The following is a 272,080-nucleotide window of genomic DNA, read 5'->3' as shown; positions in this document are numbered from 1 at the left end:
GTTAGATCATTTTCTTTCTGGGTGGAATCTTTTGGGTAATCGTCTTGGATTTTTCTTCTTTTTTTCTGCAATAATCATGGCAATAACAGTTGTTTAGCTACAGCCACAAAGGCATATTTTTCAGCTGCCACAGAAAAATACTAGCAAACGTTGAATCTGTACTCTCAAATGCTGTACTTTGTCAAGTTGGGTACAATTATTTTTCAAAGCTTTTGCACCAGAGTGTAGTATCACATCAGCCAGATCATGATCATTCCTCGGATCTTCTACTGCATTATTCAACATTTCACGGGACTACATTCATCAATGACTCCCCAGGAAAGATAACAGTTTCGGGATGTTACTGGTAACCGGTAAGAGTTACTGATACAAGGTGGGTAGGATGTGCAATTGAGGCCAAAATCGTTGGTACAAAATTAATCTGGCTCGTCATAAAACCATCCTTTATTGACGTTTGCTTTGAATTAGCAAGGGTTTCGAAGCTGTCTTCTGTACAAAAATTGATGTAATTTGATTCAAAATAGAAAAGAAATTTCATTATATAGTACACAACGTTTGATTTGTGGGCATTCCAGTCATTTGCATCACTCTAAAATGCTCACAAACCGAAATCTAAAACTCTGAAATCATGCAAAACTGATGGAGAATCTGCTTACTCCAATGGTTTTGGCCGCATTGGGTGATTTTGTTTGCAGAAGCATGCCAGATTTTGGCTGGTGCATGATGCCAACTATTTGACATAAAACAATTGAGTTTCGCTTAGAGAGAGATTTTAGACACCATGAATAGTTCGTTCCCACCCCCATGAGCAAATGCAAATTCGATGTCTCGGGCACTTGACAAGCTTGACAGTTGAAAGGCTTCGCAATTCGCAATACATAGCAAATTGCCCCTCCTGATCTCCACTTATGCATCATAGCCCATCTGGAAATATTCTTGTCACAGGCAGATGATGAATTATCTCCTCAAACATTAACCATGCTTAAGGCCTGCTTCCATCTTATTCTCCCCATCATCCTACTTGTAACCAAGTCTTCCCTAACAGACACAACCAGCCAAGTTGTCCGTTACAACACTCGTCTAACCCACCACTTAGTTTCATTTATCACAGGGCAATAGACAGCATACTGTAAACTAGATCATCAATGCAAACGGGATCCCGTAATTTCATCACACTTTACAGCCCTATGAAACTCTCTCATGCTCTTGAGCAATCCTTTCTTTAACACGTTGCAAAAGCTCCTCGTAGGCTTTCGAGGACTCAGCACTGAACCTTTCCATTGCCACAAAAATGCGTTCCAAGCTCCCCTGCAAACTACTGTTACTAGTCTCACTCGGATACACAACATGTCCAGCTACCAAGAGACTACTACCATCTCCAGAGACCAAAACAATTTTCTTATCCAATGCTTGGATCTCTTTCTGTAACTTTTGATCCTCTCTATCCAAATTCCTTGCCCTTCTCTCCAAATCTTTATTGGCCATCATTCTCCGATGCATTTCAGACTTATCTTGTTCCCATAGCTGGAACACACTCATGGCGAAAATGCGCATAGAGTCGACCACCTCCCTTTCAGATATCCTATCCATTGCTTGTGACCACTGATTACATATTACAAATATGGTGGGTGCACCTACTCTACTGGGTGAGAAGGGAGCTATTCCATCATCTGTCATTTCAGGCTCATAGTAAAGACATTTCAGAAGCCAATTATTCAAAGCCCTGACAAAACCCTTCTGGGCACCTATCCAACTAGAAAATCTTATAGTCCAACTAATAAGTTCATGCTCAAGCTGCAATGTGGCTTTAAGATGATCATCACTGAGCTTTTTTCCAGATCCAATGGAACCTAAATTTTTGGCTTCTCTAATGACCTGACACTGACTACGATGGCATTCAAGCATACATTTCCACATTCTGTTTAACCTGGGGAAAAAAGAATACAAGGAAACCACATAAAACAAATGTAGAAAGGATAACTGCAAATGATTATTAAAGTGGGTTTAGAAATGACAAAAAAATTGCAAATTTAGTACAATCAACGAAATGAGAACCATGAAAAATAATGAACTATCAAATTAACAAAAGCAAATAAAAAGCATGCAAGATATTCAATTGGAAAGTAATTGACATCAGTATCTAAAGAAATCATTCAGCCAATGAAGGTCTGCCTTACTTCTCAGCAATTTATATGCTACACATTAACAACTTATAACCAATATTTATTATAATGTCCTTCAACAGCAATTTATTAACATATAGCCAATATCGTCATTATCCATTCCAACTGAAAACTTCCCAGATTATACTTGTGAACTAGATCTCATAGAAGTGCATTTTTCTCATGTAAATGGTGCTAATGCATCTACACATGATGTGAAACTTTAGTAAGTCTCACATACCTATTTATATGATAAGGAAGGTGCATTTGAAATACAAAGATGACAAGTCGCTTTCAAACTCACTCTCTGGTATATACTATCATAAATCAAATACATAGCCATTTGAGTCATTTTTTTATTTAATATATTGACTACATTTAATAGCACTAGGTACATTACAGACCAAATCAAATACACTATCTCAAATCATCGATCCCAAGCACAGCAACAAAGGACTTCTTTGAAGCATATTATCACTCAATGTACATTTAACTAGTTCAACTATTTGTCTTCAACTTCAGGCAAAACAGACACAGCAAAATGATGCAATTTGAAGACTTAATTGTAATCAATTGCTATTTTGTATTTTTGGCTTAATAAAGCTTATGGCACAGGCTTTTCAGAACTTCCAATCCTTCATTGACATCCACACTTATCACTCTTGACCGTACACTGTTCCAAGCTACAATGCACATCTATATAATAACCAGCAGGACGAGATTCCTATAAAAAAATAACTAATAAAAATGCCAAAGCAATGCTGTTATGCAACCAATAAAGACAGCAACAAAACTCTGATTAAAGATGCTCATCAAAGAAATCAATTCAACACAATCTCCTGGCAAGGCCAAAGGTAAGAAGAATTATGCCAGCTAAAAGCAAAATACTCATTTAAGAAGTTCAGGCTAAAGAGCAATTAAGCAGACAATGCAGAATGAGATAGGAAAATGCAAAGAGTTAAACAAGCAGAAATAATACCCTTCAATCAGCTCATTGAGCAGTGGCCATAGGTCCTCATCCCTGATCTTATTAATTGTAACAGATATCTTGTCAACAACTTGAAATGCAATTCTTATCTTTGTGGACAGGCTCCTAATTACATTCCGGGTTGAATCAACTTTGTTAGCTTCAGCACCCCTATCATCTAGTCGCTTCAACTTGCGGCATTTCCCGTCGTAAGTTACTCGCATCTTCTCCTCAGCCTGCATAATATTGGAATCTACTTAAACATCCGAAAGGTTGTGAACCTACTAAGAGAAAATGCCCAAGTGCTCTTAATCCAGGGCATAACTATACCATTGTAATGCCTCCAGAAAACCAAGTCAACCACAAGGTATTCCTAAGAGGGTGCAGAAAGCAACATAACTTAAAATACAAACTACTATCATGTTATCCATGAAAGAGCATAAAATGCAACGACATGAAACCCTTCAAAGGCAAATATCTCAGAGCACTCATAGAAACAGTTCCTTAAAGAGATAAAATCCAAATTAAACTAAAACATAGGTAGGTAATAATTAAAGATAATCAAACAGACTCTATTACTATATACTGAGAAGAGGGAACCAAATGTAAAACCAAGACTAATAGCCAAAAATCAAGTGTTCATGCGACATTCTGAGATAATCATGAATCTCAAAATTTTAAAGAGCAAATGCTTATAGGGTTGGGCAGAAACAGGTACCACGTTCAACAACAGGCAATACATCATGAAGACACAATATACCTTCACTTCATTGTAGAGCTTCTTTTCCCAAAGATACAACTTCTGCAAAGTAGAGGAAAGGTTTCTGGGTTTCCTAGCCAATTCTTCCTTAAAGTCTAGAAAAGCTGGATCGGTGTTGTCAGCCGAAGATGAAGACTCAGCAGTCTTAGAAGTAGATGGCTGAGATGATACTACGGATAATGAAGGAGTAACTACATGCAACATCTTGGAAACTGTTTGACAAAGATCCCAAAAACCCCCTGTTAGTATTACTGTTCGAGAAAACAAAATCTAATCAAGCTACAAAGCAAAAATCAGTGCTTTCCAATCCACGGAAGATGTATATTCACAAAATTCTTACAGATCAAGCTAAAGGAAATCAATAACACAATAATCCTGTGAAAAAAGAATGAAAATCCTTACCATGTTTGCGCTGATAAGGAAGCGTTCCCACCTCAAGCAACTTGGCGATTTCACTCCCTGACTCGGAAGCTCTCACAAACTGAACCTGTATCTCTCTAACCACCTCAAAAACATCCCTCGGAGCGCCTCGCGACCCGTTACCACGCTCCGCAGGCCTCTCATCATCCACAACTTTTTTCTCCACCACATGAACCTCATATTCCACCCCATCATTTTCCATCCCAACACTCGGCCTGGTCTGATAAAGCGAAGCCTCTGCTTCACTACTAACAACTTTCCCATCCTTATCTTCAACTGGGGACTTCAAATATCCTCCGCTATCAACAAATTTCTGATCCCCGTGCACTTCTTTAACCACTTCATGTTGATAATCCTCATCTTCCAAATCAGGAATCCCTTCCTCTTCTCTCACCTCCCTCGAATCCCTACTCGGCGTATATGGACGATATAAGTTCTCAAAACTCTCGAAAGGGTTCAAGAAATCCCAAGCTGAGGCTCTCGGAGGTGAAGGTGGAGGCGGCGGCTGTTTCGAGGACGACCCCGCCGCCGTCGATGACGGTTGCAGTGAAGACTCATAACCAGGCGCCGAGTAAGAAGAATAATTATTAAAACCACCGTAATTTTGGTAACCCGTATAAGGGTACGAACTAGAACTAGGATTATTATTACTAGCATAAGAGTTAGGAAAATAAGAAGATGAAGATTCGCCCATATAAACTGTGTCTGGATTCATAGGCCTTTGCTCATAAACGACAGACGGCGTTGGTTGCTTCTTCATAAAATTCATATGCATAAATCCACCTTGAAAAGATCCAGTTTCAAGAGCTTCGTAATTGGGATAATTTGGGTGCATATAGTCTATATGACCACCCCCTGCTTCGTGCAAAGGAGAAGAATGATCTGAATGGTGCAAAGACCCGCCAGAGTCATCTTCGTCTGAATCTGACTGGAAGTGAAGATGAGACCCAGAATTCGAATGGGCATGGTGGTGAGAAATAACACCTTTTTTGGGTGAACTTGACCCGACTTCAACTGGATCCACTGCTTTGCTTTTGAGTTTATTAGGCGACGGAGGTGAAGGAGGCAACGCCCCTGAAGAAGCTCCAAAATCATGCTCGACGAAAGCATTTAAAGACTGACCAAATAACTTCAAAGAAGCTGTGTAAGCTACGTGAGCTTCAGCTAAAGCAAAACGTTGCTGAATCGCTTCATCTAGAAAAGTACATCTTTCCCGACAAAGAGCAACTGCCGGAAGATCATCTAGCTTAGAACTAGAACATCCCATAACTCCCACCCACAAAAAAAAAAAAAAAAAAGAAAAAGACCCAACAAGGTTTAGTGTCTGATTTAGCTGAAGAAAACAAAAAACATGATTATCGTGATTGTTTCCCAGGAAAACTTTAGATTTGCAGCAAGAAAGAAGAGGAAAGCAAAGCAAAGGAAGACAAAGAGGGAATCTTTGCCAGCGCGGAGTGTGTCGTCGGGTTGTAGCAGAAAGAGAAAGTAGAAAGAAAGAGACACTCTTCTCAACCGCGCTTGCCTTGTGCGTCGGTGTACACTGCTGGAGCGTATTAGTGATCTAAAAATTAAAATAAAAAGAATTTTCTCTTTCTTCCTCCATTTTCACCTTTTAACATCAGACACAAATTTCTTTTCTTTTTTATTATTTTTATACTTTTTTAAATTGTTGGTTTCGTTAGTTAGCACACCATAATCATAAAAAAAGAAAAATTGTTTCATATTCTGGGAAAAAAAAAAGAAAATTTATTGCTTTTTCCGTTTTGAGTATTCAGGGCTTGGACCGGTGTTAAAGCAGAAAAAGGGTGAGACGTGGAAGAGGTGTTTGGTTTGACGGAAACTTTGACGCCTGCAGCCGCCTTGAAAAATCAAGACGTTATTTTTCCCCAATCTTTTTATCACTTCTAATCTTCCATAAATACCCTCTTAATTCAATTTTTTTACTTAAATAAATTTTTAAAAAATAAAACAATATGAGTTAATCATTAAAAAATATACACTTCATTATAATTTTTAAAAATCCTTTTAGAGGAGAAAATGACCTGTTACATTAAACACTTTATTAAATTAATTTTTTGAAACAAACAGTAATGATCTAAATACTCTTTTTTGCTTGGAAATTCAACAAAACCTTGCTACTGGCAAGTGGTTTCTGAAATCAAAAAGTAGTTCAAAAGTATCCCATTTTACTAAAGAAACCATACTGAATTTGAATCCTTTTAGCAAAGGCAATCTTGATTTAGAATAGAGAATTGACAAAATGGGGAAATGGATTCGGTTGGAGAGAGGGGTTTGGGTGGGATGAGAATTATCTCATATTTCTAATCTGCAATAACATTCTGCTATGGTGGATGGGTCATAGCATTTGTGGGGAAGGGTCAACAAAATTTCTATCTCTATTTTTTTATCAGTAAAAGAAATTGCACTTTTTTGGATATCGTAATTTATTCAGCTTTGGTGGACTCCAGCCCCCCCCCACTCAGTATATATTCCACCCCATTTCTTAAAAGGTTTTATTTCAGTTAAATCAGATTAAAATAGGACCAAAACTCCTAAAAATTGGTTCAATTATTATTATTATTATTATTTTATTTTTTGGCTTTAAACTGGGGGATTTCTTCTGGTGAAAGATGAGAGCAGTCATCCCCATGAAGGGAACATTTTGGTAGCTTTTACTCAAGTTAGATTCTCATTGTTTATCCTTGTAGTTTACAAAGGAGAAAAGAGAAAGACAAAGCTACCAAATGTTGGCTATAAATAATTCAAATCTTGTGATTAAACATTATCAAAAAATTTTGGGTTTGAGTGATGACTTGACACTAATACTATGCACATGATCAATTACAGTTACTTAACTGTAAGGATGTGAAAGAAAGTTGCATGGCCAACACTATTCTCTAAACAATGAATTACCTTTGTCATAGTTTCATAAAAGAATAATGAATTTTACATCTATTATGAATCAGAGTGAAATTAAGTATTTAAATGTTCACATTATTTTTAATTTATAAAATATTTTTTGTGGGATAAAATCGTTAAACTTCATTGAGTTAAATAAAATAATATCTTATTATAAGTTAGTGTGGATTATGACAATTTCAGTTATTCTCAATTTCAATGAAAAATTCAATTTTTTTTAGTACATTTACATAATAATTTCTAATAAAAGTTACTAAGTGAATCATACCATAGGTTAGAGAGAGAAAAGGGAAAGCAAGAGGTGAGAGCCAAAAACACCTCAAGGAAGGAAAGGGTAGAGATAAAGGTGAAAAGAAGATTGGGGGACCATATAACAAAGAATTTCCCAAATTATTGAATGGGCCTTGTGGCATTGTGCTTGTACTTGATGACAATCAGAATTTCATAAACTTTGCACAGCAGAAGAAGAAACCAATTTGCTAAGGCAATCTTTGGCAGATTCAAGGCATTTTAATTTTTTTTTTTCATTCCTACATTTAATGAACACCTAATTATATGTTCAAAATATCCAATTCATCTACCCAATGTCACATTGGTAGCCTAACCATTTAATTTTCTAAACATACTTGAAAAGGCAAACATTAACAACATACAAAGAAACAAAGGAAAAAAAATGCAACTATAATAGAAAACCCAACTAGAGAAATTCAATACCAAAAAAGAAAACCAAGAGAAATGAGTCGGAAAAAACAATCTGATTTTACTAAAGGTTCATATTTAATACACTGTTGATACATATATTGTGCATTATTAATACACTAAATTTCATAATTGTCACCCTGTTAATGGATAATATTTATCAAATTAAAAGAAGGGTAATATCTGTCAAATTACATGGGCAATTTAGTCAAATAAAGGTCATGAGTAAGCAGGAGGTACAACATTAAAATATATAAGAAAAGAGAGATTGGAATGAAGATGTCAAAGGTTTGCTAAAGTCGCAATCGAACCATTGACGGTCTTCTCTCGAATCTTCATTGTTTCAATGTATATAAAAATACATAAGATTGTAAGGTAAGGCGTTAGGCGACGTGTTGAATCAGTGTGTTATGCCCTCTCTGCCCCATGCTTGCTTCTCCCTATTCCTCCTACTTCACCATCAAGATGGAAACCCTTTGGACAATTTCCTTTCCTCAATGTATCTTTACCATGAAGCTAACCCACAAATTCCACCAACCTTCTTCACCTTTCCAATCTCAACTCGTCTTTTACTGTTTTGTTTTACTAAAAAAAAACAAATTCAATCTCGCGTTACAAAGAAAGTATATATCAATATTAAATTTAAATATATAAAATGTCGGATATGAAATTCATAAGATATGTAATAGAATGTTCGATTTATGTTTCTAGGAGTACTGTCTTGATGCACCCACAAAAATGTTGAACTCTTCACCTTAGAATTTTGCTGTGAAAAAAGGTTGCGGCATGGCATGACTGAGGAACATATATTAAAGTAGTAGGCACGACCATGGCAAGGGTAAGCCAAGGCTGCCACAAGGAACAACATTCAAAGATAAACAAACACAGGCCACACGAAGTCTAACACCTATTTCCTTTTGGAATATTCAGAATTCCAGCCCATGAGTGTGCACGTGGGGGAAGGGTTTGATTGGTGAGTAAAAATCAAAGAAAAATAGAGAAGAAAGTGTGTGGCCATGAGATTGACCTAGTATGCCCATGCACAAATCTGCCTCAATTTGGAATATTATTAGTATATAATTACACGTAGTTGGGCTTCAAATACAATATTATTTATTTATTTCCTCTTTAAAAGTGACCATATTAATTAAAATAATTTGTCGAATAAAGAAAAATTAGAAAGGATGTGTAGGGTGGTGGCACATGGCATATTATTTTTTTTTTCGGTCCAATGACCTGTAAATCAATGGCCTCCCTCCCCAATTTGATTAAATATCTTTGCTTAAATTATCATCTTGATCTATGATTACATATTATTATAGTCTTTTAGTGGTAAGTGATAATATTTTCCTTTCCTAATCATAGATGTTCTAGGATTAGAATAGTGATTATTCATGCACTTTGTTTGGTGAAAGGCACAACTATTCTTTCATTTAATTTAACTTCGAGATATTACTTTCTCAAGATTCGACTCTTTTTCATTATTTGTTTTTTTTATCCTATACACATATAAAATTCACCTGTAGGTTGAAATGAATCGAATATCTTTTCTAATACGTAACTCAATTCACTAATGATGATAAATTTTGTATTTAATTAAAAATTATAACCATCCAATTTAGTCAAAGATTATATACTTTGGGTTCAAATTTAGGATCAATGGTAACTTTGAAACAAAAGATAGAAAAGGGTTCCCAATGCCACCCAATTATATTCTCAAATAATGGAAAGAAAGAAAAGGAACTAGAAATGAAGCTAGAGGATCCTGAAATATTTAATCAAAAGGGGTTTGCCCTTTGGCTAATGAGAAAGAGCAAGTTCACTATTTTTGCCAACAAACAAGGGGCAGGGGGAATTTATCTGATGATCATGTCCATGTCAATGACAATTGGTGGTGTTAAATTGAAACCTTAGCACCTAAGTGCTACTTTGTACGTTCACTGGGTTACTTCATTTCCTATTGGCCTACTCTAAAGTGTTAGGCAAAAATTTGAGTCATATAAGAAAAGGAAGGAAGCTAGGCTAGGCTAAGAGTTGTTGAGCACTAAAGAGCTTTTATTTCTAAAGCCTTAAGCACCAAGTAATTTCACCTTAGGCGAGAGTGGTTAATCTACTAACCCAATTTACTAGCTAGCTTAAATTCTCTTCACTTTATCAGAAAGGAAGCACAATTTTCCTGTATGACCCTGGAAATGGTGACAAGTTCTTGCCTGCAAAATGACTTTTCCTCGCTCTTGTATTGCTGATACTGTTATTGGTCCTTGCCTGCGAAATGACTTTCTTTTGAGTGCGTGAATTTTAGAGAGGAGAATGAAGCGTTGGGTATGGGGGATCACTGAAGTGATGGAAATAGTTTAGTAGTATCAGTTCATTCTTTTAAGTTGCTGTATCTTTTTGGGATCTGGATCCCATTATTTATGAAATCAATGTCCCCTTGATAGTTAATCACCTTCAATAATATTATAGGTGGTGGCATTGATGTAAAGGAACATTAACAAGTTGGACCACAATGGCAGAAACATAAAGCAGATTTGCTCCTGGGAAATAAAGAAAGAAAGAGAAATACATGCAGCACAGCCAACAACACACACACACACATGACACATACACAAAATTCTTGGGTTGTTTTCTACAAGATTGATGAAGAAATTATGTTGGTAAAAAAAAAAAATTGGTGTAAAAGCTATAATTGCTCAATCTGTTTATCAGATATCCTTTCGAGAGTTGATTTCACTGACAGGATTCATGAACCCCCAGCCCCATGTGATTGGGCTATAATAACCACGGGCAGGGTAAAAAAAAAAAGAGAAAGAAGGCAGGCAAGAGCTTTATCGAGTCACCTGAAGCTGAGGTTATTCCATGAAATTGAATTCTTTGGTCCCCACTTTGAATTGGCAGAGAGTTACTGAACAGCATTGGGGGGTCAAAAGCCATGATTGCTTAATTTAATGCTATCATCCCATGTCCTTTTCACCCTTTTCATAAAAAAAAAAAAACTAATTTATTTATTGTATTTACGACCACAATTTTAACTGTTTATTGCCGTTACTAGTCATGGTAAGATGTGGATGAAATTGATTTTGAGCTTAAGTACATAATTAATAAAATTTAAATTAAATATATAAATAATTATTTAAATAATCATCCTGTTAATTCAATTTAAATCATTTATACATATAAATATATACATACGTGTGTGTGTATATTTATATTTTAAAATTTTATTTTAATTAAAATATTTTATAAAAAAAATAATTGAAATACCTTCACAAGTACCAACAAGCAGGTTGATTTATGAATGAAATACATATATTTTCCAAATTGTTCAGCACAAAACTGACTCAATGTGTCAATTATTAAGGTGTAAATATTGGTGAAGGGTAAGCATTCAAATTTCATAATTACATGGTGCAAAATTTGAGAAAGAACAATTATTTGACTAAGGGACAGGCATCATCCAATGCCAAGTAAATTTTGGGATCATAATTATGCAATTATATATTAGGCCTGACTGGGAGGCACAGAAGCAGGTCTTGATGATTTTCTTAGTTGAAAAATAGGGCCGTTTCAGTCTCTTCAAAAACAAATTTTAATTTGTCCATAATGTCCAGAGCTGGCAATATTTAAATGGAAGAATGAGTACTGTAAAGTAAAATTATTACTACTAGTATTAATTAAACAAGGTATAGGAGTTCATTGCACCAATGGCAGCATCTACACATTGATGGGACTTTGGAGCAATTCCTGGCTGCGAAATGAGTTGGCAAACATCCTTGACATATCCAGCAAAAAGGAATTTTGGTTTCATGCAGCTTGATGCTCAAGCTGCCAATCACTTGACTTAGAGATGCAAGTGAAATTTGGTATTTTTTTATGGCTAAACCCAATCATAAACCACATTGTCTTGTTCTCACAAGACTTTATATAAAACTTCTAGGGATGCATTTCTAGAATTCTACATTCTTCTTGCACAAACTATACCCCATGGTCAATCTCAGTCTTGATTTTCTCTTTTTTTCCCTCCATGTTAATATAATTACGTTAATTCACTATACAACATGTGTGTGCTAAACTATTCGTGCACACACCAACGATAATCATTTTTTTTAAACCTGTTATATGAAAATTTTGAATTACACAATAAAACGTTATATTTTAATTACGCAGATATAGTTATTTGATATGATTTAACCAATTTTTGTAGTCTCCTGGTCTATAAGGACCTAAAACCAGTCTTTTTGAATAACCCTAATCCACCAATACCCCATTTATTCTCTTTCTGTTTCTCTAGGGTGGGGGGGTGAATGAAGCAAGACTATATTAACTGTATCATTCTAAAAAGGAATCCAATGGGTCACCACTGAGCTAGCATTATTATTGGTCCATAATACAATGACACGTGACCAACATTTTAGCTAAAAAAGTTAGGTGCATATAGTAACTACATGCTCCCTGTTCTGTACAAGATCATCAAAGCTCAGCCCTAACACTAATTAAGAATTTAGCCAAAATAAGCTTTGCTTTTAATGTATTATTTAGGGATGGATACGTGCTTCATTTTTCCAGATTCTTGAGCATCTTCTCGTCAAAAGAAGGGTCGAAATGGAGGACTATGGTTTCCAACAAAATAATGCTAGCCATCATGTGCAATCACAGTGCAAAGCCACGTACTTTGCAAGTCTGGCATGTTGCCACTCTATTCCCACCAAGGACAGTTGCAATGTGAGACTATAGATAGCTGACTACGTATCTTATTTATAATCCATCTAATTTCTATCGTCACAATCCACGTGCTACTCTCAAGGTTGTGTTTTATAGCTTTATTAAAAGCATAAATGGTTTTAAAATTCAACGATCACGGTCTTCACATTGATGTTCTTCACAGTTCTTCCCATCACATATAATATAGAAGTAATAGAGAATTGGTAAAAAGTACGATTCTCGGAAGTTGGAGTGTTTAATATATTTATGCATTTTACCATTACGAAAATAAAATTCTTCTATCGTTTTTTAAATAGTTGAAGATATGCATTTATTGATTAGTCAAATACGATCCAAATAATATAAAACATTGAAGGGTATTCATCATATTCATAGTTACCAACTTTTACTAGGAAGTAAACTGGAAGAATAAGGTGGAAGAAAGCGAAAAAGGGGAGAAGAAAATCATAGTATAATAAGGTCCTTTTCCAGAGGCCAAAGCTCAGCTGCCCACCTGTGTTTTGGTATGTACAAAATTGGACACTTCACGTGCCCTATCACATGAAAAAGTGGAAGCCAACTTCCCGAATTGTCTGTAGGAAATCCAAATGCAGCATGATGTTGATGATGAGAATTATTCTGCATCAACTACAAGACAAAAGGCTCAAGTTTAATAAGCAATTGTAGGAAGGTATTATTCACCAACACACAGCTTTCCACCGTTTCCTTACCCTAATCATAGATTAGGGTTCATAAATAAACATAATCATGACTATATACTTGCAATTATCTTCTATCTTAGATATTCTTAAAAAAATTTCAATTGTCCATGTCATCTTTTCTTACCACAAATCATTACCCTTTTTTTAAAAGAATTAATTTAATAAGTTATGCAGCATCTATGTTTATAAATTTTTTATGATCTTTTTATTTATTATGATGTGGGAAGAAAACATTTTATTTATTTACCCTACCCAAAACAAATTGTGAATTTTAATAAAAATTTTCCCATTTTAGATTTGAAATTGAAAAGACATTGAACCTCCTTTAAAGAATGCCATACCCTTTTAACTTTACTGCTTAGACAGTAGGTATATACATCACATCTTAGCAAACTAGACCTCCAGAGTGACAATTCAAAGGGTTGAATTCACCCTGCTCTGCAGAAATCTCCCCTTCTCTATTAATGAAATTACTGAGAATTTTTTACTGCATGCTGGGTTTAGTCATGTAGTTGGGGAGGCAGAGTTGACACATGTGGTACATTGTAAGAAAGGAGGGTCCTCCTCCATAAGGGTAGCAACCATGTGAGAAAGTAAAACTAAGCAGAAATCTGATAGTATCTTTTATTAAGTAAAAGCTACCTATGCTCGTAGAAAAGTGAGTCAGAGATGGGACTCCTAACAATCACTTTCACTTGTTTTCTCTGTAAAACTTTGAAGACATCCCTCTCTCACATTCAAGTTGGTGGTGCAAAACTGCCATGCCATGAGATCTTGTTGAAAAGAGTACAAGGTTTTTGTCAATTTTATGGTTAATTTTTATTTATCTTTTTTATTATTTTTTATATTTATTTTTTAAATGAATATCTCATCTGTAGCCTTAGCAATTTTCAAATTACAAGTCATAATGAATTTTTCTTTTGTTTTTTTTTTCTTTTTTCCATTTTTGGGTCTTCACTCTACAATTTATATTAAAAAACATCAAAGGAAACAAAAGAGTATTTTTAACAAAATCCAAAAATCCCATTCAGAATGGAGAAGGATGATACCAACTTGGACATGCATACAGTCGCTGAGCATGCTCATATGCCACTGCAAAGATGCAGCTTAACGTTTACCCCCTTCATCACTCCTTCAGGAGAATACCTTTTTTCCCATAAAGGAGTAGAGCCGGTGTATCTATATATGGAATACCAGCATAGGACTGTAAGGGATGGATTTCCATTGAAAAAAAAGCTGTGCATGTTAGGTTTAAATTTCCAACTAACTGTGCATTTTCTTCTCCTTATTTATATTGGGTTTGCTTTTCTCTGTAGAAGTAGTGTTATATCTTTGATTAAATTAGTGAAGGAAAAAAGGAAAAGCATGATTGAAGTCCAGAATCAGAAATGAGGATATGCACGCTGTCCTACCAATTTGTTTCTCAAAAAGCCAAAAGTGTATTCAAGACTTTGTGTGCATAGAATCCCTGTGAGGACTGAGGGAGGATTCCCTTTTCTTCCAGGGAACAGAATGGTGAGGGAATTTTAATCATGATGATCTTATAGGAATATGGGAAAGTTGAGAGCCCATCAGAATCCAAATTCTCTTTCTTTTTATCTATTTTTAAGAAGGAAAACAAAAACAAGAACTAGTTCTAGTAATAAATGGTAAGAGGATGTGATGAAGATGATGATAATTTTGATGCAAAAGCTCCCCTCCTTGGATTGAATCAATCAGGGTCCGATACTGCAACGACACAAGTACTTTGTCAAGAGACAATTCCCATGTTAGAGATAGTGGGTTTTTTCTGGCATTTTATACGTATTTCGAGGATGGGGGATTTACCAAGTTTGTCTTCATATTTTTTCTCTCTTTTGCATGTGAATGATAGGTACGAAGTCTACATATATCCAAATCATGCCGAGTCAGTGAAGGGCTTTGGAATCTGCCATACCTCGTTACTTGTAGTTCCAAATCTGATCACCTACCCAAAGTCAAAGACAAGGTAAGCCCTGCAGAGGAAAACCCTTTGAAATGGATCCATGTTAGCCTCCATGAAGAAGATATTACTACACTCCTTTCATGAAGAAAACGACTCAAGGCATCCATGGAAATGCTGGGTTTTTCTTCTTTTTTTGTATGTTTAGGAACTTGGGAAAATTCATATGAATCAATCTCGAGATATCTGAGCCTGTCAAAACGAAGAAAAGGCAGGCAATAATAGCAGAGCAGGAGGGGAAACGAATTTCATGCCACTGATTCAACCCCCCAAAATTCCAAAAAGAAAAGGAAAAGCCATGGATAAGACCAGGCAAAAAGACGAGAAAAGACCCAATTCCACATTTTGTTTGTCGTTTGTTATACACGCATGAGTTGACATTGATGAATAGGAGGAAGAAACTAAAATAATAATTCCAACCTACCATCTTTTAGATTAATTTTCAAATAATACACTAACCCCTGCTGCTCAATCACTATTCTATGATCCCTATATTATTCAAGTTTTCAGTACAAATTGGAGCAAACCCAAAAGGAAAAAAATTGATTTCAATCAAAGTTTTCATAATGTTGGAAGTAATAATTTTGATTGTGATAGATAGATACATTAGCACATTGCATTCATGATTGGCCCTCTCTCTCTCTTCACATTAGTGGCCTTTGTCTTCCACTTGGCAGAACAATTTGTTGGCCCTCATATATTGACAAAATAAAAGGCAATTCTACCATCATATATTGAAACTATAAATCATTTAAATCATACCAACATCAATTTTTGTTTTCTTTCTTTTTTTCCATACTTTTTAACTTTTAATCTTGAAGTAGCATCTTAGAAGTGGAATTCAGATGTAAAAATTGGGGCCCAAACCCAATGCTTCAATGAGGGGCTAAGTGATGGAAATAGAGACTGTTTTGGTTTGTTTGAAAATGGCCCACCTCCTGACATCCAAAAGGGCAAAACAGAGACCCACCATTGCAATCATTGCTCCCGACCTTTTTTCTTTTTAACCCTAATGGAGAAGAGGGGAGAGGCTTCTCAATCACTGCCTCAACCACCTGCAAGAGCTCTCACTTTTTTCTTTATGGCTAAAATCTCTTATTAATTATCATTCCATGAAAACCAAATCCAGCCAAGAAATCAACATAAACAACAAAAGACACATCAAATGAGAACAAAAAATTTATGTCACTAAATTTTTCAACAAAAACTTTTATCTTAAGTTTTCTATAATATAAATTACAAGTCATACAAATATAGTAAGATCTTAGTATAGTTATTTAGTGGCTCTTATAACTTCATACTGGTGTTCAAATATGAGAACTGAAATATTGGTTCCACCTTTATTTTAGACAGCAAATCAGAAATCAGGACAGTTATGTAATGGAAGAAAGAAGAATTGTGTGGGTTTTGGGCTTGGTAGAATTTAAAAGCCTCAGCCCAAAGGCGTAGAAGCCCATAGCAGGATTTGATAGGCTGGGCTACAGAATATGTTTTCCATGCTAACTGGTTGGTCCAGGGCTGAGATATTCTCAGACCATAGCAGGGTTTGATTTAATTAGGGTATGGTGGGCCGTGTTAGGCCCGCTCCGCTGCTTTCCTCTTCCAGCTGGAACGCACAGTTTTGGTGCTTGTTGAGGAGGTTTCCCCGCCAGCGGCACAAGACGCAGTTTAAATCCCTAGAAATTTTTCCCTTTTTGCTGAAAACCCTAACCAAGCAATCACCCCAAAGCGCCGTGAAAACCCAACTCAAAACCCGTCAATGTCAAGCTTTCCCTTGTCCTGGCGGTGGAATTTTTTAGGATATTTTCTTCGGTGGTCTCTCTCCTTGCTGGCCCAACTGTTTTTTCTGTTTTTTTTCAAAATTTTCACTTCCAGAGGAATAAGAAGGTTCTACGGTCTCATGCTCAGAGTTTACAAACCCTAATTGACTGAAAATGTCCACGTATGACGCACATCTTTCTCTCTTCTGAAAACTCTCATAATGCCAAAAACCAGGGCTTAAGGATATGCGTGATGAAGTAGACATTTTTGGTCAAATGAGGGTTCCAAGTATTTGGGGATGAACAGGAAGAAGAATGATAAGAGTAGATTACGTTATAAGAGAGTTGAAAAGTGGATAGCAGGAACTACTCCAAGTGGACTAATCCGGACTTTAAAAGTAGATTGTGCTGACCAACCCGGCATCTAAAAGTAGATTGTGCTGACCGGTGGCTTAAGGTACTAATTATATGTTTGAATTTCTTTTTTGTACAAAAATGTTAAATCATTGCTAATTTAGTTGTCTTTTGCGCTAACAAAAATTTGTCTTGATCGGATCGCAAAAAATTAGTTGTATATTCATTAATTGCAAACTGTTGATGCACCTTCTATGTGAATTTTTAAAAAATTTTCTTATATTTCCATCTTATAACATGAATTTGTTAGTTTTTATGGAAAAAATTTAGTGGTCTATTCATTAATTGCATACTGTTGATGCACCTTGTATGTGAATTTTTAAAAAAATTTCTTATAGTTCCATCTTTTAATATGGAATTGTTAGTTTTTATGGAAAAACTAGTCTTATATTCATTAATTGCAAACTGTCCTTGTTGGTAAATATGTCACCTGTTCCAGATTTTGACAATCTGTCTTGATTGCTTATGTCTTCTTACTATATTCCTTGCTCTTTTTTTCATGTATTTTTATAAAGGGTAACAAAATACGTGTTTAGAAATTTACACAATTGCATTGCATCAAATAAAAAAATATATTCTTGTAACTTTCTTTTATGTTGCATTCCAGTATGTTGACTGTTTCGCCTAATCTTCATTCAATTGTCGGTAACTCCAAATGTATATGGAAAATATGTTGCATATAGAGCAGTGGAAATTGTTGGAGGTAGGGTGTCATGAACAAAAATCTTTCAATTTTTCAATTTCTGCGGCTCTATATGCAACATATTTTCCGTATAAATTTGGAGTTACCTCCAGGAATGAATTGCATTGTTTTATGAAAAATTGAAAGAATTTTTTATTGCTAATTAACTGTTTCTTGTGTTAAACTATGCATTTGCATCAGGTTTGCATCAGCTGTGCTAAACAACCGAAGGAAGGTTACTTCGGTTTATAAGCCCTTCTGCAATGATTGGTTGTTTTTAGAAAGTTGCCGAAAAGCGGTATCGAAGTATCCAAACATTGGATACGAGGAAATTATTCCAGAGAAGTGTCTTATGCAGCTTCACTTCAATCTAGAGATATTTGATGTTCTGGTATGTGAATTTTTTAAAAATTTTAGGTTTTCATTAATTTAATTACATGTTTTATGAGCTCGGTTTGGTGTTTGGAGCTGCTGATTTTCTGTGGATTCACGATGGTATGGCTTAATTTACTTTTGCATGATCTTGACTTTTGGTTGCTCGTTTTGCTTGTTGAAGGTTGATTTGACTTTTGTTGATGATACTGGTTCCTGATTCGCTTTGTATATGAATTTTGTCCATGTTGTATAGTGATTCCCAGCAGCATTTTTTCTTCTCTTTTTTTTTATTTTTTGGCTGCTTGGCCGACAGGCTTTTTGATGTTGCTTTTGTTCTCTAATCCCTTTGATGCTGCAGCATTTTTGTCTACTGCAGCTTTGTGCATAGTGAGGGTATGCCTTCCTTCTTTTGTTCCTTTCTTTATGAAATGAAATGCAGCTTAAGTGCTGAGATGTGGGGCTTTGTGAGGGCTTGATGGAAATTGAATTTCTGGATGAGGGTTGGGCAGTTGTGCTTTGGGGCGGCCTCTTTTGGTGGTAGGAGAACTTTGTTGGGGAAGGGGAGTTCTGCTCTTACAGGAGAGGGGGAACTTGAAGTTCCTGCAGGGGGTCTTCCACATTTCTGAAGGGTTCTGCAGGATGATCTGCTGGGTGCTTGGGGTGTGGATCGGCTTTTTGTGTCCATTTGTCAGGGTGGCAACCTCAGGTGCTCATCTGGGTTGGCGTTTTGGTTGTTTCCTTAGAGTGAGAATTCTGTTTTCCAGGACTGGTGTCTTCAGCCTTGCTCACATTTTGGTCCTTGTGCTGCGGACAAGTCTTCTGCGCAGGACTTTTCTGTTTGATCCTGCTTTCTTCAGATTCTGCATTGAGTTTGTCTGTAGTTCTTGATTGGTTCGCTGCACTTTTCACTGTGTTTTAGGGGCTGGTTTTGATTGTTGATTGACTCTTTCATTTTTATGAGTGGTCTGGTTGGACTTGTTGAATCCTCTGTTTTGGACTGTCTTGTTCATCACAGGTCCTTTAGTGATTGGGTAGTGAGTTTTTTTTTTTAGATTTATTTATGTCTTAAAAGGAAACAGTAACTAAACATTGAAGCTGTTTCCTCCTGTTTTTGCATCTTTTATTCAGTTTTTTAGTGTGTTATATGTTCTGGTTTTGTTATTTATGTTTGATTTTGGTTTAAATCATGCTATTTATGTTTGTTGAAGTCTATTAGGATTTTTATGGACTTTTTTTGCTTGAAATATTATTCGTTTGATTTTTATGTTTATTTTTAATTTTGAATTCTTTTTCATTATGTTTAAATTATGTTTTATTCCATGGTTTGATGATTGATTAATTAGAATTGCATGATTTAGGTTTATATTATTGTTTTATGCTTGTTTGAAAGAAACTCATGATTAGGGTTCCAATGCTAATTTTTTGTGAGTTTCACCTAATCTTCACTCAACTGTAGGTAGCTCCAAACTTATATGGAAAATATGTTGGATATAAAGCTGCAGAAATTGTTGGAGGCACTGGTGTCATTGCTGGAGGTAACAATTACTTATTAATGTGTTCTGTTTTGTTTACTGGTAAATTTTTTTTACTTCAGTCAACAATTCTATAGCCGTGGCAGGAGATGATTACATTATTTGAGACACCTCTACTTAAATTCACTTGTGGATGAACTCAAAGCAGCTCTAAAACTTATTGTGTTAGAAGGTAAGGTAAGTGTTAGACTGCACAACAATTTATTGATGCTCTGTTGCTTCTTCTTAAATTCATTTGCGGATGAACTCGAAGCAGCCACAAAACTTGTTGTGTTAGAAGGTGAGTGTTAGACTGCACAACAAAGTTATTAATGCTATGTTGCTTCTACTTAAATTCATTTGCGGATGAACTCGAAGCAGTCATAAAACTTGTTGTGTTAGAAGGTGAGTGTTAGACTGCACAACAAGTTATTGATGCTGTGTTGCTTCAATTTGAGCAGTAGGTTTTACTTTGATAGATATGTTTTTTTTTTTTACTTAATCAGAGATGCAACTCCTAGCAATCACTTTCACTTTTCTCTGTAAACTTTGAAAGCACCCCTCTCACATTCAAGTTGGTGGCGCAAAACTGCCGTGCCGTGAGATCTTGTTGAAGAGAATGTAAAGGTTTTTGCCCCTTTTAAAGTTAATTTCCACTTTTCTTTTGTGCAATTTTTTATATTTATTTTTTAAATGAATGGCCTGACTATCTATAGCCTTAGCAATTCCCAAATTACAACTTGCTAATGAGTAACAGTTACAATAGGAAAAAGGATAAGTGACTCTTGAGAAAAAGGAAATGTGAGAATATAGGAAATCCGAGTGAAAATCCGAATACCTTGCATTGGTTTCAGCTCTTGTTTGTATCTTGTCTATAAATAATAAAACACAAGTTACAGAGTACTTACAAGTAGGTCTTCCATCAAAAAAAGATGTCAGTTTGCTTTGATTGTGCTTTGATGTCTTTCAGTTTCTTCAAAATGTTTGTGAAGTAATCCTGAAGATACGTTTCCAGTGTGACTATATCTTTTGAATCGACACCAAGAAGACTATAAGTCTCTGTCATTGGAGCCGAGAAAACAGTGTCACTTGTAAGAACCTGAAACGTGCATGACATTAGTACTCTTGACAATTCTCTGGAGCATGATGATGAGAAGCGTAACTATTAAATATCAGCATACCACTACAGAAAGCATGACTGAAATGAGTCGAAGAGAAAATAATCGTGCATTACCTCTGAAAATGCCAATCTATCAGCGACATCATTTGTCCATTCGAAAAATCGAGTCAGCTGGCGAGTAAATCTTAAGATGGAAACTGGAACTATGGTAACATTTGCATCTTGCCCTGCGAGTCTCTCACACAATGCTATCACCTAAAATAAAGAAATTTTACACGCATTTAATCAATGGCCTTTGTCAAAGGGCAGTAAGCCAACACTTAAATCACAGCTATTCTCAAGTTCTTCTAGGAATGGCAAGATAGTAACACTAAGAAGTCAAAAAGATGTCAAGAGATTGATGATGAGAAAGTTCAAACATTCCACTAAAGAGTGTAAAAGTGTGAAACAGCATGTCGGTCATTAACAGAGGTGAAAGATTTTATATACCTCTTGGGTTGTCCAAGCACGAGGACCAGCGAATGTGAGAAGCTTGCCATTAATGTTCTCATTGCGTAAAGCTATAAATGTCAATCGAGCTATATCCTAAAACCAAAAGAAAACACAATTAAGTACCCAAATTCCATAATCAATAACAAGTATTCTACCATATTTATGAAACCCAACTGGGAAGCAATTTATGCATGTATAACCTGTGTATCCATGTAAGCGATTCTCGTTGGAGCATCTGTCCCCCACACAGACTTCTCTTCCAGTATAGGTACTGCATATTGCCCAATGAGCCCCTGGACAAATTGGCAACAAGCATTAAACAAATACGGCAACACAATTAATTCAATTTTACTGGTTCTTCCAGGCAATCATGTTCATTTTAAAGCATAGAAACTTTTTTCCTATGATTTTACAACCTTATTTACTGTTACAGTGTCAAGATGAACAAGAAGCCAAAAAAACAATAGAGATTGAGTTGTAGATGACATTTACTTGCATGAAACCGCATAACCGGATTATGACGTGGTTTAAGCCAGAGTCCTGAAGGAACTTTTCAGTGCAATATTTGATCTCCATCAATGGAACTTCAGGATGCTTATCACAATTGTGAATAGAATAGAATACATATTTCTGAATCCCCATTGCTTTTGCACATTGTATAAGAGCAACTTTTCCTTCCCAATCTACCTAAACAGAACACATACATTAGACAATTCGAACAAAGCCAAAGCAGAACAAAGCAAAATTTCACCATGATTATTCAATCATACCGTTTTGATGGGCTCTTCTGGACGGCCCGTAGCACAATCGATAACTGTATGGATACCAACCAATGTTGCAGGTATTGTCTCTGGTTTAGTAAGGTCTGCCTGCTCAAAAAATGAATATAAGCATCAAAGGGGCAAATATTTAAAGAGGCTAAAACCCGTAAATTTTGGTAAATTAAGATTTACGTTGACAACAGTTGCGCCCCAGTCACGGAGGAAGTCGGCAGGAGTGGGTCTTGGTCTGACAAGGCACCTTACATCGTACCCTTCATCGAGTGCGCGTCTCACGATTTGTCTTCCTAGAGTCCCCGTGGCACCAACCACTAGTATGCTTGTCGGTCTTACGGGAGTCCCTGGAGCCAAATTCACTGCCTGAGCAGCTCCACTAGCACTGCACGTTACCAATTGTTGCACGTGCGATTTCTCTGTCCGGGAACCAAAACAAAGAATAACTGAGATGGAAACTTTTGTTTGAAGCAAAGCACAAAATTGAGAGCTTACTGGTGGCGAGCGAGGTGGAAGAGGGGAGTCGATCGTCCGGTGATAGTACCCGCCGCCATGACAGCGAGGTGCAGGTGGTGGTTTTGGTGTGGTTGTGGTGGTGGAATGTGCCACGTGTCGCTAGCTGAGTGGGAAGTCTCAACGCCATTGCCACTTGCTGCGTGTGTGTATTTCTTGCTTACCCACCCCGCCCGGCCTTTTTCTCTCTCTTTCTGCATCGTTAACAGGCAGAGAGAGAAGGAAAACAATGGATGTTAATCTTGCCACGTCGTTCATTGAACTGGATTACGATTCATGCCACGTATACTTTCTGGTTGACGTGCGGCTAGCTAAGCCCGCGGGTCTAGCTCCTGTGCCACAGCAGAAAAAACGTCGGCGTTTCATGCAAAAGAACGATTAACCAATACACACCACCAGTTCACTGGCTATAAAGGGCAAATCCAAACCAGGAAAGTGTTGACAGTCTATAAAAGGTAAAAACATTCATTTCTATTGCATCAATTATTGGCTGTACTTCGCCATTCTGTCTCTCGATAAAACACTAGAGACAAGGTATTTTCCTTTTTCCTTTTTCTTTTTTGGAGCTAACTTAAGAATAACCTAACAGCTAAACTAACTTTAATCCCCAACCAATGTACCCCTCCAATCATAAAAATAATAATGTCAAAACAGGAAGCTTGTACTCCTCACTGTCCCATTATGTACTAACATTTACAGAAACCGGACGCCCAACCCTCGACTGCCCCAGGCCTTCTATGTACAAGAGTGCTTTGCCGTCACGGTCACATTAGTAGGAGAAAAGAATTTTCACTAGGAATTTGCCAGGCTACTCCATTTTTTCAGTCTGAAAAGAACTCTTCCACTTCGGGTTGTTCTTGTTTCGTTAACACACTGCTGTCCAGATTGGACAGCTCCTTCAACCCACCAAGGTTGTCCAAATAATCAATATCGGTCCAATCCGGATCCTCCTCGATGGACTGTTGTTCATCACTCACTTCCGTAGCATCCTTCATCTTGTTATCGTTTTCTTGGTCTTCAGGAGTTTGATGATTTTGATTTGTTTTGACTCCCTCGGTCTCACATATGCAGCTATCTGGGTTTTCATGAAACTCACCCCTGCCGGGTTTCATCTCTTTTGGCTCTCCCATGAAACCAATCTGATATGCTCGAACCTTAGAGGCAAACTCTTCCCATGTCATGTTATTTCGGTCCAAGAACAATTTGTACAGTTTCTTGGCATTAGGTCGAATTGTTGGTTTGTGCCCAAAGTATCTCCTGTAATAGACAAATGTATTTAGAAAATAGGCCGCAAACAAAGTGCGTTATCAATGTGATTTACATGCAAAAGTAGCTATAAGGAATAATGGCAGGTGCATTAAATACGGAAAATGTTAAAGCAATGTATGAAGCAACTATGATCTAAGTTCTTTCTACAACACCTTGGTAGGCTTCTTTCTTCAAAATATATATTTGGACCGTGAAAATGCTAACAAGAATACATGCAATTGGACGCATTTCCTAGGTCAACCGAAGGCAAAAGAGTTGCATACCTTCGTCCAGCTAACATTCTAGCCATGTTTCCGTTATTATTTGTAACAAAAACATCACTTTCATCACAAACAATGTAATCCAGTGCAGCCATGCGACCAGAAAATGATGAAAATGGTGCCAACTCCTCCTTGGTGGCTATAGTCTCTTTTGAATGAAAATTAGGGAAGAGTGCTTTGAGCGGAGCCAATGTCTCTTCACCCCCATAAACTTCACCTGATGCCACATAAATGTGAACATCACTTCCAAACCCCAATGCTCTCAGCATTAGACCAATTTCCTCTGGGGTTAGTGGGCATCTTCCATGCCTTCTCACCTTTTCAGGGTTGCTCACCTGTAGTTCAGACCAAAATAAACATGTTTAATGCTTCAGAAGCTTTTAGGATTAATGAAGTGTCTTTAACAACTTGCATGGCCTTACATGTAAAGTTTTCCACCTCTTCCGGATTGCACCAAGTTCTCCCCTTTCTTTGTCTCCTCCCCCGTAATAACATCCAGAAAACGCGAGCATATCAGGTTCAAACCTATGGCAAATGATATATCAACCTGCATTAATTAAGTCTTTCATTTTACAATAAAGATGTTAAGACTCACTCAACTAAACATCCAAGGAAGTCATCAACACATTGGAGTACAGCTAGCGCAACAGCTATATTTCAATCAATGTTTGGCATTTACAAAAGATTGTTATATCTAGAGATAATACAAGTAATAACAGAGTGCCCTTTACCTCAAGTGCAAGGCAATAAAATGCTCAGCGTTCATCCTCATCCTCTCAACCAAGCGTTTGCCCATTTGAAGAATGGGGTCTGTGAATCTTAAAGCATGGTAGTTAACCCTACATCGAAGCTTTTGTAAATCTGTGTCCAACCTATTTGAAAGCCTGTAATCAAACTTTGTAAGCTCAACAGCCTGCAACAGGAAAAGGATGGTGAACAAATTGTCAGTTTCTTAATCATATGCTTTTTTCAAGCCCAAGAAAACAATCAAGAACTAGACTATAACAGTTAGTTTAACATATGAAAAGAAGGATTGAGGATCACCTTTCTTGGTAAATGAGCAGAAGTTCAACATCAATGTTAGTCAAAAGTACAATCTCAAAAGTATATATGACATTAGTACTGCAGGACATAAAATTAACACAATCATTATGAAGAGAAAACTTGATAATGACTAATGTCCACAAAGGCTAGTGATACTTTTTAAACCAATAACTTGCCTTTCCAGAAAATAATTATTAAGATTTTCTAACTATGTCCATGCAAATATATCTGAATCCATTTCCATACTCTGCTCATGGTTATGGTGAGGTATGGTTGCTGAACAATTTAATTATCTCCACAGTTGTATCATAGTTTACCAACTAATTCGCAAAGCTTCATCAAATGATTTTTGCAATTGTGTGTCTGTAAAATGAATTTGAATTAATAGAGTGCAGCTTATCAACTTCCTAGGATATTAGAATTTGGCCAAGGCACCAGACTTTCAGTTACACTAGCATCTTTCCTGATGTGAAGATAAACAGCAATTTGACAGGCCGGCCGAATAGTAACCTTCATTACCATACTACAGAACAAAGCAATATGGCAGAGAGAAAAAGTTAAATGCTGTTAAAGATCAGATTTCTTTATGTTCTGTTTTTGTACCAAATCATATTATATATTATACAGAAGACAAAATTCAGGACATGGAGTACATGGAACAACTAACTCAACCATCTACAGAGAAAAAGTCAACCATTACTTACATGCTTTTTGTTTAGAATAGGTAGAAGACGTGTCTGATAGCATTTTGGATTGCACTTCCTAGGAACACGCATGCTTCGTGGAATCCAAGCTTTCCCTCCCTTTGGTGGTAGTTCTTTGATGATTTCAACATCTCGAGAGAGAGATGAAATGAACCAGTCAACATTGAATATTTCAGCAAAATCACTGCATCAAATACCCCATCACATATAAATGCACAGAATATAAACTATTCCCCTGCATTCAGGGTCAAACATAAAATATAACAACAGACCTGGTATCTTTCCAGTAAGAATGTTGGTCCAGCTTGGGAATGACCAGAGTTGCATTTAAAACATATGCTGCAACAACTGCGTCTGTTATCTGTAGCCATAAAAGTCACAAAATTTTCAGAACCAAAAATATGAACTGTCTTTTTCACTGTATCCTTATATGACCATAAGCCCACAGAAAACTCAACATTAGCTTCAAATTCTAAGAAGCATAACTGCATAAGCAGTCCAGAAGTTGCTCAGTAGAATTTACTGTTTCAGAAAGCTTACCCCTGTTCTCTGTTGATTTAAGCCTCCACTGGTAGCAATCAACAAGTATCGATTGGGATGCGTTTTCACATCAGCAGCTAAAACATAGACAACATAGCTAATTATCAAAAGGGTAGCTCAAATCAGACTGAAAAAAGGAATACCAAAACTTTGAAATGAGAAGAAGAAGCAGCCTAATATTTTATCAGCATACAAACCAAGTAATAATACAACAAATTAATTCCAGTAAATGGAAAAAAAAAACAGCTAAAACCAACTCTTCATTTCCAGAGACCAAAGTTTGAAGTGTTCAACAATAGAGCTAGTATTTGAATTTAAGGCCAATTCCAAATAGGGAAAGAAATTTATATCAAAACTAAATTTAGATTTCTATATCAAAACCCAAAACGAAAATGTTAATGATAGTAAAATAAGGATTCAAAAGTGGAAGACTTTACTTTGAAACTTCATAGAGGCGTTACTGCATCCATAATAGAACTTTGATTGGCTCGAACTCCATAAATCACGACCTAAATATCCTCCACTTGCCTAAAAAACGCAAAACCAATTAATCAAAACTAATTTTTAAGATCCAAACAAGTCATCAAACTCAAAACAAAAATTAACATTCCGCTCTTGCACTAAAAATGAAAACTTTCCTACCGGAACTCGAAACACCGCATCCAAATTAGACTCGACAGCCTCTCTTTCTTTCACCTAAACAAAAGACAAAACACAAAAAAGCAAAACGCATCAATATCGGAAGAATTTCTCTTATTGTTTCCGCTTTCTCAAAGTTCGAGGACAAGAAAACAAACACACGAAAATCGAATGAAACGCGACAGGAAAGAAACAGAAAAAAAAATGAGAGGGAGATGTAACGTAACGTACAGAGGAGGAGGAGGAGTAATGAGGGAGGAAATGATCGGTGGCGATAGGAGGAGAAGAGAAAACGGAGAAGGCGAAGAGTAAGAGGAGGAAACAACCGAAGACGGCGGAGATGAAGGAGAAGAGACGATGGCGCTTCCGCCAGATAATGAGGTTAAGGCCAGTGGAAAAGTAGCTGGAGCCGTGAAGAAGGATGTTGTTACGTTCTCTCTTCTTTCTCCTCATTTTGAGAGAAAATATAAGCTGTTTCAGATTCTTCAGCTTCATAATAGTTTCATGTAATGTTTTTAAGCACCAACTTTCTTTTTCTTTTATTTATTTCCTTCCGTTTGGTGTTATAAAAAGAATCCAAAATTCAGGCTGAAAATTCCAAAAAAAAAGAAAATAATAAAAAAAGAAGGAAAAAAAAAAAAAACAAGGCGCGTAAACTTAGTGGGAATCGTTCAGCTGTGAATACTCAGACGGAGCAGAAAATATATAAGCGTTTTTGTTTGTGTGTGAACTGTTGACGAGTGGATCTTAGCAAAGCCTGACAAAGATCTGATTGGTTGGAGCTTTTATCGGTTCAGCAAAATAGGTTCTAACTGGTGAAAAACATGCGGTTATTTTTGTTTATCCAAAAAAATTACAGCACATGCTTCTACTAATTATTGTCTTGACCTTGACATTTGAAGTTTTAATTATTATTACTGTTGTATGAGCTGTCAGTTTATACATTATCACTTAATAATAGAGTAAATAATTTTTTTAAATTTAAAAATAAATTTTTTTAAAAAATTTTAAATTTTAAATTTATTTAATCATGATATAATAAAATTTCATTCATTGATAATGTGTAAAATTTATACATTGATAGTATAAAAAAATATTTTTTTAATATTTATAATTTTATTTGCATGGTCACATTTTATTCTTTTACCTTTGAGTAATGAATTCAAGTATTTTTGCTAAATTAAAAGTAATTAATATTTAAATCTATGCATTTGAAATCAAATAAAATTTTCCCAATAAAAATTAAAAGGATTTCGTTATTACCACAAGATAGAATTATGATCACTGCGGCCGGCTATTGTTTTTACTGTGATTTTTGGTAGAACACGAGAAAATGTACGGTGTGAGTCTTTTACACGGGAGCATTTCGGAAATTTTTATACTCGAAATTTTCACCCCAGCAAAATCTTTGTTGCTCTCTCCCTTCACGCGCCCAGCAAGTGTTAACGAGCCTTTCTGTTCCTTTAACCTGACAAGAAAATGATAAAACCACGCCAACGTAAAGGGCGTGCGTGAATTTCGATCAATCCAAAGCGAAGCCAGGTCAGCGTCCGGAGATCGACTCTTCCACACACGTGCTTTGACGCGCGTGGTTGGGAACACTTTCCTTCGTCCTAAAACACCGTCGTTTTTGGGGTTCCCTTGTGTTCGGTGTCTCGTAGCGGCCAAAACATCGTAGAATCCAAAGGCTTTTATTTTTTATTTTTTGTTTTTTAATAACCCACTTTTAAACAATAATTATCTCACTAATCAAGGGTTAATAATAGGAGTAAATTAGTAATTAACATCGCGTAAAAAATTCAGTCAGAAGCGAACGACTAACCTCTTCTGTCTTAATTTTTATCCAATCTGATCCAATAATAAATTTTAATTTTAATTTTTAAATAAAATTATGATCCAAAATAGTTCGAAAGAGGTAAAAATTCGAAACAAGTGAAGCAGATGAGATAGCCAACAATAATTTGTTTAATTTTTAGAAAAATTTAAATGTTTAATTAGGTGATAATTATCAAGATTGTTAGTTAGATGTAAGAAGCAATTATCGTGGACCAAACCTAACACTTTTGCTAAAGTATTGGGTAGTTGAATTTTGAATATGACGGAAAATTGCCTCAAAAGGGTTAAATCAAATCTAATTAATAATCTCTGAAAATGATAGATAGCTGGCTGATTAGGTAACTCGTTCTTGTAATAAAATCTTTATGTAATTAGCAAAATCAAATCTATTAAAGAATGATGGTCCCTTTAGAAACTTAAATGTTTATCTAATTAAAGGGGAATTTACTAACTTTAGACAAAGGTGAACGAAATTTCAGATAATTTAATTAAAGGTATATTAATAACTTAAATATAATAAAAGTCGTTGCATTCAATGTCAATGAATCTTAAAAATCTTTCCTACATAATGAAAAACATAATAAATCTCACTTCACTTAAATATGAAAAATATTTTTTTTATTTTTAATTGATTTTAAATTAGATATTTATTTTAAAAAATTTAAATATAACAAAAAGTCGTTTTACTTATTATTTAATTGATTTAAAAGATATTTTTGTAATTTATGTAACGTAATAAATTCGTTATTTAGAATAAAAATATTTTAATAATTTAAATATAATAAAAATTTCTCCAATTATATTTTTTGTTTAAGGCAAACCGAATGGACCGCATTTTGTTGTGGGGTCGGCCAGACTTCTTCAGGTATTTTATTTGATGGCATGGCAGGTACTCCTGAGAGTGAGATCTTAAGCATGGTTTTTTTTCTTTCCTTTGATAACAACCAATTCCCATGTGTTTGCCTTGCAATTCAGTCAAGCACGTTCGATCCCAATGCTGCTCGCCATTGTCAATAATTGCGCGGTGGTTACTTGATGATGACAGGTCTTACGTCAAATAACATAGAGAAGCTCTAGCAATTTATAATTAAAAGAAGTCCATTTTTCTGTATAATTGATATGATTATATTAACAGTTCATCTCAACATTAATAATTACCTATATTTGAATGTTAGAACAATATATTTATCTCGAAATTTTATTAAAAAAAAAAGAAGAAAATTCTTATATAAATGATCGACTATTTATTTGAATGGAAGGCATATGATCTGAATAGATAAAATTCATATAATATTGCAAATAGGCCACTCACTGCACAACTGTTGCACTGACCATAACAATTTGATATTTAATCTAATGGCTTAGATTTATGTTTTTGGAACTAAAGTATTAACCTTATATGGATGTTGTAAAGTATACCCTGACATTTATTCATTATTTTTTTTCTCTGGATGTTGTAAAGACCGGCTTTTTCATCTTTGGATTCCTTAATTCAATAAACTATTAAACTTGGACATGGATTTGCATATGAGGATTGATTTTTTTTTTTAAAATAAATTTTATTTTTTATATGACATTTTATGAATTTTTTGAGTGGTATTTTGTGGATATCTTTTTTCTTAATTAATAGCTTGAGAACAATTTCAGTTTCAAAAAAATAGACTATTAATTTTGACGAGTAAAATTACAAAAATACTTTTAAGTGTAAATAAATAAATTAATTTTAAATTAAAATTTTGATAATTTTAGTAAAAACAAAATTTTTTCACAAAATATTAATTAAAAAAAACATAATGTTTGAAAAAGCCTTTGACCTATTCAAAAAAATATTCAAATAAGTCATTACTTTTTTATTATATTCAATTAAGTTTCATGTATTTTTATTTTTGATTAAACAAATTATTATTAACTAAGTTTTATTAATTATTAATAATCAAAATATCATTTATCATTTAATTATTACATAATGATAACTTAATGATGATGTGATATTAATGTAAAAGTTAAAATATCATATTATCATTGTATCACATCAACATATCACATCATAATCATATTAATATATTTGTCATGTAATATAAAATAATATTTGAATTAATAATAATTGATCAATCATTAATTATAAAATATTAAATTTTATTAAAAAAATTTTAAATAATTCAAAGTTTTTTTTAAACACTATATCAAAACAATATTCATTGGTACTAATCAAGAACAATAAAAGAATAAAATAACACAAAATTAAAATCATAAAAAATATAAGAAAACTTTTATTTTTTTTCCTGACAACAAATTCTGAACTGTTATTGTCAATCTCTAGATAATTTGTTTTGCTAGCCCAAAAAGGCTTCCTCCTCAGTCCTCCCCTCCCCCACTCATGCCGCAAAAAACAAGCACAAGTTCGAACGTCACCAGGTGAGTAGAAAATGGAGCTTTGTAGCCACAAGATGCCAATCGCCACCGTTTTAAAAGAGGGACTCAGTCCAAAGATCAATTGAATTGGTCTAAACAAACCACGGAAAGAGGGAACAGGTCAACTTGGATGCTTCTTGTTTTTTCTCATCCCAACGACTTTGCATTAAAATTTTTTTTTATTTGCATCTGAATCGACCCACAACCTAATGACTCTCAACCACAGCCTTGGGGTCCATCGGCTTCACTCTTAACGAAAATTATTACTATTATTAGGAGAGAGTAGAACCAAACTAAGGGTCCCTAAGAATTTAGTTAAAGCCCTTTTAATTAGACTCATCCAGCAAGTATGAGTTTTCATTGTTGTCTTAATATTTAATTTTACTGTTTAATAGTAATATAAACAAAAATTTCTTGTTTCTTTTTGATATTTTTCATTTTTTTTTTTATAATTGAAGGAAGGGATTCGAACTTTATTCTTTAGACAAGAAGATCATACACCAATTAATAACCCAAATATTCGAGTGCCTTACTTAATGTTTTTTTTATGATTTTTTGTGCCATGTGTTTAATAAATTTTTTATATTGATGTCATTTTTGTTATTAAATTATTTGTTTTTAGCATTTAGATTTAGAAAAATTTACGATTTAAATTTGATAGCGTAAAATTGACTATGTGACGCAAAATCATAAAAAGAAAATTAAGCAAGACGGAGCGTTGAATGGGAGTATGCGACTAAAATTATGGTCTATGCAAGAAACAAAAGTAGATGTAAACTTATATTTATTTATAATTTATAGTAAATTGTAATCGGATTTCTTTTATCATAAATATTATTTGAAATTGTGTTCACAATGAGATTTAATTTTTAAAAATTTAAAATCTGTTTTTTATGCCATTTAATTATTTAATTCTTTTTAAATAAAAACTATATATTTACTAATGAATTAAATGTTCTAACAAGAAAAACTATCCTTTAAGCTTATCTTGCAGCGGTCAAGAAATACGTTAAGACATGTCTATGCATTCGGGTTTTACGCCTGCAACCGCCATTCAAATAGAAACCGTTGCGTTGCCGCCAATAGAATCTCCTGAACGCTGTCGTTTAGGTTACTTGATTTTTGTATCCTATTACGCAATTAATTGCTTTGAGGCCCAAATGTACTACTCTTTATTATTGGGCCCAGAAGTAAAATCTCTGTTTTATTATTTTGAAGGAGGCCCAATTGCCTAAGATTCGGCCTAGCCTTAAGAATAATCCTTGCATTAGTTTTTTTTTTGAAAAATAATAATCCTTGCATAGTTAATCCACTAACTTTATGTAATATGCATTACTTGTCAATTTTCACTTGCAATCAAGAAGAAAATCTAGTAAATAAATATTATAATTTTAAAAATATTTATTTTGAAATAATTTTATAGTTTAATATTTTTACATTTGTAATGCAGCTTTTTATGATTAAATGATAATATATAAATATTATATATTGATTGTACATCAAATATAAATCAATACAATATTGATACAAAACAAGAATACTACAATTGTTATATAAAGAAAGAGACATAAATCCTAAAAAAAAGTAAAATACCTTAATTCTCTTAAGTTTTAATTACAATTCTACAAGAGATTATTAATATTCGAAATAGATAATTCACCTTAAATGTGTAAACGGTATTAATGGATAAATGTTAAATATCTAAAATATCCTTATTTTTTTCACTTTTTTCAATATTTTTCTCTCTTTCAAACCAACCAATATCGCTCGTTTACACCGATCCATTACCTTGTGACCAAATCTGACTGTGAAATGTTAGATCTAGCCAGATCTCTCCAAGGGGAGTACGATATCGTCATTACCCTAGGGAGCATGAGTCTCGTGCTCCCTAAATCAGTGCTCCACAGGGGAGCATCGGTGAGCGGAGAGCACAAGATCCCCAAATATTATGTTTTAGCTTGGTAGGCAACTTATATATAATTTTGTGTTATGCTTTATATTGTTAGCTTAGTAGCATGTAATTTTTGTTCATTAAATAGATAAGAAAGGATGATTGTTACTTGCAGATGTAAATAACTTCTTAAATTTGGTGCGTCTATCTGTGAGGGAAGCAAAGAAAAGAAAATACCAGCAAAATGGATGATAGTTGATTCAAACACTGAAATATAAATAAAATATACAATATATGAGATTATATTAAGAAAAAAATTAAATTATAATAAAAAATAAAAATAAAATATGATATTAAAAATAATAAAATTTAAAAATTAATAATAAAATATATAAATATATTAAATTTGTATTTTAATACATAGTGATAATTTTAAAAATTGATTACATTTTTAGTAAAGTGCTTGTAAAACCAAACATTACAATATTATCTTCTTTGCATTTACACTATAATATTATTTTCCCTGCAATCATATTATCTGTCATATGATTACACTGTAAGACATCAAACGTCACTTATATGTCAATTAATAACTCTTGCAATGTAATGTGGGTTGGTAACTAGTTTTCAAATTAAAATAGTTATCTAAAGGATTTAAAACAAATAAATATGAAAAAACATACCACCAAAAACATCAAAACCTAATAGCATAAAGAATGAAAGTGGCCTTGATAGGTCCAAACAGTGTGCAACTTATACCATTTTAAGCCCGGCTATGTCTAGACAGTCTGCAAATAAACATTTAGCAATACTATTAGGAGGAATATAAAAAATATATAATCTTAAATCTAAATTTTCATGATGGGTGGTCATCAAATCGGTATATCAATTTGCTTCAAAATGAACGTGAGATATTAAACAATTCCAATCTCGATTAAGTAATTCTTTAATGAACCTTAAAAGATTAACATTAGGATCAAAGATGGTACTTTGATCTCTGATTTTTTGTAATGCTAATAAAAAGTCAGACTCTACTTGGACTTTCCTATAGCCTCTATCCCAACACAACTTCAGGCCTTGGTAAATTGTCCATAATTCAGCTGATAATGAAAATATAATACCAATTTTGCATGCGAAACTCACCATCTAATTACTATTTTCCTCCTTGAGCAAATCACCGACGGCGGCAACCCCTAGCTGTCCTTGTGCACTTCCATCAACATTCAATTTAATAAAAGAATGATCAGGCGTTTCTCGAGATATCATAATTTCTTGTTTCATTCTACTCCACTCTCTCCTCAAGATATCCCATGCCCCCTTCGACTTGGACCATATCTGTTGCCAGGCATTGCAAGGCCAAGAGAAAGAAGCATGAAAGATGCTTAAGTTACGCCAATACCAGATAAACAAGTAGGACGCTCCAGGGAATATTTCCAACCGTAGTATCATTTGACATGTTCACCAATACCCATTCTTTAAGGCATAAAGTAAAGAAATCTTCTCCAATGACTTTTATGTCATATGAATTGATTGTCGATTTTCACTTGCAAACAAGAAGAAAATCTAGTAAATAAATATTTACAAATTTAAAAATATTTATTTCAAAAAACTTTCAAATTTAATATTTACATATTTGTAATACAACCTTTTGTTATTAAATAATAATGTGTAAATTTTATATACCGTCTGTATACAAATTAATACAATATTGAGATGGAACAAGAATACTATGATCGGTATATGAAGACAGGGACATAAATGTAAAAAAGAAATATTACCAAGATTAATAAATTCATGAAAAAAAAAGAAAATTTGCAGTTAATTTTTTTATATTTTTATTTTAAATTAAATAATTTTTATAATTAATGATTATAAAAATTTAAAAATATTATTTTTTAAAAAAGATAAAAGGAAAAATTTGTCGAAGAGGCGTTAAGAAGGGAACAAACGCATTGAATTTTCTGAGTAACAAAATAGTTAAACATTGCGTGAAGGAAATAAGTAAATGAAGAAGGAAAAGCTGTTTGGTTTTATCAATATAAAGAAAAAAGAAAAAGAAGAAAAAAAACCAAAACCAAACAAAAATCCCAACAGCCGAACCAAATCAGAAAGCGAAAGGGAAGGCATGAGTAGCAGAGGAGGGAAGCTGAGCTCATCCAGCTCCGAATTGGACTTGGATCGACCCAACATCGAAGATTATCTCCCGTCCGGATCCTCCATTAACGAACCTCGCGGGAAGCTTCGCCTGTAATTTCACTTACCCCTCTCTCTTTCCCTTTTTGTCTTTTGTGAATTTGTTTCTTGAAAATTGGTTAATTATATGGTTGATTTGTTGGTTGATTGAACATGGATTTTGAAATGGTTTCAGACGCGATTTGCTTGATATTTCTCCCACTTTAACTGAAGCTGCTGGTGCCATTGTTGATGTAAGCTCTCTCTCTCTCTCTCATTTTAAGAGTTCTGCATGTTTCCCGGGAAAATCATTTATGATTGACAAAAGGAAATTATATTTTTGAATAATTAAAAATTTTATTTTTTTTGAATTATAAAAATGCATGATTATTTTTTTTATATGAACAATTATGTTTGAATGCGAGTAACAGTTTAAGTATCGACTAGTTTTTCTTAAAAAAATAATTTGACGTATTTGTGTTCACCCTAAAGTTTTGATCTTGAGTAGAATAAGGTTAACCTTGTGACAAATTTTCAAGAATTAATTGATTCCAGCGGTGTATTGAATGAGCAGGATTCATTCACACGATGTTTTAAGTCGAATCCCCCTGAACCATGGAACTGGAATGTATATTTGTTCCCACTGTGGTGTTTTGGTGTGGCAGTTCGGTACTTGATTTTATTCCCTGCGAGGTTAGCCATTCTACCTCTCAAAGTAACTTTCAATTGTCTAATGCATGATGGTTTTTGTTTAGATGAATCTTGCTTATGTCAGTTTTAGAGTTTTGTTAGGTCGTGTATTATATGTTGAAATAGTTGCCTTGTTTCTGAGTTTCCATGTGCCGATAAATCTGCAGGGTTGTGGTGTTGACAATAGGATGGATAATATTTCTTTCATCCTTCATTCCTGTACACTTTCTACTCAAAGGGCATGATAAGTTGCGGAAAAAGATGGAGGTTTGAATTTTATACATTTTTATTTTGTGCAGCTTTTATGTCTCTTTTGTCTGTGAGTACGTGTATGTAGGGAAGAAAAGGTTAGAATTGCAAATAAGCAAACATGCGGCTTTAGGCATTCTCTCTTTGGGGGTTTCTTATATTTTTCTTGCAAGCTTGTGCATTACCTGTATTATGGTACATTTACCACATGCAAAGTTTATGCCTAGACTTAGTTAGTTCATCATATATTTTTTTTCAGAGGGTTTTGGTGGAGCTAATGTGCAGCTTCTTTGTTGCATCGTGGACTGGAGTTGTGAAGTACCATGGACCACGGCCTAGCATTCGGCCCAAGCAGGTTGAGCTGACTATAGTTTCTGCACTTTATATTCTTCCATATTCCCTTGTCTGTAGATCTATGGGTGTTTCTGTCTTATACTTTATTTATTTCATTAAGCTTCAAGTCTGATTCAATATTACGGCTTTTATGTTGTGTGTCTTTGAAAATGAAATATATCTAAGCATTCCTTCCATGCTTCAAACAGGTGTTTGTGGCCAATCATACTTCTATGATCGATTTCATCATATTAGAACAGATGACTGCATTTGCTGTCATTATGCAGAAGCACCCTGGATGGGTTGGTAAGTAGTAATGCAAACATGCTTACTTAAAAATGATGTTTATAGATTTTAATGTTGCAGAGGATTCTAAAATAGCTGATTATTTCTGTTGCATGCTTTTCGATGTATTCCCGAATTATGTTTCCTTACTTCTGGTTGTATTTCAGGTTTTAAAATTCACCAGTGACAGCCCTTCGCTCCAACTTTAATATTGGATTATAGACATGTATAGAATTTCTTTGCTTGTATTTTTCACATGAAAATCTTTATTGGGAAATATGTATCTTTCTTTTTCTAAAATTTCTCCCTTTTCTGTTGTTCTATATTGTTTCTGTTTCTACGAGCTTCAAGATTTTATGGCTATATCTTACACCTTTTCTATTTTTGTCTCTTATTCCCTACAGATTAGAGCCCAAATGTTAGTGAGAGAGAAAGCATGTTCTTACCACTTAGTTTTTATGATGCCTGCTATGGACTATACATGTGTTGAATAACCTTAGGTGGAAGAAGTAGGGTGATCCACATATAATGGCTATGCTGTTAAAAAGGAATTTATGGCTATGCTTTAAAAGTTAAGATGCTCCTTTCCATCTTTTCAAGTTGAATGAAAATAATTCCAGGTGCTCTGCTGTTTTTGCTTTTTCTTAAAGTAGATTTTGATGACAGTATTGGAGTGAGGATTAGGTTTATATTTTGTGTATACTGAGTGAATGAAAAAAGCTATTTGGTTTCTTTCTATATATAGGACTGTTGCAGAGCACTATTTTAGAGAGTGTGGGGTGTATTTGGTTCAACCGTTCAGAGGCAAAAGATCGTGAAATTGTAGCAAAGAAGTAAGTACAATCAGAATAGGGGAAAATGTTCATATTAATGTGTTTTCTCTCTCATGTTTGCATAAACTTGTGAATTTCAGGTTAAGGGATCATGTTCAGGGGGTTGACAATAACCCGCTTCTCATTTTTCCTGAAGGGACCTGCGTAAACAATCAGTACAGTGTCATGTTTAAGAAGGTATAGCTGTTTGTATTTTGGGGAGGACTGCTTGGTTGTTCCTTTCTTATGCTTTCAACTTTCTTTAACTTCTTGGTTTCTCTGGTGATGTTTAGGGTGCATTTGAACTCGGTTGTACAGTTTGTCCGATTGCAATCAAGTACAATAAAATTTTTGTTGATGCGTTTTGGAATAGCCGGAAGTAAGGAATTCATCATCAAGTGCTCAAATTTTGTTCCTACACATAAATATAAAATGACTTGCATAAATGTGTACTCTGAGATTTTGTTGGGAGAATTTTTTTGGGTTGGGTCACTTTCTTCTCATTTCCCTGGATATTTATCTGATCACTGTGTGCTCAAAGCTGTTGATTCCTTTGGGTCAAACACTGTCTTCCCCAAGAATATTGTGCAAACTATGTTACAAGTTTGATATTTTACCAGCGTGAGTGTGTGTACCAAGAAAAAGGGGAAAGAATTCAATCTGTTCATGAAGTATAAATGGGTTTTGGTGTTTAAACTGAAACATGCTACTTTCAGTCTGTTGAGAGTACATGTCATTTCTTGGGTTAAAGATGCAATGGATATGTGAATATCCAGCAGAATTCATCTGGGAACATCTTTTAGTGCCACCAGGTAAAGCTGCTAAAAATATTCCCACTAGTTCCCACTCCACTTGTTGGGAAAAAACTTTGTGGTGTAGCAAGATATAGATCATTGTTGTGTCTTGTTCATTTCACTGTTGTCATTTCATACCAATATTACATTTCTCGCAGGCAGTCCTTCACGATGCATCTGTTGCAGCTTATGACATCCTGGGCTGTTGTTTGTGATGTGTGGTACCTAGAACCCCAAAATCTAAGGCCTGGAGAAACACCAATTGAATTTGCAGAGAGGTAAGTACTATTCTTAACTAGTTGCAATCAATAATTGAGGACGCCAATCATCTATTATCCTTTATAGACACAAACTTAGGTCTTTGTATTGCCATCTTGAAAGCAATGGCTTTGATTCAGTTAATATTCCTTTATGCAGGGTCAGAGACATAATATCTGTTCGAGCAGGTCTTAAAAAGGTTCCATGGGATGGATATTTGAAGTACTCTCGCCCTAGCCCTAAGCATAGAGAGCGAAAGTAAGACAAACCTCTCAAATTCCTTTCCTCTCTTTCCTGGTCGTGTTAACTTCTAATATCGTTAGAATTTCATTTGTGTTTTAGGTAGATGCCTGTCACTAATTATCTAATATTTCTGCATGTGTATTATTTGTAAGTACATAGATGCATGGGCCATCTAAAATGGTAAGCTACAACTATGAGGTCATGCTTGGTACTTTATGGCCCTCTTGTTGTTAATACCACAAAGATATAGCTTTTCATGTCAATGCATTAACAAATTACCATCTAAAATTACTTATCCAGATGGTTGCAACCGGGTCCCTTGTCCTAGTTAACCAACTGTTATAACAGGATTTTTCTAGTCCTTGCCTTATGCAGCATAAGGACAATTTTTAACAAACTAGTAAGATTTTATGCTGAATTGTTGATTTGTGTTTGCGTATAATTCATAAATGTAGGCTATTAAATTTGTGATTGTGTTATTTTATTCCTTTTAGGTGAACTAATTATTTGCTGCAAGGTGTTGGATCCCTTAAAGTCTTGCTGATTAATGTTATTGTCAGATTTCAATATACTGTTCAATTGTTACTTCTATGCTTTGAATCACTGAACTGGTTTCTGGAACTAAGAATAACAGATGAAACCATATGTCTGAATGGATCATTTCGCGATTGCAGGCAACAAAGCTTTGCTGAGTCCGTGCTTCTGCGACTGGAGGAAAAGTGATAGCATAGTGTACATTTGGTTGTTTTATTTAGTTGTATTTAAGGTTGAAGGCATCGCTGCACTTGATTTCTCTTTTAATTGAATGCTGATTTTTCATTTTAGAATTTGTTGGTGCATTTGGATGTGAAAATGGAAAGGAAGCGCCTATTAAAGAATTGCATAGCATGGTTTCTGATGGTAGGTTTTCTTTTTCAAATAGAACAAGGTCGGTACTGCAAGCCAGGCCTTGGTAATGCTGCTTCAATTTTGGTCAGAACTCTGCTCCTTATTCCTGAACATCTGGTTGGTCCTCCGAATTGTTCTTGTGGTTTACTTTTCCCAAATTTTACTTTCAATGGACACAGATCTAATGATATTACTTTTTGGGCAAGCTGCCGAATGTCCAAAAGTCTTCAGATTTAAATAATAAAAAAGCTTTTTTTTATTTATTTGTATTTGATTAAGTTTGTATTTTTTATTTAACTCAATTTAATCTTTATCTCATGATGAAAATGCAACAGTGTTATTTTCACTGACAGGTCGTGACAGGTATCACTCTCTATATGTCATATTAGATTTTACGAATATACCAAGTGATAATTGTCACTGGAAATAACGTTGTTAGTGTCGTTTTCTGTATGCATCACGTCAGATTTTATAGCAAATGATAATTGTTACGTTTGTTATATATATATATATATGTATATATATTTGTTGTGGGATAAAATTCAATTCGATAAAATAAAAGAATAGAAACTCACTTGAGTATAAAAAAAGAATAAACAGATTTAATTGGATGTGATGAAAATATGAAGTTTAATTGTAAAATTGCTTATTTTTTGATATTATAGCCTGTCGGTTAATTCCTTTGCCCACAACATAAGGTATAGGAATAAAAGCTATTCCAGTACACACTTTAATATAAAATTATAGACCGACTGAGACGTCTGGTTAACTAATAATGGCGTGAATAATCCGCTAGCGTGGCCCAGTGACGTCCTTTTCTGCTTTAGAAAATAAGCCTTGAAAGCTGCACGATAACAAAAAGCCAAACTAGGAAAATGTTCCAGCATTCACATGTTTGGGGCTCTGTGTCAGTATCCCTCTATAAATATATATATATATATATATATATATTTATATGCAACTTCGGAAGTCAATTGGCAATTATCTTTTCTTGTTGGAGCACCCGTGGTTAGTACTATTATTGATGATGAGGAAAATTCTGGTCATTTTGGCCCATTAATTCTGCAAATAATGCTGGGATTGACTCAAACCATCCATTAACAATTCAGAGCACTTTTCTTTGGTTGTACTTGTTTGTTAATGCAGTTGGGAAATAAATGAAAGCTGGCTCACATAATCCAGAACTCGGAATTAAAACATCATTCATCGACGATGACTTTTCAACAGAGAAAGATCTTGTGGAACACCCAACAAGTTGCAGCGAGGAAGGTAAAATCTAGATACAGTAAAAGCAAAGCCCACATTCAGACAGATTCGAGAATGTGAATGCAGTGGAAGACAATTTTCCCTCAAAACTTGTCCAATCAAAAACAAGACTCAACCGAACAAGCTTTCAACCAGAGACTGTTAGAAACTTCAAAGTCTTCTCAGTCAAAATACGCAAATGTCTGTATTGTAAACGCAACCCAGTTCCCCTCGTCACCTTCTTTCCACACTTCCAGCTTTCAAACCTGCCTAACTTGCCCGACTTCCGAACACTTCATTTAAATAACCCACCAACCAGCAAAGAAGAAGAAGCAGAAGACAAAAGTTGCAAAAGAGAAACATGGGTTTTGCTTTTGCTAAGCTGTTTCTTCTTCTCCTTCCGTTGCTCTCATCTCTGACTCTAGAGCACTCCGCGGCTCAAGGCTTCAACTGTAGCTCCCCGAGATCATGTCGTGCCCTGGTCGGCTACGTCACCGTCAACAACACCGACCTCGGCACCATTCAATCTCTTTTCAACGTCAAGAACTTCCGGAGTATCCTCGGAGCTAACGGCTTATCTCTCTCTACTCCACGCACCCACAACATATCTGCACAACAAGTCATCAAAATCCCCATCAACTGCGTTTGCTACAACGACACCGGAACTTCCAGCGGCGCTCCAATCTACGAGGTGAAAGAAGGTGACTTTCTCTTCCACATAGCAGCTGAGATTTTCTCGAGGTTAGTGACGTTCCAGCAAATTACGGAAGCCAATGGGATTGGGAATTCCAGTTTGATAATGCCCGGGCAGAAGCTGAAAATCCCGTTACCGTGTAGCTGTGATGACGTGAACGGCGAGAAAGTGGTGCATTATGCACATATTGTGAAGTTAGGGAGTACCTTGGAGGGGATTGCTAGTGAGTTTGGAACTGATGAAGGGACTTTGCGTAGGGTTAATAACATCACCGCCGATAATCAGTTAATAGCTGACCAACCGATCGATGTTCCTCTCAAAGGTACAGCAGTGACTTTTTCATTTTTAACCCTACTCATGCCTTTGACATAAGTGATTAATTAAAAAGCTGCGGTGGTAGCGCCGTCTTGTTGTGACTGATTCATAATTTTAATATAAAAAATGAGCAGGGCCAGTCTTGTCAAATCATAATGAAAGGATATGGGCCACAACCTAATTTGTTTTTTCCTTCATCACCGGTGGTGTCCACTAGCAAGATGCTTGATCTCACGATATGGTCTCAGTACCTTTGGATGTTAGTATATGAAATATCTACTCACCCATATCCTGGTTATACATTTCTGGTTCTTTTAATCCTTTGCAGACATGATGTATTTATGTTTGTGATGCCTATGGAGGTGATGGCAGATATATTTTTAGAGAGCTTGGAGAGTGATTGTTTGCCACTTACTGCTAATTGTTTGTCAGATATTGATACTGCTTATCTCTCCAGCTTCAATCCTGCTAGAGAGTAGAGCCTTTTGGTTGGGCGCTTGGGCCCAGTGAGTAGGGCTGGGTGGTGGAAAATTACTGATATTTGTGAGATCAATGGTAGTAGACAATCTTGCATTGCAATTTGACGTTTTTCATCTTTTTCTGCAGCCTGCAACTCACCAATAAGAAGTGACTCGTTGGACTTTCCTTTACTTGCTGCTAATGGAACATACGTCTTCACTGCTAATGGTTGTGTGAGGTGCACATGTGATGCTGCTGTTAACAACTCGACGTAAGCTTATCTTCAAGTGCCTCGTTATTTTAGGAATTTTGGCCTTTTCAGTTTCCTAATTTCTTCAGGATCTGATTTATGTGCATATCTATGGTGAATTGGTCAGATTACGTTGTGAACCATCCCAGAATAAACCATCCAGGTGGGAGACGTGCCCATCTATGCAATGTGAAGCTTCAGATGGTTTATCCCTTGGCAATAGTACCACTTCTGGTTGCAATCGCACAACCTGTTCCTATGCTGGATATAACAACTCAACCATCTTCACAACCCTTGAACAGGACTCCACTTGTTCATGTAAGTCGATAAAACTCTTTATGCTGTCTTAATTTGCAGGCGCTGTTTCAATATGTTGCTCTTTATCTAGGACCGATGTTGTTCCAACTCTGTTCTTCTTGAAATATCCTTATTCGACACATATCTAACAGACATGAACGCAAAGAGCTGACCCTCCAATCAATAAAAAACCTAGAAAGGAATTAAATTTACCGTGTCAGACACATTACCTGACAGTTCAGAGTCCAAGTAACATAGTCTAGGAATATCACTCTATAGTACCCTTTCCAGTATTTCCATTTCTGCTAACTTGTTCAAGCAAGTAGTATTTATCCTGGCCATAAACATTACTGACATGGGGCTGATGAAAATCCATGTCCTCTACCATTGATATCGTTGCTGATTCGAACCCAGTACTCACAAATCTTCTTCTTGTTTCTCTTTTGGATGAACAGCAACTACTCCAAGCAATGATGTTACAAGGATCAGTTTGAATTGGGACTTTCTATGCATCTTGATCTTGCTTTGCTTTCATCTCTTCCAGTAAAACGTTGGTAGTAAACTCCTATGGGAGTCCATCCACTTCCATAGTACCACATGAGAAACGGGGAGTAGACCATTGCAATGTAAAGCATATTTCCCTTTTTTTGACGAATACTGTATCAGAAATTATAGATTTGGTGGAGGCACATGGGTTTGGGTGAATAAGCTTCTTTTCATTGCAGAGTCAACCGATCAAAAAGCTTTTAGATGGTTAAGTCTGCCTGAGATAATGGGATCAACGTCAGACGGAATATATGCTAAATTTTCTGAAAAAGGAATGGCTCCTTTCTCCATGGTCCATAGTTAGCCAAAACCCAAAAAAGCTTCTTTTCTCTTTGATGCTTTCATTAACGTTGTTTTCACTTTTCATCCTATTGGATTGCTTCTCTCTCAAGACTTCTATCCAAAAATTAATTGGATTTGAATTTTTCTTTTTCTCAGTCAACACAAAATTTTCTTGATATTGACCACTCTTATACTATATCATGATAATCCTGATTAAGAAGATCAATCCGATAGATACGTACTAACACCTGTACATATTTTCGTTTTATCAATATTAAATTTAATGAGAAAATTAACAAAAATATTAACTTCTCCAAAGCCGTGCACAAAAATAATATCATCCATAATTTTACTTGAGCTGTCAATTTCAATACATATGTACCATTCATCCCATAACTGAAAATTTTCGTTGCATATCTAAAAATTAACCATTTTTGAATTAAATTCAACTATTAAAAGTTTCGTACTATCCTAAGATTAATTGAATTTTGAATTTTGATGTTTAGTCTTTTTATTTAGAAATTATTTTTGATGTTTAGGAAGGAGATTCAAACCTTATTTTTTAGGTAAGGGATTATGCACTAACTAATGACTCAAATGCTTGGGTGTAAATTATTGTTTTGATTATTATCAAAACTTTTATAATTTTGATGCTTAGTTTCCTGGTTATTTTTTAGAAAAAAACTTTAAAAAAGTAATTTTAGTAGCTCTCACAAAATTTCATACTAATAGATTTTATAAAATAAAATAAAATAAATTAATTTGGGCTTCGTTTTTATCTTGGCCACTCCCAGGCCCAATTTCTCTAAAAAGCCCACTCTTTGGGCCACGTAAGCCCAATAAGCATAGCTTAAAATCCACGCCCACCGAAAAAAATAATAATAAAGAGAAGAAAAACTAGTAGTGCTGTTATCGGCTCCGCGGTTTCACCGTCCGAGTGTTTTTAATGTTGAAACTACTTCTCTACGGCGTCAATGGCGATACGAGAAACCGCTTAAAGATTCTTTCTTTTGTTCTCTTTTTAAAATTTTTTTTCCTAACTTTTTAAAACCCTACCCACTCCCCTTACTTCCAAGAACGGTAGCAATTTCCTTTCATTTCTCTTCCTTTTTCTTTACGTAATTTCTTGTCCTTCCTTTTTTTCGTTTTCTCGAGAACCAAACAGAAAAATCTCTCACGGGAGATTTTGTTTCTAGTCTTAATAATGGAATTTGATTTCCATCATTGCATGGTGGAAATTTGTTGTAATTCAGATGTTTTCGCAGTTTCCTCTGTTTCTTTTTCGAGTTACATTTCTGTTCTTAGTTTTACCATTTGAAGTTAAAACCAAAAGAAAAACGAAAAAAGGAATTTGCTTTTATGTAAACTTGATAATTATATAGATTGGGTTTGAATCAAATTTCGATTTTTCTTTCTTTTCTACCTTCTTCCGCTTATCTTGCTGTGTTAAAAGTAAAGTTTCTTGAGATGAAAATTTTTCATATTAATATCTAATTTTGTCTTATGTAATTTTCCAGTTTTGGTAGGTAGAAGAACTGATAATTCTGGGGAATGATGCTTACAAGTTTCAAAGGTCCTACAATTTCTGGAGGATTGACAAATAGGAAGAGGGAATGGAACAAGATAAACAAGTCTACAAGCTCTCATTCTTTATTAAACCAAACTGAATTTTGTAAATTTAGGAAGGAATTGGGCTGCGCAGATGGTGTGCGAAACTGCCATTTATCTGCAGTACATAGAAATTCGTTGTTGTCACCTTTAGTGGCACATAGAAATTCCCGTTTTCCGGTGTTTCGCAATCAGTTAAGGTCTGACTTTGGTGTGGAAGATGTGGAGGAGAGACTTGCGTCGAACGAAGAAGAGGATACTGCCCTGTTAAATTCAACTGAAAATGTCAATGCCCGGTAAGTCTTCTATGACCCATTGTCTGCTTATTCTGCTGTATATATTTATCAAATTTTGTAGGTATATCGTTTTTAAAGTTGTATAGTAATGCGAGCAGTGGTTAGTTTCCTTAATGTTTGTGTGTGATATCTGCATATATATCTATTCTTTCTTTAGATGATATGCAGTTTTGCTGTGGGTTGATTTGTGCAATGGCTATGAAAATCACAGAGATAGTCTTTGCATTATAATGTTTTTTTGCCCGCTAGCAGAACGGTAAACTAAACTTTAAGAAATGGTGAATGTAACATAGTGTGTGACATAATGTAATGTATTATTCATCCTGACGACTGCCAGATTCAAGAATTTTTTGAGTACCATGGCACTCTATTTCTGTTGCATTCTCAGCCTCTGCCTTTATGACTGGGCTCTGAAACTCTATTGCTGACTTTTATGTGCTGGTGTGCACTTTGAAATTTATACATTGCAGTGAAGTGACAGGAACATCGGTGGATGTCAAGAGGGAACTTATTATGCTTTCTCTGCCTGCGATTGCTGGACAGGCTATTGATCCCTTAGCACAGCTGATGGAGACAGCATACATTGGAAGATTAAGTATAATCTAATCTTTGATTTAATTTGTTGTCCCATTGTTATAATCACAAAAATAGTGCTAATTTTCCTTCTTTTGATTTGTTGTTGCTATTGATATTATTCTTTGGTAGAAGACTAAAAATTTGGTTTTGGTTTTTGACTGTGGATTTCATTTTTCATCTTTGCTTTTAATTATCTGGGGCACCTGCATATAGTTGTCTGAAGGATGTATTGATTTTTTACAACCATGCTCTGCAGTAATCTGATCTCTATTGCAAATTGCAACACATTGCCGCTTTAAAAATTAATTTTCTTTCCACATTACAAGTCAATAAGTTTGTATTTTTAAATTGTTTTGCCCCGGTTTCTTGTAATTGAAATTTTGAAAATTGGTAGAATCTGCTTTTGGTCCACACAATTTTTCAGGCTTCAAAATTTGAAATCAATGCTTTATTATCTTTATTGACAGATTCCTTTTGTTGCTTTTTTCCAGGTTCTGTGGCATTGGCTTCAGCTGGTGTTTCCGTATCAGTGTTTAACATAATATCAAAGTTGTTTAATATGCCCCTCCTCAGTGTTGCTACTTCCTTTGTTGCTGAAGACATCTCAAAGAACGCAGTTGAAAATTTGTTAGCAGGTGAATTTACGGTGACAGTTGATGCACGATGGCTTTTGATTAATTTTCTGACAGAAGTAGATGACTGAACATTTTCACTTGATATTTGAGTAACTGATTTTTATGTTGAAGGGGAGCGTGCTAATGGTAAGCCTCTGGATAGTATAGCTGAAAGAAAGCAATTATCCTCAGTGTCTACAGCTTTAGTTCTAGCAGTTTTGATTGGCATCTTTGAGGCCTTGGTATTGTCTTTGGGATCTGGACTATTTCTTAATTTCATGGGAGTACCCTCTGTAAGTTTAGTTTTATTGACATATTTATTTTGGCTTATCTTTTATCGTTTCTTTGCTAAAATACTGTGCTAGTTATTAATGTGGAAGGTTCTTTTCCTGTTTTTATCCTCTTAACAGACATCAGATATGCATGCTCCAGCACAGCAATTTCTTTCTCTTAGAGCTCTTGGTGCTCCTGCTGTGGTAGTCTCTTTGGCTCTTCAAGGAATTTTTCGGGGGTTTAAAGATACAAAGACTCCTGTTTTTTGTTTAGGCAAGTATTTAGTTTGACATTGAAGGGGTGTGCCTGGATTGAGTTCTGTTTATGTGTCTACTTTTTGTTGACTCAATATCTTAGAATACAGGGAATGTAATGTATGTGCGTTGACACTTTGTTAATCATTTAGCTGCAGAATTAAAATTTGGTAGCAAACTGCTGCGTAGGCCTTTCATAATCAGTAACAGTATGTATGTAGAAATCATTTAAATTTTAGTGAAGACTTACAAGCCTGACACCTGAGGATTCAGAAATCAAACTGTAAAATATTTGAAATTCCTGTTCCTTTTTTCATTTTCTAGGTGTTATCAGGGAGGAGAGTAGAACCTAACATGTATTCTGTTGTACCCACTCTTTTACCTCTTGGAATAAAACCACTTCTGGTTAATAATAGTTTAAACTGGCGCCAGTTTTTTGGGCACTAACTATTCTGGTTGACCCCAATCTTGTATGTGCATCTTGGGATGGCTTGCCTCCTCCTTTTCTTTCTTATAAACAACCATTTATCAGCTTTTAACAGTGACTTTGGAGATTGAAGCACTAGTAGTCTGTATAGAAGAATGGTAGAGTTGATTTGTGCAAAGCACATAGTAGTTCGTTATGCAATATCTTTTGTTGTTATTTCCTTTGTTGTCCACTGTTGGTAATGATCAATGTGTTAGATAGCTTTTCTGAATATCCTTTTCACTAATTAATGTGGTTGCTTCAAATTCAGGTGTTGGTAATTTATTAGCCATATTCTTTTTCCCCCTATTTATGTATGGCTTCGGAATGGGTGTGACTGGAGCAGCTCTCTCCACTGTTTTATCTCAGTAAGTATATCTGCTTCAGGCATTGATTCCCTTCTTTTCTTAAATACTGTGCTTCCCATGGTAATGACTCTGCAATATTTTTTTTATCAGGTACATTGTTGCCTTTTTGATGATCAGGTATTTAAACAAGAGAGTTGTATTAATGCCTCCAAAGATGGGGGCATTGCAATTTGATACCTACATAAAATCTGGTAATTTTTTACTAGCTTTGAGAGACAATGTTGTGCTATGAGGAAAACAGTTTTTGTTATTATGATTGTAGCCCTCCATTTTGAAATCCTTTTGCTACTTAGGATGTCTACACTTTTATGATCTTGGATATATATCTATTTATGCTACTTATTTTTTTATCTTACTGAAAATGGTTTTCTACAGGTGGTTTTCTTATAGGAAGAACTCTTGCAGTGCTAATAACAATGACACTGGGGACTTCTATGGCTGCTCGTCAAGGTTCATTGTCTATGGCTGCACATCAGATATGCATGCAAGTATGGCTGGCTGTATCTCTTCTTACTGATGCACTTGCAGCATCTGGTCAGGTACATAAGTCTCCTGAGTATCTTTCTAAATTGTTATCGTGATGGTACCTACTCATTTATCATCCCATGTGATAGTGTGTGATATAAATGTTGAGATTTTGACCAAAATAATCACTGAGATAACATGGGACAGCATAAATTGTTGGTAAAATAGGTCCCCTGGATTCACCTCCTTGGTAATAGTTATACACACAACATGCAGTAAATCATTCTCTCTTTTTTTTTTTTTTTTTGTGTGTGTGAAGATATTCTAAGCTTTCCTGGAATTTGGCGGATTGAGGCACTTATTCTTCCTAACCTTTATTTTCTTGTAGGCCTTGATTGCAAGTTCTCTATCTAAAGGTGAATTAAAGACTGTGAAGGAAATTACGAACTTTGTGTTGAAGGTAAGCTTTGCTTGGGGTTTCTACATTTGCTTTCTGCTTGTCGCACTGTTTCTGGTTTTGGCTTTATTGGCTATCTAGACTCATTATGTTGATGTTCTGTCTTTAAATACTGTTCACTAACTTGACGTGCATGGTTGTACAGATAGGGTTTGTCACAGGTGTTTCATTGGCTGCAATCTTGGGTGTATCCTTTGGTTCTTTGGCCACCTTGTTCACCCAAGATACTGAAGTTCTAGGAATTGTTAAAACTGGGATACTGGTAAGCATCCAAATCAATATCCAGTAAACTCCTCCCTTTCTTTGTTTGCATGATTCTGGTGTCCTGATATGTAAATGATGATTTCTTCTGAAAAATTGTTACAGTTCGTCAGTGCTAGTCAACCAATAAATGCTTTAGCATTTATATTTGATGGTCTCCATTATGGTATCTCAGACTTCCCATATGCAGCTTGTTCCATGGTAAACTGCTACCATAAAAATTTCAACGTCCCTTATTTTAGGCATGAACTTTGCTTCTTCTAACATTTATTTTATGTGATTTCTAGATGTTGGTGGGTGCGATGTCTTCTGCATTTTTGCTCTTTGCTCCTACAGTTCTTGGTCTTCGAGGAATTTGGTTGGGCATGACTCTCTTTATGGGTCTGCGAATGACAGCAGGATTTGTCAGGTAGATTTTACTGACACGCGTTTATATGTCATGAGTTATGTTCCATCTTCCAAAATCTATTTGGAGGCTTGAGTCTTAGGCTGTCATTTAAGGTCTAATTGATTAGAAATTATATTCTTAGAATATCGTGCAGTTAATTGTCACAAGTATTTATAACAATTATGCTTACAACACAAGTATTTAAAAATTGGGTGCATATGCACACAACACAAGTTAAATATATTTGCTAACAATCTCTTGTAAATAGTATGTGGCCTTCTTGATATGTTGTTTTCAATGTTTTATACCTGTACCTGACCTTTTCTTTTAAGTTTTTGACTGCTTGCAGTGCCCTTTACATGCTAAATTAGTATTGCTTTGTATATTCAATGTATGCAGTTTATTACCTATATATTTGAGTAATTATCTTTCCTATTCTTCTTTTTTTCAGAATACTATCAAAAACGGGGCCTTGGTGGTTCCTGCATAGGGACTTTGAGAGAGCTGAGTTCAGTGTATGTTCATAAAACCACAGTTCAGAGGTATATTCAACTGCTTCTGTTGTGTTTTTGGTGAGCTTACCATGTTGACAGGGACGGATTTGCAATGGGGTTAATTGGCCCATTAAAAATCCTAATTTTGTTTTCTTTTTATAGTATTATGTGATTATGAAAAGTTGAAGAAAGTTTTTACTTTGTCTCCATTGAAATTTAATTAGCATATCACTCTGAATTTTATTAGTATTAATCTTACATAAGTCGTTCACTTTCAAAGAAAAATTTTCTTTTCTTTTCTGAAAAAATCTATTAGTGGTTGCAGATTCTAATAACAAATGTAATCATTGAAAATTATATGTTACCATGTACATAAATATATAAAACAGCGAAATATTAAAAACCATGATTCATGAGCTATACTTTCAATACATTATTAACATAATGTTATTACCGTAAGCCTCATTGAGATAAAGGTATCTTACGTTGGAATGAGGTATATAAGTTCAGTGACCTAGGTGAAATTTACTCCAAATAAAGTTTGAGTGCAGTAAGCATCTTTCCATTTACGAGGAAGAAGCATAATCCATGGGGCCATAAGGTTCAAATAATTCAGCAAAGAAACCCTTTTTTCTCTTAGGATTCAGTCCCATGTCCCTGCACAGTTGACCATTGTACCAGATATGAAGGACACCGATGCATGATCTTCGGTAGTCTTGGCCAGAATTTTCCTTCATGTATTTATCCCATTTTCCCACATCTTCCTCCATCTCCTTAATGCTGGGTAGCTTGAATGTGCCGTCCAGAAGCTCTGCTAACCATCTACATCTTATTTCTGATGTGAACAAGTTTGCATTGCTTTCTGAAAACCCAATTACCGCTACCTGGGGAATTCGGGGATGAATACATTCCCTGGTGGCACAATAAACTAGTTAAGTTATTCTGGTTAGTTTTAAGTTACAATTCTTTAAACCCTTAATTGGAAAAAGAGTGTACAATTTTCTCATATTTTATTCTTTTTCTGGTTACTTGTTTAATTTTATGAAACTATGGTTTGAATATGTAGCTGGTTAAGATTCTCAAACTGTAGAGTGGAACTCTTGCTTCAGGTGAGCCAGCCATGCAGTCTTTGAAAAGTGGGGGACGCAAAAATGTCTCTAAGCTTTTTATCTCCCCTGAATCCAGTAGCCAGTATCACCAAATCTGTCTTTAGAGGTGAATCTTCATCATCTACCATTATGCCTTCTTCACAGAAGCTTATATTTTGGGTCTTTTTCGGTAAGATGCTTCCTTCCTCAACTCTGTCATAGAAGTTTTTTGGCACTGTGGAGGTCAAACAGGAGCTAAATTCTTTATGAAAGCTGTGCTTTGGTACCATCCCAAACTTTGCCAGAGGCAGTTTCCATTTGATATAACTCTCGACAAATTTTGAGAATACCCATCTCTGTTTAATAGCAAAGAACCAATTTCAGTCTGCTGCAGTTAATTTCCTGAAGGTGCTCAAGATGTACCTTAGATAAGAAATTTTATTAGTTACCAGACGTGAAAGAATTGTTGCCAATGAACCGAGGAGGAAGCCTTCACCAGGCTTATGAACCAAAAGCTCTGAGAAGCGATTGAGGAATAAATAAGCTAGTGGCACTCCCCACGGAAGGTAATTGGGGACGCCCCGCTGTTCGGCCTTGTATAATACTGTACAAGGAAGTTCTACACCTGGAAGCAGGATTAGATGGAAACTTAATGTCAAAGAAAATCCAGCCTGTGGGTTTTGCATACATCTTAGAACTAAAGAAGCTTTGTAATCTTACCATTTGCTGTAGAACATTCCATTGCGGTGTCCAAGGCAGATTTCTGGAGTCCGACAACAACAATTCGCTTCCCTTTGATGCATTTAGCGGCAAGTTTGTAATCCATGGCAGCATAATCCATGGAGTGTATTACCTCACCGTGAAAGGTTTCTGGCCCTTTTCCTGGAGGAAACGATGGAATGTTTGGAATGCCGCTGAACCGGCCTAGGCCAAGGACTACAAAGTCCCACCTGGTAAACCTGAATTTCACATTTAAAAGAAAATTCATCCAAGTCACGACATTATCTTTTTTTCTCATTCACTTTGTTCTTGTTGAGCTTTATGATTATAAACTTAATTACATACCTCTGTAGAATGATTCTGGGTGTCCTGTACTACAACATTCCACTTTCCTTTGGAGCTGAAGGGCTCATCAGTCCCACCCCAGAGATGCCAAGATCGCATCTCTTCATCCGTTGGCCCTTCGAAGTCAATGCTAACGACTTTGGCATTGAATCTGACATGCCGAAGCAAGTCAAAATGATGGGCATAAGCTTCAATATACTCCAGCACTTGATGCTGGCTAGGGAGCTCTTCTGCGACTGAAGATTGCCATGGAAAATCTGAGAACTGATAAAATTGTTTTGAGGTCTGAAGTTTTGTCCTCTCAAGTGCTGTGGTCCGAACTCCTCCGATGCTGCTTTGGGACTCGAAAACTGTCGGATGGAAACCCTTTGAGAGGGTGTACTTGCATGCGAGGAGGCCGCTAATACCAGCTCCGATGATGGCTATTTGCTTCTCCATTTGATCAACATGTTCGGACACTGAAACTTGGTACACTCAACCAGTTTTCTCCCATCAAAGAAAATCTTGAAACCATGACTACTTAGCTGATACGTAAGGTAGGTTCGTCACTTGAACCGAGTGATTGATTAATCGTTAGAAAAGATTTAAGCAAATAAATAAACACCCTTCACGTGAATCCTTGTCTCCCATTTTCTGTGCCTGGTTGGCTGGACCATTCTGCTCCATAATAGAAGCTGGTCTTTTCATTTGATTCTTCTTAGCTCATCTTTCCTTCTGACATAGTAATAGAAAGTAGCTAGACTTACTATAACTAGAACTCAAGTCTTTTTCCAACGATGGGAACCAAATATAGACTAGATTTAATAAACCCATGCAAATGTTAAGGCTGAAAGGGCATATTGAGTATGAATCCCACCCTCCTAACTTCAATCAGGAAAGAGGTAAAGAAAAATAAACGAGCAAACGTCTCCCTAGGCATGGTTCTCATTCGAGACATGCTCATTGGGCCCCTTCGGGTCAATGTGATTTATGGCCTTAAATAGTAGGTATCGGTTCCCTGATGGAAAATATTCATTGGATATTCTCTTTTGTTTTTTACAAGATTTAAAATTTATTAATAATATTTGAAAAAATTTATCATGTATATATATGATAAGATACTCATCATTTCAATACTCTTTTAGCACGGGTAGAAATCATGAACTTATCATGTAACATAAATCAAGAAAAAAAATTAATATAAAAATTTACAAATAAGAACAAAATAAATTTAAATTAAAATTAACTGACAATAAGTGAAGAAATTTAATTTCCTCAATTTAAAAGACATGTTACCCCTTTAATAAATATAATACAAATAAAATAGTATTAATATTTCTTATTCTTATTATTACCCAAAATAAGAAATCAATTATTCTCACATCGTGCTTCGTGTCTAGTATCATGAAGCAAAACCAAACTCATTCCGTTGAAAGAGGGGGACAAACACGAATGAAATTCAAAAAACAAGATGGTGAAAGATGAGAAAACCCATGGCTAAGAGGCAGCTGAAGAGGGGACATAATCCAAGGGACCATAAGGCTCAAAAAGTTCAGCAAAGAATCCCTTCTTCCGCCTGGGGTTCCATCCCATATCTTTGCAGAGTTGATCATTATACCAAACATGAAGAGCAGCAATGCATTTTCTATGATAGTTTTTACCCGAGTATCGTTTCCGGTATTCATCCCATTTTGTCACATCTTTTTCCATCTCTTTGATGCTAGGCAGCTTGAATGTGCCATCAAGAAGTTCTGCTAGCCATCGGCATCTCATCTCTGAGATGTACAAATTCGACACACTCTCAGAGAATCCTATCACAGCTAGTTCGGGTATATGAGGTTGAATGCACTCCCTGATCAGTGATCAAACGAGAAATTTAATTAGAATCGATCAAAGTAATTACAGAACAATCGTTCCTTGGCTGCCCAAAGAAAAAAATTAACCTGTAGAGTGGCATTGCAGCATCAGGTGATCCAGCTATGTAGTCCTGAAAGGTTTGGGACACGAAAATGTCTCTGAGCTTTTTCTCCCCCTTGAATCCAGTGGCCAAGATGACCACGTCTGCCCCAACAGGTGTAGCCTCACCTTCCACCAGAACGCCATTGTGACAGAAACAAAAGCCGGGAGCCTTTTTCAGTTTGATTTTTCCTTCTTCAACTTTGTCATAGAATTTTTCTGGGACCGTTGAGATTAAGCAAGAACTGATATCATGGAGGAAGCTATGGGTGGGTACCATGCCATGCTTTGCTAAACGTAGCTTCCTTTTGATATCACTTTCAACAAATTTTGAATATGACCATCTCTGTTTTTTAATTACAAGTAATCAGTGGAAGAAACAATAGGAGTGAGGAAAATAAACGGATGGTGTCATCTGATGTTTGCAGGTTCCATCCAAATATAGAAATCACAGATAAACTGTCGTTTGCTTCTGAGCAAGCACATTGCTCATTGATCAAAAGTAAAACAGAACATAGCAAGGTGAAAAGAATGATGAGAAATGTTACCAGCGGTGCCAGAATTGTAGCTAAGAGACCAAGTAGAAGCCCTTCACCAGGCTTATGAACCATTAGTTCTGAGAACCGGTTAAAATACATATATCCAAGTTGAAATCCCCAGGGAAGATAATCCGGGACATTCCAGTGTGCAGTCCTGTAGAAAACTGTGCATGGATTTTCCACCCCTGTAAATCAATGAAATTTAAAGAAATTTTATTTCCTTGTAATGATACCAAACACATTGAGACATGATCACAAGTTCCTTTCCATATGAAGTCCACAAGATTTATCGGTTCTCGAAGAGGTAAGAGCAAACTTCTCTTGGTCTAATGTAGAAAGAACTATGAATTCCAGCAGTTCAGATTAAATTCTAATTACCATTTGCAAAAGTGCACTCCATTGCAATGTCCAAAGCAGATTTCTGGAACCCAACGACAATGACTCGTTTGCCTTTGATGAACTCAGCAGCCTTTTCATTATCCATGGCAGCATAGTCCATGGAATGTATTACCTTACCACGAAATGCTTCCGGGCCCTTGTTTGGGGGGAATTCTGGAATGTTTGGCAGACCACTGAACCGCCCCACACAAATGATTACAAAGTCCACTAGGTAAATCTGCAATGAATTTCACAAGTCTCAGAATTATGATAACTTTTTTTTTGTCATATAAATCACTATTTATCCCCTGAATTATGATGAGAAAGATTCTCATACCTCAGTTGAAAGGCTTTCCAAGTCTTCCACGATGACCTTCCATTTCCCTTTGGAGCTAAAGGGCTCACCAGTGCCACCCCATAAACTCCAAGATCGCATCTCTTCATCAGGGGGGCCCTCATAGTCAATACCAGCAACTTTGGTGTTGAATTTGATGTGCTTAAGCAAGTCAAAATGTTGTGCATACGCCTTAACATAATCGAAGACATCGTGTTGGTTAGGAAAATCATCTGTGACTGAAGATGGCCAAGGAAAATCTGAGAACTGATAAACTGACTTGGGAGTTTGGAGCCTTGTAGTCTCCAGCGTTTGGGTCCATACCCCTCCGACGCTCCTTTGGGACTCGAAAACAATTGGATGGAAACCTTTCGACAAGGTGTACTTACAGGCAAGGAGGCCACTTATACCAGATCCAACGATGGCCACCTGCCTCTCCATTGCCAAATTGTCCGATACTCTATCGATATTGCCTGCCTTTTTGCCTCTCTCTCTATATAGCACTCTGCCCAAGATCTTCAGGAATCAAATAAATAAACTATCCCCGTGAACACCAACAGGAGCATAACTGGAGCTGCATCCATCATATGCATTACAAACTAGTCACTCACCCGCGCTATCCTGCGGGAGTTACTGTTTGACACGTATAGCTTAAAAATTATTTTGAATAGTTAAATAATTTGATAATATATTTCATCTATGAATTGAGCAATAAAGTAATTGTTAACAACAATGCATAGATAAATGTTGTTAGAGATATTAACAATATTTTATGAGAAAAAACAGTAAATATGCAATATTGTGTTAAAACATATAATGACCTTGTTGACAAATCATCCAAAAATTCAGATAGAAATAGATATGCCAGTGCCAACCCCAATGGTTTACAATTTAGAAACATAAATAAATATAAAAAGCTGTAACCAACAAAGAAAAGAAGAAATCAAAGCACAAAATGAGCTGAAAAAACAACTAGCAAACTGTAAGCGAAATATCTAACCCCAGGAAAAAAATGTAGAACCATCAAAACACACATGCAATCTCAGCAACCATGCAATTCAGAGAACAAAGCCTAAACTCTACCAAACCATAGACCAACATATGCTAAGTAAATGGTTCAACTTCATTCCATTCCATACAGACAATCACTCCACTAAAGAAGGGTCACAACCTCAAAGCAAGCATTTAAACTACAGTCAACATTACCGCTACATTAATTATTATTTTTATAAAAAATTAAAATTCCAACATAAACCAAAATTCAAAAAATCGAATCAAATTTCCTCTTTTATTTAACTTGTAATTTCTAAACCAGGAGAATGTACCTGAGTAATGTGAAGCTTTCCCTGCACATTGTCAAAATGATAAGAAGAACGGGGAGAGAAATAGAAAGAGAGAAGAAATGTAGTTTGTGTCTGTTGTTTGGGGTTTTGATGAAATCGAATATAGAAGTTTTGGTTTTCAACAGTTTGGGAGGGAAGCTTTGGAAATGTCTAGCAAGAGTCTTGAGTTTGCTGTCGGTTCTGGTGTCTGAAATGACTGAAAATCTCATCCATCCAGTCATCCAGAGAACTCAATAATGTCTCTCGAGCACTTAAAAGAGAAAAGAAATGAAAAATCCAAAAATTAAAAAAAAATTACTTTTAAGGTATTAGATGTAAATAAAGTATCTAGGTAGAATATAGGTTAGAATATATATATATATATAAATATATATTTTATTACTTTCAATGCATTGAAATATTTAACTCAGATCATTAGTGGTAATTCTTTCTAGCATAATTCCTTTTGTGTCCTTCAGTGAATCTTGCATTGGAAAAGAAATCGATTTTTTTATTTTGCAAGATCCAAGGTCAATTGAATCTACTTTCCTTTAATCACTTTATTCAATGCAGAACTTTAACTTTGATTTTTGGTTAATAAAATATTAAATAACTCTGCTCTGGAGCAGTGCTAGTAGTGCTAGCTACTGATACTGGCAAGGCAAATGTTAAGTACCCCTGTTAAGAATCATTAAATGGGGTATTTTAATATATAATAAAATAAGTCATGCACACATGCATGGTTAATTAAGAAAAATTTCTTTTAATCTTGTCGGTGACCATAATACTTTTAAGTAGTTCTAGAACCATCATACTTTTTTCTCTCTAAAAAATAATTTTTAATGAAAGACATATAAAATTTCTATCACGTGAAGTTACAATTACATATAAATAATTGTACGTAAATATAAAGTTTAGTGAGGGACATATGAGACCCCTATCCTATAAAAGATGATAAAGAGAAGAAGAATAAATAATATTTTATTAAAAAAAAGATATGCATGAAATNTATAAATATATATTTTATTACTTTCAATGCATTGAAATATTTAACTCAGATCATTAGTGGTAATTCTTTCTAGCATAATTCCTTTTGTGTCCTTCAGTGAATCTTGCATTGGAAAAGAAATCGATTTTTTTATTTTGCAAGATCCAAGGTCAATTGAATCTACTTTCCTTTAATCACTTTATTCAATGCAGAACTTTAACTTTGATTTTTGGTTAATAAAATATTAAATAACTCTGCTCTGGAGCAGTGCTAGTAGTGCTAGCTACTGATACTGGCAAGGCAAATGTTAAGTACCCCTGTTAAGAATCATTAAATGGGGTATTTTAATATATAATAAAATAAGTCATGCACACATGCATGGTTAATTAAGAAAAATTTCTTTTAATCTTGTCGGTGACCATAATACTTTTAAGTAGTTCTAGAACCATCATACTTTTTTCTCTCTAAAAAATAATTTTTAATGAAAGACATATAAAATTTCTATCACGTGAAGTTACAATTACATATAAATAATTGTACGTAAATATAAAGTTTAGTGAGGGACATATGAGACCCCTATCCTATAAAAGATGATAAAGAGAAGAAGAATAAATAATATTTTATTAAAAAAAAGATATGCATGAAATTTGAGTAGTTACACATGCTAGTAGAAAAAGGATTAAGAATAAAAGAAATAAATTAAAAAGTGCATGAAATTCTATTGGTTGTGAGGGAGGCCAAATAAGAAATAAATGCATGAAGTTTTATTGGTTCATGGGATGGCAAAGGCTATTAACAAAGGAAATGTGTATGAAATATTATTGGATGATAAGATGGTATTAAAAGAAAATGAAAATAAAATACATGTGAAATAAAATGTAAATGAAATAATTCAAAAAAAATACCATATGGAACAATGCATAGATAAGACAATCTAACCAAAGATAAAAAGAATAGATAAGACAATATTACATGCACATGCCACTCTGAAAAGTAACGTTAATAACAAAGTAAGGGATTGCATAAAATGACATGTGATAAAAAAAAGAATAGAAAAAGAAAGTGACTTTGGGCAATCCGCGCACGTATGAGAAAATGAAAAATGAAAGTCATTTCAAGGCTTTTGCCTCGAGAGGTCCGCCCATAACAAAGAAAAAGGGGGATGGAAGCTCATTTTCACTTTGTCTTGTCCACCACCTTTGAGGGAAAAGTGCTTCGCTACTCCATTTCTCGTTAGTAGCCGAGAGCCGATTTCTTGCCATTTTCCTATCATCAAGCTTCATTGCTCCTAGAAATCCATCTTGTTTGAAGAGATATGAGTTAGTTCTCATAATCTTTATTCTTTTTTCTGGTTACCGGTTTAATTTGATGAAACTATTGTTTGAACATGTAGCTAGTTAAGATTCTCAGCCTGTATATTGGAACTCTTGCTTCAGGTGTGCAGGCCATGCAGTCTGGAAAAGTGGGGGACGCAACAATGTCTCTAGGCTTCTTATCTCTCCTGAATCCAGTAGCCAGTATCACCAAATCTGTCTTTAGAGGTGAATCTTCGTCATCTACCATTATGCCTTCTTCATGAAGTTTATATTTTGGGTCTTCTTCGGTAAGATGCTTCCTTCCTCAACTCTGTCATAGAAGTTTTTTGGCACTGTTGAGGTCAAACAGGAGCTAATTTCTTGATGAAAGCTGTGCTTTGGTACCATCCCAACCCTTGCCAAAGGCAGTTTCCATTTGATATAATTCTCGACGAATTTTGAGAGTACCCATCTCTGTTTAATAGCAAGGAACCGATTTCAGTCTGCTGCAGTTAATAGAACCGATTTCAGTCTGCTGCGGTTAATTTCCTGAAGGTGCTCAAGATGTGCTTTAGATAAGAAATTTTATTAGTTACCAGAGGTGAAAGAATTGTTGCCAATGAACTGAGGAGGAAGCCTTCACCAGGCTTATGAACCAAAAGCTCTGAGAAGCGATTGAGGTATAAATAAGCTAGCGGCACTCCCCATGGAAGGTAATTGGGAACGCTCCAACGTTCGGTCTTGTATAATACTGTACAAGGAAGTTCTACGCCTGGAAACAGGATTAGATTGAAACTTCATGTCAGAAAATCCAACCCTGTGTGTTTTGCGTACATCTTAGAACTAAAGAAACTTTGTAATCTTACCATTTGCTGTAGAATATTCCATTGCGATGTCCAAGGCAGATTTCTGGAGTCCAAATACAACAATTCGCTTCCCTTTGATGCATTTAGCAGCAAGTTTGTAATCCATGGCAGCATAATCCATGGAGTGTATTACCTCACCGTGAAAGGTTTCTGGCCCTTTTCCTGGAGGAAACGATGGAATGTTTGGAATGCCGCTGAACCGGCCTAGGCCGAGGACTACAAAGTCCACCTGGTAAACCTGAATTTCACATTTAAAAGAAAATTCATCCAAGGCATGACATCATCTTTTTTCTCATTCACTTTGTTCTTGTTGAGCTTTATGATTATAAACTTAATTACATACCTCTGTAGAATGATTCTGGGTGGCCTGTACTGCAACATTCCAGTTTCCTTTGGAGCTGAGGGGCTCATCAGTCCCACCCCAGAGATGCCAAGAGCGCATCTCTTCATCTGTTGGCCCTTCGAAGTCAATGCTAACAACTTTGGCATTGAATCTGACATGCCGAAGCAAGTCAAAATAATGGGCATAAGCCTCAACGTACTCCAGCACTTGATGCTAGCTAGGGAACTTTTCTGCGACTGAAGATGGCCATGGAAAATCTGAGAACTGATAAAATTGTTTTGAGGTCTGAAGTTTTGTCGTCTCAAGTGCTGTGGTCCAATGGTAGGTTTGTCACTTGAACCGAGCGATTGATTAATCGTTAGAGAAGAATTAAGTAATAAATCAACACCCATCACGTGAATCCTCGTCTCCCATTTTCTGTGCCTGGTTGGCTGGGCCATTCTGCTCCATAATAGAAGCTGGTCTTTTCATTTGATTCTTCTTAGCTCATCTTTCCTTCTGACATAGTAATAGACAGCCGCTAGACTTACTATAACTAGAGCTCAAGTCTTTTCCACCGATGGAAACCAAAAATAGACTAGATTTAATAAACCCATGCAAATGTTATGGCTAAAAAGGCGTATTGAGGTAAAGACAAACAAACAAGCATATGTCTCCCTGGGCATGGTTCTCGGTTCGAGATATTCTCATTGGGCCTCTTCGGTTCGAGATATTTATGGCCTTCGATAATAGCTACCGGTTCGCTGGTGGGAAATATTTATTGGATATTCCCTATTTTTTTTAATTTTTTTCCGAATATCTTATTTAAAATTTATTAATAATATTTGAAAAGATTTATTATATTTATATATTAAAGATATTCTTAATTTAAGAAATGTGAAATTGTGATAATTTTAATATTTTTATTACATGTAAGAATTACGAACTTATCACGTGACATGAATCAAAGAAAAATAAATTAATAAAAGAAAAAGTAAAACAAGTTTAAATTAAAATCAATGTGAAGCAATCCTCAATTTAAAAGACATATTACCCTTTTAATAAATATAATTTAAATAAAATAGTATTAATATTTCTTATTCTTATTATTACCCAAAATAAAAAATCAATTATTCTTACATCGTGTTTCGTATTAAGGTTGCGTTTGGTATAAAGGATGTAAAGTCACATTCTCTGCAATATGCTCAATTAAATTATATTGCAGTGTTTGTTTTGTAACAGACCACTGCAATGTAAGATTGTAATGCAATCACATTGCAGCCAATTGATGTAATGTGATTGCAGTCCAAAACCAATGCAATCATATTATATTACAGTCTGTAATATCTTTAAAGACATTTTTACCTATCATCTTTTAAAAAAATTACTCAAAAACTAGAAGCAAAATCGTCATTTTTGGAGTTTCTGCTGCTTCTTCTTCATTTTGCTAAAGTCGCTCATCCTTCTTCTAGCTCTGCTACTTCATCATCTGAAATTGTTGGTTAAAATTTCTCATTCTTCTTTTTCTTTCTCTTTTTTTTTTTTTATCTTTTTCTTGTACTCTTTAATATGACTTTTTTGTGTTAATTTGAGTTTTCTTCTTATTTGTATTTTAGGGTTTATAGCTGAAACAATTTGGCCCTTGATCGGCAAGAGAGGTTGGATTTCTGAGTTAATTTTCAACAAAAGGCACAGGTAATTGTGATGAAATAAAATGCTGCGTGTTTGGTTGTAATTTTTGGTGTTGCAATTTTTGGTTTTTATTCCCTCAACAAAATATGGGTAATCAAATAGTTTTTAAGTTCCATCTAATTAGAACTTTTATCCAATTAGAAATGCTGAAAGCAGCAGAACTCGTACCTAGCATTGCCAAATCCATGGATCTTGGCTTTGAATAGAACTCGTACTTAGCATTAACGTGTAATAAAATATTTTTGAATATGTCGTGTAGCAACAATATTTTTTCAACATAGCGTGTAACAACAATATTTTTTCAATATGGCGTGTAACAACAATATTTTTTCAATATGGCGTGTAACAACAATATTTTTTTTCCAATATTGCGTGTAATAACCTTTTTTAACTATGGTGTGTAACATGTTTTTATACATGACGTGTAATAACAATATTTTTTTTCAACATGACGTGTAACAACCTAACCATGACTTGTCACATGTTTTTGTATATGACGTGTCACATGTTTTTGTATATGACATGTCACATGTTTCTATATATGACGTGTCACATATTTCTGTACATGACGTGTCACATGTTTCTGTACATGACGTGTCACATATTTCTGTACATGGCGTGTTACATGTTTTTGTACATGGCGTGTCACATGTTTCTGTATATGGCGTGTCACATGTTCTTTTACATGACGTGTCACATGTTTCTGTATATGGCGTGTCACATGTTCTTTTACATGGCATGTCATATATTTCTATACATGACGTGTCACATATTTCTGTACATGACGTGTCACATGTTTCTGTACATAGTGAAAACATCTTATCTTTCAAAATGCCCCGTTGGTTTATATAGGAATCTCTTCCCCTACTCAACTTCAAAAAGTCGTAACTTTGCGCTCGGTTGTCTGATCGGGGTGATTTTTTTTTGAATCCATGTAACTTTTCGAGATCTATGCGTTGACAAATGGCAGAAGGCAGTTTGACACCGTTTTGACCCCAAAAAACCTCATTTTAACACTGAATTTGAATTTTTACTCTTTTTTTGCCTTTTTTTTTTTAAGATTTGACCTCCCATTTTTTTATTTTGTTTAGGGTAAAATTGGTCTTGACAGTAGAAAACCATTGTAATTTTTTTTTAGATTTTAGGGTGCAAGAAAAGAGTGCAAAAAGTTAACTTAAAAATAATGAATATGTATTTATATAATGTTTTTATATAAATTGAATAAATTGAATATTTGTAAGGTGGACATGAAAAGTTAACTTTATGCTTACTATATGCTGTTTTTATATAATATTTATATTTCATTATATTAATTATTTTTTTATATTGTTAGTTCACACAATGGAAGGGTTTTCTCAAGAGCAAATTGCAACGATCGTGTCTGCTATTGTATTAGCCATTGAGCTGTTCAACATGATACTTTTAGCTAACACTTTGGTTCAAGGATGTTATCATATTTTAATGTATACTAGAAAGCGTAAAAGATCCAAAACTAATACTTATAGGAGACATATTGTTAGGCAATTGAATTTTAGGAGAATGGTATTTGATTCTGATTTAACATGCATTGAAAATATTAGAATGGATAGAGTTGCATTGTATAAATTATGTAATATGCTTCAATGCATTGGTAGGCTTACACCAACAAAAAATATGAATGCTGAGGAAATGGTAGCTATCTTTTTGTACATCATTTCTCATCATGCAAAGAATAGGATCATAAGAGAGAATTTGTTAGAAGTGGTGAGACAGTGAGTAGGCATTTTGGTTTAGTTTTGAATTCTGTTTTAAGATTGCAATCAATACTGCTAAAGAAGCCAGAGCCTGTACCCGAGTATTCAACTGACTTCAGATGGAAATGGTTTAAGGTAAACTAAAATTTCTTAAACATTTACAGCTTGAGTATAAGAATCTATTAAAAATGCAACTAAAGGATAATTTTTGTCATTATTCTATTGGAAATAATAAAATTGTTTAGGTGCTTTAGATGGAACTTACATTAAAGTCAATGCCTTGGAAATTGATAAGCCTAGATACAGAACAAGGAAGAATGAAATTGCTACAAATGTGTTAAGGGTATGTTCACAGGATATGCAATTCATATATATCTTACCTGGATGGGAGGGTTCTCTTTCAGACTCTAGGGTTCTTCGAGATGCAATATCTAGAAAAAATGGATTGAAAGTCCTAAAAGGTATGAGGAAAATATACATTCAATTATTAACTATTTTAGAGTGATGGACTAAAAATAAATTTTTTATCATAGGTTTTTTCTACTTATGTGATGTTGGGTATACAAATAGAGAGGAGTTTTTAACTCCATATAGAGGTCAACGTTATCATTTGAATGAATGGAGACAAAATCGCACTCCTCGTTTAAAAAAAGAACTGTTTAATTAAAAATACTTTGGTGCTAAGAATGTTATTAAGAGATGTTTTGGATTCCTTAAGATGAGATGGGCAATACTTAAAGAGAAGTCTTGGTACCCAGTGAAAACAAAATGTAGAATTATCTCTGTTTGTGCATTGTTACACAATCACATTAAGAGAGAAATGACACATGATCCATTTGAGAATGAAATGGATGAAGAGTATATGGAATCAGAAGTGATGGAAAATGCAGATACGATCCAATACATTGAGACATCAAATGCATGGACTACTTGGAGAAATAACTTGGCACAAGAAATGTGGAATGATTGGATAGCTTCTACAAATGAAACTTAATTTTTTATTTGGTTCAACAAATGTTGTATGCTTTATTTGTAATAACTCAAATTTGTGTTGATTGAGACATATTTGTATTTGTTCTTAATTAGATAAGTTATGTTTCTTCTTTAATTTTTAATTAACTATTGTATACTATATATTTGTTATTATACTGTTTCTATATTATGTTTTATACTTGTAGATGGAAGTTGCATCATCTCAAGGATTAAGAAGGGCAAGCAAAAGATCCACCCATCAGTGGACACCTACTGAAGATGGAGTCTTAATTGACTGCTGCATTGATCTTATGAATGAAGAAAGTTGGGGTAGAGATAATGGAACATTCAAGCCTGGTTACTTGCAACAACTTGAGAAATGGATGAAAGAAAAGATCTCAAATTGCAACATAAAGGCTATCCCCCATATTAACTCTAGAATGAGGTTGTTGAAGACACAATATAGGGAAATTGTTGAGATGATATCGCATTCCGCTTCTGGATTCGGTTGGGATGATGTCAAGAAATGTGTTACTTGTGATGATGATGTTTGGATTGGTTAGGTTAAGATAATGATTCTAATTTATTTTACAACATTATTATATTCTAAAGTAGGCATATATTTGTTTTGCATGGTTTTTTGATGCTTTGTATATGGTTATATATATAGAGTCACCCAGCTACTGCAGGACTTAGAAACAAGCCTTTCCCTCACTTTGATCCATTAGCCATTATATTTGGGAAGGATAGAGCAACTGGGGAAAGAGCGGAGTCACCAGTTGATGTAGTGGAGAACATAGAAACTAAGGAAGTTGCATTTACAACAACAAGGGTAGCTTCAGAAGCTTTCAGTGCATTGAATGTTGATGAAAATGACAATGGTGATGATGATGTTTCTCCTACTCAAGCTACCAATAGTGAGGGATCCACTGCTGCTAGAAGAAGGACTATAAAGCAAGGTGACAGAGAGGTGAGTCACAAAAAAACTAAGACAAAAAGTAATGGTGACAACATTGTTCATGCATTCCAATCTAGTGTGGATAAAATTGGAGAAATCTGTTAAGGTGCAAGGGAAGGAATTGATAAATTAGCAAGCTGTTTTCAATTCATGGCTGAAGATGCGAGGTTGAAAAAGTGTGTAGTTGAGATAGTTCAGGGAGTTGAAGGTTTGACTCCTGAAGAAATTGTTAACGCTGGACATATCATCTCTAGTGATATGTGGAAAATAAATTATCTATTTTCATTGTCAGAGGAGTTGCAGAAAATTTATGTGAAGGCTTTGCTTAGTGGCTCTATCTAAATGATGGGTATTGTTATTGCAAAGAACTAGTTATCAATTTATGGTGAACTTTAACAGTGTTATTAACTTTGAACTCTTTTGTATTTTAACAATGGTGTGTCTATCTTTTAGGTGACTTCAATTTTGGTTTATTAGAACTTTATGACTTTTGGTTTAGAGCATCAATCAAGGAACTTTATTTATGATTTTCAGTTATATTGTTTTGGTGATGTTATGCTTGATATTTTGTTTTAGCTTGATAGCAAGTTATTTTGAATTTATGATATTTTCAAAAGAAATTAATTAGAGATTGAGAATTATGGGTATTTAATTGCCAATTTGCTATTGGTTACGAGAGAGGAAACTATCACATTAATGTATACATATAAAACGTATTAAGAAATAAAAATAAAATATTATCTTCTAAAAAAAATTTAAAATAAAATATACAATATAAAAAATTATATTAAAAATAAAATATATACTTGTAACAAGAAATGAAAAAAAATATATTTAATTAAAAATATATTTAAAAATGACATTATATAAAATTTAACAATAAAATATACATGTTAAACTTGTATTTGAATATATAAGGATAGTTTTAAAAAATCAACATTACATACCTTATAAAATACTTATAAAACAAACACTGCAACATTATCTCTCTGTATTTTAATCATTACATTACTTATATACCAAACACTGCAATGTTATCTTCTCTGCAATCACATTGCTTGTAATCATATTACTTGCAATCACATTACATACAATCACGTTACTTGTAATCATATTGTATTGTAAAGTACCAAACGCTACCTTAAGTATCATGAAGCAAAACCAAACTCATTCCGTTGAAAGAGGGGGACAAACACGAATGAAATTCATAAAACAAGATGATGAAAGATGAGAAAACCCATGGCTAAGAGGCAGCTGAAAAGGGGACATAATCCAAGGGACCATAAGGCTCAAAAAGTTCAGCAAAGAATCCCTTCTTCCGCCTGGGGTTCCATCCCATATCTTTGCAGAGTTGATCATTATACCAAACATGAAGAGCACCAATGCATTTCCTACGATAGTATTCACCCGAGTATCGTTTCAGGTATTCATCCCATTTTGTCACATCTTTTTCCATCTCTTTGATGCTAGGCAGCTTGAATGTGCCATCAAGAAGTTCTGCTAGCCATCGGCATCTTATCTCTGAGGTGTACAAATTCGACACACTCTCAGAGAATCCGATCACGGCTAGTTGGGGTATATGAGGTTGAATGCACTCCCTGATCAGTGATCAAACAAGAAATTTAATTAGAATTGATCTAAGTAATTACGGAACAATCGTTCCTTGACTGCCTAAAGAAAAAAAATTAACCTGTAGAGTGGAATTGCAGCATCAGGTGATCCAGCTATGTAGTCCTGAAAGGTTTGGGACACGAAAATGTCTCTGAGCTTTTTCTCCCCCTTGAATCCAGTGGCCAAGATGACCACGTCTGCCTCAACAGGTGTAGTCTCACCTTCCACCAGAACGCCATTGTGACAGAAACTAAAGCTGGGAGCCTTTTTCAGTTTGATTTTTCCTTCTTCAACTTTGTCATAGAATTTTTCTGGGACCGTTGAGATTAAGCAAGAACTGATTTCATGGAGGAAGTTATGTGTGGGTACCATGCCATGCTTTGCTAAACGTAGCTTCCTTTTGATATCACTTTCAACAAATTTTGAATATGACCATCTCTGTCAAATAATTACAAGTAATCAGTGGAAGAAACAATAGGAGTGAAGAAAATAAATGGATGGTGTCATCTGATATTTGCAGGTTCCATCCAAATATAGAAATCACAGATAAACTGTCGTTTGCTTCTGAGCAAGCACATTGCTCATTGATAAAAAGTAAAACAGAACATAGCAAGGTGTAAAGAATGAAGAGCAATGTTACCACCGGTGCCAGAATTGTAGCTAAGAGACCAAGTAGAAGCCCTTCACCAGGCTTATGAACCATAAGCTCTGAGAATCGGTTAAGATACATATATCCAAGTGGAATCCCCCAGGGAAGGTAATCAGGGACATTCCAGTGTGCAGTCCTGTAGAAAACTGTGCATGGATTTTCCACCCCTGAAAACTAATGAAATTTAAAGAAATTTTATTTCCTTGTAACGACACCAAACACATTGAGACATGATCACAAGTTCCTTTCCATATGAAGTCCACAAAATTTATCGGTTCTCGAAGAGGTAAGAGCAAACTTTACTTGGTCTAATGTAGAAAGAACTATGAATTCCAGCAGTTCAGATTAAATTCTAATTACCATTTGCAAAAGTGCACTCCATTGCAATGTCCAAAGCAGATTTCTGGAACCCAACGACAATGACTCGTTTGCCTTTGATGAACTCAGCAGCCTTTTCATTATCCATGGCAGCATAGTCCATGGAATGTATTACCTTACCACGAAATGCTTCCGGGCCCTTGTTTGGGGGGAATTCTGGAATGTTTGGCAGACCACTGAACCGCCCCACACAAATGATTACAAAGTCCACTAGGTAAATCTGCAATGAATTTCACAAGTCTCGGAATTATGATAACTTTTTTTTTGTCATATAAATCACTATTTATCCTCTGAATTATGATGAGAAATACCTCAGTTGAAAGGCTTTCCAAGTCTTCCACGATGACCTTCCATTTCCCTTTGGAGCTAAAGGGCTCACCAGTGCCACCCCATAAACTCCAAGATCGCATCTCTTCATCAGGGGGGCCTTCGTACTCAATACCAGCAACTTTGGTGTTGAATTTGATGTGCTTAAGCAAGTCAAAATGTTGTGCATACGCCTTAACATAATCGAAGACATCGTGTTGGGTAGGGAAATCATCTGTGACTGAAGATGGCCAAGGAAAATCTGAGAACTGATAAACTGACTTGGGGGTTTGGAGCCTTGTAGTCTCCAGCGTTTGGGTCCATACCCCTCCAACGCTCCTTTGGGACTCGAAAACAACTGGATGGAAACCTTTCGACAAGGTGTACTTACAGGCAAGGAGGCCACTTATTCCAGCTCCAACGATTGCCACCTGCCTCTCCATTGCCAAATTGTCTGATACTCTATCGATATAGCCTGCCTTTTTGCCTCTCTCTCTATATAGCACTCTGCCTAAGATCCTCAGGAATCAAATAAATAAACTATCATCCCCCTCAAACTGGTGCTCCAAGTCTTTGATCTTCTTGATTTTGATTAACCCCTTTTTGCCATTAAAAAATAGAAGATAAAGTCACCAACAGGAGCATAACTGGGGCTGCATCCGTCATTTTCATTATAAATAGTATTATATATATATATACACACACTACTTAGTATATATATATAAATATATATTTTATTACTTTCTATGCATTGAAATATATAACTCAGATTATTAGTGGTAATTCTTTCTAGCATAATTCCTTTTGTGTCCTTCAGTGAATCTTGCATTGGAAAAGAAATCGATTTTTTTATTTTGCAAGATCCAAGGTCAATTGAATCTACTTTCCTTTAATCACTTTATTCAATGCAGAACTTTAACTTTGATTTTTGGTTAATAAAATATTAAATAACTCTGCTCTGGAGCAGTGCCAGTAGTGCTAGCTACTGATACTAGCAAGGCAAATGTTAAGTACCCCTGTTAAGAATCATTAAATGGGTATTTTAATATATAATAAAATAAGTCATGCACACATGCATGGTTAATTAAGAAAAATTTCTTTTAATCTTGTCGGTGACCATAATACTTTTAAGTAGTTCTAGAACCATCAGACTTTTTTCCCTCTAAAAGATAATTTTTAATGAAAGACATATAAGATTCCTATAATGTGAAGTTACAGTTACATATAAATAATTGTACGTAAAGATAAAGTTTAGTGAGGGACATATGAGACCCCCATCATATAAAAGATGACAAAGAGAAAAAAATTAAATAATATTTTATTAAAAAAAAGACATGCATGAAATTTGAGTAGGTACACATGCTAGTAGAAAAAGGATTAAGAATAAAAGAAATAAATTAAAGAGTGCATGAAATTCTATTGGTTGTGAGGGAGGCCAAATAAGAAATAAATGCATGAAATTTTATTGGTGCATGGGGTGGCAAAGGCTATTAGCAAAGGAAATATGTATGAAATATTATTTGATGATAAAGTGACATTAAAAGGAAATGAAAATGAAATGCATGTAAAATGAAATGAAAATGAAATAAACAAAAAAAATATCATGTGGACCAATGCATAGGCAAGGCAGTCTAATCAAAGATAAAAGAATGGATAATGAAACATTGCATGCACGTGCCACCATTGAAAAGCAACGTTAATAACAAAATAAGAAATTACATAGAATGACATGTGATTAAAAAAAATAGAAAAGGACGGTGACATTGGCCAATCCGCCCATGCATGAAAAAATGGGAAATGAAAGCCATTTCAAGGCTCTTGCCTCAAGAGATCTCCCATAACAAAGAAAAAGGGGGATGGAAGCTCATTTTCACTGTGTCTTGTCCACCACCCTTGAGGGAAAAGTGCTTGGCTACTCCATTTCTCTTAGTACCCCGTGAGCCTTTTTCTTGCCATTTTCCTATCATCAAGCTTCATTGCTCCTAGAAATCCATCTTGTTTGAAGAGATATGAGTTAGTTCTCATAGTCTTTATTCTTTTTCTGGTTACTGGTTTAATTTGATGAAACTATGGTTTGAACATGTAGCTGGTTAAGATTCTCAACCCGTAGATTGGAACTCTTGCTTCAGGTGAGCCAGCCATGCAGTCTCGAAAAGTGGGGGACGCAAAAATGTCTCTAAGCTTTTTATCTCTCCTGAATCCAGTAGCCAGTATCACCAAATCTGTCTTTAGAGGTGAATCTTCGTCATCTACCATTATCCTTCTTCATGAAGCTTATATTTTGGGTCTTCTTCGGTAAGATGCTTCCTTCCTCAACTCTGTCATAGAAGTTTTTTGGCACTGTTGAGGTCAAACAGGAGCTAATTTCTTTATGAAAGCTGTGCTTTGGTACCATCGCAAACTTTGCCAAAGGCAGGTTTCCATTTGATATAACTCTCGACGAATTTTGAGAATACCCATCTCTGTTTAATAGCAAAGAACCGATTTCAGTTCGCTGCAGTTAATAGAACCGATTTCAGTCTGCTGCAGTTAATTTCCTGAAGGTGCTCAAGATGTGCTTTAGATAAGAAATTTTATTAGTTACCAGAGGTGAAAGAATTGTTGCCAATGAACTAAGGAGGAAGCCTTCACCAGGCTTATGAACCAAAAGCTCTGAGAAGCGATTGAGGTATAAATAAGCTAGCGGCATTCCCCATGGAAGGTAATTGGGGACGCCCCAACGTTCGGTCTTGTATAATACTGTACAAGGAAGTTCTACGCCTGGAAACAGGATAGATTGAAACTTCATGTCAGAAAATCCAGCCTGTGAGTTTTGCATACATCTTAGAACTAAAGAAATTTTGTAATCTTACCATTTGCTGTAGAACATTCCATTGCGATGTCCAAGGCAGATTTCTGGAGTCCAACGACAACAATTCGCTTCCCTTTGTTGCATTTAGCAGCAAGTTTGTAATCCATGGCAGCATAATCCATGGAGTGTATTTCCTCACCGTGAAAGGTTTCTGGCCCTTTTCCTGGAGGAAACGATGGAATGTTTGGAATGCCGCTGAACCGGCCTAGGCCAAGGACTACAAAGTCCACCTGGTAAACCTGAATTTCACATTTAAAAGAAAATTCATCCAAGTCAGGACATTATCTTTTCTTCTCGTTCACTTTGTTCTTGTTGAGCTTTATGATTATAAACTTAATTACATACCTCTGTAGAATGATTCTGGGTGTCCTGTACTACAACATTCCACTTTCCTTTGGAGCTGAAGGGCTCATCAGTCCCACCCCAGAGATGCCAAGATCGCATCTCTTCATCCGTTGGCCCTTCGAAGTCAATGCTAACGACTTTGGCATTGAATCTGACATGCCGAAGCAAGTCAAAATGATGGGCATAAGCTTCAATATACTCCAGCACTTGATGCTAGCTAGGGAACTCTTCTGCGACTGAAGATTGCCATGGAAAATCTGAGAACTGATAAAATTGTTTTGAGGTCTGAAGTTTTGTCCTCTCAAGTGCTGTGGTCCGAACTCCTCCGATGCTGCTTTGGGACTCGAAAACTGTCGGATGGAAACCCTTTGAGAGGGTGTACTTGCATGCGAGGAGGCCGCTAATACCAGCTCCGATGATGGCTATTTGCTTCTCCATTTGATCAACATGTTCGGACACTGAAACTTGGTACACTCAACTAGTTTTCTCCCATCAAAGAAATTCTTGAAACCATGACTACTTAGTTGATACGTAAGGTAGGTTTGTCACTTGAACCGAGTGATTGATTAATCATTAGAAAAGATTCAAGCAAATAAATAAACACCCTTCACGTGAATCCTCGTCTCCCATTTTCTGTGCCTGGTTGGCTGGACCATTCTGCTCCATAATAGAAGCTGGTCTTTTCATTTGATTCTTCTTAGCTCATCTTTCCTTCTGACATAGTAATAGACAGCTGCTAGACTTACTATAACTAGAACTCAAGTCTTTTCCACCGATGGAAACCAAAAATAGACTAGGTATAATAAACCCATGCAAATGTTATGGCTAAAAAGGCGTATTGAGGTAAAGACAAGCAAACAAGCATACGTCTCCCTAGGCATGGTTCTCGTTCGAGAAATTCTCATTGGGCCTCATCGGTTCAATGTGATTTATGGCCTTCGATAGTAGGTACCGGTTCCCTGGTGGGAAATATTCATTGAATATTCCCTATCTTTTTTTAATTTTTTTCCGAATATCTTATTTAAAATTTATTAATAATATTTGACAAGATTTATCATATTTATATATTAAAAATACTCTTAATTCAAGAAATATAAAATTGTGATAAATTCAATACTTTTATTACATGTGAAAATCACCAACTTATAATTACGTAACATGAATCAACGAAAAAAAATTACTAGAAAAAAGAGTAAAACAAGTCTAAATTAAAATCAATTGACAATAAGTGAAGAAATTCTCAATTTAAAAAATATATAACCTTTTTAATAAATATAATTTAAATAAAATAGTATTAATATTTCTTATTCTTATTATTACCCAAAATAAGAAATCAATTATTCTTACACCGTGCTTCGTATTAAGTATCATGAAGCAAAACAAACTCATTCTGTTGAAAATGGGGGACAAGCAGGAATGAAATTCATAAAACAAGATGATGAAAGATGAGAAAACCCATGGCTAAGAGGCAGCTGAAGAGGGGACATAATCCAAGGGACCATAAGGCTCAAAAAGTTCAGCAAAGAATCCCTTCTTCCGCCTGGGGTTCCATCCCATATCTTTGCAGAGTTGATCATTATACCAAACATGAAGAGCACCAATGCATTTCCTACGATAGTATTCACCCGAGTATCGTTTCAGGTATTCATCCCATTTTGTCACATCTTTTTCCATCTCTTTGATGCTAGGCAGCTTGAATGTGCCATCAAGAAGTTCTGCTAGCCATCGGCATCTTATCTCTGAGGTGTACAAATTCGACACACTCTCAGAGAATCCGATCACAGCTAGTTGGGGTATATGAGGTTGAATGCACTCCCTGATCAGTGATCAAACAAGAAATTTAATTAGAATTGATCTAAGTAATTACAGAACAATCGTTCCTTGACTGCCCAAAGAAAAAAAAGTAACCTGTAGAGTGGAATTGCAGCATCAGGTGATCCAGCTATGTAGTCCTGAAAGGTTTGGGACACGAAAATGTCTCTGAGCTTTTTCTCCCCCTTGAATCCAGTGGCCATGATGACCACGTCTGCCTCAACAGGTGTAGTCTCACCTTCCACCAGAACGCCATTGTGACAGAAACTAAAGCTGGGAGCCTTTTTCAGTTTGATTTTTCCTTCTTCAACTTTGTCATAGAATTTTTCTGGGACCGTTGAGATTAAGCAAGAACTGATATCGTGGAGGAAGCTATGGGTGGGTACCATGCCATGCTTTGCTAAACGTAGCTTCCTTTTGATATCACTTTCAACAAATTTTGAATATGACCATCTCTGTTTTTTAATTACAAGTAATCAGTGGAAGAAACAATAGGAGTGAAGAAAATAAACGGATGGTGTCATCTGATGTTTGCAGGTTCCATCCAAATATAGAAATCACAGATAAACTGTCGTTTGCTTCTGAGCAAGCACATTGCTCATTGATCAAAAGTAAAACAGAACATAGCAAGGTGAAAAGAATGATGAGAAATGTTACCAGCGGTGCCAGAATTGTAGCTAAGAGACCAAGTAGAAGCCCTTCACCAGGCTTATGAACCATTAGTTCTGAGAACCGGTTAAAATACATATATCCAAGTTGAAATCCCCAGGGAAGATAATCCGGGACATTCCAGTGTGCAGTCCTGTAGAAAACTGTGCATGGATTTTCCACCCCTGTAAATCAATGAAATTTAAAGAAATTTTATTTCCTTGTAATGATACCAAACACATTGAGACATGATCACAAGTTCCTTTCCATATGAAGTCCACAAGATTTATCGGTTCTCGAAGAGGTAAGAGCAAACTTCTCTTGGTCTAATGTAGAAAGAACTATGAATTCCAGCAGTTCAGATTAGATTCTAATTACCATTTGCAACAGTGCACTCCATTGCAATGTCCAATGCAGATTTCTGGAACCCAACGACAATGACTCGTTTGCCTTTGATGAACTCAGCAGCCTTTTCATTATCCATGGCAGCATAGTCCATGGAATGTATTACCTTACCACGAAATGCTTCCGGGCCCTTGTTTGGGGGGAATTCTGGAATGTTTGGCAGACCACTGAACCGCCCCACACAAATGATTACAAAGTCCACTAGGTAAATCTGCAATGAATTTCACAAGTCTCAGAATTATGATAACTTTTTTTTTGTCATATAAATCACTATTTATCCTCTGAATTATGATGAGAAATACCTCAGTTGAAAGGCTTTCCAAGTCTTCCACGATGACCTTCCATTTCCCTTTGGAGCTAAAGGGCTCACCAGTGCCACCCCATAAACTCCAAGATCGCATCTCTTCATCAGGGGGGCCTTCATACTCAATACCAGCAACTTTGGTGTTGAATTTGATGTGCTTAAGCAAGTCAAAATGTTGTGCATACGCCTTAACATAATCGAAGACGTCGTGTTGGGTAGGGAAATCATCTGTGACTGAAGATGGCCAAGGAAAATCTGAGAACTGATAAACTGACTTGGGGGTTTGGAGCCTTATAGTCTCCAGCGTTTGGGTCCATACCCCTCCAACGCTCCTTTGGGACTCGAAAACAACTGGATGGAAACCTTTCGACAAGGTGTACTTACAGGCAAGGAGGCCACTTATTCCAGCTCCAACGATTGCCACCTGCCTCTCCATTGCCAAATTGTCTGGTACTCTATCGATATTGCCCGCCGTTTTGCCTCTCTCTCTACATAGCACTCTGCCCCTAAGATCCTCAGGAATCAAATAAATAAACTATCATCCCCCTCAAACTGGTGCTCCAAGTCTTTGATCTTCTTGATTTTGATTAACCCCTTTTTGCCATTAAAAAATAGAAGATAAAGTCACCAACAGAAGCATAGCTGGGGCTGCATCCGTCATTTTCATTATAAATATATATATTATATATATATACACACTATATATATANAAATATAAAAGTTGAAGAATTATGTAGAGAAATTAAATGGAATAGATAAAATAAAAAAATAGTAAAACTAATTATACAAGTATATATATATATATATATAATACACACGTATATATATAAATATATAAATAAATATATATTTTATTACTTTCTATGCATTGAAATATATAACTCAGATTATTAGCGGCAATTCTTTCTAGCATAATTCCTTTTGTGTCCTTCAGTGAATCTTGCATTGGAAAAGAAATCGATTTTTTTATTTTGCAAGATCCAAGGTCAATTGAATCTACTTTCCTTTAATCACTTTATTCAATGCAGAATTTTAACTTTGATTTTTGGTTAATAAAATATTAAATAACTTTGCTCTGTAGCCGTGCTAGTAGTGCTAGCTACTAATACTAGCAAGGCAAATATTAAGTACCCCTGTTAAGTATCATTAAATGGGGTATTTTAATATTTAATAAAGTAAGTCAAGCGCACATGCATGGTTAATTAAGAAAAATTTCTTTGAATCTTTTCGGTGACTATAATACTTTTTAAGTAGTTCTAGAACCATCAGACTTTTTTCCCTCTAAAATATAATTTTTTATATTTTATTTTCTCACAAAACATAAAATAAAAAATAAAAAATACTCCTACTAGAGTTCTTATAATCCCTCTAAAAATTATGCCTTCTTGAAATTAAAAAAAAAATCTTCCTTTATTCTTTTAACCCAAAGTTCTATATATATTTATTAATGCATGGAATTAATAGATTCAATGATATGTATGCAGTGGGCAAGAGAGTTTATTACATAAAATAAGTATCTAATATCTAAATCTTTATATAATAAAGATACGAATCTTATACTAAATAAATTATAGATTGTTGCCTGTCAACCTTCAATAATGGAACAATTTTATGTTAAACTAAATCAGGGATTTTGCTTATTTGCTGGCCATAATCCACAACGTGATCTTTTTAATCTATAAATAATTTAGTGACACCCTCGAAAGTAAGATAGTCCATACCATCATTTTTTTGTCTTTTTTTTTTGGATAATTTTTTTTTCTCTTCCTTCCTTTTAATACGAATTTAATTTAAAATTATATATTTTAAAATATGTTATTAAATATAATTTAATTTTATATATTGTTATTTTAGATCAAATATATTTTTGATCATCAATCATATATAAAAAAAAATAACGCATACATTAATAGAAGGTAACGTGGAGGCTGACAAGCCAAGGACTCTCTTAAATATTGGGCTCATGATTTTGACAAATGCGGGAATCCTATCTCGATTAGGCGTTCAGAGTCCAAGTTGGAATAGAACTCTTGCACTTTTGAAAAATAGGGCGGTGGAGTTTGGCACTCATGAAAAGTACGACACGCATAAGGACGTGTTCATCAATTATTATTAACTAATAATAAAAAAAAATAATATATTTTTTACAAAATTAATTATTATTTTTTATATTCACATAAAATTAATGTTGAAGTTAAAAAATATTACTTGACAAATTAATATGTTACGTTATTATTCATTATGAAATATCATCATGTCACATAATATCACATAATATAAAATAATAAATAATATTTTAATTAATAATTAATTTAAAATATAAATATAAAAAGTTGATGAATATAAAAAAAATCATGTTTGAATTTTTTTAATAAATTAAGATTTTTTAAAGTATTATACTTATTCTTTTAGTGCTATTAAATATGAAAAAATATAATTAAAAATTTAAATAGTTTTATGTTTTAAGATTTCACTTTAAAAAAAGATATGAAATCTTGACTTCATCATCATGACCAATCTCCGAGTCATTAAAAAAATGTAAAGCAGACAAAAAGTAAAGACAAAAGAAAGTATGCAACTTCATATAAAACATTAATGCCTATATTGAGTACTGAAGGCACCCGAATACAAGAAAGAAGCAATAAGATTGCATCAGCTCTCTGGACCCTTACTGGGGATAGGAAATGGTGCACAGAAATGGTAGCTTCTGACAATCTTCATAAATGATGGATTGTATATATATCATGTTCGTGTTGCCCTTATCTATCTGCGGTTCAATGTGCTTAAAATCCAGCTAAAGTATGATTGGATATTTGGTATGTTACTCATTTGGTACATGCACGATTGTAATAGCATGGCATGCTTCGCGTTGGTACATATCAATGGGTAATTTTTGTGTCCCTATATGCTTATAACTTTCGAGATTTAGTATGGTATGGATTGACTTCCTTGTGACTGTGAGATGTTTTCAATCCCAGCTGTTCTGCACTTTGTGATCTCACACTACCTGAAGCTACTCCCTGTCACAAGTTACAGAATCTTGTTTACAATATGAAAACGGATGAAGTCCCGCGGCTGCACGCTGATCAAACTTTTTACATGCATAAACGGCAATGCTAATCATTACCTGAAACCTTCATTCATTATGTAATTAGTACGCATGCTCACATGAAATACTATATGTTAGGATAGTCTTGAATTGTGATTTAATTAGGATTGTTTAATTCTAATTAAATTAGTATACCTTATAAAATAGTCTTTAAATCTAGTTAGACTAGAATAACAATTCCTAATTCTATTAGGATAAGATTCCTAATTATATTAGGATAAGGTTATTGTATTTGACACTATAAAAGAACCCTATGGGTTAAAGAATAATCATCACCTAGATTTAGAGAGAGTGATTTAGGTGTACGTGGGATAAGGGTTATGAGTTTGAAACTGTTTTTGTAATCTCCTGATTTTTCTCTCAGTAGATTTTTCTCTGTTACTGTGCCCGTAGACATAGGTCATCAAAAGACCAAACCAAGTAAATTCTTGTGTTCTTGTGGGTGTGCTTGATTTTTTTTCTTTCTTTATTCTATTAATTGGGTTAGATCTTAGGCAATTCTTTAGAGACAATTCCGTAATTTCCCAACAAACTGGTATCAGAGCTTCAAGATCTTGAGTCAATCTGAATCTCGCTATGGCAACTTCGTCGACCAAGTATGAGATTGAAAAGTTTAATGGAAAAAACGATTTCAGCCTTTGGCGTGTTAAGTTGCGCGCATTGCTAGTGCAACAAGGATTGTTGAAGGCATTGAAGGGAAAAGAGTATCTTCCTTCGAATTTATCTGATGGTGAGAAAGATGACCTTATGAAGAAAGCACATAGTGCTATTCTCCTAGCTTTGTCTGATGAGGTGCTAAGAGAAGTCACAGATGAAGAATCTGCTGCTATAGTGTGGCTTCAACTCGAAAGTATTTATATGACTAAATCTCTAACGAATCGGTTTTATATGAAGCAACGATTGTATACTCTCATGATAAGTAAAGGTACGTTTGTTAATACATATATTAATGAATTTAATAGAATTATTCTTGATTTAAAGAATATCGATGTTAACATTGAGGATGAAGACCTAGCCCTAATTCTTTTATGTTCTTTGCCTCCATCGTATGAAAATTTCATGGATACTATATTATATGACCGAGACACTCTCACTTTCGAGGATGTAAGAGCATATTTAAATTCCAAGGAATTGAAGAAGAAAGTTGGTGGTATCCAGAATGAAAATCAAGTAGAAGGTTTGGTTGTGAATAGAGGAAAAGATAGAGAGAAGGGTATAGACAGAAAAGGTAAATCTAGAGCAAAAGGGAAAACTTGCTGGAATTGTGGTCAGAAAGGGTATTTTCGTCAAGACTGTACCAAACTCAAGGATGATGAAAAGTTCAATAAGTTTGAGAATACTGCAAACGTGGTTGGAGATGACTTTGATACTTTTGAGGAAACTGATAATGTTCTTGCAATTACTAATGGTAACCTGATGGATACATGGATCTTGGATTCAGCTTGTTGCTTTCATATATGTCATAGGCGTGATTGGTTTACAACTTATCAATCTATTAATATGGACACTGTATAATTAGGAGATGATTTCTCTCTCTCAGTTGTTGGGATTGACACAATTCGAATCAGGATGTTTGATGGTATGGTAAGAACACTTGAGGTAAAACATGTCCCTGACATGAAAAAGAATTTAATATCCTTGAGTTTGTTAAATAAAAAGGGCTACAAATATAGTGGCCAAGATGGTGTCTTGAATGTATCTAAAGGAGCCTTAACTATCATGAAGGGCAAGTTATCCGGTGACCTTTATTGTCTAGTGAGAAACACAGTCATTGAAACTGTTTCTGTGGTCTCATCTAATGATCCTGAAGATGATGTAACACATTTATGACATATGAGATTGAGTCATATGAGCGAGAGAGGGATTAAAAAACTGAGTAAGCGTAGTTTGCTATGTGGTCAAAAGAGTGAAAAGCTAGATTTCTGTGAGCAACATATAATGAAATTTAACACTACAACTCATCGAACCAAAAGTGCAGTAAACTACATCCATTCAGATTTGTGGGGTTCTTCTTCGGTGGCATCAAAAGGTGGATCATTATACATATGGATCTTTATTGATGATTTTCAAGAAAGGTGTGGACGTATCTTCTGAAGGCTATGAGTGAAGTGTTAACCACCTTTTTGCATTGGAAGGTATTGATCGAGAAGCAGACTAAAAAAAGGATCAAGAGCTTTCGAACAAACAAAGGTTTGAAATTTTGCAAAGGTGAGTTTGGTCTATTCTATAAGAATGAGAAAATCGTTAGATATCGCACTGTCGACAAAACACCATATCAAAATGGTATTGTAGAATAGATGAAGAAAACACTTCTGGAGAAAGCAAAATACGTGTTCTCAAATGTTGGCCTAACCAAAGTATTCTGGATAGAAATTATCAACATGGCTTGCTACTTGGTAAATCGGTCTCCATCAACTGCAATTGAATTTAAGACTCCCAAGGAAATTTGATCTGGTAAGCCCGCTGATTATTCTATATTGAGAGTATTTGGTTGTTCTGTTCATGCTCATGTGAGTGATGGTAAACTTGAGTTGAGGGCGACGGAGTGCATATTCCTAGGCTATGCATATGAGGTGAAGGGTTATCAATTGTGGTGTACTGATTGTAAGTTCCCCAAGTTTATGATGAGTCTGGATGTTACCTTTGACAAGTCTGCATTACTTTGTGGGATAAAGTCTAGAATTGCAAACACATCAGACCAAGAAGTTGGCAAGCAGATGGAGCTTGAAATCAATGCTCTTGTGACAGTGCGGGATGATAGTGAAATCTAGAAAGAATTGCAAGAGGTACAAGAATTGGTATCTCAACGAAGAATTACTTGTATCGATGGTGATTTTGATTCTTATCTTTTATCTGTGGAAGTAGAGATTGTTGAGCCTTACTTTTATCATGAGGAAATTACATATGCCGAGTCTTCTAAGAAGATTGAGTCTCTACATTGGGATCAAATATGGGAGCTTGTGAAAACACCTAAAGGTACTATTGATGTTGGCTTAGTGTGTGAAAGAGGTGCAAACATTAGTCGTAATGTGGTTGGCTTCTCCAAATCAGATTTTGCTGGTGATCTAGATAGTAGAAGATCTCGAATGGGGTCTGTGTTCACTCTCTCAGGGTCTGCAATCAGTTGGAAAGCAGTTCTTCAATCAACCGTTGCTTTGTCTACAACTGAAGTTGAATATATGGTTGTGACCGAGGCAGTGAAGGAGGCTTTGTGGCTTAAAGGCTTGGTTAATGATCTTGGTTTTGGACAAGCACATACAGTTGTGTTTTGTGATAGTCAAAGTGCTATACATTTGACTAAAAATCAGATGTTTCATGAGAGAATTAAACACATCCAAGTCAAGTGTAACTTCATTCGAGAGATTATTTCTAAAGGTGACATTGTAGTAAAGAAAATAGCTACAGATGAAAATCTGGCAAATTTGTTGACTAAGTCAGTTTATGGGATAAAGTTCAAGCATTGCTTGGACTTGATCGGTGTTCGTAGTGCTTGAGGCCCTTTGGGGCATTGGCGGTGTCGACAGAGATTGGTTCGTAAGGTGGAGCTTGGTGAATTCAAGCTTAAGGTGGAGATTTGTTAGGATAGTCTTGAATTGTGATTTAATTAGGATTGTTTAATTCTAATTAAATTAGTATACCTTATAAAATAGTCTTTAAATCTAGTTAGACTAGAATAACAATTCCTAATTCTATTAGGTTAAGATTCCTAATTATATTAGGATAAAGTTATTGTATTTGACACTATAAAAAGACCCTATGGGTTAAAGAATAATCATAATCTAGATTTAGAGAGAGTGATTTAGGTGTATGTGGGATAAATGTTATGAGTTTGAGACTGTTCTTATAATCTCTTGATTTTTCTCTTAGTGAATTTTTTTCTGTTGCTGTGCCCGTGAACGTAGGTTATCAAAAGACCAAATCACGTAAATTCTTGTGTTCTTGTGGGTGTGCTTGATTTTTTTTCTTTCTTTATTCTATTGATTGAGTTAGATCTTAGACAATTCTTTAGAGACAATTTCGTAATTTTTCAACACTATATAAAATGAAAATGGTGGTTGAAACACATTAACTTTCGATATGATGTGTTTGCTAGCTTGCACTCTTGCACATTAAATTCTGATTAATTTATGTGTTTGTTTTTATCCCTCTAGATCTTGTGCTCAAGTTTGTGACGCATATTATGCATACATGAACCTGCTTAACGCTCACCTGATGCTCTGTCTCTGTCTCTATTCACGCATGGCTGCAAATATCATGTCAGGAAATGATGTTTGTTCATCAACTGAAGGCGGCAAGGGTCCAGATTCAAGGGGAGCAAGGGAATGATCTAAGACTATCAAAGAATCTGGCTTATGCAACCAAAAGATTTGGTAAAGATGATCATCACATCCCTGCAAATAAAGCTTATGATTTTTTTTTTTGTTTTGCTTTCGGTTCTCAAGTGAAGGTGATGATGTTGAGCCAATGCCAATGATGCCCGTTACAAGTTCTTGCTTGTAGACCAAACAAAGGCCTTTGGGCCATTTCTCTATGAGCATGAATCATATTGGGCTACCATTCATATAAATTGTATACACTTTTAAGACTTAATTCTACATTTTTTCCCCCTAAGCATTTAAACAACAAAAATATCTCCATTTTATGTATCAGTGGACCATTATCATAACTTTTTCTGTTGATGATGGAATAGCATAAGACTTTCAATGCAAAAATGAATTGACTAATAGTTTCAAGAAACTTAGCCATCATGTAAGCTTAATTATTTTATATACTATTTTTAGCTTGATGTTAGCTTTCCTACCACAGTATGTATCTACCATTGCCGACAACCTTAATTATATCCAGAAAAGGATGGGCCATCCATCGTTGGCCAAACAACCTAAAAATCCACAAAATAATAGATATTAAGAAATGTGGTTCTTCCATTTTAACTGTTGTATCATATCTCAATATTAAAGTTATACTATATATTTCACAAAAGTTCTTACAACTAGACAAAGAAACATGGCCCAACAAAGAAAAGGAAAAGAAACTAGAAAGTGGTACATGACTAACCAACCAAGACTTTCTCTCTTTAGCTACTTTAACATTATTTCTTTTTCCTGCTCGGTCTTCATAGTCAACAACATACTATGACCATAAACAATTAATAAAAAATTTAATAGCCATGCAATCTCCAACTATATAACACTAATTGGTGCCAGTCCTTCAATTATTCTTCTCCAGGATCTTAATGCAAAGCCCGCTTTTGAGTCGCAAGAGAGGAATTCGAGTGACGCCTCCTCCTCTGATCTTTATCCACCTGCAGATACAAGGAATAAGCAACAATGATGAGAAAAGTGTTTTATCTCTAGATGGCTAATTGGAGAGTAAACGGGAATTGATTACCTATATTTGGTTACTAAGACGTGAATGAAGGTAGCCAAGAAGAGTTTACTATACTCTGATCCTGCACATTGCTTAATTCCTGAACCAAATGGCATGTAATTCTTGGAAATAACACTTGGTTCGAGGTCCTATATACAGAAAGAAAGAGAAAAAACAAAAAAAATCAGTGCGTCTCGTATTGAACGATCAACATCAATGCGTGTCTTAAGAAATTGTTGCTCACCTTCCAACGCCATGGATTGAATGCAAGTGGATCCTTGTAAATATCAGGATTCATCTGAACCGCAGAAGAGACAAGCATAATCGCCCATCCTTTTGGAATAGTATACCCTGTAGCATAAGTCAGATGACAATCAACGGTAGAAATTTTATAACACTGCAATCAAATTAAGCGACATTGAACAAATTCATGCTTATTACACGTCTAGCATGAACATACCATTGACTTGAATATCTTTCCGCGCTCTTCTTAGCAATCCTGGTGATATGCTTCCCAGTCTGAGTGTCTCATTGATAACCTGTTCATCACATAGATGTTTGTGAGATAATGTTATAGCATGTCTTTGTCAGAAGGAAAGGTGCAGGCTGCGTCATATTACATACTTGAAGGGTAAAGGTCATTGACTTGTATTCTTCCCATGTAATTGAGGAATTCGGATTCTCTCTTTTCTTTAGTATTGCATCATGCTCAGCCTGATAAACAAGCACAAATCTCCTAAATTAACGTCAATTAAAAAGAACTTAAACGTCAGCAACTGATATTCTGAGGTAAAAAATACAGGTCCAGAAGTAGATATACGTACAGTTAATTCTTCTAACACCAGAGGGTTATCTCCAAGCAACTTTATGAGCAGTGTCGCTGCCCATGAAATCGAATCGAATGAAACAAATGAAAGCCCGAACATCAGTTGAGCAATGAAATCTTCTGTCAAAAATTTCTCAGATTTCATGTCTTCTAGAACGTGATCAAGTACATCCCCTTTGAGCATCCGATCAGGTGATGCACGCCTTGCTTTTACCAGAACGGATAGTATATCTAACGCTGCCTTATGGTACTGCAATACTGACATGAGTCAGATGAAAAATTCCCAATTCCCAAATTCACAGAAAATGACTTTCAAAATCGGAAGTTCATTTTTAGACTAGATTACCTTTAAACATTTGTTATAGGTTGTACCAGGGATGTTGATGGGAAAGGACATGAGGCCACGTGCTAAGCTAATGAACATGTCTCTTAAGCTTTGTGAAAAATTCTCAGCATCAGAACTGTAGATCTCCCTTGTGGCAAAGTTGAAAGCCATCTGTTTTAGCCGAAGAGATCAGTTCTTAGTCGAAAGCAGAGAGAGAACATGGAATCACTGGATATGCATTCGTATGTACATGTTTATAATCAAACTTACAGCTGAAACAGCGTCTTTTACTTCAATGGATTCCTGGTTGGACCAAGCGCTGAAGGTCTCACGAACCATTGCTTCCAACAGAGGAAGCAGTTTCCCTTTGAGGCTCTCCACGCCAAAGTGACTCAAAGCCAAGTTCCGAACATACTTGTGAACATAGGCTCCATCGGGCCTGTTTTCCCCTTGCTTGAAGAGCTTTGCGAACAAGTCCAAGTACCATGATTCAACCAACCTACCATGTTGTTGAAAGATGAAATGGTTGAATTCAGGCTCAGCAGATACAACCACTGCCCTGCCTGCCACATTGGTTCTGAAAATTGGCCCGTATCTGAAATGTAATTGCCCATAAATACGTTAAATTTTATATTGCAATATCAACAAGGAAGGAAAATCTGGCCTAACTCATCTTCTATCAATAAGATTTGAAGCACTACCTCTGGAGCCTGGTTTTTAGAAAAGGTGGAATATCAAACGAGTTACTGGGGACTAGTAATTGAAGGGTCTCGCCAATGAGAGGGATCCCCATGGAGCCTGGAGGGAGGATTCCATTGCACTTGGGATTTCTCCATCTATAAACCCAGTGAGCAATGCATATAACTAGCAAAGCAACCACAAACAACTGAAAAGTCAGCATTATTTCTGGGATTTTGATTACTTAAATTTTCTCAAAGGGAGAGTTGGGTAGCGAGAAGTGTATAAGGCTCTTGGACTGATGGAGGCGTTAAATAGACCAAGCTGCAGACACGTGATCAGGAAACATGGAATAGAATAATGAAGAAAGTAAATGGCACCCGCTCATAGAATAGTACAGGTCCTTCTGGAAGTATTATCTAATTAAACTACTTTTTTGAAATTATCTACTGAAACTTAGACGAAGCAGATGATGGCGTGACCAAGGTTTTTGGAAGACTTTTCTGTGTTCTTTCCATACACAAGGGTCCCTCAACACCTCCGTTGTCCTGAAAATATAATTACTTATTCATTTAACATCAACAGTCAAAATCTAGGAGGTCTTGAAGCAAGTAATTCCTCGGCAGGTAAACGAGATTTGTGCAACTTGGTGTGAAAGCTACGTTTTGAAAGAAAAGTTCAAATAGATCGTGTCTGTTACAGTTTCTGACCCTCTTCTAGAAAGTGAGTTTGTCGCATTAACCAACAAGGTGGGGCCGAATCTTCCGAGTTGCTGTGACACAGTGGCCGTCACTTTCCAGGTTCAGGGATTCATATCAACTTCTAGATGATGATCTCTTCTCCGTCAAAACCAACCACGATACTATTATACGTGGAAGCGGAATGGAAGAGAAAAAGGAAAACGCGGTCGTAAGACAAGACAATACTGTAATCTACGTAAATATTTAAAAAATAAAATAAAATAAAATAAATATAAATCATCATAACAACATTTAAATTATAAATTAAATATTAATATTTAAAAAATAAAAATTAATCATTCTAATAACTTTTAANAAAAAAATTAATCATTCTAATAACTTTTAAATTATAAATATAATATTAATATTTAAATTATCAATTATAAATATTTAAAAAAATAATATAAAATAAAAATAAACAATCATATATATATAATAAAAAGATATATTTTGTTCTTTTCTTATTTCAAAGTTATTTTTACTTATTAAATATTACAATAAATCATAATAATTATTTTTTTATTTTATTTATTGTAATAAATTATGTAATAATTATTTTATTTTATATTTACAGGATAATTATTTTATTTCGTGCAATAAAAATAATAAACACAATTTCTTTGATTCTTTCCCATGCCTTGTCTTCTCCTAACATCCGTCCATAAATCTTCGCTTGATTCCGAATCTTCAAGCGTTGGTATAAATCCAGTTTGCAACCCAAATTAAAACTACACTGAACTTTCAGTTTTGATTTATTTTTACAATTTTAACAATTAGTTTTTAAAATTTATTAAATAAAAATAATTTTTAAATACAGTGAAACAGACATATTGAGAATATAAAAGCTCAATTAATAAATGGGAAAGATAATAAATAAATTGATGACTTAACCAAAATTAAGTTACATAAAATTTAATTAGTTTTACCTTTTGAAAAATTTTTATGGTATTGGTGATACTCTTATTTACCTATATATTTATTCTTATTAATATTATAACTCCTTTTACCTTTCAAAAGGAAATTAAAATTTAAACTTATACTTCAGAACCAAATCTTGAATCAAAGAAAGAATTTGTGGATTCAAAATTTTATATATCCTAAGTGAATTAAACTAGTTGTGTTATTTTGTTAATGGCATATGTTGGTTTGGAAAATCTAAAAATACAACAGGAAATATAAATAACAAAGTTTTTTAATTTGTTATTATAAAACAAGAAAGCAACTTTTTATTTTATTCTTCTTTGATGCTAGGAATCAATTGATTCGATTCAAGCACCAGATTCTTGACATCCTTTAGATCAGGGCCATGGCTCTTTCCCTAAGAATAGCCTTCTTCGTCTTCCCAGTTGAAGTGTGTGGCAGACCGTCGAACACCACAGTTTCCGGCACCATGTTTTCCGACAGCCTTTCACCACAGAACTTGATAATCTCCTCGGAGCTCGCATTGCGTCCTTGCTTAAGCATCACAAAAGCACAAACTGTCTCCCCAACGACCTCATTCGGACGCCCTCCACAGCCGCCTCGAACACTGCTGGATGACTAAACAGCACGGCTTCAACATCGACGGAGCTTATTTCCTTATCCCCGGAAATAATGAGATCATGCTTTCGATCTTTCACCTCAATATTTCCATCGGGTTGTCTCACAGCAATATCACCCGTATGAAACCATCCTCCCCTCAACGCTGCTTTGGTTGCCTTTGGGTTTTTATAGTACCCTTTCATCATGGTGTTGCCTCTGAACATCACCTCCCCAGACGTCAACCCATCAAACGGCACGCTTTCCATCGTCACTCGGTCTTTAACATCAACACCCTCCATCAAGAGATGATTCAACCCATGAAGAGCTTTCATTCTTGCTCGTTCCAGAGGAGGGAGGGAACTATATTCGGGCCTCCATGGATAAACAGTCCCAGGACCTAGTATTTCTGACATTCTGACATTCCATAAGAGCGAGTGAGATTAAATCCGAGTTCTTCGACCTTCAGCACAACTTGAGGTGGAGGATGTGCACCTCCAATCATTATGTTTACCTTGAATGAAAGCGGGCTCTGATTTGCATTGGCAATTAAACTAAGGACTGGGGTTGCACCACCAAGAAGGGTCACGTTGACCTAATTATGCTGTCAAATATGAATTTGGCATCATATTTTCTGAGGCAAATATTGGTGCCACCAAGAGCAGCGATAGCCCAAATAAAGCACCACCCATTGCAGTGATACATTGGGACTGTCCACAAATAAACAGGCATAGTGTTCATTTTATTTAGAAGAATTTCAGCGAGAGTCGTCAGATATGCTGCTATGTGGCTATGAACGACTCCTTTTGGAACCCCTGTAGTCCCTGAAGTAAAAACAATGGAAATCGGATCACATTCACCTTTTGGCCTTACAATCTCGTACCCATAGCCATTTGTTGGAATCAGAAGAGAATCATAACTACGATAACCCGAAAGCTGATAACCAGAGGAGGCGGTTTTAGCAACAGGATCAGTCTCTAGCATTAGCACAACTAGAGGAAACTTGAAATCAGTGCATGTTTCGCTGAGAATGTCAAAGGCTTCAAGGGCAAGATCTGATGATCAACAAATATGACTCTAGCTTCCAACAGTTTCAATTCTGCAGCTAATGTGGTTGATTCTTGGTAAATATTTAGTGGAGAAACAATGGCTCCTACCATTGGAACAGCAAAATGAAGCTCGTACAACTCGGGTGTGTTTGGACCCAATGCTGCAACCTGATCACATAAAACTTTCAACGTTATACAAATTAAAACAATCGATAAATTATTTTGCTTAATGTAAACAAACAAATACAAAGTATTCGAGCTCACAATATCGCCATGGGAGACTTTCAATTGGTTTAGGGCAGAGGCAAGTTTGAATCAAGGTTCAAATGTTTCTTTCCAAGTATATGTCAGAGAACCATAGATAATCGAACTCAGTCACCATAAACCATGGAAGCTCTTTCCAAAAAGCTTACGGGAGTGAGAGGTGAATAATTTGCTGAGCATTGAACCAAGCCTTCCATGTTTTGCCAGTCTCTTTAATCTCTAACTAAACAAAGATGTTGATGAAGAAATTGCTGGATATTGAGATGTTAACACCATGAGGCATACATATATAGGGATGAATTTGAACATAGTGATTAAATTTAGTCTATCAAACTGAAATCAACTTAGAAGTGTGTGGATTTTTAATATGCTTTTCATTAATTATTTTTTTGAAAGGGACTTTTCACAAATTATTGGTGATGCCAATTTTCCAAATGTCAATTTTAATCGGAGGAATTTCACACTTTTCCTTAAAATGCCAAGTACCCTAATTAGACGTTGACTTCATTTTATATTTGAGACTATTCGCATTTCCTCTTTTCCATATCAAGTCATAGAAACGAAATAAATCTTAAAAATGATAACTGTTTTAGCATGTTTTAAAGTCAATTTGACCGATTCTCTTTAAATTTCAAAAACTCCATTGTTCCAAGCACCTAGAACTCTCATGATTTTAACTTCTTTTTTCACATGACATTTTATGGTGTCTTTTTTCTCAATTAACCAACTAGTAAAATATAAGTAAAAAATAGTCATTCGGAAGATCCAGATACTCCATAAGGGATAGAATTAGCCAAATTTTCTTTGGGACTAAAGAGGAAGAGGAGTAAGAGTTAAAAATCCAACCAAGAAGGACATAATTCAAACAAAAAAACTTGAAACGATGAGAATGATCATTATATGATGAAGGCTACTTCTTAAGAATGGGTTGACATGGCTCACATTTGAGATAAACACGACGAATTTCATATAGGAAATTTCATATCATAATGATCCAAAATCAAGTTCTACATGAAAGTATCCATTTCTTTAGGATTGAACCTTAAACATTTTGATTCATATTACTCTTATTCATGAATTTACTCTTATTCATGAGTTGAAGTATTGAGACTTTGTGGTTCAAATGTAGGAGAGTTATTTGGATAATTTGCATATTTTTTTTTAAATCATTTTAAAGAATTTGTCAATTTTTTTCAATTTATTCATATTTTAATCAAACTTGAAAAAAAATTAATACAGTCAACATCCAATATTCTTATTTCATTTCTATTTAAACTTCAAATACTAAATATACAATTATAATACTTAAAACATAACTAGTTAAATATGAAATACACAATGGTTGAATATATAAATAATTAAATAATAAAAATAGAAAAAAAATATAAAAGAGAACTTTACTTCTTTTTAATTTCACACAATGGTGGTAATTAGGGGTGAGCAAATGGGTGGATTGGGTGGTTTGATCTACCATACTTAAGGACCAAATGAATAAATCATTTCTAAAAAATCGACCAAATATAAAGGAAAATCAAACCGATCTAACATAGAATTAGTTTGATTGGTCCGATTTTGGACCAATGGATCAAAATTTTATCACTATTTTTTTTACAAATTATAATATTAAAATTAATAAACTTCATTTATAATTATATATATATATATATGAAATTAATGATATAACTTATGCGTTATAATATTTTATATCAAAGTTTGTATAAATAATAACTAATTATAAATAATATGTTATAAAATCTAAGGTGATAGCTAATAAACTTATTAAGTGTAATCATATAAATAAAATTTATTATAAGTCGTAGTAATACTTATGTATAAATTAAATATATGTGTATATAATATATTACTTTATTATATATAATTAATGATACAAATTATATGTTAAAATGTTTTATATCAAAGTTTGTATAAATAATAATTAATTATAAACAATATGTTATAAAATCTAATGTGATAACTAATAAAGTTATTAAGTGTAATCATGCAAATAAAGTTTATTATAATTATAATAATACTTATATATAAATTAAATATATGTATATATAATATATAACTTTATATATANAATTAATGATATAATTTATATGTTATAATGTTTTATATCAAAGTTTTGTATAAATAATAACTAATTATAAATAATATGTTATAAAATCTAAAGTGATAATTAATAAAGTTATTAAGTGTAATCATGTAAATAAAGTTTATTATAAATTATAATAATACTTATGTATAAATTAAATATATGTATATATAATATATTTATACAATATATATATAATATATATATATTCATAACATTTATATTGCAAAACATTACTAAAGTGTAATAATTATAACATATTAACAAGTAGGATATTTACTATCATATAATATTAACATATAACTTATATCATTTAAAATATATAACTTATAATTTCATATTAATACATATTTATAAATAAATATATATAACTAATATCAAATTGCCATGATTATAATTTGTTTATGTACATAAAATACCCTAATATATTTTAAGTTATTATTAATTAAGTTTACTATCAATTTTTCTTAATATATATAAAAGATATTAATATATATATATATATATATATATATATATATCATAACTAGTTTGGTTTTTTGGGTGCATTAATTCAAAAATTTTAAAATCTAGAACCGATCAAAAAAGTAATTAGATTAAACATTTTAAACTAATTGATCTAATAGATCAATTAACCCGAATCGTTTTACCAAAATCACATTTAATTTTGATAGGTAATTGGTCTGGATTGCTTTTACTCACCCCTAGTGGTAAATGGTCCTTGTTTTTTCCTGTTTAAAGTCACAATCTGATAAATTATTTTTTGATTAGGGTTTGTGAGGTTATTTTATTATTTATATTAATTATTTAAATAATAAATTCTTTTAAAAATATTAAAAATATATATATAATAAATAAAAAATTTTAAAGGGCCACAATTTTAAAAACTCTAAATTAACTAAAACAAAAAAGATAAAAACTCAAAATAATTCTTAATTCTTAATTTTCATAATTTTAATTTTTCAGTATACGATTTGACATTTTTCCCGCAATCAATAATACGTATGTAAATTACTCAAAAAGTTTATATACATGTAAAAAGTTAAAACAAAATTAACCAATTTACAAAAAAGGAAAAAACAAAAAACATGAAGGAAAATAAGCCACTGGGCTGGGGTAAACCGAGGTCGGGCCAAATTGAAATGTACAAAAATGTAAGGGGTATTAAGGTAATCTAAATCAACTACGGATAAAACAGATTCACGTGCAGCGTCCGTGCCAGAGCTTCATCTCTCTCGACTACTTTTGGTCCTCCATTTTCAATCAATCAAAGCTTTCTCTAGGGTTTTCAATTTTTTCGTTTCCGTTCGTTTAAAAACCCTCCGTTTTCTTTGAAACAAACAGAGTTAGCGATGATCATCCGGTTGATTTTTCTAACCTTTTTTCTGGAAGTGGAAAATCAATTATGCTGATTACCATCAAAGTAAAAGAAGGTGTAGTAGCTGATGAAGATTACAGATTACCTATTGGGCTATTCGCCTCCTATTTGGGCGACTTTGATAGCTGGTGTCCTTTTAGTCATAACGCTTTCGCTTTCATTGTATCTTATTTTCGAACACCTCTCTTCGTACAAGAATCCTGAGGTGAGTTTTTTTTTTTATGTTAGAGATTTTATTTAGTTCTTTCTTTACTGCTTATTTCATATTGCTTTGGTTGACCTTTTGTTTGGGCTTTTTTGACTCGCAGGAGCAAAAGTTTTTGATCGGAGTTATTCTTATGGTTCCTTGCTACTCTGTAGAATCGGTGAGTTTTTTGATCGAATTGACTTTTTTTTTCTTCTGTTGAGTGGAAGCTATTTAATCTTAGAGTTGGATGTTTTATGTAGTTCGGATCTTGCAACTCCTAGTGTTTTTGCGTTAATTTTTAAGTTTTTTTGATGATAAGAAGTGTTTTATGACATTGTAAGACTAAAATCATCAGCATGTATCTTGAGGTTAGATAACTTCAAAAATTTTTGAAATCGTTGTCTATTTTCGCTCAAATTTATGGACTGTTAGGTGAAAGTTGGTGTTCTGGAGTTTATGGATTCTGAGTCTGAGCGAAATCACTAGCATAAATATTGAATGATTAATGCTGGAGACTTTTTTCTTTTAAAGATGCTTGTAGTGGGAAATTTCTGTACTTGAACTCCTGAAATTTAAATATTTTGCTTGACGTTGAAAGTTTTGAAGTAAAATTTTGGTGTTTGAGATTGCTGAATATATCTTAAGAAATTTATGTAAAATCATGGCATGAATGTTGAATAGTTGGATTTGATGTTGCTAACATGCTTGCATTGGAGGTGCAGTTTGTTTTTTGACTTAAATTTAGTAGCATGCCTGCATGAAATTTGACCTATATTCAGCTTAAATTTTTAGTTTGGTGTGCATTTTAAGTCTATAAAATTTTTAACATTCTAGGTATAATTTTGGCACAATACTTCAATGTGCTTTGCTGCAATTATATGTTATTTTCTGTCTTGCTAACTTGGATTATTTTAACAGTTTGTATCATTGGTGGATCCATCAATTAGCGTTGATTGTTCGATACTACGCGATTGCTATGAATCATTTGCCATGTATTGCTTCGGAAGATACCTTGTTGCTTGCTTGGGTATGTCCATTTCTAGAGCCTTGAAGTTCAAATAAAGATATTATTTTGTAATTGTGGATAATTGATACATGTTATTTCATTGAATTCACGGTTTCTATAGTGGCATCTTTATTTTTTTTCCTTCTGTTAAACTGCTTTTATATCCTTGAATCTTAATTTTGGATTCTTGTTATTGTTTTTAACGCCTTTGAACAGATATTTCAACACTTCACTTTTTCTTTATCTTCCTATTTAAGAATGTATAGATTCTTATGATGTCGTATAAAGAACGGTCACTCATAATGCGCCTAATTTTTAGTTAAATTCTAAAAGAAAATGTGCATTTCTCTGTTGGTTTTACTCAAGCAAGGTCCTGGACATGATTATTTGCAGCTCTAACCTTTATCTTTAGCATTCATGACCAATTCTCAAGGCTCAAAACTGCAGATTCTATGTAGGGGCTGTAGGACGTTTCCAGTTTCTAGCCAATGACTGGTTTTAGTTTAAACTTGTTTGGTGTTAAGAATGTCATGAATTGAGCTATTAATGACACATGTATGAAATATCTCAGACTGACATGCACATGCACAAAGAGAAGAGGTACTCAAAATATTGGTATTATTGGATAAGTTATAATGTAAATATTTCATTCATTAGAGAGATACAAAAGAAGATTGGATGTTTCTGTCAAACTGACTTATGCACACTAGTTTTTTCATGTATTTGACAATGTGGACCTAAAACTTCCGACATAATTTCTTTCAAAATGTTCAGAGATTAAAGTTTGTGCATGACATATGCGTTTCTGGTTTATGGAGTTTTCAAAGTTCCATCATACAGCATAAATTTCAAAGCTCCACAGGCTATTTGTTAAATATTTTATTTTCATTTTTCTTCTCCCTCATATTTTTAATGGTCTTCATTTTTCAGAGTTGAGCTACTTTTTATTTAAGGACTGATATTGAGAAGTTTTTTTCCTTCATTGCAATCTTTCTTTCAATTTCTGCTTTTAAGGTGGTGAAGAGAGGACTATTGAATTCATGGAAAGACTAGGACGCGCAAGTGCTAAAACTCCACTATTGGGACTTGACTGTGAAAAGGGAACTGTTAAGCACCCTTTTCCCATGAATTATATCCTAAGACCATGGAAACTTGGTCAATGGTTTTACCAAGTTGTCAAGTTCGGCATAGTCCAATATGTAAGTGTTCTTTAGCTTCAAGAAAATGAATTATCCCTTTTGCTTCCGTCTTTGGATTCCTATATTAACGGAGCTGTATGCTTTGTTGGCAGATGATAATCAAGTTATTGACTGCTCTTTTAGCAGTAATTCTTGAAGCTTTTGGTGTATATTGTGAAGGAGAATTCAAATGGGGATGTGGGTAAGATGATCTTAATGTAGAATGTTGTTGGAGATAATGAGGATTATTGTGGTCGGTTATTAGTCGAAAGAACTTTTCTGGGTGGAAGAAAGTAGTTTTGAATGATTGTGATTCATATTGATGCTACTTTTAATGCTTCACCTTCTAAGCAACAAGCCACTTAAAATTATAATTTATGATGATGTTTCACTTGTGAGCACTAGTGTTTGTTTAAAATATTCTGGTACTATTTTCTTGCACTTAAAGTGGTGAATATTCATAAGTGAAACAGAATTTTGTGAATGGCCCCTCTTAAGAAATTTCTCATTGTCTTGGCATTTTTTTTCCTGATTTTGCAGGTATCCTTATATGGCGGTGGTTCTCAATTTTAGTCAGTCATGGGCTTTATACTGTTTAGTTCAATTTTATACTGTCACAAAGGATGAACTGGCTCACATAAAGCCATTGGCCAAGTTTTTGACTTTTAAATCAATTGTGTTTTTAACTTGGTGGCAAGGTGTGGCGATTGCCCTTTTTTATGCTCTTGGTCTGTTCAGAAGTCCAATTGCTGAAGGCTTGCAGTTCAAGTCAAGTGTCCAAGACTTCATTATATGTATAGAGGTAGATGTCTTCAATCACCAATGTATTTTTTCTAGGTTGTACTCCTATTTACTATAGGTATGCAGCTATGTAATAAATAATCAAAAGATTAACCCATTTGCTTGTAAATTGGAACATTACCTTTGTCGATCATTTAAAAGGCTTGTAAATTTTGTAAGTCTTTCTCTAATATGAAAGTTTGACATGTCATTCTATTCCTCCAGCACAGATGGGCATTGCTTCTGTTGTTCACCTATATGTTTTCCCTTCCAAACCTTATGAGCTAATGGGAGATCGCATTCCCGGAAGTGTTTCAATCCTTGGAGACTATGCATCTGTTGATTGCCCTCTGGATCCTGATGAGGTTAGGGACAGTGAGCGACCCACAAAGCTACGCCTACCTCAGCCTGACATAGAGGTTCGAAGTGGAATGACCATCAAAGAAAGTGTGAAGGACGTATTTATTGGTGGTGGTGGATATGTAAGTCATCAGTTTAACTAATAGTGCAATTTTAGATTTAGCTATGTACGTGGAGATTATTAATTAACGGTTAGTGAGAGAATAATTATGGTGTGCTGTAATTACCTAATAGGTGAAAGTTGCTGGTTCTCCATAATAGCATTTCTTCAGGTAGATGGGAAAGCAATAAGTTGCTAATTAATATCCATAATACAACCACATTTGGTCAAAACCTGAGGCAGATTGACCCATTATGTTCGTTCATGGCCATTTTGAAGAGCATAAAACATTTGTTACCTTTTTGTGCCTATAAAGTCAAATCTTTCAAACATCAGATCTATTCTCTTTTCTTTTCATTGGTATGTTGAAATTACTAGTGCTGAATGTGCTCTTTTCTTGTGCAGATTGTGAATGATGTAAAATTTACGGTAAACCAAGCAGTTGAGCCTGTTGAGAAGGGGATTACCAAGTTCAATGAGAAACTGCATAAGATCTCTCAAAACATCAAGAGGCATGACAAAGACAGGAGAAAGACAAAGGATGATAGTTGCCTTGCCACATCTGCACGGAGGGTAATTCGCGGTATAGATGATCCCCTCTTAAATGGGAGCATTAGTGATAGTGGGGTTGCAAGGGGAAAGAAACATCGTAGAAAATCAGGATATACCAGTGCAGAAAGTGGAGGAGAAAGCAGCAGTGATCAGAGCCATGGTGGATATCAGATTAGGGGCCGTAGATGGGTTACAAAGGATTAAAGCTTATGTGAATAATTGTGGCTATATGAACAGAAGACATGCTGGTGTGAGTGCTTCAAGAGACATCCCTATTCTTAGCTTTTGGGTGGCTTTCTTGGTTGACATGCTCAAGAGCATTGTTTCTGCAAGAGGCGGCTGAAGATTTCTTTCGAATTCCTGCTGTTGATATTTTCCCATCAAATGGGGTGGTTGTTTATGCAGGGGACTCAGTGGGTAAGTACTGTAATAGGTGTCATGTTGTATACAGTTTATTCAGGGCTTGGCCATTGCATACAAAGAATCAAGAATCGAGTTGCATGACTGGTGACATCTTTGCTCATAATTTTTTGAGAGATGTTTTCAGGCCAAACCAAGCTTGACTAATGTCTGGAAATCATTGCCCTGAAAGTTTTGAACAGATCAGAGCTATCTGTATTCTTGCTATGAATATATGCACGATATTTGAAAGCATTTTCCCTCTTATCTCTCAAGTAATATATTCTTTTGCTCAGAATGATACAATTTTAACAGTACTGCAGTGGCTTTATTCTTATGCCTTTTTAAATAGGGTAATGGTAAATACAGCAACGCCCATATAAAGTCCTTACCAGGTACTTGCAATTCATAGTTCTTGCAATTCATAGTTCTTGCAATGCCATAGCTAGCATTATGAAATGAAAGATTGATCATATGAATGTCTAGTAAATCATTCGGTCATAAAATGCTGGCCAAAATTTCCCAATGACTTGGTGGAAGAAACAATATAGGAGGAGCTGCAGATTATAAAACTGCCCGAAGTTCGCCAGTAAGCAGTGCGAACTGTCGATGCTGTGATAAAATAGAAGGGAGTCTAACTGCTTGAATTCTCGATCCTAGGTCATTGCTACTCGGTTCCATCTGTTCTGAAGCTGCATTGAGTATGGTTTGCAAGATTTGCAAGGGATCACCATGGCTGACAACCAAGATCACACATCTGCTTTGAAAAAGAAAGAATCTTAACTTAGACTGGTCTCACATTATGCAGAAAGAGGAATAATTTGCACTGCTGGATTGCTCTGCTTCAGCATGTTATCATGATAATGATACTGCATACCTATTATTTACACAGCACATTGGTATAACCAATCTGATAAGCAATTCTACATTTTAGAGCAAATTTCTACTTCTAGTCAGAGACTAAACCAGAATCATTATTCCTTTACGTTTAACCACTCTTAGGATTCCAATCATAAGGAACTCCATGCCTATGCACACAATGACTGATTCACTACTCCATACCTACCATAGAAGGGGAGGACATCTCATAATTTGGGATGCCTGTTAAGCATGTTCTGTGTGGAAAAACAGAAATGACAATGCTGTTTGATGTTCTAGAACTATTCCATTGGTCTTATTTGCTCCAAAGTCAAAAGAAAGGAGAATAAATTTACCCTTGGTATTCTGATTCCATGGTTGCCATAGCACTTGCAAGTCTAGAGGCCACATCATCAACACTTTCTCCACCTTCTGGCCTTGTGAATGGATCTTTTTCATCCATAGCCCATATTTCTGAATACTGTTTATGATGTACAAGAAAAGTTAGGAAAAACTCGAATGTGAACAGCCCTAAAAGGGTAAAATAAGCAAAATTTGAACCTATTTAACGGTTTGTTGCCTAAATTGTCCTACATATCTACTCAAAAACCCATTATTGTTGTGTTATATGGTAGACCTCAGAATCCTTCAGCTGCAAAACTAATGCCTGGCAAAAGAATAAACTGACCTATGTACAGATCACTTACTTTGTCATGTGACAGAAGTTCAAAGGAAGGACCAAAGTAACGTTCTCGAAGATCTTCTATGACCTGTCCTTTCAGCCAATTGCATTCGTTCAATATCAGTGAGAAGCAAAAGTAGAAACAGAAATCTCATTCGATATCTCATTTTTCCCCAAGAAAAGATCCAAATCTAAAGCAGAGAACCTCTGATCTAGAATCATGATTAACTTCTCAATGATGAGCATCGTTGAGATGGCGAAATAGCTCACCTTACATTGAGGGCCCTCAAATGGAATATTCAGAACGGATGCAACAACCTCTGCTGTATGACTTGTCCTTGCAAATGGTGAGTAACAAATGCGCACATTTGAAAGTGGTATGGTTTTTTCCTTCAATTCCTGCAATTGGTATGTAATCCATCTGTAAGTAAAGCAGCTTTCTTTTCTTTTCCTTTTTCTGTTAAGGGAGAGCAAGGTTAGAAACTAGGCAATAAAGGAGAGCCTTCAACTTCTCATCAGAACTAGTTGCAAGCAACTTCTTTATATTCACTAATTGGTGCCTACATTCTGTTAAAAGTAATCATCATTCAAGCCAGCTATGTGATTTTCAGTGTTAATATTCCCAATAACCTTCAATCAGCATTGTGAATTTATTCACTCGCAGGGGATGGTAGTTATTCGGAAAAAGGGGAAATTAACGCAAAAAAGTACTTACCTTGAGGAATAATTTTCCAGCCAACTGTGCCTGCTCAACACCTTCAGATGCCAACCCATATTCAGAACGAGTGCCATTTTCCTGATGGCATTCTGATTATTGGTTAATAAACAGAGCCAAGTAGCAAAACTGGAAATTGGCAAATGGATATAATCTAGAGAGTGACACATAAATCTATGGATTTGCAAATGATATGAAAAGAAATTATAGCCAAACTGAAGCTTAACATCACTTTGGCATCTCAAAGAAATATGCCCTGAACCTGACAGGATCATAGACTAAGATCAATTCCACATATTTCCAGGATAGACCCAGATAAGATAAGCATTATTTCCAACAAAACAAGGATACAGGCAGCCCATAGCTCCCTGCAAAAAGAAGTACTCATAAAGCATTAGAAGACAGTTGAAAGGGATTGACTGACCAATGAAGAAACAACAAGGCCTTTCTCATTTGGGATGCTTTTGCCATGCCTGAGGACCCAGTATCTGTTACGCAAAAACGACAACGTTCTTATCTCTGTTTGCATTGTCGCTGGTTCTTTCAGTTTGCTTGGAACTGTGAGAGCGCTCCAAATGCCTCCTATATTAGATGGAAATCTATTTAAGGTCGCGTTTGGACATAAAGGAGTTTCTTACTTTCTTTTACACCATTAACTAATTTAGTACTAGTTGATAGCCAAACACAACTTTTTCAAAATTCTTTTAAAATTCTTCCAATTAACCCCATAATTGGTTGAACACTTTTCCACGTGGCAAGTATAAGTTTCCAGTTCCAGAATACTAAAATAAACTCACCGCAGAATACCCTACTTCTAATTTACGTTTTTTTTTTTTGTCATTTCCATTTTTTTTAATTATTTCGCTATTTACGCCCCGTGAATCTTTAGTTCATGAGTTTCACTCCCTCGAAATTGCAACAAAGAGAAACAGAGAGGAGCGCTCTCCCAAAGGGCTTTCCATTACCCAAGAGAAACCCAGAGCAACAAATTTGAGTCTTGAAATTTGAGAGTAACTTGTTGGGTGCAAAGAGCTTAATTTTCCAGTCTTCTATGGCTCTCAATCTTCGCCAGAAACAGACAGGTGAATTCCCTCTCTAGATCTTTCTCCTTCATTTCCCCTCAAGTTACCAAAATCCTATTTCATTTCTCTTTTTAAATTTTAATTTAGATGCAATTAGAACAAACTCTTGTGTCTCTAATTTTGACCCTGTTAAACTTTTGTTGAATTTGATCTATTATTCTATGAATCTAAATCCATAAATCTACCACAAGTATGTTTTGGATCTAGTTTTGTCTGGCTTTTTAGATGCTGGGTTGAATTTGATTTGTCATTTTGGACCTTTAATCTTAGTGGGTGTTTTGGTCTTTCTCTTTTGCTGGGTTTACAGAATGTATAATCCGAATGCTGAATTTGAATCAACCTGTGAATCCCTCTGGAACTGCTAATGAGGAGGTTTACAAGATCTTGATTTATGACAGATTTTGTCAAAATATACTGTCCCCATTGATCCATGTCAAGGATCTGCGCAAGCACGGTGTTACCCTGTACTTCCTTATTGATAAGGATCGAAAACCTGTCCATGATGTGCCAGCTGTGTATTTTGTTCAGCCTAGTCATTCCAATATCCAGAGAATTGTAGCTGATGCCTCACGTTCGCTCTATGATAGTTTCCATCTGAATTTCTCTTCGTCTATACCAAGGCCGCTTTTGGAGGACCTTGCCTCTGGGACTTTGAATTCCGATTCAATTCATAGGATTTCGAAGGTTCATGATCAGTATTTGGAGTTTGTGACGCTGGAGGATAATTTGTTCTCGTTGTCCCAGGAGTCTACTTATGTCCAATTGAATGACCCATCTGCAGGGGATAAAGAGATTGAGGATATTATTGAGAGGGTTGTTAGTGGATTATTTTGCGTTTTGGCTACACTTTCAGTGGTGCCAATAATAAGATGCCCGCGTGGTGGACCAGCAGAGTTGGTTGCTTCAGCATTGGATCAGAAGTTGAGGGATCATTTGTTGTCAAAGAACAATTTGTTTTCTGAAGGTGGGAGTTTTGTAAGCTCGTTTCAGCGTCCAATTTTGTGTGTCTTTGATCGGAATTTTGAGTTATCTGCTGGATTACAACATGATTTTAGGTACCGCCCACTTGTACATGATATTCTTGGATTGAAACTTAACAGGTTGAGTGTGCCTGGAGAGAAAGGTGGAATGAAATCGTACGAGTTGGATAGCTCAGACCCATTTTGGATGGCAAATGGATCGTTGGAATTTCCTGAAGTTGCTGTTGAGATTGAGACCCAATTGAACAAATATAAGAAGGATGTTGATGAGGTGAATCGAAGGACTGGTGGGACTGCAGGAACTGAGTTTGATGGTACAGACTTGATTGGGAACACAAAGCACTTGATGAATGCAGTGAACTCCCTGCCTGAGCTGACAGATCGGAAGCAGGTTATTGATAAACACACAAACATTGCAACGGTGCTCTTGGGTGAAATAAAGGAGAGATCTCTTGACTCTTATGCTAAGAAGGAGAATGACATGATGGTCAGAGGTAGCATTGATCGAAATGAGTTGCTGAGTGTACTTAAGGGAAAAGGTACCAAGACAGATAAGCTGCGGTTTGCTATAATGTATATTATCTCTTCAGAAACCATTAATCCATCAGAAGCAGAAGCAGTGGAAGCAGCACTAAGAGAATCTGACATTGATACAAGTGCTTTTCAGTATGTGAAGAAGATCAAGTCATTGAATGTTTCATTGGCATCAGCAAATTCTGCTAGTAGAAATAACATTGTTGATTGGGCTGAGAAGATTTACGGCCAGTCAATTAGTGCTGTCACAGCTGGTGTGAAGAACCTATTGTCTAGTGATAGGCAGCTGGCATTGACAAGGATTGTGGAAGCTTTGATGGAGGGGAAGCCAAACCCTGAAATTGATTCTTACCTTGTGTTTGATCCTCGTGCCCCAAAGTCAAGCTCTGGCACTAGTAGCAGCCATCTGAAAGGACCTTTTAAAGAAGCTATTGTTTTCATGATCGGTGGTGGAAATTACGTGGAGTATGGCAGCTTGCAAGAGCTTGTACAGCGTCAGCAGCCTGTCAAGTATGTTATATATGGAACAACAGAAATTTTAACTGGATCGGAGTTTGTTGAGCAACTCGCTCTGTTGGGGCAGAAGATGGGATTGGGCAATACAGTTGCTACCTCATCAGCCACCAATTAATGCACCTTTTGGATACAATATGCAGAGCCTGCTATTCGCTTCATCCGGTGCATGAAGGAAGCAGCATGATCCAATTGGAGATGCCATTTGATCAAGCAAATACAGATTTGAAGCTGGTTATCTGAACACCTGTGCACTTAGTTTGGCCGTGCACTTTTTTCTTGATATTAAGCCCACATACTGGTTTTGATCAGGACTTGAACCTTTGACTATTCAGAAACACATATATCTTTGTTCCATTATAGTGAGTAGGTATTTTGACAATGAATAGCATCTTTTTTTTTCTATTTGGGTAAGTTTCTGCAGTTGGGGTGCTGTCAATACCCTCTTTCTATTCTCTTGGCTATCGCCTTTATTTCCCCAACTTGGCTGTATTAAGAGTTTCAGTTGGATTTCTTTTTACCCCATAATTTCATCAGATATCAATAAATGAGTGTTAATCAGATTCATTTGTAGTTTGTAATTGTATTCTTGGAAAAATGTCTGAAACGACTTGTCTTAATGCCTTAAATTACTTGATTCATTGGTGTGGCGATTTGAGCTATTTCTTTGCTGTTTGTTGCCTACTTCCAGTTGAACTAAGACAACCCTTATCCATCTTAAATTTAGTAACCCAACTTTAAAATTTAAAATTAGATAACTCAACTTTAAAATTTAAAATTAGATAGATATGTTGTCCTTTTTTTAGGTATAAACTTTCTCAAATCTCCTTGTATAATTTTCTCACGTCTGAGGTCTCTTTCCTCTTTAATCTTCTCGTCTGCTACATTATGCTAAGCTAGGATGCTGAGCACTTTGTTTCAAGCTCGCAGAAGTCTCGGGCTGTGCCTTGGGAAAGGCTGGTCTTCTCTCTCGAAGCCATTCGTAAAAGGAATGTGCGAAAAAGAGCCTGAAAAAACTCAAAAGGTTCATCCACAATGGGACAAACTTCCTCGTGACATATGGGGTTTAATCTTTCAACGTCTGTTATTAGTGGATCGAATTCACGCCAGCCTCGTATGTAAACAATGGAGTTCAGCCCTAAAGCAATCTCCTCCTCAACCTATCTGGATTCTGCTGCCTCCAGACAATATTAATGATAACAACGATTGCAAACACATGATAAGCTTCTTCGACTTGGGTGAAGGTGCAATTGGAAAGCTGAATCTCCCCAAGTCAATATCAGGAGCGACTCTCATCGGGGCTTCCAAAGGTTGGCTTGCACTCACCAAGGGCAAGAAAAATAGTCCGCAAATTTTTCTGCTTGATCCAATTTCAGGGGTTCAAATTCCTCTTCCTCCCTTGTTAACAATAAGATCGACTTCGGAAGATACGAACGCCATTGACAAGATTGAAATATCTTCCAGGGATGCATCCCAATGCGTCGTTGCAGCGTGCTTTGATGAGGGCAGGATTTTGGCACTGTGCAGACCAAAGGATAAGAGGTGGATCATATTTGAAGGGTTAGGTGTAGCTGATGATCATCGTTACGCATGCATTTTATTCTGCCATGGAATATTATATGCATTGATTACAACAGAAGACGATGAAGTCACTTTTCAATTTCAAACCCATTCCCTGAAATTAGCAGGTGATCATGATGTTATTTTGAAGCTAATCCCTCTAACGATGTTCGAGATCAGTTCCCCGATTTTCCTTGAAGACCCGCTTGAAGAAGTAGATACCTTTGGTAAAAACTGGGCTGCAATACCATATTTGGTGGAATCCAATGGTGACTTGCTGATAGTTCTGAAAATATTAGACGCCTTAATAACTGAGGACGAAGACCAGGACGACGACGACGAGGACAACGTCGAGCCTATATTTTCATACTGTCGGATTGCAACATTCGAAGTATTCAAGGTTGAAGCAAGTGATGACACACTATGGTTAACGAGGTTAAGCAACTTAGATGACCAAACCTTGTTCATCGATGGGGTGGATTCACTATCCCTTCCAGGTGAAAACTTCAGTAAAAATTGCATTTACTTTTTGGAAGATTCATTTGGTTACACTGCCGAAGGTTGGAAACCAATCATTTCTCGTGAATCCGGTGTTTTCTACCTTCATGATGGAAGGATAGAACGTTCCCTTCCAAGTTTGGACCTTTCCAAGCTTGGAAAGGATTTTTGTTACCTCTGGTTTTTTCCAAATATCAAGATTGGAGACTTCAATTAGAACTTGGTTAGAGAATTGAGCATGGAATAATTTATTTATTTATTTATTTATTTTTTAAATTTGAAAAATGGATACTCGAATTCTGTATCATGTATTAATTAATGAACCAAATGTTCGAGTATCATAATGAAATAATGTTAGATGATTATATTTATTTATTTTTATTTTTTGTTGGTATTTATAGTAATAAAATTATATGATCTTTTATGAATGTATTTGGTTTGTAGGACATTTATAATATTCATTTTATATGTATCTGTTCAACCATTCCTTTATTTAGTTTTCATTAGCGTTTACATAATATGCACAAAGCACAATTCTTGAACTGCTTGAAGGAATATCAAAATGAAAAAAAATCTGTAATTAATATTTAGTCATTTCACTCATTTGTAGTTTTTCAGAAATTACAAAACAATACAATCCAATTAAAATTTCATATTATAAAGGAAATAAAAACCTTAAGTAGATTATATTACTGATTACTCACAATTCAGTGAGTAGACCAAGGGTTTAAAAATTTGAGTGTCAAAAATATAAAATATTTAAAATTAAGGGGTGCTTTTCGAAATTATCCCTTCCTCGTCCTTTTTTTCCATTCGCATCTGTCAACGGCCTTCTCTGCAACTGTCCTTTTTTCGTATTTCTCTCAAGATTAAAAACCCTAATTTGACCGCCAAAAACTCTGAAATCTTCAAACACCCTCACCTGAAAATGTCCACGTCACGCAGATCCGTTCCTCTTCTGAAAACCCTTATAACGCAAAGAACCCATCGCCGAACCGTGACTTACATGCCCCGACCAGGGGATGGAGCCCCGAGACCCGTAACTCTAATCCCAGGAGACGGAATCGGACCGTTGGTGACAAACGCGGTGGAACAAGTGATGGAAGCAATGCACGCGCCGGTTTACTTCGAGAAGTATGAGGTTCACGGCGACATGAAGTGCGTGCCGCAGGAAGTCATAGATTCAATAAAGAAGAACAAAGTTTGTCTGAAAGGAGGGTTGAAGACTCCAATGGGAGGCGGAGTTAGTTCACTGAATATGCAATTGAGAAAAGAATTGGATTTATACGCTTCGTTGGTCAATTGCTGTAACTTACCAGGATTGCCAACCAGACATGAAAACGTGGACATTGTGGTAATTAGGGAGAATACGGAAGGGGAATACTCGGGGCTCGAACATGAGGTCGTGCCTGGCGTTGTTGAGAGTCTTAAGGTATTGATTATATAATCGAATTGTTTTCTTTTTTAATGAAAATTTGAAGATTTTCTTATTGTTAGATTAGCTGTTTCTCGTGTAGGTGATAACAAAGTTTTGTTCAGAGCGGATTGCAAAATATGCATTTGAGTATGCCTATTTAAACAATAGAAAGAAGGTTACTGCTGTTCATAAGGCCAATATAATGAAACTCGCTGATGGTTTGTTTTTGGAGTCTTGCCGGGAAGTGGCGACCAAATATCCAAGTATCAAGTACAATGAAATTATTGTGGACAATTGCTGTATGCAACTTGTCTCAAAACCAGAACAATTTGATGTCATGGTATGTTAAGTTTTTAAAAAATTTTCTTATATTAACATCTTTTAATATGAATCCGTTTGTAGTCATTGATGTTTATGCATATTTTAGCATTTGGTGATCTTCCCTCTAGTATAGATTGATATATGACACTAGTTTAGATTGATACATGTATTTTTTTTTTTGAAAACCATATATGTATTTTATTCATACAAGAGGTACAAGAATGCTTCTGGAAGTCTTTTTCCTGAGATAAAAAGATTTATTGCAGCAGAACACCATTCTTTGACAACATCAATAAAAAGGGTCCTGTGAGTTCACAAAAATATCAGTCCTGGACTCTCTTTAAGCCTGTACATATCAGTAAGCACTCAATAAGCACCTGTGAAGCAAAACCAGTGGTTCATCATAAAACAAAGGCTCATAAACACCATATCCCTCGCAAGACTGACTACCAAAAAGACATCAGCTATGACACAGATGAGCAAAGTATAACTATACATCCTACTGATGAGATCTATATATCAGCAACAATTGAAATAGTACCAATCCATGAGATCCCCCAACACAGACACATCAGTATGTCAATTCCAACCTTAGCCAGGATCCACCATCATATGAACAACAATATGCAAATAAAACCATCAGCAGCTGAGTAGATCAAGTTAGTGTATACTATCAGACCCACCTCACCTGCTCATCTGAACCACAAAAGTGTCACTGTGATGAAAACCTTACCAGGCACGAACACGCCCTGGACCACACTGGAACCTGTGGACAAATAAGGCAAGGTCAATCAACACTCACCACCAGCGGAAGAGGAGCCCCCATTGTAACCACCCAAAGGATCATCTACTTGATGCACCTGCAGAAGATCTTGTTCTCTTCCTACTGCAGCTTTTGCAAGTGAATCCGCCATGCTGTTAGCTGATCTTAAGACATGCTGAATCTCCCATTTCTTGTCTCTGTTTTTGAGATGATTAGTGTGCAAGATCTGTGTCCTAAGCCACCATGGAGCTGCATCAGGCCTGTTAACCCATTTAACAGCCGTAGTAGTCACTTTCTATTAGCAGATCATGGCCCATTGCCTTGGAGAAGGTGATTAGTGCCTTTCCTTTGTTATCGCTTATAATACGTCCAATCCTAGAGTCTCCCGAATTTCCCCTTGAAGTTCCATCAACATTAAACTTAAGTTGCATGACAGTTCCAACTCACATCTTGTTTTCCTCTCACATCTTGTTGTAATATATGTGTTTTCCTCTCACATCTTGTTGTAATATATGTGTATATATATATATATATGTGTGTGTGTGTGTGTGTGTGTGCGTGTGCGTGTGCGTGTGCGTGTGTGTGTGTGTAAGGTATTACAATTAGTTCAACATATAAATACAGATCTCAATTCCAGATTTTCTTTACCTCTGCTTTAATCATCTTTGACATCTTTGTTACCAATGCTGAACACAATTTCAATTGTCGTTGGAAATGTTGTATACTTTGCTGGAAGAATCCATTAGCATGGAGATTTTTGTAACTTGCTTTTAGGTTGCGTTCCATTTATGTTTTTTAGCAAGGGTTTAGTCATTTAACTGTTTTGCCTAATCTTCACCCAACTGCTGGACCTCTTCTGTGTCTTTAGGTAACTCCTAATCTTTACGGAAATCTTGTTGCAAATACAGCAGCGGGTATTGCTGGAGGCACTGGTGTCATGCCGGGAGGTACCAATTACTTACTAATATGCGTTGTTTTTCAGTTATTAGCTATTTCATGGCATGAACATAATCCGGAACCTATATTAGCTACTTGTTTTCTGGCTATTTCTCTTATAATTTAGTCAACAATTCTCTGACTACAGGTAATGTTGGAGCTGATCATGCTGTCTTTGAGCAAGGCGCTTCAGCAGGGAATGTGGGAAAAGAAAAGATAGTAGAGCAAAAGAAGGCAAATCCAGTGGCTTTGCTTCTCTCCTCTGCCATGATGTTGAGGCACCTCCAGTTTCCTTCATTTGCTGATCGACTCGAAACTGCAGTGAAACGTGTAATTTTAGAAGGTATGGACCGGACTAAAGATCTCGGTGGAGATAGCAGTACACAGGAAGTTGTTGATGCTGTCATTGCTAAGCTAGACTGATTGGTTGAACTCCTCCATCGTGGACTCTTAATATTGTCATTTGGGATGATTTCCTTAATTTCTATATGTCATTCTTAGATTTCAAGCATGATATTCTTTTTGGAAATAAAAAGCCAATCTTGATAGCCAAGAACATTTTAATGAAAATTGAGGACTTATGAGTTACGATTTTTATTTTCCCTTTTTTACAATTTAAGATGGATTTGATACTGTGGCATTGGGTGGAATAAGAATCTGGTTTTCTACTCCTTTCATTCCTGTGCAATTTTTTTCTTTAATCTATATTTCTTGGTTTTTTGCTTTTCCTTATTTAGTTTATATAGTTTGCTTATAAAAGCATTAGTCATAGTCAGATCCCTCTAATGTGGTGTTAGAAATTTATGCAGCTCAAGAAGTAAAGGGATTTAGGAGTTATCAGAAACTTGTTTCATTCAATTTCTACCCTATTTTAATAGACTCGAAATCAAAAGAATACTAGGATATGTTAACCAAATTATTTTGAGTCCAAAGAACAAGATGGAAAGTCAAAATTTTCATCAGTAATGTGTTTAGGAGACAAAAATATATATAACCTCTATCGTTGATTGAGGCCTTATAAAAGAAATTTTGTTTTTAATTTGATGTGTTCACCTTGTGATTGTATAGCACAATCTATAAATATACAATTGAAATTGTCCCCAAGTGGGACAATTTCTGATTGTTGTTGGCAATTAAACATTTAAGGTTCAGTTTCGGCCTCTTAGGCTTTTGTGCTGTCAGGCCAAGATTTTCCTTGTGGGTTTGAGTTAATTTCTGTCACCTTACTAGCTCTTTTCTTCATGTTTGAAACAAATGAATGTGTCACCTTATTAGCTCTTTTCTTCATGTTTGAAACCTATGAATAGGCTTTTGTTCATGTGCTTTATAAAGGGTAATAAAATAGGTATTTAAGGTGGTGCAATTTTAGGAGTTTTGTATCGTTTGAATTTTTTGTGCATATTTTTTACATTTGATTACAAACGGGAAAGTCCAAAGTCTTTAGTAGGAGGAAAAGAAGAGTAGTAAAATTCAACCTCTATTATATCCTTAATGGATAAGTTGGATTATTCCAAAGAAGTAATACAGGGCTAGAATCCTTACCGCTTATACCTGAATCAGAAATCTTTTCACAATTGATTGTCTAAAAACATTAGATAGATACGTTCTTAAATCCCTTTTGCCTCTTTAATTTTCCAAACTGTTTTGCCTTTGTAAGTACTCACAAAAAAGAGAGATGGAGATGATGGTTCATCCGCCATGGGAGGAACTTCCTCATGACATATGGGGTTTAATCTTTCAGCGCCTCCCATTAGTGGATCGTGTTCACTCCAGCGTCGTATGCAAACAATGGAGTTCAGCCCTCAAGCGAGCTCCTCGACCCGCTCGGAATCTACTGCACCTCGACGATGATAGTAAAGATTGGGATCACATGATTATAACCTACTTTGACTTGAGTGAAGGCACAATTGGAAATCTGAATCTCTGTGAGCCATTACCAAATGGGGATGCTACCGGGGCTTCCAAAGATTGGCTTGTAGAACCAACGAAGGGCACGACAAGTAACAATCTACAAACTTTTCTGCTTCATCCAATTGCAGGGGTTCAAATTCCTCTAGCTCCCTTGTCAACAATAAGATCGGCTTCAGGAGATTCATAGCCTCAAATTCCATGCGATCGGGTTGCAACATTCCAAGTATTCAAGGTTGAAGCAAGTGATACACTATGCTTAAGGAAGTTAAGCAACCAAACATTGTTCATCGATGGAGCGGATGCAGTATCCCTTCCAAGTGAATATTTTGATAGCAATCGCATCTACATTTTGGAAAATTCATTTAAATATACAGACGAAGGTTGGAAACTAATTACTTTTTTCTTTTTTTTTCTCATTTGTCTCTTTATTTATTTTGTATATTGCTTTATAATTTTAATAGGATATTTTATTACTTCTTTATAAATTAAAAATAGAGAAAAATTATTTGAAAGGAAAAGAAAAGAACAAAGATAACAAAAATCTTTGTGCCCTAGGATGAGTAATCTTAAAAGTAAGTATGATTCGAGTAAGTCAAACAGGATCGAGTAAGTCCAATAGGATTAATGAATGAATCTAAGACCTTTTAAGATTGACTTTACAATATGACATGATTAAGAATCAATTTTAAATAATATTTTAAAAAATATATATTTTAAATCTACTTAAAATTTTATAATTTTTAATATATATATATATATATTACATATAATACTTGTATAATTAAAAAATAATATTTCAATATCATATAACAGATGTTAGCATTCCAAATTTATAAATCCTAGAAAGATTCAAACGAGTACTACACAAGAAGTTTTTTTTTTTTTTGCTTAATAATCAAAGAATTTATTAATAATATTGATATCAAAGGATGAAAAGAGCAAACAATGTCTAAACCAGCATGGTTCCGCATTATACTAAAGATTGCTATCACTTGGTTATAAGCTACTTTGACTTGGGTGATGGTGCAAATGGAAATCTGAATCTCCCCGAGTCAACACCAGAAGGGGCTACTACTGGGGCTTCCAAAGGTTGGCTTGCAGTGCACATGGTGGGCACGACAACTAATAATCTGCGAACTTTTCTGCTTGATCCAATTTCAGGGGTTCAACTTCCACTTCCTCCCATGTCAACAACAAGATCAGCTTCGGAAGATACAAACATCGTCTTTCCTAATATTGAAATATCTTCCCAGGATGCATCCTAATCCGTGGTTGCAGCAATCTTTGGTGATGAAAAGATTTTGGCATTGTGCAGACCAAAGGATAAGAGGTGGACCTTATTTGAAGGGCTAGACATAGCTGATGATTATCGTTACGTAAGTATTTCGTTCTGTGATGGCATATTATATGCCTTAATTACAACTGAAACCGATATGATCAGTCTTCAAATTCAAACTCATTCCATAAAATTAACAGATGGCCATCATGTTCTTTTGAAACTAATCCCTTTTCCGATGTTCAAGATCAGTTCCTTAATCTTTTTTGAATATCCTGTTGGAGAGGCAGGTCTCTCTGACGAAAACTGGATGGTAATACCATATTTGGTGGACTCCAATGGTGAGTTATTGCTAGTTCTTAAAATATTAGATGACAAGGGCGACCACAATGACGAGCTGCAAACTCCATACTATCGGGTTGCAACATTCGAAGTATTCAAGGTTGAAGCAAGTGACACACTATGTTTAACAAGGCTAAGCAACTTAGATGACCAAGCGTTGTTCGTCGATGGGGTGGATGCAATATCCTTTACAGGTGAAAATTGTTCTAGAAATTGCATCTACTTTTTGGAAGATTCATATCTTTATACAGATCAAGGTCCGAAACCAATCAGTTCACCTCGATCCGGTGTTTTCTACCTTAATGATGGAAAGATTGAACGTTTCTTTCCAGACGAGAACATTGCACATCGTGTATTTTCCAAATGGTTTATTCCAAATATTAAGATTGGAGGCTTCAACTAGAGTTTTGTGGTTACAATGTTAATTAGGTATATACCTTTATTCCAAAAGAATGCTATATTTCTTTGGCATTATCCTTAAATGCTCTTGTCAAACAAGCCATATATTAAAACACTTATACTGCCCTTTTTATATGCATTTGTTCCACCATTCTTTTTCATTAGTATTTACGTAATTATTCACAAATAAAAGAGGAGAAAATGATTTTTTTTTAAAAAAAAAAGAAAGAAAAATAAATAAAATCTTTTGGTCCGACAATGGGCAATCTTAATGGTTAGAATAATCTGGTGAGTATAGATTAGATAGGAGTAAGCAGCCTTGAAATCAAAATTGCAGACCACTCATGTAAGATTGATTTTGAAAGTTTTGGACCTTGAATCGGTCATGACTATTTAAGATCGATCTTCGAGTAATTAGTCAGCCTATGAAACAATTTTAGGAGTTTGCTCAAAATCAAAAAGCTTGCATCGTTTAAATTTTTTGAACATATTTTTTTTAGTACATTTGATATCAAATCCGAACATTCAAAGGGTTTAGTGTTTAGGTAAGAGGAAAAGAAGAGAATTAGTATACAATTCAACCTCTATATATTATGTTTTTAAATTTTATAATTTTTTCTTACTTTTTTTAAAAAGTTTAATAATTTAGTCCTTACTTTTTTTAAAAAAAATTTTATAGTTACTAGGATGGTATCCGTAACTACGTTACGAAAAAAATCACAGGAAATATTGATTATGGTAGAGTAGATTTCAATTTGGTACTTTCAAAAGAATTTGTAGAGAAAACAATATTATATTAATGAACTGAATGTTCGATTTTTACTAATAGAGGAAAAAATAAACTGGTATTAATTGAAAATAATTATTTGCTCTGATTTCAATTACCGAAAACTTGTACCTACATATATGATTATAAAACAGTAAAATATTAAGAAATGAGAGAGTATATAACATGTATTATTGGCAGATTAAGATAAACAGTTATACAATATAAGACAACTATATAATATAAAGATCCTATCAATATAAAATAGTTACTAATTTCTAATAATATATTTTTTATATATAAAATGAATGGCTAAAAGTTGTGAAATTTAGTTGATTTATTTGTTCAATGATGACTATGTGCTATGTATATTAAGAAATGAATAAACCTTTTCGACTTTTTTATTTTGTTCAATGAATTGGATAAATATTTATTGAAATTTAAATATTCATGTATAAAAGAGATGTCTAAATACTATGGATTCAGGTTCATGTAGGATAAGAGGATATAAACAGAAAATAATATTAAATTACAATTGATAAATATTAAATGAATCTATATTCTAAACATTAAAAATTAAAAATTATTGTTTTCAAGTATTTTTTTACTGAAATAAATAAAAATAAAAAACCCTTTAAATGTAAAAAAAACAATGCAGCTTTAACATAAGGTGTAAGAAAGATTAATTCAATAGAGAATGATAACCAATTGACCCAATTAGTTATCCTATTTAAAACAGAATTTATCCAAAAAAGACGATAATCTTATAAAAGATTATTAGATATATAATAAACTATTAAGAAATGAGAAAGTATATAACCTATACTATTAACAGATTAAAATAAACAGTAGTAAAATATAAGGAAACAGTAAAATATAAAGATCCTATCAATATAAAATAGTTAATAATTTCTAGTATTATATGTCTTTTATATATAAAATGAATGGCTAAAGGTTATCAAATTCAATTGATTTATTTATTCAATGATGACTGTGTGCCATGTATATTGAAAAATGAGTAGGCCTTTTTGACTTTTTTTATTTTGTTCAATGAATTGGATGGATGTTTATTAGAATTTAAATATTCATTTACAAAAGAGATGTCTATATACTATAAATTCAGGTTGATGCAGAATAAGAGAATATAAATAAAAAATAATATTAAATTGTAATTGATAAATATTAAATGAATCTATCTTATAAATATTAAAAGTTAGAAATTATTATTTTCAATAATTTTTACTAAAATAAATAAAAGAAAAAAGAAAAAAAACCCTTTAAATGTCAAAAACAATGTAGTTTTGACATAAGGTGTAAAAAAATTAATTTAATTAAGAATGACAAATGTCAATCAATTGACCCAATCAATTATCTTACTTATATATAATGAATTGGATGGATATTTATTAAAATTTAAACATTTATGTATAAAAGATATATCTATATACTATGGATTCAGGTTCATATAGAATAAGAAAATATAGATAAAAAATAATATTAAATTATAATTGATAAATATTAAATGAATCTATCTTCTAAGTATTAAAAGTTAGAAATTATTGTTTTCAAAATTTTTTTATCAAAATAAATAAAAGTAAAAAAAAACCCTTCAAATGTCAAAAACAACTTATTTTTAGCATAAGGTGTAAAAAAAATTAATTCAATAAAAAACGAAAGGTCAAAAAAATGAAAAAGAGTTCTAATTGAATGACACTTGTCATTCAATTAAAAACTCAATTGAAAAAAATTGAAATATCTTACTTTTATATATATTATAGATATTCCTGCAAACATTGAAGAAATTGTTTTTGTCCTTAGGAAAGAGAGATTAAGGACTATATGCACAATTGTATTACATGTTTCATTAGATTAATCCTATATGTACTCGTACTATATATTACAATTTTGCTTCATATCTTACTTACCATTATTATGTAGGAGATTTATCATACTGTTTTTTTAAATTTCATTGAAAAGTAGGAAAGAAAATCTAATTCGAGTTGAACTAAGTCAATCACAATCCATCCTTTATTTACATATTGAAATACTATCAATAATTAAACTTTAAATTAGGTATATACATTCTCAAATCTATTTGCCTCTCTAATTTTCTCTCTTCTGCTACACTGAGCTAACACAGAAGTCACAGAGCTTTGTTTTTGGAAAGAGTCGTCTTCTTTCTCCAAGTCATTTATAAAAGGAATATGCGAAAAGGAGATATGGTTCATCCGCCATGGGAGGAACTTCCTCATGACATATGGGGTTTTATCTTTCAGCGTCTCCCATTAGTGGATCGTGTTCACGCTAGCGTCGTATGCAAACAATGGAGTTCAGCCCTAAAGCAAACTCCTCGACCCGCTTGGATTTTACTGCACCTTGACGACGATACTCAATATTGCCATCACATGATTATGAGCTACTTTGACTTTGGTGAAGGCGCGATTAAATATCTGAATCTCCCTGAGTCAATACCAAAGGGGGCTGCCACCGGGGCTTCCAGAGGTTGGCTTAGAGTACGTACGGAGGACACGACAACTGATAATCCGCAAATTTATCTGCTTGATCCAATTTCAGGGGTTCAACTTCCACTTCCTCCCATGTCAACTATACGATCAGCTTCGGAAGACACAAACATCATCTTTCCTAAAATTGAAATATCTTCCCAGGATGCATCCCAATCCGTGGTTGCAGCAGTCTTCGATGACGGTAAGAGTTTGGCATTGTGCAATCCGAAGGATAAGAGGTGGACGGTATTTGAAGGGTTGGACATTGCTGATAATTATAGTTACACATGTATTACATTCTGCAATGGAATACTATATGCCTTAATTATAATTGAAAACGATGCGACCATTCTTCAAACTCGAACTCATTCCATAAAATTAGCAGGTGGTGATCGTCATGTTATTTTGAAACTAATTCCTTTTTCAAAGTCGGAGATCAGTTCCCCAATCTTTCTCGAATGTCCTCTCGGAAAGCTAGATTCCTTCGGCAACAATTGGGCGGCTATACCATATTTGGTGGATTCCAACAACGAGTTATTGCTAGTTGTTAAAATATTAGATGACAAGGTTGACGAGGGCGACCAAGAGGACGAGCCTCAAATTCCATACTATCGGGTTGCAACATTCCGAGCATTCAAGGTTGAAGCAAGTGACACAGTATGTCTAAAGAGGTTAAGCAGCTTAGAGGACCAAACGTTGTTCATCGATGGAACGGATATAGTATCCCTTCCATGTGAAAGTTTCAGTAATCATTGCATCTACTTTCTGGAAGAGTCATCTGTTTATGCAGACGAAAGTAGGAAAGTAACTACTTATCCCCAATCTGGTGTTTTCTACCTTAACGATGGAAGGATTGAACATTCGTTTCCATGTGGGGATATTACAAGGCGGCGTAATTTCAGCTGGTTCTTTCCAAATATTAAGATTGGAGGCTTCAACTAGAGTTTTGTGGTTGCAGTGTTAGATTTCTCCCTTTATTCCAAAAGAATGCTATATTTCTTTGGCATTATATCCTTAAATAATTGTTCTATTTTATTTTATTTTTCCCTTTCTGAAATCATATGATTAAAATTTTCTTTATACTTTTCATTGTCTCTTTATTTATTTTGCATTTTACTTTGTAATTCTAATAGGTTATTTTATTAGTTCTTTATAAATTAAAAAAAAAGGAAAAATGATTTGAAAAGAAAAGAAAACAAAGAAAGCTAACAAAAATCTTTGGCTCTACAATGAGTAATCTTATTTTAAGGGTGAGTATCATCGGTGGGTAAGTCAAATAAGATTGGTGGATGAATCCAATATGATCTTTCAGAATTAGATTTTACCATCCTGATATGATTTAGAATCAACTTTAAATAATATTTTTAATAACTATATACTTTAAATCAATTTAAAATCTTATGTCTTTCACCGTATCTTGTTTATCATTAATTTGATTTGATGAATCTTTATTATTTATAAATAACAAAACATTTACGTTATTCGGAATTAGAAAATTTTTTTTAATAAAGTGAAAAGAGCAGGAAAGAAAATCCATTTAAAATTAGAAAATAAAATCCTAGTTGGAGTTCAACTAATTAGTCAATCACAAATCATCTTTTATACATGATTAGCTGATCAAATGTGCCACCTCATTAGCGAGGTAAAACAAAAAAATTTCTAAAGATTTAAATTGAAATGTTAAAAAATTATTAATAATTAATTTAATAAAAAAATCCCTTTTCTTTCTCTCTCCAACTCGGTCACAGTTGTTTTTTTATTTGTTTTTTTTTTTTTATCTTAACTCTATCTTCTTCTCCCCTTCTTTTTCTCCTATTAAAATTTAAAATTAAAATATTTTACTTTTTCCTTTAACCTCTCTCACCTTCTTTATTTATATATTGAAATGGTATCAATAGCCAGACTTTAAATTAAATGGATAGATTCTCAAATAATTTTCTCTCCTCTGCTGCATTGAGCTAACACAGAAGTCAAAGAGCTTTGTTTTTGAAAAGACTCGTCTCCTTTCTCCCAAGTCATTCATAAAAGGAATATGCGAAAAGGAGATATGGTTCATCCGCCATGGGAGGAACTTCCTCAAGGCATATGGGGTTTAATCTTTTAGCGCCTCCCATTAGTGGATCGTGTTCACTGCAGCGTCGTATGCAAACGATGGAGTTCAGCCCTCAAGCAAACTCCTCGACCCGCTTGGATTCTAGTGAACCACACCATATTCTACTTTGACATGAAGGCGCAATTGGGAAAATGAATCTCCCTGAGTTAGCACCAAAAAGAATTATTATGGGGGCTTCCAGAGGTTGGCTTGCACTGCACACATCTAAGGATCTGCAATTTTTTCTGTTTGATCCAATTTCAATGGTTCGAATTCCACTTCCTCCATTGTCAACACTAAGATCGGCTTCTTAAGAAACGATCGGCTTAGTTAAAATTGAAATATCTTCCAAGGATGCGTCCCAAGCCGTGGTTGCAGCAAGTTTTGAAGGGGGCAAGATTTTGGCACCGTGCAGACCAGAGGATAAGAGTTGGACCACATTTGAAGGGCTGGGCGTAGATCTATGCATAAAAATTTCATTCTGCAAGGGGGTGTTGTGTGCCATAATTATACCAGAAAGCAATGAGGCCACTCTTCAAGTTCAAACTCATTTCATGAAATTAACAGGTGATCATGATGTTCATTTGAAACTAATCCCTTTTTCAATGTTGGAGATCAGTTACCCAATCTTTCTTGAAGATCCTCTTGGAGAGGTAGTAGATCCCTTGATGATACCATATTTGGTGGAATCCAATGGCGAGTTGTTGCTACTTCTTAAAATATTAGTCAATGATCACCAGCACAACCAGCCTCAAATTTCATACAATCGGCTTGTAACGTTTCAAGTATTCAAGGTTGAAGCAAGTGATACACTATGTTTAACGAGGTTAAGCAACTTAGATGACCAAACCTTGTTCCTCGATGGAATGGACGCAGAATCCCTTTCAGAAGAAAAGTTTGATAAAAATTGCATCTGCTTTTTCGAAGATTCATTTGTTTATACAGGCGAAGGTTGGAAGCCAATCACTTCTCCTGGATTCGGTGTTTTTCACCTCAATGATGGAAGGATTGAAGGTCCGCTTCCATGTTTGGACATTGTAAAAGGGCGTAATTGTAGCTGGTTTTTTCCAAATATTAAGATTGGAGGCTTCAACTAGGGTTTTGTGCTTACAATGTCAGACTTCTCCTCCATTCCAAAAGAATGTTATATTTCTTTGGCATTATCCTTAAATGCTCTTGTCAAACATTAATAATACGCATATTTTATCTATCATATAATTAAATTTTTCTTCACTTTTTTTGTTTTTCTTTATGAGGTGATGGAATTTTAGGAGTTTGTTCAACATCAAATGCTTGTATGGTTTGAATTTTGAAGTTTGTGTACATATCTAAAGAGAGAGAGTAAAAGATAAGTTGGATTCTTCCAAAGGAATAGTACAGGGGTAAAATCCCTTCACTTCTTTCTGTCTCCAACACCTAAATCAGAAATCTTTTTATACAATCCAATTTCAAGAGAGTTACACCAAGTCAATCACAATCCATCTTTTATTTATATTGAAATAGTATGAATATATAGCCAAACTTAAATTAGACAGATACCTTCTCAAATCTCTTTGCCTCTCTAATTTTCTATCTTTTACATTGAGCTTGTAATACCCAACATCCCATATTTAATGTGAATATGATTGTTAAGACCTATATAACAATCCAAACCCATCACTACTAACAATTTGAGCTTGAGTTTTTGAGGGTCACGTGATTTAGGCTCAAAAAGTTGCTGGGTCAATGGTTGGGCTTGGGTCATTACAAATAGTATCAGAACCTGCACCAGTCCGATATGAACTTTCACATTGCTCTGGTTGAGTGGGTGGGATTGTAATATTCAACATCCCATATCTGATGTGAATATAATTGTTAAGACCTATATAACAATCTTATAACAATTTAAGTCCACCACTATTAACAACTTGAGCTTGAGCAAAAAATTACTGGGCCGGTGGTTAAGCTTGAGTCGTTACAGAGCTAACGCAGAAGTCAAAAAGCTTTGCCTTTGTAAAGACTGTCTTCTTTCTCCAAGTCAGTCATAAAAGGAATACGAGAAAAAAGACGGTTCATCCGTCATGAGACAAAATTCCTCTGGACATATGGGGTTTAATCGTTCAGCACCTCCCGTTAGTGGATCGTGTCCATGCCAGCGTTGTATGCAAACAATGGAGTTCAGCCCTAAAGCAAACTCCTCGACCCGCTTGGATTCTACTGCACCCCGACGTTGATGATAATAATGTTTAGGATCACGTGGTTATACGCTACTTTGACATAGCTGAAGGTGCAATTGGGAAACTGAATCTCCCTGAGTTAGCACCAGATGGGTATGCTGTCGGGACTTCCAACGGTTGGCTTGTACTACTCATGGACGTTGAATAAACTGCAATTTTTTCTGCTTGATCCAATTTCAGGGGTTCAAATTCCACTTCCTCCTTTCTCAAAAATAAGACCGGTTTCCGAAGAAACAATCAAATTAGTTAAAATTAAAAAATCTTACAAGGATGGTTGCAGCAAGCTTTAATGGGGGAAAGATTTTGGCACTGTGCAGACCGAAGGTTAAGAGTTGGACCATATTCGAAGGGCTAGGCGCAGCTAATAATAATAGTTTCCTTCAACAATGAGATATTGTATGCCTTCATTACAACCAAAAACAATGAGACAAATTTTCAAATTCAAACTCATTTCATGAAATTAGCAGATGATCATGATGTTATTCTCAAACTAATCTATTTTCCGACGTTCGAGATCATTTACCCTATCCTTCTTAAATACCCAAATCAATACCAAATTTGGTGGAATCCAGTGGCGAGTTGCTGTTAGTTCTTGAAATATCAGAGGAAGAGGACGATCATGACCAGCCTCAAATTTCATACCATCGGGTTGCAACAGTCCAAGTATTTAAGGTTGAAGCAAGTGATGATATACTATGCTTAAGGGGGTTAAGCAACTTAGATGATCAAACTTTGTTCATCGGCGCAATAGATAAAGCATCCCTTCCAAGTGAAATTTTGATAAAAATTGCATCTACTTTTTGAGAGATTCATTTGTTGTTTCAGATGACGGTCGGAAATTAACTACTTCTCCCCAATCCGGCGTTTTCTACCTTAATGATGGAAGGATTGAACCTTCGTTTCCAGGCAGGGACATTGCAAAGCATCGATATTCCAACAGCTGGTTTTTTCCAAATATTAAGACTGGAAGCTTCAACTAGAGTTTTGTGGTTAAAATGCTAGATTTCTCCCTTTATTCCAAAAGAATGCTATATTTCTTTGGCTTTATCCTTAAACACTCTTGTCAAGCGTTTATAATACTCCTTCTATATGCAATTGTTCAACCATCCTATTAATTATTTTTTTTAATGAGTATTTACATAATTGTTTTATTTTATTTTTATTTATATAACACTTGCAAACAATTTGTCAATCTTGGAGGGAATTCAAGAATGAATGGGGGAAAAAGGAAAATCATGCTTTTGCTTCTGAACGGTCGGGAACATTAGGAGTGTACTTCAAAGTTCAAAGAGAATCCCACTAATGAATATCACAACTACCTAAGCGATTGCAAGGGACTGTGTGCTTCGGGTCGATCTTTCAAAGTTTGGTTGCTTATGGCCGACGAGTATCCTTGCCTTTTATCCCATGAGTTTGGCTTATTGCAAAGTAGCAATACAGGGCTAGAATCCTTCACTTGGCCATGTTCTTTGTCACCTCAGAAATCCTTACCTGAATCATAAATCGTTTTATTCAATCCAATTTCAGGAGAGGTACACCAACTACCTTCTCTATTCACAATTTCCTGTTATCGCCAATTTCTACAAAATCTAAACAATCCAAAAGAACACAACGTTAGAATGTATAGTTGCTAGAGCCCTTGATTGTTTTGAGACTCCTACAGTGTCAGCCAATCTGCAGACCAGGGAACAAGTAATGGAACATTTTTAGTGGAAAAACTTAAGATGAGAACTTTATGATTATGGACTCACTCTTACCCACATTCAAAATTACAATTTAGAATTAGCATAGCTTGAAATGATTTTAAAACTAATTCGCCCTTGGACAACCAAAATAGATGCAGGTTCATTGTTTATTGGCGGGGTCTGTTTTTGTCTATGTAAGAAATATTGTGTTGTTGTGGATGAAAGGCTTGTTGATGCTATGTTGGAATGTCTGTTGGGTTTATGGGATGTGGTGTATGATGTTTTGCTGTAGTCACAATGACCACGGCCGGTCTTTAGATGGTGGATGCTGCTTATCCCTTCCATTTAGGTGTTTGTACAGATAGGGATCTGTCGGCTCTGGAATTTCGGTGGCATCAATGGGAAAAATCGTATGTACATAAATGGAGGCAGGTGTGATGGAGTATCCATATGCGGTGTTGGACTAACTTGGGATGCTTTCAATTGCTAAACCAAGGTGGTGGCTGCGAAACATGATAGGGAGATAGCATGAACGCCTCACAAGGGCTCAGTTGAGGAGAACTTTGGGCTGTCTGTTCTGTATAATTGGTTTAATACGGGCGAGTCTATTATTGATTTGGTCTACTACGGGTGTGTCTGTTGAATTGGAAGGTAGTACTGGATCTTGTGTGTTATGTAAGGGGTTTACTCCCCAATCTGGTGTTTTCTACCTTAACGATGGAAAGATTGGAAGTTCGTTTCCAAGTGGGGACATTGCGAAGCGGTGTTATTCCAGCTGGTTTATTACAAATATTAAGATTGGAAGCTTCAACTAGAATTCTCCCTTAATTCGAAAAGAATGATATATTTCTTTGGCATTATCCTTAAATGCTCTTGTCAAGCATTTATAATACTCATTCTATATGTATTATTTCAGTCATTTCATTATTAAGTTTTGATGAGTATTTTACATAATTGTTTTATTTTATTTTTATCCATATAACACTTACAAACATAACTGTTGAAGAATGAATGGGGAAAAAGGAAAACCCTTGCTTTAGAATTCTGAAGAGTTCATCAGAAATGGGAGAGGTTAGAACTCTCCAAAGTTTAAAGATAATCCCAATAATGAACACAGGTTTTTTAGTTTTCACAATGAAGATGCTCATCTTCTGTTGTTGAGTTGCTTGCTGTTGCAACTTAACATTCTTAACCGTCTAGCAGTTGTGTCAAAGATCCAGGAGAAACTGTGCTGGCTCAGATTTTGCCGAATACCCAAACTTGTATGCACTATACTTTCTGTGAACTCCCGTGAGGTTTCCTGATCCAGCCTTCTGATGGTAAGTAACCATCAATTTCGAGCATTCCCTGTTGGAACATAACAAGCATCCTTCATCATTATTGATAAACTTTGTATAATAAAAGCTAGGCCGCAATCCAGATATCAGAACTTACAGTAGCTGATCTTCTGAGTATTTAGTATGGCACTCACTGGTCTTACTCCAATTTTTGAACCGGCAAATACTGCACTGTGCCGTGTAAATTGCTGCTGCAGCTAGCAGAGATGGTGGGAACTTGAGCATTTCATATTCCACCAGGCATAGCTCAATGAGAAAGAAGGAGAGAAATTCCAGCTGATTCGGTACCGGAGGTAAAATATATCTCATCAGTATAATATGTGAAGATTAAATGACAAAAGGCTTAGCAAACTTCTAGTGATTGATTTAATGGAAGTCTTTAATTTACCTTTTTATCAGATTGTGCAGCCTTGAGAAATCTCCTGATGAATACATATGGAGTTGGCACAGACATGCTGAATTGTAAAGTGTTCACCATTAATTTCTCCTAGAAACACAGCAGAGCTATTAAATAGAAGAAAAATAGAGGAAGCAGGCACTGAAAACTCTTGCACTAGGAAATTATACCATATCTAGAACATCCTTCCTCGTGTAAGCCTTATCTGAAATCAGAACAAAATCCTCCACTAATGGGACAGAAACCTCCTCATACTTGCATGCTAATAACATGGCTGTCATGCCAACCAATTGAAGCTTCTTTCGGATCACAGTGCAACGCTCCAAGAATCTGTCGATGAGATTGATGGTAAGGAACAATGTTTCATCCATAAGCTGAAATTTGTAGTGAACCTGTTGTTAAAATCAAATTAAGAAATTCTTGGGTCAATAATACATCTTTCTAATGAGACAGAACTACTGAATTCTGTTTTATAGCATTTGAAAGAACTTTTTAAGTTTGAAATATGCAAGTATGTATCTGATAGTTCCTCCCTAACCGCCTTGAGAGAAGAACTAAGGTTAGACATATACCTCAATAAGCCAATCAATGAGGATGGCCCTCATCTTTTCATTGATGTCAAATTGCCTGTCCATGTAATTTGGAGAGACGCAGTAAGAAACCTGCACAAACAACCTCTGATAAGTAACTCAAAATTCAATGATCACCAATGATTCAATCGAATGTTACTCAACCAAGTTTGCCATAATTTGTCTCATTGGCAAAATTTATCTTTAGTAATGTTTTCACACAACAAATTTAAATAAATTCATATGGACATGTATATAAAAACCATATTTGGAACAACTAATTAAAACTTACCTCAGTTTCTCTATAATAAGCATAGATGTCATCTACATATTCAACAACTGCAAGTGGATCTTTCGAATCATTTCTGTCAATATCAATGATAGAGTCCTCCACATCTTCCATTTCAAACTCCTATATATATTCAATAGCAAGGTTGCTGTAATCATGCTGCTTTGCCAAAAAATATATCCGAAAAAAAAAACATTTCAGCAGTGAAGAAAATGTAGTTACTGCTATGGAAAAACACATACCATTCCGTCAGTTTCATCTAGCACTGCTTCTACGTGCTTCACAAACATAGGGACCATGACATCGCTAGCATCCTCGAACTCTTCCACATTAGTGATTATGCAATCCTCCAGACCACCAGGCTTGAGTGTCAGCTTAGTTTGGTTCTTAGTGTCCTATATAACACATTCAGTCCAACAGCTTCTATTTAGTTTTCTAATGTTTTAGTTCCTATATTAAGTTGGAGTAGCTTAGGAAGTAGTAGAATAGAAATCATAAAGCTTCCCAATCTGTGGTCAGTATAAATAGTACTACTTCTAGGAAGTGATGCTGGTTGCTAACCGTTTCTGTAGCCAAACGCCTGAACATAAAAAAACATATATATACATATAAATTCAGTTTTTGAAGTCAAAATTCGCACACACACAAAAAAGAAAAGATTAAGAGCATCAAAAAAGACATTAAAGGGAAAAAAAATTACTAATAAGTAGGATATAGGAGTCAGTTAGATAGAACCTTGCATTTGGTCTTTGCTCCAGAGCCGACTTCTTATTGCAAAGTGCATCTTTCCTGTGTAAAACACAAACTCAAGTCAATTTCAAGATAAATAGACTAATGATGAAACCATGGTGTTTGAGATTATGACAATGGAAAGTACCCTGCAAATTCTCTTTTCTTAACCAAACAAGGGTGGTGGAGGGAAGCTCCTATAATGTTCTGATTGATGCTACTCAGAGCTCTTCTTTGATTTTGCCCCATGTCCTTTACCATCGTGACACCTCCCATTCCCAGCCCATCTTTCAGTTTACAAAATATTCCAATAAGAAGATTAAAAAAAAGAATGTATGAAGAAAGTGAAAAGGATGAACTATACAGAATATGTTGAGGATTACCATGACCGTTTGGAGGTGCAAAGTGGCCTGGATAGTTCTCCTTTGATCTTCTCATTCTTTTGTTTTCTTCAAAACTAAAAAACCCCCACTTCCAAGACCTTCAAGAGAACCAAAAAGATCAAAAAACCTTTAGATTGATCGAAGAACACCCATATTCTACAAGAATTATTAGAGGACAACTAACTTGATTATGACACAGACTCAAAACCTCCACTTAACAATCTGTTAAACAACTATGAATCATGATTTTCAACTAAACAAACCCTCAAATTTGATATTCAAACAAGAAAAAGAGACACTAGACAACAAACCCCAGTGATTAAGCCTTTTATCTCTCTGTATCTCTGTTTATGAAAAGGGGATGACAAAAAGGAAAGGAAAAGAATTAGGAAACAAGTCTTGCAGGTAGTCCTCCACTCTTCTGTATTTGAAAATAACGGCTAGTAACTAACGACCGTTGGATTTAAATAAAATAGAAAAGTCACGTTGGTTTATTGGACGATTAAAAGTCATGCCACGTCGTCGTCCTTTTTCGAAATATTTGAGCCTTTTGAGCTACGTGGGGTCGGGGTTGAACCCCAGGAGCTGAATACCGAGCCGTGGTTACGCTCTTCTCCACTCAAAGGAGCGCAAGGAGGTTCTTTGAAACTTCCAAACACGTGGCGCTCTATACTTTATAGGTCTTGTTTATAAGATTTTTTACGACAAATTTATAAGATTAAAATTTAGTTGGGTACTTTAAAACACTGTTATTTTAAGTAAAATGTCAAATATTAGTATGTTAATAGTAAAAAAAATAATTTTTTTAATATAATATTTTTTAAATATTTATTTTAAAACGATTGAAACATCATATCATATAAATAAAACTTAAATTAATTATATATTTTTTGGCAAAAAAAAAGATTTTATTAAAAAGCTTTTAAATTAATTCGTATATTACGAAATCTTATATTAAATAAATAAAAAAAATTAAATTTATAAATATGAACGTCATACATTCCATCAAATTAATTTTTTTAAAAAATGTTGAAGTCACATTAAATGCTCCAAGCAACGGAGTAAATAGTACGACCGGACCCATGTTGAGAGCTTCCTGAATATGAGTGGAAAGATACTTTCATAATGCACATACTCTTGAACTTCAACAATCATTTATCATGTATGATTTTATATACTAAACAATACTTGATACTTTTACATACTTTTATAAACACATGTAATGAACATATTACTCAAATTTTTTCATCTTGCTTAACTTATAAAGCAAGCAAGGTTAAGATTTGGGTGAGATTTCAACTCCAAATATGGGGCAAGGTGGAGCTTGCAATGGGATGAAAAACATGTTGAAAAAATAAAACTAAAAAATATAATGAGGAACTCAAATTGGTACAGTTGATGGTACAAGCCTTTTATCTTTTTTCCACACTCCCTTTAACATATTGGAGAAGTAGCAGGCAACTTGAGCTGGCACCATTATTTCACGACCAACTTTTCCTTTAATAGAGGCCCCATGGAAACGGAAATGGTGGGGAGAAGACTTTGAATCGCACGTCCACCTTCTCCCCCTCGATTCGGTGGTCGGAGTCCAGGTCAAGGCAGGCCTTGATTACGACCATATCAACCCAAAGAGACAGACCTCTGTTAGTCGTCGGGGTGCCCCCTGTCAAGGCCACGTTCTTTGTTTTCGTTTTTTATTAACACCCATTATCATATACATTTTTGCACGCCGACATTTAACAGTACTAACCAAATCAACATCTAATCTTTGATTAATGTTTCCCTATTTTTTTTAAAAAAAATAAAACTTCCTTGATCAAGAAGTTAGAATAATCATTGTGCTGTCTAAAGTTAAAAATTAATCCGATCATATAATAAAAGAGTTTCGGTTAAATTAAATGGTTAACTTTTAAAATTTATATTTGATACATTGTCAATTTATGAATTGTATATATTATCAATCCATAATGTATCATACATAAATCTTAATTTTTATTTAACATTATTTTAGGATTTTTACTCTTTTTTTTTTAGATGATAAGATCTCTAATCTTTAACCCTTTTTTTAATCTAATCTTTTAACTTTAACACACACCATTGCTTAAGCGTGTTCACAATGCAATTAGGGAGGTCCTACAAGATTATCCTTCTAGAAAATAAATTTTTAATCCTTTTGAGGTGTTAACAAACTATTACTTATTATACACGGAAATTGAGATAGAATAGTTACGAAAAGTTAACGATTCTCATATCGTAAATCTGAATTGTTCAACGGTTGAATTAAGTTTGAGTTAAAGCATTTTACTATCAAAATCATGTTTCGTAAGCATACTTAGATTAAATAATTTTCACGAAATTCAAGATTTTAAAATTATCCATTTTCAGTGAACTTAGATTGACCCAATCAAGGAATCTTTGTACAACCTTCATGATGGTTATCCATTTCTTCCATGATTTGGTTCTTGCAGGTAAAGCCATCATGATATCAACGGCTCCTCAATTTCAGGTTCAATCCCAGAGGGCTCCATGCCTTAGATTTTCGTTCGTCGCATTTTCCTAGCAAAAGTGTGGGGTCCCTATGCACCAATGCAAACAAATTCCCGGGAAAAGATTGCACGTGAATACGCGTCACGTTGTCAAAAAACCGCGTGAGCCGCATAACTGTTTTTCAAATTCTACTTTCACTTTACCTTTTTATTTTCCCCTAAATTTCCACTTTGAGTAAACCCACAAACCCCGCGAACTAACCGTTATTAATAAAACCGCCAAATTAAAATAATCATCATGCACATAGAAACAGGACAACCTTCTTTATTAATCATCACTAGCGGCTGACCCCCCTTCATTTTTTTTTTCCTCACAAGTTTTTTTCCAGGGAAGTAGAAGGATTTCTAACTATCCTTTTGAGATTTAAGCTTGTTAGTTAGGGAATGGAGAGGCAGATTGTGACGGATTCGAGTTCATCGAATGTTGGAGATGGGAGTGAGGTGGTTAGGGAATTGATGGAAGTGATAGAGACTGTTGGATCCTATGCTGAATTCAGGAAGACCCAAAGGAAGGAGTGCTTGAATCTGGTGAGGAGATTGAAGCTTTTGGTGCCACTTTTGGAGGAGATTAGGGGGCTTGATGAATCGGTTTCGGGTTTCGCTTTGGATTCTCTGGGTAACTTGAGGAAAGCACTGCTGGGAGCGAAGAAGTTGTTGAAGAATTGTAACTATGGGAGCAAGATATATTTGGTAATATCCACGTGGTTTGCCTAACTTTTTTCTCATATCCTTTTCTTTGGTTGGCTTTTTGGTCTTCTTGTCTTCTGTCCTGATTGAGGATCTCGTGTTTTTTTTTTTTCTGTCTGTCAAAATCAGGCAATGGAAAGCGAGGCGGTGATGTGTAGGTTTCATGCTGTATATGACAAATTAAATCAGGCTCTTGATGACTTGCCTTACGATGAGCTCGGAGTTCCAATTGAAGTGAAGGAGCAAGTAATTTTTCACCTTCCGTTGTGTATTAATTTAAGCCAAAATCTGCTTCCATTTCACATTTTTATGTTTGGATGAACTGATAATTTCTTGGTAAAGTTCTTAATTCTTGTTCTTTGCACCTTGAGGTCTTGAACAACCCATGGCTTCTTAGTTCATTGGTTGAGTTTCTTGATACTTTTCTGGCTTAGGGTGCTTATCTTGTTGATTGGTTTCAGGTTGAGCTAATGCGAATGCAACTGAAAAGGGCAAAGAGGCGGACAGATACACAAGATATGGAATTAGCAATGGATATGATGGTTGTGTTCTCTAAAAAGGATGACAGGAATGCAGACAGTGCTATTCTAGAAAGACTGGCCAACAAGCTAGAATTACATACCATTGCAGACTTGAAAGCCGAGACGGTTGCTCTCAGAAAACTAAAAAAACAGAGAGGTGGACAGAATGAATCCATACAGCAAATTACAGATCTTCTGGGAAAATTCAAACAAATTGCAGGGATCGATGAAAGTGTTTCACTAGATGGTCCGATTTCAACAAGAACTCTCCAGAGGTGTCAATCTTCGATGGTACCCAATGAATTTCTCTGCCCAATTACATTAGAGATCATGACAGATCCTGTTATTGTGGCAACTGGACAGGTAATCTGACATTTCTGTATTAACAGATGTTGATATCTTGGAGCATTAAAGTAATATCATTTCTAATGGACCAAGTCAAACCAAGTTTTGAAGTTCATAAATTTGGATTAAAACTTTCTGATTTGATGTTTCATGTTTCAAGAAAACTGAGATGGTTTTTTCTGCCCTTTTTTCGTTTTGAAGACTTACGAAAGGGAAAGCATTAGGAAGTGGTTAAATTCCAACCATCGAACCTGTCCGAAGACCGGACAAACTTTAGATCACTTGTCTCTAGCACCAAATTTTGCACTCCGCAACCTTATTCGGCAATGGTGCGAGAAGAATAACGTTGAACTGCCTAAGAAGGATAGATATGCATCATCTGATAACTACTCTGCTGAACTCATGGAAGAAATCTCTTCATTGGTTCAAGATCTATCTTCTAGTCAGCCGGATGTGAGAAGAGATGCCATCGTGAAGATCCGCATGCTGTCGAAGGAGAATCCAGAAAACAGGATTTTCATTGCCAACAATGGAGGAATCCCTTGTTTAGTTCAGCTATTGCCCTATCCAGACTCCAAGATTCAAGAACACACTGTCACTGCCCTCTTGAACTTGTCCATCGATGAGACAAACAAAAGGCTTATAGCCCGAGAAGGAGCTATTCCAGCCATCATCGAGATCCTGCAAAATGGAACTGATGAAGCTAGAGAGAACTCTGCTGCAGCCTTGTTTAGCTTATCAATGCTTGACGAGAACAAAGTTCTAGTGGGAACCTTCAATGGAATCCCACCATTAGTAGATCTTCTGCAAAACGGGACTGTCAGAGGTAAAAAGGATGCAGCCACCGCACTCTTTAACTTGTCCTTAAACCAAGCCAACAAGTCTAGAGCCATCAAGGCAGGTATAATACCACCATTACTTCATTTACTCGAGGATAAAAATCTGGGCATGATCGATGAAGCACTCTCAATCTTGTTACTCCTTGTATCTCATCCTGAGGGCCGAAACGAAATCGGTCGGTTGTCTTTCATCAAAACCCTGGTTGAAATCATAAGAAGTGGAACTCCCAAGAACAAGGAATGTGCCGTGTCGGTTCTCCTAGAGTTGGGGTTAAACAATTCATCTCTTACCTTGGCTGCGCTTCAGTTCGGTGTGTATGAACCCCTGAGAGAGATCACCATAACCGGAACAAACAGAGCCCAAAGAAAAGCTAATTCCTTGTTGCAGCACATGAGTAAGTGTGAACACATACCCTGAACTTGTTCCCCAAAAAAAATGGTTCCCAGTTCTCTGCAAGCGGTGCCTACTAATGTTTTTGGCTGTGTAAATCAAAATTCGTTGTAGCATATTTCTTTTTGCTTTTCAGTATGTCATTGTATCATTTTGTGGCTTCACAACATATTAGAGATTGTGAATTTTGTGCCAGTACATACTTTTGAATCTATGTATCCGAGTAATCGGATTTGTTTTTCTCTTTTTTTTTTTAATTTAAATCTATAAAAACATTTTATTCGTGCTTATGAAAAAAAAGTATATTTGATGTATTAATAATTTATAATATTCATATATTATTATTAAAGATGTTAATAAATACTTTGTAATCAATTATTCTGTATTGGTCAATTCGATTAAATAAAATTATGATATTTTATAATCTAATTCAGATAATAAAATTACTATCTGTCACACGTTCGGATAATAATCGAGATCTGATTCATTGTAATACAAAAAATTTTTTTGGCTTAAAGTTAATAGTTTTTTAATTAAAAAACGTCGACCTAACCTTAAGATAGTGTTTGGTATGAGAAAAGTGAGAGTATATTTTTTGTAATGTGTCTAATTAAATTACATTACAATATTTATTTTGTAATAAACCACTGTAATATAAGATTGCAATGCAATCACATTATAGTAAAGGGATGTAATGTGATTGCAGTTTAAAATCAATGCAATCAAATTATATTGTATTCTATAATGTTATCAAAGATATTTTTACCCTTCAATTTTATTATTTTATTAAAAATATTTTATAATATTATAATTAAAATAAAAAACATTAAAATAAAATATATAATATAAGAATTAGAAAATAACATAAAATAAAATATAAGAAATTAAAATTTATATAATATGAGTAAAAGAAATTAAAATAAAATATATAATATAAAAAATTATATTAAAGAAATAAAAATAAAATATATAAGATTATAACAAGAAATTAAAATAAAATATATGTAAAGATGATATTATATAAAAATTAACAATAAAAAATATAAGTATATTAAACTTACATTTTAATAAATATAAATAATTTTAAAAATTAACATTATATTTTTAATAAAATATTTATAAATCAAACGTTACAATGTAATTTTTTTATTTTAATTATTATTTTATTTATATATTAAATATTATAATATTATATTTATTATAATCATATTTTTAATAATCACATTACATTATAAAATACCAAACGCTGCATAAAAGAACAATAATATAACCGGCTGAACAAAGCTCAATTGGGCCGAATTAGTACAAAAGTCTGAGCCCATTTTGCCAGACAAAAACCCCTCAGGGTACCATTTCCACGAAACGTGGCAGAGCACGATTGGTTACATGACAAATTTGTTGTTGGAGAGAAATTAAAAAAAAGAATATCCGGATGTCCTCTTTTATTTACTCTCTTGTTTCGCAAGGACAAAAGCTCTCACACAAACCCAAACAAAACTCTGTTCTGTTAGAATCCCTCACTTTTCTCAAAATCTAAAAAGCCTTTTTTTTCTTTTTCTTTTCACGATTCTTTATATAAATTTCCCCAATTTTTTAATATTTTAATTTTTTTTTAGAATTTTTCACTGCCTAAATAAAGAAATAGAAAAAACAAACTTACAAAAGAAAAAGGGAACGAATTCGTTTTCATCTGATTTAACTAGGGTTAGGGTTTTTGATCGATCTGAGAGAGAGAGGGGATATGGGTGCGGAAGGCGATTCGAGTGAGTCACGACTCGGTGGAAATGGAGGAGAGGAAGAGGAGGGGGTGATGGTTAATATCCGGTGCTCGAACGGTACAAAATTTACGGTGAGGACTAGCCTCGACTCAACCGTCGCATCTTTCAAAGCTGTCTTGGCGCAGAATTGCGATATCCCAGCTGATCAGCAACGATTGATTTATAAAGGGCGAATCTTGAAGGACGACCAAACCCTTCAGAGTTATGGTAAGTTTGATTTGCCTTTTAGAAAAAAAAAAATTTTTTTTCCGTGAAACATTTCTTGGGTTCGTTCTCAATTTGTGGATTTTTCATATTTTGAGGATAATATGAGAAAATAAATTGGAAATGGTGAAAATTTCTGGAAAATGAATCAGGTATTGATTAATATTGAAACGTATGAGGAAAATGCGTGGTTTTCTTGAAAAGAGTGTAAGGAATTAGGTTATTAGTTTGAGAATATGCTGATTTTGGTGTTTTGCTATTGGTTTTGTTGGCTGTTTTCCATGCTTTTGAGTTTTTGAGCTGGTTGAGATGGCCATGTATTCGATTGTTTTAACCCTGGTGTCACTGAAGATTGTGACACGATGACTGACGTTTTTGTTGGATTGCTATACCCATGTATCAGAAGGAAAACAAATGGAAGGCATGGTACTAACCTCAATGTGTGAGTTATTTGGGAACTGATGATATAGTTTTATTTGGTTATTGGGATATGGAGAACTGGCTTCCTAGCGTCTGGAGCTTGGGAAACTAATAAGTAATTTAACATTTCACATAACAAACTCTTTAACGACTGATGGAGATTGTGCCGAGCTTGCTAAACCCTTGGTTCTTTTAGCCAAGCAATTTACATCACATGTATATACTATCCACCTCTTTCTGTCCACCATTTCATCTTAGTGATTAATTTATAATGCTGTTTCAATATATGTCTATATATAGGATGCTTTCTTTCCTCTTTATACTAAATATTTATACTAGTGGCAATCTGAACACACAGTCTGGTTCCTCTGATCAGTTAAAACAACTGTATTTGATAACTTAATAATACGGTGTAATCATATTTCAACAGCTCATTAGTCACTAATCCTGGGACTTTAAGTCCTAGAATTATAACTGCTGTGTATGTAATGCTTGCTTTAGAAGATAATTCTATTTTTAGGAGGGTCAAAGTAAGTGTGTGATAGATGCACCCAGATTATGCACAAATAGTTAATGATCACTTGACCATTTCACTGTCTTCACCCTTATTGAAGGTTTGCAAGCTGATCATAGCGTCCACATGGTTCGTGGTTTTGCCCCATCTTCATCTACACCTCCTGCTGCTACCACAAATGTTGGAACTCCTAATACTACAACAGGGGTCACGCGGGGTGTTGGTTCTAATGAGGGTGCTGGTCTGGGAGCACCCTTATTCCCTGGACTTAATCCACTTGGTGGTGGTGGAGGTGGAGGTGGAGGTTTGGGCTTGTTTGGAGCCGGACTTCCTGAATTTGAACAAGTGCAGCAACAGCTAACTCAAAATCCTAACATGATGAGGGAAATAATGAATACACCTGCTATTCAAGGTTTGATGAATAACCCAGAGTTAATGCGCAGTTTGATTATGAGCAATCCTCAAATGCGTGAGATTATTGATCGGAATCCAGAGCTTGGCCATATACTTAATGATCCTAGCATCCTGCGCCAGACATTAGAAGCTGCAAGGAACCCTGAACTCATGCGTGAAATGATGCGGAACACCGACAGGGCAATGAGTAATATTGAATCCTCTCCTGAGGGATTTAACATGCTTAGGCGTATGTATGAAAATGTTCAGGAGCCATTTTTGAATGCTACTACTATGGCTGGAAATAGTGGAAATGCTCCGGGTTCAAACCCATTCGCAGCTCTATTGGGCAATCAAGGTGGTTCTCAAGCTAGGGACTCGCCTAACAACACTTCTACAGCTGGTTCTGACACAACTCAGGGCCAAACTGCCCCAAACACAAATCCTCTTCCTAACCCTTGGAGCAACACTGGTGGTGGTGGTGGTGGTAAGTTTCAGCCTTCTATACTTCATTAAAGCATCTTTTCTTGTCTAGCCCTTCTTTTTGATCCAATTTATGTATATTTTTTTAATTTTATGCACATGTTATTCCTATTGTAATGAAGAAAAGTATACTAGAAGCCAAAATGCTACTGATTAACAAGATGAAATTATGTGTTGTATAAAGAAGCATGATCCTGAAAGCCAATGTCTAAGTAATTTTGATTGTGTTTTAGTACTGTTGCATAATATGTTTTATATCCAGATTTTCCTGATGAAACACTGTGTCCTGTGAATTTTTAGGGGGGACCCAGACCAACACTACGGCAAGATCAAATCCTGCTGGGGATGTCAGGACACCAGGTATTGGTGGTCTGGGGGGCCTTGGACTTCCAGATATGCCACCCATGTTGAATGGGATGCCAGATGCTTCTCATTTGACTCAAATGTTGCAAGACCCAGCTTTATCACAGATGATGCAGAGCATACTGTCTAATCCCCAATATATGAATCAGGTACTTAGAAGAATCACTTCAGTCAAGTGATTGTCATTTTCTTATTTCCATTTTGTTAAGGATCTGTTTTTACATTTTAGATTATGAATCTCAACCCCCAACTACGTGGAATGTTTGATTTGAATCCTCAATTGAGAGAAATGATGCAAAATCCAGATATACTCCGTCAGATGTTTTCCCCTGAGACAATGCAGGTATATTCTATGCAGTACACATCTCTGAATTCTCTCTCTTAAGAAATGCTTACATGACTTTATGGTTTTGTATAAGCTCACTAGCTGATATGGTCTTATAGGCATGCTAAGGCTACCCCACTGGATTTTATCAGATAATTTGATATTTTCAGGTGCTATTTTGACAGTAAAGTCACCTATGTTCATCTTTCCTTTGTTTTCTTGTATTTCTTGCAGCAAATGCTAGCTTTACAGCAGTCACTTCTGTCTCATCAGCTCAATCGACAGCAATCAACCCAGTAAGTGATAGTACCTCAGTTTATCCATTGGTAACAGAAACCTCAATGGCAGTTTGCTACTTTGCTTTTGACGTTGCTGTAATACTTGTAAATACTGCTGTTACAAATATCAGAATTGTCTTCTAAGTGAATTTATATCTGGTTTCTTGATCAGACATAGATTTCTTCTACCCTATGCAATTGTACTAGATAATTATTTGTAAATTATTGTTTTAAATTGAGCCATTTGAGGATTTAGACAAAAAAAAAATCTCCATTTTTTATTGTTTATATGGTAATTTGGCTTTAAGATGATTAGCCTTGGCATATTTTAGCTTCACGGATATTAAAGGTGCCTTTATAATTCATTCCTTGATAATTATGTTACTTTTTTTCTAACCATATTTGGCTTTTTTACAGGGATTCAGCACAGCCCGGTGCTACTCCAGGTACAGAATAGAAACAAGTCCATATTGTAGTAATGAATTTTCTCCACAAAGGCCATCAAGAATACTTCTTTGAGCCGTCAAGGGCTCTCTCTAACATTGACCTCTCTAGCTTGCTTTTGCCACCTTTCTTTACTAGCTCTTCTTTCATCTATTTTTCTGTTTTACACTTCATTTTGTTTAATTGCATTTTCAGGAGCACCCAATACTGCTAGTCTGGAGTTGTTGATGAATATGTTTGGTGGTCTAGGTGCTGGTAGCCTGAGTGTTCCAAACCAACCTGATGGTGAGCTTTCGGATATCTTTTCACATAAAGTGCTTTTATTAGATTTGCTATATTTTTGGGTCACAACTAAGTTTATTTTTATTATTTTTTCCAGTTCCCCCAGAAGAACTATATGCTACACAATTATCACAACTCCAAGAAATGGGTTTCTATGATACACAAGAGAATATCAGAGCACTACGTGCTACTGCTGGGAATGTCCATGCTGCAGTTGAGAGACTTCTAGGAAATTCCGGGCAGTAATTTTCTCAAAATTTCATGTTTTTAAATTTGACCAAGAACTCTCATGTAAGACATGTAAGATTAGTTGATTTGTCTTGGTGCCTTTAGCAAACCACAGATTATGGGCATACATGCTGATTCCTTTTTGGGCGTGTTTAATAAGCAAGTAAGCACGATGATATACCCCAGAACTTGTTGATATAGGCTTATGCATACTTTGATGATTTCCTCTCTCGCCCGCGCACTTGCTTATGTACATACACTGGGAATTACTGTTTTTCCTTTTTTTTTTTTCCGATTTTAATAACTTAGAGGATGTTTCTGGCATTGTGATTGTTGTTCTCTGTTTACCTTTGAAGTTTTTTGATTATATGGAGTCTTACTGGAAATTTTACTCATATATTGAGTGTGAAGTCATGAACCGCTACTCGGCTATTCAAGCATGCATTCGGGCGCCAGATAAGTATGGACTTGGTTTTCTCGCGCCAATTCGTTGCTGTTTAAAAACAATGAATTTGAATACAATGCACACTCCTTTCCTTCTGGAAAAAGTGCGAAGTAGGATACCCAAAGGGAATCTCTTCATAATCCTGGATGCCCCAGACCAGACATTTACAGGTGAAAACAGTACAACTTTATTACAAGTATTTTTGTTGTTTAAGAAACAAAACCACTTACTTTACATTCACAGAGTATTTGACTCCAAGAAAGAACTGAATTCTTTTTATGATATGCTTCTTATAATATTAGAACTTGATAAACACATTGTTATCCGGATAGCAGCCTTAATGAACAGTATGGACAATAATGAAAGTAATTCAGAATTACACAAACGGGTAAAATGAATAGCATAATTATATCACACGAAGAATAATAATAATAATAATTCAGAATGAATAATAGAGTTCGAATTTTTTTTTTATATCTTTAATTCTATTTTTTTGGCTTTTTTTTTCTTATTTTTCTTTCCGTCACATGTTTTCGTAAAGAAAACTTTAGTATTGTCCATTGTTAGAGGAAAAAGTAATACAAAGAAACGTAATTACAAGCTTAAATGAATATGACTTCATTGGTAAGCGTTGGACTTGAAATCAAATAACAAAGCATAATTACATTTAATGGCATGTTTTAAAAAGTTGGGGAATTCCATAAATGCTCGAAAGTTTAGGGTATTATGTTAGAATATTCCGAATACCCGTTAGGGATGTAAACGACCAACTGGAAAGTACAAAGGACTGAACGGTAAATTAAACTACTTTGGTAGAGCCTTAGAGGCAAAGTTGCTTGCTTTTGAAACCGATCTTTCTCTTTCTTTCTCTCTTCCTCTGGGTTTTCAATGTGCTAAGGTAAATGTCTTGTCGGGCTTTCTTTTAATTCAAGTTTTTCTCCATAGTACTGAATTCTACAAGTTCACTTTCCTTAATCGTTGCCTTTTCTTTTGGCTTTGTTAGGTAATTTTGAGTGTTTTGAATATGATCAACTTTAATAGCATTGCATGAATATTTCGATCTTGTTGCATATTTCTGCATTATGATTGAATGGGTATTGTTTTTTCAATTCATTTTAGAGAACCCATGTCTCAAAAAGTTGATTAATTTGTGTTAAACGAACCACCCTGGGTACTGGGTCTTTGTATTCATGCAATTTGTCATTTGCATTATTGGTAGAATCAAAATGAAAGTGAAAGAATGCAGTTCTTAGTGTGGAAATGTCTGAATCCATTTTGGATTCTCTCTGTTTGTGATTGTTAAGTGCTGCTTTTAGTTCATGTAAACTTCAGTTCTGTCTTTTATTGAGTTAAAATATCTTGCATTCAATGTGAGTGAAAAAAACCTTATTGTGTTACATTTTGTAATGCCTAGTTTGGAGAAAATAAAATTAGACCTAAATGCATGGAGAATGCATGTATCATTTACGTGGCATTTACTGTTTTATAAGATACCTAGATAATGTTTAATGAATTTCATAAGATTTTGTCGTGCTTATCGGAAATCTATAGTTTTCTTTGTTTGGAATTGAAAAGATTATTGATTTCAAACATGATGATTCATTTGTGAACGTAATTAGTATCAACTTTATTCTCAAATGATATGAATTCCATTTTTAATTTGATTACAGATACGTGCCTAGTTAACCTTCAACGTCTATGGTGGTTGTTAATAGTTCTGAGATGCAATAATTGCAAATTCATATTTCCATAATCAGATAAAACTAGTCCAGATTTGACAGACAGGTGATGATGGTATCTTATTATTGTTAGCTAAACAAATTCCTTTTTTCCAAGGTAATATTAAGTATAGTATGCCTTTTCTTTTGATCATCTGCTTCTTGTTTTCATCCCAGTAGTGGCAAATAACTCATGCAATTTGAAAAGAAAACAATGTGACTTTTATTAACATTAATTAGAGAGGATGTGTTGTAGTAAACTTTAGTTAATAAGATAGAAAAGCGAAAATAGAGGCCAACTTTTTACAATACGTAGGTTGTTTTCCTAAACATTTTATTGCCTTGATATTCATCCATAATCACAAACTTTGTGTCAGGGATTCTAAACCGTAGATCATTCACTTCCCTTGAGCTATGTTCTGCCTAAGGTCAAACTCCTTGCATGAAAACTCCTTAACTTGTGAAAATCTTTCCGATCTTTGTTCTTTTAGAAAGTTATTTGAATGGCCATTGTGTACAATTGTGCTCATACATGATTCTAAACATGAAGAGAAGGTTCAAGAGGTAAATGTTATATGTGATAAACAAAATGTGATCAAGATTATTAAATTTCATTACACAAAATTGCTACTATTCTATTTCAGTCTTTTTTGCCATTTAAAGTGTTGTTCATAGAATTGTGTTACTTAACAAATTTAAAACATGAACGGCTATTATTGTGTGAATATATTGTTATGTCATGTTTGTGATGAGAAATGTTGACAAAATCAAATAGTTTAGTTTCTTTATCTTTTGCTTTAATGATTTTCTTATCACAAGTTTGGGATGTCATAGTCTGCTTGGTTTTGCTTTTATGGATCTGACCCAATTTTCTTGAGTGATCTATTGTTGTGTACTGATTACAGCTTTGGTTGCTTAATTTCACTTAATAATCTAAGTTATTTTCAGTTTCAGCCAAAATCTAGGGTAATTTATTTTGATGTCTGGTCAATTATAGAAAACAACGGGTATTGAAGCCACAAAGCTATATTTGGTCATTCAGGTTGTAGAATTTATCTCCAACTAGCTGTTTTTCCTTCTTTAGTTTAAAATCCACGTGATTAATTTTAATTTGGATTCCGCTAGCATGACCATGGTCTTCTGATTACCTTTTTCAGAATCAAACACCATCAGATGGTTCAACAAAGAATAGACTCTAAATTCAGTGAATATGGACTGCGGAATCCAGAAAATAACTCGCCCACTTGTGATAAGCAACCTCCAGTTGGTGCAAAGAAGACACCATTGAGAGATCTGCAGAACGAAAATAGAATTGTGCCCAACTCCACGGGAAGCTCCCCATTTTCTAAAGATAGAGGACCTGTTATTGATCCTATTAAGTTTTCTGGTACCAAGAGACCATCCCCTGAATGCCCTGTGAGCCCCTCCCACTGCCAATCTCGAAGCAATAGTGCTGCAAGTGGGCATCTTGTCTATGTCCGTAGAAAATCTGAAGCAGAATTAGGGAAAAGCAGTGCTTTTGACGGTACCAGCATAAGTAATTGCCAACAGCTGACGCAAGTTGGTCAAATGGAGGAAATTAACCAAAAAAGAGCCCAAATAAAGGAGCCAAAAGTTTCTTGTTTTCCAGCATTTGCACCACTCCCAATGGCTTCCTTGACAAGTTCATCTGCAAAACCGTCAGTACTATTACCTCTTGGAAAGTCTGCTATGAGATTAGCATCATCAGAATCCAATCAACATCCAGCTGTTTCTGCTGCCTCTTTGTTAGATAGTCCAAAAGGAAATAAAAAACTTCATTGGGAAGAGCGGTATTATGAATTGCAGATGTTTTTGAAAATGTTGGACCAATCCAATCAAGAGGATTATATCCAGAGTATGTCCATGTGTTTCAATGAAATCAGTCTTATCATGTTCTACTCTTTCAATTGTAAAATTGTTATAGTACTGATTTGCAAATTTATTTATGTTATCTTGGCAGTGCTTCGATCTCTTTCTGCAGTTGGACTCAGCAGACATGCTATTGAGCTTGAAAAAAGATCAATTCAGCTCTCACTGGAGGAAGGTAATATCTATGCGTTTGTTTTGTTATTTTTTATGGGGCTGCCTTTTGCATTTTGGTTCAATTATCTGTATGCATGTATGTATAGATATAAACATAAGCTTAAACAGATTATGTTTAGGATGTCAAGGTATACTATGTTTATAACACACCCTCACTGCAATTATTTGGTGATTTTCAAGATTCATATATATCATATTTTGTGATCACAACTTTGTAGCAACAAAGCAGTTGTGACTGGGAAGTGGTTTGAGGTCTATAATCTTTGTGGCATGGCATTAGTGGCATTCGCATTGTGCCATCTTTTTGCTTTATGCGATTCTTTATCATCTATTACTATCTTTATACAGCAGGAATTTGATACAATCTATTCTGTTTTCTTTCTCTGTTGTAACAGCAAAAGAGATGCAGCGTGTTGGCATTTTAAATGTATTGGGAAAAACTATGAAGGTGGCTAAAGCACCCTCCAGTCAACCAGATCAGTCCTACAAATAAAAGGCATCAAGTGCAAGGTAGTAAGTGTTGTAACCTATCCATCCAGAGCAGGTGCACAAAAGTGCACACTTGTTCCTTCCTCCTAGTCTTTCTGCAGTGGTCACCTCTGTGCTCACTATCTGGTATTTATTGTAGTTTCAACTTGGAATATCCTCTGTATATTTTTCCTAGCAAAAGCTATGGAACAGAATCAAATTCAAACACTACTGTCGTATATTGTTGAAATGATCCTTCAATTTGCTGCTATCAAGCCTAGTCTTTCCTGTTAAATTGGCTTCTTATATTTGATTTTGGGGTTGAGTATGCCCAAGGTTCTCCTAAAAGCTCAGGGTTTAAGTGTTCAGCCAGCTAAGTGGGATCTTTCTCTAGCTTGTGCCGCCAGCTCGGGCTTGCAAAGACATTTAACAACAACTAAAATCCTAATGCTTGGATGTAAAAGGGTGGAGGGGGTGAAAGAACGTGAGTCAGAAGAATAAACAAAAGGTAAAAGCTAGACTAGATTAGCATCCTGAAAGGATAGGAATATTGAGCTCCAAGGAGTTCCAAGTCAAATTTTCAACTCTCCAATGCACTCCTATTCAAAGCTGTTACTTGGATAGATTATGGAAAATAATTTTTTTTTAATTGAATCACTATGTGAAAAAATTTTCATCACAATCCATGCATCTTCAAAAATTTTTCACCATGACATCAGAAGAATATTAATTAATTCATCAATTATATAAGACATCTACTTTTCCTAAATCGGAGAGAGGGGAGGAGAGTTTGTTATTGGTAAATTGTTTTATGCCTAAAGAATGTAGGACAAATTTTTTAAATCAATAGGTTTAATTTCATTGACCCGAAATTTTTTTTACATTTATTTTTATATTTTCTCCATTCTAAACATGAGAAAATATTGAAAAACTTTTTTGAAAAACATTTTCAATACTTTTTCAAATAAGTTGATTTATTAATTCCTCTACCATTAATTTCAATAGAACATTTGACAATCGTATGATGGTTTTATTTTGTTAAATATGCTTTCGATTCCCTTTATAAATAGCATTGAAGCAATGAATCATTGAACCTTTTACCCAGGACCAAAGCATAGCATGCTGATAGGCTGCCATGTTAAGAGTGCACGTTAGATTCAATGCTCGGTAAGTGCAGTGAAGCACAACCTTGCGGCAAAGGCTAAGGCCAAGGTAACCACCCCATGTTTCCAACACCCAACTGAAAAAAACCGCCCAATTCAAAAACTTCCCTGTCCCATAATCTAGTAACTGCCAACACTCCTACATAAGCAAGACATCCACCCTTGTTACACTTTTTTTCTTCTCTTTCAATTCTTCATTGTCTCTTCGTCATTCTTTGTTCTAAAATATGAATGAAAACAGTGATTCTGATCCAGGGTTTCGATTCCCTCCTCCTCCTAGCCAACACAACATCCCGGAACTGCCTTCCTCGTCGAGCCATGCTGTGAATTATGATCCGAATCCCCGCAAGAAACGGTCCAAGTTGATGAAGAGCGATGCTGGTCAATTCCCGACTAGTCCTAGAACCGTTTCCAGGCCTAAATATACCAAAAAACCTGACCCTTCTGCACCAAAGATTACGCGGCCTTGTAGTGAGTGTGGGAGGAAGTTTTGGTCATGGAAAGCACTTTTCGGACACATGAGATGTCACCCTGAGCGGCAGTGGCGTGGAATTAATCCCCCTCCCAATTATCGCCGGCCTGTTTCCCCTGTTAAGCAGACGAATAAAGTGGAGGTCTTGATGACTGAGGAGGATCATGAGACTGCAGAAGCTTTGCTGATGCTGGCTAATGGTCCTGCTGCTAATGAGAGCGAATGTGGTACAAGTTCTCAACAAGGGGTTCAAGAAAATGATGCTTTAGGGGCAAATTTGGGTGCAAACTTCCGGTTCGAATGCTCAAGTTGCAAGAAGGTTTTCGGGTCACACCAAGCATTGGGGGGCCACAGGGCTAGTCACAAGAATGTGAAGGGTTGTTTCGCGATAACAAGAAGTGATGGCTGTGAGGTTGAGGATCAAAGCGGTGATGAAGATGGCATAGTGAAAGAAAATGTGGAAGACAATAGTAAGATGATGATGGTTTTGGGGCACAAGTGTAGCATTTGCTTGAGGGTGTTCCCTACTGGTCAAGCCTTAGGTGGGCATAAGAGGTGCCATTGGGAGAAAGGGGATGAGACATCACCGAACCAAGGTCTCAACCTTTTGGCAGCAAGGGAAGATTGCGGTCTGGACCTGAATTTGCCTGCCCCGGTTGAAACTGATCCATCTTCTTCTCATTCTTCAGGCCTAGCTTTGGATTTGAGGTTAGGCCTCTGAAGAAAGCATGAATTCTTTTATCCGGCATCTTTGCTAAAGTTGTATGTGACTTGTAACCTAGGATTAGAATTATTCTGTATACCTGATATTTGAATATGGATTTCTTAAAATGAAATTAAAATGCTCAATAACATTTTTATTATAGTTGTTTAATTCTTTATTGGTTCAGTCCTCCCAACACTATGAAGAGATAATGAAAGGTAGTGATGAAATGGCACATTTTCTTTTTTAATGAGACTGAATGGTGGCATACACAGGATTTGATGTAAGCACATATCTTATGTGCTGAAATACTTAAAACTTTTTAGCTGAATCCCAAACATAAATAGTCTAAGATGGTCATAAATAAGACTCATAGACAGACTACAAAAAATGGGAATAAAGCAACCATGGGAAGAACCAAAAGCTTTCTCTGCTTTTGCTGTAGAAAGGCTCTTCCATAAGTTGGGCCAAACACCCATGATGAAATCAGTGTCTTTTAACTAAGAACTTTGTGTCCTTATCCATTTGGAAAGGACTTGTTATGGCCAATTTGTGGTTTGCTTAATTTGACTCAAAATTTGGATAATTTAATGACAAGAAACACTCTTCATCCAGCATCCCAAACTATACTAATGGATAAATAAGTTACAACAATGAAAAAGGAGAGAAACATGTGCAATGGAGATCTCCACAGATTCTTACCAATTTGAGCAATAGAGTTCCATGTAGATTTTGCAGAAAAGTATGTGACACACTGTTTGTTCTAAGTTGGATGAATTGATTTCAAGAGTTGCAAATGATTGGAGTATCCAGACCAAATTAAACAGAAAAATGACTAGAGTATGGTGGAAGAAATCTTGCAAATTTTCCTTGAAGAGATCAGTCTGTAACATGCTCTGACATAATGTCTATATTAACTTCTTTGGTAACTAATAAACTATTTCAAGTGGGAATGTTGGTGAATCTGCTCATTTCATCTCACATTTATGTTCTTTTTTTTCTTAAAATTCCACTTTGGCCTTGGTGCCTAACTCCGATGGTAAGAAGGATTGAGTTGGGACAGAAATTTTATTGCATCAGGAAAAAAAAAATTGCTCTAAAAATTTCTGTATGTCTGAGTTTGGTCAATCAGATATCATTTTATTCTATAGATATCCTCATTTATGTTGATGTAGTTTTCAGTTCTAAACTCAGCAGATGCTTCAGTTGGAGGCAGCTTAAGCATGGGGGTTTACCCTTTGGGTTTCTTCAATAATTAGAATTTGTGGACATGTGGTCCTCCATTTTTTTTTTCCTCTCAACCACCTTGAATCTGATCATTATATGCGGCAATTCGACTTTAAGACAAAGTGACATTTGCTAATCTGTTTGGAAAATTCTAGAAGTAGAGATTGATACCATTCCTAACATTCCAAATGATATGTCTGTGTACTTAAGAGTTTAAAAGCAATGTTGAGGACCACAGTATAGCTTTTCGATAGCAAATTAAGATGAACAGAATACATTGAAACAAGTACATGGTCATTATAGAATATGTATTTTAACTAAAGTACTCTGAGAAACTTCCTGGTCCCTGACTTCAATGCCATTCAATATTGTCTTAATACATTCTTATGATTCTCTTGTGAAGACAGGAGAATATTGGACCACCACGCTTCCTGATCATGAATCAAAAGCTTCAGCAAGTTAACGTCACAGCAAAAGATTTTGTATTATTGGATATGGAAGCATAAAATCATATGACATTCACATGCTTAACAGTTAAAATGAAATGATGGCTGAACATGATAAGCAAAAAATAAAGCCATAAAAAAAGGGGGGGCTGGAATTACATTCTTTGTGCTAAAAAGCATGGGGGGTTAAGGCCTAAAGGAAGTGCATAAAGAGAGAAGATGAATGGTATTAATCCAGAAAAGCTTGTATTCTGCCTATCCTTTCACCAACAACCTGGCAGGATTTTTATCACCAGTAGGCTTCAAGAATCCCCAGATATGTGGTTGGTTTGTGCCATTGAAACCTGTTACTTATATTAGCATGATGAATGAATCTTCAAGGTGATGATCTAAAAGTCGCTGCAAATCCCTTCTATTTTGTTTGTAAAGTGGAATAAGAATAGTAATTACAGAATTGAAAAGATCATGTCTCCGTCATTGTATCAGTAGTTTCTATATTATGCAAAAGGTCATTTATCCATCAATAGTTTGTGAAGTGGAATTTGCCCATATATATCCACCATTACATAAGCCTAAATGTATTCTCATTCCTTTCTTTAAATTTTTAATAATTGGGGCGGTTCTTTTTAACTTTTAGAAATGCTTTGCACCTTTTCTGCATATATAAAATTTGAGGGTTTTGGTCAATTATTTATGAATAGAATATATATATATATATGTAAGTACTATATATTCTATTAGGTCCTAGGCACACCCACATTGAAATTTCTCATTTTCTTGGTATAGCTGCCTGCTGATGATGCTAGCATCCACAACTCATTAATTTCTGCAAACCAACCATGACACTTGCTTGTTCTCGGGTTTAGTTTATTTTATTAGTATCCTACAAAATTTTTGAAATTAAAATGAATAAAGGGTCAGAATTTTATATAATTATAGCAGAAAATTGATAAACTGGATTATAGTATATCAGAATTTACCATTACCATGGTGAGGAGTATCTCTGCAGCCTGAAGAAAGACAGATTCTTTCTTCAAGTCCGAGTTATTCATCAAGCAGCGACAATTTATTCTCAATCAAATGTGTACCAAATACCGTGTAACCCTTAGGTGCGTGCATGGATTTGACTTAGTTTATGAGCCATCTAACTGCATCACAGCCCTTCAGCTGACCCTAGCCTCATTGACAATATTCTTTAATCCGTTTCTTTGATTAGAGGGAGATTTCGTCACTGATTCATCCACCTGTCCATTGGACACGTAAGTGTCTAGAATCTGTTTTTAATAAGAAGAGACAGCTAGCTGAAGTGTAAAACTGATTATCTAATCCTTTGGGGAATTGTTAATTTGTCAATGATTCTTGTCTGATTCCACCTTCTAAATAAAATTTGAATCCAATATGAATCCTCCCAGTATCTCCCCTCGACCCAATCAGTGCATGGTAGAAAATTTATACTAATACTTTTTCGGGTGTGCACATGGTTTTGTGCTCCCCTAAGTCTCATGATTATGTAATATACAAATCAAATGGCGTTGATTCAATCCAAAATTCATCTCCATTAACTCCCTGTAAAGGTTCAGGGCATGGCTCCACCCTTCATTTTCCCTCTTCCCCTTTTCAACTTGTCTCCTTCAGAATCACAAGTACAGATTCATCTGACCAGAATTCTGATGTGTTACGCACTTGAAAGGTTCATTATCTAGAAAAGAAAGAAATTTATTTTGAACAAGTCAATGTCAACTGTCACAACTCGAGCTCATTTCTGATAAGTACTATTTGTAATAATTCTGATGGCTTCTTCATTATCCAACTCAAGCCCACATCAGATAATATCTAACCTCATAAATCATGAGTTCACTTAGCAAGTATTTTAAGCAGAAGAATCTCCATTACAAGTATATAAAAAAAGAAAAAAGTGTGGAGGGGATATCCATGGTGAATCCCTTTAGTATCTGCATTGATTCTATTTGCCCGTGCAATCCACAGTCAAAACACAATTAATTTTTTTCTCCTCTACCCATCGAAATGATAGAGTTGACTTATGAGATTGCTGATCCGTCACGTAATCACTCACTTAAAACTATTCTACCTTTTCTTTTCTTTTCCCCTTTCTGATAGTAGCATCTTCGTGCTAGAGATTTTAAGTAGTTAGAATCAATGATACTGAAAGCACAACTCAATCTCTCCCTTAATTAGATGTGTATGCAACTCAGACAAACAATGAAACAGATATTTCTACGTAGTCTGATCAGCTTGTTGGGTCAATACAAGAAACGTAGGTCCCTGGTATATATCATATTATGATATTTTGATGTCATTATTGAAGACAGAAATTAAATGTTTAGGTGCCGAAGTACATACTGATAAAAAAAGGGTTGTATCAGCTATCGAATTGTATCAAAATCAACAGCCTGAATATAGTTTTTCTACGATTTTCGAGTAATCAATTATAAACAGATGTATCAACCACAGAATATAGTAGTTTGCTGGGTTTTTGGCATCTATGATTGTGATCTGATCAGCTATAACAATGTTAAAATCCATAATAGGCAAAAACAGTGGCAAATCTTATTAAGCCATTAAGGATATAAAATCTTGATCCCTTGGAGGGGTATTGCATATATACTTTGACACTGAAATGAAGTATTCATGTTACTTACATAAGTAATAAAATTAAGTTTACATTAATCACTTGAGACCCTTTCTCTAAAACTTTACGGAAGTTATGACTAACAGTGCTGTAACATATACCATAGAAACATATATAATTAAGGGTTCCCCCACTTGTAGTTGATTAGCAAAACTTAAACTCTGACAAGATGCCTGATGTCAGAGAGGAAAAAACCATTGGCTGAGGATGGAAATGGAGGAAACAAGTGGGGATGGGGTCAGGCTCAACAGATCCATCACTAAACCATACAATAATACAGCATAAACTTTGGCTTTTAAACAAGAGATTTGTGTGGAATGCACATAAGGAGACCCCTTTAATTAACATTGTCATCGATATACTAATCACGATTTTACTCGATTTTTTTTATGCTTATTATAATCTTAATCCGAAAGCTTTACACCACATCAACTGACATAAAATTATGGGCGAAAGCAACCCTAAAGCAAAATTATTTTTAGTGAGTTGATTAATCAGTATTTAAACTTTTAGATGCAGTCATAGGTTGGCTATTGATTAACATTATCTATCACTTTCGATGACTAATCAAAGTCATTAAATATATAACATCGTTTTCATGTTTGCATATACACCAGCTTAATTTTCAAAACTACAATGCATATGCTCTATGATGAAGAACATTAAATTATCAAGACTTCAACTCACGATCACAGTTTCCTGATACGGAACCTCACAAATCAAATAAATCATACGTCTGCCAAGGAAAAGCAAGTGATATTGCTGCTGCACAATACTCCTTCAATCTCATTCATCAGAAAAAGGAAAAAAACCAGAAAAACCCTTACCTTGGAATCCATAAATGTATTAAGATATATGTTAGTATAAAGTAATGGAAGGCCCTTTTCCTCCATGATCCCAAAGTTATTATGGCAGTCCATGACTGGGGAGAGGGTTATTGGGGCAAGCAGCTAAGGTTGGAAAGTGTTCAAAAGGAAGAAACATACATCAAAAAACTAGAGGAACCTGATGTTGACTTGCAGCTGGAATCATCAGAATGGGGCCTGCCAAATTTGAATCAAGTACATATATTTTAGCTTAATCAAATATTTTTAGTTTGCACATATGGGATTGTTTTTGTGGGTGAAACTGTTATTGTTTCCTGAAAAGCAGCATGGGTTGGCCGTGCCTGTATTGCCCAAGCAATCAGATTTAAGGAGGCCATACAGGTCATGACTCATCAGGATTCCACATCTGAATCATAAACATAAATTAAGGTGGTTAAATTAAACATTTAATTGTTGTTAAGCATAAAATAATCCGTGGCTAATTATACATTTGCTGGGATGCGGCGACTCGAGCAAAGCAGGAAGAAGGGAAGAGAGGTCATGGCTTGATATTCATGGCCCCCCGAAATCTTGAGAGCCACTTACACAGTGTATTGGAACAATTTTCTGCATAAAACTGACCCTTGCAAACTTGATTATCTAAACTTCCTAAGGATTGTGGAATTGTAGGCGCAAGTTTTATAAATCATGAAAATGTGGTCTAAACTAGATTGCTAAAGGGAAAAAAGTTTAATGTTATTTTATTACTAGTGAACTTTAGTCATAATATTGTAATTATTTGACATAAATTATTTAATTTAAGTTTATTCGTGTAAGATAAGCACATTTCATAGATTAAATCATGTCATGTGACGAATGATCACGATTACCGTAATTTTGAATTTTTTATTTTTTTAAAAGGGTGTCACAATAGAAGCCAATGGTAACATGATCTCTAAATATCGTCTTAGTTACGTATACATGATCAATTTTTTCCTTTTGAGCTAATAATTCAAACTCCGAAAGCAAAACCTTCTTCATTAAGGGAAAAGATATATGGATTAACTTACCTAAAAAGTATAATGAGAAAGCTTGTTTAATTTTGGCTAAAAGTGTTATAATTGTCCTTGAAAGAAATATAAATCTCATTCCTATTAGTTAAGGGTTTTCCTTGTTTAAATCTGTATTAGTTAGAAATCCTTTGGATCATTGTTTTCTTTCAATATGCAATATCAAAATATTATTCCTTTAGAATAGAATTATAAGTGCTGAAAACAGTAAAATGCTTGTCATATCCAACATGACAAAACATAATTTTTCAAACTTGTTCCACATGGATTATGACATCCTTGTTTTATTTTAGGCTGACAACTTCATAAATGGAAGGGTATAGTTAATAGTATGAAATAAATCATTGAGTACATTTTTCCATAAAATTTAAAGTTTAATTAGGGATGAAATTGACATATAAGTTAAACATTGGAAGTGATGGGTAGAATTAACCCCTTACTAGAAGAAAGAGAGAAATACATGGTCCCTCCATCCTCTTCCCAAACCATAAAAAAAAAAAAAGAAAATCTAAATGTGACAATTCTTCTCCAATCATCTCTCAAGTAAGATGGATTGCTTCCATTTTCTTGGTCAGAAGGAAAATGGAAAAATCAATTCTAGAATTCATGTTCTGCAAAACTTCCCCTATAATGATATATATGGGGTCAAGTCCCAAGGGATTAGTAACCCTTTGGTTGAGCTTCATCTTACTAATTATAGAAAGAAAAGAGAAAGAAATTTATCAAGAAACAAAACCATGATCAAGAGGTCAAAACCAAGTTAGCATATGTGGCTGTCCAAGAATCTTGAGTCAAGTGAAAGAACTTATTTCGATAGAACAGGTCTGAGCAAGAATCTCTATCATGGAACGTACTTTGTAATTATAAAAATACAAAAAAAAGAATAAAATAAATAAAATATCACAAATAAACAAGTCCTTTTATTAAATATAATAGAATGCAGAGAATCTGAACAAGCTAAAGGACAACCGATCTAACATAACCCCAAAAATTTTTAAGAAGAAAGAAACATTCAAACGTTAGCTCCAGCTTTAAACTTTGGGGGAAAGCCCTGTTTCATTAAACTGACTGATGTCCGCAGGCAGAACCCAGATTTTAGTTTTGGTTTTTTTTTTCATCTTTTTATTTGTCTCATGTTTTGTACGGTTACCTTTTACACACTTGCCTTTAGGGTGTAGTGCAAAGAACGACTGAGGAATGAGAAAATCTGATTGGCTGTTGATGTGGGTCCTCATGTTTCCTTGGGGAGAAGATTCCTCACGCGCATAGACTGAGATTATACTCTACAATAACACACCACCGAGGAGGAGACCACCAAAAAGTACTGATGATGATAAAATCACTGTGATGCAAATTGCCTTGTACTGCATTTTCTCTCCTTGTTTTTTAGCCCTTTTATGCGGTTGTGGTCTTTGTAAGAAGGAACACAAAGGGAACTTTCATTCAACAGAGCCACATCTTTCTTAAGATTTAGATTGCTTCACTCAAAGTCTATAGTACAACACTACACAGACAGAGAAACCCAGAGTACCAAACTGGGTTCTTCTCGAAGATTCTTTGCAAAAAAGTGAGTCGCTTTCGTTTTTTGAACTTTCTATTAATGGTAAGCTTTTGAATTTGTATGCAAGAAAGAGTTTCAAGGCATGGGGTTTTCTTCTTTTTAATTTTTTACTATGGTGTTTTAATTTGTGTTTGTTTGAGGGGGAATTTAGAATTATTGATAATACAAGTTCAAAGGATGATGCTTGTGATTATTGTCTGGGGAAAGCTGATGTTGGACTTGTGGGGATCATTTTGTTCGAGTCGACTAAAATTTTAAGTTGTTTAAAAGAACAAGTACAATTGAAGAGTATATTTTTGTAGTAGTTATGTGTTTTTGTATTAACTATGGCTGAAACTATGGTGATACTATGGTAGGTTTCTTCCTCTGAAATGCATTTCTGATTGCAGTTCAATCAAAACAAATTTTTGTTGAACGATGTTTCTGCGCCTCGGACAGATTGGGTTTTTGGATACTGGCGAAAGGAATCTTTCCTGGAAGTTCCTCTTTTTGTTTTTCATCTTTACTGTACTTTTGTGTTTCGGGTCATGATAGTGTTTGCAATTCGGATGTAATATAGGCTCTGTTAGAAGGGAATTTGAAGCGTTTTTCGACATGGATGGTGATGGTGGATTTACACCAAATTCTACATTCGGGAACTTGTCTGATGCTGCCATGGATTTGGATTTTATGGATGAACTCTTGTTCGAAGGATGCTGGTTAGAGACTAGCGATGGATTCAACTTTACGGAGCCTGGTCCTTCATCATCGAGTGGTCCGAATGACCCTTCTCAGTGTTTGCCTGTATCTGGGTCTAGTACTGTTCCTTTTACTATAAACTCACATCCAATGCATCAAGGAGAGACAGAAAGGAATGTTCCTCCCCCTCCTTTACCCAAAATTGAGGACCTTTCTAAAAGTCAATCTCAAAACTGGGCGGCTGTTGGAACTGCTACTTCTTTATCACAACCTGGAAGTTTTATAGTTGAAGGCACTGAGTTGGGCAGTAGATGGTGGATAGGGCCAAGAGCAGAATCCGGTTCTTCTTCATCTGTGAAAGAGAGACTAATGGAAGCTATTGGATATTTGAAGGAATGTACAAAAGATAGGGATGTTCTTATCCAAATCTGGGTGCCTGTAAAAAGAGAAGGCAAACATGTGCTTACTACTGAAGGCCAGCCGTACTCTCTTAATACAAATTGCAAGAGTCTCGAAATTTTTAGAGATGTCTCCAAATCCTATAACTTCCCTGCCGAGGAGGATTCAAAGGAATCAGTGGGGTTGCCTGGCCGTGTATATTTGGGGAAGTTGCCTGAGTGGACACCTGATGTTCGTTTCTTCAGAAGTGATGAATATCCACGCATTAATTTTGCACATAAGTACAATGTTGGAGGATCTCTTGCTCTTCCTGTTTTTGAACGAGGGAGTGGAACTTGCTTGGGTGTCGTTGAGATTGTCACAACTACTCAAAAGATCAATTATCGCCCTGAACTTGAACACGTTTGCAAAGCTCTTGAGGTCCTTATTTTTTCTTCTTCTTCTTCTTCTCCTTCTTCTTTATTTATCATCTGAAGTTCTGATAATTTAATCAGTAAACTGATCAAGAGCTATTAAGTTATAGTATTAACTTTTGGTCGAAGAAAGTTGGGATGGAAAGGAAACAATCGGAACCAGCCTCACGAGTTCATTTTAACACTGTAATAACTAATTACCACAATGTATACAGTTTTCATATTGAATTTCAGGACATCTTTTATGTTTAAATATATCGATAAAAGTTGTCTCTAAACTCTTCTTGCTTCTGAATATGCATTTGTCTCATTCCATAATGCTTCTTGTATGTGATGTGTTGTACTGGTGGCAATTATACTTAATCCTTTTACTGTTACTTATTTTGTGTATTTTAATGGAACAATTGTCCCTAATTTTTCTCATTTTTCTTCATTTTAATAGTCACAACTTTGTTGTATTTGTTATTTAGTAATTGACTTTTCTTTTTTGAAAAAGAAAAATTAAATAAATAAAAAACCTTTCAGAAGTTCCAATGGTCATTTATTTGTTTATAATAGTAATCATTTGTCACCTGTGAACTATAGCAGCAACTTCGTTCCTCATATTCTTGTCTAAATAAAGTGTATCTGTTTGCAGGCTGTTGATCTAAGGAGCTCACATAACTTCTCTCCTCCTAGTGTTGAGGTAAAAGTATGCTTACTTCAAACTCTAGTTTCAACTGCTTGAAGTTTAATTATTCATTTCTGAGACTCAAGAAGTCCTCTATATTCACAGGGTTACAACGAGTTGTATCAAGCTGCATTGCCTGAGATAGTTGAGGTTCTAAGATCTGTCTGCAAGACATATAAACTACCTTTGGCTCTAACATGGGCTGCATGCGTTAATCAACGCAAAAGTGGATGCCGACATTCTGACGAGAACTTCTACCATTGTGTTTCCACCGTGGATGCTGCATGCCTGGCTGATGAAGGTTTTTGGGACTTCCTTGAGGCCTGCTCTGAGCACCACCTGTTCAGAGGCCAAGGAATAGTTGGCAGAGCGTTCACAACAAACAAGCAATGTTTTGTAACTGATATAACCGCCTTCAGTAAGACAAATTATCCACTCTCTCACCATGCCAGGATGTTTGGGTTGCGTGGCGCTGTAGCTATCCCGCTACAAAGCATTTTTAGTGGATCAGTTGAATTTGTTTTGGAGTTATTCTTGCCAAAAGATTGTCATGACAGCGAAGAACAAAAGCAGATGCTGAACTCATTGTCCAGCTTTATGCAGCAGGCTTGCCAGAGCTTGCATGTAGTTGTGGACAAGGAGCTTGAGGAAGAAGTGATACTGCCAGTTAAGGAAATGGTAGTTGCTTCAGATGGGAAATCAGACAAAGAAGAAACTCAGTTTAGGATTTCTTGTTTGAAAGAGAACTCTCCAGAAGAGTCATCATGGATTGCCCACATGATGGAGGCCCAACAGAAGGGTAAAGGTGTCTCAGTCTCATGGGAATATCAAAAAGAAGAACCAAAAGAAGAGTTCAGGGTGACAACCCATTGGGAAGACACTCAGCTAGAGTTATACAATAAGCAGGTACTTTCAGATTTCGGGCAGCTTCACCAAAATGCTGGAACCAAAACTAGTGTCGAGGGAGGTGGTGGTGACTCCTCTTCTTCTGGCGGACATCGACTATTAGCTGGCAAAAAAGCAGGAGGGAAGAGACGAACCAAGATGGAGAAGACAATCAGCTTGCAGGTTCTTCGACAGTACTTTGCAGGGAGTCTTAAAGATGCAGCTAAAAGTATTGGTGGTAGGATAATATTTCATTACAGTGAGAAGCCTCACATTCTTGCTTCAGTTTATGTTTAATTCAACTAAATATTACTTGCTGATCGATAAAGTAACTACTACTAATTTAAAAATGATCATATAGCTTGAATAATTTTACTTCATATAATTATCACAATTGAAGCATAATTAATCCATCTGTACCATTGCCTATCTCTTCTCAGCAATCTATTGTTGGTGAATGGCAGCAGCACTGCTCCTCGTGAAGATAGAGGTTGATTTAGCCTAGTATATCTCAATATTCTGTTTTTGCTCAGTCAAAATAAGGTTTCCTTTAATCATTTGAAATGGAGTGTGTATCAATGTATAGGGTGTTATATAAGTTCAGGCATCCCAATTTATATTGATAGAGTGAAGAGTTAAATCTCCAGAGAAAGTCTCCATAATGACAGCATATTTGTCTAATAACCCTTTTGATCTAGTTAGGGAAGGAAGTTATATCTATGGAATGGTTTAAATGATGGGAAAACAATGGCAGGTGTCTTGCCTTCTATGATGTTTTTAGCATGGTTTCTCCCATTACATTGTTACTATGAATTTTATGTCACTATACCTCATTGATAGTGTAAATGCCTTGGGCATCCATGCATTAGCAGTTTGTTCCATTTGTCTTTATACAGGCATAGAGTACCCAGCTCATCAATTGTTGCTTACCGAGTTTGTTCTAATTGCAGTGTGCCCCACAACCCTGAAAAGGATATGCAGGCAACATGGGATCACTCGATGGCCTTCTCGAAAAATTAAGAAGGTTGGCCACTCTCTAAAAAAACTCCAACTTGTGATTGACTCAGTCCAAGGTGCTGAGGGTGCTATTCAAATTGGGTCATTCTACTCAAGCTTCCCCGAACTGAGCTCACCAAACTTTTCTGGCAATGGTCCTTCTTCATCATTGAAGATCAGTAATCATTCAAAGCCATCAGAAACTCAACTTGAGAGCGGCATGTTCAGCCAAGGAGCTGCTGCTCCAAAATCTCCATCTTCTTCAGGCAGCCAAAGTTCTGGTTCAAGTACCTGTTGCTCCACTGGAGCAAAACAGCATAGTACCAGCATCAATGCCTTAGGTAGTGCGGATGGGTTGACAGTGGAAGACCCTGGTGGGGCGCTAAAGAGAGCTCTCAGTGATGTTGAATTGCACGCCTTGAATCAAGAGGAGCCAAAGCTTCTTGCAAGATCCCAAAGCCATAAAACATTTGGAGAGCATTCTAGTTTCGAGACTCTACCTCCATTGCCAAGAAGTGGTGGCCAGAATTTACGACCCGGGGGTGCCATTAGGGTAAAAGCTACGTTCGGAGAAGTTAAGATACGGTTCAGCTTGCAACCAAGTTGGGGTTTTAGAGACTTGCAACAAGAGATTGCAAAGCGTTTTAATAGAGAAGATTTCAGCAAAATCGATCTCAAGTACTTGGACGATGACAATGAGTGGGTTCTTTTGACGTGTGATGCTGACCTTGAGGAGTGTATCGATATATATAAATCATCTCAAACCCACACAATTAAAATCTCCCTTCATCCAGCATCTCATCCGAATCTAGGAAGTTCAGTTGGTAGCACTGCCCCATTATAACACCAGGATCAGTTTCCTTTGCCTTGTGGAGTCTGGGACTGAGAAGTATACGTGTATTTTTAGGATTCTGGTGTAAGTAATATGATGGCCCTAGCAGTTTCTTAGGAATCATAAGGTTTATTTCCATATTAATATAACAATTATGCAAACTTAGTCAACAGAGGGAATTGAGATGCATGAATTTTAGACTCCCATGCAATAAAAAATAAGCAAGTTGGCTAAGATCAATCACGGAAATAACTTTGAGAGGATTGAGAAAAGACTCCATTGCTTGCTATGCCATCATATGTTTGTATTTCAACAGTTTAATTCAAGTGTTTTTATTTTTCTTGCTACAATGTGCGTGCACGTGTATATTCATGAATGCATAGATTTGCGTTGCATGCACTCGATTTACATATTTATACACGTGGAAATCTGACGTGTGTGTGTGCTTATGCATAAATGCATAGATTTACGTTACATGTACTTAATTAGCATGTTTACGTGTTTATATGCATGAAAATCCGACATGCGCGCGTATGTATGGATTTGCATTAAATGTACTTAGTTTACGTGTTTATCCACCAGTTTCCAAAGTAACTTCATACTTTACCTTTACTAGCCTTAGTGGAAACGGGAGAGACAAACTTCCTGTCTTACAAGGTTTTAAAATTTGAAGTGTAATCTTTCCCGGAAAACCTGGTACAGTTATAGTGGAAAAGGTTGTGTCTAAAGGGTATCTAGTCGCTAGATTAGAGTTGCCCTTTAGCTGAAAACCTGGGAAAAGATCTTGCTCATGGAAACATATTCATACCAACAGGCAACAGATAACCTGGGAATGGATCGTGCTCATGGAAACATACTCCACTAGTTGAAAGATATCTCAACGAAACTCAAATTACACTTAGATTTCTGACTCATTGACAATATCCTTACATGGGTTACATTCAATTCCTGTTTTAGGCACTAATCACATACCATGTTCACTTCCGGGTTTTTACTGCGATGCACTAATCCGTTCATCACATTAACATTGAGAAAGTAGTATGAAACTCTATCCAATGTAATAGATGATAGAATCTCTCTCAAAAAAAAAAAAAACGGAGCCTTCCTCAAAAATTAGCATATCATTGGTGAAGGAGAATAAGTATGAGGTTACCCAATCTAGAATCTGAAATGAACACATTCTCTCAAGGCTGCAACAAAAAGACAGAAAATTAAAAAAGAATAAGAATTAGAGAATATTTTCTTCTTTTTGTTTTCTTTATTCTGTTTTTATGGTCATGTTAAAATTGCAACAAAAATAACTACATTTTGCGTATAAACATATACCAGCTAAAATGAACATTTTCATGCAATGAGTAACAAGCTTCAAGAGATTTACCAATAAAGTTGAGCCTCTCCAAGAGAGCATCAGGGCATCAGGAAGTACTGCAAATACCAAATGGATTGCAATTACCAAATGGGAGCTTGGCAAAAAGAATTCTAATTTCGAGAACCAAAAACAATGCTTCATTGAGCTTGGCATATTGCCATCCAACTGCAAATATACAAAAAGAAGGAGCTATTAGGTGCCACTGAAAATTTTTTGCGGTGAAGGACAATTTCACAAGCACAGAGAATTTACTCAAACTGATCTGTACATCAAACCTTACCCCACATCATCGGCCTGCAGGCGGGTGCAATCCTGACTCCCAAAGCCAGTGAAATTAAAATGAATGAATTTGCATGAGTGCACTGCCTAGCAAATCCCCATGAATGACAAATAAACCTCTGGTTAGTCATTCGTGGACTTACTATTTTTAGACCAATGGTAATTCAACCATCTCCTTCCCAATAATCATGAAACTTGTTTTTGTGGGGCTGCAAACGTGATATACTTCCCTGACCCCAGCCTTTCTGTACTCGTTTAAGAGCTTTCAAAGCAATTCCACTGCCATCATCTCTGTGAAAGAATAGTCAATAGAAGCTATGTCAAGTACACCAAATATTATACAGAATGTAACAGATTGCAAAACATGAAAGGATCTGATGGCTTTCTAGACAAAAACCATTACAAAAGTAAAAATATATCACAATATTGGAGTATCAACAACACCAATTTTATCGGCAGCTGGATATTCTAACACCATAATAATTTAAAGGGGAGGTAAAAAATTACAAAAGCAAATAATTTGATGACTGCTTCAGAACTAGATCATGCTCAAAATTAAACCAGGACATTGTACGTATGTCCTGTTAGAAGATAAATTTTAATACTTAAAAGAAGAATGGCTATAGTCTATAGGTTCACTGTTGTCTAGGTTTAGCACCAAACACACCAAAGATCAATGAAGCCAGTGAAGAAATGACACATATAGACAATGCTATAGCAGCCATACCTGTGCACTATTGTCTGCCAGTCATCTCCACCAAACTTAATTTCTTTTCTATGGATTGGTTCCCTTGCATTTAGATAAATCTTATTCCCCACCCTACCATCTGAAGCCATCTCCATCATCTTCTCTGCAAGCTCATCAGCCTCATGCTTGTTTCCTCTTTTGCCCAATTCATCAACCACTGGCATGAATGTTGCAGGATCAAATTTGTATCCTTTGTTAATCATCTTGTGTAAAATACGACTAGCTTCCTCTAACTTCTTGTCTTTACAAAGTTTCTCAATGAGATCCTTGTAAAGGAAGCCACCCAGATGAAAAGATCTATATAATGCAGCTTCAAAGACCAATTTAGCTTCTGACAGTTGTCCCCCAACAAGTAACTCATTGAACATTAATTTATAAAGGGCTTCCTTGTGACCACATATGCTAAGAGCAATCTCAAATAACTCCTGTGCTACTCCAAAATCGCACGCCTTGCAGAAAGCTTCTATTAACATCCTGAAAGAAGAAATATTAGGGTTTATACCCTTTTGCAGCATTTCATCCAAGATAGAAGTCGTGTCTTGCATTTTTCCATTTTCGCAAAGACACCGAATGATATTATTGTAAGTGCAAACATTGGGAGTAATCCCTCTTTCTCTCATCTCATCCACAAGTCCATAAATTTCAAATATTTGATTTTTACTTCCCAAGCCAAGTATCAGTGAATTATAAGTTTGTAGGCTCTTGTTGCATCCTTTTTTCTCCATGTCCTTGAGAACTCGAAATGCAGATGAGATCTTTCCTTCTTTACAAAATATATGTATGAAAATATCAAAAATAACTGAATCAGGTTGCAAGTTTTTCCCCATCATCTCTTTGAATTTCTTTTTAGCTTCATCAAGCCTTCCAGCCTTGCATAGAGCACTAATTATGATTGAATAGGTAACTAAATCAGGAATACATTGCTTGCTACTGTTAGCATCATCAACTAGGCCAATAAATGAGTTTCCTAGGTTACCTAGAGCAGCACTTCCATGTGTCCACATCTCATTTCCAATTTCCATAGCTTTGTCTAATTTCCCACTTTTACACAAGCCATCAATTACAATATTGCAGGTCACAGTATCCACACCATAACCTTTCTCATTCATCTTTTGCAGTAAATCTTCTGCCTCTGATATTTTACCCTCTTTCCATAGGCTATGCAGCAAAATATTGCAAGTATAAGTATTAGGGAAACAACCATTTCTCATCATCTCATGTAGAATACTATTTGCTGCATATAACCTCCCTTTACAACAGTACCCGTGCAGTAAAGTGCTAAAAGTTACTGTATCAGGAGATAGACCACTGCTTATAATAAAACCCATCACCATTCTTGCATCAGAAAGCATCCCATTCTTACATAGTCCATCCATCACGACATTATATGAGTAAATATTAGGTTCTACACCCTTATATATCATGTCTTTAAGAACTAATTGAGCCTCTACTAGCTTGGCATTCCTTAGCAACCCCAACAACCAAATATTATAACTCTCTAAATTCATCAAATCACCTTTTTTCTCCATAGACTCAACCAAGGTCTTCGCTTCCTCCAGCATCCCTTGCTTACAGAACCCCTCAAGCATTAGATTATAGGTTATAACATTCGGCCGAGGTAGCCCCAACTCTTCATCCATTTGCATATCCCTAAAAATCCTTGATGCTTCAAGAATTTTACCTGCCCTGCAAAGAGCCGATATCCTAGAATTGAATGTCACAACATCTGGAAACAAACCATCCTCTCTCATTCTTTCTACCAATTTTTCAGCATCATCAGTTTTCCCTTCCTTACAAAAACTTGAAATCAAAGTATTATACACAACTCTATTTGGCCTAATCTCAAATCTTCTCATGTCATCTAAAAGCTCCACCCCTTTATCAGCAAGCCCGAATCTACAATACCCACGAACCAAAATGCCAAAACTAAACTCGTTCGGCACGCAACCTTTCTCAGACATTTTATCAAACAACTCTCTAGCGTCGTCCAAATGACCCAAATCACATAACCCACAAATCAAAAGATTAAAAGTATAAGTCTGTGGAGAAACACCGGCACCGACCATATCTTTATACAACCAAAGCACATAATCTGAACATCTTTCTTTAATACAACATTCAAAGAGAACATTATACAAACATATGGAAGGTGGGTTTTGAGGGAATTTTATTCTGATAGATTGAAATTGGGAAAATGCTCTATCAAAGAAACCTGATCTAGCTAAGAGTTTGACAAGGGAGATGAGGGAAGATAGGGGATTTAGTTGGGGTTGTGAGGATAAGAGAAGGTGGTGAAGATGGTCGATTTCTTGAAGCATATTCGAACGAATAAGAATGCGGGAAATGGTGGGCACTGACGGAAGAAAGGAGGAATCTGTGGGTAAAGACTGAATTCGCTTGAAGAGTTGCCATGCTAGCTTTGGATTTTTGGTGTTCTTGAGGAGAGCTAAGGTAAGCTTTGTAGTTCCCATGTAACGGTGGAGTGTTATGGTTTTGTCTTTTGTTGGCGGGAGAGAGTGGTTTGATGTCCTTTACCTCTTTACCTTTACAATTGCTGATAGCTAAACAAAGGGTGAAACTGCAGGCTTTTTGCCCCAAGGAAGTCCAACCTCTCGGATAGCTGGATGATTCCCAGGGAGACAACCATCGCTGCCTGGTTCGTCGACCTTGTCATCCTTTGTCTGTCACTCGTCTTTTCTGTTCTTTTTTCAGACCTTTGAAATCACGTCTAACAGCCGAAAAGCTTCAACTCAAGCACAAGCTGGATCCCACAGTTACTGAATTATTTAAAAAAATTTAAATGAAATTTTATTTTTTTATTAAGTTCAATGAAATTTTTATTTATTTATATTAAATCAAATAAAATTTTATGTTCATTAAATATCATTAATCAAAAGAACATTTATCATTAATTAAATATATTCACATAGCAACTCAATTGTAGTCTCTCCCTGCTTAAACACTAGTTCAAATGCATCAATTTAACATAGAAAACTTAAGACAATGCGAGGTCCATTTTGCAAGAATCAGGGCATTGAACTATTACAGATAATCATTTGATGACTAAAATATATCCACATTTTTTTTAAGAATCCACCACCTTCCCCATGATTCAGAATTGCCAAGCTTTACATCTGTATTTGTAAAAGATGCTCCACCCTAAAATAAGTATCCATTTCTATTGTAAGATTACAGATTGATAATTATAAAGAAACACATAAATATACAATGCATTTGACGTGCATGTGTGTGGATACAAGTAGCAAGACTTTAACCGACTTGCAGAAAGGAGGGTTGCCCTGCTCACACCCCACTCAACTCAGGTGTTTCTGGCCGGCGGACCGAACATACTCAGCACTACCTGCAAAACAAAATGAGCAATATATATAATCCTTGACCAATATATATTATTACTGACTAAGAAGTATATTTTGTAGCTAAAGCACAAGCGGATAAACAGTGGAAGGCAACACCATCTGATAAATCATTTTTATGAAATTTTCTTTTGCAACATAGTAAAGCCTTTCAGAAGCTAGTGTAGTTGGTTGATTGTTCATTGATCAGCATTTGGTTGGTATTTTTACTACTTATGAAATGTACATTTGAAAACAGAAGCAAACGTCTTAGAGGATTTAAATTTTTAAAAACTTATTTTTCATGGATATCATACATGGAACAATTATCTTTTGGTGTCATATTTAAGCCATGTACTCTTTTTTAATTGAATATGATTTGATTTGATACTATTTGCTTCACTTTATAGCATAAAAACAAGTAACAAATGTAACAACCAAACAAAGCCTTAACATAAACACCAGTTAAAAATTGGTGGATTGACATGGCCAGCAAAAATAATTGAGTCAAAGAAGCTTGTGATAATAAGAAGTTTTCAGTTAACTTACTGGTAAAAACACAAGCCCGTGCAAGAAACCAACAACAACCAATGCTAAATACATCTGGAAGTAATAAACCTGAAAAACAAAGAAAGCTGTCTGTACGTATTCCCTAAACCAGTAAAAAATAACTGAATGATAGCAGGGAATGGTCAGATACCACAAAAAGTTCTGATCTGGAGAAGAAAAGCACAATTACTCCTACAAACTTCGTGAGGGTGATTCCACTGTCAAAAGAAAAGGTCAAAAGATAAAAATCATTAGTAACTTCTTTCCAGCAAGTAAACTCCAAGTAACTGGTGCTTTTTACCAAGCACTACAAAAGGCGCAAAAAAAAGGAGAGGGAAAACTTGTCATACTAATATCTTCAAATGAACTATTGGCCAAAAATAAAAATGAGAATGAAGAAATCAAGTAGCTGATAAAATAGAGAAGCTCTTCTCGTATCTCTAGATCCTTATTTTACAGAAAAAGTTGTTGGGTGGGAAAGAAGGAAAACAATGACCACACCAAAATTGGGAAATGGAAAGAACAATCAACCTGAATACGGATGCTCCAATGGTACTAAGAGCCTGCTTCATTCTTTGATCCCCATCCCCATTGCTTACCTGTTTAATAGCAGCATAAAATTCCAACATTTATATTTTAGAAGACAACAAAGAATGTGCAATTAATTGGCCAATTCAATAATTGCCTGATTGCAGCTGTATGTTCCAGGAGAAGAAGTGTTTAATTGTAGGTTAAATGTCACAATAATGATAAAGAGGGGTCAGAGGGCAGAAAGGCAACATATAAGTCTTGTTCTTCTTTATACCATAGGTAAATCTACAGAAACTTCAAAGAGAAAAAGAATGCACAATTCCCAGTCATGTATGATAAAAGCAACCCAAATCCAGTTATCTACTCATCCCCGACTCTACTGTGTAAATAATTGCAGCAGGCATAATACTGACCAAAAAAGCATTTGCTATATGCACACAAAATTCAACAGCAATCCCTATTGACATCACAAGGTTCACGACGGAGACTGCATTTAGCTGAATATCCAGGATTGCCATTAAACCCTGCAAAATTAGTGAGAAACTAAGTTTTCTTTCTCTTGGTGGAAAAAATAACTGAGGAAAGGACACACCAAAAGTTACCAAAACTTTTATTAATTTTTTAATAGAAAGGTGGAGAAAGAAAAGGAGTGAGAAGCAGGCACAGTATTCTAGATAAAGGTCAAGGAAAAAGATGTACCAAGAGATCTACAACAATCATCACCAGTACCAGTACAATGATGGCAGAAATCCACAAACTGCATATAGAAAGCCAGAAAAACATACTAAAGTTAGAGAGATCCAAACAAAAAAGGGGGAACAAGTGATTAAGCAAACAGATAAAAAGGCTACAAAAGGACCAGAGAAAGAATTTAAACCTGGATGTGATAACCAGACAGACAATAAAAATAGCACCTGAAAATTTAAGATAAGGTAGTCGGTGAATTTCACATAGAGATTCATTGAAAGAACATCTGAAGTATGCATGTCAGCAGATACAACCTTGTGAACGAAACAAAATAAAATATAAAAGAACAAGGAACAAAAGAATGGTAACTTCATAAAATCAGAGCGTCTCAATATCCAAAAACTTCATAAAATGATAAGAAAAAAATTTTAAAAAATAGGTCAGATCTCTTTAGAGAAGACTGCTGTGAAAGATGGTACAAATACTTTAGCCTTAAGTCTCACACACTTGTTAAAAAAACAATACTTCTATAAACCACCTCTAGACAGGTCAAAACAATCTTTCCAAACGATAGCACAAAACATAGATATCATGTGAGAGAGAGAGAGCAGGAAATCTGTTCTATGAAATACAACTTGCTTGAAGGATGCAGAATAATCAATAAAGCATACAGGAATACCTACCTAGTGCTATAGCTATATTCATCAAAGCTATCTGCCAAATATCAAGATACTGCTCAAAGAAAATATAGAATACTGAATAGGGAAAGATATCTATCTGCACCAGAGAAGCAATGTCAGCAAAAAAAAAAATGATCTGGAATCAGGAAAAAAATAAGCAGAGAAGTGATAGGAAAAATGGATAACACATAACCATCAGCATGAGGAAGATATTTGAACAAGAACAGTGGTCATGTCATTTAGGTAGTGGTTTTTTCTAGAGGGCTGTTTTTCTCCTTTTCTTTTTCTGAACATATGCACCTTAAAGCAGCAGTAAGTTGGTTAGCAAATTGCCATACCATATCAACTGTGAAGACAATTTACCAGTTTGCCATAATTTATACACTCAAGGGGTAATAACATGAAGCAAGACAGAACCACTAGTCAGAATGACTCACACCCTAAATAGAGAAACTTCAGCAAAACATACAGAATATAAGAAACTAATTTAATTAACTGGCCTAGAAGCATGTCATCACATTTGAACATTATCAACCAAGCAATATTCATAGCTGCATAATAGAGACCATAAATATACTGCACCATATCCAGCAGTCCAGCAAAAGCAACAGAGAGAGTGATGAGTCAAAACACAAAAAAGAAAGTGTTTGAGCCACCATCATTTTCATGCTTGTGCCCTGATATGAAAAGCAAACTTGCATTTCAACCTCTTGACATGAGAGACCTTTAGAGCATATCTAGGCATCAAGGAAGCCTAAGATGCAGGTTAATAAAGCATAGTTAATTCAAACCTTCAATGAATCAGATATTCTTGAGCTGAACTCCCGTGCAGCTCGCAATGCATTAACATAGTCACCCTGAGGAAATGACAAAGGGATCAAGTGAAGTGTGATTCACTAAAGTCATATTAGGAAATAATCCAAAATCATATTGGGATCAGTTGACTAAAGACACTGGCTTACTTGTCTGTTAAGTGGTGTGTGATAGGTACGAAACTCTGATGCTTGTATGACACCGCTCTCATAACCTAACAGATGTATAGAGGAAAACATGAAACACCTTTTAGCCTATTAGCGGCCATGCCTTTCTTAACCCATATAAGCATCAGAAAACAATGCTTAAAATAAAGATGAAAATTTCCAAAGTACTAACCATTCAAATCCACACTGCTGGTGTAAGCCCCATGACCACCTTTGGCACAATCAGCAGATGGCAGAGCATTAAGGAACCAAGGAAGCTTCTCTCTGAATTGCTCTGTAGATGGGCGATCATTGATCAAATCTGAGTGGCGGAAGCACTGGAACCAACTACAAAATGTTAGTGCTTCCAACATTTTTAGTATGATATTTGGAATTAACCTGGAATTTGAATTACCACTTAAATGTATAGAATGAACAGGGCAGGTGTTTTTTGTTCTTTCTGTAAAATATTTCTAACTTATATGTGACTCCTGACCACACTGACACAAGCAAGGAAGAGAGAGAACAGGGACATAACCGTTGTACAGTCTTTGCAGACTCCACCTAAGCCACAAGAACCTCCATCAGGTGAACAGCAAGGTGGCTGGAAAGAGTAATTTCTACATCAGCAATCAAACGATAATCATCTAAAAAGCTTAACAAGCTGTAAAAATATGTTGGCATCATGCTATGCAAGCATGATATAATTGTAGAACAATTAAATAAAATATTGCATTTCATACACATTTAGATCTCAGGGAAGGAGAGAAGGGGGAGAGTCCTTTAACAAAATGTTATAAAGCTTGGGGAAAAACCTTAAAAATCACCACCAACATCCTTTTAGCTAACATACAAGAAACCAGTGTGTAAATGTGAAGCACTAACTTGATCATCTGGTGGACAGTAAGTGCCATTTGTAAACTTCCGACAGCAACCAAATGCCTCAGGTGATAACCATACCAGAAAATCATCAAGCCATGAGGCAGCTGGCTTAGCAATGTAGCTTGATTCTGGAACTAATGATGCCCTTGATATCTGGCAGAATGAGAATTTGTATTGTTTTAGACAGTGAGTCACAAAGACAAGACAGATAGAAAGAGAAGGTGTCAATCAACTAGAAGAAAGCCTCTTGCAACTTTCAGACTTAGGTAATTGAGCTACTTTCAACAATAATATATGCAACATTTCAGATGCCAACTGACTCTTGCATAGACAAGCAAACATGCATCCCAGAGTTTTTTTACGTTAGCATTTAACATTACAATTAAAACTACTTGCCAATGCATTACCTCATTCAAAAGAGAGTTAGAATCACACTGGTTGATGGAGCATAACTTGTTTGTATGTCTTGATTCCAAGCTGAGTGCAAACCCCATTCAACATCAGACCAAATAGCCATGTCAAACTTGATAAATGTGTCAAAATGGATTGAGAATTAAACCAAAAATACAGATCATGTCTGAGCAAGGTTAAATCATGCCTATATTATGCGCACTGTTTTAGGCAATAGCATTCTTCAATCCTCAAATACACCATTATAGCTTCACTAGTTTGAAAATAACATACCATACTTAAAGAGGAATTTAGTAGAGGAGGAAAGTAAGGTATCAAACTGAGAAAATGAAGAATGACATAATATTCAGATTGATACCTGTAGTTGTAATCCTTAACAACAAAATATAATGGTGGTCCAATTCTGAGAAATTCTGAGATATCGGTAAAGTATCCCTGATGCAAATATATATTGGACGGTAAGAAAGGATTGACAAGAAAAAAGATACAAAATTCCAGAACAAAAAAAGGAAATATCAACCAGATGGCTACAACCTGAAGATATGAGTCCCGAGGAAGAACAATTTGTTGCTCCAAACCAGACTCAATCCTTGTGGAAAGGGCCTAAAAAACAAGTAGAAAAATCTTTATATAATGAAAAAATCAATTAGGGGATATTAGTTGACAAAAAACACAAGCAACTTACAATGCTTGCCAAAGCAAAAGCAACAAAGACAGCAATTACAACCACTTTGACTCCCCAAAGTCCAAGAAGGGGTGCATGTATTTCCTACAATATCATAATTTTGTATTAAGTTAACACAAACACACATAATATGCCATAGAAGATTGCCATTACCATCCACTAATAAATTTACATGCTAACATCCATCAAAAGAACATGATTAACCCAGCTTTGAACCAATGAGCAGAACGTATCCTTTCACCAAAAGAAAAAGAACATAAATAGCGTCTTAGATATGGTACGGTGCTTATAATTTCAAATGTCTTACTCGCATATATCTAGCCAAAAGTCCAGGCCGTCTTGAGTTCATGCCTGAATTGATCAAAACGGTTGATCAGTATAAATGCTAGGTTACAGGGAGGAAAGAATGTTCACATAACTTTTAGCACAGTACTACACATACAAAGCAAACAATACAATAAATTCATAAACACAACCTTCACCAGCCTCTGCAGCAGATGAAGGAACTTTTATGCACGGAAAACAGTCAACCCTGTTATCCTCAGCTCTCAGACAGTCGAAAACTATCAGTGAAACAAAAGCTGTAACTTGTAGAAGGAAGTCCAGCAGAACAGCCAATGCTACCAAAAGAAAAAAAGAAAGAGGCAGAGAGATTAAGGCCAAAGAAGAGAGGATTTGACAATTTAAAGATAATGGATGTAGAAGCAAATTCTTAGACCTGCAAACAGGGAAAAGACACGGCATGCTGGCATAGGAATGAAACCTCCAACTGCAAATGCAAGAATCTCAGACAAACTAGCTAGCGTTATGGATGGACCAACTTCAACCAGTGCATTACTGATTCGTTCCTCTAAAGGTAACTCCAATGGTTGCCGTTTTACAGCATGAACCAGTATACACATGTTATCCACTCCAACCTGATTAAAAAGAATAGCAATAGAAGAGAGCTAAATGAAAGAAATAAACAAACTAAAAATGTGTAATCATCACTGTCAAATCCTTACAAGGAAGAAGAAGAAGAAGAAGGGAAATTTGTGAACTAAAAATCATAATAAATATGTCTAGGTGGATGTATAATTTCACATGTAATGAATTTGTGCAGCATATTAAGGATCAAAACATAAAAACTAAGGACACAGATATCTGGCTAAGACAAAGAATGTATTTATAAGAATACCCTCTTATAGTTGTGGTTTTCTTAAGTGCATTAGCAGAAGCACATACCTGCCCCCTCAATCAAATTCAGAACGAAGCCATCATAAGAACAAAAGTTTCAGTTTCTCAATGTGTGGAGATTCAAGCAAATTCCAGATCCAAATAATGGAATAAACAATTCTACACATGTACATGACTGGAAACCTTTGCTTTAAATTAATAAGCCAGAATGTAAGAGAGTCCAAAGTCGTAAAGTTGGTAACATAGCTGTCATCCAGGAAGAGGGGGAACAGGGATACAACAACTCAGGAGTCAGGATTACTTGTTCTATTCTAGGATGCAGATCCTCCCATAGGAATACATTAACACAACAATGCCATTAAAAAATAGGATTGAGAACTTACAGCCAAAACCAGAAAAGGGATCACTTCCATTATGATCAATGTAGATTTAACTCCAAAAGCGCTGAAAACCCCAACAGATCCAAGAACAGAAAGCATGACAAGAATAACTCCTGAAAGACCAAGCAAAACCTGCAAAACATTAGATGTAAAGCTGAGTTACATAAGCTTATAATAATTCCAAATACATAGGAATTTATTCAATTTCAACAGAAGATAGCAAACAACAAGAAATCAATGTCCCATGAACACGGCATAGGCAAGAAATATACAATGGTATGTATGAGCATATTTGTGTCTCTGTTGGTGCATGTGCCCATGATAAAATGTATAAATGAATCTAGGAATGCCAGAGCATTGAAGTGGCACTGAAAGGTCAAAGAGAGGTATGTGCCTTTTTTTAATACATATGGTAGCCCATTGGGCTTGAGCTACAAAGGGAGGTAGCTCTCTCCATCCCATGAACCCTACTCTCCCCTCCCCAAGATTTGAACTTGAGACTTCCAAGTGAAAGTGAAAGTCTCAAGCTCCAACCATCAAGGAGTCTCGTTATACCCTGAAAGATTCTCTCTCCAATATTCCGATAATACCTGAAACAGTCTCACCATAAGAATTAACAACATAGAAAGCAGCGAACTAAGCCACCCTGTCTTCCATTGGCATCACAAAACCCGACATGCAAATTTAATGATACAGATCAAGAAATTGAATTTAGCACAGGCGCTGTTATCAACAAGCATAATATGTCTTAACACATTGGAAAAACTACCCATATGTTAACATCAATTTAAACAATGAGATCATAATAAAAATTGAAATAAATATATAAGTAGCAGTGGACATAGAAGGAGCTAATAAACCATACAGAGATGATGGGTACATCAAATTAAATATAAAGAACTAGTTGAAAAAATTTAAAGCAAGGTAAAAAGAATATACCTTGGATGATATATAGAATGTAGATAGATGAGGTGCATCTCCCAATGTAACAGATATGTACACAAACATTACAAGATAGCTTACCTGGAACAAAATTAAATTTAGAGCAAAAGCAATTAAAAAAAACTATGTTAAATCTAAAAATAAATGAAGTTAGAAATAACTAGAATCATTTTCAACAAGTTGACTGATGAGAAAAGAGCAAGTTTCCAGTTACTAACGACAATTGTTACAATATCTGCAGTGCTCTCTCTTTTCAGTTCTTCCTCAATTGAGCTTTCAGATGAAAATGAAAGAGTAAGATTTCTGGACTGAACCATTGGTAGCAATTCCTCCTGTCATGTCCATACAACGATCCAAGAGTAAGTAAGAGATTATCTTCTTGGACTGCAACATTATTAGCAGTTCCTCCTGTCTTATGCATACAACTATCTTTTATGCTACCACACCTGATGCACAGACACTAAATTTACAAATAATCAAGAGAATCTAGAATATCCACATACAAGAAAGAGAATGTAAAAAATGAATTGTACCTTTACTAACTGAATAAAAGCTTTTTCCCAAGCCACAGCCTTCCCATTCCCATTGCCTGCTTCATCAATTGCATTATTAACTGGGTAGGTCACAACGAATGCAGAAGCCTGAAATTGAAAGGGTATTGAAGAATAAGTATATACTCAAAAATGCTAGAAAAAAGATTAAAATTTACCTCGGAATAATTGTTCCCAGAAAATCCTCCCAATGCAGTGCTAGGATCAAGTGGAGCCTCAAATGCGCTCAAACACGAGTCTGAAGAAGTGTAATGCTGAAAGTGGGCACGAGCAGGGGACAAAATCAAAGACGTGTTAGACACCCCAGTGAGAATCATCATAAATATAACGCAACAGTAACAAGTATCAGCATTCCTAACCTTCAAAGAAAATCAACTATGAAAAATGAAATTTATAACAGACATTTCATAAGTGAGTGGCTAGTTATGGTGGGCCTCAAATGTTCCTATTTTTCCACTTGCAGGTCCTATATCAATGGGCAAAATGAAAAGCCTTCATAATCATGACAAGAGCTTTTATCTTTTTAACCCAAGCAAAGCCTAAGCCTGCCTCAACCAAGGGAAAAACCTCAGACCAATTGACATCATGATGACAATAGAAACATAAAACCAGAACACATGCACATGCCCACACATATATATAAATAAGTCAAGCAGCAAAAGAATTTACCTGAAAACAATACTCAGCATGTGTAACTCCTCCATAGTAGTCATAGTTTTCCCGGTCCATCTTAAAATACTATTCATAGGGGTCAAGGAATAAAAAAAAAGATGTTAATGCTTGGTAAATGAAAGAGGTAACTCGGATCTATTTGCTTAATTTCAACAGAATCATATATATCTTGAACCCTGAGACCTGCAAATATAAATTCAAGAATACCTGTAGAACACTCTGAGTAGCACAAGCTTGGCCAAGAGGATTCAAGCAAATGTCGGTCAGAGACACTGTTGAACCAGAATAATTTGCACGAATTCTATCAACCTGTCCATGTTCAGCAAGAACAACCAAAGAATACTGGGTAAAGATGGGGCAACCAGAAAAAACACTTGATGACATAGTTCAAGTTAGATATACATCAAATCAGCTTTCACTTATCAATGGCCTCTGAAAAGTAGCAACAAGCTCAATGTACCTTCTCTTGAATTTCAAAGAGCAATTGGATGTTATCCTCAGTAACTATACTGGGTAGTTTCCCATGCGTTTTATCAGGTAAAGTTGCTAATATAAGCTGAAAAAGAAAGTGTCAAGAAAAATGTCATTGCTTTCATATTAATTAGATCATGTCTCAATTCCAATAAATTGAGAGAGACAGGCACACAGACAAAGACAGAGAGACAGGGAGATAGAGAGTTCATGTCAGTTGACAAGAAAAAAGGTATTCATCCTCCCACTCAAACTTCAACATTTAGGCATAGAGAAACCTCTCAAGCCAATTGTTAAAAAAAAATTTATTTAGATCAACTTAAACATAATTGTTAAGATAATGAATTTAAAATTTATGCTTTCGGTAATGATGTTCAATCTGCAAGTAACTAAATATATAGCAGCTACCTCACAGCTTCTATAGTTGTATGATGACAAAAATCCCTGAGAGTATACATTGATTTTTTATATGCTTGGCTTTCCAGGCACCTCCACTCAGATTTTTTTGTTTTCATTTTGACATTTAATTAAGCTGATAAGCATCTAATAGCCAAACATAAAAAGATGATGTTTATGCTGAATTAATTTTAGGACAGTCAACCTGAAAGTGTCACAATTATTGTCACCTATACATTCTAATTGTAACTTTCTAAAACAATCTAGATAAAATTTCAAAATGAACAGATAGAGCACAGAAGGCAAGAAAGAGTTTCTCTTCTCTTCATTTTGCCAGGAGGGGAGGGGGGGTAGCAGGGTGGGGATTGACTATGGAAAAACAGATCACATGACACATAAAGAAAGAAAAACAATGAAAAGAACCTGTTCAATTCTGTAGAAGGGCGCAAGGTGACTGTCAAAAAACTGTTTCTCTTCTGCTGCCTTACTCCCATGGCCTACCCACAACTATATGATTACATCTGTCAAGCCTTGACCAATATGTAAAAGAGTAATGGTATAAAGCAAACAGAAAGTATGATCACAGACAATACACATCCTCACAGCATATCCAAGCGCAGTCAGGTACCAAAGAGATACAAGAACTTCCAAACACCTTTTTGTCCAATTCTTTAGAAAGGAGAAGAAAATAAACCAAAAAAATTTTCTTTTTCTCTGTTTTAGGATATACATAAGATATTGAGAAGAAAAATGAAAAGTGCCTAAGATGGTCTTCATACAGGGAGTATACAGAAGCCCAAAGAACGAAAAGAAGAAAAGATATAATGCAGCAAAGAAATTTTTGCTAATGAAAGTGAAAAATAAAATGGCCTGTTTACTAACAAATGTTGTTATACCTAATACCTCCTAAACCCCACCCCCCACACAAAAAAAAAAAATCTGGACTAGAAAGAGAGAACAAGAAAGGAACAATAAACAAGGGTAAAACTAATACATTGATGGTAACTCACAAGCAATCTCTAGCATGGTCTTAAAAGTCATAAAGATGAAATATGATACCTTCTCTGGCCGTGTCTCCACTTCAAAACGAATGAGACCAAAACAAAGCACAATAACAACTGCCAATGATGAACACAGCACAAGAGTAGGATTTCTAGTAACCCATGCTCCATAACTCCTGGACATAGCATTATAAACCATTTAGCAACATGTTATATATTTACTTATATAATATATGTGTGTGCGTATAAATTATCAAATTATCTAGATGTTTTTACCGGTAAAACCTCGACATATATCCTTGAATAACGGAAAGTTGGGCCCCATTTGTCAATTGCAGAGCCACCTCATGTCCCTGATTTCAAAATAAAGAGTCACACATAACATCCAAACCTCAAAAGTCTACCTAAATGGTGATTTAGTTGTTTTTTAAGAGGACATACAGCAAGCTGAATAAATAAACAAATAAAAGGAAAAACAAAACCTAGAAAATCATTTCCATAAAATGGAAAAGTTAAAATAGAAGTCCAACATTATAAAGCTAAAGCAATATCTTTGCATTAACAAAGCAAATTTTCTGCAGCCTACACTGGCATCTCCCTACAATTCAGAATTTGCATACCAATCATGATTCAACAATGGCAATCATCTCCTCTATGCATACCAAATGCTCACAGAATTCTGATACTTAGACAACCAGTTATCAAACAGATCAGGCATCAAGTCATGATTTACTGAGCTAATATGAGGTTTATGCAACCAAAATCAGAGTGAACATGGTTAACTGAACTGAGAAGTGCCCTGAGAGTGACAATATAGAAGCCCAAAGAATACTAATACAATCTACAAAGAGATGATTACTTATTACCCAGCACCTGATAAAACAAAAAATCATAGACAAGGATAAAAGGTGCAACAAGAATTCAGAAAACCACTTCCAAGTTATTAGGAATTGGATTTGTGGAGAGGAGATAACTGTTAGATCCTCAATGAAGGTTTGCAAGCTTTAACTGCTGCATAATGTCAATATCAGAGAACATTAATTTTACATGGGAATAAAGCTAAGCTGTGACAAGAAACAGCCAAATATCAGACATGCCAATGCAGAATAATATCATATTACAATCTCAAAGTAGATGAGATCGTGAAAACAGAATTCTACTCGTAACTGACAGCAAGAAAGATATTAAAATGAAAAAGAGGAAGAAGTTCAAGGTGAAGAGGGGAACAATCTGCAAAGTTAGCTGACATATTATTAATTTTCATCAATTAAAAGAATGAGAAGAATACAAGAACACTGACTGCAACAGCCAGAAGGAGAACCTATTGCAAATTGAGGATCAAAAAAATTGATCTTAATGATCTTTAATGCACTCAAACGCCATCATACTATGAGAATGTCCAAGCCAACAACGTATAAATATCTAATAAGGAAAGTAATAACCATTATTTACCTTCAAAGCAAGGTTATCATCATGCTGCATCTCAGCAGAATTCACTTCACCTTCATCCATGGACTTCAGCAATGGTTCCCTGTCAGATACATCTCTTCTTTCTCTTGGCCGATGAAACAATGCCCATCCAAGAAGTCCAAAAACCAATACAATATATGCTATAGCTAATGCAAATTCAATACATTTTACCTGCAAGTAACAGTCAATATCACCATACATACAAAACACATATGCACTAAATTTTTCTCAAATGGAAATTATCAAACTGATTCAGCCATGAAAATTAAGTGTTACACACTGCCACTGAGTTAAGTAGACAATTATACAAGTTAATAACTTTAATTAAAGAAAAGGTCATCGTTTAAACCTTAACAGGCCCAATATCTATTGAGCATTGATCATTTTTCGGTGGTGAAGGAGGTTCAGAATTGGAGCATTGAGGTGATGAAGGGCAATCACCACAAGAGCATCCCAGCGAGGTGTCCCCACATGAATAAGCAGAAACGTTCATAAGCTCCATTCCCGATAAGTCAGGAACACTGGACTTGAAATCAATAGCATAAGGTGAACCAGGAAATCCAGGAGGAGCTTTCTGACCAATAAACTCAAACCACTCTGGAAAAAAAATCAACATATTAACAAAAGGCATCATCGTATTGAAAAAAAGTGAAAAGTCATAACTAGGAGAGAAAAAATATTCTATATAGGATTTGGCAGGGCCATAATGTTGAAGGAAGTAACCTCATTCATAATTAACTAGTTTCTTAAGCAAAAAAAAAAAGTGCACACTTTCTGCTTCCCAGAAGCCAAATTCTTTGAAATGATCAGAACCATGAGTTTTATGAGTTTAAGCAGGCGGTAGAAAGAAGGTAGGGCAACCCATTGGCCTGGTCATGCAATCTCAAAAACTATCCATTGTTTGGACAGTATAAAAGTTGGTCTGAACATGAAATTCTAACTTCAGGATGAAGATGCTGATATTACTGCAGGAAATGAAAGAGACCTACCCATCCTTTACTCTCTTTCATCCCAAATGTTCCCAAAACAAATAAAAGCAAAGCCGAACAGGAAAACCCATCAACTTTTTTTCTTCAGAGCTTTTTCCTCCAAACATTCAAAAGAAATACCATTTTCCTTTTAACTTTCTCCACACTTCACCCTACATCCTAATCACTTTGGCTATCAATGTCAATTTCGGTGTTTCAAACAAAAGAAAGATACTCAAATCAAATCAAAAAGAAAAGAAAGATACTTTGCTAACAGAAACCAGAGATAGTATTTGGCAAATTGTTCAGGCAATACAAGAATTCCATCCATGTATAAACTTAAATTCATTCACCTTTAAAGTTTGTTGCCCCAGCACCTATGAATTCAATGGCCCGTGTATTCATGGTCCCAAACTTTACCTCCTTACAGGAGTCATACAGCCCTTCTCCAAAAGCATCAGATATGTAAAAGTCGATGCCATCCACTGTCAAGTTTCCGTTAACCTAACATATTAATAAAAAAAGGGAATCAGTCAAACAATATTGGACATATAAAGTGGGAAATATCTTAAATGTTTTAATCAATCCAACCACTTGAAGAAAATTATTAGATTTAAAGCGTGGGAGAGATAGAGAAATGAGGAGGAAGGTTAAACACAAAAAGCAAGGTATGGCCATCATAAACCAGTCCTGACCTCTGAAACAGAAGTCACATTGATGAAGAGACTTTGATTTGGAGAGCATGAAAGCCCACAGAAAAGATTTAAGAAGTTCCTCAAGCATGCTGGACAACCAACAAGGAAAGGAATTGCCTGCAACAGATAGCAGACGTTGCAGTTAGTGGGATACAAGTAGCATTAATAGATATATAACAAAGCAGATAATATCAAAGCAAAACTTAAACTCTTTCCCTGGGACGGCATCATCCGGATTAGAAAGTATAGCTTATCAGCTCATTGCTTCATGGGGAAGATAGTAATTGTAAGTGGAAAAAATTTACACAGATTAAATGTGGCATACATTTGATTCTGAACTTGAATGTGTGTAGACATGTCGAAAAGATAATAAAAGTCAGAAATCTTACCTGTTGAACCTGTGCCCGCAATGTGTCAAACTGATCCTCTGTGCAACAAACATTACCACTTATTGATGGACACAAGCTTTGAATTTTGGCAGAAAACAGCTCATCAGGCTGAAAAAGCATAAAATAAAGTTACAAGAAATATTACAAAAAAACAGGAAAACAGCAAGTATCAGAAATTTACGCTTGAAGAGAATATATAGCAATAAAAAAGCCATATGACAAGCATGAAGTTGCTCACCTTCACAGATGGAGTACCATAAGGACAATTCAGAACTTTCCCATCACTGCGTTGTCCACATATATCATACATTGCACAATACTCTTTTGAATGCCTTTCCCTGACCAGTGGACCACAAGGGTTGTTAATCAAACAAAAGAATGTGAGGCATAAAACTACACTTCATGACAAGCAAGGCATAAAAAAAGGTGGCCGTCAGTTCAGCTCTTTGCAATTGCAAGACCTTGACAGGCTAGATCAACGCGCAAATCAAATCAGCAGACAAAAAATGTGCAGTAAAAAACTGAGAATCATACCCAACACATATTTGTACATTATTGATAAGACCAGTAATACTTAATACACGTTACGCTTTGAGACAGAAAACCCCTTACCCTGCAGCAAGATAAGAAACTGAAAGGCCACCAGAATCAGTCTTCTCTGCGCACAGTACTGACGTGAATAAAATCACCTGCTAAAAAAGGAACAGTTTAATTGACACAAACCGAGTAGAACATTAAGAGCTTCAAACTCAGTACTCATAAGCTTCTATAACCGTTTCAACCCATTATATAGACTGTCATAGTTTCAACACAGATATAGGTACTAATTTTTATGCAAAATCTTATATTCAAAAAGTCAAATGCAAGTCCACAACATTTCAGTTCCATATTGCCCGTGTTTGGCAATCCTTCTGAGTTCCGCCTCAAACCCAACAATAATCAGATTACTAATGAACAAAGAAACCTGAAACAGCATTGACAACTTGCAATCGCAAGTAGAATCCGCAAAGCTAAAGTTATCAACTCCTCGCAACAAAACTAAGCATTGTAACAATAAAAACAAAAATAATTCACTTAAAAAACAACCAAGAAATGCCATTGCCATGATCACAGTATCGAAACCAGAAAACCAAACCGTTCAATTCAATAAAAACGTTCAGAAAACAGATTCTCTTCATGAAATAGGATCAAAGAGCAGATTCTTGCCTGTAAAAGAGAAACAGTAGCGAGAAAACATGGAGGAAACTTCATTTTTAGTCGACGAGAACGAGAGAAGTGAAGTGGGTGTGGAGTTGGGCTTTGGTTAGTTAAAGAAAAACTTTGACAAAAGGTAGCGTAAATTTTGCAATGGCGTCTAGGAACGATAGCGAGGTTGGAAGCTGCCATTAAAGGAAGAAATGTATATGTGCTCAGCCGTAATTAATAGAACTAATTGACTAGCGACAAGCGAAAATAATGTGGATATTTGTCAATATTTTATTTTTCCAAGAAAATGTCTATGTCCACTCTCCGTTTCCTTCACTGGCGAAAAAAGCCCACGTTTATTCCCGGTAACTTTATCTACTCATCCGCCAGGTCAGCTATACACATTTCTAACTTTCCCATTATGCCCTTGGAAGTGGAGAAGGAAAGATGGGTATCTTTTATCGTTTTCGGGGTCATCCTTGCGTTGCCTGCCTCCGATCTAGCACCCCCGGACCAGATCTACATCGGACATTGCAAGATCTGGCATTACGGAACCAGCACCGACTAAGCCCTCCGATAGTTACCATGCCAGATCCGGTCACTATAGGGTACGATTTTCCAGATCGGCGTCAGCTCTAACTCGAGAGTGAGTCAGATTGCACCATGATCCGGTCATCCGGCCCAAGATCGGTAACGGATCTGGAGTCTGGTGTTGGATAGGACCTAGGGCACTGGACCAACTCTAATCACTTCCAGATCTGATTGTCCGGCGATGAAAGAAAGGGACGGCATTAGATCAGGCCTAATCGGCGTAGATCTAGACGCCGGGAAAGGCCTCTCGTCCTCTCTCTCTCTCGCTCTCCCTCTCCATCAGGCTAAAATGGGAAAGTCATAATTTCTCATCTGCTGATCTGGCAGGAGCTTGAATAAAATAAACGGAATCTAAAGGCCGTGTAGCTGGACATATCATTTCCTACTTTTTAAAAAAAAAAAATCCCAAATTCTGCTGTTTAATAATAGTCTTTATACTTCCTTGCTATTAACGAAAGATTTTGTCTTTTTGGTCACCGCCTTTTGTCTCTTTTTGCAGAACGCAGCGTTTAGAACAGAGCATGGACCAAGACACGGGCTCAGCCCAGCCCAATCTTTGAAAATGTTAAGACTTCAGAACTTGTCCAAATTTATGGAGAAAAAAATGAAAATATATTTTGATTAATAATTTTATATGACCACATACTTGTAAATGACAAAAAACCTATTAACTTATCTCAAATTTTCTCAATACACTGACTTGACATTAGTATTAAAAGCTTTATTGTAAATATTGAGTATGCATACCAAGTTCTCTCTTTATCATATTAGTTATATTATTGATATAATTTATATTTTGTAACTATGATATTTTTCTTTTTTTTTTTTGAAAAATCAACTATGATATTTTTCTAAATTATCGGGTTCGTATTATCATAAATGTTAAGTCATTTTGAATTTAAAATTAGTTTAAACCAGATATTGAGTCACTAAAATTTTGAGTTAGAATATTTTAGTATGTTATTAAGTGGGTTGAGTCAAATCAAATTTTATCACTTATAAAATATTTACCTTTTAACAACAAAAAGAAATCTCTCGATTTTTATCATAACAAATCATATTGATTATGTGATAATGGCTAATAGATTATTTCATTTCATTCTCAATTCTCCACCAAAAACTTGACATGAAATTGAGTCATTTTGGATTCTTCATTTGCTTAAATCTTTCAAGATAATCTTTCTTTAAACAAGATCTGTAATTTAAAATATGTTATATTAAATGTTTCAAAAAAAATAGACAAGGTGTTAGATTCTCTTATTGAATAAGTAAGAAAATCTTGAAAAATTCATAATCGGATACTACACACATATTAAGTTAGTTTCTTGAAAATACGATAATGGCCTCATAACAAAATGTTATCAAAACATGCTCGACCTAAACTCGACCCACGTCAAACACCTTTAAAAAGAGATAGACAGGATGATCGATGCCAAATACTCAAAAAGAAATAGGCACATGCTATACCAACCTGATAACAACAGAAAGAAGCCTCTCAAATTTTTCCATATCAACTCCTATTTATTCTGTGATAATTAATGGCTAATACATTGTTTCATTTTCATTCTCGATTCTCCACCAAAAAACTTGACATGAAATTGGGTCATGTTAGATTCCTCATTTGTTCAAGTTTATCAAGATAATCCTTCATTAGCCATGATCTGTGCTTTGGGTTACATCAATTACAGTGATGATGAATTTGCTGGTTGTTTTCCATCTTGATTTTATTTATGTTTCTGAACTTTCACTCTTACCAGAAGAATAAGCAATGACCTAATAATTGAAAAAGGTTGAGATTCCTCACATACTCCTTTTCCCTTTATTCCATTTCTTTCTTTATTTTAAACCTTTCTTTACCTTCATTGATTCTACAATTCCTTTTTCATTAGATGCTTTCTGCAGAAGAAATCAGTAAATCACCCAAAGGAAATTCAAGTACCGGAATTTAATTTCCTAATAAGTGATCCAAAAAGAAACCAATTGATCCTATTACAGAAAATATTGGTAGTTATCTTGAAACAACAAAACTTGTTGTTGATGCCAACAACTGGTTCAATATTCAAATTGAAGATAATAGTTCCAAAGATAAATAGGACGTCATTTTGACGTATGGCATTTTTTTTTCATGTGAATAACTTTTGTTTTTATAAAAGATTATATATTATAAATTTTATTAATAAAATTATAAAAAAAAAAATTTTATAATTGGGGAAAGGAGAATTCGAACCTTACTCTTTAAGCAGTGAGATCATGCACTAACTAATGAGCCAAATGCTCAAGTGTTATAAAAATACTTTTATTTTGATAATTTTATTGAAAAAAATAACAATGTAATCTCTTTATAAAAACAAAAGTAATTCACAAAACCGTAATCGAGAAAAAAAATAAAAAAGTGTCGTGCAAAAAAAAGTTGAAACCACAAAAATTGTAAATAAAGTGTACTCAATAATTTTTTATTACAATAAAATTAGATAAGAAAGTAGTAAAACTTGCACCAATGTGTATATATAAATTTAAAGAAATTTAATATATAATTTTGGCCTCAAGCCACAGGCCAACAACCCAAGTCTTCCTTTCTATACTTTAAATATAATCAAACTTTACCTAACTGCAGTAATTCGAATTCTCATACCATGTGTGTTGATCCATACTAGAAAACATTGAAAAATTCAAACAAGGCAAAGGTAATCAAATTATATATAATTAATCAAATTAGTAGTGGTAATTAATTATATTGATGGCATCTAATTTTTTTTTTTGTCTATATTCAACCTTCACCAATTAATAAACTATTGCTATCCATTTAAAAAAAGGGGTGAGACAGCTTGTTTTTCTTCTTCCAATGGTTAAAAGACATAATCAAAACTTCAAATCAATTTGTGCAATGCTCGTTCTAATCTAATTCTAATTCAATTATATGTCATATAGGATTGAATACGTAATATAAAATTATAGAAAAAAAAAACCGAACACCAAATAAGATAGAGAATTTTTATTCATTATTAAACATTAGTAAATAGATTTATAATGAATCAGATCAATTAGCCATTCCTATGGGGCTTGCATTGCTGCCAGTGACAAACAAAAATATCTGAGGATCTTTACTAGGGGACCCCATGTTTGCAGCCAGGAGACTGGGGAAAACAAGTTCCAGTAACCCACCTTAAATGTTTTTTTCCGTTGTATCAGGTTGTGTCTATCATTTGGTGGAAAGAAAGCACAATACCAACTACATGTTTGGTTTTTCAATCATACACGGATCACCTTTGGTGGTGTTCGTTGCTTGCTAACTGTTACTTTTAGTATGATCTTTGACAGGTAAACAGGCAAATTCATCAATACTCAATTTGTTCCTCTAGATGCATATAATCGATATTGGGTTTGGAGAATATTGTTACATAAATCCAACTGATATATAAAGGAAAGAAAATTAAGAAGCTGTTAAATCCTTGGATAGATATGAAGGAAAAAAGTGACAGGCGAAAGGAAAAAGATCATGTAGGGAGAGCTAATAAAAATACAAGCATGATTAGAGTCCAGAACGACCAATCAACTTGGTTAGCCCGAAAGTTATTCCCATGGCTAACCATCCTCCCACCAGGACCCTTAATGATGACTTGAGCATGGGTGCACCACCTAGCAGTGCTCCTAACGCACCAAACCCTATCAGGGCTAAGGTCACAACCCCCAGCACCACCGTTAACCTCACCATATAGTCCCTTATAAACGCAGCACCAAGCAACGGTATGACAGCCCCAATAGCAAAAGCAACCGCAGATGCAGCAGCAGCTTGCAAGGGATTAGGCAAACTTTCCTTGTCATGATCAGCCAAAACATTATTTTTTGTCATTTTGTCTCTCTTCATCTGAGACAATTCAATGTCGTATTGTGAATAAACTGACACAAACTCACCGATGGCCATGCTGCAAGCACCAGCAACCAAGCCAGCGATCCCTGTCAGGATCATGGTCTTGGAGTCTTTACGCACTGCTCCAACGCCCATCATCAAAGATGCCGTGGAGAGCAAGCCGTCATTGGCTCCTAAAACAGCAGCTCGAAGCCACTGTGCCCTTTTGGCATAATCAAGAACCTCGACTTCGTGCTCTTGATTTGCCGCTGCTGCTTCAATATTGTTGTTGAAGCTTTCGCACGGTCTGATCTCGTCAAAGGTTTGCATGGTATAGGGACAGGGAAGCCAAAAAGAAAGTGTATGAGGATGTAAGAAAACGGTGAATTGGATATGGGGGAGTGTGGAGGCCACATGCCCTTCCTTATAAAGTGCATTTCCACTGTGAAGCTGATGTTGACAGCCACTTGCCAGGTGGGATACGACAAAATTAGGAATCTAATGCGTTCACACTTGGAAAGGGGTTGGATTGTCCAAGAAACTACTAAAATTTTGTTGTGAAGTTTTCTATGACAAGCAAAGATGTTGTTTGCTCTTTTCAGTTAATTTTTCCCTTAGTTTGTTACTAAAATTAAAGATTTCCTTTCCCTTGTCTGTACCACTTTCGTCATTCATTAAAATATTATCTATCATCTTATAACCATACGTATGCTCACGTATTAACTATTTGTTTAATTTTACGCTCATACTGCATTGACATAACATTGACATATTGATTATTATTTAATTTTATGCTCACATCACATTATGTTATTATATTACATAGATATACTTGTCATAAGACATGTTACATTAATATCATATATTAAAATGTACCAAATAAATCATATATTAAAAATAAAAATATAAAAATAAATTAATCTTTAATTATAAAAACTTATTTAACTCAAAATAAAAATATAAAAATATAATAAACATAATAAAAATAAAAATTTATTTAAAATTTTTTAAATAATTCAATTTTTAAAAAATAGTATGCCATATATATATCACATCTTTGTCTCATTGTTAATAAAAAAAATTATTAAGACATAATAACTAATTACATAAAAACATACATATGCAAACTCATCTGTAGAATTTTACGAAAAAAGAGTTAAACAGGATGGCATCTAGACGAGCAATAAATTTGCATATGCTTAGCCTATCTGTTACGATTGACTTCTCTTTGGCTTTGGAGACTTTGTTTGGATTTTGCAATCCATTGTTGAATCCAAAGAGTGTCGAACTCTTTCTTAAACAGCTAAATGGTTGTCTATGCTGTGTGTTGGCATCAACTCAATTTGTATTCAAATTATTTGCAGTCAAGTCTGTTATGGTACGCTCCACAACCTGTAAGCCAACATGCATGTATTCCAGGATCGTATTTTATTGACAATGACCAAACTGTTTCCACAGAAACACAAAAAATTTCTAACAGTTCTAAGATTAGCCATGCAGATGCAGGCGTTTCAAGATTACCGTACATCATGAACGAGTTTTTTCCAAACAATTACTGGCTTTCGAACTCAAAACAGTAAAGACATGAATGCTAATGTAACAAAACGTAGTCATCCCCCAGTTATTTCAGTTCCGAGAATAACTTTGGTGCAACCTGCATTCCACCATGTTGGTATCAGAGCAAAATACATAATATAATCAAAATGAGACTAAAATAAAAAGAGGCTAAACAAATAAAAATGCTTACACATTTATCAACACAAGACCAATAATCATAATATTGACCAGTGGAATGCTTGTGCCTACTTTCATCACCTTGAATTCTCTTAACACATTCCTGTAGGAAAGCAGTAACTTAAATTATAAGTTGCTGCAAAATTCTAATGGTAGGAGAATGACGCCTTCAATAAGAATACCCAATATATAAGACAATAAACAGAATTTTCACAATATGACATGATGTCCTATTAAAGATTTGAGCATTTTAGAACCATTAATAAATTTGAAAAGTAAATCAAGGTTCAGTCAAACACTAGAGAACCCCTTTGAGAGTGAATATTTATGTTAGTACGACCAATCATTTTCATCAAGCAATACATGTTGTCGCCAGATTTTGCTCTCAATAGAAGAAAACACTGTATTCGATGAAAGTTGTATAGAAGATAGGGCAACACATTGGCCTGGTCATACAATCTCAAAAACTATCCATTGTTTGCACAGTATAAAAGTTGGTCTGAACATGAAATTCTAACTTCAGGATGAAGATGCTGATATTACTGCAGGAAATGAAAGAGACCTACCCATCCTTTACTCTCTTTCATCCCAAATGTTCCCAAAACAAATAAAAGCAAAGCCCGAAGAGGAAAACCCATCAACTTTTTTTCTTCAGAGCTTTTTCCTCCAAACTTTCAAAAGAAGTGCCATTTTCATTTTAACTTTCTCCATACTTCACCTTACATCCTAATCACTTTGGCTTTCAATGTCAATTTCGATGTTTCAAAGAAAAGAAAGATACTCAAATCAAATCAAAAAGAAAGGAAAGATACATTGCTAACAGAAAACCAGAGATAGTATTTGGCAAATTGTTCAGGCAATACAAGAATTCCATCCATGTATAAACTTAAATTCATTCACCTTTAAAGTTTGTTGCCCCAGCACCTATGAATTCAATGCCCCGTGTATTCATGGTCCCAAATTTTACCTCCTTTCAGGAGTCATACAGCCCTTCTCCAAAAGCATCAGATACGTAAAAGTCGATGCCATCCACTGTCAAGTTTCCGTTAACCTAACATAGTAATAGAAAAAGGGAATCAGTCAACAAGATTGGACATATAAAATGAGAAATATCTTAAATGTTTTAATCAGGGCTAATCGGCGTAGATCTAGACGCCGGGAATGGCCTCGTCATCTCTCTCTCGCTCTCTTTCTCCATCAGGCTAAAATGGGAAAGTCAAAATTTCTCATCGGCTGATCTGGTAGGAGTTTGAATAAAATAAACGGAAACCAAAGGCGGTGTAACTAGACATAGCATTTCCTTCTTTTTTTTTTTTTATAAAAATCCCAAATTTTGCTGTTTAATAATAATTTTTATACTTCCTTGCCTTTGACGACAGTTTTTTTTTCTGTCACCGCCTTTTGTCTCTTTTTGCAAAACGCAGCGTTTAAAATTGAGCATGGACCAAGACACAGGCTCAACCCAACCCAATCTTAGAAAATGTTAAGACTTCACAAACTGTCCAAATTTATGGAGAAAAAAATGAAAATAAATTTTTATTAATAATTTTATATGAACACATATTTGTTTTTTGTAAATTATAAAAAACCTATTAACTTATCTCAAATTTTTTCAATACATTAACTAGACATCAGTAATAAAAGGTTTATTGTAAGTATTGAGTATGCATATCAAGTTCTCTCTTGATCATATTAGATATGGTATTAATATAATTTATATTCGTATTATCATAAATGTTAAGTCATTTTGAATTTAAAATTAGTTTAAATCAGATATTGAGTCACAAAAATTTCGAGTTAGAATATTTTAATATATTATCAAGTGGGTTGAGTCAAATCAAATTTTATCACTTATAAAATATTTACTTATTAACAATAAAAAGAAATCTCTCGATTTTTATCATATCAAATCATATTGATTATGTGATAATGGCTAATAGAGTATTTCATTTCATTCTCGATTCTCCACAAAAAAACTTGACATGAAATTGGGTCATTTTGAATTCTTCATTTGCTGAAATCTTTCAAGATAATCTTTTTTTAAATAAGATCTGTAATTTAGAATATATTATATTAAATGTTTCAAAAAAAGTAGACAAGGTGTTAGATTCTCTTATCGAATAAGTACAAAAATCTTGAAGTTCATAATTGGATGCTGCACACATATTAAGTTAGCTTCTCAAAAATATAATAATAGTCTCGTGACAAAATGTTATCAAAACATGTCCAACCTAAACTTGATCCCACGTCAAATACCTTTAAAAAGAGATAGGCAGGATAGTCGATGCGAAATACTCCAAAAGAAATAGGCACATGTAATTCCTACATGATAACAACACAAAGAAGTTTCTCAATTTTTCCATATCAAATCCTATTTATTCTATGATAACGGCTAATAGATTGTTTCATTTTCATTCTAGATTCTCCACCAAAAGACTTGACATGAAATTGGGTCATTTTGGATTCCTCAATTGTTCAAGTTTATCAAGATAATCCTTCATTAGCCATGATCTGTGCTTTGGGTTACATCAATTACACTGATAATGAATTTGCTAGTTGTTTTCCATCTTGATTTTATTTATGTTTCTGAACTTTTGCTTTCACCAGAAGAATAAAAGATTATATATTATATATTTTATTAATAAAATTATAAAAATACTTTTATTTTGATAATTTTATTGAAAAAAATAACACCGCAATCTCTTTATAAAAACAAAAATTATTCACAAAACCATAATTAAGAAAAAAAATCATAAAGCATCGTGCAAAAAAAATTAAAACCACAAAAATTATAAGTAAAGTTTACTCAATAATTTTTTATTACAATAAAATTAGATAAGAAAGTGGTAAAACTTGTACCAATGTATATATATAACTTTGAAGAAATTTAATATATAATTTTGGCCACAAGCCACAGGCCAACAACCCAATTCTTCCTTTCTATACTTTAAATATAATCAAACTTTACCTAACTGCAGTAATTAATTCGAATTCTCATACCATGTGTGTTGATCCATACTAGAAAACATTGAAAAATTCAAACAAGGCAAAAGTAATCAAATTATATATAATTAATCAAACTAGTAGTGGTAATTAATTATAGTAATGGCACCTAATTTTTTGTCTATATTCAACCGTCACCACTTAATAAACAATTACTATCCATTTAAAAGAAGGGATGAGACAGCTTGCTTTTCTTCTTCCAATAATTAAAGACACAATCAAAACTTCAAATCAATTTGCGTAATGCTCGTTTTAATTTAATTTTAATTTAACTATGTCACATAAGATTAAATACGTAATATAAAATTATAAGAAAATAGAACCGAACACCGAATAGGATAAAGAATTTTTATTCATTATTAAACATTAGCAGATAGATTTATAATGAATCAGACCAATTAGCCATTTCTATGGGGCTTGCATTGCTGCCAGTGACAAACAAAAATATCCGAGGATCTTTACTAGGGGACCCCTCGTTTGCAGCCAGGAGATTGGGAAAACAGGTTCCATTAACCCACCTTAAATGTTTTTTTTTCCTTGTAATCAGGTTGTGTCTATCAGTTGGTGGAAAAAAAGCACAAAACCAACTACATGTTTGGTTTTTCAATCATACACGGATCACCTTTGGTGGTGTTCATTGCTTGCTAACTGTTAATTTTAGTATGATCTTTGACAGGTAAACAGGCAAATTCATCAATACTCAATTTGTTCCTCTAGATGCATATAATCGATCTTGGGTTTGGAGAATATTGTTACATAAATCCAACTGATATATAAAGGAAAGAAAATTAAGAAGCTGTTGAATCCTTGGATAGATATGAAGGAAAAAAGTGAAAGGCAAAAGGAAAAGGATCATGTAGGGAGAGCTATTAAATATACAAGCATGATTAGAGTCCAGAACCACCAATCAACTTGGTTAGCCCGAAAGTTATTCCCATGGCTAACCATCCTCCCACCAGGACCCTTAATGATGACTTGAGCATGGGTGCACCACCGAGCAGTGATCCTAACGCACCAAACCCTATCAGGGCTAAGCTCACAACCCCCAGCACCACCGTTAACCTCACCATATAGTCCCTTATAAACGCAGCACCAAGCAACGGTATGACAGCCCCAATAGCAAAAGCAACCGCAGATGCAGCAGCAGCTTGCAAGGGACTAGGCAAACTTTCCTTGTCATGATCAGCCAAAACATTATTTTTTGTCATTTTGTCTCTCTTCATCTGAGACAATTCAATGTCGTATTGTGAGTAAACTGACACATACTCACCGATGGCCATGCTGCAAGCACCAGCAACCAAGCCAGCGATCCCTGTCAGGATCATGGTCTTGGAGTCTTTACGCACAGCTCCAACTCCCATCATCAAAGATGCCGTGGAGAGCAAGCCGTCATTGGCTCCTAAAACAGCAGCTCGAAGCCACTGTGCCCTTTTGGCATAATCAAAAACCTCGACTTCGTGTTCTTGATTTGTTGTTGCTGCTGCTTCAATATTGTTGTTGAAGCTTTGGCAAGATCTGATCTCTTCAAAGGTTGGCATGGTATAGGGAAAGGGAAGCCAAAAAGAAAGTGTATGACGATGTAAGAAAATGGTGAATTGGATATGGAGGAGTGTGGAGGGCACACGCCCTTCTTTATAAAGTGCATTTCCACTGTGAAACTGATGTTGACAGCCACTTGCCAGGTGGGACATGACAACATCAGGAATCTAATGCGTTCACACTTGGAAAGGGGTTGGATTGTCCAAGAAACTACTAATATTTTATTGTGAATTTTTCTATGACAAGCAAAGCTATTGTTTGTTCGTTTCAGTTAATTTTTCCCTTAATTTGTTACTAAAATTAAAGATTTCGTTTCCTTTCCTTTCCCCTCTCTATACCACTTTAGTCATTAATCAAAATATTATCTATCATCTTATAATCATACATATGCTCATGTATTAACTATTTACGTATTAACTATTTGCTTGGTTTTTATGCTCATGTATTAACTGTTTATGTATTAACTATTTGCTCGATTTTACGCTTATGCAGCATTGACGTAACATTAACATATTGATTATCATTTAATTTTTTACTCAATTTTATACTCACGTGATATTTTCACATTATATTATTATATCACAAATATACTCAATATCATATGTTAAAATATTGAAATATACCACAAAATTCATATATTAAATTTCAAAATATAAAAATTAATTAATCTTTCATTATAAAAACTTATTTAATTCAAAATAAAAACATAAATATTTAACAAACATAATAAAAAATAATTTTTTATTTGAAATTTTTTAAATAATTCAATATTTTAAAAAATATTATGCCATTTATATCACATCCTCGTGTCATTGTAAATAAAAAAAATTGTTAAGACATAATATCTAATTACATAAAGACGTACATATATAAACTCATCTGTAGAATTTTATGAAAAAAAAGAAATCAACAAGACGGCATCCAGACGAATAATAAATTTGCATATGCTTAGCCTAACTGTTACGATTGAGTTCTCCTTGGATTTGGAGACTTTGTTTGGATTTTGCCATCCATTGTTGAATCGATAGAGTGTCGAACTCTTTCTTAAACAGATAAACGGCTGTCTATGCTGTTTGTTAACATCAACTCAATTTGTATTCAAATTATTTGCAGTCAAGTCTGTTATGGTACACTCCATAACCTGTAAGCCAACATGCATGTATTCCAGGATCGTATTTTATTGACAATGACCAAACTGTTTCCACATAAACACAAAAAATTTCTAACAGTTCTCAGATTAGCCATGCAGATGCAGGCATTTCAAGATTACCGTACATCATGAACGTGTTTTTTCCAAACAATCACTGGCTTTCGAACTCAAAACAGCAAAGACATGAATGCTGCTGTAACAAAATGTCTCATCCCCCAGTTATTTCAGTTCCGAGAATAACTTTGGTGCAACCTGCATTCCAACGTGTTGGTATCAGAGCAAAATACATAATATAATCAAAATGAGACAAAAATAAAAAGAGGCTAAACAAATAAAAATGCTTACACATTTATCAACACAAGACCAATAATCAAAATATTGACCAGTGCAATGCTTGTGCCCACTTTCATCACCTTGAATTCTCTTAACACATTCCTGTAGGAAAGCAGTACTTAGATTACAAGCTGCCGCAAAATTCCAATGGTAGTAGAAGGAGGCTTTCAATAAGCATATACAAGCTGCCGCAAAATTCCAATGGTAGTAGAAGGAGGCTTTCAATAAGCATATCCAAAATTTAGGACAAGAAACAGAATTTTCACAAGACGACATGATATCCTCTTTAAAGATTTGAGCATTTTAGAACCATTAATAAAATTGAAGAAAAGTAAATCAAGGTTCAGTCAAACACTAGCGAACCCCTTTGAGAGTGAATATATGTAAGTAAGACCAATCATTTTTATCAAGCAATATACGTTGTCTCTAGATTTTGCTCTCAATAGAAGAAAACACAGTATTCGATGAAAGTCGTATGTACGGCTTGGAGGGAGATCTTTCATATCTTTCGAGATCCACCCTACAATATGGGGTCAACAAGCATAAGATTTCACTCATATAGTTCTGGCCTGAACCTTTTCATGAGGTCATACTGGGGTTTCAAAGGCGTATATTCTTCAATAAAGCATTCAATCTTCCTTTGATAAATCAATTCATAGACTCATCAACTGTTGAAAAGGTATATTCTTCTTCCTTTAATCTTCCTTTCATAAAGTATTTGTCCTGATAGCTACAAAATTTCAAGAAATACAGAAGAAAAGGATTGGAATGCAGATTTTCTTTTTTCTTTTTATGAGTGAATATGTCCATTCTCTGCAAAGAGCATAGCCTTTTCAGGAGCTGCAGAAATGATGTCCAGGTGCAAAGTGGCAAATGAGATGTTATTGGAGGCAAAGTTTATTGGCATCAATGGAGTTAGCAATAGAATTTAGGTTTCACTTCAAGATTCATAAATAAAACTTTAGTGTCCAAACTGAAATACAAATTATACCACAGGGTTCTACAAGTAACTCAAAACACATATGATCCTATGGAAACAATTTGGGCTAGTGACTCTTTGAATAAGTAATTAAGAGACAAAAATCGCTAAGCGCACTCCTCGCAAACACAATAAAGTAAAAACAGGAAATAAACCATCCAAAAAAGAGAGAAAGTACGACAACAGGAACAGAGCAAATCAGCAATCTCCAGTGAAAATTCCATTAATTAAGAAAAAAAACAACACCACATGAGTTTATGATTCTAGCAACAATTGTCAAGCTAATGTAATTGAAAGAATGGTAAAAAATTCAGTAACCTTGCTCAATTTCCCAAAACAAGTAGTTTATTACAAACCTGGTATGCAAGCAACGGTTTCACACACTTAGGCTTGCAAGCCTCTTCAAGATACTTCTTTTGATCAACAGGATCCTCGTCCGCCCTAAAATATTTTTAAAAAATAAATAAATGAGATATAGGCATGATATTGAAAGGCAGAAGGAAATTTGGGGGGAAAATAACATCACTTGTTTTACAGATTAAAAATCGTAATTGGGAAGCAACTATCAACTACAACCAAAAAGACGAAAATTGAAATAACTATAAGCAATGACTATTTTCAAAATACATTTGTTATTTCCTATTAATTAACCTTAATATCTACCGATATTAGATGATAAAAAGAACTATTTTGATGTTTGAGCACTGTAAGTCTTTTCTTTTCCTTTTTTTCCCCAATTTTTCAGGAGCCCTCCTTATCCTATGCACTGCCCACTGCTTACACGATTGGCTAGATTGATAAAGGAATTGCTTAGTTAATTCCAATTTGATATCATCTGAAATCATTTCCTCAGAATGCCACCACCTACATGAACCACAAATTTATATATACAAATGCACCATAAAACTTTCATACACAGACTTGTTATCTTTTCCTATACCAGAGAATGGCCACGACAGTTCAAAAAACCAATACAGATGAATGTCTAACAAAACTACGTAGGACACGAAAAGTTTTTACCTTGCCAAGTGATCATGAACATGTATTTGAAACAACTCAAACAACGTATACCGCCAAACTTAGTCCGCTAACAAGCACATGATCGAACAAGATATAACATACATATTTAACAAGGAAATTACATGAGAAAGAAACTACGCTTACATATCAAACGAAGTCGATAACTGAGCACCGAAAAGCTTTGGAGGTTACCTAACTAGCACACGTAAATTACAAAGTCAACATCTAACAAGCTGAAAGTCAGCAACAGCAAATAAAATAAAATAATAATAATTATCCAGTAAAATTTCCTAAACCCTAAAACGAGAAATGAAATATTGAAATTGAAAAAACAAACCACAGAGATGAAATTTCTCATTTTAAACAAAATAATGGAAAGATGAAATCTATTTAACCCAAAACCCTAGATTTACAGATCAAGAAAAACAATTGAAGGAAAAATAGGAGATCAGTTAATAAAACAACATTTGAGCCATCCTCATCAAATAAGATAACCTCTTAACAGAAAAATAAAATGAGATCAAAGGAAGATTCCAGAGTACCTTTAAACGGGAAGCACGAAATCTCAGCTACGGCAAGGCCCCTTTCCCTGTGGAAAATGCGAGTATAAATGTGAGCTTCATTCGGTGTTTAAAATGTGCCCAGGGCGTATTACGCACCACATGCCTAGTTTGGGCCAGAAGCTTTGGGCTGCTCTTAAGAATATTGGATCAAGAATATAGTCCGCAAGACTGTCGAGGCCTTGGGATTGGTTCGCAATTGGGCTGAAAATGGACTTATAAAAGAAAAAAACCAAACGACACCTAATAAACGCTTAAAACGACTCGGCCCACTGGGCCGGCTGAGTTTCTTGCAAATCATATTGACACATTGCTATGGGTTTAACACGTTGTAAATTTTTATTTAATTTATTGATTAATATTAGTTTTTGGAGAATATTAGTATAGCCATTTTCATAGCCAAAAAACCTTTTAATTTTGGTAATATCATGTTAAGAACATGGAGTTGTTTTAACAAGAAATGTACAAATCATTTCTCATTAGTAGGGTTGAGGAGAATTCCATTGAAACCAAAATAATCGACTCAACCAATTGAATTCGGTTAATCCAATTTAGTTATTTTAATTTCAATCTTCAATCAACTATGATTATCATTTTTTTTTAAGTTTACATAGTCAGCTTTCAGTATCTAAAATTTTTACAACCGAATTGATTGCCTAATTGATCATTATTAATAAATTTTAATAATAATAATAATAATAATAATAATAATAATATTTTTTGATGGTTTAATTTATCTTAATTAGAGTGCGGAGATGAGTAATTTTATTTTTTTATTTTTTTTAAATATTGTTGAAAATTGTTAAAAGAATTGATGAAAATATACGTATAACCAATCGAACCGACTAATACGTTTGATTTTAATTATTTTAATTTTTATGATATATTTTGTTTAGTTCATTTTCTTTATAAAAATTCGATTAATTTGATTTTTAAAATTTTGAGATTGAACAAGTCAAAATGCTGAAGTTTTTGTTTGGACTTTTGAAGCAATAGTAATAGTTCCTTGATAGAAAATGATTAGTATTTTTCAATAGTTGTTGTTTTCAGTTTTTCCAAAATCAAATTTGGTTAGCTGCTTTGGTCTTTGGGTTGCTTAGACATAATTGGTCAGCTAAAACAAGATTTGACTCCGTCTCCCTCTATCCCACCATTAATTAATTAATTAATTATATATATATATATATATATATTCCTCACCTGAAAAAGAAATACATTGAAATGATCGTGTACAATTATCTTGCACTAAACCATGTTTGACATTAACAATACCAAAAATCATTGAATTCTCTCTTTTTTTTTTTGTTAACAAATTGTTACTACAATTCTTTCATAACTTTGATAACATTTTTTAAATATTTTCAAAAATGTTTTATTTTTCAGAATTTGTTACATTTTTTATCATTATATAATATTCACAAAGATATATTATTTAAAAAAGCTCTTCCACTACTTAAAAAAATTCAAACAAAATTTTATTATTTTATTATGTTTAATAAAATCATTTTATTTTAAATTAAATTAACTTTTATAATTAATAATTAACTAATTTTTTTTAATAAAAATATTACTTATTATTATATACCACGTAGTGCTAACGTGATATGCTAATCTACTGATGTCCCGTGATGATCATTATGTGGTATTTTTACTGTTCATATCATTATTACATAAATATAAAATGACAAGTGACATTTGATAAATGATAGTTAATTAACCATTAACTATAAGAATTTGTTTAATAAAAAATAAAAATATATAGATTTAATTGAACATAGTAAAAAATAAAATTTTATTAATTTTTTTTTCAAAAATTATGCCTTTACTTGTCTATAAGTTATAGTCAAATTATTGCTCATTTTTGTCACATGAGATCTTGTTAGCAAGGATGGACGGATTGATTGCATTTCATTAATTTAATTTGATTTTTCTGATTTTGATATTAATTAATTAAATAAATTATTCATTTATTTCAATAAATTTTTTATCCAAAAATTAAAATCAAATCCTCATTTTTCCAACATCACTTAATATGTCATGTTGAATTAGTAGTTCCATTGCCATTGAATTTATGACTCCATTCAACATGTTGATCTGTTCATTCAAATGTTTTTTTTTTCTTAAGTAATTAAAATATAAAAAAAAATCTTTAAGTTTTGTTAGACAAGAATTAAAAGCAAAGAAAATTTGAAATCTAGCCTAGCCAAGCTGAAATTATAATGCGAGAAAAGTGGCCGCGTGGGGGCCATTGCCAACCTATGCTCAAGCAGACATAGCTAGACATGGTCGGCATCGGGCACGACTCCGACCCACCGCCCACCCCCTACCTTTAGGCTTTAGCCGCCCTGCTGACGTGGAGTCCACCCCACGAGTCTTCCGAACGTCCACATCATCACCTGACTACCATCTAAAGACACTCTATTTGGACGGCTACGTAACGCTTTTGTTTGGATTCTCAAATCCAGCAGAACACTGCGGGTGTAAGAAGATTCCTTTTTTCCAAGTCATCCCCTTTCGTTTCTTTTCCATGCCAAAAACATTTTAGAATTTTTTATTTTATTTTAATTTTTTTTCTCAGCAGCCAAACAGGGCTTAATTGAATTTGGGTTGAATTTCATTTGCATTTCACTCTCATTTCTGCTATATATAAAAGCCGCAGGAAAAATTTCTCTTCTCTATGTTTTCAGCTTCTCTGTCAAAGAAAAATTGTCATCTTCTCTAATTTCAAAAAGCACAGAGAAGCTTAGCTTTTTTTGCTAAAGCAAGGTATGGATTTATCTGTTTTTTTATTGTTTTTGATCTATAACTTTGTTATCTTTGCTTGTTTATGTCCAAACATTTCTGGGTACTTAAGCATATCTCTTCTTTTTGTCTTTCTGATGGACTACTGGGTGTCAAGTTGTCAACTTTATTTGTGTTTTGTGATTTAGATCTGCCTGAAGTTTTGGCTTAATGAATCTATTGTTGTGATGTCTGCTAGGCTCTCTTATTACAATTTTTATGGTTGCAAAATTATAAATTTATTGTGGTTTCTTCATGTCTTAAGTTGATATCCATTTCCAATTCATCTAGATCTTGACAAAGTTTACTTGGTGTTTGCTTGAGAACATCGGATTCTTTAGAATTTGGTAATACGCTCATTAGTAGATTATGGTGCAATATATGTTTAATTCTTGTGTAGGCTTCGATTTTATGCTTTCTTTAATGAACCATATCATCAGAAATTTGAGTTCTTGTCTATTGTTTTCACCAATAATTCATGTTTGATGGCTGGTTCGTATTTTATTGGCGCTTTATGCTTTTAGGAATGGTTATGCCAGGAAGAGTAAAAATAATGAACAATTACAATGATCCAGAACATGAGCTGCATTTTGGTCGTGCCTTATGCGGATGACATACAGGCTTCCCTTGTCTTTGCTCTCCTTCTCCAGAACCAAAGTCATAACATGGAAGGAGTGAAATACTCCAATGAATGATTCATATTTGATGTGATACAGTTAACGATGCGATGAATTTCTTATTGACTTTGATACTAGTTTTTATAGTAGATTGATCTTAAGAAAGGTCAAACCAAAAAACGAAGTTTGTTTTCTCGGAAAACCTTTTTCTTCTTAGGATAATCATTTTCCTTGTTCAGGTTAAAACGAGATGGCGGATGAGGATATTCAACCTCTTGTCTGTGACAATGGAACTGGAATGGTCAAGGTTAGTAAATTATCTTTCTGATTCTTATAGGTTTAATACATTTTCTTCATATGTAACTATAGACATTGAAATCCAATTTTTTACAAAGACAATTTTCGTAATGATAATTTGACAATGATTCTATTTCAGTCATCTACGGGGTTGATACTGCCTTTGATGCTATTATCAAAAGTTAGATGGCTTGGGTTTGTTAACTATTTGTTCTAACTACACAAATGCTGATGGCTGCTTTATCCTTGTATTTGCAGGCTGGTTTTGCTGGTGATGATGCCCCTAGGGCAGTGTTCCCTAGTATTGTTGGTCGCCCACGCCACACAGGTGTCATGGTCGGCATGGGTCAAAAGGATGCTTATGTAGGTGATGAAGCCCAGTCAAAGAGAGGTATCCTTACCTTAAAGTACCCTATTGAACATGGCATTGTGAGCAACTGGGATGATATGGAGAAGATTTGGCACCATACTTTCTACAATGAGCTTCGTGTTGCCCCTGAAGAACATCCAGTACTTCTTACGGAAGCACCACTCAACCCTAAGGCTAACAGGGAGAAGATGACCCAGATTATGTTTGAAACATTCAATGTGCCTGCTATGTATGTTGCTATTCAGGCCGTTCTTTCACTTTATGCCAGTGGTCGTACAACAGGTATTCATTTATAGCTTGGATTACTGATCTTGGTTGTATTCTAGTGACTCTGAAATAACTTTATCTGTACAGTCACATAGTGTTGCTCTATTTAGGCCATATTTCCATTTTGTATGTAGTTTTGCAAAAGTGTAAATTGGAATGAAGAATTTGTTTTGTTTGTTTTCCTTTAATCCAGTATTAACTCAATTCTAATCTATGTGAATAGGTATTGTCTTGGATTCTGGTGATGGTGTGAGCCATACAGTGCCGATTTATGAAGGCTATGCCCTCCCCCATGCTATCCTCCGGTTAGACCTTGCTGGTCGTGATCTTACAGATTCCTTGATGAAAATCTTAACTGAGAGAGGGTACTCTTTCACGACAACTGCAGAACGGGAAATTGTTCGTGACATGAAAGAAAAGCTTGCTTATGTTGCTCTTGATTATGAACAAGAATTGGAGACTGCCAAGAGCAGCTCTGCTATTGAAAAGAGTTATGAATTACCTGATGGGCAAGTGATCACAATTGGAGCAGAGAGGTTCCGTTGCCCTGAAGTACTCTTCCAGCCATCTCTGATTGGAATGGAAGCTGCTGGAATTCATGAAACTACTTACAACTCAATCATGAAGTGTGATGTTGATATCAGGAAGGATCTGTACGGAAACATTGTGCTTAGTGGTGGATCAACCATGTTCCCTGGTATTGCTGATAGGATGAGCAAGGAAATTACTGCTCTTGCCCCAAGTAGCATGAAGATCAAGGTGGTTGCACCTCCCGAGAGAAAATACAGTGTCTGGATTGGAGGATCCATTTTAGCATCTCTTAGCACCTTCCAGCAGGTAACTTTTGTGCTATTACTTCTAGTTATCTAAGTGTGGCTCTTGTGAAAAGGTGTCCTGGAGTTGGAACATCGTTGAGTTTCTGTGTAAGTGCTTACTTTCTATTCTATGCTGCAGATGTGGATTTCCAAGGGTGAGTATGATGAATCAGGTCCAGCCATTGTTCACCGAAAGTGCTTCTGATTTGGAGGAAGAGTTGGACGATCGTGAAGTCTACATTATTCAGTCATGTGTCGTATGTGAGTTCATTTTGGTTGACTTCTGAAGCTTTAGTTTATCAATGGAGGAAAGATGCTGGTATAGTTGATGCTTTGAGTGCGCTTTCACATTGGGATTTCAGATTTCAGATGCCAAATTATTATTGGCAATGAGTGGCTTGTATTGAACTTGGTAGTTGCTTTGGTCTTATTATTTTTCTATTAGGCCAAAAATTTTTTAGGTGCTTTTTTGGTTAGATCAGAATGCAAATTTTATTTCTTTTTTCTCCTATTTTGGGGATTTTTGGGTCTTTGCTTTAGTTCCATTGAAGGAAAAGTGATTCTCATGTCAGTTTGCAGTGAACTTCCATGGTTATTGGTTTATGTGTAATCTACATCTTCTGTTCATCTCCTCTTTTGTGTTTTTGAATACTTGACCACGTCGTGCAGATAACAGAAGGTTAGGCCTCAAGTCCCTTTCACCATGTTACAGGCTTAGCTTCATGGAGCAGCATTGAACAATAGGCATACAAGTTATAGAATAGTTAGTTGTGGATCGTTGGATAAAGTATTTATGTTTCTAAGGTAATTTGCTTAAGTTCCCCAATTCCTTGGACTGGGTGTGTTTATGCATCCGGTGCAAATTTTGGTACTTGAATAAAGTCTTTTCAGTTACCTTTTTGCCTGTAATACGTAACCCTTCAACTCTAATCTAGCTTTAGCGTATAGCTTTTCACGAGAGAGAGAGAGAGAGGGAGAAAGAGAAAATTACATAGCCACAAGAGGTTTGTGTCCTTGAGAACGAACATGTATTAATTTTTCTTTTGGATTGTTCACCAACCTCCATTTTCGAGATGTGATCAAGTATTCATCAACTAGGCCAGTCGTACGCAAATTCCCAGAACCCGGTTTCTCCATTCAATCCGTACATGCCTTCACCCGAGACCAGCCAAGAACACTGCGTCTCACAACGGGCGAAGTCCCTGTCGAAGGAGTACGCATCGAAATGGTACTGCTGCACAGCATCCCACCCCATGTCACAGTAAAACAACGTGCTCCCCCAAACATTGACAGAGAAGTCCCATCCGAATTCGCCCCCATCGCCAACGTTTTGCTCCCCAAGATCAGTATCTTTTGATTGGCAATGTAAGGTTAAGTTTTTCCCATTGCCTAACCTGTTCTTGACGCTTACATGGACATTATCCGTACGAACTGATTTGCAGAAGCTTAATATCAGAAGAATCACCAGAGCATTACCAATCACAGCTGGAGCATGCATTTCGAGTATTTGGTGATAGATGGTCTATTGTTCTATGCTTAATGCTTCTATTTATTCTTCACCAGGTTGCTCCTGTCATAGGGATAAATGACAAAAGCGGACCTTTCTATGATAATCATTGATGTCTCCAATGCCTCATTGAAGGTTTCTATGACAGAAACTATCTTATTTATTGATAAAATAGATAATTAATTCTATTAAAATATAGTAGATATCAATAGCCTACGATTCAGGTTATTGCGATCCCATCATCTAGCAAGCTAGTCTATCTCAAAATGTGATTGAAAGACAAGTTTAGAGATTTTATTATTGTAACTTTTCGATATGATTAGAAGTATTTCTCATTCTCTGAGGAACTCTATGGCTATTTTGACGCACGGAAATGAAAGTTTACTGCTTCCATCATCGTCTTCTTCACTTCGAGTTCTCATAATCCTCAGTTCGTACGCTGTCAATTATTCTAGTAACCATCAATGTTTGATTCCACCAGATGTGGCATGACCAACACGTCCACCAAATGCCAAATTATTCCACCAGCATCTGCAGCATAGAGTAATGGATAAAGTGCTGGATCAGCTTCAAGTTCACATCATGGAATGATCAGCTCGAAAAGCTCCAAGATTATTTGCCTGATCTTCATTTGGATTCCTAACACACTATTAATTTTCCATCAGAAGATAAAATATATGAGTATCCATCATCAGCTAGCCCTTCCTGTGAAAGAAAGCTATCATCATCCAAGAACCTTGAGGCAACCATGCATTGGGATGCATCCGAGGAAGATGTACGGCAACTTGTCTAATTATGCATGCACCATGGTTCCATTTAGTTTGCTGGGCAGTTTTAACTGTACATGTCTTCAAAATTTGATATTTCAATTAAATTTAATTTTTGATTATTTGATTTTGCAACCCATAACCCATAATCAGTAACATATAACCCAAAGCCCCCCCATTGTTGATTAGAAGCCAAGGACTCGTAGCATCAGTCGCTGCATAGACGGCAAAGGGAATGAGCTGGGTCTTCATTCTTTGTGACTCACAGCCACATAAGGCATCCTGAGCCTGAGGTGTCAATCCAACCCTTCATTGACTTTCACTCAACCCCGCGTTGGTTATATTCTAAAGTATCATCCCAATCCAACTTGCAATCCTGAAAACGTGGAATACCGCATTTTTTATTCTCCCACTTTCTCTTTCTTAGCAAGCCAAACAGGGAAAAACAGAGGGATTCTTTGCTGTCCTAAGTTACCTTGTTTCTTTTGGGTGCTTATTTTGATCGCCAAGAGAAAGATTTAACCAATCGAGAGAAGATTTTTGTGAGTTTTGTTCCTGACAAAGGGCGTCATGGATCATGCTGCTGATGCTCATAGAACTGATTTGATGACCATCACTCGCCATGTCCTGAATGAGCAATCCAAGTACCCGGAATCTCGTGGCGACTTCACCATTTTGCTCAGTCACATCGTTCTTGGCTGCAAATTCGTCTGCTCTGCTGTTAGCAAGGTCTTTACACTTATCCTTTTTTTTTTTTTTTTTGTGATTCTTTAAGAAATTTAAACTTTGGTTATCTTAACAGAAAAGCTTAGGTGAATAGACATGATCGGATTTGGTATTTTGTAGCCTGATATCAGATTCCGAATGTCTGCCTGATTCTTTTGGTTACTTATAGCTTTGGAATTTTACAATGCGTTTGTTCCATGGTTACAGGCAGGTCTTGCAAAACTCATTGGACTCGCGGGGGAGACCAATGTTCAGGTATGGGTTCTGGTTCAAAATCCCCTGGCTCATGGCTTTCCTATCCACAAATCCATGTGTACCCTTTCTCAGATTCTGATATATTCAGTTCCTCCTGATTCAGGGTGAAGAACAGAAGAAGTTGGATGTGCTTTCGAATGAAGTTTTTGTCAAGGCGTTGATTAGCAGCGGCCGAACAGTAAGTCCTTTGAAGCCATCTTCTGATTGAATAAATTAGTAAGAACAGAAAGATCAACTACTTCTGACAGTTTTCCTTATCCTATCTTCCCTTTTCTTAGTGCATCCTTGTTTCCGAGGAGGACGAAGAGGCTACATTCGTGGAGCCATCAAAGCGTGGAAGGTTTCCGCAGAAGTTCTCTGTTCCTTAAATTTACATTTTTGAACCCAATACAGTTATAAACTCCAGACTGACATTTTGGGCCCAAACTGTTTCTGTTGATTATTCAGATACATTGTTGTTTTTGACCCTTTGGATGGATCCTCGAACATTGACTGCGGTGTTTCCATCGGAACCGTATGCCCCTTCAGCTCTCTACTCCCTTTGCTTGGACTCCATAGACTGGTTTCAGTCAAATGCTAACCTCAATGTTTCCTCATGTAAACAGATTTTTGGTATATACTTAGTGAAAGATAAGGATAACCCAACCCTTGATGATGTACTGCAACCTGGAAGAAATCTGTTGGCAGCTGGCTATTGTATGTACGGAAGTTCCTGCACGGTAGGAACAAACAGTTACCATTCTCAGCACTCAAGCTTTACATATGAAATGTTTCTGCTTTTCATTTTTCATCATCCCTATTTTGTTCAGTAAACCCCCAACCAAGTGTTTCTCCTTTGTGAAATTGCAGCTGGTGCTGAGTACGGGGAGTGGCGTCAATGGATTCACACTTGATCCATCTCTCGGGGAGTTCATACTAACTCATCCCAATATGAAGGTACAAGCTGTTACTTGTTTGATCAAACATCAATTTCGTAAAAGTAGGGTTTGATTCTTCTAATGCACCCATAACTCTTCCCTTTAAAACTTAATTCTTTACTTGCAAGGAAATAATTAGGGAGTTGCCTGAGCATTTTTGGACTAATCCCAATTACATATCCAAGGTTAACAGTTAATCCTGTCTATTTTTGGAGCAGATACCTAAGAAAGGAAAGATTTATTCAGTGAATGAAGGAAATGCCAAAAACTGGGATGAGCCAACTACAAGGTTTGTGGAAAAATGCAAGTTCCCTACGGATGGTTCGCCACCAAAGTCCCTTAGATACGTTGGAAGGTATTTACCTGTCAGAATCACATTCTTTTTCCCACTTGTTAGCTCATTCTGTTCCCAAAAAGCTAGCTTCCAATAATCCTATTGCCTTGCAGCATGGTTGCAGATGTCCACCGCACGTTGCTTTATGGTGGTATCTTTTTATACCCTGCAGATAAGAAAAGTCCCAACGGGAAGCTACGGTACATTGTTTCACAAGCTTTGCAATTTTGGTTTTCCATATGAATTAACAGACTGATATTTGATATTCGATACTAACAAATTTAACTTCTAATACAGTGTTCTCTACGAGGTGTTCCCAATGTCATACCTGATGGAGCAAGCAGGAGGTCAGGCTTTCAACGGCAAGCAACGGGTATCGACAAGTTTCCTTCTGTTTGAGCAGAGCTGAGAAATTTACTCACTATTTGATGTTGTACGCCCCCGAAATCCTCTTATTTTGTTAACTTTTTATGCAGGCACTTGACTTGGTTCCCAATAAGATACATGAGCGTTCTCCAGTTTTTCTTGGCAGTTACGATGATGTTGAAGAAATTAAAGCACTCTATGCTGCTGCTGAGGAAAATAATGCATAAACTTGCAGACTTCATACATGTGATGTGATGCTTACATATAATAAGTTTTCTTTGTACAAGAATGATAGTACCATTTTTTTGGTCAAGAAGAATAGTACCATTTATTGTAGTATAAATCATGGTCATCAGCAAATGTATTATGTAAAACTTTATGTTCCTGATCTAGATTTAATGTAAATTACCAAGTGAGAAGCAGTCAGAATCGAATTTCTGATTCCTTCGATGATAGATAATATAACAGCGAACAGATATCCTGGACAAATGATGTGATCTTTATATGATAAAAAAGAGAACAGGAAAAGGAAGGGGAGCACCTAGAACCTCATCTCTTAAAACCTAAACCTAGCTGTATTTCTCTCCCTTTTTCTGCTATTTCTCAGGTGGTGCTTAAGTTTCATTGACTTCATTCAGCTTTTTGCCATTTGAAACCCACAACTGATGCACAAATTTTCCCAGATTTCTCTCCTTATTTATCATTACTAATAACCTTCTTTAAATTGCTGTCCCAAATCAAAATTCACTCACCGACTAGCATGGCAGCATAATCAGAAAATAACTAGCGCACCAGTTCTCTCAGTCCCCTGTGCATTACTGGTCTAGTTACGATAGGCTAACATCCGGTGGCTCTATAATCATGTCATCAAAATATCAATTTTAATGTCAATAAATGTTCATATCAAAAGGAATTTTTCTTATTAAACTAGTTTGAATACATTCAAATCACAAGCTATATAACCATTTTCAAAGACCCATCACCTCAAAACCGTAACAAGTTTGATTCTGGGATTAGATTCACTAATCTGAACTTCTTCATTCTTCAGGTACAAATCTTCTTTTGGAATTTTAAGTCATACTCATCAAGTGATGTAAGTAGCAAGAAAAAAAAAAACGATAAAGATTGTCTATCCAGTAAATATTGAAAGATATACCAAAGAATTTGGTCTAAAAATAGAATACTCCATACACACATTCAAATCACCTATCTGAAAACATAAACCCAATTTGGTAGTGCAAAACTTCTTTCTATTAATACAACTTATAGAAACAGAAACAACAATATCAGCAACCCTTTTAACTCCTAGTGATCTTCAAGCTGTATTAATTTCTGCCCATATAGCATCTATAGCACATTCTATGATCTTCTACTTTACAATTGAAACATGAAAAACAAAAAGAGGTATTCCAAAAAAATCTAAGTTGAAAACTCGTATCAATTAGATGATAGAAATGACATAAGTTAGACATGCTCACATGAATACAGAGTTTCAATTGTCCCTCCCCAAGCTGCTAAAGAACAGCACCATTACCAGAGGGAGGTACAATATTTCTCCTCACCGGACGAGCCAACTTCTTCACATAAGAGGAATTCCATTCCCCACCATCCTGTGCATAATAATCCATTGGATAATCCCCACGAAAATCCTCTCTTCCCCTGCAACCACAACATGATTTACTCTCCCCACAACTCAACCCATTTCCACAACCATCTCTCTCCCACCACCCGGATATCTCCCCAAGTGCAATCTCTGCCTCAAATGTAGTCAACAAAGGTTTTACAAACGCATCACCCCAATCAATAGAGAGCCTAGGACAAGCAATTTGAATCCAAGCATCCACAGCATCCTCAAACAAAGCAATCCGCGTAGGACTAATTTCCGACATCAAAATAATAGTATAATCAAATCCTTTCTCCCTCATTTTCCCTTCTAACCTCTCTAAAACCCTAGGATTGCCTTGCCTCCCCAATGTCCCCAACACAATCCCCCAACTCTTGGCTCTTTTGGCCTTCTGTATGGCTCTCCTTCGCGTTTCCCTCATCCCCTTATGATCATATTCCTCCAAAAACAACTTCCCTAAATAAGGATCGTATCGAAAAGCCTTGATCCCTGGATTCGCAATCATAAATGCCTCTAAATGAAACCTCCCGTCTGCCACGAAAACTGCCACGGTTTCATTAGCATTTGCCACGGTACCAATTTTGGGAGCGGTGCAACCTAAAACTTCACCGGCGGATAAAGGTTTTGACTGAGGAATTAAAACCCGAAACCCTCGTTTTTCTAGCTCTGGCTTCGCCGATCTAATCGCCGAGGAAAACTGAATCGTACCAGCAAGGACAACGGATTCCTTGGAAGATGTGAGGTTGTGTTCGATTGTGTTAATTAGACCATCGACGTTGATTTTAATCTCGACGAAGACGTAAAGGCAAGGGATTTTGGTGGAGTCGATTGGGACTAAGCAGCTGTGACCGTAATGGATTAACAAATCGGCACCAAGGGCAGTGGCGGAGAGGTCGTCGATGCAGCATGCACCGTAAGTGACGTCGCCGAGGATAAAGCAGTGAGTGACGTCAGCGAAAGAGGTAAGGATATCGGAGATGACAAGGGAGTACATAAGGAGCCCTTCGGGAAACTGAAGGGCGACCCGCTTGGCGCCCGTGGAACGGACGCGCCACACGCATTTATGGATTTCGAAATTGTAGTTGGAAGGAAGAAGGGAAATGGCGGCGTTGAGGGAGGCGTCGTTGAGGATCGAGTCAGGGATTTGGTTCTTGACGAAACGCTTCGGGGCTGGTTTCGAGTTGTTGGCGTTTCGTTGAAGCGGTAAAGGCGTTTCCCGCTTCTCTTCCGGTTGATGTTGGTTGGTTTTCTCCATTACCGGATCCATGATCAAAGAAGTGGATTTTCTCTTCCAGATATGCTTCTTAATCCGACATTTGATCGATTAACTCACACAGAGCTCAGCGACGGTTTTCCGAGAATTAGCGACGGGAAAAGTGAAAGAACAAAAGAATAAAATAGGGTTTTGTCGAGGAAGGAGATGGAAAGGACATAAAAGAGGTCGGTGGCGTCGCTAAATGGAGTGTTCCGGCTGAACGAAGGGTTTTTGTTTTTTATTTCTTTAAATAAGATAATATTAATTTTGTTATTGTTAGTCTTTTCCTATTAAATTAAACTCAAATTACTATATACAATAAACATACCAGATTTGCTAGAGGTGTTCAATTATTTTGCTATCCTTTCAATTCTTTTGAACTTATTCTTTCAAATCTTATTAATAAGTAGATATTTAAACTCATTGACTCAATTTTTTTTTAAATTTTTTATATGATCTCGAAGTTAAATCCTAAAACCTTACTCACTACTAGTTAATTACCGAATCCATTTAAATATCTTATTAAAAGTAAATAAATATTAAATTTTAAATTTATATAACAATTTTTTTAATTATCTCAAAAAATAACTTAAATAATAAAAATAAATAAACAAGCATCTATGATTGAGTTCGTATATTAAATATGCAAGGGGTGATAACCGAATACTATCCAAATATTTTCCAAACTCAAATTATCGATATCTTATGTAATTAAGTTGGATACAGGTAAGTACTCGATTAAAGTATACCCATTTTCATTCATATTTATTCTAACTCAACTTGGATTTAAGCATGAATTTTTAAGTTTGACTTTGATCTATTAATATTATTTTATTAATAAATAATATATTTTTACTTAATTTTAATTTTAAAATATATTTCAAGTATTAAAATATTTAAAAAGAAAAAAAAAGGGAAATAAAATGAAATTTGTGAAGTGGGCTGACAGTGGGAAGCCTCAGCTATGTGTTTTAGTTTTGGACTTAGCAACAGTCCGACCAGCTTTCAATCTCAGCCGAGCTTAGGCCTTAAACATTAAGCCCGACCGACTCGTGGCCAAGTTGTCGTTTGAGTTCAGTCGAACTGCTTCTACGTCTTGGCGCAACTGCTACTACGCAACTCTGCGAAAAGAGTTGGCGAAACGGGTCTTTGCTTTTGTGCCAGGTAAGTCTCTTGTTTGCTTCTACTTTTAAGAACTTACTTTCCCACTTAAGAAGAATCCCAAAAAAGTGTTTGTTAATAGCTTTAAAATGGATTTACATTTGATTTCTACATTATTGGATATTGCATGCATATTGGGTGTTTAACTGTTTTAGATTTCCTGAATCTGGGTTCTGGATTTCGCTTTAATTGTTATATCCGTTCGAAGGTTCTCTTTTAGTTAACTAATTAAGATCAGCAGCATTGCCTTGTTCTAGTTCTCTAGTTTCAAAGGCCATTTCGTTTTGCTTGTGAGCTGCATTCAAGAAACAGAGTGGTACTGCGTTCTTTGGTTTAAAAAGTTTTAATTTTTTCTTTTGTATGGCAAAATATGGAAGGAAATTTTACATCAGATGGTAACGTGATTCTGGGTGGTCAGGCATTTGCTTTTTAGATTCACAAGGCTCATTGCAGTTTCATCAATGCTCAAAACCACGACTTCACCAGCAAGGTTCCCAATTTCAAGATGTTTCTTCTTTTAGGTTAGAAAATGTGAAAGAAATTGAAAAACCTTATGAGAGAGTGAAGAAGTCGACGAGTGATGATAATAGGATGAAGTTTGATGAAGAATGCGGTGATGGATATTGTGATGGTCGTAAGGAGAAAAGGGAGTCCTTGTGGCAGCGTGTAAAATGGACTGAACAAATGGTTAAGCTTTTAATCAATGTGGTTTCATATGTTGAAGAGGGTGCTTCTTCTGATTGTATGGGTGGTGTTAGAAGAAAACAGTTCATGTTGCAGAGGATAGGAAAGTGGAAATGTGTTTCTAAAGTCATGGTCAAAAGGGGTTATCATGTATCACCTCAGCAATGTGAGGACAAGTTCAATGATTTGAATAAAAGATATAAGAGATGCAATGATTTTCTTGGGAGAGGTACTTCATGCAAGGTTGCAGAGAACTCGGAGCTCTTGGACACGAAGTATTTATCTGATAAGGCAAAGGAGGAGGTGAAGAAAATTTTGAGCTCAAAGAATCTGTTTAATGAGGAGATGTGCTCATATCATAAGTGGAATAGGCTGCATCTCCCTCATGATCCAGAGGTGCAACGCTCCTCGCATTTACCTCTTAGATGTAGAGACAACAAGGAGCCTAATCAATCAAGGCAGAACAAAAGTGATGATGACTGTGACAAAGGACAGCAGGGTGCTGGAGCTGATGATCAAATTGAGGAAACAGGAGATAATGGGGGAACCCCCAGGTTTTCGGAGCTGTCCTTGAAGAGGTAAAATCAAATGAATGTACTGAAAGATGTGATTGTTGGCAATCCAAAACAAGATGACTGAATTGATATTATTCATGTTTACCCTAACGACAGCAAGTCAGATGGGTTGCAGGAGCAGTGGATGGCATTTCGCTTACTTCAGTTGAAAGAGCAGGAGTTGTATATTCAGGTCCAAAAGCTTGAGTTGGAGAAGCAACGGTCTAAGTGGCAAAGGGTCAATTGGTACAACAACAGGAATTTGGACAAGATGAGGCTGGAAAATCAGTGTATGAAGTTTGAGAATAAATGTTTGGCATTTGAACTTAAGCGCAAGAAAATAAGCAGTGTCTAAAACTGAGTACATATTGTGATCAGGAATACTTCTTGGAATCCTATTTCAAGCCTAGTGTAATGAAAAGTTTACCAGCTTCTAAATTTCTGTTTTGATCATTTAAGATTGCCTCATGTTTTGCTGAATGATGCATTATGTTATTTTGTTCCATCAATTTAGGCTGTAATTATAAGTTTTGAACACATATCTGTAGTGAGCTGTGTTTTGTATGTTACCTGTAGTGAGCATTAATGAATTGACAAGTGGCACCTAAACATGGTGCCTGCACTTATGTTAAAACCAAAGCCAGATGTGCCCAAGCTGCCTTTCAGGCGTTTCATTTTTATCGACGTCAGTTTTCCCCAATTCCCAAGCTGTCCCCAATTGCACCAAGGGCCCTTTAAATCTGAATTAGATCTGGTGCTGTTGCTTCCACATCTCCATTTGTAAAGAGGGAGCCATTGTCTGATGGAGGAAATGGCTTCTTGGTGTTTGCAGCAGATAAGTCCCCTTTGACTATTTGAGTATGTTTTATAAAGCTCTGACTATACATTTGCTTTCATTTTCTTAAATTTTTGTTTTGAATTTATTAATTTGAAATGGGATACGCAATGTTTAGGCTCTCATTCGGATCTGCTTTCATGCATTTGGGTGTGGTTTGTTCAAATAAATCCTAGATATTTGTGGATTTTGTCTGTCTAAGTATCTAATTCTAGTTATTGGTATTGAGGGAATGACATTAGTTATGGGACTGTTTAGCCTTGTGCCAAAGTGAGATTGATTTAACTGTTTGTGTCTGCCGAACTCTTCATTTATGCTCCGATGGTATTGATAAAGTATATGAGCAACTGAATTATATTGACATATTTTCAAGGATTTGATCCAAATAGTTTATCGCATATTTGCATGACAAAAAATGGAAGGTCAACCATCACCAGGTGGTAAGATGCTGCAGGGACGGGACTATGATTGTCAAGACCTGCAAGGATCAATGAAGCCTTCTCATGAACAAAAGCCATGCATGTTTGAACTTCCTCCTGCTTCTGGTTTAGTTGAGAATGAGGGACACGAAAACATGGTTATTGAGGATGATGTGACAAATTATGCTGAACAAGGCACACTTGAGCACAATGAAGTTGGTAAGAGTGAGGATGGTTCCCCCTGGCAGCGCATGAAATGGACTGGAAAAATGGTGAAGCTTTTGATCACTATTCTTTCTTACATTGGGGAGGATCCTTCCACTGATTGTGTGGGCAGTCAGAGGAAAATGTCTTCTCTTTTGAGGAAACTAGGAAAGTGGAAGTGTGTTTCAAAGGTTATGGTTGAGAGGGGTTACCATGTATCTCCTCAACAATGTGAGGATAAGTTTAATAATTTGAACAAAACATATAGGAGACTGAATGATTTACTGGGGAGAGGCACTTCTTGCAAGGTTGTTGAGAACCCAAAGCTTTTGGACATAATTGATTTATCTGAGAAGGGGAAAGAAGATGTAAGAAAAATTTTGACTTCAAAACATTTGTTTTTTGAAGAGATGTGCTCCTATCACAATGGCAACCGATTGTATCTACCTCATGATCCAGATTTGTTGCAGTGTTTGCTGTTAATTCTGAAGAACGAAAATGATAATGAGCTTTATGACTTGAGCCAGCCTGGCCTTTATGGTATTGATAAAAAAGCTGGAGTTCTTGCTGAAGGTGATGCAGCTGAGGATAGTGGGGCAACTTCTGGGTTTCCAGCGTTCTCAGCAAGGTTAAGACTGACTAATGAAAATGAAATTGCTGGTTTTGGGAATACTTCAAAGTCATTGGATTCTAACCAAACTTTAGATGATCAAGGTGATTTAGCTGAGTACAATGGGACAAATTCTGGGTTTTCTGCGGTCTCTGCAATGTGGTTGAAGCAAACAAATGAAAACCAAGCTGCAGGCCTTGGGAATCCTTTGAAACCGTGGGATTGCAACCAAAATTCAGATGCTCAACCGCTTTATAATTTCGCTCATCAGAATCTTAGTTGCCCTGAAGGCAATGAGGCAGATAGATCACAGAATCAACAGATGGCATATCGCATGTATCAACTAGAGATGCAAAAATTACAGCTAAAATCCAAGATGCTTAAGTTAGAGAAGCAGCGGTTCAAGTGGCAGTGTAACAGCCTGAAACAGGACATGGAGGTGGACAGGATGAGAATGGAAAACAAGTGTCTGAAACTTGGGAATGAGTGCATAGCAATGCAACTTAAGCAGAGAAGAATTAATTAATTAGCACATGAATCTGGGTATATCTGTTCTTTACTTCTCTGCTAATGTGTATCCATCAAACAAATTTTTTTTTCTATCCTTGACTGCTGTTTGCTATAGTTTCAAAGTTTCTCTCCCTCTCTCTCTCACAAGTATAAGTTTTGCCTTCTATCTAACCTATGCATGTCTATGTTAGCTTTGCGAAATTCCATTGCCTTTGGATTTTCTTGATGTTACCTGATTACCTTGTTAATCACATTCTGAAGATTGAAAAAACTCCATATTTGTCAACATCATAAATCCCTAAGATGCTGATCCAAAATAAGCATTTTCTCTTTAATCACCTTCCTTATTATCCTTTGAAGGGTTTTAATATTTCTGACTCATTGTGATCACAAGCTCCAGACAGTCATTGCCACCAGCGCACCAAGAAGTGAAACATGGTCTGAGCAGGCTTTAACTTGATAACATGGTCCATGATCAATCCTATGATACGGTTGATCCGTAATCTGTCAAGCTGTTTGTTCTTATTCTAATTTTATGTTGGTTTTACTTGGTTTGTATGCTCTTAAGATTACGTGAAACGAGTTTTTACTAAATTAAGTGAAAAAGGGATCCTAAAAAACCCAAACTTTTCCAATTTCAACTCTCTATTTTAAGATTTAAGAAACAAAAAACAAGTTAAAACTATGCTAGATTGTCAGCCACTGCCTGCCTTAAACCTTTCTGCACCATTGAAAAACAAACGGTCAAAACCAAAATATGGAAACAACCGAACCCTATTTAAGCTACCCAGAAGGCAAATGATTCTCATCACAAGAAAGGCTTCATTTCCCTCTTTGTTTCTCCTTCGAACCCTTTCTCATAAGAGAGAAAGGTTTCCTTCTTTTTTGGAGTTAAGTTTTGGAGATTTGATTAGACATGGGTGCCTGCGCTAGTGTGCCAAAGGCAATGAGGGATGAGGCCTCTGCCCCACTTCCTGAACCAGCCAAGGAGGAGTCTGTTCAGGCTGAGCACACCCCTGAGGAAGTGATGGTCGAAAAAGAGGACAATGAAGCTGATGAAAGCAAACAACAGTCTCTTAGTTCTTTGCTTGACGAGGTAATTGAATCATTATCCTGTTGACTGTTCTATCTTTTCTTTATGTTGTTTTCATGGTTGAAATGCTTACCTAACTTATCTATTCTTTGTAATGCATGGACAGCCTGAAAAGACTGAGGCAGACAAGGAACCAACCGAAGCCCAGCAGCCCCAGGTAGAAGTTCCCGCAGAGCCAAAGCCAGAGGAATCAAAACAAGAAGAAACAAAGGTAGAGGCCCAAAAGGAAGAACCAGAGGCTGAACCAAAGAAAGAAGAACAAAAGGAAGAGGCTAAGGAGGAAGAACCCAAGGTAGAGCCAAAGAAAGAAGAACCAAAAACTGAGGCACCAGCTGCCCCAGCGGAGGCCGAGGAAAAGAAGGAAAAGAAGACAGAAGCAAAGGAATCTCAGTAACAACATTGCAGTACCGAGAGGAATTCTTGTTAAATTCATTCTATGGGGAAATGAGCTCTGTTTGTGAGCTTAATTGTGCAATTCTACTAACTATTATTGTAGGATGATGTTTTGTTTCTATAGGGAGTGCCCTGTTCGATCTTAACTGCATATGTAATTCAACCAGGGGCTTCCACACTTGGTTTTGGTCTCTCTTTTTCTTTGATTAAGTTGTTCTTATTCTCAATAAATTAATGTCGTTGAAAGAGCCACAAAAACACATAATTAAATCAGAAAGACTCAAAGTAAAATTAAAGTACATGATATAAGTAACGTTATTATGACAGGGTGATGGCAATTTTTATAGTTCGTAGCAGTTTCTGAAAATAATTGGTGGTACTAATTGTATGCAATATAAGGCTAAGTGACTTGCACGGGTGTTGGGTGATTGCATGGAAGTACTACAAGGTAATAATTGTTGAGTTGAGGAGAGAAGTTTTAGTGGGATTTAATGCTAGTTTGATAATATTAAATGCTGATGGCTATCGCAAACTGTGGAAGGAGGAGTAATGGAGGGAATTAAATGCTAGGGAGGAGCTGTGGGCATATGGATTTAGGCAGTGACCGGGTGCAGTGTTAAGGCAAACAGATCGTATGGGTAGTTGACTGGAGGAGACATTCCAATAAAGATGGACTTATTGCGGGAGGCAAATCAATGTGTTTACTATTTAACAAAGCAAGGGGTGGATCTCAATGAATTATTTGTAGTGTGGGTGTAGTTTAATGGGGGATTGATGGATGCAATTGTAACGAAATGGGTTCTGGAATTGTATGTGGGATGGTGTTTGTAGCAGTGAGTCGGCTTATGGGGCTAAACCGAAAATGTAAGTTCACCTGGGTGCTATCTGGTGGTTACAAGGGTCGGGTGCTATATTCATGTCGGGTGATTAATCCTGTGTGTTAGGAGTCTTGCAAAACAGATTGACGATTGCTCTGTTTCTGTAACTCCATCAAAATTGTATCATTTTGGGTTCCATGCTGGTTATTTTGGAGTTTCTGCATGTATGGTTGAATGGGATGATTTCTAAGTTGTAAGAGTCGTGTTAGATTTAGTTGACGCCCATATCACCATTTTTTTTGTTTGTCTTGTTTGCCGGGGTAAATGCAATGTACAAGTTTGCTGCCAATGATGGCATGAACTTGACGATCATTATAGTTTATAGATTAAGTTTTGCCGCTGGCATCATGGCTTTGATTTTCGAAAGGTATTAATCTTTCCTTAGTAGATGCATGCTTCTTGAAACCTTTTTATTGCAATTTATCCTCTGATAATAATAAATCTTCAATTTGCTTTTCCCACTACAGGGCGAGCTTGGGAAATGTCGATCCATGGGTACTATTCTATGCATTTCTTTTTGTTGTGCCCAGAAGATCACATGGAACTGGCAACAGCAAATGAATGTGAAGAAATACAAGAAGATCGCATGGAAAGGGCAACAGCAAATGAATCTGAAGAAATACACGAGGAGCACATGGAAAGGGCAGAAGCAATTCCCCATAACACCATTCATTCTTGGACAAAAATTCTTTTAACTTAGAGCACGTGTTCCACTTTGATGACAATGATTTATTATGTACTCGATCCATTGCTTTATATATATATATATATATATTACACTTCACATTCCATTAATTTTATGACTAAAAATGTGAGAAAATAAATGAAACAAATTAACGAGGCGGGGTAGTGCCAAAAGCAGTATCTTCTTGCTCCTGAGAAAAACTACCTTGCTTACCATTAGTATAGAAAACCAAAAGTTTGTGTTTCCTGCAAGGCACAAACTTTTGGAAATCATCGTTTCTATAAGGGGTGCCCTGTCTGCCTAATTGTATGGAATTTAAGGCCAAGTGATTTGCATGGGTGTTGGGCGATTGCATGCATGTGCATGGTATCAATTGTTGAAGTCTATGGCAGTTGAGGAGAGAAGTTTTGGTGGGATTTAATGCTAGTTTGATAATATTAAATGGTAAACTTTGGAAGGAGTAATGGACCTAACATGATTCCTATACCTACCAAAGTTTAAATGGTGAGGATACGTGTGACCAACCAACCTTCAACCATTAATTCTCCTTTACAACTATACTAAACAAAAATATAGGCATAAAAGGGGTGGGGAATTTGTATATGACACCCTTTACGTGACCATTTACTTTTCCTTTCAATAGGCCTCTCTCCCTCTCTTTATATATTGAGTTCTTTCACATCTCCTACACAGCCAAGACTGGTTCTTCGTTCAGAGTCTTGGGTACTCCTTTAAGCTCAGCATCAGTCTCCTCTGTTGTTTTATCCCTGTAAGATCAAGAACGTTAAAAGGTCTTGATCTTCTTGCTTTTTTTTCCCTCTTTTATACGTTTTTGATTCAAGATACTCGTTGCCTTGTCGTGGCTGCCATTGTTTGTTTGATACAATGAGGGAGGATCGGGAATCTTATTCATGGGTTAAAGCCTCTTATGTCAATGGTGCTGAGTCAGGTAATGTTGCTGTGATTAATGTCATGTATAAATTGGCAGCAAATGATGGGATCAACTTGAGCATTGTCATGGTTTACAGATTAACCTTTGCCGCCGAGGTCATGGTTCCTCTTGCTCTCATCTATAGATTAATCTTCCCTTAGTAATGTTTCTTGAATCCTTTTTATTGCCTTTGATCGATCCTCTCACCAGGAATTATAATAAATCTTGAATTTGAGCTTGGGAAATATCAATGGAATGGTACTATTTTATGCATTCCTTTGTGGATTAGTACCATTCGAGTAACTCACAATCACGAAGGAATGCATAAAATAGTACCGTTCCATTGATATTTGTCAAGCTTTCCTTGTCAGGAAAATTTATTATACTGAATTCCTGATGAGAAAATCAAATGCAATAAAAAGAATTCAAGAAGCATTTACTTGAGGAAAGATTAATCATCAACCTTTCAAGAATCAAAGCAAGAGGAACCATGATGACGGTAGCAAAAGTTAATCTGTAAACGACGACAATCTTCAAGCTCATGCCATCGTTTGCTGCCAATTTATACGTGACATTAATCACAGCAACAGTACCTGACTCAGCACCATGAACATTTGGAAGCTTTAACCCATGAATAAGATTCCCAATCTTCCCCATTGTATTAAGCAAACAATGGCACCTACGACAAACCACCATTATCTTTGGTTTCTGTATTCTGGTACACTTGCTCTGCAATGCCGAGGAGAGCAGGTTGCTTTTTATGTATCTGTCACCGTTCAAGAAAAAGTGCTTGCTGATTGATCTTTGGAAACCTGGGTGGCGATGTCATACGCCTGCGATGGCCTGCTTGCCCCCAAAAAGAGCTGATGTGTATGGTTTGGTATGTTGTTGTTGCTTTCTGGTTAGTGTAGAAGGTAGGCGAGGCGCTTGACTTCTGGCTCCAAGTGGAGTTGTTGCATGGTATTGCTGCGTGGTGTTGGTATGGTTCAAATAAATCCTGTCCCAGTATCAAAGCCCATCACATGTCAAGCAGTTCCTCACGTTACCATCTAGACAAATCCATTAATTATATGACTGAAATGTGAGAAAAGAAATGAAACAAACAAGGTAGGGGTTTTTATCAACTTTGGTATGATTTAACAAAAATACTCTTTAAACCATTTCAAACAAATTAAATGCTCTCGATTTTTCTCTCTCATAATTTAGACAAATTAAATGTTGTTTGTCTCTCTTACCATTCAGCTCTTTCTCGCCATCTGTATTTTTAATTTTACTACCATCGTCAGCTCTTTGTCTATCTCTCATTATCTCATTATATTGTCGTCGATTTACAAATTAAAGAGTAGAGTTATAGCAATGTATGTTCTTGGATTTATTAATTTGCATTCACATAACTCTAAAGTTGATATGTTGAAGTTATAAGTAAAATCTGTAAATTAAAACACTGCTCTAAGTTGTTACACGTCATACCTGCATGTAGCAGCTCTAATGCACTTGGCGTGTAACAAATTTATTGAAAGAGATGACATCAATGTATATTCATGGATTTATTAGTTTACATTCACATAACCTCAAAGTAATAATAAGTTGAAGTTATAAGTGAAATTTGAAAATTAAAACACTATTCAAAGTTGTTAGACGTCATGCCTGCATATAATAATTCTAATACACTTGGCGTATAACAAATTTATTAAATATGACATTGCTTGTAACAATATTCTTTTCAAAATGATGTATAGCAAAATTTTTTGAATTTGGCATATAACAACACTTTTTAAAAATGGCATGTGTAACAATTTTTTTTTCAACATAGTGGTTAGTAAAATTTTTTTAACCATAACGTGTAACATGTTTTTATAACAACATGTTTTTTTTTTTAAATGACGTGTAGTAAAATTTTTTTGAATATAGCGTGTAGCAATAAAATTTTTTTAACATGACATGTAACAATTGTTTTTTCAACATGACGTGTAACAATTTTTGTTTTCAACATGACTTGTAATAACAATATTTTTTCAACATAGCTTGTAACAGCTTTTTTTTTTTTTTAATATGGCAAGTAACAATTTTTTTTCACACTTGAATATGAAGAAATTTTATTAAAAGTAATTCTGTTCAAAAATCTTTTCTCTTAACTAAATATAGTTAAAATTATAAAAAAAATATTTCAAAAATAAATTATTTTTAAAAATTATTTTGTAAACACGCGGCTATGTGTTCCCTGTAAGACAAATATTTTTCTAACTTGCAGAATTCTTTGATGGGTTTTGAGTGTTCATCTCCAACACTTTGTTGGAAAGCTTTTGTATTTTGGCTGGTTTCAATCAAAATAAAGTTATTATTGCACCTAAGTGTTTGGGTCATTAATTAGTGTATAATTTTTCTGTCTGAAAAGCAAGGTTCAAATTCTCTTTTTCTCAATTATTAAAAAAAATTAAAATAAAGTTATTAATTATCTTTATTTTTTCAAATAAAAATCATTTTTTCTATTTTCTTTTATTATTTTATATCATATATTCAAACTTTGATATTATAGATCAAGGTTTAGCATTTAAACGTTTAAATTATCATTTTTAATTGATATGGTATAAAACTAAACACGCAATACAAAATTATAAAAAAACCATCAAACAGAACCTGGAACAAGAAAAAAAATTTATCCTTCAAAAAAGGAAAAAAAAAGCATAGAAATCAAATTTTAATTTCACCAACAAGATCTTGAATACAAATGGAAATTTATTTTTTTATAAAAGAATAATTTTATAAATTGTTGTCTAAACTCTTTTAACATGAGAGCATCAATTAATGTTTTTTCCTTTTTTTTTCAATCAGATTTTTTGTCCATTTATTTCTTTTTAGCCAAAAAATGAATTTTCTCCCCAACAAGGAAGGAAATATTTGGTATCTGTCACGTCTAACAAAAAGGATGTTAAAATTCTTAAAACTAATACCGCAAAGGGAATACGTACATCTCTGCATGAACACGACACCTCCCCACAAGGTTAGGTCACTATTTGCTTTCTCCTTTTCAAACGCCTCTCTCTCTATATATATATATATTCAGTTCATTCTCATCTCCTACACCCAAGACTCGTTCTTCGTTCAGAGTCTTGGGAGTTAGAAAGCCAGTTGGAAACCCTACTCCTTTAAGCTTTCAATAACAAGAAAACAAACAAAATAAAACAAAGAGAAACACAACCAATCTCCGCTGATAATTTTTTTTTCCCTTCGAGAGAGATTTAAGGGAAGCAAGAAATCAAGAAGGCAAAAGGGTCTTGATCTTCTCGTTTCCCTTTTGCTTTTTTTTTTTTGTTGGTTTAATACAATGGGGAAGATTGGGAATCTTATTCATGGGTTAAAGCCTCCAATGTTAATGGTGCTGAGTCAGGTGATGTTTGCAGGGGTGAATGTCATGTATAAATTTGCAGCGAATGATGGGATGAACTTGAGGATTATCATCGCTTACAGATTCATGTTTGCCACAGCCGTCATGGTTCCTCTTGCTCTTATTCTTGAAAGGTCGATAGAATTAATTAATCTTTCTTTCTTTCTTTCTTTCTTTTGTTTGTGTAAACATATCTACAATTATTGCATTTGATCCTCTCATCAGGAATTTAGTATAATAAATCTTGAATTTGTTTTTTCTTTATAGGAAAAGCTTGGGAGAAATCAATGGAATGGTACTATTTTATGCATTCCTTTGTGGGTTATTTGGGTAAGTTAAATCTATGAATATTCCCTTTTTTTTTTTTGATAAAAGAGATTCTGAAGACTCCTAATATTAAATGAAACAACTGTTTCTTAACATCTTTAATTCAAATTGGGCAGGGGAGCAGTAGGTCAAAACTTGTACCTGCAAAGCTTGGTGTATACATCCGCAACATTTGTTTCTGCCATGATCAACCTAGCTCCAGCCATTACTTTTATTTTGGCCATTTTTTTTAAGTAGGTATCTTACATTCTTACTCAGTAGTCATCACGAAAATTATTTACAATCTATCATGGATTGATAGTATAGGCTTTTACCATTGCTACTTTCATGTTACATCCACTGATTCAAAGTTTCTGTGGTTCGAATTTTATCACAGGTTGGAGAAACTGGACCTAGGAACAGTCGCTGGGAAGGCAAAGGTGTTGGGGACATTACTAGGAATAGGCGGAGCAATGGTCTTCACATTTTACAAAGGGGTAGAAATCAACATCTGGTCAACACATGTGAACCTTTTGCACCATCATCAGCAGTCTACAGGAGGCCCTGGACCTTCATCAAATGATCCTGGCAGATTCATTCTGGGTGCATTCTTGGGCCTTTTGAGTTGCATTTCTTTCGCTTTGTGGTTGATCATTCAGGTGATTTTTCAAAGTAAATTTGTAATTTCATAAGGTTCCCAGATTCCAAGTTTATAAAATTTACATATTCTTTTCGTTCTTCGAACTTTGTCAGGCTAAGATGAGTGTGAGATTCCCTTATCTTAATTCAAGCACTGCTTTAATGTGCATAATGGGATCAATACAGGGCACTATAGTTGCCCTTTGCACAGAAAGAGATTGGAGTCAATGGAAACTAGGCTGGAATATTAGGCTTTTAACTGTAGCTTTCGCGGTATGTCAATGGATATATCAACTTCAGTATACTAACTTATCAGTTGGTTCTCTATTTTGGAAAAGGCCGGGCATCCTTTTCTGGTTTTGGAACATCATTGTGAATTATTGAACTACTTTGTTGCAGGGAATCATGGGCTCTGCTTTCATGGTCTTCTTGGTCTCTTGGGGTATTCGCTTGAGAGGTCCCCTGTATGCCTCTATTTTCAATCCTTTGGGGCTTGTATTTGTTGCCATTGCAGGATCTCTTATACTGGATGAAAAGCTGCACATGGGAAGGTATCATTTCATATTTTGTATGTTTTGTGATTGTACTTTCAAGTACAGATTTGTACATTGGCAATAATTATATACATCGTTTAAAGTTCAATATGTTGTAACTATCCTATACTATGCAATAATTATATATAATCACTTTTCTCTTATATGATGATGGTCTTTTTAATTTTACTGTTTCTATGAATCACAGCATACTAGGAGGAATACTGATTGTGTGTGGACTTTATGTGGTGCTGTGGGGCAAAGCAAAAGAGATGAAGCAGAATACTCGATTAGTACCAGCAACTCATGAATCTGAAAGAACACAAGAAGTTGATCAAATTGAGAACAAGGAAAGAGCAGAAGCAGTTCCCCATAATATTACCATTCAGCCTTGAGCAAAAGGTCCTTTTCATGAGGCCAACTTCCTTTTACCAGTAGTAGCTAGAAGTTACACAGATTTTGGAGTAGTTGTTGCAGAAGACTCTCCAAAGTTTCATTGTTACTTTTTTTTAATAATATTTAATTTTTTTTATTCATGATGTAAAATGCTTAATTTTTTTATTCGTAATTTTTTGAATTTGTTTAAAATTTATTCATCCATCGATATGCTGTTAAATTTCGAATAAAAGTCGTCATATAATTCACTAATGTCACGTGGTAAATTATTGCATATCGACGGATGGATGAATTTGAAACATACTCAAAAGGATCGTAAATGAAAATATTCAAATTATGTAAACAACAAAGGTAAATAAAACAAAACCTGAAAAAGATCAAAGTCTAATAATGTAAAATACCCTTTTTACCTATGTTTTTCATTCATAGATTCAGATCCATTCATTGGTTTTTCTCTGTACAATTTGTACACAGGTTGAAAACCAATAGACTATTACAGCTTTCATATACATATATATTGTTTTAGAATAGAATTATCCAATCATAGGATTCCTTTCTGCGGTTATGAAACACAAATTAACTTTAAGCTTAGGAGCATGAATAAATCGTGGACATGTTTTTGAGTACACTATTGATGATAATGATTTATGTACCCCATTACTTTAGAGATTAAGCTTCTCATTTAGTTATTGGGTGCCAACTTAATCCATTAATTTTATGACAAAAAATGTGAGGAAAAGAGAGATGAAACAAACAAGGTGGGGTAGTGCAAAAGGCAATGTCTTGTTAATTCACTTTTACCTAATTTCGTCGAAAATCTAGAGCCACCAAAAGGAAAGTTGCTGTGGACTGCTCCTGTGAAAGGCTACCATTGCTTACCAATAGTAATACAATATCATAAAGTTTTGTGTTTCCTCCAGGGCACATTTTTTTTCAACTTGCAGAAAACTTTTCATGAGTTTTGAGTGTTTATCTAGAACTCTGTTGGAAACCCTTTTTGTATTAGTAATTTTTTTTTGTAATTTTATATCACGTGCTTTTAAAATTTTCATATTAGAGTTTAAGATTTATAATGTAGAGTTTTGAAATTATGATTTTTAGGGTTTTTTTTTTTATAGGGACAAGTATTGATTTCATTACTCAATTTTCATTAAAAAACTACTTTAGGACGGTAGAGGAGCAGAACAGTTCATAGAAGAACAAAGAATCCTTTTTATGCATATCTGCTTATAAGAAGTTATAATTTTTAGTTGATAATATAAAACTAAACACGTAATATAAAATTATAAACGAAACATTAAGTATTGAATGGAATATAAAATTTTTATTTTTATTTTTTTAATCTTAAGATTGTATACTTTAAAATAGAACAAAAAAAAAAGCATCAAAATCAAATTTTAATTTCTCCATCTTCAGCCTGGAAAAAGCAAACAAAAGCAAATGTCTCCACTAAAAGCAGCCTCCCACAACTTTATTACAATCCTCTTTAGTAAAGGTTTTGCTTCATTGGTAATCCCATATTTTTAACAAAAACAAGGCCAAAAAAAAAATCCAATACCTTTCATGGGCAGCTCTTAAACTTATCTTTACAATTAATAATCAAACATTAATTAATATTTAACACACGTGACATATTATAAAGAATGTGAATATAGTGTGAATTAATTAGGCTTCAAATCATAATGAAACATATAGTATTTACCGGTAGTAGTTTAATTTTCCATCACCTGTTTCCTTCATTTACTCTTGTATCAAACACACCCATCATTTTCTTTTTTTTTCCCTTGATTTTCAGGGTTTACCGCTTGGAAGGAACTGCATGCCAAAGCAGACTGCGCCCCCCCTAACGTGGGTGAACCATGAGAACTGCCACACCATGCACAATCCACGTGTGCATACCTCCCCCCACGTGTGGGGGAGGCATATAGGTTTGCAAGTATCCAAGCTTGACTAAAAAAGAAAGGGTGAGTCTTGGCAAAAATGCCAAAGGAGTGAAGTATATTGGTTTTGTAAGTATCCAAGCTTGACTAAAAAAGAAAGGGTGAGTCTTGGCAAAAAGGCCAAAGGAGCTCCAAAGATAAAAGCAAAGGCAAATTAAGGCTTACGTTTGAAGTGGGAAACTGAGCACGTGCAAAGGCGTTACGTATTTGGTGACGTGGATAAACACCGCAGCCTCCAGTTTATTGAAGAAAGTGAGGCAGACAGAAAGAAAGAGAGTATGATAACAGTGATATTTACAGCTTATAAATTGCAAGGGCTCGGCTCCCATTTTTCTTGTAACCGAGCACAAGCTAGCTAGCTAGATACTTACCATCTGCTCTCTGGGGTTTGTGAATTGCTGTGTTCAGCGGAGAAACAGAAGCAAACGACAAAACCAAAGCTTTCAAATACTGTATCTTCCTACCTCAGTTTTTGGTCTTTGGTGATCATTAACAAAAAAACAAAAAGATGGGGCAGATTGTTAACATTTTGCATGGATTAAAGCCTGCAATGTTGATGGTGGTGGTTCAGGTTGTGTTTGCTGGGGTTAATGTGCTGTATAAATTGGCTGCAAATGATGGAATGAGCTTGAGGATTATCGTTGCTTATAGGTTCATATTTGCCACGGCTGTCATGATCCCTCTTGCTCTTATTCTTGAAAGGTTTGCTTTCTTTCTTTCTTTCTTTCTTTTTTGTTCATTCTTTGGGTTTCTTGTTTTAATCTCTTTTCCTTCTCAACATTCACGATTACAATAGTGTGTGTGTATATATATATCAGCACTCCATGGATGAAGCTTCTCTTCTCCTGTCATTTATGGCAAAAAGGGAACCGGAAAATATGTCACTCCTTTCCATTTTTTTCTTTTGTCTTTCCTCCATGTTAACTGGCTAGTTTCCTTTTCCCATTTTCTTTTAGTATTACTTATTCAGGTAGTATCTTTAATAACCCACTGTTCAGCTTTTTCATGTTATTAGGATTTCTAGTTTCAATCAGATGGTTCTTCACAATGTTTTTGCTTCATTGGAAGTTATGAGAAACAATAAATCATCAAAAAGTGAAGCTGTTTGCACTTTGAAATGAAAGATTTCAAAGTTTCTTTTTTGCCTGAAGGAATATGGTAATTAACCCTGTTGCTTGTTGCAATATTTTTTGGCGCAGGAAGAGGCCAAAACTGACATGGACTGTACTGATTCAAGCATTCTTTTGTGGGTTACTTGGGTAAGTTTATTAGTTACCAGTTTTGATTAAAAAGTGAATAATGTTTCCATCTCTCAGGCGCCTTTGTTGCCTGTTGCCACGTACTAAACAAAAAGCCAGCTAGATTCAACAGAACCTGAGTTCTAGAATCCTTTTAATTTGCATTGAATGAAACTCGTGCTCTTTTTCCATAAACCCACTTCCTCCTGTTTCCCTACTCTCTCTCTCTCTCTTTATTCCCAAATTTCAGTCAATTAAGAAAAAATTATACTCAACAAGCAAAACAAATCCAAAAAAGTGGATAATTTATTGAAAATATTGCTTAATTTTGTACCCAACTAAGAATACTTCTTGCTTATGGGATTAGCAAACAAACTTTTTTTCTTACAAGATGTAAAGATTTTGTCTTTATTTTGCATTTTGCAGGGGCTCACTATCTCAAAATATGTACATAGAAAGCCTGGCCTTAACATCTGCAACATTTGTTTCTGCCATGACTAATCTCATTCCAGCCATAACTTTCATGATGGCCGTCACTATTGGGTATATATCTATCCTTGTTTAACTCGTCCAATTTTCACTTAAAACACAAAAAATAGTAGTTGCTGTGGCTTTGTTGCACATGTCAACCAATGGTCTGAAAATTTTCATGGGGGGGGTCCAATATATATTTTTATGGCAGATTGGAAAAGCTAGCTTTTGGAACAATGGCAGGGAGGGCAAAGGTGTTGGGAACAGTGATTGGAATCGGTGGGGCAATGCTGCTCACGTTTTACAAAGGATTCCAAATTAATATGGGATCGAAGCATCTTGACCTTCTACGTCATGGACGCCACGGGGCTTCATCACATGCAGGCTCTGCCCATCACCTATTGGGCGCTTTGCTGGCTCTCTGCAGCTGCATCTCTTACGCCCTGTGGTTGAACATTCAGGTAAATTTAATTTTTGCAACAATTTTCTATATATTTGTCATGCTTACATTTCCCAAAAAGTTATTAAATCTTTCAATAATGAAGAATTTAATCTTTCTGTTTGTTTCATAGGCTAAGATGAGTGAGAAATACCCATGTTATTACTCAAGCACGGCATTGATATGCATAATGGGAGCCATCCAAGCCGTGGTCTTTGCACTTTGCACAGAAAAAGATAGGAGTCAGTGGAAATTAGGCTGGAATATCAGGCTTCTCACTGTTGCCTACGGGGTATGTTACTGTAAATGTTGAAACTACAACATTAGTTGGATACTTAGCTTAACATGGCTAAATTTGCAGAAGCTTTCTTTCATTGTTGGTGATGGCACTTGGTTTTTTTGCAGGGAATATTAGCATCTGGTTTGATGTTTAGCTTGGTCTCTTGGTGTGTGCGGATGAGAGGTCCGCTTTATGCATCTGTTTTTAACCCTTTGATGCTCGTCTTGGTAGCCTTTGCAGGCTCATTGTTTCTTGAAGAAAAGCTCTATCTTGGAAGGTAAGCACTTATTTGGAACCTCTGAACATAACTTTTCCAAATTAAAACAAAACCCAAAGTTAGACAATTGAAGACTTTATGGTTTAACAAAGAAAGAAAGCAAAGAAGCAATAAGAAATTGAAGTTGTAAAGCAATTAGTAATTAAACTAATTGGACATTTTTGTTTTCTCCTAATTACAGCATAATAGGAGCAGTGCTAATTGTGTTGGGGCTGTATGTGGTGCTGTGGGGTAAAGGCAAGGAGATGAAGAAGATGAATCAGTTAGTCCCATCAGCAAGCTCCCCTCAAAATGGACCCATCGAGATCATTGTCACTTCTTCAGCTGATAACACTTCCAATAACAATAATGTTATTGCTAGTAAAGATTCACCAAAGGAATAGGATATAGGAAAGAAGAAAAGAGAATGAAGAAGAAGAACATAAAGCTAGTTTGGTAGAGAAAGAGGAAAATGCTGTCGTTAGAGTTTCTTTCTTTCCTGTTGTATTCCATTAGCTTTATTCAATGTAAACAATGATTGCATAAATTTGGCTTGCAACTTCAGCATTACTTGTTCCAATGCATCAAGTTAAAGTTGAAAATGGAAGCAATGGCATGGGATCAAGCTAAGAAAAAAAAGCCTCATATATAGCACAACCTACAACACTATACGTTAGCATCCACTTTGGGACCTAGTATTTTCATTTTTTCCGAAAGGTAATGAAGATTTTCATTAAGAAGTGAAAGGAAAGTTATATGTCCAAATCCAAATGTGACCATAAGAGGAGAAGAAGGACCTTTCAAATGGGTCATTAAATAAAAACAAAATTAAAAAAGTTCAGACTTTTGTCAATCCTTCAACAAACGAATTAATTTTTTAGAGTTCGAGTTTTGTCGGTTTCTTAACAAACAAATTAATCTCTTAAAATCAATTAGTCTGCTGCTTATTAAACAAAACATTAAATTGACAATTAAATTAGTGCAAATGCTATATTATATAGTAAATTAAATTGACACCCACTTGCTGACAAGTCTGATAGAATATCTACTTTGTTTCAAGTTTCAGGCTTTGGGCCTTGAGGGGAAACAAAGGTTAAACAAGTAAAATAAAGTAAACATGGTATAATTAGTGGAAACTGAGCACGTGTTAATCATGTTTTAACGTAATGGGTCACGTCGTAATTAGCATCGCAACACGTTACAACTTACACACCAACAGGCAATTTAGCTTAACGAAACACAAAATAAAAAAAAAAAGAAAACCAACAGGCTATTTAATCAATATGATTCACAGTGATTTACAGCTTATAAAATAGATTCTACTTATCTGGGGTTTGGGAATTTGCATCGCACAGCCAAGGAACAGAAGCAAAAGAAAACGACAGGGGAGAAGCTTCTAAAACACCCTTGGGGTTTCTCTTCTTTTGTTTTAAGAAAGAAAAATGGGGAAGGTGAGTACGATTTTACAAGGGTTAAAGCCTGCAATGGTGATGGTGGTGGTTCAAACCGCGTTCGCTGGAATGAATCTGTTGTATAAGTTGGCAGCAAATGATGGGATGAGCTTGAGGATTATCACTGCCTATAGATTCGTCTTTGCAGTTCCTGTCATGGTTCCTCTTGCTCTCCTTGTTGAAAGGTTTGGTTCTCTTTGCCTCTTTTTCCCTTCTTTTAAGGTTTGTCATGCATGGAGCACAAAAGGGATTTTATTTTATTTTATTTTTCTTCTGCTGTTCTTGTCTATGAATCTCTCTCATGCTACATGAAGGCTTCAGCAAAATGTCTTCATAATTTAGAGCAGTACTACTTTGTTTTCCTTACGAAGGTTCCTTTTCTCTCATGCTTCTTCATGTTATTTGGGATTTTCTTTTCCTTCTCTTTTGGATATTCTCTTCCCATGGTATAGATTGATGAGTTACCATTTGGACACGATTTGCTATTTATCAAAAGCTTAACTGATTTGATAAGAAAAAAAAAATTTAAGACATGAAACACGAGTTAAACTCGTTTAACTTCTTGTCATGTTATCGTGTCGTAAGAAAAATGGTTGATCAAAATTCGAGAGATTTGAGAAAGAAAAGAAAGGTGAAACATATTATAAATGCATCTGTCGTTATTTGGTGTTTACATATATGGAATCAAGGCTAGCATTTCTCTTTTGGAAGCAATGAGATTTGGCAAGAAAGGGTTTTTAATTTAGCTTATAAAAGGAAAGAAAGTTTAATTTAGTTAATGCTCAATAGTTTTATCTTTCCGTTGCAGATAATGATATTTCTCACTCCCTAATTTGTTGGTCCAGTTTGACCTCACTGTGAAAACAATTTTACTCTGACTGGTATTCTTTTAAAATGTAAACCATGTTTTTACAAACTATTAAACTCAAATTTAAAATTTTTTAAATCCCAAGTGACATTTTGAAAGATACAGCTAAAACTTGAATTAGTTCTACAAAAAAAAATCAAACCGAAACAAATAAATATGAGACAGGATGGGTAATTAATTAAGTTTGTAGAAAGAATTAATTAACTAATTAAGTTTTTACATCTTAACAATATGATTAGTTTCTTTTTATCGGAATAAAATGATAAATTTTGGTTTACTAATAATGTATGGATTCTACACATTGACAATGTATCAAATATAATGTATTAATATTTCATAAGAAAAAAACCCCAATATATATATATATATATATATATATATATATATACACTAATCCTTGATTTATATTGTTTTGAATTTTTCTCTCACACACAGGAAGAGGCCAAAACTGACTTGGGCCATACTCTTCCAAGCATTTCTTTGTGGGTTATTTGGGTAAGTTCGTTTTCCATATATTTTGCTCTTCTGGATCACCTGAATCAATTGAATCCCTTTGCAATGACCTTTGTAGTTGCTGTGTTCTCTTTTTCCTAAAGCAAGTCATCTTTAGTCTATCTACTAGTATTTGTTAGATCACCAACTTCTCAAAGGCTTTAGTAAAGTAAGTTTTCCTAGCATATATGCTGTATGCGAAGAAAGAAATGTATATGTCTAGACCCTTCTTCTCCTTTTATTGCAGGGGAGCACTATCTCAGAATTTGTACATTGCAAGCCTGGCTCTGACATCTGCAACATTTGTTTCTGCCATGACCAATCTCATTCCAGTCACAACCTTCATACTTGCTGTTTTTCTTAGGTATGCATTGTCCATCTTTCACTCTCCCAATGTTTTTTTCCTGCATGGAATCATAATTTAATCACCGTATACATGTTTGGCATGATCAATTTTATCACAGAATGGAAAAGCTAGCTTTTGGAACAATGGCAGGAAAGGCAAAAGTCCTTGGGACGTTAATAGGAATAGGAGGGGCAATGCTGCTCACATTTTACAAAGGAGTACAGATCAAGATGTGGTCAACACATATTGACCTTGTGCATCATGGAGGCCGTGGGGCTTCATCACATTCAGCTTCTGCCCATACTCTGTGGGGTGCCTTGCTGGCTTTTACCAGCTGCATCACTTACACTTTGTGGTTGATCGTTCAGGTATTCATTTCAACTCAACTTCACAAACAAATTTACGTTGTAATTGTCACACTTATCTTTGAAAGGTCTGCATTTGTGATGTAGGCTAAGATGAGTAAAAAATACCCATGCCCTTACTCGACTACAGCTTTGATGTGTGTAATGGGAGCAATACAATCAATTGTTTATGCACTTTGCACAGAAAGAGATTGGAGCCAGTGGAAACTAGGATGGAATGTTAGGCTTCTCACTGTTGCTTATGCGGTGCGTTACTCTTAAGCATATAAATATAACAAGGGTCTCTCGTCGATGTCTTTCCTATTGCTATGATAAATCCGTTGTCTCTACACGAGAGAGAGAGTGTTACAGTAGTGATAAAAAAATCTTTCACCCATTATAGCAAAGGTGCTAACTTAATGCTGTTTTTTTCTTTTTGTAGGGAATTGTAGTGTCTGGATTGACATGTGTTATGGTCTGTTGGTGTGTGCGCATCAAAGGCCCTCTCTATGGATCTATTTTCAACCCTCTAATGGTTGTTTTAGTTGCTTTGGCGGAGACTTTGTTTTTAGGAGCAAAGCTGTATCTGGGAAGGTATCAATCAGAGCACTGTACTTATTTCAAACTGAGAGCTACAAATCATTAACATATTCTCTTGCATTACAGTATATTGGGAGCAGTGCTAATAGTGCTGGGGCTGTATGTTGTGCTTTGGGGTAAAGGCAAGGAGATGGAGAAGGTAGCAGCACCAAGCAAAGAAGGGCCATCAACAAGATCCCTACCAGGTGATGAATCCATCGAGATCACTATCAACTCTCCAAATGGCAACAGTTCTAATAACAATCAAAACAACGTGTAGACCCGCCAAGGTTTCTCCAAGTGGAAAGGAAAGATGAAGGAGAGATAAAAGGGGGAGCTAGCAGACAGCAACACAAGAACCTTGAATGAACTTGTTAGAGTTCGTGGCTGACAATCAATAATTGGTTGAGTCAAACTACATCAATTTTGGCAATTTTTGATTCATTACAGAAATCATTATGCCATTGTAAGTAATTATATCTTTAAATACCGTTTTCCTATGCAAGTGCGAACATTTGTTGGAGCAGTTACATTATTAGGAAATTCAAAGTAGGCGGCTGCCACCGCTTGGGAAGGCCCATGTGGGGCTTGGCCGCTCTCACTCAGATGGCAGATACGTAGTTCAATGCAATTTAATGGGTAAATTTCAATCTGTTCCTTCCATAAATAAAAAACAACCCCAAGATTGAAACAAGCATTCCTTCCTCAATCTCCTGATCACTAGGAAAAGAAAAACAAATCACAGAAAGAAAAAAAATGGTGATGATGAAGAAGAAGATGATAGTTGCAGTCCTTATTTTCTGCATCATCACTTCACAGATGGAAAACGTCGAGCCACAGGTTGATTGCTATGACGCTTGTTCCACTGGCTGCGTTCAGAGCAACAGTAAGTTCTGCAACAACCCTTGTGCAGCGTGGTTTCCACGGCTTGTGTTTTCTTTTCAATCGTGATTTTTTTTTTTTTTTTATTTATGGTTTTTGTTCTTTCTTTTGTTTGATGCAGCGAGGCTTATGCAGCGTTGTGAACGAAAGTGCCAGATAAAGTGCGGTCCCGGTAAGCTGTCTGTCGCTCTCGATCTCACTTAGCTTGGCCTTACCTTGCTTTTTTTTGAGTTTTGTCTGCTTGGAACATGTCTGGGTTGCCCACTTCTAGCATGTCTGGTTTGGGCTCTTGTCCCCATCAGTCTCCTTCTATTTACTATGTTCAGCCCAATTAATAAAGTAGGCTGACCTAGTTTTGTATCTTTTACATTTTTATAGCTCTAATAGCCCAATTTTGTTCAAATCGAACTATAATAAAAAAAAAGTCAAAATCGATTTGTCAATTCAATTAGTTATTTCGATTTGATTATAAGACTTTTTAGGTATATTTTAAAAATATTAATAATATTTATACATTAAAAAATACATATTAATAATAGTCAATTTTTTCATCAGAATTGATTGAAAATTTTGAACATTGAAAAAATCAACTATAATAGTAAAGTAGACTGTTTTTCTTGATCGATTAATATTAAAAAATAAATAAATCTAAATTAATCGAATTTAATTGATTTCAATTAATTATTTCGATTTGAACCGATTAATACTCACCTTGAGATATAATATTTGAATATCATCACTCTCGAATGAGAATCATAAATGTTTAATCGACATCATTTGTCTTGATAAAATAAAATAAAGAGAGTACTTAATTTTGATTTGTTATCATATTTGTGCAGATTCCAAGCTAGACGGGAATTTGGGTTAGCTCTTGGAACATCAAGGAGGCATCGAAAATGCATCGAATCAGCATGTATTTTGATCTTTATCTACTTGATGTCATTGAATAAAGCATAACGCTTCAATGGAAGAAATAAAGTTAGATTATGTACCCACAAGGAAACAAAAATTAACTCTTGTAATTTATTGTATGAATTTTCTAAAGTGTTCGAGATAAAATTGAAAATAAGATTTATATTTGATATATCGATAATATATAATATTTAAATACTATTATTTAATTACAAAATATTACTTCATAAATTCGTAAGAGTAATTCTATCAATTTGGAAAATTAGATTATCACACTACTTATAAACCAATTAGTGACTGATCATATTCATCACAATTTATTGAATTTAAAATTTCAATCGAAAATTCGATACAATTTTGAGGAAGAAATATTTATTTATTTCGTTGATTAAAATATGTCTTTGTTTTTTAAAAAATATATATTTTTTAATGTTGTACTAAAGCAAGTGAATTTTATTATCAGAAACAATTATATCAAATGTACAAAATAGATTTGTTTGGATTTATTTCATAAAAAATTAAAAAAAAACTCCATTATCGACATGGATTTTTAAATGATAAAACCAAGTGAGTGAGGGCGTTGTGGTAATTTCACAATATACAAGCAGCTTAGTGATGGCAGCGTGGCTTTGCCATAAGTTGCGTCCACTAGAACCCTACGGAGAACGGGAGGGCTAGGCGGGCCAAGCGTAGACGTGGAGAGTAAAGGGGTCCCCACAGTCACCAAAGTCAAAAACCAATTACAACCAACAGATGCTCCACCGATGGCGATTGACGATATTAAAGTAAAAGCGTTGAAAAGGAGTGACAGAATCCGGATCTAGTCAAATCCCGATGTAGCGTAATACCATACATCAATAAACACCCTATTCTTCTCCCTATTATCTTTTCCCCCTCTTTTTTATTTAATTCCCTTTATTATTTATTTATTATTATTATTATTATTTATAAAGTTAGTTTCACTTTCTTGAAAGGTTCGTGGAATCACACCGTGAGGGGCACTAAAGTCAGCCAAAAAAAAGGAACTTGAATAACTTGATTTTTTCCCTTTACCTTTTTTTAACTTTTTTCTATTTATTAAATTTGACGAAAATAAATAAATATTTATGTAATTATAATTATTATTAATAATCCATGTCGTCATGTTGTATTAGTGACGATATTTACGATACTAACAATTAAATGACAAATGAAGTCAATATTTTTAATACAAATATAAATATTTTATTACACGATGATAAATTTTTTTATTAAATAAAATAAATTAAGTTTTTATATGATACAAACTAACTTAATAACATTATTAATTAAACAAAATTATAATATTTTAAACTTAATTTTGTGTCGTTCTCGTATCATGGTAAGGAGTTATGTTCTTCTCTTTTTGCAGAAATCGAAGAAGTTGATTTGTAAATTTTTTATAAAAGTAAAAATTGGGAGACATGAAGCAATTTATTATGTTTTTTTTTCGGACCAATTTATTTCCATATTCAAAACATATTTACTTTGGTCACCTGCACGGCTGCATACTTGAGAAAGAGAGTTTTGAGTTCACCAAACTGCTTATGCTTCTTAATTTGTTTGTGTGTTTGTTGTCTGGTCTCTGTTGTGGTGGGCTCTGCTTGTTCTTCTTCTTTGTTTTATTATCAAGCTTTAAATTCAACCAAAAAAAAAATATTTTATCATTATTTATTTTTTTATATATTTTAATTAATAATTTTTAGATTTCAGACTTAAACGATAATTTACAGTCAAATGATGATATATAAATACTGTACTCGTATTAAATGTAAGCTCTTTTCATTCTGGTCATGTTATTAAATCCAAGAAAGATAGGTTTAGATGTCATAATGAGGTAAAGAAACTTTTATGATCGGTGATTTTGCAAGTTTTGGTATTCATTAATGGTAATTTATTTGTCATTAAGTAGTATAAAATGGATTGAAAAGGACTGAGATCACATACACAAGGTTGCTAATTTTTATAATGTTCACTCAACTTTCAATAAATATGGGTAAAGCCCAATTTAAAGTGTGAGAAAACAAAGGAAAAAACAAAATGAGATAGACGTTAAATTCAGAGTTAATTTTGTTTTGTTTGGTTCCTAAGAAAGTAAAGAAAGAAAGAAAAAAAAATCTATGGCGTTTCCCTCAGGCAGATAATGCAAACGGGAAAAGTCAAACCAGGCATTTAGTCGTCGGCTGGAGCCTGCTTTTTAGGTCTGTATCTTATGCCTGATGAACCCAATATAAAATTATTTTTCTTTTTATTTAAAGAAAAAAATTCACATCGACCCCAAAGAACTAAATAAAAAAAAAATCAAGAAAGCAAAAAGAAAACTGTAGAGTAAGCTTTTTGGTTTTTTTTTTTTGGCCCGTGAGCTGAATTTAATGTGGGTGTGGAGTCCGGATTAGACAAGAGAGAAGGCACAAGGAAGAGACTTCAAAAAAATAAAAAAAGGAGAAAGAAAGAGAAGACTGTTCTACTTGGAACAGTTCTGACTTTGATCCCCCACCCACCGCTTTTTTTTTTTTCTGGTTCTGTTATGTGAAAAAGCTGTCTGGGTTTTTTGTTTTGGATCTTGTCTTTGGATTCGCTGCATGTTTCAGGTACATGAAAACGGATCTCACCGTACTTTTTTAAGATTTCATTTCATGCTGTAAACCCAGTTCAAAGTACCCTTTTTCTTTGTTTTGTTCTTTTTTGTTTAGAGAGGGATAAGATTTTGAATATTAATTCGGGTTTGTTTGCAATTTTTGTTCTTTCTTTGGTGCAGATCTTTGGTGTGTTTTGAGGCTAAAGCTATGGGGTTTTGATTAGATTCAGCCCTGAGATTTAAGGCCTCGATTCTTGGAAGGTAAATTGTTCTTCTTCTTTTTTTGTTGGGTGTAATTTATGGTTGGTAGATTACACATTCGGGGTGGGATAATTTTATGATTTTAGCTAAATCGTGGTCATTTATGGAGAAAATTTTGGTTTAATGATGGAAGTAGCTATCTTCCTTCGTCAAATATATACTTTGACTTAGCAACAATGCTTAGATTATCTACTGCTTGCTTGATTTAGATGGGAAGTTGTAGCTAAATCAAGTTTCCAAAATGCCTAGCTGTAACGTTCCTTCTTAATTTTTCCAGATGCCTGCTTTTTTTTACTAGAATATAAAACAATTCCTTCGCCATTTCTTTTCCTTTCTAGTTTTCTTCTTAAAATGCTCGGTGGTACAGAGAGAGAGAGGGTTATGAAGGAAAACTTGAAAAACTTTACTGTGAAGACTGTCTCCGGAGTTCTTAAAGCAGGAGATCTTTGCAGACTTTTTTCTTTGGAACAGGGAATATATATGTTCTTCTTAAAATGCTTATGAATCTATGTTATTTCTGTCATATTTGTGGTGGATAAACCAAGTTAATAGACTAAGCGGGTTCTTTACATTATCTGGTTTAGGAAAAATGGGTACTTGTTATATGATTAAAGTTTTAGCTATTTAGATTGCTGGGCTTCCATGTGAAGCTTGCCCTTAGTGGTTGTCTCTTTTTTTCTCCTTTTCTCCTTGGTATCTTTTCTGCTTCCTTTTCCCTTTCTCTTTTGTTCTTTACTAGTAGAATTGTGTTGGGTACTAAGTTGTTTCTTCTGTGGGCAGCTGCTGGCACATCATCGGCGGAGTATTATTACAGAAGGCTTCAGAAGAGATATTATAATTGAGCTGACTTTGCTATCTGCTTGAAAAATGTCATTCCGTAGCATAGTTCGTGATGTGAGGGATAGTTTTGGGAGCTTGTCTAGACGGAGCTTTGATGTTAGGCTGACAGGGCATCACAGAGGAAAATCTCATGGATCTTTACATGATTTGCATGATGAGCCTCTTGTAGTTCAGAACAGCCGTTGGGCGAATCTCCCTCCAGAGCTGCTTATTGATGTGATTAAGAGGTTGGAAGAGAGTGAGAATACGTGGCCTGCTCGAAAGAATGTTGTTGCATGTGCATCAGTTTGCCGATCATGGAGAGTCATCTGCAAAGAAATAGTGAAGAGTCCTGAATTCTGTGGGAAGCTTACTTTCCCAGTGTCTCTGAAGCAGGTAGGATCATTGGTTCATTGAACACGGATCATTCATTTTCCGATTTGACTGTGATTTTGTATCTTTGCATTTATTTAGAGATTATGCTGAAACGTGTTATCAGTTCTTACTACAGTGAGAACTCAAGACTGCAACTCTTAACTGTCTTGTTTGACTTTTCAGCCCGGGCCACGTGATGGAACCATTCAGTGTTTCATCAAAAGGGATAAATCTAAATTAACATATCATCTCTTTCTGTGTCTTAGCCCTGGTAAGCGTGATTCTCTGCAACCATTTGTTGAATGGAGTTGCCTTTGTTAAATGTAGATGTTATTTAATTATTGATCTTATTTTTGTAAACCAAATGTTGACACGAGTGATTGCATATTATATATAATTCTGTATAATTTTAATTTGTTGTGTGTATTTGTATACATCATGCTGAAATACATGGGCTGTGTCTGTGTCAATGACACTTGTCAGACTTACTCTTGAATGCGAGATAAAATCTGCATTATTTCATTTAAAACAACCATTGAAATGGAAGTATGTGACTATGCCTTGCAAAACAGAATTCTTCTATTTGGTTCTGAATCATTAATGTCTATATGTGGTAATTTATTTAATATACAATTATACTTGATGGCTGGTTCACAAGTTATAGATTGAGAGCTAAATTTGTCGCAGATACACATTTTAACTGTATTAGCATTATGGTCATTGGTATACAAGTTTCCAAAGTGTCAAAAAGAGTTCCGAAATATGGTTAATGATAAGCAACATACTAGAATAAAGAGGTGAGCAAGAGCAATACACATTGTTCACACTACTCTTGTGGGTCTGTGAGACAAACCCCAATAATGAGTGTATTCACTCTGTCATTTGGCTGATAGAGAGAGCTTTCTCAATATAAACAGAAGCACTGTTGTCACTCACAAGACCTAGCAGTTGTAATCCTTTTCAGATACTCATTAGTCAATTTCCTAGTTAGGATAACAAATTAGCTTCCTTCCTGGCTCCACAGTTAATAACAGACAGGCATTCTTTGTCCATTACACTGCAGACATTTAAGTGCCTTCTATTGGTTTTGGCATTTTTCATTTTTGTTCCTGCTAATCTAACCTCTATTGTCTTATCATTTCTTTCTGACAGCATTGCTAGTTGAAAATGGAAAATTCCTTCTTTCTGCGAAAAGGACCCGCAGGACTACTTCTACAGAATATATCATTTCTATGAATGCTGACAATATTTCAAGATCAAGCAGCAGTTACATTGGAAAGCTGAGGTATGAATGTGAAATGGAAATGGGGACATTTTAATATGAATACTGCATTCTGTTCAGAGGAATACCACTGCTTTATGAACCGATTAAAATTTTTTACTGTAGAGCTCAGTAAATTTCCTTCTATTGTGTAAATGGAAAATCTTTAACAGGATGAACTTGGAAATTAAACCCATCCTTATCTGTTACTGTCTTTGTTATTAGACGCTAGCTTTTGGAAAGATCCTTCATAACTTGCACAAGTTTTCATGGTTATGGAATGTGAATTTGAAACTATTTCTGTTTCTTGTTCCAGGTCAAACTTCCTTGGCACAAAATTCATAATATATGACACCCAGCCAGCCTGTACCTCTGCTCATGTTCCTCCACCAGGCCGAACAAGTCGAAGATTTTACTCCAAGAAAGTTTCCCCTAAAGTCCCTACTGGCAGCTACAACATAGCTCAGATTACTTATGAACTAAATGTTCTTGGTACCCGGGGGCCACGAAGGATGCACTGCATCATGCATTCTATCCCTGCCTCAGCTCTTGATGTGGGTGGTTCTGTCCCTGGCCAGCCGGAGCTTCTACGCCACCCTTTGGAGGACTCATTCCGGAGCATCTCCTTTTCAAAGTCTCTTGACCATTCTGTTGAGTTCAGCAGCTCTCGATTTTCGGAGATTGGTGTGTCTCATGATGATGATGATGAGGATGGAAAAATGAAACCCTTGATCCTCAAAAACAAGCCCCCTAGATGGCATGAGCAGTTACAGTGTTGGTGCCTGAATTTCCGAGGTAGGGTAACTGTGGCATCCGTGAAGAACTTTCAGTTGATCGCCGCCACACAGCCAGCTGCTGGTGCACCCACCCCATCTCAGCCAGCCCCACCTGACATCGATAAGATAATCCTACAGTTTGGCAAGGTCGGCAAAGATATGTTCACCATGGATTACCGATATCCCCTATCTGCATTTCAGGCTTTTGCAATCTGCCTGAGCAGCTTTGACACCAAATTGGCTTGTGAATAGAATGAACAAAAAAGGATAATTGTGGCCAGCAAAACACATAAAAGATTAATGACAATCTTTAACTTCTTTCTTCTTTCTCTTGTTCTCATCTCTCATTATCTTCTCTGTTGCCATTTCTTCCCTTTAGGGTGATCATCAGTAGGATGGAAAATTGATACTGTTGTATTGTTGTAAACTAATTTTTATCTTTGGGTGCCACTTGAGTGGCGGCTTGCATCACATTAAACTCAAAACCTTTTTCACTTCTGTTTGTTCGTCCTCGTTAATTCATGAATGATCAATCGGTTTGCTTGCAACTCTCCTTGACGTTTTTGATCTATAATACATAAACAACATTAGCAAATTTCTGATAAATAGAGGACAAGGGAATGCAATGTTCAAGGAAAGTGCCAATCATTACGAACCACTTTTACTTCCCTTCGATGCAAATTAACCAAGAAACTCCAATGGTGGAAGAAGTGGTAGCTTCGCTGCAAAATTTAACAGTGGCAGTGATGATTGTTAAAATGGTAGAGGTGGAAGGTGTCAGCTTTGATGCTGTCAGAACATTGCTGCAAGCACGGGTTTGATGCTGTCAGAACATTGCTGCTTTAACTCAAATATCATATGAATTTTTATAATCAGAATTTGTATTAGTTTAGTTCAGGCCTACCACTTTCCCCCTTCCAACAGGGATTCAGCGGAAAAGGTACTTTATACACATGAGGTTCATTTTAATTTACAACAATACCTAAGCAAAATCCAAAAGCATTTGCCATCCATCTTCAACTGTAACGGGATCCTTCTAGACCTCAACTGCATTGGACTTCCTTTGCAAAAGGTCCCCACTGATCCCAAAAGATAATCCCCACACAGTCGTAATATTCCATTTCATCTTTGCTTTCCCTTCTCAAAAGATAGCCCACTTCAATTGGTAGTTGCAGTTTTTTTTTTTTTCTCTATAGCTTCAATATTGGCAAGTACCAAACCTAAAGTTTTTCTTTCATCCTGTCATTGACCAAAAAATAAAATCAAGGAGCTGCCATATCTACCATTGCATAGAATGCACCCGCCTAAGAACACGAGGTGGTCTTCGTTTTTCCTCAACAGGGATCAGGTTCTCCATCAGCTGCATTTGAAATGAACCAGAAACGGGAGTCAGAATTGCCACTAACACCATCATGTTTCAAGCGAAGATCACAATCATTAGATTTTAGTTATTAGCAGATTGTTGGATTAGTTATTATTGCAATAAACTTTGTCAACATAGTATATAAACATTTACAGTGATGTAGCTTTTCATCATACAAAATCCAATCAACCAAACTTAATGATGATGTATTTAGTAAGAGGATTTAACCTAAACTGATCATGTCTGCTTAGACATGATATAGAATAGGTTGTTGAAAATCTTTTGCTCTTCCCATCTTCTACAACAGCGACTGTAATTCATTTACTACATTTTATTGCATTAATTAGCAGTCTATGAACCTTCAGGAATTGTTTTATTCAATGTTCGCTGAATTGTTCCTTTACCCACAGATAAAACATATAGATTGGGTGAACCAATACTTAAATCCTCCAACATTGGTCACCACATCAGTGATAGGATATTTAAGAACTAATTCACAAAAATAAGGCAAAGATATCTTAAATTTGAAAAACACAATAGAATTAAAAGATTAAATAAAGAGAGATACCTGCTTAAACCTCTCCTTTTGCAGCTCAGCCTGCAAAGTCGGTGGAGAAATCAATCCCGAGAGCATAATGATGATTCATACATCCTCAAGATATAAAGTATCAATTACCATTGGACTAAAAACATAACTAAAATGAAAAAGGAAGAGGGGGGGGGGNGGGGGGGGGAATCTCTGTTATTTCAGCAGCTAATTATACTAAGAAGGAAGCTTGTAGATACATCATCTCGGTTTCTCTACACTGCATTCAACTACTCTATTTTAGAATTACTTCCATGTCTATGCTCTGGTTTTATCAATTCACCAATTACAAGCATAAGTTTAAAATAATGCTAGAAGTTGCAAAAAATTTTGCCCCCATCAAAGTGCCTTCTTCATTTCAACAAAATTTTTATTTTAATTAAACATTTAGAACATCAATGATTGTAAATACACCATTTGGGTTTCCCTCTACCACATTCAACTACTTTATTTTAGAATTACTTCCATGTCTATACTCTGGTTTTCAAAAATTCACCAACTACTAGCATAAGTATAAAATGATGCTAGAAATTACAAAAATTTTAGCCCCATCAAAGTGCCTTCTTCATTTCAAGAAAATTTTTTATTTTGATCAAACATCTAGAACATCATGATTCATTAAACTTGGCAGCAACTAAAATTCTTCAATATAATTTAAAATCATATCATACAGGGGGCCTTTATACCTCTTCTCTCAGCAACCGGGTCTGCTCTTCTTCCAATTGTGTCACTAGAGATTCCAATTCAACTGTATAAGCCTAAATATCAAGAAGGAAAGAGATATACAAAGAAAAAAAAATGTTATGAAAGGAAAACTAACTTCGAAATTTATAAGTAAACCCTCACCGTTTAATTACAGAAAACAGGTTTAAAAAGAAGTACAAAAAGCAATTAAGATTTGAATGAGATGAAAGCAACTACTATTTCTCTTTATTTTCTGGGAAACAAAAATAGAATTGGCAAAGGAGAGGCTAACCTGTTTGCGTTCTCTAGACCTAGCAGCAGATTCTCTGTTCTTGATCATCCTTCTCTGTTTCTGCTGCGTCGCTTTATCCAAAGGCGGTTCCTCAACGGCGCGTCGTTTCCCTCTCGCGCCTCCACCTGCAGGCGCCACCAATCTCTGATGATCAACGCCGCCGTTGTTTCCAAACGTCGAAAACTGACTTCCACCACCGTTGATAACGGCCGGGTCGACAGCATAAACACCTGCACCAACTCCCACCTGATTAACAACTCCTCTAACATCCTCTTCTCTAACCGCCCCAGCTTTGGTCAAAAAATCCTCCAACGTCATCTCTTCCGTTGGACCTCCCTGTCTCTGATCGCCTCCGCCGGCCACGATCTCCTTCCACACCTCGTCGACGGACTTGTTCGCCACATCTTTCGGAAGCGAGAAACTACCTTCCCGTGAGATGGACGCGCCGGGGAACTGCGCGTGTGCTTCGGAAGTAGTTGGTGGCGGTGGTGGGGACGAGTAGATGTTTTTCAAAAGATCGTCCATGCTCATTGAACCGTTCTGGGATTGGCTTTGATTGCTTTGTTGGTTTTGAAGATCGGCAAGGAGAGTGGAGAGTGAAGAGCACAGAGATGGCTGACGTGGCACATCAGGATTCGTCGCTGACGTGGTCGTTATCACCTTAGACGACGCCATGACTCCCCCCGAATTTTCAGGGTTTTTTCTCTCTCGCACTAATTTCTTGCTCACTATTTCCTCTCTTTCTCTCTCTTTTCCCTTCTGGCTTTCCGCTGATTGGTTGGAAAAGGAGAGTATGAGATAGAATTCGAAAACTGAGGGAAAATTTATTAGAGAAGCGAAAAGCTACGGCGGAAGAGCAGAGACACTGGCCAACAGTTTAAATGCAAACAAGGAGACAAACAGAGAGAGGAAGAGAGAAAGCACAGAGAGAAGGAGGAAGGATGGAGGAAACTGCGAGATGGATAACGTGTACTCGCGGTTATAGACGCACAATCGTAAAAGCTAGGGGTATTTTTGTCATTTCACTATTTAGCTTACTAGTTTTTTACACGGACTTATTTGGGACAATCGCTTTCCAGATTCTCAAAAAGTACACTGGCAGTTGCCGAGCTATGCGAATTCGAATATTCGTCCAATCTCGTTTCCCTAATTGAAATTAAAATATATTTTTATTACTATTAAGTAATATTAAATATATTTTATCACTCTTTAATTGTCACGAAATCTCTTATAATATAGATCTTTGATATTTTTTATTATAAAAAATAAATTTATAATATTAAAAAATGTTTTAAAAAAATCGACCAAAAGAGTATTTGTTTTACATTTACTATTAAATTAATTGAAAAGTTGTGACTTTTACAAGTACCAAACATGAACTTGATTAATGCAATAAGATGACGTTCAATTAGTATTCAAATAATTGTGAAGTAATGGTAACGATTAACCTCTTTCCAAATAATTATGCAATAATTGTACCGTTTTTACTGATTTTAATGTACAAAATTATTATTTAATTTAATCTTAGATTGAAGTTTTTGTTTCTATTTACCAATACATTGATTGGGGTTTACTATATTATGAATTTCAACATCCCTCGAAAGAGAATTAATTTTCAATTTAAAGCATTTGACATTTGGAGCTACAAACTTTCAATGTCATGCAATTTGGCACTCCTTCCAGCAATTGGACAAAAACCCACCAAATATCAAATCCTTTCTTTGACCCTTTTTCTCCCTCTCTTTGACTTTTATACAAATTAAGATAAAAATTAATATAAAAATACAGATAAAAGTAAAAATATTAAATATAAATTATTTGTTTAAAAATATTAAATATAAATTATTTGTTTGTTTATTTTTATCTAAAATTGGTACCACTCATCGAAACTATGGGCAGTAGTTTCATTTTCCAGAGATGGCCGGTCCGGTGTAAAGGTTGGGGGGTGGGGGGGGGGGGAAAGTGGAAAGAGAGTAGAGGACACGCGCTGTGGGAAGGTAGAGTGTGCAATCAGAAATGGCAGAAAAAGTTAGGTTGCCGTTTTTATAGTTTTGACTCTGCCGTCCCTAGACGATACGGTTTGGCCTCGAATCAATCGAATCGAAGCATCTACAGGGTAGTCCCTGTCTGCGAGGCTTCCTCTGCCCCCTTCCTACTTCACAGGTTCGGTCTCACCCTATGTCTTTCTTTTTATCAACATTTTTCCTTCAATTTTTTTACCTCTTTTCACGCCACATTGGTTAAGGGATAGCAATCTTCGAATGGAAATAGCAACCAATACAAACTCTTTTTTCCTTTTTTTTTTTTTACTGTAAAGCTTGTAAATTTCCTTTTAATAGTTGCAGAGAACTAACAAGTTTGCTTAATAATACAATATTCAGTTTATCTAAAAAAAAATTTTGTATTATGATAATTTATTTAACTAAATCGTGCATTTATTTATTATATTGAAACTAGTTTTCAAATTTTATTTTAAATTTAAATAAATATTTAATTTGAATTTAATATCAATTAATATTTTTTATTTACATAATATATAATATTTTGAAATGTCATGATTACGTCAAAATTAAGCATGATTTTAGATTTTTGAATGAACAAGAAAAAGGGGAATGGGTCTGTCTCTGTCACCGTTGGGGATAAGAGCAGTTGTGCTTTTGAAAAGTCAAAATGTTTGATTTAACGTGAAAAAGAAGCCAAAAAAAAAAACGTGGGCGGTCATAAGAACAATAGAGTCAGTAAAACGATGTCGTTTTATTTCACGTGGATCATTGAATTTTATATAAACCAGAAATTGTCGTGAAAAATTATGATTTTGAGAATTGTTACTATTTCAGATGTTTCAATCTCACGTCTAATAAATAAAAAGATTTATAAAAATTTATAAACATTATATCTCTTATCAGATTAATTTTTTGAGATGAGAATAATAGATTTTCTTAATTTTAATAACCTTTATCTTTTGTATTTTAAATTTTATATAGAATTATCGGTTATTTATAAATTCATTTTAGGAAGTCAGATTGCAATGATTCTAAAACCTCGATAGATAAAAGACGGGTCACGGGTTTCGGTCTTTAATGATAATTGGGCCATCCATGATAAAATTGGATATGGCCCATATAACATTGGTTGGCCTTACCAACTCTGAAACGAAAATTGGCCTGGAAAGTCTTCACGTTCTCGTTCAATCAGACCTTGCCTTGCCTGGGTTCTTATTGCTTGGGCCATACAAAATTTGAAGGTCTAGGGTTTAAAAAGAAGATAATATATATATTGATATTATTTTTTGGGGAAAAAAGTATTTATATTCTTAATTTTACATATTTGTTAGTATTGTTTTATGGTCTTGCAGACTTACCAAAAGTCCTAAAAATAAGTTATCAAAACTCACATATATAAGGAGTGTTATCACTGCAACCGATAGGAAGAAGACAACTCACAAAGGCATTTAAGTATGCTGATAAATGCTAGGATTACTAGTAGTTATAGTGGATTTTCTGATGGTACATTTATAGGTGCACCACTTGTACTCTTTTGAAAGAGTAGAATTAACTAGTAAATCTCGTCATTTATTTCCAACTTAGTAAATCTCGTCATTTATTTCGAACTTACTTCCATCGCTCCATACTACAACCCAACTTTACCACATTGGATCATACATTAGTGCAAATTACCTGCAAAAACAGCCCAATTGTGCCGATTAGCTTTTGGGATTAGCTGCCTCCACTCTTGCTCTTAACTACTGAAGTGTCAAAAATTTCTATTAATTATATTATTTATATTATAATTTTGTATAATTAATGATATTAATGAATTCATTAATTTTTTTAATTATGACATTATTCAAAAAAAAATTTGTTAAATCCATGGATGCATGCACACAAATTGCAATTGTGTGTGTGTGTGAATGCGATGCCAACCTTGTCATTCTTTTCCCCTTTCCCTCACCTTTTTTTAGTGGTAGTTTTGGTTATAAAAAGGCTTTTTCTTTTATATATGAACATAGGCTTAGCTTTCCAATCTGTTTTCTTAAGTAAAGGCAATTGAATAATATTGATGGGAAACTACCTCCGAGACATCAATATCGTTTACTAATTTCGAATTGGTTTGGAAAAAGTAATGGAGACATCAAAATTAGCCAGACGTGTCTAATCCGACTTGGGCTGTTGTTTTTCTTTATTTATGATTATTGATGCAGTTTTTTGACTTGCATGCTTAGTCCATAAGATACTCATATCATACCTGTGATTATATAAAAAAAAAAAAAATTCTTAAAGGTTTAATTATCATTTGTTTTTTTATATAATCTCTACCAAAGTTTTTGAATTATTCATAAAAGTTTAATAAATGTTTATTTTTATTATATTTAATTACATTTTTATATTTATATTTTTAAAATTATATAAGTTTTTATAAAAGTTAATGTCACGTGATTTTAATATGACATATTAAAATGTTATAACAAATAATGATATGGTATATTGATGTAATATAATTAATGACGAATTTAAAATTTTATATGAGATGTGGTTAAAAGGTAAATATAAAAATAATCATATTATATATATATATATATATCCAGTTTTATACATATAATAACAAATGAGGTATTGATTAATGAACAATTAATTAACTATTAGTTATAAAAAATTATTTAATTTAAAATAAAAATAAAAATTATTGATTAAACACAAGAAAAGAATAATAACTTATTTAATTTTTACATAAATAATTAAAAAAATTTTAAAATATTTTTTCTCCGTTGACTACTACCTCCATTATTAACCCCTCACCCACTCCATAAAAAAATGAAAAAAAAAAGTATGTTTAATAGTAGTTCATATTGTTCATGTTTAAGGAGCTTTTTACAATGATGAAACAATGGCTTTATTAAATGAGAAATTTATATAAGTTTATTTTTTACGCATTATCAATATAAAAATTTATAAAAATAAAATATCATTACTTTTTAAATAAATAAATTTAAAAATTTAAAAAACAAATGCTTGTACCTTTACATACTTATGAATTGATATTTTATAATTAGATGATAGGGTGCAAGTATTATACATTGGTATCGTATCAAATATAAATGAAATATATATTAATGAATTTTTGAAGAATAAAAATATTTGAGGCATATATAATTTTTTTTAAAATTCATATATAATTTACTGGTTGACAAAATTAAAAGATACTGGTAATTATTTTTGCTCACCTATCTCTGGAATAATTCATGAAAAAAGATTTTCCTTAATAGCATCAAGAATCAATATTTCAAAAGAAAATATAAATAGAAAAATAAATCAATAAAAAGAGAAAGGTTGGACATGAACCCTATTTTTTTTTTCTTCAATATGAAATTACGTTGAAAGGTAATTCTCTTTGCTTAGTTATTAAGTTTTTACCATAAAGTTTTGCACAGGAAGGTCAGTAAAAATACCAAAAGGTTCCCACTTTCACCATGGATAAAGACACAGTAGGACAAGGAAAGAAAAAAGGAGCATCCCATATTTTATTTTGTCCCCGAAATTTATGCATTATTTATTTGTTTATTCCCTCTTTACCCTCTCAAACTCTGAAGCAAAGTCACACACTGTCCTCCTAGTCTTCTCCCACTCCCCCCCACCTCCATCTCCACTCTGTCCTTCAAAAAGCAAGAAAGCAACTGTAGCTCCAAGGAAAACCACCCCCCAGAAAAGCAGAGAGAGGTAGGGAGAGAGAGAGAGGGAGATTTTCTTTGTAAAATTAGAGTAAGAAAAAGGCAAATGCCACCAACGAATATGAGCCCAAACCATCAACCCCACGCCAGAGAAATGCGTCCGACAGCCAACGGCGAACACCACCACCGCGGCCTCACAGCCCCTCCTCCTCCTCCCCAACGCCACCACCCTTATTACCCTCGCTCTTCCTCTTCCTCGGCCTCTTTCAAAGGCTGTTGTTGCTGCCTCTTCCTTCTCTTTTCTTTTTTAGCCCTTCTCGTCCTCGCGGTTGTCCTCATAATCGTCCTCGCGGTTAAGCCCAAGAAGCCCCAATTCGATCTCCAACAAGTAGGGGTACAGTACATGGGCATCTCCACATCCAATCCTTCCGCCTTCGACGGCGCTGCCGCCGCAGTCACAACCACCCCAACGACCGCCTCTTTGTCTTTAACCATCCACATGCTTTTCACAGCGGTGAATCCCAATAAGGTAGGGATCAAGTACGGAGAGTCTAGGTTCACCGTTATGTACCGTGGGATTCCTCTGGGAAAAGCTGCCGTCCCTGGGTTTTTCCAAGAAGCTCACAGTACCAGAAACGTGGAGGCAACCATCGCCGTCGATCGAGCTAACTTGATGCAAGCCGATGCAGCTGATTTAATCCGAGATGCTTCCCTTAATGACCGCGTTGAGCTTAGAGTTTTGGGTGATGTTGGCGCTAAGATCCGTGTCTTGGACTTCGATTCTCCTGGCGTTCAGGTCACGCCATTCTCTTCTTCCCTTTACTTTTCACTTTCCCTTTTCGGGGTTAAAAATTTATAAGCACATTCCTCCCTTTCTAATTACAGCATTGTCCTCCTCTTTTCCTAACGATGCCCATTTCTTCCTTACTTTCTAATTATAGCCTTAAGTTACTAATCTTTTTAAACTATGAGAGCGGCGTACGTGGTGCGCGCGGTCTGTCGGTCGGCACTGGCTGGTTTTATCCACAGCCCCCCACGACTCGCTGTCCCACTCTGCTTTTCCATTTCTTTGTTTGTTTTCACTAACTTGCACCGTTCTTTTGTTTTCGTCGTCCATGCTAACTTGGGCCGATGAGGTTCTATCATCTACTGGTACTGGGGAAAGGGATGTTTTCCTTGTCTTCTCTTGGATACTATGTTCTTTTTCTTAATCGGTACTCTTCGTTTTACAGGAATGTAGCACTTAGTTTTTGTTGCACTTCGACGTTTGTTGTCTACCATACGGTCTTTTGGGCACGTATAGAAATGGGTGATTAAAGCTAATGCTTTTGCTTTTTCAAGCGCATGTCCGAGACGCACCAATGGCGTATAGCCATCGTGCGGCTAGCTTTTTTGGACGCAATCCCTTTTACCCATAATCGGCCCGTCTCTGTACTGTAACAATAGAATCTGTGAATATTTTTACCGTGAATTAGTATTAAAATTTTACCAACCCCAATACAGTGATTTATGGGACTTTTTGGACATTGGCATTCTGGAATATGAGAATTATTCTTTGCTTTTGGATTCCTGTTTTTGTTTTTGGTTTTCGGGAGTTGATTAGAGAGAGAGAGAGAGAGAGAGAGCAGTAGTAGGTATGCATTGTACTATTGTAGGCATGGTGGTGTTGGGTTTGGCATGTTGCACAAGAGAATAAATGTCATAAATTTGCTTTGATAATTTAGAGAAAAAAAATTAGGGTCTTGCTTCGTTTCTCACCATGTGATTTTTGGTCACTGGTGGGCTATCCTTCAGACCCACTTAGTTCCCTCTCTGCAATGGCGGGATCCACCACTACCCATGAATTATTTCAATTATGTGATCAAAAATTTTAACCTCAAATCCTCTTCAAATTTCCCCTGTCTGGAATTTACCCATTGGCCATTGCTGAGGCTTTTACAGAGTAAGAGAAACTCTCAAACTAGGCTTCCTTTCTGAGTGTAAAAAAGGAGATAATAGAATATTAGCTGGGCTCATGGAAACATTTTTTTTTTAGCATCTTCTTTGCCATCTCCTACACGACCCCGTGAATATCGTTTCTTAGCCATGAAGCAGTCTTGGTAATAATTTTAAATGTTTTTTAGCTTGTGTCTATCTCATTATAGGGACCCATTGTTCATTGACCTTAAATCTCTCTATCATGATTGTCACGTGCTGTCTACATGCATTAAGAACTTAATGATGCCCTTTTCTGTGAAACTTTGACATTGGTAATGTTTTCCCAACATACATTTTCTTTGTTTTTGATTCTTTCTGTTGAAATTATTAACAAGTAAAATGGGTTGGCGTTGGCATTGGCAGGTATCGATTGATTGTGCTATAGTGATAAGTCCAAGGAAACAATCTCTTACTTACAAGCAGTGTGGATTTGATGGATTGAGTGTCTAAGCAAAGCCCCCCTCCTAACTCATATTGGTAACTCAAGGCTTTTCGTTCCCTTTTCATTGTTCCATTCTCTGTCTACAAATGGATTGAGAAAGAATAGAATTAAAAAGAAAAAAAAAGAGAGAAAGAAAGAAAAGAAAAGCAGAAGGGAAGGCCAGAATTCAGGGGAAGAAAGAACGAACAGTCTCTTCACATGGTTGGAGTATTACAGAAGCAAAACTAAGGCAAAGACAAGATGATGAGAAGATTCTGAGTGGGAAATCAATTTTTCCTCCTCCCCACCCCCAAGATTTTGCTGATTTTTGTATTGGTTTCTTCAGTTGGAAGGAAAATTTTTTTTCTAACCCTGCATGTAAAAATTTTGCATGTGCACTCATGTATGCTACTGTTCCTCGTCCAACTGGCAAAAAATCTTTTCTCTTTATCTTTCTCTTTGTGGAGTGGTGCCTCTGCAATCCAGCATTTGGTGAGCACATTCCTCCTTGTAAACGTGGCACGATTTTTTTCTTCTTGAATCAAACTTGAACTGAACTGAAGAGAAACAGATCTAAAATGTTTACTTTTATTTACATTTCCGTTCTGTTCCCCCTGTAGTGAGTTGCCAATGCCAGGTAGCACTTGGGATGGGAGGGAGAAAAGGGGACATTGCTGGTTAGAATTTAAACCTCTTTGCTTAAATCCTGATTACCCATTGTCACTGCTGCCATTTCCAATGGAATCCCTTCAACTTTGAAAGGCTTGGGAGTCACACAGATTTGTTCATGATCAATTCTTTTCTTTAACATTAGGAGAGTAAAGGGGCTAACAACCAAGTTCATTATGGTTAAAATCTTAAGCTAAACTTGAGCTTGATTTAAGTTTAATTTTGAATAATAATCATGTCATTTAAAATTTATTACAAAGTTAACGTGATATATTTTAAATTTCTTTTAAGCGAAAAGTGATAGTACTATGGAAATATTTGTTTAATTCAAAAGTAATAAATGCAATTTAAATTTTAGTATTTATCCAAAGTTAAGAGTTTCCAACTAGTACTGTTGATTTCTTTAGTGAAAAACGTACTAACAGGATGGATCCAAATAATTGAAGGAAACACGTACAAAAGGAAATTTATAAAATCCATTAATCTTCATGTAACTTTTAAATTTTTGTAATGACCTTCTAATTATAATGCCCATCAGGCTAAAAATAAATGGTCAATTTGGACTAATAAAGTGGAAAGAAAACCCAGTAATTAATTAACAAAATCTTTAAGAGAAGAAGAAAGTTTAAAGACTCTTCCTAATTTGTTAAATGTAATGAAAATTACAATTTTCAAAAGTTTCTTACCTTATTTCACCTCCATGAGTATAATATTCCTTTTCCATCAAAGCCATTAGTAAAATTTGTGAGCTTTGTCTATCAAATATTATCATCTTGTTAATAAATAAGTTTTAAAATTAATATTTTTAAAAATAAAATATTTATAATTTTAAAAAAATTAAAATTTTTATTTTTACCTATTTACTAGGTGACAGTCAATAGTTAAATAATAGTATATAAATATTATACATAAATAATAATATTAAATAAATTTTTTATTTTTATTTTTAAAGTTCGTTATGAATAAGAAAAGGACTCTTTTATATTAAAAAAACCTTTAAACAACCATTTATTCATTGTAAGAGTGAATATGAGTGGTATAATTTAACTGTGACTAAAACAACGGTTGAGATTGCAGAGATTTAAACTGATTGGCAAAGGGAAAGATGTAGATGACGTGTCAAGCATTGAGTGGATACTGGGAAGGATAGGAGGGTTTCAAGTTTCAACACTGGAACCCAGCTTTCTCATAAACCCTAACCCCGCCAATACCTCCCTTTGGGTTCCAGCTCCCCCAAATAAATAGCTTCTCAAAACAGAGCCACTTTCTAGCCCTCTCTTTGCAGAATCGCTCTCAAAGCTCTAAAGCTCCCTCCCTTACCGCCCAAGTTTCGCCAGGTAACACTCTTTCTGCTGCTTCTTCTTCTTCTTTCGCTAACCCTAGATCTCGATTTCGCCATTGGATTAAGTTTAATTCGTTGAATAGTTTCCGAAACTTCGGTTCGGTTTGGTTACTGAGATTTGGAACACGTGCTTTTTCTCTTGGCAGAGAGAAAAATGGATCGGTACCAGAAGGTGGAGAAGCCGAAGGCTGAGACACCGATAAACGAGAATGAACTGAGGATTACAGCTCAAGGGAGAATGAGGAATTACATTTCTTACGCTATGACTCTGCTTCAGGTTTTTGTCCCCTTTCCTTTCTCTTAAGTTTCCCCTTTTCCTGTTGGATATTGGCATTGTATTGAGTAATTTGTAAGGCGTCTATTTAATATTTGTTGTGGAAGAAGCGAGCGGTGTTTATGTGGTTTATAGAATATTCTGTTGAAAAACCTTTGGTTTCATGTTGTTTTGTAGGAGAAAGGTGCCAATGAGATTGTGCTTAAAGCCACTGGCAGAGCTATCAACAAGACGGTCATGATTGCTGAATTAATTAAGGTGATTGTTTGATTATTTGCGGTTAATGTTTCACTTTATTAATTTTGTTGCTATGTGTTAGTTTCTTGACAAGTCATGTCTGTTATTGCTTTTGCTGGTAGATAATTGCGTCGTGCAATTGTTAATAGTCAGAAATGGTGATTTTTGTTAGTATATCTGATTGCCCTTATCTTTATAATCCCCTTTTCTTTGAGTTGTACTAAAATATGTTAACTTCTTCCAGAGGAGGATTGTCGGTCTTCATCAGAATACATCAACTGGATCAATAGACATAACCGACACATGGGAACCACTAGAAGAAGGCCTTCTTCCGTAAGAACATAGATTTCCTATTCTTTCTAGCAGTCAACGCTTTAATTTTCTTGGTATGACTAACATTTCATTGACTCTGATGTATGGTTTGCTTGTGCAGCCTCGAAACCACCCGCCATGTTTCAATAATCACAATAACATTGTCAAAGAAAGAGCTGGATTCATCTTCGATAGGGTAAATAACCACTACTTATCTGCATAGAGTTTACAATGTCCAATATAATATTGTCCACCGAACCCTGTGATTTACTAATGATTGTGTTGACCATGCTGCTCTATTGGTCTGCAACATGTTTGATGGCAGATACCAACCACCAATCCCAGCTGATCTAGTGAAGCCATTGGCTGAGTTTGAGGACAATGAAGGAGGTGAGGCATTAATGTAAAATTGATGTTCACATTTCTGCTTTGTGCTGTGTGTGGCCTGAATTGATATTTATACTCCCATCTTCATGCAAATTAGAGACCTCCCCTGACATCCAAGGCAAAGGATATGGGCATAGTGACCAAGAAAAATATGGAGGTATAGGCAATCACCATGGCTTCTGTAATAACATAAAATAACTGTCACATAAATTTGAGTCATTAAAGGTGTGTTTGGGCAAAGAGATTTTCATTCATAAATTTGATATGATAGAGATCTTAAAGTCCATTCATAGTTTCTGCTTTGTTATTTTGCTTTTTCAACATGTTCTGGAGATAATCATCTGAATATGGTGTGCTTGGCTTGGTGATAAAGTTAAAGGACCCTTGACTCTGTTCAGAGTAATTTCAAATCATTTGAGTAAGGCTAAGATTCAATTATTTGCTTTTGTTGATGAATGGTGAAGGGGACGGTAGAGGCAACAATCTTGACAGCAAGGTTGGTGTTGTGTTTGTTGGTTATAATAGTTGCTAGGTTTTATCCCATAGGCTACTTTCCATATCTGAGTAGTTGTAGGATGTATGTTTGGATTTAATGCCTTGTTTTTTGGAATGAAATGGTAATGGTGCTGGACATGATGATTTAATGGAAACGTTTGTTATCAAGATTCTTGCTGTATTGCAAATTATGTATTACTTATTTTCATGAATGTACAGGAGCACATATGAACCTATGATTGCATTTTGCTTATGCAGGCAATATCAATGGCGTGGTGGAGCACAGGAATGGAGGATGGGATGGTGGGCGAGGATATGGAGGCAGAGGTCGGGGTCGTGGGAGGGGACGTGGTTTCCGTGGGCGTGGGAGAGGAGGCTATGGTGGTGGAAATATGCAGTGGGACTCAGGATATTACAATGGTAATGGTCCATCAGGACCGTTGCCTGGCCAGGGTCGTGGTAAGTCTTTGGTTCCAATGTTCTAATTTTGCCGTTCTATTGTACTAAGTACTACTTTTAGTGACAATATGTTATCCCAAAACCAAACCATGCTCTCTTTTCTTTATTTTCTAAAAAATAAAATTGAAACAATCCATTTTCTCGAGAATCTCATTGGCCATTTTTCCTCTGTTCATTTTGTCCTTTCAGTGGGTTGAGTTATTTTAAGAACAAAACTCAACCACAGATTGCACATTGTTAAACATCCAGTCCATTCTAAGTGATTTGTACAATTGTTCTTTTAAGTTGCGAGTGTATATTGACTATTCATTTAAAAGAAGATAGAGTATATCCATGTCGATAAAACGACTAGTGAAAGACATTGTCACAACATCCCAAAATTACAAACCTTCTTGCCTTGGGTGTCAATGTTCGAATTTAGCACTTAGGTTTCTCTTGCATTTCAATGCATGCCTTTCTTTTTTGTTTGCCCTAGTTTTGTTGGTATAAATATTCAATTCAACATTATGCCTGATCACTGATTGGCAGGTCGTGGACGTGGGAGGGGCAGGGGACGTGGTCGTGGTCAGGGTTTCAGATCCGATTTCAGATCCGACGGTCCATTCCAGAAAACCGCTTGAGCATCTAAGCTTTTGCCTTGGGCAGAATTATGGTTTTAGGTTTTGAAACAAAAGCACTGGATGCCTGCTTTCCGTTCATCGTCAGTCTTGTCTTTAGTACAAATGGTTAGACACTATTTAAGGCTTTGATTGGAAAGTTGAGTTGTAGGGACCTTTTTCTAATATTTGTTTTGACTTTCTAGGCCGCAATTTTTGTAGGAAACTAGTTGGTAGGATATTTTATCACGCTCTGCCAATGTTGTACAATTTCTACCTCTTTTCTTTCTTTTTTTTCCGGGTTTTTTTTTATTGAGAATTATTTTCTTCGAAATAATGGAGCACTAACATTCCTTCATACACCGTTCTCCTCGGTTGGTGACTTAGGAACCATAAATTCCTCAACCATAATCTGGAAAAAGGTGGCACATTTGACAGGGCTGGACTTAAAAGACTTTACCTGCTCGTCAGATTGATGCATGCTTTACGTGCCGAAACTTAAATTTTTTAAACTTGAATTATGTAATTTAAAAACATCAAATGAAAATATGTTATATCATGTGACATGTCAACATATGATATAACACGAATGAATGACAATTTAAGTTTAATTGATAAAAGGATGGAAGGGTCTCGTCTCATTCAAAATCGATAGTAGTATTAGTGATGTCAATGTATGATAAAATAGTGGAGGATTATCTCCAGTTTTATATTACCTTTCGAACATTAAGATTCATATACAAAAGCTTGTGAGCTCGTCAACAGTCTGGCATACCACCCCATCACAGCGATCAATTTCGAACCAGCAATTGGATTTGAAGAGAGTATCAAAGGAATGAACAGTTCTGGCCAACCTGCAGGGGTATAAGAAGGGCCTTCTAGAGTAAATGAAAACAGTAAAGACAATTGGGTTAAAAAAAAATCACATAAAGACAAACAGTGAGTACCTTCCAGGTATTTCCGTTTCGAGCACATTCCATTGCCCAAAGCCAATTCATCATCTAGTCCTCAACTCTTCTTGAGATGATAGCCTATATGACAATGAATTAATAATGATCACGGATTTCATTGCTAGATGTACATGGAAGGCCTATCGCTACACTTAACTCAGCATTCAAAGCTTACCCTCATGAAAGTTGTGCTCAGTCATCATCAAATCCCCCTTCAAATTCTCCATCTCCATCGCCATACTCATTGTCTTCCACTGGCCCTTGATCAGCATCTTCGGCCATATTGTAGCCTGTGTTGTTTTCGGGGGCATCATTTGCATCCACCATTTGTGCATCCTTGTCAATAACCTTCGTAAACTCCAGATACTCATCACTGAAGAATGAGGCATAGGGCTTTGCTACCTGCATGAGGAATTTTCTTAGCTTGTGTTTTTATAAGATGGTGATGAATTTTGGAGGCTGAAAGAGAACTGATTAGGATAAAAAAAAAGGGAATCCATAGGTATGCCACTTTAAAAATCTAGTATATGATACTATTCCACATACTGACACAGACATGCACAACAATAATTTGAAAACATTTTAATTAATTTTCAAATAATTCATTAAAAGTAATACCACCTTAAAGAAACATCCTCGCTTCTCGGCACTTTCTACCAGGTTGCTCCAATGCTCATCACGCCTCAATGTTGATGCTGAACCTACTACCTATAGAAACAACTAAATAGGTGAAGTACATGTTTTTACCCAAAGGTATGACTCAGACTGGTCTTAGTATATTATAGTACCAGGACAGAAGACTTTGCTCGGGTGATTCCGACATTCATTCGCCGAAAATCAGACACAAAGCCTATGCCTCTATCTTTGCTTGCCCTAACACAAGAGAATATTACAACATCCTTTTCCCGTCCCTGAAAGGAAAAGCAAAGATTGCGTCAATCTTAAGATCAATTGTGCAGGATATTAACCAGAATTAAGCAACAATCAAATAAAGTGATACATACTTTAATAAATTTCATAAACATCTTGCATGATCTGGCAAGCCAGGCATAATTGTAAACTAATAACTTATTAATTAACTTATATACTAATTTTGAAAGCTTTTAAGAAGTACCGACATTTTATAACTACATCTATTACATATATGCTGGCTGATGAAATAGTTCAAGATATGAATGCAATTGGTCAAGTGTGCTCTTGGGGACTTTCACATTGCTACGTGTCAAACGAATTCATAGGAGCAAATGAAGATAAAATCAACCACAAGTCAAGAATGTAGCTTTTACAAATTATATCTCTACTTGTCACTGTAAAATTATCAAAAATTTACTTGACAGTGCCTAAGAAAAACCAAAGATAATTGCATGAAAGCAGCTCTATACAGAAGGGAGCAAGGAGATTACCTGGAAGCCATCAATGGTACCAATATCCACAACTTTTTTTGACTCCACCCCAAAAGTATCCTGAAACCGCTCTTGTAAAAGCTTGACTTGATGTCTATAAGGGCTTATAATTGCAAATTGAGAGCTTGACCTGAGCTCTGGATACATGGTAATCAATTTATGATACATGACAAGAATAAACTCAATCTCATCGATATTTACCCAGGACCCACTTCCTGAGGGCTGTGACTCTTTCCCTTCATATATATCAAAAACGCAAAATGGTCCAAAGCAGCGGTATTTGTGCCAGTCCCGAGTAGTTTGGTCTTCAACATCTGATCCATCTTCTAGTGCCTCATCATAGAACTCCTTTGAAGGAAAGCTTCTTATCTGTTCAACAAATAGATTAGATCAACTCAAAGAAGAACTATCAAGTGGATGCTTTTGGCAGCCTCATAAATAGGAGCATTAACTGTGATATGTTTCATCAATCTTGGTAACAATAGGTTATCTAAGTGAAGATGACACATGGTCCTAAAGCAACTTGTAAAAGGTTAATTCGCCACCTGATTAAGTAACACTCTTAAATCTGAAACAGACAACCAGATGATGCAAAAGAAGCACTACCAATAAGAGCAGACACCATTACTAAACACTAATAAACTTGGAAGAAAGAGTGCATAATCTCAAGCTGCCACATTATTGATCCAGTTCAGCACATCATATCCGATTATCTATAATCTGCTCAACTGGATCTCTTCCCACCAAATTGGATACTACATGTTCATTGACATCCTTGGAGTGAAACATCACCAGTATTTTGGTTGATAGAAGAAAATATTGCAGCTCAATAATAATTAGTTAACAACATAACTTCTAAGGCTTCAGTATATATTTATATATTTTTGGATAAGAAACTTCGGTAGATATTTATTATCATACCTCAGGATGCATTCTATACTGGGTCTTAAGCATCTTTACAGGATAACCAGCCATCTGAAATCTCTTGAACAGACTCGTGCCATAGCTTCAAGATTAAGACATGTGTATGAGAGGGAGAGAGAGGCTACAAGATAAATAGTCACCTTTAGCACAAATTTAGTGTTTTACCCAAGTTTCTCTGCAACCGGTGAAATTACAGTAGCTGGTAATTGAACTGGATCACCTATCTAAGGAAAATTAGTACATTAATAAGCTGCACTAAGAACATTGCCCAAGCAAATGCAATGGTAGATAATATAAATATCAAACAGTTGGTACACGACCCCTGATGCTTTTTTAGACTGTAGAATGAAGATATTTACAAGAAATTTCACAATGAGATGAGATTTGAAAGTTGCAAATGTCAATTTTCCTTATTTGGGGAGTTATGGACTTTGCATAGTCCCATGGGTGCAAACTAGAAATGTAACTTCCAAGTCAAAGTTCACATGGAATCTGTCATTCAGAAATCATGGCTTTTCTCCATAAACATACATTTTTTTTCATCAATTTTATATTCCCATCTAACCACCATTATCACTATCATGGCCACTACTATGACCAGCAGCATCACCAGCATCATCTAATCTCACCATTACACCTGCCAAAGATTTCCAACCACCATCTTTAAAGGCATGTTATTGCTATTATCACCAGCACTACCATTTTAATGATTCTGTAATCACCATTTCGACACTATAACACTTAACTCCGCCACCTTATTAACAATTTCAATGATATACCCGTTTTTTCTAAGTTAATCAATTTTCAATACACTCACATAAAATGATGATAACTTATGAATTCCAGGTTATAATTACCTAACACTTACGTCCTCCCACTTTAAAATTGTAAGAAAATAGAAATTCTCCATCTCAAGGAACTGTTAGATGAAGAAATACTACCATATTCACAGCAATCTGTGAGAAATACAACAATCATTATTCTACCTTTTCAAAACAAGAGAGTAGAGAATAAAAAGCTGTAGGGGGGAAATGCATCACAATTATACCAGAAATACTTGTTTGCATCCACTGGCCAAAGGAACAAGAGTTGCAGGTTCCACCTGTTCAAGAACATATAACTAGATAAGGATGGCAGAACAATGGGGATAAAGAGGAAGATTTGCATTATCTAAATCACTAGCAAATGTATTCCTAGGGATACAAAATTGTGAGTTGTGACTGCCTAGCAAAAGTTTTTTTTTTTTTTTTTTTGAGAAGGTTCCTGCAATGCCTCTGAAGAACAGATAAACCATGTACAACATTGGCTAAACATAATCTTGAGAACTATCTAGTAGTTCTGCTCTTTCTGAAATTTGAAAAGCTAAAAGACAACAGATTAAGGACGAAGTGAAGCAGCTTATTGATCACACTCACATAAAGACAAACAATCATGACCAACAAGAAGAAAAGAGATTGTAGACCCTTACAGCTTGTGCAGCTTCATCTATTATAACAACATCAAAACCAGTGTTCAGTTTAGTAAGCACTGCTGAACCACTGAAGCTGAGAGTGGAGAAGACCTGTTGATAGTACAAAGATGCAGTGAATATAACCATATGTTGGACTTCACAAACAATACAAGTTAGATTTGCTTACAATCACAGCCTCATCTAAAACTGCAGCACGAATACTGTCCAAATCCCTTCCTGTGGACCCTTGTTTCTGCTTATCACCAGCCAAGTCGCGCTTTTGATTAACCTGCAAAGGAATTTCTGATATAACTATTGAATTATAGTCATCAAGACACCTTTCAAAAATACTTCTTCCTTTGGCTAGTGAATGCATTATATCATTTAAGGTTTATGAAGACAACTAAAATAATTGATAGAAATTCCTATATTTTGATGGGGTTGACAGTGCTTGCCTTGTGATCAATAAGATATAGGCTGAAAAGTGAAACTCATAAGAACTTGAATCTAACACTTATGCAGAGTGATTGTGCTCATCATACCAATAATAATGAAGTTCTGAAGGTTAAACTAGATACATACAAGGTAATCCATGGAGACTGCCTCAATGGAATGGTGTGGTTTAAGACCAATGCGCACAATCTTAGGGGTATATGCGCGAACATTTTCATCACGAACACCTGTAAAAAAAAAAAAGAATAATATATTGTAACACTATATCAGAAATGATATTCTGATAATATGAACATGCTCTTGAAAACATTTCAGACAACTTTGAAACAATCAATAATCCCCACCCTCCAAAACAATTTATGAAAACAAAAACAAAAACAAAATTGACAACATCAATTACCTAGTCAAGCACTTCCACAGTTATACAATGATATCAAAACCTAGACTCAAACAAACTAACTTGTTACCGAAGCAAGCCTACTTAAGTGGTTTCATTTGCTCTTTTCAAATGAACACCCAGTTTCCTTAATCTCTCTCTTTTTCGTTTATGTTTTTTCAAGAACCTAATACACGCAAAAGATTAAATATAGAGTTTAAATCAAGTTTGTTGGGATGGAACACAAATCAAGTTAAATATTGAGTTAAGTTGTTAATGAATGTAGTCCTTGATAACCATACCATGTAAAACTTGATGATTAAGTCTACTATAATGGAAGAGCAAAAGGAATCACTGAAGAATGTTGAAAAATGGTGTATTAGTACCACTGCCTATGAATTATGATTTATACTGACTCTTTTCTCTAGAGAAGTAAATGAAAGTGAGAAAAGTCATACCAGTTTTCATAAGGCGAAAAACAATCTCATCAAGAGCAGAGTTTGATGGTGCACATACTAGCACCCTTATGCGATATTTCCGACTGGAATTAACTACTTCTGGTTTCTGCACAGCAATTAAAGTTAGTAGATGATAATCGATCAAATTGCCACAGGCCAACAAACCAATAGCAAGACTTAAGCCTACCAACTCGTTCCCAGTGGTGGGAAAGAAACCATCATCGCCATCAATAGGCATGATAATATCTCTGGGATTAGTACCCATTAACCATGGAGAAGCCCATCCCCAATGCTTGTATCTACAGAATGCAAAAGCATTAAAGTTCAATAGGTCAGCATAGAATGGGCATGTCAGACTCAATTGTATAATAAAATTTTAGGCTGAGAAACACTAGAATGTTTTCTCTTGAAACAAAAATTAAGACCATCATTAGACCTGACCTTTTATATTGACCAGGAACTGGAAAATATTTAAAATTATGCCTCTGAGAAAATGAAAAATATATTCCTTCTCCTTAGAGGAACATATGAGGATAGCATTTTCAGGTGCATAACCTTTTTAAGATTCAATGTCCACTTGAGGAGAACATAAAAAATTTCTACATGCAAAATGCAGCTGAAAACATGTATGGAACAGAATAGAATAATTCAAGACATCCCTGCTCAACTGCGAACTACATGAGACATAACAAGATGGATAGTCCTCAGTTAACAATCAGTACATACTTTTCTTCAATGGGTAGTTCTGGTCCACGATTTAGTTCAAGCAAGCCACTCCTGCAATGACCAGATAAAAACATTGGTATTGAATATATAAAATTCTAGGTTTATTCCTAAATATGAAACATCGCCTAGATCTAAGAAAACAAAGAAAGCTAGCAAAATTAATACTTGGAGTGCACTCTTCCTGGAGTTGCGTGCAAAATAGCACTAAGAAGTCCAAGGATGGTCTGTGTTTTTCCTGTTCCAGGCGGACCCTACAAAAATGTACATGGACAGCAAACAAAAAATAAGGAGCATATTATGTACTCAATCTAGGTGGCTATAAACAAAAGTAATAATGCTTACCAACAAAGTAAATAATATACCTCTCCAACTGAGCTGGAGAAATGAAATTACAAGTCGACTTTAAACCCCAATTTCATTGCAGGAATTTTCCAGGTGTTGAATTCAAAGAAAAAAAAAAGGCATGCAGCAAAATCGGTGCAGCTAAATCATCAAAATTTTCTGTCTTTTTTCTACAACTCAATTCAATGCGAAGCACTGACATCAGATAGCCTATACATTGAAACTTCACCTCTTATTTACTTCAATCAAAAGCACCAATTCTATGCACATTTGGCATAGGGCATGGACAGATTACTTATTCTCAAATCCATCCAAATCATTTATTCAATTTATTTAGAGTGACTGCATTACTTTAAAATGAATAGATTACCCATAACAGATTTTAAAAAAGAATTAAATGATTTAAGAAATTGGAATGGCAAGGGAAGTTTTAAAAGAGAAAGAGTTTTTTATATTAAAATTAAAAAAAAATAGCCAATGCACAAATAGAATAAACCAAGCAAGATGCTGTTTTGAACCTGTATCAGGACAAAGGCTTTATGAGACAGACCAGCCTGCAACAGAGAGAATGAAATAACTATTTGGTTATGAGTAGGCTAATAATAAGGAAGAATCCAAACAATTAGTTGCTTATGCTAAAATTTCCACGGACTAATCAGACAAATGGAGTGAGGGATGGCCATCATATAAATAACTAGCATTAATAATTTGACTAAAGACTCACATCTATAGCTTCCTGTTGAGATTTATTAAGATTCTCCTTAAAATACGCATGAAGGGATCCAGAAATTTTCCAGGCTTGGTCTTTGGAACCAGAATCTCTTTCAGCAGCTTTCAATATTAAATCCTTGAAAGGGAGAGAACCAACTGAACATAGAGCTATGTATTCCCGTGCAATAGTTGATAAACTACAAATCTGCAAGACATATTGCATTAACTAATGCCTCAGCAAAGATTGGATTCAGATGCACCTCCATCTATCAATATATATGATGTATTTGATGCATGGTCAAAGCAGGAAAGATGAAGATATCTGATTACCTTTATACTGAACAAGCGTTTCTCCACTGCAGTGCCAGAAGAAGTGATAAGAGCTTGCATACGTATCAACCTCTCAGAATTTTTTTCAACATCAGGATTTACTTGTGTGAACTCTCCAGCCAGGTACATTCTGAGCCGAAGCAGATTCTTTTGTCTATGCTCCACCAATGCAAATGCATATGTTGTTGGGAGTTTCTTACTGCCCTCTTTAAACTGCAAGAAGCAAATGCATAATGAAAAATCCAACATATTTCTTCCCTCTCAACATTTTTCGATTTTTACCAAATAACCCAAAAAGATCATGAATAAGAATATAACTAACATGGCTAGGATCTGAACTATATTTTTGGCCATTACTACACTAAACTAGCTGAATTAATATAAGCCAACAACACATTAAACAAATGATAGATTGCCTCAACAAGAGAATTGTACAAGTAAATGAGGTGCCTATACAATTATAGCATAATAAAGGAACCGTAACACGGTGAATTATTTTAGGTCCTTTTTGGTTGTTGCTTATGAAAATTTACTTGGAGGAAAAAAATGCCTGTTTTACTTTTATATAGAATGATAATATTAGAATTGGTGTTAGATATTTGTGGTTTGCTTATTTGTTTAATCAGTCATGATCTCATATTCTATCATTAGCGTTAGCATCATAGCAAACTTTTTAGAAAGCTTAAAAAAAAAGCACAAATGACAACCAAACAAAGCGTTAATTACCTCCTCTTTTGAAAGCAGCAAGAGATCATTCTGTGAGATTGATTCTTCCTCATCTGCCTCATATGTAACTGCAGGTAAATGAAATCCATCGGCCTCGTTGCACTCCATAACCAGCCTCAGCTTCCAATCCGTCACTACAATGCTTAATGCAGACGCATGAGAGAGAGAGAGAGAGAGTTGGCAAAATTTTCTCACGAACCAAACAGAGAATCCCTACCTTCTTCTTCATCTTTTCTCTGAACAATCTGAGCTTTGACTTCCTCGAATAAAAGCGGCTCGAAAGTAGCCAAGTAATCATCAACGTCTTTGTATGTAGCCTTCACTTCTTTTAAACCCGAAGCCGCCGCATCTTTGCCATTTTTCTGATTCCAATTTCAAAAAAGAAAAACTAAAATTCACAAAAAAAAATACAAATAGACAAACCATTGATATTCCAAATAGAGAAGAGCAGAGGGAGACGTACATTGGAAAATTTAAGAAGGCGAAAATAGTCCCAACCAAGAATTATTTTACAGAAACGAACAATGGACGCATCTTCTTGAAGCTTATCTTTGTCCACGGCCATGGCTTTTTCCCTTCGTTTCCTCCGCTTTTGCAGAGTAAAATGGCTTTCAAACTTTCTGAAGAAACTGACAAGGAAATAAAAGGGTTTAACAAAGTGGAAGGTTTAAGGCGACGATCACCAGCAAGCTACGTTTCGTTGCCGTAATTTGGAATTGGGGCCCAAATTTTGTGAGGTCGGGTTCCGGGTTTTTCATTTTTTGGGGGAATGGGCTTGTTGGAAGACTCTTTTTAGGGTTTTCGTTGTGGGCTACATTAGGTCGGTGGTCAATGGGCTTTTATTGGAATTGGACAGATCTAAATTTTAAAAGCTTAAATAACAAAGAGACCCCTAATCTATGTCACTTTTTACAATTGAATCCCTTGATTTTTTTATACTAAAAAATCTTTTATTAAACATTTTCACCCAAAATTCTTTTTATATATTTTTATTGTACGATAAAAATATTATATTTAAAGAATCTCTTAATTCATTTAAAAAAAACTCATTTTGCATGAATGTACACAAACTCTTAATTCATAAAAAAAATAAAAAAAAATCAAATTTAATATTAATTGATATTTTCTATCAACGTAACTTAAAAACATATTCACACAAACTCTTAATCCGTAAATAATAATTAACAAATATCATATTTAATATTAATTGATATTTTCTATGAACGTGACTTCAAAACATACCCCCACTTGTGAAAATGTTTTATAAGTCTAGAGTCATAGTTAAGACATTTTTTCATCCCAAAATGACAAAAAATTGTTGCAATTGGACTTAATCCTTCACCACATTTCTTAATGGTTATTATCATAATAATTAATCGTCTATTTGTGAATTGTGAGAATCACAATAAAGACAAAAGATGAAAGATTTTAGAATTAAGTAAAACATAAAACCAGTACACCTAACCTCAATTCTCATATTAGATATTTTGCACATAGAGAATGGCAACCTAACATAAATTTCTACATATCTTGCTTACAGCTATTGTTTAAATAAATGGTAATTAGCATAACTAAAGCATCTCGAAATCTACTTTGTATTTCGCAAGGAGGAGAAGAACAAATAAAAAAGAGGAAACATGCAAAATGCTAGAGAAAAAAAAAAAAAAACAGAACTAAGCAAATATTGACCTACGAAAATGGGTACAGTCATTGCTGATCAACATTATCAGGGGGTGGACTAGTGTGGTCGGGCTCTGCTTTGGCTGTCTCATCTCCTCTCCTACCATTATCATCAACATCTAGCACATCATCCATCATATCATCCTCCCCAACATTGATGTCTTCCACATCCTCCTCATCCTCATTGTTTCCACCAGGTATCTTTCTCTTCTTTGGACCATGCTCAAGTCTATGGGTATCCAATTCTTTGTCCATTGTTTCTTGAAGGTTCATGTCATTGTTTGCTTTCCTTGCTTTCCTTGCATTTTGCCACCTCTCCAACTCCTTTTCAACATTGGCAACATACTGTTCTCCAATCTGTTTCTGATATTCAGACAGTTCCTCTCTCCTAGCTGTCTTCCATTCTAAAAACTCCTGCCATGCAAATGCCAAAAGAGAAATTTATCATGAATATTAGCATAATAATAGAAAACTAATATTAGACAACCTGACTGAAACTCCACCTTTTTTTCAACGTGTGAAATCATTTTTTTTTAACTTTATTTTCAAAGTCGTCCACTTGCCCTCAACTCTGGTCACTTGTTGAATGTTAATCTCGGATTCCAGTTAAAGTATTTCTAGGAAAACTTTAAAAATAAAATATCCTCCTTGAAGAGGAAACACCAAAAAAGAGTGAAAAAGTAATGTCTGGAAGATGATTGTTGATAATTCCAATGACTAGGATGAAAAACAACTGCCCATCTTCCTCAACAATTGATTTTGCAGGGAATTCTTTCAGAAACAGAGTGCATCTAGTGTAGCACAGCGCTGATACACACTATCCCTGCCACTCTAAAAGACCAAAATTTGAAAAAGTAATAATAGCATCAAGACAATTCAAAAGCCAAAGTAAAACATGCAACCTTTTTCCAGAAACTGTAGCTTCTCACGAAAAACAAGTGAAGAAAGTTGGTTTTCCTTATAAAATGTTTTCCACTTTTCTCAATGAACCCCAACAAAAATGGGAGAGAACTTACTTGTTCTTTTCGCTGATCATGTATGGTTGCATCTTCATCCAATGGTTTAGTTGGCAAATAATATATTGGAGGCTCTGTTTTAGTCCTGAAACACATCCCAAAAGCAATCAAAATGAGAAGAAAATGATCCAAAAAGAATTGTTTCAGTCTACCTAAATCCTAGAAAGCATGAACATTCACGTCTCCAGTTGATTCAACACTACTATGCACATGAACAGAAACTTATCTTTGTCTCAATAAAATTGTGAATATGGACACTTTTGGACCAAAGTTAAAAATAACCTGCAACAGATTGGTATATGGGAAGGGTGTTAATACTAAAGCCCTTCATTGTCAAAGAGAATAGTAAAGCAGAAAAGATTTTATGTCCAAAAGGTACCAACACCAAAGCATACTAAAATTGATAATAGATATACCTTATAAAATTGCTAAGCTTTTTGCGGTGCTCACTCCACTGAAGAAACAACAACTCCAGCTTCTTTTCTTCTGCCTTGGCAGCCACACGAGCCCTAAGAGTCTGAAAAACAAAGGGGACAAGCAACAAAAATAATAAGAACTGGTTCTAAATTAAACATACTTCAATGTTAACTAACAGCAATATATATGACCAATGACAAACCAGATCTCTCCTCCTCTTTTCCGCAATTTGTTCACGCTCTTGCTGCCTCAACTTTTCACTTTCTTCACGTGCTCTTTGCTCAGCCTGGAAGAGCATTAGTGAACAGCGAAAAACTTTATCACAGAAAAACCCCAAACGTCCAATTTATCATTTGTTTATATTGTAGACAGATAAAATTTGGACTTTCATGAAAACAAAGTCATCCGACATTCATTTTCCAGCCAATTAGTAATCTATGTCATATTCTCTACGAACTGCTTTGCTCAAAATAAGAAACAACAGTTACAAGTTACTTTATTCACATCAGAAAGTGGACAACATAGTATGAATAACATGTACTTACTCTTTGTAAAGAATTTGACCTCCGCATATATGCCTCAGACCCTGAAAGTTGCACATCTTCTTTCCTAAATCTCTGCAATCAATGCAAGCAAAATGATATTGTCATGAATGTACAATAAGTTACAGACAGAAAGAGTTAACACTAGCATAAAATACAAGGTAATGCTCTGCTCGAAAAAAAAGAAGAAGGGACTTTAGAACATGATAACACAAAAAATTAACTTGTGGGGGCTACAATTGGAATCCGACAATAAATGAAAAGAAGCACTACATCCCAACTATTGAGAAACTTTGCAGTTCACAATTTCTGGAAAAGCCATTACTCTAGTAAACAAACAACACTTGCTTTACTTAACAAGTTTGGAAAGTTTGATCTCAATCTTGAGTAGCAAACTTTTTTGAAGAAATTAAAATAAAAACAATCAGCAAACAGATTGATGATATACATTCCCCATCTATTGGAACATGTCTTATCATGCATCCAATTTGCTAAAACAGCAACTACATAATGAATACCTCCAAAGTCCCTAAAAGTTGCCCCAACATTCTTTTATTTCTATTAATCAAGCTTGGATCCTCCTCCTTGGGCAAAATCCTTGGAACATGCTCTGTAATTGGAGCTTGCGTGACCTAACATCAAAAGACAACAATCAAAAGCATTAAAACCCAAACCTAAAAATATGCCACAGCTCAATAAAATGAAAATTAGAATGCAAAGAAACCTTCTTCACTGGTCTTTGATTTCCATCCCTTCTAGACCAACCACTTTGCGGCACACTCAACAGCTTTCTATCACTCTGATCTACTGCAACAGACCCTTCAACAGCCGTGTCACTGACATCTTTTGCCGCTTCGGCATCATCGACAATCTCTCCATCTTCAACCTTCACTCCCAAATCAAGAAAGTCGTTATCGAATGTTTCAGAACCCATAACATAAAAAAGAAAGAGAAAAAACCTAAGAAAAGATAGGTATCTCAGTCGACTCCTACTTAACAGTTACTAATTAACGAAAACCCAGTAAGAAAAAGCTTACCTTGACAACAGCAGACGACAATCGCCTCTTAGCCGGAGGTTGGTCTTCTGCATCAGTCCTATCCGCCTATCACCAACAAAAGTTAACACCATCTAAAAACCCTAAACATAAGCTAAGCAAAGAAATGAAGACATACCGGTCGAAGAAATCCTCGCTGACGAGCGCCATTGGCGGCGAAGTTACGAGGACTGATGCCCGACAATCCTCCCCTTCGGAGTCCCCGAGGATCCCTAAGCCTCTCCGTAATCTGTACAAAACAAACCAAATAACAAATAAAAATCAAAACTGTAGCTTATGGTATACGTAGAGTTGTACGTATAAGAAAGAAAGAAGAAACCTCGCGTTGTTGGCGATGGAGCTCATCGATCTCTCGCTGGAGCTCCTCTGCTGTCTTCTCCACGGCGGTGCTTCCCATTTGGAATTCCTCTAATTTGTTTCCGCAGAAGAAAGAAAAGGAAGAAAGATTAAGCTCTGCCTTGCGGGAAAACCCTGGCGAGGGATTTTGTCGAATTCCCTTTTTTAAAAATTAAATAAAAAAATAGGGATTTAAATTTATTTTATCCACCTCTGAGGTCTTTTGTTTCAAAAATGGGTTAAAAGCCCATAACAACCCAAGCCCGTAAAGCCCAAAGCCACACAAAATCACAGCCCCTTGATAACTTATTTTTAATATAATTTTTTTCTTTCTTAATTAATTAAATTCATATTCATTAACTTTATTAAACATTCGACCCATCAAACTTTTATTTAAAAAAAAATTGAGCTCAAAACCCTCTTTTTAAAATATAGACATATACAAATATCAAAAGAATTTCGTTAAAGTTTCGATTTGTGTGTGAATATTTTTATTCAACAATTGAGTTAGAATCTTTTTTTTATTAACCAAAATATATAAATATATATATATATATATATATATATACACATCNNNNAACTAATATATATATATATATATATATATATATATATATATATAACATCTAAAAAATTCATGAATTATTTAAAAAAATTTAAATATTTTTTTATTCTTTTATTGTATTAAAATTAGTCAATTGATCTATTTGGTTTAAAATAAAAGCACAAGAGATTGATTTAATATAATGAAATAATAAAAATTTCTTTAAATTTTTATAAATAGTTTAAAAGTCTTTTCAATGATTATGTAAAAAAAAACCGCATTAAAGCATAATTATTTATTACAAATATGTTTTTTTTTAGAAGTGAGAATTAAGGATTCGAACCTTACTTTTTAAATAGGGAGATTATGCATTAATGAATAAGTCAAATGTTCAAATACTATTACAAACATGTTAAGAACTCTATACTACATAACATTAAATTATGTAATTATAAACTTTGGTGCATGAATCTTTATTCGAGAAATTGAGTTTGAATCCCTTTTTCCTTTAATGTAAAAAAACTTCTTTTGAAATATATACACATTCAAATACCATTAACAAATACCATTAACGGGAATTAACGAAACATGTATAATATTTTTTTTACACAACTTACTATAATTTGATCCCAAATTTCAGCATGAAAAATGTGGGTTCAATCAAGTTTCTTTGCAACCATGATCATATGTTTGCATCGGTGACGTTTTCATTCATCAAATCATTGTATCTTCTCCATAATTGCAATATATTTCAAATGTTATGCAAAGTCCAAGTCTTTGATTCAACGATTCCCCTCAATGCTATGATATCTACAACATGCATTGATGTATAAAATCTACGAGTTAATGATTATATATAGCTAGCGTGCGTGTATGCACATATATACATATATATATATATATATAATACTATATCAATTAAAATTATTAAGTGTTTAGCTCCATCTGCTTTTCGGAAAAAATTTCAATATTTTCTCGTGTTTGGAAAGAAATAAATGCAAAAGCAAAGTAAAAAATTTTTAGATCAATGGAATTAAATTTGTTGATACATAGAAATTGTCTTCTATTCGCTTTCTAATAGAGATTAAATTAAATTATGTAAAATAACTTTTTCAAAAATAGACCTTCTATCATCTCTTTTCGTTTTTGACCTAAGAAAAGTAGATGTATATATTACATAATTAATGAATCTTGATAATTATTATATCATGGTGAAAAAATTTTGAAGGTGGGTCACGATGAATATTTTCTTCAATTTATCTAAACAAAAATATTAAATTCGTTAGTAAAATATTTTTAATAAAAAAAAATCTTACCATAAGTTAATTTTAATATTATATATATATATATATATCTCGAAAACGATGAAAAGCATTTTAGGTTGCTGTGGGTATTAATTAGGTCATAATAATTACCTGGCCTAATTTGAATTAAGAATATAAACTTTACAAAGGGGACTTCAGTCACAATAATTATTGGACTATTACCGACGTAATCTCACGTCGCCTAAAATCAGCACATTTCGATAATTCCAATTGTTGAAGCTTGAAAGCAACCGTTAACCCTTTGCAATTATTTTACCCTAAAACGTACGGTTCTGGTTCAGCATTTATTACTATCAGATCAAAATTAAAAAATTCATAAACATTTTGATTTGTCAAATTTAAGTCTAATTATAAATAAATAAATAAAATAGAATTATAACCCTCGAAAATTTTAAATAATTCATAAACGAAAATCTTCTTTCTCGAGAAGTGTCTCGCTCCATGTCTCGATCACAATATTTTGTCACGTTAACCCTTTAACTTAACAATAAATTATTGTTAAAGAAGTTTTTTGACAAAAAAAAAGTTTTAATAGAAAAGAGAGATGATTCGTTTTTTTTTCTCGTCAATTATTTAACTCATTTCGTGTATTTTCTGAAATTAGTTGATAAAAGAAAGAGAGAGAGATTTTATTTTAATTAAATCAAGAAACACGTTTTTTTGCATGTCCAAATTTTTATATGTCGATTAAAATCTATTATAATTTATTAGACCAAAAAAAAATCACAAATAAATTTTGGGTGTGTTTTAACTTTTGTTATGACATTATTCGAATGAACAAATATTGAATTAATTAATTGCTCAATCATTTATTATATAATTATCAAGAAAAGAGCGAACTCGAACCTTCACTCTTTTTTCACATCCGATCATCATATCTAAAATGTAAAATTCAAATTTTCCTTCTCCAATAAAAAAAAAAAAAAACCTCACTCCCTTTTCTTTCCTTCTGTTCCTCCCTCATTTCTTTACTCACATGTGCTGCCTTCCATTTTATTCACAATACCTGATAGCTAGTCGTGTTAAAGGGATGGGCACCAAGTATTTGATGAGTGTAAATGATTATAATAATATTTCCTATAATTGTTTATTTATTTTTAGCAAATGAATTATCGAAAGGAAGTTATCATTGATTTTTCTTTTCTTATAAAAAAAATGTTTTTAATGACAATTTGCTATTAAATTAAAATCTTTTCTTCATGTCAGTTACTTGAAAAAACATGTTAACGTATGATATAGACTGGACATGCTACAGGGTAGCGGATTTCCATCCACATTTCACACCAAACAGGGCCAAAGCCTTTGCCCTTTTTCATCCAAGGCACAGCTGTAAACAAGCCGGCCAATTGCCTAACTAAAAGAAAAAGGGGTATATTGCACCGAATTCTGCCGTAATCTTTACAGCCAGGATTTATTGTTTTATGTGGCAATTACATCTTATGTTTATAAACATAATATAGGGTTTGACAAGAAGCAAGATAAAGAAAGTGTAAAAAACCATAAAAATTTTGTGTTTAGATTATTGAAATATGCAACTTCACTTTAATTGTTGGTTTGATATATATATATATAAAGTTTCTAATATATAGTCCCTCAATATTTTTCTTTTTCCCCAACCAAACATGTAACTTAGGGAAGAGAAGAAGAAATAGAGGAACCCAACTCTAGACAAAATAATGATATGTATAGCATGTGTTCCCCTCTCTATCTATATATATATATATATATATTGAAAGGCATTTTCTTGTATTAATAAAATATGGAATTACAACAATGCCATTCATGTCTCGAGATTTTGCTGGTTCGAGACTTGATGTAGCATTGCTCAATACGCTCTCTCTCTTTTTCTCTATACATATATATACATACATACACTTGTTTTTTTGAATTAAAATTTTTTATAATCAAATTTATATTTATCCAAAAAATACGTAAACTTGTTACAAAATTACAAACTACGAATAGTTATATGAGATTTGAATTTCACTAATAACTTTTGCACGTTAATATAATAATTTATTCTTGCTGAACTTTTTTCTGTATAATTTCATTAGAACTTAACATTTTACAAAGTTGCATGCATGCCAAAATTATCTATTTATAATAATATATGCTAAAATCTCATTACCCTATTATTATTGAGTCAAAAATATTGAAAAATTATAAGATTTTTGGTTTTCAGTTTGTACATGAATTTTTTTTGGTATATTAACATTACTAATCAATCCATGCTGCTGCTCTTAGAAATAAACATAACCATAACTAGTGAAGCACACATTTAATTCATATGATTATATTATTGACAATGGAGTATATTAAGTTTTTCTTAGCCTATGTGCATGTTAGAAGAAAACCTAGAAAAGGGAGTACTTTCCACTATTAATACTTCCATATAAATTTCAGAAATAATTTTTTTTAAAAGGAAATGAAGATTTTATTAGGAGGTGAAAAGAAAGTTACATGTCGAAAACCAAAACCGAAGGAAAAGGAGAAGAGGAATCCTTTAAAGGGGTCGTTATAAAAAAACAGAAAGATCGATTGTATGTAAATGTACAATATTCGTCAATTTATCAATGAGTTACTTTTTAAAAAAATAATTAAAAGATAAGTCAGAAAATACTAATTTAATAGTTATATATGTTGTTAAATCTTACATTTGGTTTAAATTACATGAATTGTGAAACCTCACCAGTAAAAAAAAAGGAAGTCGAAAAGGAAATCAGAAAGGAAATATTTCAGTATAAGTCTTATTAAGGAGGGAGAAAGCAAATGTAGACAAGATAAAAGTACATAACCTTTGTATATACCCTTTAATATCTGTCTTAATTTAAAGTTTAATAAACAAAGTGTTGCCCAAAATAATTAATCTTTTACTAACTTCTAAGGTGAATGCTGAATGGGCTTACCAGTTCCCGAGAGAGATTCAAGTACCCAATTGTTGGTACTAGAGCTCCCTCTCTCTCCCTCCCTACCAACAAACGAAGAAGCAATAGGAATAGGATGAGTGTTTTGGCTTTCTTTATTTATTAGAGATGTAATAGCAGCAGCAACAGCCACCCTGAATTTAGGATCTGAAGCAATTGCTGTGACATTTTCAGCTAGTGACTTGTCTTCATCAGATTTCCATTCTCTCTCGTTTGTCCTGGAGGTAGCAAATGCATTGCTTGGTAAAGGGTTGGCATTGTGGTAGTTTAATCTGCTTGGCATCCAAGGAAAAGCTTGTTGATGAGCTGAGGAATGGGAGGAAGAGCTTGCTGTTATTGGCAGTTGATGGTGATCGAAATGGTGATTGTTTGTGAGGTCAAGAACGATTCCTTTTGAAGGGTCGTTGAGGGTCATGTTCCTAACATTGTTGGATGGATTGGCTGAGTTTATCAGATGAGGATTTTGGTAAGGGAGGGTGGCTTGAGTGATGTTTGGGATACCATTTGAGAGAGGGTTACTTGAATCAAGTAACATGAAGGAAGCTGCTGCTGCTGAGGCTGTTGAAGCCATGGCTGTTGCACCAACAGGAAGTGGATGATTGTGAGTTCCTTCATAAGTTGTAATCAGAATCGACATGTCCTCCAGGCATCGTTGCACCTGAATCGCACCAGATCAACTAAATTCAGATAGAAAAAAAAAATAGTAGTATAAGAAGCTGCAAAAATTGAAAGTAACAAGTGTTGGCTATGAAGATTGTACTTGTTTCCTGACTGGGCAGCCTGGTGCTACCGTGCAACGATAGTAGGCTCGTGGGCAAGGATTTCCTTTAGCAATTTTCTGACCATATTTCCTCCATTGGCACCCATCATTCATCTGCAAATTTGGAAGCAACCTATGCTTAACTTGGAACTCTCCAGGCATTGAGCAACTGATTGAAAGTTACTATAATCAATGGAAAACTGAAAGTTGAACAGTGAATAGTCAATTCAACTTACTGTTGCTGTTTGACATCTTGCTCTAACAGAAACCCTAGCTTTCCTGTTGGGTGGGGAAGCAGCATGGCTCGTGATTGCAGATAAATGGCTTTGGTCAAGCTTATTTTGCACTGATGCAACATTTGAGGTAATCTCTTGACTTTCTAATTCCTTGCGCTGATCTTCCTTCTGATCTCCTTGTCTTATTTCTCGTTGGCTGGAAATGGTTTGAAGCCTCAATGACAACCCTAGTTCGTTCTCTTCATCATTATCATCTTGTGATGGCGACCCTTGTTTTTGGTTATTGACATTAGAGGTTCTCGGATTTGGCTGCTGTTCTTGACTTGAGTTTTCATTTCCACTGAGAGAGAGAAAGATTTGAGGATCCTAAATTAAAAAAAAAAAAAAGAAAAAAAATTCACAAAGTCAAAAATCATTGCATATACGAAACTAAATGAATAACAAAAGAAAATAAAAATGATGTAGTAAAAGATTTGTCACTACCTTCTTTTGGTTGTTCTGCTGAATAGCAGCAAATTTCATCTGCAGGTCATAGTAATCCTGCATAGTTTTCTCCACCACTTTCCTTAACACTTTATTCTCTTCTTTCATGCGACTCATCTCCATCTGTAAGACAGACAACTAGTATACATACCATGAAATTTAAGACTTATTAGCTAAATTATCTTAAGCAAGCAAAAGGG

General features: G+C 35.2%; 43 protein-coding genes, 3 long non-coding RNA genes and 4 pseudogenes across 73 annotated transcripts in view; 24 read left to right on the top strand and 26 right to left on the bottom strand.

Moving 5' to 3' along the window:
* LOC18607424 lies at window positions 406–5,876 on the bottom strand. The gene is made up of 4 exons (XM_018116023.1): window positions 4,292–5,876; window positions 3,890–4,101; window positions 3,142–3,365; window positions 406–1,927 (listed from the first exon to the last, which is right to left on the bottom strand). Exons 1-4 carry the CDS (start codon window positions 5,574–5,576, stop codon window positions 1,186–1,188), a joined length of 2,463 nt encoding a protein of 820 aa, XP_017971512.1. The 5' UTR covers window positions 5,577–5,876; the 3' UTR covers window positions 406–1,185.
* On the bottom strand, window positions 14,766–16,518 carry LOC18607423. The gene is made up of 2 exons (XR_001926664.1): window positions 15,178–16,518; window positions 14,766–15,078 (listed from the first exon to the last, which is right to left on the bottom strand). It is a non-coding gene; the product is annotated as an uncharacterized LOC18607423 (long non-coding RNA).
* On the top strand, window positions 16,783–20,745 carry LOC18607422. The gene is made up of 3 exons (XR_001926663.1): window positions 16,783–17,548; window positions 18,389–18,578; window positions 20,019–20,745. It is a non-coding gene; the product is annotated as an uncharacterized LOC18607422 (long non-coding RNA).
* On the bottom strand, window positions 20,859–23,188 carry LOC18607421 (uncharacterized protein ycf39). Its single transcript, XM_007041589.2, has 8 exons — window positions 22,954–23,188; window positions 22,639–22,877; window positions 22,456–22,554; window positions 22,178–22,372; window positions 21,886–21,978; window positions 21,683–21,778; window positions 21,308–21,448; window positions 20,859–21,172 (listed from the first exon to the last, which is right to left on the bottom strand). Exons 1-8 carry the CDS (start codon window positions 23,099–23,101, stop codon window positions 20,996–20,998), a joined length of 1,188 nt encoding a protein of 395 aa, XP_007041651.2. The 5' UTR covers window positions 23,102–23,188; the 3' UTR covers window positions 20,859–20,995.
* On the bottom strand, window positions 23,421–27,955 carry LOC18607420 (uncharacterized protein At1g04910). The gene is made up of 10 exons (XM_018115436.1): window positions 27,659–27,955; window positions 27,431–27,484; window positions 27,226–27,316; window positions 26,789–26,865; window positions 26,521–26,609; window positions 26,249–26,432; window positions 25,232–25,413; window positions 24,923–25,025; window positions 24,504–24,835; window positions 23,421–24,228 (listed from the first exon to the last, which is right to left on the bottom strand). The coding sequence occupies exons 1-10, from the start codon at window positions 27,920–27,922 to the stop codon at window positions 23,793–23,795; spliced, it is 1,812 nt and encodes a 603-aa protein (XP_017970925.1). The 5' UTR covers window positions 27,923–27,955; the 3' UTR covers window positions 23,421–23,792.
* LOC18607419 (glycerol-3-phosphate acyltransferase 3) lies at window positions 35,531–40,551 on the top strand. 2 transcript variants are annotated; one of them, XM_018115438.1, is made up of 13 exons: window positions 35,531–35,813; window positions 35,935–35,992; window positions 36,313–36,431; window positions 36,596–36,695; window positions 36,937–37,032; window positions 37,220–37,316; window positions 38,041–38,128; window positions 38,209–38,305; window positions 38,401–38,486; window positions 39,060–39,179; window positions 39,319–39,417; window positions 40,077–40,134; window positions 40,228–40,551. In XM_018115438.1, exons 1-12 carry the CDS (start codon window positions 35,572–35,574, stop codon window positions 40,123–40,125), a joined length of 1,251 nt encoding a protein of 416 aa, XP_017970927.1. In that variant the 5' UTR covers window positions 35,531–35,571; the 3' UTR covers window positions 40,126–40,134; window positions 40,228–40,551. The 2 variants fall into 2 exon arrangements, with proteins under 2 accessions (XP_017970927.1, XP_017970926.1); XM_018115437.1 differs by having other exon boundaries at window positions 40,077–40,551.
* On the top strand, window positions 41,376–44,533 carry LOC18607418 (lysM domain-containing GPI-anchored protein 2). The gene is made up of 4 exons (XM_018116260.1): window positions 41,376–42,551; window positions 43,151–43,274; window positions 43,381–43,571; window positions 44,006–44,533. The coding sequence occupies exons 1-4, from the start codon at window positions 41,897–41,899 to the stop codon at window positions 44,095–44,097; spliced, it is 1,062 nt and encodes a 353-aa protein (XP_017971749.1). The 5' UTR covers window positions 41,376–41,896; the 3' UTR covers window positions 44,098–44,533.
* LOC18607417 (protein DETOXIFICATION 45, chloroplastic) lies at window positions 45,264–71,491 on the top strand. 4 transcript variants are annotated; one of them, XR_001926676.1, is made up of 16 exons: window positions 45,264–45,458; window positions 45,896–46,282; window positions 46,753–46,877; window positions 47,350–47,493; window positions 47,605–47,765; window positions 47,883–48,018; window positions 48,737–48,833; window positions 48,924–49,024; window positions 49,209–49,372; window positions 49,687–49,758; window positions 49,901–50,017; window positions 50,122–50,217; window positions 50,304–50,425; window positions 50,856–50,946; window positions 51,965–52,939; window positions 53,060–53,667. XR_001926676.1 is itself a non-coding variant. In XM_018115491.1 (15 exons), exons 2-14 carry the CDS (start codon window positions 45,930–45,932, stop codon window positions 50,929–50,931), a joined length of 1,764 nt encoding a protein of 587 aa, XP_017970980.1. In that variant the 5' UTR covers window positions 45,264–45,458; window positions 45,896–45,929; the 3' UTR covers window positions 50,932–50,946; window positions 71,459–71,491. The 4 variants fall into 4 exon arrangements, 2 of the variants coding, with proteins under 2 accessions (XP_017970980.1, XP_017970979.1); XR_001926675.1 differs by having other exon boundaries at window positions 45,265–45,458; window positions 52,008–52,939; XM_018115491.1 differs by lacking the exons at window positions 51,965–52,939; window positions 53,060–53,667 and adding an exon at window positions 71,459–71,491.
* LOC18607415 lies at window positions 51,302–53,516 on the bottom strand (annotated as a pseudogene).
* Window positions 54,301–57,839, bottom strand: LOC18507216 (probable flavin-containing monooxygenase 1). 2 transcript variants are annotated; one of them, XM_018115494.1, is made up of 6 exons: window positions 57,563–57,839; window positions 56,241–56,870; window positions 55,904–56,141; window positions 55,535–55,710; window positions 54,974–55,332; window positions 54,301–54,882 (listed from the first exon to the last, which is right to left on the bottom strand). In XM_018115494.1, the coding sequence occupies exons 2-6, from the start codon at window positions 56,676–56,678 to the stop codon at window positions 54,528–54,530; spliced, it is 1,566 nt and encodes a 521-aa protein (XP_017970983.1). In that variant the 5' UTR covers window positions 56,679–56,870; window positions 57,563–57,839; the 3' UTR covers window positions 54,301–54,527. The 2 variants fall into 2 exon arrangements, with proteins under 2 accessions (XP_017970983.1, XP_017970982.1); XM_018115493.1 differs by having other exon boundaries at window positions 56,241–56,811.
* LOC18507215 lies at window positions 59,922–61,363 on the bottom strand (annotated as a pseudogene).
* Window positions 67,537–69,939, bottom strand: LOC18507214 (probable flavin-containing monooxygenase 1). Its single transcript, XM_018115492.1, has 5 exons — window positions 69,335–69,939; window positions 69,006–69,243; window positions 68,637–68,812; window positions 68,076–68,434; window positions 67,537–67,983 (listed from the first exon to the last, which is right to left on the bottom strand). The coding sequence occupies exons 1-5, from the start codon at window positions 69,770–69,772 to the stop codon at window positions 67,629–67,631; spliced, it is 1,566 nt and encodes a 521-aa protein (XP_017970981.1). The 5' UTR covers window positions 69,773–69,939; the 3' UTR covers window positions 67,537–67,628.
* On the bottom strand, window positions 71,397–73,191 carry LOC108660609 (annotated as a pseudogene).
* On the bottom strand, window positions 73,804–76,290 carry LOC18607414 (probable flavin-containing monooxygenase 1). Its single transcript, XM_007041578.2, has 5 exons — window positions 75,693–76,290; window positions 75,364–75,601; window positions 74,995–75,170; window positions 74,434–74,792; window positions 73,804–74,341 (listed from the first exon to the last, which is right to left on the bottom strand). Exons 1-5 carry the CDS (start codon window positions 76,128–76,130, stop codon window positions 73,987–73,989), a joined length of 1,566 nt encoding a protein of 521 aa, XP_007041640.2. The 5' UTR covers window positions 76,131–76,290; the 3' UTR covers window positions 73,804–73,986.
* LOC18607411 (cytochrome P450 87A3) lies at window positions 83,757–86,264 on the bottom strand. The gene is made up of 9 exons (XM_018116026.1): window positions 86,023–86,264; window positions 85,592–85,916; window positions 85,343–85,492; window positions 84,995–85,246; window positions 84,795–84,884; window positions 84,631–84,709; window positions 84,415–84,521; window positions 84,192–84,319; window positions 83,757–84,105 (listed from the first exon to the last, which is right to left on the bottom strand). The coding sequence occupies exons 1-9, from the start codon at window positions 86,220–86,222 to the stop codon at window positions 84,012–84,014; spliced, it is 1,425 nt and encodes a 474-aa protein (XP_017971515.1). The 5' UTR covers window positions 86,223–86,264; the 3' UTR covers window positions 83,757–84,011.
* Window positions 88,033–89,241, bottom strand: LOC18607410 (annotated as a pseudogene).
* Window positions 92,889–97,863, top strand: LOC18607409 (protein LAZ1). Of its 2 annotated transcripts, none has more exons than XR_001926749.1 (8): window positions 92,889–93,251; window positions 93,355–93,411; window positions 94,152–94,260; window positions 95,254–95,438; window positions 95,531–95,619; window positions 95,958–96,219; window positions 96,423–96,679; window positions 97,063–97,863. XR_001926749.1 is itself a non-coding variant. In XM_007041573.2 (8 exons), the coding sequence occupies exons 1-8, from the start codon at window positions 93,114–93,116 to the stop codon at window positions 97,411–97,413; spliced, it is 1,443 nt and encodes a 480-aa protein (XP_007041635.1). In that variant the 5' UTR covers window positions 92,889–93,113; the 3' UTR covers window positions 97,414–97,863. The 2 variants fall into 2 exon arrangements, 1 of the variants encoding a protein (XP_007041635.1); XM_007041573.2 differs by having other exon boundaries at window positions 96,428–96,679.
* LOC18607408 (metal-independent phosphoserine phosphatase) lies at window positions 97,910–100,434 on the bottom strand. The gene is made up of 6 exons (XM_007041571.2): window positions 100,288–100,434; window positions 99,864–99,944; window positions 99,419–99,547; window positions 99,174–99,236; window positions 98,823–98,947; window positions 97,910–98,365 (listed from the first exon to the last, which is right to left on the bottom strand). The coding sequence occupies exons 1-6, from the start codon at window positions 100,390–100,392 to the stop codon at window positions 98,173–98,175; spliced, it is 696 nt and encodes a 231-aa protein (XP_007041633.2). The 5' UTR covers window positions 100,393–100,434; the 3' UTR covers window positions 97,910–98,172.
* LOC18607407 (SEC1 family transport protein SLY1) lies at window positions 100,759–103,545 on the top strand. Its single transcript, XM_007041570.2, has 2 exons — window positions 100,759–100,945; window positions 101,253–103,545. Exons 1-2 carry the CDS (start codon window positions 100,915–100,917, stop codon window positions 103,088–103,090), a joined length of 1,869 nt encoding a protein of 622 aa, XP_007041632.2. The 5' UTR covers window positions 100,759–100,914; the 3' UTR covers window positions 103,091–103,545.
* Window positions 103,874–105,247, top strand: LOC18607406 (putative F-box protein At4g22660). Its single transcript, XM_007041569.2, has one exon. It carries the CDS (start codon window positions 103,874–103,876, stop codon window positions 105,245–105,247), a length of 1,374 nt encoding a protein of 457 aa, XP_007041631.2.
* LOC18607405 (isocitrate dehydrogenase [NAD] regulatory subunit 1, mitochondrial) lies at window positions 105,838–110,781 on the top strand. Of its 3 annotated transcripts, none has more exons than XM_007041568.2 (5): window positions 105,838–106,462; window positions 106,548–106,787; window positions 108,400–108,478; window positions 108,616–108,933; window positions 110,209–110,781. In XM_007041568.2, the coding sequence occupies exons 1-4, from the start codon at window positions 105,959–105,961 to the stop codon at window positions 108,888–108,890; spliced, it is 1,098 nt and encodes a 365-aa protein (XP_007041630.2). In that variant the 5' UTR covers window positions 105,838–105,958; the 3' UTR covers window positions 108,891–108,933; window positions 110,209–110,781. The 3 variants fall into 3 exon arrangements, with proteins under 3 accessions (XP_007041630.2, XP_007041629.2, XP_017971875.1); XM_007041567.2 differs by having other exon boundaries at window positions 110,125–110,781; XM_018116386.1 differs by lacking the exon at window positions 110,209–110,781 and having other exon boundaries at window positions 108,616–109,144.
* On the top strand, window positions 115,366–116,607 carry LOC18607404. Its single transcript, XM_018114828.1, has one exon. It carries the CDS (start codon window positions 115,366–115,368, stop codon window positions 116,605–116,607), a length of 1,242 nt encoding a protein of 413 aa, XP_017970317.1.
* LOC18607403 (G2/mitotic-specific cyclin-2) lies at window positions 122,671–125,741 on the bottom strand. Of its 3 annotated transcripts, none has more exons than XM_018114719.1 (12): window positions 125,547–125,741; window positions 125,363–125,460; window positions 125,128–125,266; window positions 124,986–125,039; window positions 124,785–124,830; window positions 124,493–124,645; window positions 124,254–124,373; window positions 123,965–124,054; window positions 123,563–123,784; window positions 123,384–123,482; window positions 123,093–123,271; window positions 122,671–123,005 (listed from the first exon to the last, which is right to left on the bottom strand). In XM_018114719.1, the coding sequence occupies exons 2-12, from the start codon at window positions 125,415–125,417 to the stop codon at window positions 122,867–122,869; spliced, it is 1,296 nt and encodes a 431-aa protein (XP_017970208.1). In that variant the 5' UTR covers window positions 125,418–125,460; window positions 125,547–125,741; the 3' UTR covers window positions 122,671–122,866. The 3 variants fall into 3 exon arrangements, with proteins under 3 accessions (XP_017970208.1, XP_017970207.1, XP_017970209.1); XM_018114718.1 differs by having other exon boundaries at window positions 125,674–125,741; XM_018114720.1 differs by having other exon boundaries at window positions 124,812–124,830; window positions 125,363–125,741.
* LOC18607402 (U-box domain-containing protein 15) lies at window positions 128,118–130,931 on the top strand. Its single transcript, XM_018114548.1, has 4 exons — window positions 128,118–128,598; window positions 128,725–128,841; window positions 129,057–129,479; window positions 129,663–130,931. The coding sequence occupies exons 1-4, from the start codon at window positions 128,293–128,295 to the stop codon at window positions 130,716–130,718; spliced, it is 1,902 nt and encodes a 633-aa protein (XP_017970037.1). The 5' UTR covers window positions 128,118–128,292; the 3' UTR covers window positions 130,719–130,931.
* Window positions 132,148–136,727, top strand: LOC18607401 (ubiquitin domain-containing protein DSK2b). 3 transcript variants are annotated; one of them, XM_018115877.1, is made up of 8 exons: window positions 132,148–132,676; window positions 133,708–134,481; window positions 134,784–134,995; window positions 135,076–135,189; window positions 135,406–135,467; window positions 135,867–135,895; window positions 136,089–136,178; window positions 136,273–136,727. In XM_018115877.1, the coding sequence occupies exons 1-8, from the start codon at window positions 132,433–132,435 to the stop codon at window positions 136,419–136,421; spliced, it is 1,674 nt and encodes a 557-aa protein (XP_017971366.1). In that variant the 5' UTR covers window positions 132,148–132,432; the 3' UTR covers window positions 136,422–136,727. The 3 variants fall into 3 exon arrangements, with proteins under 3 accessions (XP_017971366.1, XP_017971365.1, XP_017971363.1); XM_018115876.1 differs by having other exon boundaries at window positions 133,708–134,484; XM_018115874.1 differs by having other exon boundaries at window positions 132,149–132,676; window positions 133,708–134,487.
* Window positions 137,656–141,393, top strand: LOC18607400. 3 transcript variants are annotated; one of them, XM_007041555.2, is made up of 6 exons: window positions 137,694–137,746; window positions 138,519–138,684; window positions 139,515–139,608; window positions 139,724–140,442; window positions 140,548–140,631; window positions 141,026–141,393. In XM_007041555.2, the coding sequence occupies exons 4-6, from the start codon at window positions 139,740–139,742 to the stop codon at window positions 141,121–141,123; spliced, it is 885 nt and encodes a 294-aa protein (XP_007041617.2). In that variant the 5' UTR covers window positions 137,694–137,746; window positions 138,519–138,684; window positions 139,515–139,608; window positions 139,724–139,739; the 3' UTR covers window positions 141,124–141,393. The 3 variants fall into 3 exon arrangements, with proteins under 3 accessions (XP_007041619.2, XP_007041617.2, XP_007041618.2); XM_007041556.2 differs by lacking the exon at window positions 139,515–139,608; XM_007041557.2 differs by lacking the exons at window positions 138,519–138,684; window positions 139,515–139,608 and having other exon boundaries at window positions 137,656–137,746.
* Window positions 142,236–143,563, top strand: LOC18607398 (zinc finger protein ZAT3). Its single transcript, XM_018115122.1, has one exon. The coding sequence runs from the start codon at window positions 142,489–142,491 to the stop codon at window positions 143,452–143,454; it is 966 nt and encodes a 321-aa protein (XP_017970611.1). The 5' UTR covers window positions 142,236–142,488; the 3' UTR covers window positions 143,455–143,563.
* LOC18607397 (protein NLP2) lies at window positions 150,833–156,411 on the top strand. Of its 3 annotated transcripts, none has more exons than XM_007041551.2 (5): window positions 150,833–151,202; window positions 151,586–152,693; window positions 153,324–153,371; window positions 153,462–154,479; window positions 155,192–156,411. In XM_007041551.2, the coding sequence occupies exons 2-5, from the start codon at window positions 151,791–151,793 to the stop codon at window positions 156,079–156,081; spliced, it is 2,859 nt and encodes a 952-aa protein (XP_007041613.2). In that variant the 5' UTR covers window positions 150,833–151,202; window positions 151,586–151,790; the 3' UTR covers window positions 156,082–156,411. The 3 variants fall into 3 exon arrangements, with proteins under 3 accessions (XP_007041613.2, XP_017971586.1, XP_017971585.1); XM_018116097.1 differs by having other exon boundaries at window positions 151,553–152,693; XM_018116096.1 differs by having other exon boundaries at window positions 150,833–151,238.
* LOC18607396 (pentatricopeptide repeat-containing protein At2g17140) lies at window positions 156,947–161,221 on the bottom strand. Its single transcript, XM_007041549.2, has 4 exons — window positions 158,445–161,221; window positions 157,719–158,008; window positions 157,448–157,603; window positions 156,947–157,259 (listed from the first exon to the last, which is right to left on the bottom strand). Exons 1-2 carry the CDS (start codon window positions 160,934–160,936, stop codon window positions 157,882–157,884), a joined length of 2,619 nt encoding a protein of 872 aa, XP_007041611.2. The 5' UTR covers window positions 160,937–161,221; the 3' UTR covers window positions 156,947–157,259; window positions 157,448–157,603; window positions 157,719–157,881.
* On the bottom strand, window positions 161,429–178,420 carry LOC18607395 (Niemann-Pick C1 protein). Of its 3 annotated transcripts, XM_018115668.1 has the most exons (39): window positions 177,520–178,410; window positions 176,926–177,002; window positions 176,552–176,651; window positions 176,314–176,421; window positions 175,925–176,041; window positions 175,583–175,733; window positions 174,611–174,858; window positions 174,244–174,432; window positions 173,068–173,144; window positions 172,850–172,967; window positions 172,214–172,297; window positions 171,384–171,479; window positions 171,131–171,232; window positions 170,921–170,989; window positions 170,410–170,505; window positions 170,234–170,341; window positions 169,919–170,032; window positions 169,698–169,781; window positions 168,762–168,890; window positions 167,921–168,119; window positions 167,679–167,822; window positions 167,510–167,553; window positions 167,203–167,286; window positions 167,052–167,120; window positions 166,876–166,952; window positions 166,514–166,583; window positions 166,110–166,259; window positions 165,763–165,828; window positions 165,418–165,562; window positions 165,228–165,292; window positions 165,057–165,122; window positions 164,269–164,362; window positions 163,776–163,812; window positions 163,598–163,655; window positions 163,312–163,422; window positions 162,899–162,966; window positions 162,519–162,585; window positions 162,368–162,436; window positions 161,429–161,826 (listed from the first exon to the last, which is right to left on the bottom strand). In XM_018115668.1, the coding sequence occupies exons 1-39, from the start codon at window positions 177,697–177,699 to the stop codon at window positions 161,785–161,787; spliced, it is 3,972 nt and encodes a 1,323-aa protein (XP_017971157.1). In that variant the 5' UTR covers window positions 177,700–178,410; the 3' UTR covers window positions 161,429–161,784. The 3 variants fall into 3 exon arrangements, 2 of the variants coding, with proteins under 2 accessions (XP_017971157.1, XP_017971158.1); XR_001926689.1 differs by lacking the exon at window positions 164,269–164,362 and having other exon boundaries at window positions 177,520–178,419; XM_018115669.1 differs by lacking the exons at window positions 161,429–161,826; window positions 162,368–162,436; window positions 162,519–162,585; ... (3 more) ...; window positions 163,776–163,812; window positions 164,269–164,362 and adding an exon at window positions 164,371–164,942 and having other exon boundaries at window positions 177,520–178,420.
* LOC18607394 (vacuolar iron transporter homolog 4) lies at window positions 181,484–182,311 on the bottom strand. Its single transcript, XM_007041543.2, has one exon. It carries the CDS (start codon window positions 182,264–182,266, stop codon window positions 181,619–181,621), a length of 648 nt encoding a protein of 215 aa, XP_007041605.2. The 5' UTR covers window positions 182,267–182,311; the 3' UTR covers window positions 181,484–181,618.
* On the bottom strand, window positions 187,367–188,256 carry LOC18607393 (vacuolar iron transporter homolog 4). The gene has a single exon (XM_018115137.1). The coding sequence runs from the start codon at window positions 188,209–188,211 to the stop codon at window positions 187,561–187,563; it is 651 nt and encodes a 216-aa protein (XP_017970626.1). The 5' UTR covers window positions 188,212–188,256; the 3' UTR covers window positions 187,367–187,560.
* Window positions 189,352–192,315, bottom strand: LOC18607392 (cytochrome b-c1 complex subunit 6). Of its 2 annotated transcripts, none has more exons than XM_018116612.1 (5): window positions 192,237–192,315; window positions 191,839–191,886; window positions 191,031–191,115; window positions 189,708–189,797; window positions 189,352–189,614 (listed from the first exon to the last, which is right to left on the bottom strand). In XM_018116612.1, coding segments are annotated over exons 2-5 (210 nt in total). In that variant the 5' UTR covers window positions 191,841–191,886; window positions 192,237–192,315; the 3' UTR covers window positions 189,352–189,581. The 2 variants fall into 2 exon arrangements, with proteins under 2 accessions (XP_017972101.1, XP_007041603.1); XM_007041541.2 differs by having other exon boundaries at window positions 191,839–191,890; window positions 192,237–192,313.
* On the top strand, window positions 194,716–198,033 carry LOC18607391 (actin-100). Of its 3 annotated transcripts, XM_018115387.1 has the most exons (6): window positions 194,920–195,020; window positions 195,560–195,750; window positions 195,892–195,959; window positions 196,208–196,601; window positions 196,810–197,423; window positions 197,541–198,033. In XM_018115387.1, the coding sequence occupies exons 3-6, from the start codon at window positions 195,903–195,905 to the stop codon at window positions 197,604–197,606; spliced, it is 1,131 nt and encodes a 376-aa protein (XP_017970876.1). In that variant the 5' UTR covers window positions 194,920–195,020; window positions 195,560–195,750; window positions 195,892–195,902; the 3' UTR covers window positions 197,607–198,033. The 3 variants fall into 3 exon arrangements, with proteins under 3 accessions (XP_017970877.1, XP_007041601.1, XP_017970876.1); XM_018115388.1 differs by lacking the exons at window positions 194,920–195,020; window positions 195,560–195,750 and adding an exon at window positions 194,716–194,734; XM_007041539.2 differs by lacking the exon at window positions 195,560–195,750 and having other exon boundaries at window positions 194,807–195,020.
* Window positions 198,492–198,899, bottom strand: LOC18607390. Its single transcript, XM_018114827.1, has one exon. It carries the CDS (start codon window positions 198,897–198,899, stop codon window positions 198,492–198,494), a length of 408 nt encoding a protein of 135 aa, XP_017970316.1.
* Window positions 200,027–202,762, top strand: LOC18607389 (fructose-1,6-bisphosphatase, cytosolic). Its single transcript, XM_007041537.2, has 11 exons — window positions 200,027–200,404; window positions 200,609–200,656; window positions 200,760–200,834; window positions 200,935–200,996; window positions 201,104–201,170; window positions 201,262–201,375; window positions 201,506–201,592; window positions 201,792–201,928; window positions 202,021–202,107; window positions 202,205–202,280; window positions 202,384–202,762. Exons 1-11 carry the CDS (start codon window positions 200,246–200,248, stop codon window positions 202,498–202,500), a joined length of 1,029 nt encoding a protein of 342 aa, XP_007041599.2. The 5' UTR covers window positions 200,027–200,245; the 3' UTR covers window positions 202,501–202,762.
* Window positions 200,993–202,326, bottom strand: LOC108660929. The gene is made up of 3 exons (XR_001926655.1): window positions 202,236–202,326; window positions 201,937–202,073; window positions 200,993–201,368 (listed from the first exon to the last, which is right to left on the bottom strand). It is a non-coding gene; the product is annotated as an uncharacterized LOC108660929 (long non-coding RNA).
* On the bottom strand, window positions 202,390–205,395 carry LOC18607388 (diphthamide biosynthesis protein 1). Its single transcript, XM_007041536.2, has 2 exons — window positions 203,752–205,395; window positions 202,390–202,477 (listed from the first exon to the last, which is right to left on the bottom strand). The coding sequence occupies exon 1, from the start codon at window positions 205,162–205,164 to the stop codon at window positions 203,788–203,790; it is 1,377 nt and encodes a 458-aa protein (XP_007041598.1). The 5' UTR covers window positions 205,165–205,395; the 3' UTR covers window positions 202,390–202,477; window positions 203,752–203,787.
* Window positions 206,165–208,120, top strand: LOC18607387. Its single transcript, XM_007041535.2, has 2 exons — window positions 206,165–207,575; window positions 207,669–208,120. Exons 1-2 carry the CDS (start codon window positions 206,905–206,907, stop codon window positions 207,904–207,906), a joined length of 909 nt encoding a protein of 302 aa, XP_007041597.2. The 5' UTR covers window positions 206,165–206,904; the 3' UTR covers window positions 207,907–208,120.
* Window positions 208,148–210,404, top strand: LOC18607386. The gene has a single exon (XM_007041534.2). It carries the CDS (start codon window positions 208,802–208,804, stop codon window positions 210,143–210,145), a length of 1,344 nt encoding a protein of 447 aa, XP_007041596.2. The 5' UTR covers window positions 208,148–208,801; the 3' UTR covers window positions 210,146–210,404.
* On the top strand, window positions 210,900–211,863 carry LOC18607385 (pollen-specific leucine-rich repeat extensin-like protein 1). The gene is made up of 2 exons (XM_007041533.2): window positions 210,900–211,225; window positions 211,329–211,863. Exons 1-2 carry the CDS (start codon window positions 211,046–211,048, stop codon window positions 211,614–211,616), a joined length of 468 nt encoding a protein of 155 aa, XP_007041595.2. The 5' UTR covers window positions 210,900–211,045; the 3' UTR covers window positions 211,617–211,863.
* On the top strand, window positions 217,206–219,504 carry LOC18607380 (WAT1-related protein At1g68170). 3 transcript variants are annotated; one of them, XM_018115076.1, is made up of 8 exons: window positions 217,206–217,381; window positions 217,511–217,628; window positions 217,762–217,824; window positions 217,938–218,054; window positions 218,198–218,459; window positions 218,554–218,712; window positions 218,839–218,990; window positions 219,181–219,504. In XM_018115076.1, the coding sequence occupies exons 2-8, from the start codon at window positions 217,522–217,524 to the stop codon at window positions 219,365–219,367; spliced, it is 1,047 nt and encodes a 348-aa protein (XP_017970565.1). In that variant the 5' UTR covers window positions 217,206–217,381; window positions 217,511–217,521; the 3' UTR covers window positions 219,368–219,504. The 3 variants fall into 3 exon arrangements, with proteins under 3 accessions (XP_017970565.1, XP_007041589.2, XP_017970566.1); XM_007041527.2 differs by having other exon boundaries at window positions 217,206–217,628; XM_018115077.1 differs by lacking the exon at window positions 218,554–218,712 and having other exon boundaries at window positions 217,206–217,628.
* On the top strand, window positions 221,608–230,031 carry LOC18607379. The gene is made up of 17 exons (XM_018114826.1): window positions 221,608–222,010; window positions 222,508–222,567; window positions 222,973–223,089; window positions 223,229–223,478; window positions 223,590–223,748; window positions 223,862–224,013; window positions 224,195–224,394; window positions 224,509–224,580; window positions 225,427–225,628; window positions 226,747–226,806; window positions 227,051–227,167; window positions 227,268–227,517; window positions 227,602–227,760; window positions 227,936–228,087; window positions 228,160–228,958; window positions 229,076–229,126; window positions 229,794–230,031. Exons 1-15 carry the CDS (start codon window positions 221,817–221,819, stop codon window positions 228,350–228,352), a joined length of 2,337 nt encoding a protein of 778 aa, XP_017970315.1. The 5' UTR covers window positions 221,608–221,816; the 3' UTR covers window positions 228,353–228,958; window positions 229,076–229,126; window positions 229,794–230,031.
* Window positions 231,905–236,452, top strand: LOC18607378 (tubby-like F-box protein 8). Its single transcript, XM_007041523.2, has 6 exons — window positions 231,905–232,475; window positions 232,643–232,723; window positions 233,504–233,938; window positions 234,101–234,188; window positions 235,070–235,202; window positions 235,495–236,452. The coding sequence occupies exons 3-6, from the start codon at window positions 233,591–233,593 to the stop codon at window positions 236,204–236,206; spliced, it is 1,281 nt and encodes a 426-aa protein (XP_007041585.2). The 5' UTR covers window positions 231,905–232,475; window positions 232,643–232,723; window positions 233,504–233,590; the 3' UTR covers window positions 236,207–236,452.
* LOC18607377 (G-box-binding factor 4) lies at window positions 236,796–239,833 on the bottom strand. Its single transcript, XM_007041522.2, has 4 exons — window positions 238,880–239,833; window positions 238,590–238,661; window positions 237,886–237,915; window positions 236,796–237,314 (listed from the first exon to the last, which is right to left on the bottom strand). The coding sequence occupies exons 1-4, from the start codon at window positions 239,552–239,554 to the stop codon at window positions 237,234–237,236; spliced, it is 858 nt and encodes a 285-aa protein (XP_007041584.2). The 5' UTR covers window positions 239,555–239,833; the 3' UTR covers window positions 236,796–237,233.
* On the top strand, window positions 244,299–247,533 carry LOC18607375. Of its 2 annotated transcripts, none has more exons than XM_007041519.2 (2): window positions 244,299–245,340; window positions 245,777–246,042. In XM_007041519.2, exons 1-2 carry the CDS (start codon window positions 244,651–244,653, stop codon window positions 245,789–245,791), a joined length of 705 nt encoding a protein of 234 aa, XP_007041581.2. In that variant the 5' UTR covers window positions 244,299–244,650; the 3' UTR covers window positions 245,792–246,042. The 2 variants fall into 2 exon arrangements, with proteins under 2 accessions (XP_007041581.2, XP_007041580.2); XM_007041518.2 differs by lacking the exon at window positions 245,777–246,042 and adding an exon at window positions 246,885–247,533 and having other exon boundaries at window positions 244,314–245,340.
* LOC18607374 (ribonuclease P protein subunit p25-like protein) lies at window positions 248,790–252,071 on the top strand. Of its 2 annotated transcripts, XM_007041516.2 has the most exons (9): window positions 248,790–248,948; window positions 249,100–249,230; window positions 249,405–249,485; window positions 249,709–249,797; window positions 249,898–249,972; window positions 250,102–250,166; window positions 250,261–250,320; window positions 250,917–251,117; window positions 251,646–252,071. In XM_007041516.2, exons 2-9 carry the CDS (start codon window positions 249,108–249,110, stop codon window positions 251,735–251,737), a joined length of 786 nt encoding a protein of 261 aa, XP_007041578.2. In that variant the 5' UTR covers window positions 248,790–248,948; window positions 249,100–249,107; the 3' UTR covers window positions 251,738–252,071. The 2 variants fall into 2 exon arrangements, with proteins under 2 accessions (XP_007041578.2, XP_007041579.2); XM_007041517.2 differs by lacking the exon at window positions 250,261–250,320 and having other exon boundaries at window positions 248,791–248,948.
* On the bottom strand, window positions 252,306–261,223 carry LOC18607373 (probable helicase MAGATAMA 3). 2 transcript variants are annotated; one of them, XM_007041513.2, is made up of 22 exons: window positions 261,026–261,223; window positions 260,780–260,924; window positions 260,563–260,696; window positions 259,837–260,049; window positions 259,520–259,711; window positions 259,314–259,349; window positions 258,619–258,704; window positions 258,454–258,504; window positions 257,915–258,026; window positions 257,728–257,833; window positions 257,023–257,120; window positions 256,628–256,729; window positions 256,459–256,551; window positions 256,039–256,092; window positions 255,156–255,214; window positions 254,988–255,072; window positions 254,067–254,435; window positions 253,452–253,574; window positions 253,285–253,371; window positions 252,839–253,065; window positions 252,661–252,744; window positions 252,306–252,567 (listed from the first exon to the last, which is right to left on the bottom strand). In XM_007041513.2, the coding sequence occupies exons 1-20, from the start codon at window positions 261,125–261,127 to the stop codon at window positions 252,856–252,858; spliced, it is 2,457 nt and encodes an 818-aa protein (XP_007041575.2). In that variant the 5' UTR covers window positions 261,128–261,223; the 3' UTR covers window positions 252,306–252,567; window positions 252,661–252,744; window positions 252,839–252,855. The 2 variants fall into 2 exon arrangements, with proteins under 2 accessions (XP_007041575.2, XP_017970760.1); XM_018115271.1 differs by lacking the exon at window positions 259,520–259,711.
* On the bottom strand, window positions 261,997–265,774 carry LOC18607372 (pinin). The gene is made up of 10 exons (XM_007041510.2): window positions 265,592–265,774; window positions 265,391–265,501; window positions 265,255–265,320; window positions 264,942–265,103; window positions 264,736–264,849; window positions 264,221–264,292; window positions 263,878–263,961; window positions 263,675–263,775; window positions 263,259–263,343; window positions 261,997–262,656 (listed from the first exon to the last, which is right to left on the bottom strand). The coding sequence occupies exons 1-10, from the start codon at window positions 265,667–265,669 to the stop codon at window positions 262,270–262,272; spliced, it is 1,260 nt and encodes a 419-aa protein (XP_007041572.1). The 5' UTR covers window positions 265,670–265,774; the 3' UTR covers window positions 261,997–262,269.
* The window catches only part of LOC18607371 (probable WRKY transcription factor 9), a 2,345-nt gene continuing 475 nt past the window's right edge, over window positions 270,211–272,080 (bottom strand). Inside the window, exons 2-5 of one of the 2 annotated variants that reach the window (XM_018114764.1) lie at window positions 271,881–272,018; window positions 271,398–271,763; window positions 271,162–271,275; window positions 270,211–271,059 (exon numbers count right to left, since the gene is read on the bottom strand). In XM_018114764.1, coding sequence (XP_017970253.1) covers window positions 270,358–271,059; window positions 271,162–271,275; window positions 271,398–271,763; window positions 271,881–272,018 — 1,320 coding nt within the window. In that variant the 3' untranslated portion in view covers window positions 270,211–270,357. The remainder of the gene's footprint in view (window positions 271,060–271,161; window positions 271,276–271,397; window positions 271,764–271,880; window positions 272,019–272,080) is intronic. The other variant, XM_007041508.2, reaches the window with a different exon arrangement.

This window comes from Theobroma cacao, chromosome 2, assembly GCF_000208745.1.
Source record: "Theobroma cacao cultivar B97-61/B2 chromosome 2, Criollo_cocoa_genome_V2, whole genome shotgun sequence".
Taxonomy (NCBI): Eukaryota; Viridiplantae; Streptophyta; class Magnoliopsida; order Malvales; family Malvaceae; genus Theobroma; species Theobroma cacao.
Note: the sequence above shows the minus strand (reverse complement) of the source record. Positions and strands in the feature narration are given on the sequence as shown.

What these genes read in the sequence shown, in the direction of transcription:
- LOC18607424 (XM_018116023.1), bottom strand. Translation starts at nt 5,576, where the DNA reads ATGGGATGTTCTAGTTCTAAGCTAGATGATCTTCCGGCAGTTGCTCTT. An exon ending in TCCTTATCAGCGCAAACATG is followed by an intron (nt 4,102 to 4,291) that starts GTAAGGATTTTC and finishes TTTGTCAAACAG; the next exon opens with TTTCCAAGATGTTGCATGTA. An exon ending in AGCTCTACAATGAAGTGAAG is followed by an intron (nt 3,366 to 3,889) that starts GTATATTGTGTC and finishes AATATTATGCAG; the next exon opens with GCTGAGGAGAAGATGCGAGT.
- LOC18607421 (XM_007041589.2), bottom strand. Translation starts at nt 23,101, where the DNA reads ATGGCGTTGAGACTTCCCACTCAGCTAGCGACACGTGGCACATTCCAC. An exon ending in GTGCTTGGACAACCCAAGAG is followed by an intron (nt 21,449 to 21,682) that starts GTATATAAAATC and finishes TCTTTATTTTAG; the next exon opens with GTGATAGCATTGTGTGAGAG. An exon ending in ATAGATTGGCATTTTCAGAG is followed by an intron (nt 21,173 to 21,307) that starts GTAATGCACGAT and finishes TGCACGTTTCAG; the next exon opens with GTTCTTACAAGTGACACTGT.
- LOC18607420 (XM_018115436.1), bottom strand. Translation starts at nt 27,922, where the DNA reads ATGAAGCTGAAGAATCTGAAACAGCTTATATTTTCTCTCAAAATGAGG. An exon ending in ATGCGGTGTTTCGAGTTCCG is followed by an intron (nt 27,317 to 27,430) that starts GTAGGAAAGTTT and finishes TGCGTTTTTTAG; the next exon opens with GCAAGTGGAGGATATTTAGG. An exon ending in CTATTCTAAACAAAAAGCAT is followed by an intron (nt 25,414 to 26,248) that starts GTAAGTAATGGT and finishes TTCCTGTTGCAG; the next exon opens with GCTGTTGAGCTTACAAAGTT.
- LOC18607419 (XM_018115438.1), top strand. Translation starts at nt 35,572, where the DNA reads ATGAAGAAGGAAAAGCTGTTTGGTTTTATCAATATAAAGAAAAAAGAA. An exon ending in AGTTGCGGAAAAAGATGGAG is followed by an intron (nt 36,696 to 36,936) that starts GTTTGAATTTTA and finishes ATTTTTTTTCAG; the next exon opens with AGGGTTTTGGTGGAGCTAAT. An exon ending in GCGTTTTGGAATAGCCGGAA is followed by an intron (nt 38,487 to 39,059) that starts GTAAGGAATTCA and finishes CATTTCTCGCAG; the next exon opens with GCAGTCCTTCACGATGCATC.
- LOC18607418 (XM_018116260.1), top strand. Translation starts at nt 41,897, where the DNA reads ATGGGTTTTGCTTTTGCTAAGCTGTTTCTTCTTCTCCTTCCGTTGCTC. An exon ending in GATCGATGTTCCTCTCAAAG is followed by an intron (nt 42,552 to 43,150) that starts GTACAGCAGTGA and finishes CTTTTTCTGCAG; the next exon opens with CCTGCAACTCACCAATAAGA. An exon ending in ACAGGACTCCACTTGTTCAT is followed by an intron (nt 43,572 to 44,005) that starts GTAAGTCGATAA and finishes TTGGATGAACAG; the next exon opens with CAACTACTCCAAGCAATGAT.
- LOC18607417 (XM_018115491.1), top strand. Translation starts at nt 45,930, where the DNA reads ATGATGCTTACAAGTTTCAAAGGTCCTACAATTTCTGGAGGATTGACA. An exon ending in TGATACCTACATAAAATCTG is followed by an intron (nt 49,025 to 49,208) that starts GTAATTTTTTAC and finishes GGTTTTCTACAG; the next exon opens with GTGGTTTTCTTATAGGAAGA. An exon ending in CATATGCAGCTTGTTCCATG is followed by an intron (nt 50,218 to 50,303) that starts GTAAACTGCTAC and finishes TGTGATTTCTAG; the next exon opens with ATGTTGGTGGGTGCGATGTC.
- LOC18507216 (XM_018115494.1), bottom strand. Translation starts at nt 56,678, where the DNA reads ATGGAGAGGCAGGTGGCCATCGTTGGATCTGGTATAAGTGGCCTCCTT. An exon ending in TGGAAAGCCTTTCAACTGAG is followed by an intron (nt 56,142 to 56,240) that starts GTATGAGAATCT and finishes AATTCATTGCAG; the next exon opens with ATTTACCTAGTGGACTTTGT. An exon ending in GGAGTGCACTTTTGCAAATG is followed by an intron (nt 55,711 to 55,903) that starts GTAATTAGAATT and finishes ATTGATTTACAG; the next exon opens with GGGTGGAAAATCCATGCACA.
- LOC18507214 (XM_018115492.1), bottom strand. Translation starts at nt 69,772, where the DNA reads ATGGAGAGGCAGGTGGCAATCGTTGGAGCTGGAATAAGTGGCCTCCTT. An exon ending in GGAGTGCACTTTTGCAAATG is followed by an intron (nt 68,813 to 69,005) that starts GTAATTAGAATT and finishes ATTAGTTTTCAG; the next exon opens with GGGTGGAAAATCCATGCACA. An exon ending in GCTGCAATTCCACTCTACAG is followed by an intron (nt 67,984 to 68,075) that starts GTTAATTTTTTT and finishes ATCACTGATCAG; the next exon opens with GGAGTGCATTCAACCTCATA.
- LOC18607414 (XM_007041578.2), bottom strand. Translation starts at nt 76,130, where the DNA reads ATGGAGAGGCAGGTGGCAATCGTTGGAGCTGGAATAAGTGGCCTCCTT. An exon ending in CTACAATTCTGGCACCGCTG is followed by an intron (nt 74,793 to 74,994) that starts GTAACATTTCTC and finishes ATTAAAAAACAG; the next exon opens with AGATGGTCATATTCAAAATT. An exon ending in GCTGCAATTCCACTCTACAG is followed by an intron (nt 74,342 to 74,433) that starts GTTACTTTTTTT and finishes ATCACTGATCAG; the next exon opens with GGAGTGCATTCAACCTCATA.
- LOC18607411 (XM_018116026.1), bottom strand. Translation starts at nt 86,222, where the DNA reads ATGCTGACTTTTCAGTTGTTTGTGGTTGCTTTGCTAGTTATATGCATT. An exon ending in CCTATAACAAATGTTTAAAG is followed by an intron (nt 85,247 to 85,342) that starts GTAATCTAGTCT and finishes TCAGTATTGCAG; the next exon opens with TACCATAAGGCAGCGTTAGA. An exon ending in GTCTTAGTAACCAAATATAG is followed by an intron (nt 84,106 to 84,191) that starts GTAATCAATTCC and finishes TTGTATCTGCAG; the next exon opens with GTGGATAAAGATCAGAGGAG.
- LOC18607409 (XM_007041573.2), top strand. Translation starts at nt 93,114, where the DNA reads ATGAAGATTACAGATTACCTATTGGGCTATTCGCCTCCTATTTGGGCG. An exon ending in CTTCGTACAAGAATCCTGAG is followed by an intron (nt 93,252 to 93,354) that starts GTGAGTTTTTTT and finishes TTTGACTCGCAG; the next exon opens with GAGCAAAAGTTTTTGATCGG. An exon ending in AGTTCGGCATAGTCCAATAT is followed by an intron (nt 95,439 to 95,530) that starts GTAAGTGTTCTT and finishes CTTTGTTGGCAG; the next exon opens with ATGATAATCAAGTTATTGAC.
- LOC18607408 (XM_007041571.2), bottom strand. Translation starts at nt 100,392, where the DNA reads ATGCAAACAGAGATAAGAACGTTGTCGTTTTTGCGTAACAGATACTGG. An exon ending in TTGAGGGCCCTCAATGTAAG is followed by an intron (nt 99,237 to 99,418) that starts GTGAGCTATTTC and finishes CTGAAAGGACAG; the next exon opens with GTCATAGAAGATCTTCGAGA. An exon ending in AACTTCTGTCACATGACAAA is followed by an intron (nt 98,948 to 99,173) that starts GTAAGTGATCTG and finishes CATCATAAACAG; the next exon opens with TATTCAGAAATATGGGCTAT.
- LOC18607407 (XM_007041570.2), top strand. Translation starts at nt 100,915, where the DNA reads ATGGCTCTCAATCTTCGCCAGAAACAGACAG. An exon ending in TCTTCGCCAGAAACAGACAG is followed by an intron (nt 100,946 to 101,252) that starts GTGAATTCCCTC and finishes CTGGGTTTACAG; the next exon opens with AATGTATAATCCGAATGCTG.
- LOC18607406 (XM_007041569.2), top strand. Translation starts at nt 103,874, where the DNA reads ATGCTGAGCACTTTGTTTCAAGCTCGCAGAAGTCTCGGGCTGTGCCTT.
- LOC18607405 (XM_007041568.2), top strand. Translation starts at nt 105,959, where the DNA reads ATGTCCACGTCACGCAGATCCGTTCCTCTTCTGAAAACCCTTATAACG. An exon ending in GCGTTGTTGAGAGTCTTAAG is followed by an intron (nt 106,463 to 106,547) that starts GTATTGATTATA and finishes TTTCTCGTGTAG; the next exon opens with GTGATAACAAAGTTTTGTTC. An exon ending in CACTGGTGTCATGCCGGGAG is followed by an intron (nt 108,479 to 108,615) that starts GTACCAATTACT and finishes CTCTGACTACAG; the next exon opens with GTAATGTTGGAGCTGATCAT.
- LOC18607404 (XM_018114828.1), top strand. Translation starts at nt 115,366, where the DNA reads ATGCGAAAAGGAGATATGGTTCATCCGCCATGGGAGGAACTTCCTCAT.
- LOC18607403 (XM_018114719.1), bottom strand. Translation starts at nt 125,417, where the DNA reads ATGAGAAGATCAAAGGAGAACTATCCAGGCCACTTTGCACCTCCAAAC. An exon ending in ACCAGCATCACTTCCTAGAA is followed by an intron (nt 124,646 to 124,784) that starts GTAGTACTATTT and finishes TGTGTTATATAG; the next exon opens with GACACTAAGAACCAAACTAA. An exon ending in CTGCACAATCTGATAAAAAG is followed by an intron (nt 123,272 to 123,383) that starts GTAAATTAAAGA and finishes GTACCGAATCAG; the next exon opens with CTGGAATTTCTCTCCTTCTT.
- LOC18607402 (XM_018114548.1), top strand. Translation starts at nt 128,293, where the DNA reads ATGGAGAGGCAGATTGTGACGGATTCGAGTTCATCGAATGTTGGAGAT. An exon ending in ATGGGAGCAAGATATATTTG is followed by an intron (nt 128,599 to 128,724) that starts GTAATATCCACG and finishes TGTCAAAATCAG; the next exon opens with GCAATGGAAAGCGAGGCGGT. An exon ending in TTATTGTGGCAACTGGACAG is followed by an intron (nt 129,480 to 129,662) that starts GTAATCTGACAT and finishes TTCGTTTTGAAG; the next exon opens with ACTTACGAAAGGGAAAGCAT.
- LOC18607401 (XM_018115874.1), top strand. Translation starts at nt 132,433, where the DNA reads ATGGGTGCGGAAGGCGATTCGAGTGAGTCACGACTCGGTGGAAATGGA. An exon ending in ATCCCCAATATATGAATCAG is followed by an intron (nt 134,996 to 135,075) that starts GTACTTAGAAGA and finishes TTTACATTTTAG; the next exon opens with ATTATGAATCTCAACCCCCA. An exon ending in AATCGACAGCAATCAACCCA is followed by an intron (nt 135,468 to 135,866) that starts GTAAGTGATAGT and finishes GCTTTTTTACAG; the next exon opens with GGATTCAGCACAGCCCGGTG.
- LOC18607400 (XM_007041557.2), top strand. Translation starts at nt 139,740, where the DNA reads ATGGTTCAACAAAGAATAGACTCTAAATTCAGTGAATATGGACTGCGG. An exon ending in TCAAGAGGATTATATCCAGA is followed by an intron (nt 140,443 to 140,547) that starts GTATGTCCATGT and finishes TTATCTTGGCAG; the next exon opens with TGCTTCGATCTCTTTCTGCA. An exon ending in TCAGCTCTCACTGGAGGAAG is followed by an intron (nt 140,632 to 141,025) that starts GTAATATCTATG and finishes CTGTTGTAACAG; the next exon opens with CAAAAGAGATGCAGCGTGTT.
- LOC18607398 (XM_018115122.1), top strand. Translation starts at nt 142,489, where the DNA reads ATGAATGAAAACAGTGATTCTGATCCAGGGTTTCGATTCCCTCCTCCT.
- LOC18607397 (XM_007041551.2), top strand. Translation starts at nt 151,791, where the DNA reads ATGGATGGTGATGGTGGATTTACACCAAATTCTACATTCGGGAACTTG. An exon ending in ACGTTTGCAAAGCTCTTGAG is followed by an intron (nt 152,694 to 153,323) that starts GTCCTTATTTTT and finishes ATCTGTTTGCAG; the next exon opens with GCTGTTGATCTAAGGAGCTC. An exon ending in TGCAGCTAAAAGTATTGGTG is followed by an intron (nt 154,480 to 155,191) that starts GTAGGATAATAT and finishes TTCTAATTGCAG; the next exon opens with TGTGCCCCACAACCCTGAAA.
- LOC18607396 (XM_007041549.2), bottom strand. Translation starts at nt 160,936, where the DNA reads ATGGGAACTACAAAGCTTACCTTAGCTCTCCTCAAGAACACCAAAAAT. An exon ending in TGGCAGACAATAGTGCACAG is followed by an intron (nt 158,009 to 158,444) that starts GTATGGCTGCTA and finishes ATTCTTTCACAG; the next exon opens with AGATGATGGCAGTGGAATTG.
- LOC18607395 (XM_018115668.1), bottom strand. Translation starts at nt 177,699, where the DNA reads ATGGCAGCTTCCAACCTCGCTATCGTTCCTAGACGCCATTGCAAAATT. An exon ending in CAGATATTGTAACAATTGTC is followed by an intron (nt 169,782 to 169,918) that starts GTTAGTAACTGG and finishes ATTTTGTTCCAG; the next exon opens with GTAAGCTATCTTGTAATGTT. An exon ending in GAATATAGCTATAGCACTAG is followed by an intron (nt 163,813 to 164,268) that starts GTAGGTATTCCT and finishes TTAAATTTTCAG; the next exon opens with GTGCTATTTTTATTGTCTGT.
- LOC18607394 (XM_007041543.2), bottom strand. Translation starts at nt 182,266, where the DNA reads ATGCAAACCTTTGACGAGATCAGACCGTGCGAAAGCTTCAACAACAAT.
- LOC18607393 (XM_018115137.1), bottom strand. Translation starts at nt 188,211, where the DNA reads ATGCCAACCTTTGAAGAGATCAGATCTTGCCAAAGCTTCAACAACAAT.
- LOC18607392 (XM_018116612.1), bottom strand. An exon ending in AACCGTTGCTTGCATACCAG is followed by an intron (nt 189,798 to 191,030) that starts GTTTGTAATAAA and finishes GCTTTCCTACAG; the next exon opens with GAATGTGTTAAGAGAATTCA. An exon ending in GGTCTTGTGTTGATAAATGT is followed by an intron (nt 189,615 to 189,707) that starts GTAAGCATTTTT and finishes GTTGGAATGCAG; the next exon opens with GTTGCACCAAAGTTATTCTC.
- LOC18607391 (XM_018115388.1), top strand. Translation starts at nt 195,903, where the DNA reads ATGGCGGATGAGGATATTCAACCTCTTGTCTGTGACAATGGAACTGGA. An exon ending in ATGGAACTGGAATGGTCAAG is followed by an intron (nt 195,960 to 196,207) that starts GTTAGTAAATTA and finishes TTGTATTTGCAG; the next exon opens with GCTGGTTTTGCTGGTGATGA. An exon ending in TGCCAGTGGTCGTACAACAG is followed by an intron (nt 196,602 to 196,809) that starts GTATTCATTTAT and finishes CTATGTGAATAG; the next exon opens with GTATTGTCTTGGATTCTGGT.
- LOC18607390 (XM_018114827.1), bottom strand. Translation starts at nt 198,899, where the DNA reads ATGCATGCTCCAGCTGTGATTGGTAATGCTCTGGTGATTCTTCTGATA.
- LOC18607389 (XM_007041537.2), top strand. Translation starts at nt 200,246, where the DNA reads ATGGATCATGCTGCTGATGCTCATAGAACTGATTTGATGACCATCACT. An exon ending in TGATTAGCAGCGGCCGAACA is followed by an intron (nt 200,835 to 200,934) that starts GTAAGTCCTTTG and finishes CCCTTTTCTTAG; the next exon opens with TGCATCCTTGTTTCCGAGGA. An exon ending in TGTACGGAAGTTCCTGCACG is followed by an intron (nt 201,376 to 201,505) that starts GTAGGAACAAAC and finishes GTGAAATTGCAG; the next exon opens with CTGGTGCTGAGTACGGGGAG.
- LOC18607388 (XM_007041536.2), bottom strand. Translation starts at nt 205,164, where the DNA reads ATGGATCCGGTAATGGAGAAAACCAACCAACATCAACCGGAAGAGAAG.
- LOC18607387 (XM_007041535.2), top strand. Translation starts at nt 206,905, where the DNA reads ATGAAGTTTGATGAAGAATGCGGTGATGGATATTGTGATGGTCGTAAG. An exon ending in TCGGAGCTGTCCTTGAAGAG is followed by an intron (nt 207,576 to 207,668) that starts GTAAAATCAAAT and finishes CCCTAACGACAG; the next exon opens with CAAGTCAGATGGGTTGCAGG.
- LOC18607386 (XM_007041534.2), top strand. Translation starts at nt 208,802, where the DNA reads ATGGAAGGTCAACCATCACCAGGTGGTAAGATGCTGCAGGGACGGGAC.
- LOC18607385 (XM_007041533.2), top strand. Translation starts at nt 211,046, where the DNA reads ATGGGTGCCTGCGCTAGTGTGCCAAAGGCAATGAGGGATGAGGCCTCT. An exon ending in TTAGTTCTTTGCTTGACGAG is followed by an intron (nt 211,226 to 211,328) that starts GTAATTGAATCA and finishes ATGCATGGACAG; the next exon opens with CCTGAAAAGACTGAGGCAGA.
- LOC18607380 (XM_007041527.2), top strand. Translation starts at nt 217,435, where the DNA reads ATGGGGAAGATTGGGAATCTTATTCATGGGTTAAAGCCTCCAATGTTA. An exon ending in CTTTGTGGTTGATCATTCAG is followed by an intron (nt 218,460 to 218,553) that starts GTGATTTTTCAA and finishes GAACTTTGTCAG; the next exon opens with GCTAAGATGAGTGTGAGATT. An exon ending in GAAAAGCTGCACATGGGAAG is followed by an intron (nt 218,991 to 219,180) that starts GTATCATTTCAT and finishes TATGAATCACAG; the next exon opens with CATACTAGGAGGAATACTGA.
- LOC18607379 (XM_018114826.1), top strand. Translation starts at nt 221,817, where the DNA reads ATGGGGCAGATTGTTAACATTTTGCATGGATTAAAGCCTGCAATGTTG. An exon ending in GAAAAGCTCTATCTTGGAAG is followed by an intron (nt 224,014 to 224,194) that starts GTAAGCACTTAT and finishes TCCTAATTACAG; the next exon opens with CATAATAGGAGCAGTGCTAA. An exon ending in GCAAAGCTGTATCTGGGAAG is followed by an intron (nt 228,088 to 228,159) that starts GTATCAATCAGA and finishes CTTGCATTACAG; the next exon opens with TATATTGGGAGCAGTGCTAA.
- LOC18607378 (XM_007041523.2), top strand. Translation starts at nt 233,591, where the DNA reads ATGTCATTCCGTAGCATAGTTCGTGATGTGAGGGATAGTTTTGGGAGC. An exon ending in TCCCAGTGTCTCTGAAGCAG is followed by an intron (nt 233,939 to 234,100) that starts GTAGGATCATTG and finishes TTGACTTTTCAG; the next exon opens with CCCGGGCCACGTGATGGAAC. An exon ending in AGTTACATTGGAAAGCTGAG is followed by an intron (nt 235,203 to 235,494) that starts GTATGAATGTGA and finishes TTCTTGTTCCAG; the next exon opens with GTCAAACTTCCTTGGCACAA.
- LOC18607377 (XM_007041522.2), bottom strand. Translation starts at nt 239,554, where the DNA reads ATGGCGTCGTCTAAGGTGATAACGACCACGTCAGCGACGAATCCTGAT. An exon ending in GGTCTAGAGAACGCAAACAG is followed by an intron (nt 238,662 to 238,879) that starts GTTAGCCTCTCC and finishes CTTGATATTTAG; the next exon opens with GCTTATACAGTTGAATTGGA. An exon ending in AAAAGGAGAGGTTTAAGCAG is followed by an intron (nt 237,315 to 237,885) that starts GTATCTCTCTTT and finishes TTTCAAATGCAG; the next exon opens with CTGATGGAGAACCTGATCCC.
- LOC18607375 (XM_007041518.2), top strand. Translation starts at nt 244,651, where the DNA reads ATGCCACCAACGAATATGAGCCCAAACCATCAACCCCACGCCAGAGAA. An exon ending in TCGATTCTCCTGGCGTTCAG is followed by an intron (nt 245,341 to 246,884) that starts GTCACGCCATTC and finishes TGGCATTGGCAG; the next exon opens with GTATCGATTGATTGTGCTAT.
- LOC18607374 (XM_007041516.2), top strand. Translation starts at nt 249,108, where the DNA reads ATGGATCGGTACCAGAAGGTGGAGAAGCCGAAGGCTGAGACACCGATA. An exon ending in ACGCTATGACTCTGCTTCAG is followed by an intron (nt 249,231 to 249,404) that starts GTTTTTGTCCCC and finishes GTTGTTTTGTAG; the next exon opens with GAGAAAGGTGCCAATGAGAT. An exon ending in TGACCAAGAAAAATATGGAG is followed by an intron (nt 250,321 to 250,916) that starts GTATAGGCAATC and finishes TTGCTTATGCAG; the next exon opens with GCAATATCAATGGCGTGGTG.
- LOC18607373 (XM_007041513.2), bottom strand. Translation starts at nt 261,127, where the DNA reads ATGGCCGTGGACAAAGATAAGCTTCAAGAAGATGCGTCCATTGTTCGT. An exon ending in GAGAAAAGATGAAGAAGAAG is followed by an intron (nt 260,697 to 260,779) that starts GTAGGGATTCTC and finishes TAAGCATTGTAG; the next exon opens with TGACGGATTGGAAGCTGAGG. An exon ending in CCGGTTGCAGAGAAACTTGG is followed by an intron (nt 255,073 to 255,155) that starts GTAAAACACTAA and finishes TTAATCTTGAAG; the next exon opens with CTATGGCACGAGTCTGTTCA.
- LOC18607372 (XM_007041510.2), bottom strand. Translation starts at nt 265,669, where the DNA reads ATGGGAAGCACCGCCGTGGAGAAGACAGCAGAGGAGCTCCAGCGAGAG. An exon ending in AGCGAGGATTTCTTCGACCG is followed by an intron (nt 265,321 to 265,390) that starts GTATGTCTTCAT and finishes TGTTGGTGATAG; the next exon opens with GCGGATAGGACTGATGCAGA. An exon ending in ATGATCAGCGAAAAGAACAA is followed by an intron (nt 262,657 to 263,258) that starts GTAAGTTCTCTC and finishes TTTGCATGGCAG; the next exon opens with GAGTTTTTAGAATGGAAGAC.